Below are 288358 nucleotides of genomic sequence, written 5' to 3' on the forward strand. Positions count from 1 at the left end.
TAGCAACCTCATGCTTGAGCCTGGCGAGTGAGGCTCCTCAAGTTCTTAAAGAGCCATCACTAACAATAGCCTGAGAGGGGACAGCTACACACGCCGTCCTCCTTCTCCTACCTTGCCACTGAATGTCTCTGCTGGGTCATCCTTGAGAAAAGCGTGTGAAATCATGGGAGGCGAACCCCTGCGGCTTTTATCCAGCACACACACCACCTGACTGCGCTCACTCACCTCCTGGGTGAGGGTGCGGCCATGTGGATGGTACTCGTGAAGTATCTGCCTCCGTTTCTCTCTCTCCCCTCCAAAGCTGGGCTTCCATCCAGGTCGGGGAAGCCCAGCCGGCTTGATTGCCAAACACATGGTCCTCAGCCTGCCCGTATTAATCTCCCCGAAATTAATCACCTTGGCTGGAATCACCTTAGGGGCAAACGTTTCTAATACCTACATTTGTCACTCTGGGAGAAGCCGTGCCAATTACCGTGGCACCAACTATAAATCTCATGGCTTCTAAAGAATATTAGATATTTAATTAGATCTTGAAAACCCTCCTCACCTAGTACCTTAAGGGTCTCCGGGCCCTCTTCTGAAGCTGATAATTAAAGAAAGAACTCTTCCCTGAGTCTGCGTCTTCCTCTGGGAATCAGAAAACGCCCATCAGAATGATTACTAAGCCTCAATATTGGTCTGACTTGGGTAGGCATAAGGAGCAGCAAAAGAAATTTAAATGCAGCCATTTGCCCCCAAAGAACTTCCAACCTAGTTGGCCATTTATTTATTATTCAAGTGTTCCATAAATATTTATTAAGGTGGAAATAATGGTCCCCCTAGATGTCCACCTCCTAATCTCCAGAACCTGTGAAGGTGTTAAATTGCATTGCCAAGGAGAAGTAAGGTTGCAGACGGAATTAAAAGTCCTAATCCACTGACTTTACAATAGTGAAATTAGCCCGAATAAAATGAAAATAAAGTAAAATACAGTAAAGTAAAATAAGATAAGATAAGATAAAATAAAATAGTGAGACTAGCCTGGATTATCTGGATGGGCCCAAGGTAATCACCAGGGTCCTTGAAAGTGGAAGAAGGTGAGGCACGGGGGTGGCTTTGTTGGTTGAGTGTCCAATTCAGCTCAGGTCATGATCTCACAGCCCGTGGGGTCGAGCCCCGCGTCAGGCTCTGGGAGCCTACTTCGGATTCTGTGTCTCCCTCTCTCTCTGCCCCTCCCCTGCTTGCACTCTGTCTCTCAACAATAAAAAAATGGCACAAAACATTTAAAAAATAATAAAACATTAAAAAACAAACAAACCAGGATTAAAACCTACTTTGCTCAGAGGCTCCTAGCAGGGGCCCTCCTCACAGCCTCTGGCTCAGAGGGGTGGTTCTCATTAGTCATTGGCGATCCCCCTGGTCTCTGTTCTAGAACTAAGTCTGAAACAGGAAAATTAAAGACTGTGCTGAACGGCTGTCAGTAAGATACATTCCTCTATCAAGCATGTAGAAGGACCCAAACAAGGAGTCTGTCACCATGATCTCCTTCGCCCTCCAGGACTCACCGACGTATGGCTGGTTCAGATGTATGCATGAGCCAAAGCACTTTTGCTCGAAAGCGTCCGAGGGAAACCAGAGCCACCCTGCTCCAGGATTTAACAAACAGGCCAGGGCAGAAACACGCAGGCCAGCGGCAAGCTTTTGGGTGTTCAGGTCACGTGATCAAGTAACATCTCTTCCCCGAAACAGCGGCTGGAGAAGCTTCTCAAATGTGCAGCGTGAGAAAGATTATTAAAGTGTTTCTTTTAAGATGACTTTTTAATTGCAAAATAATAATCTCCCGGCATCTCTGCCTCACCGAGCTTAGGGAAATATTCAGCGAGCGTTTGTGTGTCCTAAGAGAGAGGCTGATGCATAATTGCAAATTATTACCACTTCTTTAGGTCACGATGCCCAGATTATCTCCCAGCAGGTTGACAATCAGAAATCTGCTTCTAATCTGGTGGTTTTTCACAGCTGGTAACCTTTTCCTTTATTCCTGGATAGAATGGAAATTAGTGTTGTATGCCTCCGCCTTTTGCTTTCATGGACCATTTATCGTATCAAAGCCCACTTGTCTGTGTACCAGCCTCACCGAATTAGGTAAACAGAGTTCCAGGAGGAACCAACAGCTGTTACCCAGACAAGTAATCACAAAACACAAAGCTTCAGTTCAGCAGCTGCCACATAAACATCGTTTTCAAAAATACGGCAGCTAAGAGGCAGCGTGAGGAGAGAACCTTCAGGGGACTGTTTATAAGCGCTTGGTTTGAAACGGCGGCTTGAATTCCCAGTTCCTTACTCGGGCCAAATAGCGCTCCAGTTCTGGCCCTGCCCACCTCTCTGAGCTCCCTTCTCCCCCTGAGAACCTTCCTGGCCATCAGGGTGTTGGGTCCAGTGCTAAATGCAGTCCCAGCATTGCTTCCCTTCATTCTCACAGCAACCCTTTGAGGCAGACACAAGGACGGCTAAAGCCATTCAGAGAGGTACAGTAATCTGCCTGGGGGTGCACAGCTAGGAAGGGGACGGGCTCCTCGTATCAGTCTGATATTTGTGAAAACGGTAAGGGAGACTTTCGCAGGGGGTGTCAAGACTATCACCATAGAGGAGAGAGACCAGGCTCAACTCTGGAACTCGGGATTTATGTCCGGTGAGCTTAGTGTGAGGGCGAGTGGATGGCAAGTTGCTAGAAGGGGACCTCGGGGGTAGGTCGCGGCATCCTTGCTAAACTGACTTCACGGGATTCTTGCCGACTGCCTTATACCTCAAGGTGGAGGTCAAGGTCAAGGCCTTATAAGGTCAAGGGTCAAGGACATACCTCAAAGTGGGGGATGAGGAACTTGACCAGATGGCAAGAGCGGGGTGATCCCCACTAAGCTGACTTAGCAGGCTTTCTCATAAAATTGGGCTAGGCAACCCAGAACAGGAAGGGCAGGGGGGTACGGCTGATGCTTCGTAGAAAAGAGGGCTCTGAGGAACCTGAACTAAAATCTGGGCAGAGAGGGTCTTCGTCAGGGTGCAGATGTGAACCGGGCAGACAGTTCCTACCCTCATGAGCGTGGAGTCTAAGGTCAAACGGTGACTATACTGTTGTCTATGAGGTCACAGCCATCCATAGTGGGCCAGGACCCTCCCGTGGGTTTCCTTTCCTTTCATCAGTGTCTGACCAGGTGGTAGAAGGTGGAGGTGAAGGTAGCAGAGAGGGGAAGCGACGAGAGGAAATGTGGCAGCCTGCGTGGGTAGCCTGCGTGTTGCAGGACCTGGCAATGATCCGCTCACCCCTGGGAGAGGCTGCCAGCCCAGGGCTGGTCTCAGCCCTGTATCCCTTGGCTCCTGGCCCTTTCTCCCTGGTTTGTCTTGTCTGGGGGGTGTCGTCTGACCCCGACGTACCACCGAGATTTGGGCGGCGCCTTGACTTGCCAGGCCCTGATGGAGAGTTAGTTCCAAGGGCAGGAAGACTGCGGAGACCGTTTCTGGCTTGATTATACTGGATCCTTCTCAGTCCTGCATTTTGTTAAACCCGGGGGGCCCCGGTCCTCGCCGGCAGCAAGGAGAGCCTGTTGTCTGTGGACATACTACAAGGACACTGTAAGCTGAAACTGTTTAACAGGATGTAGATGTGGGATGAAAAAGAGAGAGGCTTCTTGTTTTCTTCCCCGGGCTACCTGGAGGTTCACCGACAAACCTGAATGCAATGGATATCTTGCCACCTTGCCCTCAGCTTCTAATGCAATTTCCTCCTCTCTCCCACTTAGACAACTCGTGTCTCCGGTCTTCTTCAGCCTTATTATCAAGGCTGAAACAATTTTCTCATAATTAGATGCGGGGCTTGAACTCACGACGCTGGGATCAAGACCTGAGCTGAGAGCAAGAGGCAGACGCTTAACCAATTGAGCCACCCAGGCGGCCCTAAACCATTTGCTAACAGGCAAGGTATACATTACAAATGAAAGACATCTGAGGGCATCTATTTATGTATATGTACGTATACATGTATATATTAAGTAGCAGTCAGACACAAAAACACAGAGAAAGTATAAAAAACCACGTTCCGTAAGGAGCCAAACGTCATAAGGTGGATTTTGCCACTGGAGTCAAACGGCTTTTATGCAAATCCCAGCTCTATCTGTATCTGCTCTATGTTACTTAGCTGTTTACCTGCTCTCCGTCTCTGGATGTTTACCTGCAAAGAGAGAGAAGTGTCTACCTTGCAGGGTGGTTCTGGGATTTAATTCAACCCATCCATGTAAAGCAAGGAACACCCTTTCCTCAAACGCCTCACACACGGGGCCCTCGTGCGTAAGTGGTTGTCGTTGATGACGATTTCTGATACAGAGAGACTAAAACTCACAAGGTCACGGTGTTAAGGAAAGGAAATCGAGTTACCCCCGGGATGCCGTGGTGCAGGAGGATGCCATCAGGAATACATTCTTCACCTCTCCCAAACTGACACCCATTTTAATCTCCACGCAAGGTCAGAGTTAGACTCTGGTTGAGGCAAAACTGCCAACATCTTGTTTCCCATGAGGCTACGCAAACTAGCCCACTTAGGCGCCCAGCACCTGTTTGGGGGGACACAATGTTACTTTTGATGATGAAAAAAGACAAACAGCGTTCAAAGAAGCGAGTTCTGCTTTGTACCCCTGCCTCTGAAGCACATCTGTATTCTGAATGACAACGCAGAAAGGAAATGCGTCCCGACAGCAGCTGCCTCTTCTCAGAAAGACAAGTCACCCCCTCCGTGTATGTCCCGCTGAGACTTGTTTATGAGGGTGGCATCCTTCGAGAGCGTCTGGTTGGGCGTGTTTCATGCTAGGCATTTCGCTTCCGTGTAGATACACTGAAGCAAGTTCTTTAGGAATACACGATTGTAAAAACCGATAAAAGCGAACCCCATGCGTACATCATGTGTGTATATGTATCCATGGGTATGTGGCAGGCCGGTCGCCAAGCCAGGATGCCAGAGGAGGGAGTGGCTCCCTGTCCACACTGCCTCTTCCCCAGTAGAGAACCCACCACTCTCTGGAGACAGGGTGCCCCCCACCTCTCACCGCCCCTGCCCCCCTTAGGGGCTGCCCCTATATAGCAAGCCAGCCTCTCTCTCTCTCTTTCTCTCTCCCCCCTACCCCACTCCCACCAGCTGGCCTCCATGTATCCCGTCAGGTTTTCCCCCACTATTTGGCTTCCCACCCTTTCTTCAGGCAAAACCAGCCTCTCCATAACCCCCCAAGTGCTTTATTCTCCGGGCTTCTGCCTCCTGGAGCGACTGTCACCTTCACTAAAGCCCATCAAAATCCTCCCTGCCCTTCAAAGCCCAGATGAAATCCTGCCTTTCTACATTTAGCCAAACACTATGTTTTGATACCCATGTGCGGAGGCAACTGTGGTGGGGAAAAGAGGCATCGCTCTCTGTCTCCTGGAGCCTAGGTTTTCGTGGGGAGAGGCAGAGAATTACGGAAAACGAAATACGGTATCATGTAGAGAAGAGTGCTTCAAAGAGAAATAAAGTGGGTTAAGGGAACAGGGAATGGCAGTGTTTTAGCTACTCTTTGGGGCAGCAGACCAGGCTCCCCCAGGAAGGTTTTCTTTATCCCCGGGAGGAAACTGCATCCCTCCCCTGAACCCCTACTCATCGCTCTAATGGGGCACCGCCCCAAGTGCCTTCAGCAAAACATGAGGTCCGATCACTGCTAGTGGGTCTTATGGGGGCAAAAAAGAACTCCGGGGCCAAGTACAGCCGAGAAAAGCTGGGGTCCACGAAATAAAGGAGGCTTCCTTACAGCCGGACTTTGGGGGAACTTTGCCATGTTAATACAGAGTAGAGATCTGCAAGGGGAGGCATCAAATGCCACTGTCCCCAAACGTTGTTTGACCACAGTGCTCTCCTACTGGGTGCTTCACAGGGTAAGTTTGCTTGGATCCCCTTCTAGAACATTAGCTCTTCAATGACAAGTATGACAGCCAATCTCTGTGCCCTACATATGACAACACAGCTCACGCCATACAGTAGGCATCAGCAAATAAGCTTTCAGGAGCGCCTGGCTGGCTCTGTCGAAAGAGTGTGCGATTCTCAATCTCAGAGTTATGAGCTTGAGCCCCACGTTGGGTGTAGAGATTACTTAAATAAATAAATGAGCTTTAAAAAACAAAAAACAAATAGGTACTTTCATTGCTAGAGGCCTGTTTCTTCTTCTTTTTTTCTTTTTGAGTACTTTTCTTCTTTTTTTTAATGTTTATTTATTTTGAGAGAGAGAGAGAGCATGCACAAGCAAGGAAGGGGCAGAGAGAGAGGGAGAGAGAGAGTTCCAAGCAGGCCCTGAGCTGTAGGCGCAGAGCCCCATGCAGGTCTCGAACTACGACCCCTGAGATCGTAACAAGAGCTGAAATCGGGAGTGGGAGGTTTAACTGACTGAGCCACCCAGGCGCCCCCTAGAGACCTGTTTCAAATCCTCTCTGATGTGCTAGGAGGGAGATCAGGGGCAGGTAGGAGCCTGCTGGGGGGAACGTGAGCTCACATTTGCTGTTGTTGTAAAAGAAAAGAATTAATAAGGATGCCTGCTTCTAGGATCCATCTCCCAAAAATACCCTAGGAAGAAACCTCTAAGAATCCCCCCAAAGCGTGCGTTTAAGTTAGGGTACTCTGTGTGGAGGACTGGAGCTGCTATTTCCAAGAAGACTGCAAGATAATTGGAAGTGAAGAAACTATAACCCTCAGGTTATGCTCATTTGGTGGCCTCTAGACACATGTGGCTAAGTTACCTGAAAGTAAATAAAATTCAAAAAAATTAAAAAAAAATTTTTTTAAATATTTATTTTTGAGAAACAGAACGCGAGCAGGGGGCGGGGCAGAGAGAGAGGGAGAGACACAGAACCCGAAGCAGGCTCCAGGCTCTGAGCTGTCAGCACAGAGCCCGACGCGGGGCTCGAACCCGCGAACCGCGAGATCGTGACCTGAGCCGAAGTCGGACGCTCAACCGACTGAGCCACCCAGGCGCCCCCCAAATTAAGAATTTTTAGTTCTTTAGTCACACCAAGTAGTCAAGCGAACAACTGGTCAGTGGCCGCTGCATTAGAGAACACAGGTAGAGAGACGATTTCCCTCACTGCAGAAGGTTCTATTGGACAGTGCTGCCCGAAGTATAACCCTCCCCCCACCAGCTCCTTGAAACTGCTCCAAAATAGCCTGTGTCCTTTTCTGGCTTTTCCGCTGAGGACCTCACCCTCAATAACCAGCACCCTCTGTCCCCAACAACACCATGATGTGGCCATTTTAAGGTAGCCAGCCGTGGGACAAACGTGAGAGCAGCGACTAGCAGCAAATTGGCGTGGTCTCAAAGGGTTTGTCTGTCTCTCTCTCTCTCTGCCCACCCTGCAGTGATTATGACACCAGTTACACCATACTCCGCGTGCCAGAGTGTCATTCCTGCGAGCAGAGCTCAGGGAGCATGGTTCCTGCCGAGGTGTCAAGAACGCATTGGATGAGGCACCAAGATAGGTGGCTGGTGGAGCCTGTATCCGAGGAGGGATCTGAGTCCCTGCCTCCCCTCGCTCACCAGAACGGGCAAGAACGCTTAACCAGGGTTGAGCTGCGAGTTCTGGGTGGGCAGACCTCGAGGCCAAGGTGAGGACACAAAGGGTGAATTCCCTGTGCGGTGGAGTCCGTGGTTCTTCCGCAGACGCCGAGCTTCCCACATGCGCTGGAAAATCTGAAGCCAATTTCACGACTAATTCACAGGCTAATTGGGACCAGACTGCTGGTCGCCGTGCGGCACAGTCACGCCATTACGTGCATCCTAGACCGAGCCTTCATTTAGATTACAAATTTTCCCAGCACAGTTGTTACTGGTAATTAAACCTACTTGATTGTTCCATTATACAGAGATCACATGACGGTAAAGGAATCAGACATAACTAATCTTTATCTCATTTCTAAAGGGGCACAGAAACGAGAACCAACAATGGTATAAAATACAGGAGTGATGCCCATCCATTTTTGTGGGGTTTTGCCAGCCTGGCTCATGGAAACACAGAGACTGAAGCCATCTTAATACGCAAGCATGTATCTGTTTTATTGTTGCACAATGAAAATTAAACATGGATGAAAACACCATGAATTGCTTTGAAAAATCACATTGGCAGCGCCTGCAAATAAATTCTCAGCGATTCACATTCTTATAATCTAGTTCTAAAAGCATTTCCCTATAATCCCTACCTAAACCTTAATTCACGGTCCACACCTGCTGCCAGAAATCAAGGGCTGTCTCAAGTCATTGACGTTTTGGCTGAAGTGACTACCCAGGCTTCCCGGGCCTGGCTGATTTCCACTGTTTTTTAATTGAATTGAATTGTATTGTATTGTGTTATTTTATTTTCAGATTCAAGTTCCATGTCTCCTCCTTTCAAAGTGTACACTCCGAACAGAATTACCCGAAGGTCTGGATGCAAATGCAGATGCTTGGGTCCCACCTGAGTCAGGATCCCCGAGGCCACAGCCCAAGAACCTCCATGTTGAATCAGCCCCCAGGAGATCCTCGTGCAGACTGAGACTACTCACCACCACATCTGACACCGAACCCTCAAGAGTAAGGACCAACTGATACGTGTCTTTATGTCTCTGACATCCGACTCCATGCCTAGCTGAGAATGGGCACTTGACCAGAGAACGTACTGAACCAAACCCATAAACTCTTTCCTTTCTAATGGGTCCAAAAAAAAAAAAAAAAAAAAAAGAAAGAAAGAAAGAAAAAGGCAAGGACCACGTTATGTAGGGATCAGTCCACTCCAGCCCACTTTCTACAAAACAATCACTCAACTTTCCCCTGGGGCCTCCCCTGAGAGGAATCTGCCCAAATTGCCAGCTCCCAAGACCAGAGAGGAAGAATGTTCCAGTGGCACGAGAAATGGTAGTTCCTGGCCCTCGTGGCCACCACCTGTCGTCTCCTCTGAGGATGCCACATCAGCAAGTGCTACAAGGAGGAGGCTTTATCTTCTCAATATCAACCGTCGCCCTTTGGAGCCCTTAAACCAGTGTCTTCGACCTTTACAACAGAATCATCTAGGTGCTCTGGCACACCTGGCTGGCTCAGTCAATTTTGGCTCAGGTCATGATCTCACAGTTCGTGAGTTTGAGTCCTGTTATCGGGTTCAGTGCAGAGCCTGCTTGGGATTCTCTCTCTCTTCCTCTTTCTGCCCCTGCCCTGCTCATGCTCCCTCTCTTTCTCTCTCTCTCTCAAATAAAAATTGTTTTTAAAACCTTAAACAACAAAAAAGAAATGTATGTTCCTGGGTGGGTTTTACTCTGAGATAAGCGACTGTGGGGTGGGATCTGGGGCACTGAGGTGTCCATGCAGCATCCCTTCCCCCAAATGATTTTGATGCTGAGCTCCCCCCCACCCCCCCCCCCCCCCCCCGTCCACCCCGCCGTCCCATCTGCAGAGAAATTCCTATTGAAACCCGGTCCTCAAAGAACTCCTTCAACTTCCTCTCCTTAAAAGTGGGGGAAGACTGTGGCACCTTAACTCTGTCTGATTTCGGGGTGGGGGAGAGTTGATGGAGGATGGGGCTGTGCGTTGGCAGAGTTGGGGAGGGGTGGGAAGCGTCTGCTTTGCAAATCCCCAACCCAGCAGTTGTAGCCAGTATACTCAGATCGGATGCATTGGGGAGACACTCCCCTGTGACTTCCTTCTAAGGATTTAGAGCCCCTCCCACAAACTGAAGGTATGGAGGAAACTCAGATTTCCCAGGAGAATAATGCTCAGTACGCGTTCCCCAGTAGTTTCCCTTCTCTCCACAGCCTACTTGGACCCCACTGCCTGTGTCCGGCAGAATTCATTATTTGCTATACCCCTCGTCCCCCAGAGCATTTAGCCCTTTTCCTGGATTAAAGCACTCATTTGGCAATAAAGTTAATTGTTTGTCGTAGGTCTTTTCCCCAGATATCCTTTGCTCCTGAAGGCTGATTGGTATTTTCTTATCTCTGTGCCACCCAGGCCTGGCCATGGGGTGCTGCTCAAATAAAGGTTCCAGATGGGTGGGCTGCAGATAAGGTCCACCCTGCAGCCTGGGATGTGCTTCTTTGAGAGAAACACCAGGGAGGTGTTGGCTTCGCAGGCTGGCCTGGGCCTTGTTACAGCTTTGCCTCTCTTTTACACATTTTCCAGAATTATGTCACTACCAACAAATGTGTGCGCAGAAACTACAGAGACAAGCCATTTCCCCTAAAAGACATTGCCCGTTAACCTTGAAGCCTGTGTTGTTTTGCAGGTGCGGAGATATACACACACCCATACATACATAATCTTATTATGATGCACTTCACCTTGTGATGTTCCCTGTGGCTGTGCCTTCCAGCCTTACAAAAGCCATAAAAACGAAATGTTTTTACAGCAGTATATCTGATCTTGGAAGAAGATGCTGTGGACAGGGCCTTGGTACACAGCAAAGCATCTCGGGATGCCGCATTTTACGTTAAAGCAACCTGGACCCCTGCCACGCTCTTTCTCATGTTGGGATTATGTGAATTTTTCTGGACGTCCAAAGCATCTTTTTCTGTTCCTTGGGTCCAGACTTTTGGAAGAGCCCCCTGCTCGCCCCCCTACTTTCACTCCCTACTTTCAATTCATTCCCACTCTGCTTCCACAGAGATCTCCTGGGAAACCCAGACCTGTTATTCTGCTCCCTTCTGGAAGAAGTTCAACCTCCATTTTGTTTTGGCTTCCAAAGCCTTTTCATCTGTGCCCAGAGATCCATTCTGAAAAATGTCCCTTTCTGTTCCTGTGTGCTATGCTGAGCAAGACCCCTCCCACGCTGCCTTCTGCTGTTCCCTTCGCCCAGAATGTCAACTTCCCCACCTTGGCCTCTTGAAATCCCACCTACCTCTCAAATCTCACTGGAGTGCCGGATGCAGTTAATCGGACGGGCTCGAAACTAGGCTCCCACCATTTACTTGCTCTGAGACCATGAGCAAGGCACTCAACCACACTGAGCCACAGTTTAGTCATCTTCAAAACGAGGATTCAGACAAAGGACGCCTGAACAAAGAGCAAATCAAATCCTCAGGCGGTGATGTTCAGCCCTCTGTTTCATTCTCGGAACCAGTCTCCCATCCCCTCTCATACAGAGCTGAGAGAATACTGTGCATTACTAGAGCTGAGAATCATGTTGATTATCACCCGCAATAGACCAGGAGGCTTTAGAGGTCAAGGGGCCCCATCTTAGACATGTCTAGCCCATAGTTGCTACACGGTGGGTATTGGATATTTATCTCCTCACTCACAGTCAGAGCCACATAATTCATAGTCACTTGCCTCTGAGAAGTGATGTCAAAATAAAAGAGCACAGAGGTCAGAACCGTCTGATCTTGAACTCTAGCTGTGTGACCTCACCAAGACATTTTTTTAAATTTCCTAATCTGGAAAGTGAGGAACTAACTCTCTGTGGAGATAACTCTCTGTTGTGTGGTTGCTCAAAGGATTAAGTTCACACTAATGTGGGTGAAGGTGCCATTAACATTATCATTTGGATGCCAACAAGCTTTTAGTTTGGGCTCTCAGCCTTGCCAGGACTGGCAAGGTGAACATCTGAGTTCAGTGGTTTTAAAAGTCTTAAGAAGTATGGCTCAACTGTCCCACGACTGAGGGCCACACAGTGATACTTCATGGGCTCTAGACAATTTTGGTTTCATGGACCCCATGAAATAATAATAACATATTTTATGACTGCACTGATATAAAGATGGATATAACCCAGGCTGGACTGATTATTACATATTGGTTATTATTGTATCCATCTTTTTTCTTCTGATTTTAAAAGAATTTAAAGGGGCACCTGGGTGGCTCAGTCGGTTAAGCATCTGACTCCGGCTCAGGTCATGATCTCACAGTTCATGAGTTCAAGCCCTGCGTCAGGCTCTGTGCTGACAGCTCAGAGCCTGGAGGCTGCTTCGGGTTCTGTGTCTTCCTCTCTCTCTACTCCTTACCCATTCACACTCTGTCTCTTTCTTTCTCTCTCAAAAATAAACATTAAAAAAATTAATTTTGAAGAAATTAAAACTGGAACATTTTTGTGAGCCCCCAAAGTTACTGTGTACCTCCTGGGCCGCCAGTCTTTGAAGTCTGATGTCTTACGAGTGTCAGCTCAAAGCAGGCTCCCTGCCACTCGCTCTTCTCCAGCCACTTCTGGGGTCTCTGTACAAACTTAGTCTTCTTCCTGGAACCCTCTCCCCTTATTTACTTTCCAAACATACCTTAGAGCAGTGGCTCTCTGAATATCCCACTCTCCTTACAGCCCGGATTGCTGGGCCTTACCCCCAGCTTCTGATGCAGGAGCTCTGGGGGGAACCCAAGAATCTACTTTTTTTTTCATTTATTTTTTTAACGTTTATTTATTTTTGAGAGAGAGAGAGAGAGAACATGAATGAGTGGGGAGGGGCAGAGAGAGAGGGAGACACAGAATCTGAAGCAGGCTCCAGGCTCTGAGCTGTCAGCACAGAGCCCAAAGCCATTCTTGAACCCACCAACCGTGAGGGCAGGACCCGAGGCTAAGTCCAATACTTAACAGACTGAGCCACGCAGGCACCCCCAGAATATACATTTTTAATAGCGCCCAGGTGATGCTCATGCTCTGGTCCCAGGACCACACATGGAGCACAGCTGCTCTAGAGGACGGCGGGTGTCCATTCTCTCTGGTGAGCCTTCTCTGACCTGGTTCACTCGCGTTTCTCCCTCATATGCTCTCCAAGGACAAAGGCATCTGCTTTATCTATGAAATGGTTTGATCCACGTTTTTCTCATGCACTTGTCTGCAGGCTGGCTCCATGCGTCTTTTTGCTGGCTATGCGATCTGCCCAAGCACATAGTAGGTGCTCAGTAAACATTTGTAGACTGCTGTTCAGAGAAGTTGAACCAACTTAACCTCCTAGCAACAGTGAATGCGGTTTCAGAATCCTTTTAAATCACCTACACTGCATTTTCCCCCTTCAACCTCAGAATTCTCATAGGCTCCCCATTCTTGTGGAAGAGTAAGGAGCTTGCACACTGGTGCAGCCGCTCTGGAAAACAGTGTGGAGGGTCCTTAAAAAATTAAAAGTAGATCTGCCCTATGACCCAGCAATAGCACTGCTAGGAATTTACCCAAGGGATACAGGAGTGCTGGTGCATAGGGGCACTTGGACCCCAATGTTTATTTACAGCAGCACTTTCAACAATAGCTAAATTATGGAAAGAGCCTAAATGTCCATCAACTGATGAATGGATAAAGAAGATGTGGTTTATATATACAATGGAATACTACTTGGCAAAGAGAAAGAATGAAGTCTGGCCATTTGTAGCAACGTGGATGGAACTGGAGGGTATTATGCTAAGTGAAATAAGTCAGTCAGAGAAAGACAGATACCATATGTTTTCACTTATGTGGATCTTGAGAAACTTGACAAGACCATGGGGGAAGGGAAGGGGGGAAAAGTTACAAACAGAGAAGGAGGGAGGCAAACCATAAGAGACTCTTAAATACTGAGAACTGAGAGTTGATGGGGGGTGAGGGAGAGAGGAAAGTGGGTGATGGGCGCTGAGGAGGGCACCTGTTGGGATGAGCTCTGGGTGTTGTATGGAAACCAATTTGACCATAAAATATATTTAAAAAAAAAAAAAAAAAAAAGGAGCTGGGCGGAAACTGCTTTAGCGAGTCCCCTTACGGCCTGGCCCTACGCCCCGCCCCACCCCGCCCCCTAAGGCCATAGGCCCCGCCTCTCTCCCCGCCCCAGGTCGCGGCTGCTCTGCGCATGCCCACTCGGCAGAGCGCGAGCTAGGAGTTGCGGTGGGGAAACAAACTTTGCCCCGGAGATGTCTCCAGCTCGTCCTTCCCCGGAGCCTGTCAGGTAAAGTCCTCCGGTCCCTGGCACTCCGAGCAGGGCCCGGCCGGCCCCGAACGCGGCTCCGGGGCCGTTCGGCCGGGACTTTTCTTGCCGCGCCCATCTACCCACCTGCGGAGCCCGCGCTCGGTGCGCTCGCCTCCCGGGCCGCCCGCGGGGCCGCGGGGCCTCTGCACCCATGGGCTCACACCCGGCCCCGCAGGGTCGCACCCCTTTCTCCTGCCCAGCCGCCTTTCCTCTTCAGCTTAGGGCTTCTCCGGAGTTCCATCCCAGAAACCAGGAGCCCGCACCAGGCAGCTCCGGGTTCAAGGCCGCGGTGGCCACCTCCAGGGTCTCGCAGTTACCTAACCTCTCTGAGCCTGGGCGGGACCCAGTCCTAACCTCGCCCGGGCTGTTGTGAGGACAGAAAGAGAAAAGCGTGGAATGCGTGGGACGAGCCCTTGCTCAGAACCGGGTGGCTGCTACGGTGGTGGTTTTTTGGTGGTTATTCCAGCCAGCCCCTAATGTGGACACACACGTTTTTGCAGTTTTGCTTCTGCTGGTCCCTCTGATCGGTTCTGGGGCCTCTTAAAAAGCCACAGTCGGTGGGTCCAGGGCACACTCTGGCGGGCCAGTTTTCTGGACGTGGGCCTGTGTGCATGGGGTACACCCAGGAGCCCCCTCCAGTGCCCACTTGCTGTGGTTCTGAAAGGCCTTTGGTCGTTTTTGAAATCCACTGCTGGCACCCAGCCAGCTTTAGTGAGCATCCTGCCATGAAGAAAGAGGCAAAAAAAAAAAAAAAAAAAAAAAAGCAAACACCTTCCCCAAACAACTTGCCCACCTAATGCCGGAGACATTTATGACAGCAGCCACTACTCACTGGGCACCAGCAGAGTGCCAGTCACACTGTGCGAACGATGTCATGACGTGTTTACAGATACCTTCAAGCAGGTCACAGATGAGGAAAGCAAGGCCTGGAGAGGTCCTTCCTAAACACTTTACAAGCAGTTCTGGCCCCCCTTAAATATCTGACTTCACCCACTCTGTAAAATTGCCTTTCCCAGAGAAAAATTAAAACCAAACTGTTAGTTTCTAGGGCTGCCGTAACAAAGTATCACGAACTTGATGACTTAAAACAACAGAAATTCATTCTGCCATAGTCCTGAAGCCCAGACATCTGAATTTCCTGCCTGTTGCAGCTTCCGATGGATCTTGATGTTCCTTGGCTTGTGGCCACATCACTCCAATCTCTGCCTCTATCTTCACATTGGCTTCTTCTGTGTGTGTGTGTGTGTGTGTGTGTGTGTTTCTATGTCCTCTCTTCTTATGAGTATGCCAATCATTGGATGTAGGGCCCACCCTACATCCGGGATGATTTCATCTTAAGACTCGTGATTCCACCTGCAAAGACACTGCTTGCAAATAAAGTTGCATTCTGAGCCTTCTGGGTGACATGAATTTGGGGGGGGGACACTATTTAAGCTACTACACAAACCAGCAACAAAATACACCAGTCAAAAAGACCAGAACATTCAAAGTCATGAATTCGGGGCACCAAATGTGGTTACAAATCCAAATACTTGCATATTGTCAGGTAATGGCTCTCAAAGGGGGTTCCTCTGATCCACAGTATCAGCATCATGGTTGCTTGGGAGTTGGATGCTAAGTTCCAGGCCCCACCCCAAACTTACCGAGTCACGCTTTAGGGGTGGGCCTAGCAATCTGTGTTGTAACACGGTGAATCTGTTGTCACTAGATTTTTGGGACCTTTAAGGCAATTGAAGACATAAGGGTTTTTAACCCTTTTTGAAAAACTTTATAAGGCAATTGAAGACATAAGGGTTTGATAACATAAGGATCAGGCTAAGAGAGTTCTAACTTAACGACAGCGACCTGTTTACCAAACCTGCTTACTGGAGTATTATCAAGGATTGCAACATTTAACTGTTGCAGTTTTGAAAGAACCTTTTACCATAATTTCTACTTAATTTCCAAAGTGAAACCATGCACTAAACTGTATTCTTAGCCTTTTTTTTTTTTTTTTTTTTTTTGCTCATTTTATCTTGCCAACAGTCATGCAATTGGGGTGAGAGTATTATTCCTGCCATGTTATCGACAAATACAGTGAGAGTCAGCCCTGGTAAGCTTCGAGATGCACAACACAACAGAAACATAGGCAGGACTGGGAGCTTTTTCCCACAACTCTGGTTACTGAAGTGTTTTGTTTGTTTCCATTTCAGAAACAGTCTGATAGATGATGCGAAGGCCCGCTTAAAAGAGCATGATGCCGGGACCAGATATTCTCATTTGTCGTATGACAAATACTCCGTCCTTTTACCGTTGCTGGTGAAAGAAGGAAAACTCCATTTGTTGTTCACCCTCCGGTCGGAGAAGGTAGGTGACAGAAAGGTCCCTGCCATTAAAGTTCCAGGACCTTCGAAAACCCCACCAAAATCCGTCACTTGCACGCATTTTGAGGCCACGGGTTCTCAAATGGACTTTGAAGATTGTGATGTTCAGGGGGACAAGAAGCCGCAGGGTAGCATGGCAGTTTTTGGAGAAGTTTTAGAAAGAAAAATAAGTAATTAGCAAGTAATTTGAAATATGTTTAGGTCAGGGTTTCTTAACCTTGGCTGTATTGGATGGCATCTGGGCTGGATAATTCTTTGTTGTAGGAGCTGTTCTGTGTACTGCGAGATGTTTAACATCATCCCTGGGTTTTACCCGCTAGATGCCAGTAATAGACAGACACACACACACACACACACACACACACACACACACCCCTATGTGACAACCACAGGTGTCTCCAGACGTCCCTGCCCTGGCAGGGTTGGGGGCCACAACTGCCACTGCCACTAGAAAATTCTCGAACATAGAAATGAACAGCCAGGGCCCTGAAGCTGGCTGCCCGCGTTTGAACGCAGGCTCTCTCCTGGCCACCTGTGTGACTTTGGTCTAGTTACTTACCCTCTCTGTGCTACAGTCTCTTTACTTGCAAAACGAGGACCAACCACTAGTACTTGCTTTGTGGGGCTACCCACGAAGGATTTCCCAGGGAAACAAACACAGAGCACCTAAACCCACCTCTTAACTTGGCAAGGACTCGGTAACTTTCAGCCGCCACCATTGTTACTGTTCACACACGCGGCCTGGGCTTTTAAGATAAACTGTTCTACTTTAAAGAGGTGTTGGGCTGAGAATGGAGTTGCCATGGGTACACCCCCTGGATTCTTTCTTTCTCCTTTGCTGTTGGGGTACTTTTTTTTTTTTTTTTTTTTTAACGTTTATTTATTATTGAGAGACAGAGACAGAGCATGAGCATGGGGGGGGGGGGGCGGTGCGGGCAGAGAGAGGAGGAGACACAGAATCCAAAACATGCTCCAGGCTCTGAGCTGTCAGCACAGAGCCCAATGCGGGGCTCGAACCCACAAACCACGAGATCGTGACCTGAGCTGGAGTCGGATGCCTAACCGACTGAGCCACCCAGGCGTCCCTCTTTTGGGGTACTTCTGAGGTAAAATTGGGGAAGCAATAACTTCAGAGTTATCCAAGTACAAAAATGAAAATGGGCCATGATAGCCATGGCTTTCTAAGCAGGACAATGAACAGTATCCCCTCAGGGGGACAAAGAAAGCTGAGGAATCAGCTGAAGTTTTGTGGGTTTGGGATTAGACTCGTATGGATTCTTCTTCTTTTTTTTTTTTTTTTTTTTAGTTTTATTTCTTTAAGTCATCTCTACACCCAATGTGGGGCTGGAACTCATGACCCCGAGATCAAGAGTCGTGGGCTCTTCCTGACTGAGGCAGCCAGGCGCCCCTAGACTCGTGTGGGTTTTTTTTGGATCTGGGTCAGGCAACGATCACATCAACACAAGAGGTAATGAAAATCCAGGTTCCAACAGGAGAAACCTAACTGGAAACCAGGGGACTGGGTCTGTTCTCATTTCTGCCAAAGAGCAAAGAAGCACTTCAATATATTTTTTGAACAAGGAGACAAACTAGTGTGGAAAATCGAGGCAAGACCGAAATGGATCTCCAAGTTCTGTATCACCCAGACAGCTTTGCCTGTTGATAATTACAGGAGAATCATCTTAGACCATAAACTCTGGTGTGCAATGGTCACATTTCTTTAAAAAAGAATATTGAGGGGCACCTGGGTGGCTCAGTTGGTTGAGTCTCCAACTTAGGCTCAGGTCATGATCTCGCAGGTCATCGGTTCGAGCCTCGCGTGGGGCTCTGTGCCAAAAGCTCAGAGCCTGGAGCCTGCCTCAGATTCTGTGTCTCCCTCTCTCTCTGCCCCTCCCCCACTCACTCCCTCTCTCTTTCTCTCTCAAAATTAAATAAACATTAAAAAATTAAAAAAAATAAGAAAATTTAAGTCTAATTAGATCCGACTATATCCTATCTGGCTCTGGAGGGCAAGGAATTTCCCTCCCAGGCATTACTGGAGCTGCACCCCTCCCTGGAGTCATGCAAGCAAAGGCTCATGGGTTTCCCACCAGTAAATGGGGAGGGGGTGCCTGCCTCAATCCCTCCTGCTTCCGTGTGGGCTCCCGTCCTAGCTCCGGAACCTACAGCAAAGTTCTTCATCTCTGTGAGCCTCAGTTTCCTATTCTCAGAATAGGACTGAAAACAGTGCGTAATGTTTGGAGGGTAAAGAAGCTCTCCCTCTCCCTCTTCTCTCCCCTGTTCTGTCCCCCTCTCTCCTTGCCTCCCTCTGTCCCCAGCTCTCAGGGCTTGAAACAGACAAAAGGAAAGGCAACAACAAAACGTGGACTGAAGTTTTAGGAAATCAGCCTGCAACCTCATTTGCCTTCTGAAGAGAATTCCACAAGGTTTTATTTAAGAAAAAATGTTATGCTGTTAAAAAGAAAGATGGGGTGCCTGGGTGGCTCAGTCGGTTAAGCGTCCGGCTTTGGCTCAGATTGTGATCTCGCTATTCATGGGTGTGAGCCCCACCTCGGGCTCTGTGCTGACAGCTTGGAGCCTGGAGCCTGTTTCAGATCCTGTGTCTCCCTCTCTCTCTGCCTCTCCCCGGCTCCCACTCTGTCTGTCTCTCTCCAAAATAAATAGACATTAAAACATTTTAAAAAAAAAAGAAAGATGGAAACCTTGCGTATTTGATAGGGGCCTTTTTGGTGCTGACAGTCTGTGAATAATCATTTTTGTGAATGTGTCTGTTCCTTGAAAACAGCATAGCATTTTCTTAGGAGTATTCAGAATAACCCATTACATCAGGTCAGTATTTCTGTCAAAGCCGATGATTCCCTGTAAGTGCCTTCTGCCAGTATCGCTTTGATGCTGAATGAGCTAACAGAATGGAGGACTTCTTTCAGAGGTGATCTTACAGGACGTCTCTTTCTTGGGCGAATGGGTGGTCATCGTCAAGACGGTAGAAACATATCCCTCAACCTTGTTTTCACCAACTCATAACCCTGATACGAAGATGTGTGCGATTTCTCTGTACTATGGCAATTCCTGCAGTGTTATTGATTTGTTAGCAGAGAAGAACTTTAAAATGTTTCCTTTTGCTTTTTAAAAAGCTTGCTCAAATAGGACTTTCAATTCTGGAATGCTGCAGAATTGATAAGGGCATCTGGCTTGTTCTTACACAGATATATTGGCCCTGGGGCTAAAAATGCCAACAGGACCTTTTGATTTAGCTTCTAAACATCATGAACTGACCTTGCAAATTGATGTTAACAAATATTTCACATGGGCCAGGCCCTGTGCCCTGACATTCAGCCGCTAGCTCCTGTGACTGGCCCTGTGACCTTGGGAGGTACCTGACCCTGGGAGGTATGTGGAGGACGTTACCTCCCCCCACCCCCCACCCCCATGGTGCCCTGTTGAGAAGAGGCCCACCCGGGACTCTTGCTGACCCTGAGGCCTCCTCGACAGTTGAGTAGAGAGAGGATGGTGGGCACTGGGTGGGAGTGAGTGTCCACGAAGTTGAGGTCACATTTGCTGAGGAGTTTGGTCCTGCACGAGGAGATGTGCTTCCCCACCTCTGGCCAAGATAAGAGAGAAGTCATAACAAGACAGAGACAAGAGAAAGGGAGGATGCTACAAACAGAGCCACAGTTCTGAAGTCAGGAAGGCATGGGATCAAGGATGGAGGTGAAAGGGGCAGTGCAGGGAGAAGGGACTCCTGTCCCTTCACGTGCATGTGCAGAGGGACACAGAGGCACCCCAACTTGTCACCGCTAATGGCTCAGGTGGCCACAATTCCTGTGTTTTAGTAAGCCCTTAATTAATGCTGGTATGCTGGTTAAGAGCCGGGATGGAGAAGTAAACACTCCACTGCGTACCTTGCGTGACCCTGGTCGTGTTATTTAACCTCTTTGAGCTTAATTCCCTTGCCAAAAAGCGGAAGTGATAATAGAATAGTAGCTTATATATCCACAAATGGATGGAGAGATAACTTGTGGGAGCACCTGGCTGGCCTGGTTAGTTGAGCATCCGACTCTCAGTTTTGGCTCAGGTCATGATCCCAGGGTCATGGGATCAAGCCCCACGTCATGCTCCATGCTGTGTGTGGACCCTGCTTAAGAGTCTGTCTGTCTGTCTCTCTCTCTCTCTCTCTCTCTCTCTCTCTCCCTCTCCCTCCCCCTCCCTCCCTCCCCCTCTCTCCCTTTCTCCCTTTCTCCCTCTCCCTTCCTCTCCCTTCCTCTCCCTTCCTCTCCCTTCCTCTCCCTTCCTCTCCCTTCCTCTCCCTTCCTCTCCCTTCCTCTCCCTTCCTCTCCCTTCCTCTCCCTTCCTCTCCCTTCCTCTCCCTTCTTCTCCCTTCCTCTCCCTCTCCCTCTGCCCCTGTCTCCCACTTGTGCTCTCTCTCTAAAATAAAAAAAAAACAAAAACATTTTGGAAAAGATAACAAATTGTGATATATACATACAGTGGAATACCGTTCTGTCATGAAAAGGAAAAAGTACTGATAGGCCGTGGTACAACACAGAAGAGCGTGAAAACCTCACTCCATTGTAATGTATATATAATTGTTGAATCACGACATTGTACACCTGCAACTAATTTAATATTATATGTCAACTATACTTCAGTTGAAAACTTAAAGATTAAAAAAATTTTAAAACATTATGCTAAGTCAAAGAAACCAGACACGAAAGGTCACATGTCATATGATTGCATGTATATGAAATAACCTGGGGTAGGTAAATCCCTAGAGACAGAAAGGAGGGGCGGGGTAGGGAGGGGTGGGGAGCAGCTGCTTAGTGAGTACAGGGTCTCCCTCTGGGATGAAAATATTCCGGAACCAGAGAGTGGCAGTGCTCACACCCCACTGTGAATGTATTAGATGTCACTGAATGGTTCGCTTTAAAATGGTTCATTTCATGTTATGTGAATTTCATCTCAATTAAAAAAAAAAATGCTTTAAAAAAAAAATAACAGCATGTGGAGCCGATCTGAGGGCTCCTGTGAAGCAGCGGGCCCAGAACATGGTGGGACTCAGTAAAGCTTATCTGCTGATCACAGTGCCCTTTTTATTACCCCTCCTGCTTTTCTTCCCCCGTCCATGTAAATCTGTATCTTGTGGGCAGATACAGATTTTTCTGAGAACGATTACAAGTAAAGGGAGTTCGCAGAGTTCATTTTTTAAAAGGATTCAAGGAAAAACTTTTTTTTTTTTTTTTTTTTCTGTGGTGGGGCAGTCTTCTTTCCGCTTACTTCCACCAGGGTGGTGGGACTGGTCTGTGACACAACATAGAAGTTCGGTAAATCCTTGCTGAGTGAGTGAACGGTGCCTGAGTGGGAATCCCACGTTGCGACTCTGCCCTTTCAATTCCCAGCTACGCAGGTCTCCTGGAGAAGTTTGCTTTCCTGGAGGCAAGTGTGAACCCACAGATGTGGATGATGTGGCCACGGCTGTCCGGGAAGCCCAGGAGGAAGTGGGGCTGTGCCCCCGTCAGGTGGAGGTCGTCTGCCGCCTGGTGCCGTATCTGCTTGAGGTAAGTGTCGGGGTGGATCTGGGTGGCTCGGACTCAGAGCACCCAGCGGATCCACTGTCTCAGCATTCCATGCGTGGCCAACCGTGACCCTCGACAGCGCCTCACACAGAGTCAAGAGCCTGGTTCTCATGCGGACTTTGCCCCTCGTGAACTCAGTGGCCTTGGGCAAAGCTCCATTGCCCATCTGGGCCCCTCTTTGACCATCCAGAAATGAACGGGTCGAACTGCATCAGTGGGTCTCAAAATGGTTTCTGTGGAACCCTGTTCACAGAACAGAGTTCTTTCCTTAGCATTCGGTTTCCATTTACTTTGCACCGGTCAGCATTTCTTTTGAGAATTCTGTTGAAAAGCCACCACACACGTGAGCATGCTGTATACCAAATTTTCACCCCTTGGAGGCCACCAGTGCATCACCTTTGTCCTAAATATGTGCAGTTTTATTATTTATTTACTTTTTTTTTTTTAATTATTAAGTTTATTTATTTTGAGACAGAGTGCAAATGGGGTGGGGCAGAGAGAGAGGGGGAAAGAGAGAGAGAGAGAGAGACCGACCCAGACTCTGAAGCAGGCTCCAGGCCCCAGGCTGTCAGCGCAGAGCCTGACATGGGGCTCGAACCCACAAGCTGTGAGATCATGATCTGAGCCGAAGTCAGATGTTCAACCAATTGAGCGACCCAGGCACCCCTAAATATACTCATTTTGATACATACCATGGAATCAGGCTTCTTTTCCATATATTCATTGAGTAGTACCCTGAGATCGCCAGGCAAGCTGTTCAAAAACTATTACTATTTGTGACTACATTTCTGTACGAGTCAGGATTTCTTGAATAGTATACACCAAAAACCCATAAATGCAGCAAAATGAATTCTGGAGCTGATCTAGCCTGATCTTATTTCATATGAACTTGCGACTATTTACTAATTGACTTTAGAAGGAGTAAACGTAAATTTGTATTTGGATACCAGCATTATTTTACAATTTATTTATTTTTGAGACAGAGAGAGACAGAGCATGAACAGGGGAGGGGCAGAGAGAGAGGGAGACACAGAATCTGAAACAGGCTGCAGGCTCTGAGCGGTCAGCACAGAGCCCGACGCAGGGCTCGAACTCACGGGCCGTGAGATCATGACCTGAGCCGAAGTCGGACGCTTAACCGACCAAGCCACCCAGGCGCCCCGATACCAGCATTATTTTATTGCTTTAAAATTTTTAAAGTAAACTTGCAATGTCAGAATACTTGCAGATTTACAGAAAAGTTGCAAAGATACTATGAAGAGTCCTCATAATCCCGCCCCCACTTCATCTCATTGTTAACATCTTGCATCCCTGGTGTCTATTTGTCACAACTAAGAAAGCAACGTTATTACATTGCTGTTACCTAAATTCCACATTTTATTTGCCTTTTACCAATTTTTCTACTAATGTCCTCCTTTTCTGCCCTGGATCTCATCTGGGACATCATATTGTATTTGCTTGTCATGTCTCCTTAGTCTCTGCTCTGTGACGAGTTCTCAGACTTTCCTTATTCTCATGACCTTGACAGTTGTTTTTTTTTTTTTTAATATTTACTTTTGAGAGAGAGAGAGACAGAGTGTGAGTGAGGGAAGGGCAGAGAGAGAGGGAGACAGGATTCCAAGCAGGCTCCCGGCTCGGAGTCATCAGCACAGAGCCCGATGCAGGGCTCAAACTCACAGACTGTGAAATTGTGACCTAAGCTGAAGTCCGACGCTTAACTGACTGAGCCACCCAGGTTCCCCGATCTTGACACTTTCAAGGTGCACTGGTCAAATATGTTGTAGAATGCCTCTCCATTTGGATTTATCTGATATTTTCCTCGTGGGTAGGCTACGGTTATGGTCTCGGGGGAAGAATACCACAAAGGTAGTGTGCTCCAACCAGGTATCGGAGGTAGGTGTGAGCTGTATGTTTTGTACATTGGGCATTCAGGTAAATTTTTATTTCGGGAGGAGAGTCCCACTCATGCATACAAATCAGAACACCCGTGGGTTAGACCATTCTTTATGTTCCATTTGGCCTCAAGTCTTGGTGGTACAGCCTTGTCACAATCAATGATGCTGAGACATCTATCTTAATCTGGCCCATTTGAAAAACAGAAAGGTCACCACTCAGGGGAGATTGAGTTGAGAAGAAGCTAATGGCCTCTCAAATAAATGCTTCCTAACTAAGAGGGGAAAATGTGGGATTAGGACAAGAAATGTGTCAATTACTTAATTACTTTCTAGGCAGCTCTGTTCTCTCTACAGGGAACCCTTTCCACTTGGCATCTGCAAAATCCCCCAGCACGTTTTGGGGATTTATATTAAAACTCTATTGCCAGATCGAACCGTCATGGTTAAAAGTTGCCCCAGTGAGAGGAACTCCATTTCCAAGGTGCCCGGGAACTACTGAGTTCTGCCCAGAGCAGTGGAATACAACAGTCTTCACAGGAGTGTGTTGGGTCTCAGGAGATTTCTGTGGGCCAGACGCTCCTGGGGCCGGATGTTTCTACAATGACCAGCTCTTGATATAATAATGCCAGTCACATCATCAAGAAATTAGGAGGAACACAGGGCTTTCTGGAAGGGTGTACTGTCTTTGGAAGTGCTGGCGAGGATTGCTTTGTTCTTTGAGCCTTGCAGTTCTTTTAAATGTAGCACAAAAATGCCATGTGTTAAACACTTAGAAGCATAATCTAATTCAGTGCTTCCTACCTAGGGGCGATCTCGTCCCCCAGGGAACGTGGCAATGTCTGGAGATGTTTCTGGGTGTCAGAGCTAGAGCGGGTGCTGTTGGCTTTTTCCCACCCCTGCACTAACCCCTCTCGGCGCCCCCCCCCCCCCCCCCCACCTAGGCAGGCTGTGGCCCTCTGAGCCCACCCCAGTGGTCTTTTCGTCATACGCGTGTGTACTTCTCTTTGCAAAAGTCTCAGGAGACATTTCTTCTTTTTCTCTGTCTGTGGCCCTTACGTTTCCGTTCACTCCTTCACTTTGCCATCCCTGCAGCTTCAGCTCCTGGAAACGTTTCAGTGCAGTCCAGTGGCATGTCCCTTCTTGGGCATGTTTCTAAGAGCATGTGGCTTGGGACAACTGGGTGGCTCAGTCAGATGTCTGATTTCAGCTCAGGTCACCATCTTGCAGTCTGTGAGTTTGAGCCCTGCTTCAGGTTCTGTGTCTCCCTCTCTCTGCCCCTCTCTCGCTCATGCTATGTCTCTCTCTTTCTCTCTCAAAAATAAATAAACATTAAAAAAAAAGAGCATGTGGTTTCCTCCAGAGACCCAGAAGCATGCCTTTCCCCTTTCCCACAGCCTAAGCCAGTCTCCACGGGATTCCAGCCCAGCAGGTGGCCGAAATTCAGTCTTTTCTTGGTCCTAGAACATCCGCCATGCACCCGCCATCTTTCTTCCTTCCAAGATGGACACCCGTGTCTAGGAACTGGGTGTCCAAAGATGCTGCTTCATTTGCTGATTTCCAAAGTCTCTCACTTTCCTAAACTTGAACCACATTGAACGTGCCTGACTTCCCTTCTGAATCATTCAGTCTCAAACCGTTCTCTCCCTTCGTGGCTTTGATATTTTTCCCCACCAATTTCCTCACGCTTGGACACGCCGGTCCAGGGGCCAGCACTGGCCTCGCTAAGTTGCTCGTTCACACCTGTGCCTGTAACGGTTTGGCCCTTACAGTAAGGATGCATTTGTGTCCCTAGCTCAGCCCTCAGCAAGAGCTTAAGTCTGAGCTGCAGCTGAGAACTCTCCAGAGCGTGTGTAAGCCACGTGCAAGGCTGGTGTGCCACTCGGAGATAGGGTAACATTTGTGTCTTCACCGAACATAAGTGCTCTGCTCTACAGTGTGGGCAGCAGGCCAGGTGAATCCTGGTTCCTGCCAAGTATTAGCCGGCTTTGACCTTGAGCAGGTTTCCTCAGGTCTCTGATTTCCATTGTTAAAGCTTCCTCAAGGTCAGGCTGTTGTGAAGAAGCAGGGAGAGGGTGCTGCAGACGAGACCAGGGCCCCTGAGGCTGCGGTCACGGCATGGTGACAGCAACCACAGATGCGCCCTGGACGAACACTCCGGGTTCTTCCAGACCCTTTCTTACCCTCTTACTGTATGTCTGAAAGCTCACACCCGCAGCGTGCCACCTTCCCCTGCTCACAGAGAGCCTGGAGGGCCCGAGAATTCATGCTGCCAGGCGCCCCTTCGCCGGCGACTGTGCTGAGGGTCGTCAGAGTCCAGCTCCGAGGTGAACGGCCGCAGCCGCCCTTGCCCGGGTTCCTCCTTGCCTCACACACCTCCTGGGAGCTCCTCCTTCAGAAATCACTTGTATCTGAACGTGTCATGTCTCAGAGCACTTCTGGGGGGCCCGTGACCCGAGAGGCTGAGCATCCACTCGGGGCCAGGTGGTGGTTACTGCTTTGGCCCTGGGGCCACTTCTGACGCCAGATTTTCCTCCCAAAGGACAGCGAAGGCCTGTGCTGCCACCTTCCCCTCCTGGCCCGTACAGTTGACTTTCACCATGAATTCCGTTAATGGTCTGAGTCATCACCGCTCTGAAACATATTTCAGCTCTCGCTCCCCTGAGAAATTTTCCACAGGCCTGTGTATCCTGATATCCTGGGTCGGTCTCCCAGTGTACCCCTGGCTTCTCCCAGCCGCTTTCTCTCGTGACGCCCCCCAAGAGCTCTAGACTTCTCTAGCTTTCCATTTCAAGGGTACGCAGCTCTTCTCTTCTTACGCAGCTCGTACCTGAACCCGGGCCTCACCCTCCAGGTTCCCGGTGGGGCCTTTCACTTCACAATACTTTGCATTCCTTTGCAAGCAGTTGTGGTTATAAATAGAAATCCCCCCTCCCATACATAGACATCTATGTTATGTAAACTGGTTCATATGTGATAAGTATAATTCCCCACAATTGGGTCTATGCCACAGTCGATATGTCCCTGGACTTTGGTATTGATCAGATAGGCACATCCTTGTCTGCACTGATGGGGACAGGTGGTGTCTATCACATTCATTTTAAGGGCCGAGAGTATCCCCTTACACAGATACCCTCCTGACTGACCTACGCTGCACGTCCGTCAGCGGATGAGTGGAAACTTCAGAGCCTGGGGCTAGTGCAGATAATGCCTCGGTCTTGTATCTTGACTCACTGGTAGGACTTTATCATACAGATACGTTTGCGCAAATGCGCTTGCGAGGTCAAAGGGACCACGTTTTTATAGTGTCGCCAGGCCGCCCTTGCCAAAGATGATGCCGGTATGTTCACAAAAGAACATTTTCAGAGTCGTTTCAAAGATACTGCCCACGTATGTCCCCCCCATTTCACGGGGAGCATAAAGTTCATGTCTGGAGCAAATTCCCCCTCCGTCCCTACCCACCTTATGTGATTGGCCGCTCTGGACCGTTCTCTTATTTTCCTAGACGTGGCAGGATTTTAGCGTCTGAAACAATTCCCTCTTCACTTCTTAATTCGTGTGTTTTGTTTTCTGCTTTCAGAGAGATACGCTGATAACCCCCGTTGTAGGATTTATAGACCACAAGTTCCAGGCCCAGCCCAATCCCGATGAGGTGAAGAAGGTGTTCCTGGTGCCTCTGGAATATTTCCTGCATCCGCGGGTCTACCACCAGAGTCACATAACACTTTCTGGCCACGATGTTGTTGTTCACTGCTTTGAGTACAGACATCCGGAAGATGGTGTCACCTACCAGATCAAGGGAATAACGGCGAAACTCGCCCTGTTCGTTGCCTTAATTATTTTGGGGAAAAAACCCACCTTTGACGTTGAATTTAATCTCAGCGATCTAATGTCATCCTCTGAAGAGATCTTCCTGAAGCGGCATAAACGTGCTACAAGCAAGTTATGATTTGTGAGACGAACATCCAAATAACTAAAAGGATTTGGTGTGTGCTTATCCATAAGGACAACAATAACGCCAGCTGTCGGAAATGGACGGGCACGAGTATCGTTCCCACAGTATGAAGGTAAAAGATACCTTGCCTTTTTCCCACTTGCCCTGTATTACCCAAAAGAGCAAAACATCCTTCAAAAGTGGAAAAATGTGAGGGGCGCCTGGGGGCTCAGTCGGTGAAGCATCCAACTCCAGCTCAGGTCATGATCTCGTGGTCTATGAGTTCGAGCCCCACGTCAGGCTCTGTGCTGACGGCTCAGAGCCTGGAGCCTGCTTGGGATTCTGTCTCCCTCTCTCTGCTCCTCCCCAGCTTGTGTTCACACACACTGTCTCTCTCTCAAAAATAAATACACATTAAAAAAATTTTTTTTTTAAAGTGGAAAAATGTGTTTATAGTGTTGCGTAATTTCACCCACAGTTTGTTAATAATACATTTTTTAATACTTATAAGAAAAAGTATCTGGCATATAGTAGGTATTTAATAAATATTTGTTGACTATATGACCATGTGGGATTGATCTTATTCTTAGGAGGTAATATATCCCTTTCGTTGTTGTTACATGTGACTAGAAACTTCAAACCACCTGTCAGAATCTAGTTACCTTCTCCTCGCTGGCAGCAGAGTTGAAGCTGAGCTGCGAGCTTCCCAGGAAGAAACAGCATTACCCAGGACCCCTTGTAGTTAAATGTGGCTCCGGAACTTAACCTGGGCCAACGGGATGTGAGTGAAAGTTGACCTTGCAGGCCATCTCCAATTAAAAAAAATTTTTTTAATGTTTATTTATTTTTGAGAGATAAGGAGATATAGAGTGTGAGCGGGGAAGGGGCAGAGAGAGAGGGAGACACAGAATCCGAAGCAGGCTCCAGGCTCTGAGCTGTCAGCACAGAGGCCGACGCAGGGCTCGAACTCACGAACCGTGAGATCATCACCTGAGCCGAAGTCGGACGCTTAACTCGACTGAGCCACTCAGGTGCCCCTAAGGTCATCCCTGATTTAAAAGATAAGCCAGCTTCCTCGGACTCTAGTTCCCCTTTCCGAGGGCCACAACACGGATTTATCTGCAACCCAGCCTTGACCATACAAATGAGGACAATTCTGGAGGGGGGGGGGGCGGGGGCGGCAGCCCCAGAGGTGGTAGGAGTTTGGATCTCTAAATGACTCTCTGTGGCAAAGCAACCTGTCACCCTGCACTGTGACATGAGGGGAGAATTAAAATTCTGTCATTTTTCTGCCACTGTTATCTGGGGTCATTTTGTTAAAGCAGAGCTGTTCCCCTAAGTAATCTACTGTAATACTTGGAAATAGCCGGCTGGATAGTCACCCAAACTGGAAGGACTGCCAGCAGTTAGAAGTTGCAACGATCTGGTGTTGAACGTATGGATTCTGTGACATGCACAAGATGCCCGGGGGTATTGCCTGGTTTGGCACTCATTATCCAGAGCAACTGAAAAGAAGGAATCTGAGGCCCCTATGTCCACCAATCGAGAGAGAGGATGTTCTCTTGTCTTAAGATGATGAAAGCACAAAAACACTGGTCTTGAGCACCAGCCCCAAATCCAAAGTCAAAAAGACAAACGTCCTGAATTGCATGCCTTGAGATCTACCACTTCTTACATGGGAATCTCCAGACCTCATGCTTCGGAGGCAGCAGGAAATCTCTTTAATCATGGTAGCTGTCCTGCACGAGGCCAAGGACACCAGTGTGCAAAGCAAAATGACCTCAAGTCCGTGATGGCAATTTCCCGTCTTACTGGCAGTGGCCGGAGGTATAGGAAACCACACCAGTTGTAGGAAGACTCTGGGATAGCTGAAAACAGAATGCCCACGCCAAAGCCACCAATCAGCCACACAACTGCCCATCGCCTCGGAGTTCTTCTTGTCTGCGAGCTGGCAGGGGAAAGATACCCGATCTGGTGCCTCGTCCCCAGAAACATGGAAATGGCATAGATCTGGCTCCAACCTTGAAAGCACATGCTGGGTAAGCCTCCCCATTAACATGCAGTAGCTGGCCCTGCGTGAACAGGCCCACACTGTTGCCAAACAATTACAGAGGCATTTGCGAACGTGTATTTACAATCTGACAGCAGTGTAATCGCCTGGTAGATTCTTGAGCCCTCTGACCATGCAGAAAGCCGCCTCTCTGAACTGTTTGTTTTCGTGAACCCTGCAGGCCTGCCTGGTTTCTAAGAGGACGTGGCCCGGCCAAAGTCTCCAGTCTGAAGCACGCTCGTGGCCACCCAATTTAAGGGGCCAAATATTTAGCACTGGAGGTATTACCCAACCCTGAACATACACCTTTTTTTAACGGTGTATTTTATGACATCTATGTTCGGGATTCCAGGGAAACGTCCTTTGGTTAAAAGGAACAGAAGTGTAGCAAATCTGGCTCAAAGGAAAGAAGGTATTGGGAGGGTACAGATCTCAGGGAGTCTGCAAAACCACTGAACCAGTCAACCTCAGGGAGCTTCGCAGTGGGGAGGGAGCAAGCCCAGCTAGCCACCTCTAAAGCAAGAAGTTGTAAACCTTCCTTTTTGCATCCTGTTATTTACTTTAGAAAATTTTTTTTCATGTGTGTTTATTTTTGAGAGCAAGAGAGAGCACGAGCAGGGGAGGGGCAGAGAGAGAGGGAGATAGAATCCAAAGCAGGCTCCAGGCTTGGAGCTGTCAGCACGGAGCCTGACGCGGGGCTCAAACCCACAAACCACGAGATCACGACCTGAGCCGAAGTCAGACGCCCAACCGACTGAGCCACCGAGGTGCCCCGCATCCTGTCATTATTGTGACAATAACTGCCTGTTTGAGTTGACTAATACAGACATAGAAAAGCAAGAGGCCCTCACTGCGTCCACCTCTGGTTTCTTGGAGGAAGCTTTGTTTAATGGAGCTTGGGACACCTGGCACGTTTCCAGTAACCTGTGGATACGTTCAAGGGTAGGGGTCAGGGTTGGGACCACAAATGCACACATCTCCCTAAGTCCCCTGAGTCAGCAGGCAGTGGGTGGGAGCGCTTCAGAAGAAAGTGGGCTAGGTGGCCATCCCCAAACATCTAGTGTCTCTGGTCCCTGAATTCTGTGGATTGTGCCATCCAGACAGTCAGCTGTCTCCTTCTTTGCATCCCTGCATCCTTGGTAAGCAAGTGGCTAAGAGCCTTGAGTCTGAGAGTCAGGATGCCTACATTTGAATCCCAGCTCCAGCATCAGCCTATTTGGTGACCTTTAGCAATTACTCGTACACTCTATAGGCCTCAGTTTCCTCTTCGGTAAATGGGAGAAGTCAACCTTTTGTTTTAGGTCTTTTGGAGGGTTTAAAGGAGTGAATACATGTGACCCCTTTACTCACAGCACAACCAGATGCTCGGAACAAGCATCTGGCTAGTAATTATGGCGTTCTAACTGCAAGGTTATATTGTAACAATAATGTCAAGTATTGTCCTTTCTCTGGTTCAGAACATCGTCATTTTCCTGTACAGCGGTGCCTGCACTTTCTTGGTTCATCATGAGCACCCGTGGCCTCTCAGTAATTTTTTCACAACACAATATAGGCCAAAAGAAACCCCTAAGACTTGCATTTGTTATGTCGTTCTAGCCAATCTAGTAAGTGTTTATGTCCTACTAACTTGGTAGCTATTTGAACATAAACTATATACTAGAAAAATACTGTTTTTTTATTTTTGTTTTTTATTTATTTTTGAGAGAGAGAGGGAGAGAGAGACAGAGCATGAGCATGGGGGGGAGGGGCAGAGAGAGGGAGACACAGAATCCGAAGCAGGCTCCAGGCTCCAAGCTGTCAGCACAGAGCCCAACGCTGGGCTCGAACTTACGCACTGTGAGATCATGACCTGAGCCGATGTCACTGAGCAAAGATGCTTAACCGACTGAGCCACCCAGGCACCTCTAGAAAATACTGTTGTTTTTTAAGTTTATTTGGGGGGGGGGGTGAGGGGCAGAGAGAGAGGGAAAGAGAGACTGAGAAACCCAAGCAGGCTCTGTGCTGTCAGTGCAGAGCCCTATGCGGGGTTCGATCTCCCAGACCATGAGATCATGACCTCAGCTGAAATCAAGAGTCAGACGCTTGACCGACTGAGCCACCCAGATGCCCTTTAAAATACAATTTTTATTTGAATCTTATAACCACATTTGCTTACTAATGGGATATGTGCATACTAGTTGGGCATAGAAATAGATGACAGATTCAAATACCGCCATGTGGTAGGAATAAACACACAGACACAGAGAAGAGGGATGGATGCCTGACTCAGATTTAGGACTCAGGGAAGCCATCTCAGAAGAGGTGGTGGCTGAGCTGAGCCTTGATGGCCGAGTGAATGGGGTGGTGGTGTTGTTGAGGGGAACTAACATTGATTAAGTGCCTGTTACATATTTGGTCCTTTACTTTGATTACTCATTTAACCCTCACACCAAATCTCTGCACTGAGGATTACTCCTAACTCCCAGTTTATTTTATTTTAAATTTTTTTAATGTTTATTTATTTTTGAGAGAGAGAGAGACAGAGTGTGAGCAGGTGAGAGGCAGAGAGAGAGGGAGAGACAGAGAATCTGAAGCAGGCTCCAGGCTCTGAGCTGTCAGCACAGAGCCCGATGCGGGGCTTGAACCCATGAACTGTGAGATCATGACCTGAGCCGAAGTCAGATGCTTAACCGACTGAGCCCCCCAGGCGCCCATACCTCCCATGTTAGATGAGGACCACAGAAGTTAAATATTTGCCCATGATCGCACGATTCATAAATGGAAGAGGCAACATCCAAACCCACACGTATGAATTTCGGACCCTGTGCTTTTTCTACTGTTACCCACTTACTCCAAGACAAGGCTCGTTTCAGAAGGACACGGGCAAGAATAGAAGGTTAAATTTACGTTTCCCTTGATTCGCTCCGTCTGAAAGGGAAGACAACACAAACTTAATAAATTGGAGGGGGAGCAGTGTTTATTTTTGCCATCATCGTGTTCTCCCGCTTACTCAGCTGGCGGTGCACACAGTGAAATGACTAATTAGCTAGGATGCTTTTAATTAAAATGGAACCTACCAATTAATAAATGAAAGTGCTGGCATACTTGCTAATTTAACAACTCTGTCCGTGGTGCCAGCTTTTCAGTTGAAGAACCGAGACGGGAAACATTGCCTTCACCCCTGAGACAAGACGATTAAATAGAACTCAAGTCGTGTTCTTGTTTCCAGTTGGTTTCTTATCTGAGAATAGCACAGCTTTTGATAAGATCATCGGAGTGATCCTCACTCAGTCCAGTTGTCTTAGATGTGGTGTGCGGGGTCGCCGATGGGGTCTGTGTGTACACGGCATTCGGGATTCTTGACTGCCTTGCCATCACCCCTCAGTGCCTTCCCGTTCTCAGACTTTGAGTTCATTCCCGGGTGCCCACTGCCTCGACCACCCACGCTACGTCGTGGCACGGACACATGGATATTGCCCTGCGTTGGTTATCTGTTGAATATGTGTGTATCTGTGTGCTTATTCCAGCCATGACCCTGAAAGGGACAGATCAGCGTTCCATGAGACCTCTCAGTCTGACTTCCCCTGGCCCTAAAGGAAGCAGGGATGGGGGCAGCTGGGTGGCTCAGTCGGTTGAGCGTCCAACTCTGGCTCAGGTCGTGATCTCACAGTTTGTGAGTTTAAGCCCCACGTCGGGCTCTGTGCTGCCAGCTCAGAGCCTGCTTTGGATTCTGTGTCTCCGTCTGTCTCTCTACCCCTCTCCTGCTTGTGCGCGCTCTCTGTCTCTCAAAAATAAACATAGGAAGGAAGGGAGGGAGGAGGGAGGGAAGAAAGAAAGGAAGGAAGGAAAGAAAGAAGATGGATGGCCAACCCAAAGGGAGTATTTAATTTGATGGCCAGTGATCTATGACTTGGGTGGTCTACTTAAATGACTAAGCTAAGTCTATTAGATTATCCAAAGAATTTGAACTATGCCACAACATTTGAACTATGCTCAGGAACTACTCTGGGCCATGTGCATGATGATGAGTAAGCCCCAAAAGTCAGAGTTGAAAGGTTAGTTAGCCAGTAACAGGTGGAAATGTGTCTTGAATCTAGGCAGTAGCTGTCCTGTCAGAATCCACCAGACACAACTGGAAGAGGAAGGAATATTTCCTGATGCAATTTAAAGATCCCTTTTAAAGACCTCATATTCAAGTCCATAAATTTTTATTTTATAGGTGTAGCCTTGGTTTGATATTTCCTCGACTATAACTTTCCCCATTTTTCATTTTATATCGTCGAGCCTTTGTTCGTTCCTTCATCATGGCTGTCAATGGCACTTCTGTTTCCTTTTTTTCTTTTCCCCCTCTCTTTTTCATTTCTTTCCCACGTGAAACTGAAATTTGCTGGTCATTTTGTTCTACTTTCTTAATTTATTTGTGTTTATTAATTTGTGAACAGATGCCTCTCTGGGCTCATTTCCTTTCCTTCAACCAGCCTGGGTTTTTCTTCTAAATCTGCTATATCCCATGGAGCCCATAAAGCATTCTGAGAAGTTGCCTACCTTTTTTTTTTTTTTTTCTGACTACAAATCTGTATGGCCTAACATTGAACCCAGTGATAAATTGAAGATAGTTTTGCTAGAGTTCCTAACCTCTTATAAATGCGTATCAATCTGTCTTAGCCCCCTCTAGTGAATTGAACAGTGGCCCCAAAAAAGAAATGTCCGGCTCCTAATCCACAGTACCTGTGAAGGTGACTTTATTTGGAAAGAGGGTCTTTGCAGACATGATTAAGGATCTTGAGATGAGATCATCCGGGAGGTAGGGTGGGCCTTCTACATGGATGGAGGGGGAGATCTGAGACACACACAGAAACACAGGGAGGAAGGCCTATGAAGATGAAGGCACATGAGTGATGTGGCCACAAGCCAGGGAACACCAGGAGCCACCAGAACCTAGAAGAGACAAGGAAGGTGCCTTCGCTAGCAATGTCAGGGGTAAGTGTCAACCCTGTCAACACCTTGATTTTGAACTCTGGCCTCAAGAACTATGAGAGAATACATTTCTGTTGTTGAAGGCCACCAAGTTCACGGTTCTTTGTCATACCAGTCCTTGGAAACTCATACCCTCGGCTCTGAACCCCTCCCCACCACCAGTTTTGAGGAATAAGTCTCCCCTCTGCCTTAGGATTACAGTCCCCTGTCGACCGTCCACGGGTTGGCATGCAGCCCACGCCGTTAATCAGATTTACTTGCCCAGTAATTCCCCTGAGATTAGGACCACGCAGCACCAGCACCTTCCTGCTCTCCGGAGAACGTCCTTGGGTGTTCTCACTAACTAGCCTAGCAGTAGTCTGTAAGTTCCATGAAGGCAGTGACCTGACCTCGTTGGCATTTCCAGGGCATGACAGTACCCGTGCTGCAGCCCTTCCCGACGTTTCTTATCTCAACAGCTCAGAAATCTTTGTCGTCCTTGACACTATCCTCGCCCTTACCCCCAGCGGACACAGTCGGTAGCCCACTCACACCCCCAGCTCCCCATCGATGCAGTGAGCTCCAGATCACTTCCAACAGCCAGTTCTTCCATCTGTGTTCCCGAAGGTTTTTCTAAATCCGTAGCAGGTAGGTTGGGAGCACCAGAAAACTAATGGCCCCCACATCAGTCCTCAGTCAGTAACTGGAGGAATTTGGTATATCAGTCGCCCAGTTTCTTCCCCCCTCGGGTGGGATGATTCTGAGGCGTAATTCTTCATGGACTCGGAGAACGAAATGAGTTCCAGTTGTCTGCTAGGGTAGCCGACTAGCCTTTTAGTAGCTGTCTTCTTTTTCTGGTCCCCTTTCCTCACTCCCCTACGGATGTGTCCTGCATATTCCAACAAATGACTTGAGTCTTTCTCTTAGATTTTCTAGGTAAACTCAAACTAAGATACTCCTGTATTCGAACTGTCACCTGATTCTGCTGAATTTACCTTCTGAATATTTGTCAAAACTATCTTTTCACATCTCTACTGACATCAACTTAGTTTTTTTTTTTTTTTAACGTTTATTTATTTTTGAGACAGAGACAGAGCATGAACGGGGGAGGGTCAGAGAGAGGGAGACACAGAATCTGAAACAGGCTCCAGGCTCTGAGCTGTCAGCACAGAGCCCGACGCGGGGCTCGAACTCACGGACCGCGAGATCATGACCTGAGCCCAAGTCGGCCGCTTAACCGACTGAGCCACCCAGGCGCCCCGACATCAACTTAGTTTAAGGCATCATAGACTTCCAGAAAATATCTACCTGATAGCCACTGCTCTGTACCATTTTCCTCCCTAGCCGGAGTTATTTTTTCAACATTTAAACATTTTCTTTGAGACACTTTGATGACTTCCCATTGTTTTTATGAGAAGGACTGATGGAGCTTAGAAGCCCTGTATTCTGGCTCCTGCCTACCTCTCTAGCTGTGTGTTGTACCACGTGGCCCCTCCCTGTTCATCCCACTCCTATACCCCTGGCTTTGGTTAAATTCATGGATGCCACAGGACTCTTGCACAAGCCGATCCCTCAGTCTGCAACAATTTCGCATTGGCCTTTGCTAACTCTTACTTATCGTTCGGATCTCAGCTTCTCAGAGAAGCCTCCTCTGGCACCATAAATAGGTCAGCTCCCCTGGTGATAAATTCTCTCCGTATCATGTACCTCTCTGCCATAACTCTTATCACAGCTACATTATTACACCCCTTTGTCTGATTCCTCGATTGACGCATCCTTCCTCCTCTAGACTCTGAGCTCCATAATAGCAGGATCGTGTCTCACTTTTGGTCCGTCACTGTACCCTACCGTTTAGTGTAGCCCTTGGCAAAGAGTGGATGTTCAACACATATTTACTAAGTGCAAGAATAAAACTAAATGGGCAAAGAGGCATGTCTTTCTAATCAAATAGCCAGTTTGGTGGGCTAAGGAAAAATCCAGTCTCTTCCAAATAGTGGACTTGACAAAGAGCAACCCGAGACGGCCCGATGTGGTTCGTCAACCCCATTTACTGCATAACTGGTGGAAAGTGCCCTACCAAGAGTCAATCAGGGAGCAGCTCTTAGCTTCAATCGGTCACGTGGTTGTTTCCCTACCTAGCTGTCTGGATGCCCTTTCCCATGAGCACTGGAGCGCAAGAGTGAGACCCCCTTCAGCCTGCCTCCAACGCCAGGCACACGTTCGGGCCTATGCCCCTTCAGATCTAGATGAACTTGACTTGAATCCCCACTGTGGTTCCAGGGCAAACTCAATGTCCTCCCGAGATTTATTCCAACCCTTAAGGGCTTACAGTTCCTCGAATCACTTCTGGCTCAATCTCCAGCTTTGGCGAATCTCAGTTCTGTGTTCTATATCTTGAGGTTTTTCCTTCCTCCTTCCTCTACCCCGGTGTCAGCCCAAATCTGGTCACAGACCATCATCTCTCCTTGTTTTTCGCAAGATGCCTTTTATGTAAACCTCTGAGTGCCTTTGTTTGCTTGGAGACAGAGGGGTATCAGCCAGGAAAGCAGACTGTAACACGAGAGAGCAGAACTTAAATCTGAGTGTTGTGTTTTCCTGTTGCGAAAAAGGTCCCGTCCGCTTCTGCCAAATCAGGCTCCAGGTGGACACCGCCCTCCTCAGCCCTCTGGCCCTTGCCTTCTATTCACTCGTACTCCCTAAGTGGCACTCGTTTCTTTTCTGGAAGGTCATATCTGACTTACTTGCCTCCTTGCATCTCGTGAGCACCAGGACTCACCTTCCACATCCAAAAAGCCTCGCAGTGAATTTTCCTAAATAAGAAGAATTCATCTACATATGGTACATGGATTCCAATCACATTTTTTTTCCTCATCCCCTTGGAATTTTTTTTTTTTTTTAATGAAGTGACAGGGTCAAGTGAGCACAGTCTTAGAGCAAAGCCCATGGATGCTGGATGGAGAAAAGCCCACATTTGTGCAAAACGTATGTGGTGTCTACATGCATCGATTGTGTAGAGAGATAGGTGAGCCTGAGAGATGGTGGTGAGAGTGATAAGATCAGACATTGGAGTAAGAAGCTGCATTTGAGGGGCTGGGGTGGGGGGTGGAAGGACGAAGCAATGGGGTCACAGTGGAGTACGAAACACGGAGGTGGAAGAGAGCGGGAAAGGAAGAATTTATAACGAGGGGGCAGTTTGACTTTTGGGGGAGGGGGTCGAGAGGAACAATCTGGACACACACAGAGACGATACTGGGTCACCAGCCAGGGACATGGGCACTGGCCCTGGCACTGTCCCTTACTATGCTGTGTGACCTTGGAGACATTAACCAACCTTTCTGAACCTCAAGTTTCTTACGGATAAAGCAGATTTGAACTAGTTGCTCTCTGAACAACTTCTACTTCGGAAATCTCTACTTCTGGATCTTCTCCAGCCATATCTGAGCACATACAGGTAACTAAGCAGTTTTGCTTACCGTTTCACAAAGGAAAACATCTGACTGAGGAAAAGAAAAGAATCGCTTTTTGTGTACTGTTTGAAGCCAGCGGCGTGCAGAGAGCTCATTATGCGAAAATACCATGTGGGGGAGATTAATTAAACACTGACATTCGGAGCAGGGATTTGGGGCAGGAACGTACACGTCCAGAACTCTAGGTAGAGCTAGGCCTCAAAACGGTGAACCTTATTAGGTGTCTATTAGGCACGAGGAGGCGGACATTTAGAAGCCAATATTCGAAACCCGAATGCTGGTTTGTACGTTTTGTTTGAATTATTGCACATTTAATAGGATTTGGCTTCGGCGACTGTGCTTAATCGTCTGTTTCCTTGACAATTCAATCCCCAGAGGGGCAGAGGCCACGTGGAACACATGGGCCATTTTGTAACTTAGCAAGTGAGGTGAACGTGTATCCCTGCCCCCACTCACACAGTAAGGAAAAGAATGGCCAGCACGTGGTAAGTGCTCAGTGATGGAGGCGTACTGTCATTACTATCAGAAAAAAAATCCACACTATCCTTCGTATCATAATAGATGCCCAAACAAGCTATTTTTTTCCCCCAAAATGCTTAGCAGACAGAAGACTCTTTTCAGAAGTTCTACTGGCAGTGTCTTTGATTCTGGGTGATTTTGCTCCCCCTACATCCCTCACTTGCTTTCCACCGGCCAGTCTCGTCCCAAGTCATATCCCAAATCCATCCAGTTCTCCCCATTTCCCCCGTGACACCTGGACTTAGCCGCCATCACCTCCGACCTGGACCCACAACAGCCTCCTAACTGGCGCCCTCCTTACGCCTTTTCTTGCCCCCGCACTCACCCCGTCCTTCACTCAACATCCAGGGTGATCTTTTGAAAACAGGAGCAAAATCATGTCGCTTCTTGGCTTAACCCCTTCTCGTACCTCCCAACCGGGCCTATAATAAGGTTCAAGCTTGTTTCCTGGCTGACGAACAGGCGCATTCTGGATCCTGCCTGCCTCCGACCCCCCTCACCCTCGGCCACTTTGCTTCCTTCAATACATTCTTCCTTCTCTCCCAGAAGCATGCCAGCGTCGTCCCTATGACAGAGGTTTTACACCAAGCTGTCCCCTCGCCTTGGGATGGTCTTGCCCTGGTCTTTGAATGTCTGGTGCCAGCGTTATCACCAATCGTCAACACTCTTGTCCTTTCCGGGGAGAGTGTTATCCTTACAAACCCATGCGTCAGTTTTCTACACCCGGCTTCCCTATCTGATATTTTTGTATATTTATTTTATGTTTCTTCCTCTGTCTCCCACTGGAACATAAGCTCTGTGAGTGTGGGAACATTTTATTAAATTTTATTTTCTGCCAGGACTCAGTAAATCTATCTGTAATGGATGATGCATTAATTTTGTTGAAAACGAGGTGGCCGAGTCCTTTCGCCACAAAGAAGTAGGTCAGCACCGTAATGAGATCATATCAATGATTAGGTCAAACAATTCCCAGGTATTCCGATTTTGATGTTTATTATATTTTAATATTGGTAATTGGGTCACCAGGGGGCAATTCTGTCACGATTTATGCATCTTTAATTATGTTTTAGAATTGTTAATGTTTTTTTTCCTTCTTAAAAAATGTCTAATTTATTCCAGCTAATTAACCCATTTCTATATTTGTATACGTTAGGAAAAAATTAGGACAGCCTAGACACCCGACAACTTGCGAACGGCTTAAATAAATTATTGTAAATTATGGAAAAGTCTATATGATTCCATTTTTGTCTAATAATCTTACCCGTGTTTCTCGTTAGATATTCACCAAGGTGTTTGAAATTGTCTCCTCAGGAAGGGGGTTGGGATCATGCTACCCTTTAACCCAAAAAAACTTTGAAAGGCTATAAAATGTAAGGATTTGGGATGTTTGAGTAGGAGGAGAGAACTTAAAAAACAAAACAACAACCGAATGCCTAGTAGAGAAAAAGGGAGTAAAAGTCCAAATACCGAAATCAAGATTTGCAACTACAGCATTCAGCTGGGGTGGTCGGAGAACAGTAATTCTGGCTGTGTTTCTGGCAAGCACTGGCTCAGCCAACCGGGCAACACCATGGCACGCTGTGGGTGGCTTTGAGACCATCTTCTCTGATGTCCCCTCTCTGACTCCATTCCTTGCACGCCCCATGTCACCCCCATCCACCCCAGTGTATCATATTCATGTACCTGTGTTACAAATTGGTCACCTGTAAAACAGAGAAGCTTTGAGAAGGTTTGGTTTTGCTTTCTTTCTTTTTTTTTTTTCCAGTTTATTTACTGATTTTGAGAGAGAGAGAAAGCACAAGTCGGGAAGGGGCAGAGAGAGAAGGAGAGAGAGAGAGAATCCCAAGTGGGCTCTACACCCTCGGCACGGAGCCCGATGCGGGGTTCGAACTTACCCACCATGAGATTATGACCTGAGCTGAAGTCAGACGTTCAAACGACCGAGCCACCCAGGTGCCCCACCACTCATCCCACGACAGCAAATAGTGTTGATATATATCTCTCCCAAGACCATCCCCTAAGAATGGTTCTCCAAGACGAGGAAGAAAACACATTTTATAGTCCCACAAAATTTCCAGGCCACTCAATAATCACAGATGCTCTGAACTGAAGACATGGGTTTCAATTACGGCCAGATATAGGTAATTATTTGAGAAAACAAAATATTGTACCTAAAAAAGAGTCTGAGCCTTTGCATACAGAAGACACATGCTTCTCATGCCACAGATTTTTTTTTTTTTTTTTTAAGCAGGCTCCACACCTAGCACGGAGCCCAACGTGGGGCTTGAACTCATGACCCTGAGATCAAGACCTGAGCTGAGATCAGGAGTCGGACGCTTAACCGACTGAGCCACCCAGGCGCCCCTCCACAGATTTAAAATAAAAAAAAACAAGGGGCGCCTGGGTGGCTCGGTCGGTTAAGCGTCCGACTTCGGCTCAGGTCACGATCTTACGGTCTGTGGGTTCGAGCCCCGTGTCGGGCTCTGAGCTGACAGCTCAGAGCCTGGAGCCTGTTTCAGATTCTGTGTCTCCCTCTCTCTGTGACCCTCCCCCGTTCATGCTCTGTCTCTCTCTGTCTCAAAAATAAATAAACGTTAAAAAAAAATTATAAAAAAAAAACCAAAAAACCGCAAGCTGGTCCTTCCGTGGGGCTCACAGATTTTGAAAACCTTCATCATCAGACAACTTTTCTCAATGGCCTCCTCTTCTACCCACTGCTACTGGAAATGGCTGAGTCTAAAAGGACCCAAGCAACAAACGGAATGAACAATAACGAGTGTTTCCGGGGGGCTTTCACACTCTGCTCCTTGCTTAGTCGTCCTTATGTTCCTACGTGCAAGACTGGAACAGTTAGCCCTGTTGTACACAGCGTGAGTAAAGAGATTTGTGAGGTCGAATGATTGCCAAAGGACACAGGGCTCTTCAAGTGAGGATCACTACTGCAGGACCTATGCCGGTCCACCTGAGTCACCTTTCCCAGGAAAGACAGACGTGGTAGCTGTGGTTTTGACGGCCCTAGCATGTTTTCGGGTCTCCGTTAGCCGACGGTCGTCGGTGACTTTCCTCAATCACTCCTTCTGAGCTTCCCGTCATAGGATCCCCGTGTGGTGTTTCCTCTCTGGGCAGAGAACCCACAGACCTTTCTAAGGACTTTATCGAGGTACGAGGAGAAACAGAATACTATTCAGTCTTGTGCCCTAAGAGTTCTGGGCAACACTAAGTTCGGAGGACCCCCAGGAATAACATTAAAACGACACCACCAACAGCAACAACACTAAGCAGCTGACAGAGTGGAAATTGTCTGCCAATGAGTTCTATTTCTCTCTCTCTCTCTCTCTCCTCCAGGCAATCTGACAAAATTTATTAATTTTGACCTCCAGCTAATAACACATCGGGAGATAAGCTCGCTGATGAACGTTTTCATTTGGAACATAAGGCCATCGGTGTTTGGAGATCATGCAACACTGTTAAATTAATGCTCATGCTCTGTTAGTAGGGGGGAAATAAAGTTGTGGATCTTGAACTGAACTCATCAGATAAATTCTCTTGGCTCCTAAGCACTCAGACCGCAGGGAGAAGCTGAAAGTAAACCACTGGATTATCTTGGTCTACTCGCATTTTTGCAGTGAGTTGTTCCATATAAAATTTCCCTTCTCCAGCCCTGAAGTTGAATCTTGACTGTGTTAATGAGAAATGAACCGGGCTATCTATTATTTATTTCTCAAATTATCCTCACTTACTACAAGTTTTGGTCAATAAAAATGGAATCGTTAAGAGGCCAGCATAGCAAAAAAGTGATACTCAAGAGGCAAACATGTTTAAAAAGGGATATGCCAAAACACTGGGATTAGAGAATTTTGTTGTCAGATTTAAAGCCCGAAGGAAAGAATCCACCCCCTCCCCACCAGCACTTCCAAATGCAAAAACACTACGCCAAAGAGGATGAAAATGAATGGCACCAGCCCCAAATTCTGAGAACCCGGCAGCTGAAAGAATAAGGGTTAGACCACTATGAGATACTTCCAATAATAATAGCACAGAGTCATAATTACTACCACCATTTTATTTTATTATTTTATTATTTATTTATTTATTTTTCTAAACGCGAAATTTATTGTCCAATTGGTTTCCATGCGACACCCGGTGCTCACCCCGCATTTTCCTGTTTAACCCTCACAAAGACTATGAGGAACGCTGACGCTATTTCCAGTCCCACTTTCCAGATGAAGAAACCGAGGCCCAGAGAGTATCAAGTAACTTGCTCAAGTAAAGCCGGGGCTCAATCCACTTCTCATTGTAACAAGTCCCCTTTTTAATGAACCCCCCGGGGGCTGCCTCCCTCCTGCCTACCTGCTATTGTCCTTCATTACACCGGTACCCTCTAAAACCTATAAATCTGCTTCCCCGGACCAGAAAAAATAGCTTTGGGAGCGAAGGTAGAAGCTTCTAAAGGGCGGATTGTGGGGGTGGGTGCGGGAGACCTTGCTGGGAAGCCCGTTCTGCATCCTGCATGAGATAAATATCAGCCAGTAACCAAAGATGTCGCCACAAGATCAAACCTTCCCTGCCCAAACATCCTCTCCCCTCTCTTCTCCCACCCCACCTCTGATCTTTAATAATTTAGGAAAAACTCAAGGATTTCCCCACATGCCCTAAGCCAGAGAACCACAGGACACAAAACAACACCAAGACGGAGCTTGCGAGAACTCTGTGGCCAACTCCCATCTGAGATCACCGTGTTCCAACTCGGACGATAAAACCAAAGACGCGTAAAGACCGACAGACAGCATGGCCGCTTGAAGAATCTGCCATTTTCGTGACAGCTCGAGAACGACGGGCGCTTTACGTACGTTAGTTCTGACCGTCACCACCACCTACAGCATCGGTACGACGGCTGCCATGCTGCCTGTGAGGAGAGCCACCAGAGCCACGGAGCTGGCGAGGGGCGAACGATGTGATCTCTCTCCATGCCCCCCGTTTGGTTCCAGACTCCAGGGCCCTTCCGTTCTCATTTGGGACGTGGCACCTTTTCTGCCCATCTTAGCCCTGCCCCTGCTCCCTGCGCTTGCCGAATGCCCTTGGCTTCTCTGATTTGACCTTGTGGGAGCTCTTTGAGGGCCGGGTCGTGCTCTCATGTTTAGTCCTCTACTTCCTTCTCTACTCACTGGCAGGAGGGGGATGCCTTTGACCTCCTGCCCCATGCTCTGCGGGGACTCTCTCTGCCCCTCAGCGGTCACTTCACCTGACAAGAGTTCTGGCTCCCTCTCGGTCTCGGTCTTGGCAAATCCAATTAAGATCCCCGGTAACGTGTGCATATTTCACCGTGAACCTCTCCACTGAAGGGCTCTGACACTGCAGGGAAACTGAACATCGCTGTTCCCTCTGTGGAGCCCACAGCGCAGGCATATGCGAGAAAAGGCAGTGGATGGAAGTAGGGGGGAAAACCCACTTGTTTTGGGCCCATCAGGTCTGAATCTATGCAGGCATGGCCAGTCCTTTACTACTGTTGGCCCTCACGTCCTCATGTGTCAAAGAAGCATTGAGGTACCCAGTCCGCAGGGGGATTGGAAGTAACAGAGACAATAAATTGAGCGACCTCTGGACTCCTGACCAAGAGGGCGCCGAATGGTCACCGGTATCATCATACACACTGCATAGACCCCTGCCCAGGGGATTTTTGTCTCTAAAACTATGTGCCCAGAGCGACCTCTCTAAACCTCTCTCTTTGCTCTAGTCCGTTGCTTCTCAAACTGTGGCCCTCGGGCAAGCAACATTGGTCCTCACGCAGGAGTCTCTGTGAAATGCAGAATCTCAGGCCCTTCTTCAGACCTCGTGAATCAGAATCTGCAGTGACATAAGATCCCTGGTGATTCTTGCGAAGTTTGGGAAGCACTGTATCTTATTCTTCCCTAGTAAATATCTCCTGTAATTTTTGTCCCCTCATACATGTTATCTGGTGTATTACATTCCTCTTGCTGCTGTAACAAATGATCACAAATGGAGTGGCTTAAAACCCCACACGTTTATTCTCTTGAACTTCTGGAGGCCGGAAGTCCAAAAGCAGTTCTCCTGGGATGGATCTGTTCTGCTCCCTTTTCCAGCTTCTAGAATCACATTCCTTACGATTGTGGCTCCTTCTCCATCTTCAAAACCAGCAGATAGCCTCTTACGTCAGCCTTCCCATGGCTTGTGCCTCTCCCTCTGCTTCCTCTTTTAAGGATTCTTGTGGCTACATTTAGGGCCCAACTGGATAATCCAGGAGAATCTCTGTATATGAAGACCCTTCACATCTACAAAGTTCCTTTTGTTATATAAAGTAACATTCAAGGCTCTAGGGATTAGGACATGGGTATTGGGGAAGACCATTATACAGCTTGTCTGGGTCTCTGTCTGGCACTTGGTAGGGTCTTTGATAGAAGTTAGTTGATGGTGCTGTTCATTTAGAGGATGTCGCAATTCGTACGTGCCCACCTGGAGATGACTTCACGGAGACAGGCAACTAAATGAATTGACTATAATCTGTCTTCATCAAATATTAATGAACATGTCTCTCAGGTTCGTATGTTTTCAATGGAAGAAGTAATTAACCTTCAAGGCTTCACAAAAGAGGCGAACTAAGTCCTGAGAAATGAATAGAAACTCTGCAGGTGACTGAGACAGGCAGAGACACTTCGAGCAGAGGGGAGAGCGTTTAAACAAGCATGGCGACGTAAAATAGCAAAGCCCATTCAAGGAGCCGTAAGTTTTCGGGGAAATAAAGCACCAGTATGAAGCCAGGAAGATCAGAAGATTAAGCAAAGGCAGACAGGAGGGATCACACGAGGGAGGGCTTTAAATGCCTGACCAAGCAAATTGGTGTTCATCCTGCAGACAGCAGGCAAGCATGAAAGAGTTAAAATCAGGGTATTGACGAGATCGCACATGGCTGAAGAAAGGTCCTTCTGGTGACAGCGTGGAGGCTCTTTTGCAAAAGCTCAGCACCATTAAATTAATGTTCAGTGCGTTGTGGGTGTTAGAATAAATATCTGCTCAGTGTTTCTCATGCACCATCACTCTTGAACTGCCGTGGAGAAAGGGACCCAGAATCACAAGATGTTCTGTTCCAAGCAGATGCCACTCTGATCGGAGTTGGGGGCACAGCTGTTCAGTGGTAATCAATATGCCGTTGCTGCTTCAATCCTTTTTCACTAAAGAGGGGACGCCAGGTATTAAATAGCAAGAGAGCTCTTGGCACGGCCCGCCTGGAAGGCATCTTCATTCCTTCGAGGCGAGCTCAGTCTGTTCTCCGCTCAGGGCTTCTGAGCCTCAGAAGATTTGTGCCAGTCACAGTCATCTGCCTTTTGAATGGGCACCTGCGGGCAGTTCTGGTGGTCAGCAGGGTTGAGGAGCACTGGGCTGGCCACTTGAGTTGTCCTTAGGAAGCTTGAGATCCGTGAATCATCTGGGGCAGTGTAGGTAGACAACCATGACTTTTCCTGGCTTGTCTGGAGACGGGGACGACAATGAAGAAGCTGATGGTGACAATGACTGTTCAACCACTCCCTCTGTGCCTAGCTCTTGCTTTACCTACACTGCCTCTAGTCTTTACAAGAGTGTTCCTAAAACTTTTGAGTGTCACCCACAGGAAGGAACTCATTTTATACCGTCATGCATTATACCCATCTATGTGCGTAAACGCTGCACGAAACTACACGCTCTGTGTAATCCGCTATGGCATTTTCCACTCCATTCTATTTCATTTCATATGTTTTAAATTTCTTTGAATGTGTATTTATTTTCGAGAGCGAGAGAGAGACAGAGCATGAGTGGGGGAGGAGCAGAGAGAGAGGGAGACACAGAATCCGAAGCGGGCTCCAGGCTCTGAGCTGTCAGCACAGAGCCCGATGCGGGTTCGAACTAACAAACCGTGAGATGGTGACCTGAGCCGAAGTCAGGCGCTCAACCGACTGAGCTACCCAGGTGCCCTTATTTCATTTCAGTTTTTAGATGTTGGTCGTCGTGTCCTAAATTGATTTAGCGATCTGCGTTCAAGAGTCAAAGGGGAGTATGCTTGTCCCCACCCTCCTAGCAAAACAATCAAGGGTGACACGTATTGAGCACCGTGCCTCGGGCACCAAACATCCCAGTCCACTGCAAACTCCGCGTTCCTCCCATCCTGTCACCCTGTGCCCCAAGGCACAGGGCCTCTGCTGTTGGGAGAAATGCCTCAGCGCCACAGAGAAGGGACAATCACAACCACAGCAGTGACATCATAAATATCAACAGCTGGCACCATTTAAGCCCTGTTGACGCAACAGCCGCTGTGCTAAGCAGACGTGTAATGTGCTTCCTGCTTCGAGTGTTGGACACGTACCACCAGAGACACAACGCAGCACATGGAGCGTGCACCGAACTGAGCACCGGAAGCTTTGCCGTCTGCCCGGCTCCCATCCCTGACCCGTCCTCACCGAGTCCGGCCTCAGATCACTTAACTGGGCACGGAGGCCAATTACTGGTGCGACACCAGCAAAAACATCTAAGAGTCACATTAAGGATCAGAAGCGCTAAATCCCTTTGTAAACTGGACAAATGTTAGTTCTTTACTCGTTTACCATTCTCGAGAGGCCCCCTTTGCAAAGAAGATGGAAAAAATGCCAAGCCCTCAGCTTTGTTCTCTCATCAAAGAAGGCAAATAGGAGTCTTGGCGTTCCTTGCTTCAGGAAAAAAAAAAAAAAAAAAAAGCCTGACACAAGCGGGGATTTTGCCAAAAACAAAAAAAAACCAAAAAAACAAAATCTGGTTTCCTTCCAAGAAAGGTACTGCCGCGGTCATCCGCCTGGCTGACACTTCAAGTGGGGATCGGTCCCTTCCAGAGCCTCTGGGGCTGGAGGCCGGGAGTCTGGCTCTGTCCATGCGCCTTCCGCCTGTTCTCAGCTCTTCCGGCAAGGGCTCCGCTCACCAAAACTGGAGGACAAAGGGGCAGAAGGTGCATGAGAAATCCAGAGCCCGGTCTCGGGAGGAAAAGCTCTAGAGACTCTTGAAGAACAGGCCCCAGATGGAGAGACACCAGGAACTCCGCTAACGGAGCCGGCTGAGATCAGGGTGCGTGGGAAGCGTGGGTGGGAGAGGGAGACACAGAACCCGCAGCAGGTTCGATTATCCTTCGGTCGTGTCCCTCCGCTGCCCTCTGACCTCCGACCTTTGTCCCCGCTGTCCCTTCCCCTGTATGTCTGCTCCGTGCTCCCGTCTCATCCGCATGGTGGCCGTCCTCTGGTGCTGCCTCAACTTTGTTACGCCAACCTCTGGACTTTCTCTCTCCCCCTTCTCCTTCCCCTTCCCTGTCCCTGTCTCTCTGTCTGTCTCTTGGTCCACAGCACTTTTCTAGCACTTCAATTCACTTCGTTGTAAATATAGCCTCCGAGACTGCAACACACTCAGGTTCCTAAGAAACAGAACCGTAGAAAGAGTGTGGATTCAAATCTCGCTCTGCCTCTTGCAGCGGTGTAGGCAAATCCTTTATACGATTCCGCACGAGCCCTGATGGGATAACACCTGGGGTCTGGGCCACGCGGCTGGGTTTTAATCCTGGTTCTAGCACGTGGCACACAGCATGCATTCAGAAGCCACACACTAACATCTGTAGGTCTTAGCATCCACATCTGTAAACTGAGGAAAGGAGAGCACCCTCTTCCTGGGGCAGCTCTGAGGATCGGCGAGGCGACTGCACGCACGCGATGACACCATGGCTGTCTGAGAGTCACCTTCGCCGTCCCTGGACCGCTGTGAGGATGGAAGGAAAGGCGGTGTGTGACGTCCCTAGCACGGTCCACGGCAGCGTGAGCGACTCGACAGCCGTGATCCCTGTGCCTGGCTGGGCAAAACAGACACCCTCCCTCCTTCTTGCTCATTCTTGAGGGTCCTCTCTGTGCCTCACGATGTGCTTTGCCCATAGCAGGCTCTTGGCTGGCATTTATGAAGAGGAGAACACCGCTTCGGGAGCAAGTTAATGGAGACCCGGCCGGCCCACGTCTCCTAAGGTGGGTTCCAGGAGGGGGGAAGATGCCACAGGAAGTCAGCTTGCCGCCGATGAGAAGTGTTCAGGAGATGTAGGGGCGGGGCACTACAACCAGAGTTTGGCAGGCGAATAGCTCACATCTCCTTGAATGAATCCATTCATTCACTCACTTACTCACTCATTCATTCATTCAGTAATAAATGAGGCCACTCCTCTCCTTCCCTGCATTTACTAAACCCAAGGAAATCTTTTGTCTCCCATCATCTCCCCCTGAAACATCAGCTTGGCCAGACTCAAAGGCCTTCCTCTCAGCAATCCAAAACACCACAGTCATGAGGACAGACCACTCTTGCCAGACAGACTGCGGAGCAACAAGGAGACTTGTAGCTGACGCAGCATTTCCCCTGCGTACAACACAACCAGCCCACGGCCTCGTGGAAAAACACGGGGCATGACGCCAGGTTCCTGCGCTGTGGCACCAAATGCTCTCAGCTTGCTGTGTGCCTGCGGGTGAGTCACTTTACCTCTCTGAGCAGACAATGCCACGCATGCCTGTTCCTACGCAGATATGACGCCACCATCAACAGAGCCCCCACACTCTGCTGGGTACTTTGTATTCATTATCGCGTTTAATCCTTACAACAGCGCTGTGTTGGGATTTGAACCAGAGTGGATCTGACTCCAGATGTCACGTTTTTCGATTTTGCAGAAGCCAGTTGGCTTGTGTATCACCTCCATGATTTTTGCCATAAAAAAATGCCATCCTGCACCCCTACTGATATTTTCAAACTTACAGACACTTATCCTAAAGGGAAACTATATTTCACTACCATGGAAGGAACACCAATATATCGCTGGCCACCAAGAAAAGACGAACTCAAAAGGAGGAACAAAACAACGCTATAAAATGCTAGCCAGATATTGGTATGAATCCAGGGCTCACAGAAAACAGCTGATGCTCTCACATGGGAAAACCGAGGAGGATTTAATGGGGACATTATTAACTAAGATGTAGAACAAGGTTAAGGGAAATGAACCTGGCAAATGTCGGGAGCAATTACCCACTAGGGTAGGCTTGATGGATTTAGCAGATCAAGACACGGGATGTCTGGTTAAATTTGAGCTTCAGAAAACAGCGAACAATTTTTTCAGTATAATTATGCCCCATGCAATATTTGCTATCTGCTTGTACTAAGAGTATTTGTTGTTTGTCAGAAACACAAATTGAACTGGCCTTCCTGCATTCTTCGCGCAAAGCTGCCCTAGGAGGGATGGAGCAGGAGAAGTTATCAGAACACATGAGGAGTGCGGTATCGGGAGAAGAACCCGTGGGGCAGGGTAGGACCCGGAGGAATGAAGATCCGAGCTCTTGCTCCTCCTGCTGGCATTTCCCATTTCTAGAACAATCCAGAAACTGGCGCGCAAGTGAGTCTGTGGACAGTCTTCCAAAGGTTTCCACGGAGATCAGCCTCGAGGGGCACAGAGCAGGGTAGAGAGAGGAGAAGAGTGGATCCGGAGGGCCCTGGCACACCTCCAGGGTATCTGAGCTCGAAGTCTAATTTCTTACAGTTAAAACTTTAGCAAGAGTTAGAGAGGTGTTGAATATTTGCTAGCACCCAACCTGATACTATCTCCTTAACTTAGCCAGAAAGTATGGAAAAAGGAAAAATAACCTCCTCGTGAAGCGACTGCTGTTATTTAATGTCACGGCGATGTACCACCAAAGATTATCGTGTGCGCGGCCGGTGCTTTGAGAAACCCTGCTGTAAAGTCACCTCTGCAGGGGTAGGACTGAGGTCAGAGGAGGGAGACACTCACCTTGGGTGCACAATTAAAAAATTTTTTTAATGTTTATTTTTGAGAGAGAGAGAGAGAGAGACAGAGAATAAGCAGAGGAGGGGCAGAGAGCGAGGGAGACACAGAATCCGAAGCGGGCTCCAGGCTCCGAGCTGTCGGCACAGAGCCCGGTGCAGGGCTTGAACCCATGAACCATGAGATCGTGACCTGAGCCAAAGTCGGATGCTTAACCCACAGAGCCACCCAGGCGCCCCTGGGTGCACATTTTAAAGGGATGCCAAAAAAGTAATCAAGGTCAACAGTCGTCTAATGCATGATTTCTAGAAATCAGAATAATGCAAATATCCAAGATTACCGAAACATCGATGTTTTAATAAAGACAGGATCCACCCCCGTGTCTGCATAACTCATTTTCACTTGCATCCCCCTAACCCCGCGTCTTAGGCAGTGTCTGCACTTGGGGGGTGTGGTAATACCAGTACTTTTCACATCTAGGGAGTACTTTTTAATTATTAACACCTTATTTGAAGTTCCCAGCAATCTATGAGGGAGCCAGGAACAGTCATGCCTGTTGTATAGTCAGAGATGAGTGGTTTTAATCAGGGACCTGGGTTCAAAGCCTGTATCTGCCTCCTAGACGTGTGTGACCAGGGACAACTTGCAAATTTACCTTCCCCGGGAGCCTGAGGTCCTTCAGCTGCCCCACTGCGCCTTGCCCTCTCCCTTCACTACAGAGCCACTCAGCACCCACTGAAAGGTCACTTCTAGAACTGGCAGGGAGAGCCCCTCTCTGCTGAAGACTCTTTATTTCCTACCAAACTCATTTGCTCTCATTCAGTTGAAGAGGCTTTCACTGGTTGACTTATTTCCGGTCTTATCCGTGAAAGGAGCGGAGGGAAGGTACGCGGAGGGACTAGACAGTCATTTTCCACCATATGCACAGCGAAGCAAAGAAAAGGGTCGGAATAAAAAAGCAAATTTACAGAGGGAAGCAAGGAGAAAGCACCGTACCCCCCAGAGACCGAGAAAATGCCAGGAGGGGTTTCAGACTTCCTTGTCGGGAGTCCCATCCACCCCTGGAGTCCTTCCAAACACCACCTGGCTTTTTCTTTAAGCCCATTTTTAAAGGTTTTCTTTTGCTTTTTAACAACGACAGTAATGAAAAAGCAAAAACCATTTTCACGGCAACCTAATTAATTCACCTGTAGCTCTTGGAGTCTCCATTGCTTCTCCTGTGCGGAGTGAATTTTCCCCTCTCCAAACAAGAGGTAAAATTGAACTATGAGGCTCGTAAAATATGCCAAATAAATATTCATCATTGCCTCATCTGCTTATTCAAAATCCCTCCTGGATATTTACAGATTTTCTTGTACAGATTCTAAAGCGTATAATCCTTCCATACCTCCTGAGCTTTGAACAGAGGAGCAAATCACACCAAATGTAGTTTTCAACTCTCTGAACAATTCTGATTGCTGTGACCATGAACGTATTACGGGCTCAGTTATTTTGAGAAGTGTTACTCTTTGAAGAAGATGGTCTGGGGATTCGTGAGTCAGACACAGGGTGCGGGTTCTAGTTCTGCCACTCATTTGCTGTGTGGTCTTGGGCAAACAAACAAACAACTTAGTCTCTCTGGATCTTATAAATTTGAAATTTATAAGGTGCGAATAATATCTTCCTGGCAGGAGTTCTAGAAGAATCAAATAAGATAGTATATACGAAGGGGGAATGAAATTAGCTCCAACATACAAGGTGCAAGAACATCACATTTGTTTCTCTGAGTAAAATGTACCCTACTCACAGCCTTGTGCATCTCAGTAATAAATAGTTTATGGCCCGGCTGCTTCTGCCTCCCCAGTCGCCTAAGCCCAGAATCTTCTCCTTCCCTTGGAGACATTTCAACTCTATGCAAAAGTGCAGGCCAGAGATGACAGACGCACAGCCCACAGATGTGTTTCGATTATTTTAAAAACTGAACGCATTGTTAAGGTCTAAAAACTGGGTGACAGTCAACCTTGGTACATGCACACAAAGGATTACGAAGGAGCTGAAAACACAACTAAGAAAGATCTCCATGAACTGATTATAGAGTGATTTCCAGGAGAGACTGCCAAGTGAAAAGAGCAAAACACAAAAAGGCATATACAGAATGTGTTCGAAGAGAAAAAAAGAAAACAGTCATATATGCGCTAATCTTAAAAAAAAAAAAAAAGAAAGAAAGAAAAACACAAAAGATAAGCCAGGAAACAATGAACTGGTTACCTACAAGGGTGGGTAGGAGGAAGAGGGGGGGAGAGATACACAAGGGGGCAAACTTCTTTGAGTGTACCTTTTCGTATAGTTTTGACCATTGGAAGAGTGTTCATGCTCCACGGGTTCAAAAACTAAAGTGAAATCCACCAGCACCACCAGGGAGGAGTGATGCAACCCAAGGTTAAGCAACCTGGGGTCAGTCGGCCGCTTACACACCCCGAAAGTAGGTTTGAGTTAGACCATCCAGCCCATACCAACCCCAGGGCCAGTGGCTCCCCTGTTTCACCATTTTGGCACCAGCTCTCCCAGCAGCTGACTAGAGATGAGACCTTCCATCTAAGCATCTGAGGTCTTTTTTTTTTTTTTAATTTTTTTTTTTTTAACGTTTATTTATTTTTGGGACAGAGAGAGACAGAGCATGAACTGGGGAGGGGCAGAGAGAGAGGGAGACACAGAATCAGAAGCAGGCTCCAGGCTCTGAGCCATCAGCCCAGAGCCTGACGCGGGGCTCGAACTCATGGACCATGAGATCGTGACCTGAGCCGAAGTCGGACGCTTAACCGACTGAGCCACCCAGGCGCCCCTCTAAGCATCTGAGGTCTTAATGCCTTAGCACTACCTACTTTGCAGTTAGAAGGTTAAAAAATACTTTCCTCCTTTGGAAATTCTTTCTATCCCTTCCATCCACTGCCCTTTGTATCTCTAATCCTTTATCTCCCCCCTCCCCTGCCTCTTGGGGTGAGGGAGGGGTCCCACTTCTCTCTCGTTTGTTCATTCATTCATTCATTCATTCATTCTTTCCTGGGTGGGCTCACTGGGAACGAAGATGCAGGCTCCTCTTGGACCCTGCAGGTGAAGTATCTTCAAGGCAGCTGGGCTCTCTGCTACCACGGGCAACCTGCCATCGGTGCTGTCCCAGAAGACTTTGCCTCTTTCCCCATCTTGTGTCCTGTCACCAAATACCATCCACTTGCCTGGACTCACTATACCTCTGTCCCAGGAGAGGGGCAAGGAAGGCAAGTGGTCCCACCCCAAGGGTAAATATTCTGGGGTGTTTAAATCTGATAGACTAAGCTCCTGCCTTCCCACCAACTCTGGAAAAGGAACTCAAAGCCAATTTGACGACAGAACTCTGGGAAATGAAAAGCATGGGTAAAAGAGTCCTCCAGAAGGTTCTTTGGGACCTGGGTGACAGCTGGTGTGATGAACATATATGGGTTTTGGAACCAGTCAACCTGGGTTGAACTCAGATTTTCCACTCTCTAGGGTGTTTCTCGTAAACAGCAGTAAAATTAAGAGAAATGTACTTTCTACTCCACGGGATATTGTGTCAGTTAATGAGATGATATATATAAAAACATACACCATGTAGCTATTCACTTACTCATTAAAAATTACTTCTTTCTCCCATCCATACAGCTGGAAGGGAAGACATATGCCAGAATTTTTTTTCTTTAAAAAACATTTTTTTTTATGTTTTATTTATTCTTGAGACAGAGACAGAGCCTGAGTGGGGGAGGGGCAGAGACAGAAGGAGACACAGAATCCGAAGCAGGATCCAGGCTCTGAGCTGTCAGCACAGAGCCCGACACGGGGCTCGAACCCACAAACCACGAGATCATGACCTGAACTGCGAGATCATGACCTGAGCCGAAGTCGAATGTTTAACCGACTGAGCCACCCAGGTGCCCCTGGAATTTTTTTTTTTTCTTAAAACAAGTCCATTTAAAAGTATTCAGTGTAAAAGCAATATGTGTCAACTGTAGAAACATTATCGAGTACAGATATGCATTAAAGAATAAACATTTCAGGATATTCACCTGATACCCTGATAACCACCACGAAGACCTTCCATGATGTGTCCAGATCATCTTACCCTTAAGTATATAAGTGTAGACACAGGTATCATTTTTCTGGGTGCTTTTTCAGCCTGCTTAATATATTCTTCCATTGATACTGTTTTCAAAGATCCCATGGTTTTTAATTTTATGGGTAGGAGAAAAAAACCTCTTATCCTGACTTCTGTTGTAGAAGATTTCCAGGTTTGGAGTATTATAATTAATGCCACAGTGAAACAGGCTTGGAGCAAAAATATTTGCATACATCTTTAATAATTTCCTTAATATATCTTTCTAAAAAGGAATTGCTGAGTCGAACATTTACATCTTCCAAAGGCTTTTGTCTCACACACACAGATTCCCTTCTCAGGGGGTTGTACCCCTTTTCACCTCCCAAAACACTCCATATGGATCCTTTGCCCAACACCTACAGTCACACCGGACTGTGGCTTTGAAAGACACACAAAGACACACTCATCACACAATTTCCAAATTTACTGGCAAGAGAAAGGAAGTCACCATTCAAATTTGTATTCATTTGAGCTTATTTTTCTCAGATGCTTCTTGCTTACCAAGTGGAACATTCTTTTTTTTTTTTTTTAATGTTTATTCATTTCTTTTGAGAGAGAGTGACAGAGTGTGCATGCATGTGAGTGTGAGCTGGGGAGGGGTGAAGAGAGAGAGAGAGAGAGAGAGAGAGAGAGAATCCTAAGCAGGCTCCACACCGTCAGCACAGAGCCCAACTTGGGGCTCAATCCCATGAACTGTGAGATCATGACCTGAGCCGAAATTAAGAGTTGGGGGCTTCACTGACTGAGCCACCCAGGCGCCCCACAACCGGAACATTCTTAAATAAATCACTGTCCTGTCCAGATTGTGTCTTTGGCCTTTTCCTTGAATACAGATGGTTTCTCACTTGAACTGTGTCTGTCTGAAACTGACTTTCACTTCTGAGCATATGCCTTTCCATGAAATCCCAAGTTAATACCCCAAAATACAGATGGAAGATTCTTGAATAGATTATATGGCCCATCTGTTTCCAATACTCTTCTTATGGGAATAATTTTATTTTTTACATAATTACAGAGAAGTTGGCAAAGCAAGTTTACCTGGGACCCTAGGGTTTTTTATTAAAAATAATAAAGCCTCCATTTCCCCCCAAAGAAGCCCTGGTGTGTAATTGATGTCAGCCAGCAAGAAGTCCTGCTCGTGGGGTCTTGATTAGGTTTCCTTTGTGTTTTATTCCCTGGGAAATATTTTGTTTTCCAGACTGGGACACCAGATCTCCTTTGAATGTTCCCCTAGTACTTTTTTCTGTAGAACATTTGGTTTTCTTTCTTTAAAAAAAAAAATGTTTATTTATTTTGAGAGAGCGAGAGAGAGGCAGAGAGAGAGAGGGAGAGAGAGAATTGCACGCGGGCTCAGTGCCATCAGTGAAGAGTCCGACTTGGGGCTCGAACTCATGAACTGTGAGATGGCGACCTGTGCCGAAATCAAGAGTCAGAAGCTTAACTGACTGAGTCACTCTGGAGCCCCGAACATTTGGTTTTCTTATAAACACTTCGGTCTTGCTTGGTTTTATACCCATGTGCTCTTTCTTCAAACCACATCTGAGGTTCCCTACCCTTCAAAACACCTTTTCCTATACCAAGTGGAATTCTGTTCTCCTCTGTTCTAAAAACTGCGCTTCTCTCCTGACTCCTGCCCCAAGATTCGTTGCCCCAATCTATTTTTTTAAATGTTGTTTTAAATTTATTTTTGAGAGTGAGAGAGACAGAGCATAAGCGGCGGAGGGGCCGAGAGGGAGGGAGACACAGAATCGGAAGCGGGCTCCAGGCTCCGAGCGGTCAGCCCAGAGACCGAGGCGGGGCTCGAACCCACGGACCGTGAGAGCATGACCTGAGCCGAAGTCGGCCACTCAACTGACTGAGCCACCCGGCCCCAATCTATTTGTGTTCAAGACCTGAAGACCTACTAGGAACCATCTCCTCTCCCTTCCCACCCTCTTCCCTCCTTTAAGCATGCATCCAATGCCTACTCTTGTCCGCAAAGAAATAAGACGGAACCCTTGCCTTCCAGAATGAGATGGAGTAACAGGTGTGCAGTGATGCGACCGCATGGCACTCATTTACCGAGAGCACCTCTCACTTCCCTATCTGGGGAACTCAAAAACTTCTTCTTTTTTTTTTTAAATTTGGCCACTTTAATATTCCTCTGGCGCACTTTCAGGAGACTGTCACCAGCCCGCCAAGCTTTTCCTGTGCATCTTTAACCGTGACACACTAGAGGGAAAATAAAAAGGAAGGACCATCGCCAACATGAGTCAGCTTTTGTGACGGGCCAGCACCTGTGCCTCCTTCCTACGTCAGGGGAGCCCCCCACCTTGAACCCTGGAAGTAGACAAAACCTGAATCCCACCCTGGAACCTGATGATACCACACGTTTGCTGTGCCAGCCTCCCCCCTTGTTAAGATGCAGGCTCGGGGTCCAAGCGCCACCGATCAGATTCACGCCCGACCTGGGCTCTGACGCAGGGTGGCGGAGAAGTGATCCTGAGGCTGGCGTCTGGTACGGGGGCAACAATGTCAAGGCTTTAAGTGGCAACAGAGTGACGGATCGGCGGTGGTACCCGGCCTCTGCTGTGGGTGGCGGTGGTACAGAGGGGTCCCCCGTTTACCAGAAAGGTGAGAGCCGTGTCCTCGCCAGACAGCTTCCGCGGCACAATTTCAGCCGGAGTCCTGTCTGCTTCCCAGCCAGGATGACTCTGCAGTCCTCGCACTAGATTGTGCGGGTGACCCAACCTCCCTCCAATTAATTCCCTTCCTTTGTATGTTAGATCAGCCCGTTTCGAGTAAGATCCTTGACTGATGAAAGACTTCACACAAAGCGACGCACTATGTCACGTGAAGGCCAAATGACCTCATAGCTGCGGGCTTGACTTCTGGCAGCAGCCGGGATAGAGCGAAGTAGGGGGAACATCGAGTTATCACAGCATATTACTGGAATCCCCGGCTCGGGAGAACCTGCCCCTTGGTAATTAGTGCCACATTCACATTGCAAACCTTGATTTTGTTTGACCAAACAATACCACCCCGTCGCGGCGAGTCACTGTGGCAATTTTGACTCGTATTCCTTTTTACCGCTTGAAAATGTAGTATGGAAGCATGTTTTGCTTCTGTGAGTTGTTTACAAGAGCTGTAAGCGTAAGGATATTGCATTTGGCCTGCCTTCATGGAAGCAGTGGGATGACGATAATAGCTTCAATCGATATCCTACAGCGGTTGACCGCACTGCCCCACCCGTGTGCCCTTAATACTCACCTCTGCCCTCTTAAAGCTGCCGGCTAGGAACACCTGCTGCTCTCTGCCTGAGGGCCTTTGCTACAGGAGCCAGCTTAGCCTGCGAAGCAGGGCAAGCCAGAAGTTCTGAAAAGTGAATTCTCCTGCAAGCGGCCCTCGGCAAATCAGAGAAGGGAAATTATGAGTGCCCAAACACCCCAGCTTCATCAGCGCCCGCGTGGAATAACTCAGAGGCATGTTCTGCCCAGCCTTCCATAATGCCCCCGAGGGGACGCGCCCCGGGTTCAACTTGAAAATGCACCCTTTCCCTGTTTCCTTTCAAACGCCATCAAACTCGTCGCTCCATCGCTGGTGCTTCCTAGGATCCTCTCCCAAAGAAACTGTTTGAGCGCACCTCCCAGCCTCGGGGTCTGCTTTAGCGGGGAGCCGGAGCTAAGACACCCGCACATCACCAGCATCGTATACTTACCTGAATTTCGAACGTGTGAGGGACTGGCAGGCATTGCACACATTTGCTCACACACCTACCAGGCGATTAGGCTGATTTCCCAGCCCAGCAAGCCAAGGAAGTTCCTGGAAGCGTGACTGCTGCCCAGAGAAGGGGCAGAGACAGGGCACTTGGAACAGTTTCTCTGGGCCCCAGACCCCCTAAGAGGGGCACAGCTGTTCAGGACACTGCACCCAGCATGGGGTTTGGCTTTGCTACTGCCGTTGTGTCTTCAGATTCGTATGACCATTCTAGAAGATCTTGCCCCACCAATCTACACGCTGCTGTTAAAGCAGATGTCGCAGTCACCTAGCTTTCCTGAATATTCCCGAATGCGACTCGGCATCGCCCAAGGTCACGACCTCCTCTTGCAGGGCCGGGGGATGGGAGGAGTGGGGTCAGCGCCCAGGATCCCTAAACAACACCCCTGCCTGGACCTCTCCAGGCTCATAGAAAGCCCTTTCTCCCTAGTGATTTATGCCATTTGGGAAACCCCGCGGCACGCGGAGGAGACGAGCCACGAGGCCACACGAGGGCAGCCTGAGTAGTGGGGGTGGGGTCAGAGTTCACATTCGCAGGAACACGTGGGGTATATTATCACACGACCTCCATTTACTGTCTGTCGCGTTGCCCCTCCGTCACTGCTTATCCCGGCCAAAGCATCGACACCCCTCTCCATGCATCTCATCCTGCAGCCTGCCTCAATTCCAGTGGGCATGATTGAATTAAATCCTTAAGACAAAACAAAACACACACACACGCACACACACAAGCCGTGTTCCTGATAACCAACCGGATGAACAGGTTCGTGCGATGCCAAAACTCAAACTCAACATCGGAGAGACCATCCCATTTGGAAAGGCAGGGGTGTGTTAGATTAAAGCACGTCCTCTGACTTTTCCCGCTACAAAATATGAACTGTCTCTGAAACAAAACTGCCCAGGATGATTTAGCAGCCTTCTAAAATCAGCTTCAAATTTATTCAATTGTCTGGAGTGAGACCTCCAGACATGAAACAGGCTTCTGAGCTCTTCCAAAGGACAAACAGTGTCCCAGCTTGGAGACACTCCCCGGCTGTGTGTTGTCATTTCTGTAGCGATCATTTCTGATCAATGTCGTTGCTGCAGAGACGGCCCTTAATGCGGGGCCACTGCCAACACTGACGACTGATGTGACCTCAGCCCCTGGGCTGGAAAGTCCCTTGAGTATCAATTAGCCCAAGTATCTCCTTTTACCAACTGGAACAAGGACATTTCCAAAGTCACACAGGCAGCAAGTCAAAACCACAGGCCTCCTCGCTCACAGGACCTAAGGATCCGTGGCTTCCGGCAAGCTCTCTCGACTTTGACGCTATGACATTTGGGGCTGGATAATTCTTTGTTGTGGGGCTTGTTCTGTGCATTGCAGGATGTTTAGCAACATCCCTTCCCTACCCATGAGACGTCTACAGCACTAGCTGTGATGACCGACATCGTCTCTAGGCATGGCCAGATATCCCTAGAGGGGCAAAGTCACCCCAGGCTGAGAACTACTGGCTTAGAGCAACAAACTGCAAATTGGTGCCACCAGGGCTAAATTTGGCTCAGCTCTGCTTTGTTCGTCCTAGGTAATATTTGTTGGGATTTTAGAAACCTGGGACATTTCACATAAAAATCCAGACTTCTGGCTTCTCTTGAACATTCGGAAGATGTGGCATACATTCTGTGAGCACACGTCTCACGGCCATGACGGATTGAAGTTGGGCTGAAGCCATGGCCATCTGCTCTCCTGTTTGTTACACTCCCCACCGCTCTCTATTGTGCCCCACACCAGACACGCGATTAGTTTCACCATCTACTCGGACCCCACTTTAGCGTTTAAGTCTTCTCAAAACTGTTTGTAGTTTTATTTTCTCTTGAGCAAGCCTCTCAGCTCACTGAACAGGGGTCATGCCATTTTCTCCTTTTGTTTCCTCTGTAGGGCCTAGCCCTGAGCAGACATTCAGAAACAGTTATCCATTGATTTCTAGAGCAGCGTTTCCCAAAAGACATCCTGCAGGATGCTAGCTGTGGACTTCAAGGCAAAGGGGCTAAAAGTTGAACAAGGTTGGGTGAAGCTGCCTTCTGTACCCCCATTTGGGATTCAAAAGTCTCAACTGTACAAGGCTCTAAATGGCCCTGCATTAAAGAAAGCTGCTTGATTTCACTTGACCTAGAGTGTCACAAGGAAGTTTGACCACAGGCCTCCTTAGTACCCCAACCCTAATCACAATCCCAACAAACTACTGTTTTACTGAATGTACTTTGGAAATTGTTAGATTGGAACTCTAAACTTCTCAAATTAAACATAGTTGTTGAAATACCAAGTGCCGTGGCAAAGGCAGCTACAGAGTACCGGCATATAAACAGTGATGCTTCTCAGCACAGACGTTCGTTTGCATTACCTCTTTTAAATTTCCCACGCACATTTGTAAAGTTGGTATGATCAATATCCACATCTTACAAAGTAGAAAATAAAGCTGCGGAAAGATTAAGGGGTTGGCCCGTGGTTACATAGCTAGGAACAGTTCAACACAGTTCAACACAGCCTGTCTCCATCTCAGTTTCTATGCTCTTACCCTGGATTGACATTGTTCTGCCTCCCTGGGACACTGTGCCATGTTGTTGACATGTTTGTCTCCCTCTCAGGACATGCACCAGACCTTGGTCATGCAGGAAGCAGAAAGGGAATAACTGTCCATTCCCCTACTGCCATGTGTGGGAAATAATGCTTGGAAGAGTCTGTCATGGTATCTCATGTAGTTTTTCACACCAGGCTTGAAAATTACGTCTTTTGGGTCTAATTTAATTTGGGCAACTCTTTTAACCTCTTGGAGCCTAAAAGCCACATAACTAGTAAATGGAAAACTGGGATCTGAACAAGTTCCAGAAACAGGGTTATGTGCTCCTTTCACTTTGCTTATTTCATAGCAGGCATACAGGAACTGGATGAATAGATGGGTGGATGGATGATGGATGGATGGATGGATGGATGGATGGACAGATAGATGAATGGGTAGTTGGATGGACAGATGGATGGATGATGGATAGATTAATGGATGGACAGATAGATGAATGGGTACTTGGATGGATGGATGAAGGATGGACGGATGGATGAATGGATGGATGGATGATGGATGGATGGATGCATAGATGATGGATGGATGGATGCATGGATGGATAGGTGAATGGGTAGTTGGATGGACAGATGGATGGATGATGTATAGATTGATGGATGGACAGATAGATGAATGGCTACTTGGATGGATGGATGAAGGATGGACGGATGGATGGACAGATGGATGGATGTATGAATGGATAGATGAATGGGTAGTTGGATGGATGGATGAAGGATGGACAGATGGATGGATGGATGGATGAATGATGGATGGATGGATGGATGGATGGATGGATGATGGATAGATGGATGGATGGATAGTGAGATGAATGGGTAGATGGGTGGATGGATGATGAGTGGACATTATTCCCTGCTCACTCACTTTGGGTAAAGCAGCCCATTAAACTTTGTGAAGAGGAAGGGCATACTAGAAGGGTAGGTAGGGTAGGACAGGCATACTAATAGGGTAGGATGCCTGCCCCTGAAGAGGCTTCTCCTGGGGCTTGAGTCTTTTAATCTCAGAACAGGAAAGGCAAAATGTGCCTTTCTCATACTGAGCATTTTCAATTTGCATTGAGATCTTGTAGCTTCACACCACCATCACTCTGAGAAAGCCCCAACCCACTGGATATGGGCCAAGAAAACAACAAAGGAAACAAAGCTCTCCGGGAAATCAACTCTTAGGCCCAAAACATCAGGGAAGTAAGAGACTGAGTTAGCTGGAGGGTTATTTCATGCTGATTTATAGCATGGTTCTCTCAGCTTATAAGAAAAATGGTAATGATGGGGTAGGGGAGGGAATGCTCCTCCTTTCTGGTTTCTCTTAGGCTCCATCTGAGGAGTAAATGCTTTGTTTACTTCTCAACCTGAATTTTACATCCCTATCCCCCTACCATTATTCACAATGATCTATAGCAAAGTACTTTGGGGAAAACACAGCCCTCTGCAACATTTGAAAGAGGCAGACAGCATCATTGTAGCGATGATTCATGCAAGAAATCAAACAGCTTCACACTAACGGGAAAGCCCTAGATAATATTCAGGGGAAGGGGTAAAAGAAATCACTCAGAAATTATCTTTCAGTGCGAACAAGTTTTCAAAAACATAAACTACTTGATTTAAATTCCTTACTCAGTCTTACGTGGTAGATTCTTCCTACTTGGCCAACCACATTTACCAAACAATACTAAATGATTGATAAGATCATCTCTATGGATAACAGCTACTTATGGATAAGAGAGGTGAAATGTTTCTAATTCTATTCATACACGATCGTGTCCATTAAGAGGTAAAATGGTTTTCAGTGTCTTACGACTGGTATCTTTTGGTTCTGGAAAGAATTGGGTTTTCTTCTTCACCTCCATTGTAAAATTCCAGTGGAATTACTATGAAGAGAAAATTCCAAGAGGGTGAAAAATGGTCTTAAAGGAGTTGATGAGAGAACAGTGCTGAGTCACATGGGTTGGGATCCCTGGAGAGTGCCGCGCTTACGGCAGGCATGGGAAGGACTGGCCTCCATCCTCCACGCATATTCCATTTTCCTCCAGGGGCATCTCTGTAGCACTGCTATACCTCCCGGCACTCTCTCTCCTCTTCCCCATCAGTGGTAGAACCCTGACTTTTACCTAGGATAAGGTCACTTAACTAAGACAAAACTCTATTTCCTGATTTCCTTTTCCACAGGCTGTGGCCACGTGACTGGGCTCTGGCCAACAAGAGGGAAGTAGACGGACACAGAGGACTCTTGAAGTACCTTTAAAAAAAGGATGTGGGCCTTTCTTCCCCTCCCCCCGTCTCCATCGTGTTACCTGGAACACGGAGGTGAGGGCTGTAACTTGAACCATGAGAACGGGGGCTGATCCTTCCTTCAGGTGAAGTAAGCTGGAAGGAACACTGATCAATCCTTGGTGACTTTGTAGAGACTCCATACCATCACTTTCACTGGGAAGCCTTCTCTGAGCCTCTGGCCAGCACTTGGTATTTCTTCTTTGCAAGTGCTTATCGGGCTGGTAAGTCATCTCATTACTTCTTTAACATTTTTTGTTTAGTATTTGTAGCAGAGACCGTCAATGCTCCACCCACACCCTCTTGGAACTCACTGCCATGCATGATGACCCAGCGTTACATGGAAGCACTCGCAACAGTTTCAGGATAGCTTGGTCTAGCCACTGACTCCACAGCAGCCCCCGCACAGGGCAGACCGGAGGGGCCGACGGGGAGTGCACCCTCACCAATAGCCCTTGACCAAGGACTGACAGGAGTTGGTGGACACGCCATGGACCTTGCCTCCTGATGAGGACACCTGTGAGGTAGTTTCCCACTGTCATCTGGAGTTCTGAGCCAATGACACTGATAACCTGCTGGATAACGTGCCTTGCTTCGACTTTTTCCCTTGGTGGCCTCATTTCCACAGAGCCCCATTTCCTGGAATCACCACGCAAATAAGGCATTTGCCTTCAGATATTTGAATGCAGCAAAAATGTGCTTCTGGGGAGCCCAACCTAAACTAATATCTGCCTCCCTGGGAGGAATCCTACCCTTTTCGTACCAGGACTATGTCTGTCCCTTTCACCATTTTGTCTGCAGTATTAGCAATAGCCCAAGGCGAGCACTCAAAACGGGATGAATACGTGTCAGTTCACTTTTTTCTCCCCTCAGACGCATTTAGAGTTAGCCGCCTATGACTGGTCCTACGAGATATAATTAGGAAGCTTCCTCTACGACCTTCAGGAGGGGCTGCACACCTAGCTTGAACTTCTCTGAAAATAATGCTGAGCTGGTGGCAATCATGCTCCATTATCTTTTAAATTACATCAACACAAACCATAGGAAATCATGGCGCACGTCCTTTCATATGAGCTCTTGGATTGTACTAAGAGTTTTCAAGGGCATGCATCTCCTCCCTTTCTTCACTATTGACCTTCTAAATTTGTCTCCTTGCCCTTGACCCGTTCTATAGCAACTTGAAATGTATAACAGCATAGAAAACCACAGACATTCCAGCCTAGCGGTTAAGTATCCACATATTAGACTCAAATGGCTCCCACTTTACATCCCTTCAGCGCTACAGACTAAGTTGGTGACCTTGGGAAAGGTGTGCAGTTTCTGTTAAATCTCCTCCCATGTAAGATCGGGATCATAGTCCCTATGGCACAGGATTACTTTGTAGATTAAATAATACGATGTGTGTATACCAAAAGATCCTAATTATATTGAATAAAATACAAGAGAAGAAATATTATTAAAGGATATAGCTAGGGGAGCCTGGGTGGCTCAGTCGGTTAAGTGACCCACAGCTGCTCAGGTCATGATCTCACGGTTTGTGAGTTCGAGCCCCGCGTCAGGCTCTATGCTGACAGCAGAGAGCCCACTTCAGATCCTCTGTCCCTCTCTCTCTCTTTGCCCCTCCCTACCTCTGTCTTTCAAAAATAGATAAATATGAAAAAAATAAAGGATATGCTGAAGACATTGACCATTTGTCCTAGGTCACATATTTCTCTAGAAAGTTACTGAACCATCCCAAGTTATTTAGAAAACCATTCCCAAAATTGGACTAAGATTGTGTCCCCTATATTCTTACTCAAAGACCTCATTTCTGTTGGCCACTCCCTCAGATGGCCAGTACCTTGAGGGGTTCCTAAATTTGACCCTCTATACCCTTCTCAAATGTGCTCACAGCTGTTCTTGGGCCCTATACCAGTGGACAGAGCTGAGCTGTAACACTGCGTTTCACCATAAGTGGCCGCTGTTTGACGTTGCCTACAACGTAAGCTATTTTCACAACTTGAAGCTCTGAGTGAGTGAACGCCCAAGAAATGCATTTTACAAATTGAAAATAGATTTACTGTGTTGATTTGGAGAGGTGCCTCGCAGCATCGCTCTTGCCACATTCCACCGGAGAGGAGCAGGTTTGGGAATACTTAACAATCCAAATAGTGGTATATGGGACTCAGAGGAAGGTTTTCCTCCCCAAGCAGCACAGACTGTACTGTGCTTCCTCTCCGTTGTTGTGACAATCAGCTGCATACCACTTATAATCTGGGGTTTGTAAACAGCCAGAAGATTCCCTTGGAGGGAGTAATTATATTTCCTTTAACATGTAAGGCAAACAATTTTTCTGAAGCATGCTATGTGCTGACTGCAAAGTAGATTTCCTTTACTAATGCTAAAGGAAAACCCTCACAACGAAGGCACGGAATTTTGGCAGGACAGAGATATGAGGAGGCCAATAAATGAGCAGAGAACATGAAAAATGCCATGGAGTATTACTTTTCAGGAGCTGAACTGGGTGGCCCGTTCAAAGAAATACGCATGATGAGATGTTAAGAGCATTGATGTTAAACTCAGTTTTCTCTTCTATAAAGTGGGAATAATAATGCTTACCTAATAAAGTTATTCTGAGAATCAAATGTACCTAAGGTGTCCAGAACAGTAGCTACCCCCAAATGATGTCATATATTGTGGAAGTTATCAGCCTCAAACCCATATCCCTTTCTAACTCACCAGTGCCTATACAAGACAATGGCTTCCTACCGAGAGCACCCCAAGTTCTCTGCCCGGGCGTTCTCTTAGCCCAGGTACACGGGGCAGGTCGGAAGTGCCAGGGAGCTCATGCGTCCAGGAACAGCCCTTAGCCAATCATGCAGAAAATTCAGTGACAAATACCCATTTCCTCGCTTCTTGGGCGGGGCCACTCTGAAGCTTGCTCCACAAGGGTCGGCTGTCAAAGTCTCGTTTCGGGATGGAATGCAGCCTAAACGCTCTATTTCACGTTAGCAACAGGCTTCCTAATTTGGGATCGTAATTGGGTTTACAATGACGTGTTCAATGCAGTAACCAGCCTTGTCTACTCAGCCTCCATCCCCCAGCCACCGCTTCGGCTGAGGCTCTTCTCTGTTTGCCTGTGTGTGCACCATAGTCTCTGACTGACCTTCACACTTGCAGTAAATCTATCACCCCACCTCCCGCCCAGTTCCCACCAAAGTTATGATCCTAAAACACAGTCGTGCCATTCCCTGGCTTTTGTTTTCCTAAGACTTCAGTGGCGACCGTCGCCTCCATGATTATGTCTTAAATTGTATAACGTGATACGTGAAACACTTCAAGAGCTGGTTTGAAGCAATCTTTCCGCCTAGCCTCCAGTGACTGCTAACCCCAGCTGATGCTCAATCCATACAGATCAAGACAGTGTCTTCTCCTTTTACCCGTTACCTTTCCATGTGTTTGAATGGACTTGTGATCTTCCCTGAGGAACCTGGCTTATCCTTCAAGGTCTGGCTCAAACGTCCGCACCTCCATGAGGATCTCCTCGACCAAGTTCCCTTCTCTGGGCTACCACAGTAGCAGCTGTATTCACTGACTCATTCATTCACTCAACAAGGGTTTTTTTCTTCTGAGCATTTCCTACTGTGCACCAATCAGGGGCTGAGCCCCAGAGAAACCCATGCTGGATGAAAGCAGAAACCGCCCCTGCCCACAGTGGGAAAAAGGAAACAGACAGTAATTAGCAGGTTGATCATATAAAAAAAATTCATTACAAACTGCCATGAGAGTTTACCATAAAGGATGCAGACTCAACCCGTGGAAACAGGGAATGGGTGCTTAAGTTGAAAGTGAAGTCGGCGATGACACCAGATGAAGGACTTGCAACATACATTCCAGGTCAAGGGACAGCAGGTGGTGGGAGGGAACATGGTTCCATTTTTGAGGAACAGAAGGCCAGGGCATTTAGAGCACAGAGGCACAGGGAGAACAGAAGGAGGAGAGACACTTACACCATTCACTGTGTCATTTCCATTTCTTGGCTGTGTCCTCCCCACCTTACGATTGAGAATAAACTCCTTAAAGGGAAGGACCATGTGTCACTGAAAGTCCTATCCACTCCCGCACTTAGCACAATGCAAATAAACAAAATTAATGTACCCATTTTATGGATGAAGTTGTTGAGGGTCAGAAAGGTTGAATGAGTCGCCCAAGGTCCCAAAGGTGGCCGTGTTTGCACGGTAATAGAATATACATCCAGCACTCCTCCACAACGAGGTTTCTCTTAACAGCCCACCAACACTCTCGCCTGCCCGTCGTTTTTCTAAAAAGTTCAAGTTTCTCTATAAGCTCCTTTTCAAAGGGCTCATAACAAAACTCCAAAATTTTGCCGGTTACTGGGGAATGTGTGTGTGTGTGTGTGTGTGTGTGTGTGTGTGTGTGTGTGTTGGGGCTAGAGTACAGAATGATCTTCTGGTGATCAAAACAAAAAGGGGACCCTTTTCTGGTACAGGATTCTTTTCTGCAGCCTCTTTGATGCCTGGAAATGGTGCGGGTGGTGAGAATTAGCCATCGAAAGAGGCTCCTGGTGATGCCCCTTAAAGAGCACACGCGCGCTGACCCCGAGAGTCTGGAGTGAAAAACACCCTGGTTTAGACTCTTCAGGGGAGTAAGTGGGATTTCTCGTTTCCCGCTTCCCGAACCTTTTTGCCCTTCCAGCGGGTACCTGCGATTTGGGAAACAGCCCCACCTCCCGTCACTCCCGCCTGCCCCCGCAGATCCGTGCGGGAGGAGGCAACCGTGTCTCCGGGAGGCATCCTCCAGGCCCAGACGTTCGACTCTGTCCATTTCAAGGCGCCGAGCCTGCGCCGTAAATAACAAAGTACTGCGCCGCCCGCCGAGGACACGGCGTCCTCTCTGCGTGTTTTATTCACGAGTCTTGGGCAAGTCTGGGCTCTGGGGCTGCGATCGGGAGCCCGATTTGAGACCGGCTCTGGAAGTGGAGTCGAGGCTTCGCTGGGGCAGGGAGGGGGGGCGGGGAGCGAGGGTGGCGGGGTGAAGGGGTGGGGCGGACTGGGGCGCGGCTCTTGCGAGGATTACGGCGGAGGCTGTGGCCCTTAGCGCGGCTCGCGGAGGCTGCAGCCATTGCACAGCGGAGCATCCCACATTCAACAGGAGGAACCCGCGGGAGAGGAGCCCGAGCCCCCCGCGCCGCAGCCGCCGCAGCCCGTGCGCCCCGCGCCCCCCGTGCGCCATGGCCAAGGAAGGCGTGGAGAAGGCGGAGGAGACGGAGCAAATGATCGAGAAGGAGGCAGGCAAGGAGCCTGCGGAGGGCGGCGGCGGCGGCGGCTCTCACCGCCTCGGGGACGCCCAGGAGATGCGCGCCGTGGTGCTGGCCGGCTTCGGGGGGCTCAACAAGCTGCGGGTCACCAGGAAGGCCATGCCCGAGCCGCAGGACGGCGAGCTCAAGATCCGCGTCAAAGCCTGGTCCAGTATCCGCGTCTTTCTCGCTTTCTCTCTTTGCGCGCTCGGCGCTCCCGGGGCGGGGGTGGCGGAGCCTCGGCGCGGCCGCTGCGCGGGGAAGAGTGGCCGTGGGCGCCCCCTCCGCGCCCTCCCGCGGGTCCCGGAGCCTCCCCGCGGCCGGCGGCCGGCGGCCGGCGGAGGCGGGGGAGGATGCCGCGAGGTGGCCCCGCGCCCTCTCCCAGCCGGATCTAGGGGTGACCGGAGGGGACTGTGAGCTCTCGGCGGGGAGGAACGGGGTGGATGGTGGCGCCCAGCGCCCCGGGGTCTGGGAGACTGCGCGGCGGGGGGCTCTCCGTCGGGTAGGACAGCTGAGCTGCCGGGAGAGGGAGTTTGGTAACACGGTTAAAGAATAATAACAACCATTGGAGGACTGTGTGCCAGCCATCGTTTTTAGAGTTTTAGGCGTGCGATCTTATTTAATACTCCCTGGGACCCAACCAGTTAGGGACCGTCATTGTCCGGCGTTTCATGCGAGGAAACCGGGGCGCAGAAAGAGCGATTTGCCCAAGGTCTCCCTGCCGCCACTAACTGACCTGGCCAGGATTTCCTACTCACTCTTTTTTAAACCTCTATGCTGTACTGCTGCCGGGTCTGGCGACAGAGTGAGGGCTGGGGAGGTGCGTTCTCCCTCCCCGCTGGTGCACTCCGCTCCTCTGGCACCCGGGGATGGGGAAAGGCACTGGGAAGCAGGGGCGGGGGGGGGGGGTTAGGTCCTGGAGCATCTGAGCTTGGTCAGGGGTGAGGCCAAGGCTCGCTCTTCCCCGCCAGCGTGCTTTTCCGAAGAGGAAAAACAAACAACTGGTCATCTTCTCCCGCGCCCCCCTCCCCCCGCCCCATCTCAAAGGGAGCTCAGCAGTCGGAGTACCCTTCCTATTCCCCACTCCTCCTGGGGGAACTTCAGAGTTAGGCCCGCCTGGGATTCCCCTTGGAGTGCTTAAGCCTCTCTGTGTGCTGTCACTATGATCCTTTCTGTGAAGTTCTAGGAGGGAGGGCTCAACCCAAAGGGTTCACTGGATCCAACACTCTGAGTTCTTCATGCAGCAGCATGGGAAGCTCCCAAGGGGAACTTGCCCTCAGCACAGTGAGACGGACTTACCCTCTCTCATGTCTGTGTTTTAAAGTCCCCAGCAGTCACTGATCCCCCCCGGAAAGCAGCAGTCAGCCTACCTGTTCTTAGGTTAAATCCCAGACCTAGACTCTGGGAACATACGCAGAGGCAAAACAACAACCACAAAAAAACCCCAGAAAACCAAAAAAACACCGCAAAGGAGATTCTCCTCCCAGTCGCTGCCTTGAGAGCAGGTGCAGGACTCCATGGCAGGCTGGAAGGTGGCTGTCAAGAGAGGCAGGCACTGATCTCTGACTCACTCTTCATACATGTAGCTGGTCACAGTCGACTCCAGACATGACTTTTGGGAATTCAGGGTAAGGGAAGAGGCTTTTGCAAACTGGGGAATCCTGTGTAGTTCTGTTTTGTTAACTCTTGCTGAACCAAGCACATTGATCCCAGAAGGCAGAGCTTACGTCGGCCCTTTTCACCAATAAATCCCCAATGCCTAGCATAGTGCTTGGAACACAGTATGTCCCGCATCAGTTGCTGCTGAAGGACTAAGTTATAGCTGAATGAATGGATTGAGAAAAGACGCTCGGACGGGGATGGTAGAATCATTGTTTTTCTTCACTTGCTGGTGAAAGAACGTCTGGCTTGTAAAACTAAAACTATGTGTTTATTGGTAATTCTCCTTTCTTCACCACTGATGAGAAATATGGTATAGATGCCTATGTGTATATACAATTTATGCCCCTTCATCCAAACTGGATTCTAGGACTTTTTGTCAGAGGGGATGTTCAGAGGGTAAAAATGTTGAAGCTACTTTTTTAAAAAAAGAAGAGAGCATCATTTGCAGTACAAATAGGTCTGGGTTCTGTAGTCTTATGCTAATTGCCTAGAGGCTGATAGGAACTGAAGCATTTTGAAATAATAAATGTCAAGATGAAAGCCAGGAGATTGATTTTCAAAGCCAGATGCACAAGCCTGTTTTTTATTGGAGCTGCGCGCGCGCGCGCACACACACACACACACACACACACACACACACATACACACACACACTCTGGAATCACTGCAGATTCCCCACCCTAGTTGTTCAGTAAGCCAACCAGACATGGGGCAACATTTGGAATCCGGTATTGCAAAGGCCCCAGATTGATTTTCATTTCCCCAAGCTGGAAACAGAGTTCATCGGTTTTGCAAGGGGGGATTGAAGTAGGTTTGTGAAGATTGCCCGCTGGGTCTTTCCTCCTACACTGGGCTAGGATTGGCAGGCCAAAGATGCCCACTGATTGTAAGTTTAGCCTTGGAGCCAGGATGACTCATTCTGTATTTTTATGAATCAGCTGATGGCTTCCTGGATGAAGGTCCCCCTTTTATGTGCTCTCTGTTTTTAATGGAAACCTTTTAACATCAGATAGGATATGCTATTTGCTTGGGAATAAAGCAGACCCCGTCTGAACTAGTATTATTCAGACATAGAATGAGGGTCCAAGTTGGTTACTCCATACGTTGTATGGGAATGGAAGAGAAGAGGTGCAGGGAAATGCCTGTTTGATCTCATTTACCCCTTCTCATTTATGGTGCAAGAAGATGGATATTATACTAGAGCGAATTGAGGCTTGGAGATGTTGAGTAATTTGCTAAAAACATCACACAGATAGTACAGTTAGGATCTGAATCTTCGTCTGCTGTTTTCCTTTTATTCCATTTGTCTCCCTCTGTGGGAGAGCCACAGGAAATGTGATTTACCTCTCTGGACCTTTGGCAATGCAATGCCAGCTTGCTTTCCTTCCCTTCTTCAGTGAATATGGCTCCTTTGATTTTTTTTTTTTTTTATGTCTGACTTAAGAGAACATTCTCTGGCTAGTTCCAAAGTAATATGGCTTTTCTCCCCAAAGGGAGACATGCTGGTCAAATGCAGCTCAGAAAGAACCGTTTTGGGGAGTGCAGGGCCGGAGGGATTACAGAGTCTTCTAATTGGTGACAAGAGCATCAGCTTTGATGGGGAGCCGGTCCCGTCACCGTTCACTGAGCAGTTTACACGGCAAGCTACTTAAATGGCCATGCGGAAACAGCACGTGGCCTTTGGAAGGCGAAGGATCTGGATGTAGGCCCAAGCCTCAGCACTTTTTATCTGTGTGGCCTCAGTGGACACATCTCCGCCTCTCCAAGCTTGCCGCGCCTCAAATGCAAAACGCAGACAAGATGAACCTCCTATTGTTGAGAGGATCAGATGCAAAAAACGAGACTGGCACTAAATGAGGAGTGGTTGTTGTGGCTGTTGCCACCTCTGTTGTCCTGTCTGTGCCTGTGTGACTTATTTCTTTGAGGACTTGGAGGCCGTCACTTTAATCACGTGGATATTACAGGCGATGTCATGTTACGTTTGCTCTGTGATGAAGACTGAGACCTTCCTAGACAGGAGTCCCAGCCCCGTCTCTTGCTAACCATAGGTCATGGGTCTTGCCCCCTAGAGGCGGAGCCAGACACCAGGCTGCTCTCTTAAGTGGTTGATTGAGGGGGTGCTTTTGGGGAAAGGGACGTAAGGGGAGCCGGACAAGGGAGGAGCTAAGCAAGGATTTCATCTGCCCTGGATCCCGCCAGGAGTTCTGGGGCATGAATTATACCTTAGAGTCTGACCTCGCAGCAATAGGGGAAGTCTTTGTGTTCCCCACGCCCTCTGGCCCCCTGTCGTCAGTCAGGTCTGGGCTGTGGGATGCCTTCTGAGTGGGGGCAGGGAGCCTCTCAGGCAATGGTGACTCCTGTTTGAGCGCTGTTCCTCTAGAAGAGGGAAGGGGGTTGGGGCACTGCACTGAGCCCTGAGCGGCCAGCACTCCCAGCAGGCGGGGGATGGGTGTGCTGCCCAGGCAAAAGGGGTTTGAATGTGGCACAGACATCGCCCTGTATGCTGGCTGACCTTGAATGTGTCGCTTACTTCTCTAAACTTGAGCTTCTTGGTCTATAAAATGGAGATAATAATAGCACCTCCCTTTACAGTGTTGTCATCGAGTTTAAATGAGATATAGCGTAGAAAGACCTTTTTGGTGATGCCTGGCATATACAAGTGGTCAATAAATGATAGCTATCATTACATTATTATTCTTGGTTTCCATCTGGTGTCTCATTCAAACTGGAACTTTTGGGGGTGTTAAAGGGGCACTATTCATAGTTACTCTGGGACAGCAGGAGCAGACTGGGACTGTTTTAGGCAAACCAGGGAACATGGTCCCTCCCCCCACCCCCCCGCAACTGCCTTTGCTGCCAGAAGTCTTGTCACAGTGGGGCTTTTCTTGGACAGGAGCTGGGAGGATTTGAGGCTGAGGGTCTCCAGGCTGGGCTGCGGAAATATATTTAAGTGGCCATTAACAAGCCTTGTCTCTGGTTTGTGGCTCAAATTGGCTTGTGATGGAAAGGCACTAATGGATCGGGGACATTTATTTTCCCAGACTGATTTACAGAGAGAGGCCACATGAAACTGCTAGAATGAGAGCAGTTGGATGAAAAATGGTCCCAGCCGGTCATGGCTGCATTGGCTGATCTGAAAATGGGCCGAGGGCAGGCCACACGAAAGGAAGGCCAACACACGGTGGGCTTCTAACGTGTCAGGGAGGTGGAGGGCATCGAGCCAGGGGAGGGAACTCACACTTACTCAGCACTCGTGAGGAGACAGGAACTGAGTTGCCTGCCAGGGGCTTTGTTTCCTGTTATCCTAGGGATGACTCCACAATATCAGTATTACTATCTCCATTTTCAAGTTGGGAAACGGACATTCAGAGCCATGTTAAGATCACAAACTGCTACGTGGAAAAGCAGTGTGACGGTCCGAGCCAGCTTTGTTCCTGCACTCTTTACGTTTGGGAAAATCAGAGGGATTCGGTGACAAAGGCACAAGAGGGAAAGGACAGACAGTGAGGGACCAAGAGGTAGAGAGAGGCAGGCAGACACAAAGACTGGAAGCAGGAACACAGAGAAAGACCAGGAATGCATTTCACTGACCGAAAGCGTGACGGGTAGGACTCAAAGTTGGCACGGTGCCATCTTGCCCCCCACCCCCAAAATGGCCATTTGTATTTCTAAACCACATCCACTTTCCCTCCGTTGCCGATCTATGGGACTCTTTGGAGACCTACTTAACATCAGATGGCTGGGACTGTTGACCCAGAATACCCATGCTGATGAAACACAGTCACCACTCCTCGGATCCACTCAAGACATTCAGGTTTCTTCCTCTGCCCCCTTTGCCTCGATTGGGCTACTGCGACGTTGGCAACTTGCCTGTACAATATCCCCAAACAACACGGCATTAAACTGTCACTGGTGAGGCCCATCTAATGAAATATGGCCAGTAGTATCTTTCCTGTGTTTATTCAGAGAAACAAATGGAGTGCAGGAGGTTAAGTGACACGAGTGCTTATAAAACTGAGAAATCGCTTGGACGGTCCCTATTACCCGAGCCAGAAAGTCACTCTGCCATGATGATTGGAACAAAGTGTTCTGGATGACTCTGTATCGGAGAGAGATACGAGGATTTGACAGGAGAGGATGACTCTGTCTGACTCACACCGAGCCCGGCTTGGTGATGACGCGAGATGGAGACGCTACTTCGGGGATCTTATTTATCCGGGAAAATGTGCATCTTCCCTTTAACTGGGTCCTCCGCAGTGAGGGCGGTGGGGGTGGTGGCTGTGTCTTCTCTTCAGCCCATAATGGGATGGACTTCTTGCCTCCCCAGCAATTGGAGGAAGAAAGGAAGCCCAGAATCAGGGCTTCTTGTGTTTCACAGAAAAAGGAAGTATAGGACATCTGACGGAACACCGGACGCGGAGCAGGTTCCCAGAAACGGCAGCCTGATCTCAGAAGAAACCAACGGCAGGTGGCCCATGACGCGCAAAGGGCGTGACAGCTGATATTTACGCTCACCCTACCCCTCGCCTGTCTTGGCCTCCGCAAAGCTCATTGTCCTTCTCCGCGTTACATCGGACCCTCATAACCCCCTGAGGTCATCGCACTTACTTTCTAAGAGAGCTGCACTGCAAGCGGTGAGAAGCTACAACAGATCCGAGTTCAGACCCCAACTCGACCTCACCGTGGCTGGGTGATCTTAAGCAGACAGTTCCTTCCACTTGCCCATAGCCTCGCCTTGGTAATTACACCCACGTGTCGGTACTTGTGAGACCAGCTGAGAGTCTGTCACGTCCTGACTGCGCCCTGCACATAGCGGGCGCTCAAGGAAGGCTATTTCCTTCCTTAGTCAACCAGGCTGTAAAAGATGGGCGGGCACTTGACCCCACCCTCTGGTCCCTGGTCCTGCTGTGCCACCTCCAGACTACACTGGCACCAGGGGGCAGGGTGCTGGCTTTTGAATCTAATTTCCAGGGTCGGTATGGATCTGGATTGACCTATTGTGACCCTCACTCGAGATGGCCCTCTGCCTGCCCACCCGAGGGCGACAGTAGGGATTTCTAGGATAGCTGGATGTGCAGGACCGTCAAGCCTCTGGAGTTTGGTTCGCTCTCATTCAGAGGAACCCAAATCCCACCACCTCTGGGCACATCACTAGCATCCAACACGGACAACGGAGCTCACCCAGGCATGGGGAAATGGCGCCCCCACGACCCCACGTTCCTGGCACTTCTCTCAATAGGGAGCTTTTTTGGCATCTTGGCATTCGTCATAGAAGAAAAAGTTTAATTAGAAACAAGACGAGCCTCCTCACAGGAAAAGGGTAGCGGGCGTGTAATCTCAAATTAGTTTGATTCCTCTGTGTGTGATCTCACACAGAAAATCGGTTGGAGCCCTGGTATTAAAATGAGTAAATTCAATGTTTGAAGGCCCAGGAGACAAAATTTATGCTTCAGTGAAAGAGGCTGTTTCATCTTTGAATGTTATATTTTCTTGATGGAAACACACAGGGAGCTTCTGTCCTCAATCTCATTCTGCCAGTGACCCTTGATCCCTCACCCAAGTCTCATCCCGATCATTGTTCTGGAGCCAGGGGTGTGCGAGACGGTGCTTTCCTAGACCGACCCCCCCCCCACCACCCCCCACCCCGGGAAGTGAAACAACGGGCCCGCTTACTCCTGACTTGTCTAAATGGCTGTAGTCCCCAGAGCCCAATGCAGGATAATTGTCTTCTGTGAAGGGAATGATAATGATTCATTCCTCGGGCCGGCATGGACGACATACCCAGGTGGGATGGGAAGGACGTATGCTTTCTGGTTATAAAATAGTTAATGCCTGGAATGAAACAGACCTGGATTCGAATCTTAGATCATTTTAGCAACCTATCTAACCTTAGGAAAATGACTTAGTCTTCCATTACCTCAGTTTGCTCATCTGTGTTATGGGTACCATTATAGTACTCAGGGTAATTTTGTGTGTGTGTGTGTGTGTGTGTGTGTGTATAAAAAGACATAACACGTCTAAAGTCTCTAGCGATGAGGTTGGCATTCTCATATTTGATGAATGAATGAAGTCCTTGTCGTGTAGTATATGCTTCATATATGTTAATGGTAGGGAGAAGAAGTAGGACATTAAAAAGTCCCAACTTTACGTAAAGTTTTCTGGATAGAGGCCCTGATCAGACTCCAAAACGTTAACATCCAAAGTAGCCCAGACAGGATGTGCCATCATGCCATGACGTACACAAGAAGACTCAGATGAATTCCCGAAGGAACAAGAGAGGAGACGGAGGCACAATGCCTGGTGCTCCTACTGTGGGCCAGAGGCCAGGCTAAGCACAGAGATCTTCTGCTCTGACTTCTCTTTTCCTTATCTCTGCCATGCTGACCATCGCGATGACGTTGTCTCTGGAATCCTAGGCTCTCCCCTTTCCTTTCCCTTCCATCTTGTGTCTTCTTCTCATGAGTTAGCTTCATGTGCTCTGCCTGCAACGAGCTTCCTTCTTGAGACTCGGAGAGATGGCGGCCTTCTGCCCCAGCTGCCTCGTGCGAGTGTAGCAAGCCCCAGAGAGAACGGTTTTCTCCCGCTTTCCATACATCGAGGAAGGAATCTTAATGGCCCTCCATGAATCACGTATCAGCCCCTGGATCTCTCTCTCTCTCTCTCTCTGTCTGGCCCAAGGGGTTAAGGTGCTGTGATTGGCCACGTGTGCATCTCACGTCCCCCTACCCTGATCTAGAAGAATGGGACACCCTGATTGATTGCCTTACCAGGAACACATGAAGTGTGTGTGTGTGTGTGTGTGTGTGTGTGTGTGTGTGTGAGAGGGGGTGGGTGTGTGTGTGTGTGAGGGGGTGGGGACATACTCCAAAAGGAATGGAGGGCAGTTACCAGAAGAGAGGGGTAAAAGATACACCCAACTGATCAAAATGGCAGCCGTCATGGGTGATGGGAGACTCTGTTCTTCACCACAAAAAGTGAAGGGTCAGAGAGGGGACTGGAAGGCAGCTCCATTTCCTATCCCGGGACATTACATTCTCAGCACCAAGTTGTTAAATCATATTAAACGACATATATATAATATTTCCAACTGTCAGGCCCACTGTCTTTTAAATCTATTTGGTAATCTTGGAAATTCTAGAAACTTTCTTTATCATCACTTCACTGGTGAGCACCAAGCCTGGTGCTTGGTTAACAGTAGGCACTCAATACATGTTTGGGGAATGAGCGAATACATGACTGACCGTCCCCCAAATGTTAGATGTACATTTCAACAGAAGTTGCCTTGCCACTTATAAACACCAACAGTGTTTACTTTCCTGATACGGGTGGTAGCTGGTCCACACAGGTGTGGCTTCAGCCTCCCCTCTGTCACCTCGGCTTCCTCTGTCAGGAGGTCTGGATCTCTCCAGCTTGCGGGTCTTTTCGCGGAGACTGGAGAGGACACCAAAGGAGCTACGTATTCAGTTTTAAACCTCTCCTTCATACAATCTGTTCTCTCGAAGCTGGATGTTCACTTTTTGAATTCTCTAATCACTACTTTCCCTAGGCTGGGAAATGCGGGTCTCTGACTTCTCAAGATGCTCTGTAATTTTCTCCTTATTGACATCCCGCTGCACCGAGTGCTGGAAGCCAGGGATCTTGAAGACAACCCATCGTGCTACATCTGGGGGTTGTTATTCCGTTATTCCAGGACCACTTACTCGAGCATTCCGGCTTGTCGCCCCGGGGACCCAGGCCCCAGCAGCCTGGATGCTAAAATGAGATTTAACCAAACTAAACCTACTGTGGTAGTCATATCATGATATACATATGTATCACATCCGTACGTTGTATCCCTTAACCTAATGCAATGTTATAGGTCAGTTATATCTCAGGAACACTGGGAAACAAATATGCATTTCAAACTACGAGGGGAGAAAACCCAGTCTTGGAAAACAAACGGTATGTCCATGACTCTGTTCCTACTTTCCTTGGTAGGTATCAGGACCCTCCCCCTTCAAAATCTGCCAGGTGGGTGCAAGGGTTTCCTAGGGGGTGTTGCCCTGATGTGCCTCATTGATTCTGACCCCCTGCTATTGTCCTGTCCTGCCCCTCCCACCATAGCTGGAGCCATCTCACCAAGTTCCCCCATTTCCTCTCCATCCCACGGGGTGCGGCCCTCCCTGTAGGCTGTGGCACCCTTTCTACTCCATTTATAAGCAACATATGCCACCTTAGGTACGCATGCCCCTGCTTTTCGGAGCCAATAAATGTAACGCTCTTTCGTTAATTACTCATCATCACTATTATCATAACGACCTTCGTTGAGTACTTATGTTACAGGTTTTATAGGAATTTCTAGGGTACCAAACATGTCACAGATGAAGACACAGGATCAAAGGGGTGAGGGAACTTGCCAAAGATCACACAAGTAGTGAGACAAAGAGAGCTGATGTGGACTGAGCCCGGGTCTCTCTCCAGGGCTTGATCTTCATGGATTTCGTACCCATTTTTCCCTCCTCTGTCCTAGACTCAAGCCCCTGGAGGTGAAGGGTGATACACCACATACCAGAATCAAGCCCCTTCCCCCCTTGTATCGCCACAAGTGTCTTCGTGCAGACTTATGTGCTCCAACCTGTAGTTCCCTTAGGATGATTGTTTTTCTTTTCCCCAGAAGGCTTAGCTGCTATTCAGGCAAGGATACAAGGTGGGGCAACCCCACTGGCCCAGACAGTCTGAGTTCTACACCAAACTGGTGAGGCTTTCAGGCTGTGCTCTGTGGCCCCCTTTCCTTCCTCCCAATACAGACACGCGTACTTCTTCAAACAGACTATCCATCAAATTACAGACTTTCTTTTCTTTTTTTTTTTTTTTAAAGAATTGTTTTTCAGAAAGAATTGTTTTTCATTTGTTTATAGTACACCTAGTTCTATCAGCTAATGGGGAGCCACCGTTCCTATGATTGGTCTGAATGATCTTGTAAATGGATTCTTTTTAGCCTCCCAGCTAAACTCACTAACGTTGTACTTCCTGGGGACCTTGCAATAAACTTTGAGTCGGCATTTCGCAGCCAGAACCTGGGTCGGTAAATGCTGCTAACAATGTGCCCACCTTCCTAAAACAGCCCTTCCAAGTTTATCTGCCTTCAGATCCATGAGAAACTTCTCTGCCTGACCGTAAAGGAGATGGTCCTTTCTTCTGGGACTGCTCCTTCATGGGAAATGGATAGCAAAGGCAGTTTTCGCCCACCCACTCCCTTGGAGCCTCAACCTCTCTGTCCTCGGCCAGTAGCACATGGGGGAGACTTGACTTCATCTTTTTGCTCTTTTGACATTGCCTCTGCTTTTCCTATTCTTCTTTTCCCTTTTGTATCCTTGATGTAGTTGGGTCTGTTCGCCCAACTTCCAATAGAATTTCAAAGCACTGTCAAATTCTGTCGAGTCCTTTGGAAAACACCAAAGCAGGTCGCATTTGTGCTACAGAGAAAAACCCCTCAAAAGTTTCCTCTTCCCATTTCCATCCTCTGTGCCTCCTGCTAACCTTTAACCTGGCCCCCGTGCTCTTCAAACTCCCCCAGACTCGCAAATCCTACCCTTAGATTCCTGGTCTCGTACATTTATCTCTGCTCACCTTTCACACCTATTCTTTTACCTTCCAGAAGTAAATCTTTGCTTTTCCCAAAGCACATCAATCAAGCAGGACTTTGATCTTCTCAGTCCCCCTCCACCCTTCCTGCTACACCAACATACTCAATAAGGCTGCCGCCAAGCATCGAGCACGGCTGAGCTCGTTCTCTTCAGCAAGAAGGAAGGAAAGAGCTTGTATCACTCCTAGCTATTTTCCTACTGACCCCTTTAGCGGAGGAATCGTTTTCTGCAAGGCCCCCCCCTGTGCTAAGCAGTGAACACTGAGAGAGGTGTATTTTAAGACAAACTCTGCCTTGGAGTTGCTCATAATCTGTGGGGAAGACAATAGGATAGTGATGCTGCTCCTGCTTTCTTCTTAGGTTAATTACATTTAAATATTAATTAACTAAAGTTAAAAGTTCAGTTCCTTAATCACTCTAGCCACATTTCAAGTGTTTGGTAACCATATATGGCCAACGCCACCATACTGGACAGCACAGATGCAGAACATTTCCACCGCTGCAGAATGTTCTGTTGCACAATTTGCTAGTCTAGACTTCACCCCATTTTTTCCCCCAATTGAAACAACTGTTTTACTAAATGCTGTTTTTAACAGCAGCAATGACTTAAGGGATAATGTCACATCATAGCAAAAACGGGCTGTTTCTCTGCGGAGCCCCCGCCTCTCTGGGTCTCCAGGAAGGAGTCAAGCAGGAAGCGCCTTGCAATGTCTGACACTGGCTTCTCCCCGCCACTTAGAGGTTGGATGAGGGAGAAGAGGTTGCGAGAACAGGAGCAAAGAATACACCCTTTCCTAAGTGATGGTTTCTTGGGGATGCCTCCGTGATTCCTGCTAAGCGAGTCAGTAACTGCCCTCTGTGCTAGCTATGACCTTTGTACCGTCTCTTGTTAAGGGGACTGTTGCACCATGTAGTCATTTATTTGTCCTCTCCGAACTCCTGACAAGCGGAGATGCCAAGCCCCAAGTCATAGGGTGGCTCGCTGAATTTAAATTGAATTAGACTGAATGTTCTACATAACCAATCACTGCCAGGCACCCGTTTGAAGTCAATGACTTGGTCAACGTCTAACATGGAACATGGAGATTTTAACCTTTTTAGAAACCTTCTTAGGAACAAATACCTGCTGTGTCCTCAGGAGAGGCTGAGAGTAAATAAATAACTCCGGGTCCAAAAATCAAGGGATTAGTCTTGGGATCAAGGAGAGCTTGTTTTGGACCCATCTGGACCACACTCTTCTGTTTCTGTTGAAAGCTGGCTCCTTGATATTTAGACTCTCAGTCACTGGCCATTTTGTTCCATGTTAGAATACTACAGAAATGTGTTTTGAATGCTAATTTGGACACAGGATTTGAATGTATTTCCTCTCTCAGAGGGAATCAAACTGACTTGTACAACCGTAGCCCAAACTGTGCTGCCCTCATCATCATCCCGATTTTGTGGATAAGGGGATCTGGGTGGGGCAACAATGGCGTTATTGACTTAATAAACAAAATGGTAGATTACAAAGAACATCAGATGTGTCGGAGAACTTCAGTAGGTCTCAAATGGCCGCAGTGGTCTGTTGATCTAAAAACAGTGGTGAGACAGGGCGGGCAGGGTCACGTGGAGGGGGCCAGTGTCGGGAACCACGGGGCAGCGGTGGGGAGAGGAGAGTCTGATGGAACACAGGCGGCTTCTCTATCCTGAGGTCCATCCAGGACAATTCTGGTTGCTCTCAAATGAGAGATGCCATTTGAGATTTGCCTAAAAGGTGTCCTTGTTTCAGACAATGAGTGTTTTTTTTTTTTTTTTGGCTCCCCTAGCAGATTAGTATCAGTGTATTCTCACAGTCTTGAGATAACCCAACAGGCACTTACACGAGCCCAAAAAGAAAGGAAAAAAAAGAATTGGGAGCTAGATCTTCCGAGACCAATGCCTATTGTCCTGGGCTTTCTCAAGTTATCAGCTGAGATGGAGAAACAAAACCAAAATCGTCAGTTCTGGGGAAATGAGGGAATGCCTCACACATCCGCTGCTTTGCCCCCACTTGGATGTGGAGTTCAGTGCTTTGATGAACTCAGCAACAGCCAGGCGAGAGCAGAGTGAAGGAGGTGCATATCCTGCTTTGGGGCCCTCTTCTTCTTTGGGGAGCTGGCAGGGGTCGCCACTGACGCTCCCCGAGCCCGGGGAAGTCCAGACTTCCCACCTGGAGCTTGACATGTTCTCCTTGATGTCCACACCCTATCCAGCATTCTGTGATTTCCCACGGACCCATAGAAAGCCCCGAACTCCAAGTTTTCACTGACCTTCCCAGGAATGACCAATCCTGCATGTATTTTGACAACCCACCTGCTTTCACCTTTCCTATTTTTCTTCAGTCTCCGCCCCTTTCTCGGTGCTTTGATCTCTTCAATTCCTGCCTTTCCCTTTCCTCGTATATTCTCAGGTCCCAGCTGAAAGATCGCATTCTCTTTCGCACCCTCCCTGCCTTAGTTGTAAGAATACATGGAAATTTCCTCCTCAGGGACCACCATACAAAGGAGCTTCATAATATGGCCCTTTGTAGCAACGTGGATGGAACTGGAGAGTGTGGTGCTAAGTGAAATAAGCCATATAGAGAAAGACAGATACCATATGATTTTACTCTTATGTGGATCCTGAGAAACTTAACAGAAACCCATGGGGGAGGGGAAGGGAAAAAAAATGAGGTTAGAGTGGGAGAGAACCAAAGCATAAGAGACTCTTAAAAACTGAGAACAAACTGAGGGTTGATGGGGGGTAGGAGGGAGGGAAGGGTAGGTGATGGGCATTGAAGAAGGCATCTTTTGGGATGAACACTGGGTGTTGTATGGAAACCAATTTGACAATAAATTTCCTATATTAAAAAAAAAAGGAGCTTCATAAATATTCAGCATCAGGGACAACTGCTCTGTGCCCACAAAGGAATAAAACCCTGCAAAGGAAGAATGTGCCACCCGTCTTGTAGTGGATACTGGGGTGCACCCCCCAGAACCCCCTTCTAGGACCCGGGACCAGGAGTGATGGTGGCTGATCGGTCATAGCTGTGACCCTGCAGAGGCACTGCCCTCAGCCGAAGGAGGCCACCTTGCCCCAGACTGTGCTCCCTCCCTGGGGCAGCTCTCATCCGAGGGTATGAAAGCCTAGTCCCCTGGCCTTGATTCATGATGACCTGTGGGGCCATCGTAGCTCTGGAGCTTTCCATGGATACAACGAGTCCTTCTTGCTTCTATGTCAGCATTTAACTTCATCCTCTACCCAGCCCAGCTGCCCTCACACGTACAGAGGGGTTGTCTCCTAGAGTTCTGCCCCTCACACCTCCTGCATGCAAACCTCAGTCTCAGGGTCTGCTTCCCCTGGAACCTGACCTATGACACCTTCTTTGCGTGGAGATGGTGGGCTGGGGGGTGGTGACAATGACCGCGGCTCACATTTATGGAGTACTTCCCGTGCGTGAGGCCCCCCGTTTTACATGTACTGTCACATACACGCCACACCAACACCCCAAAGGGCGAGCACGTTGCTATCCCATTTTTGAGGTGAGAAAACTAATGCTCAAGGCTTTCAAGCAAATCGCTTGGGGAGGAGCCAGAGGGCCACAAAGAAGGATCTAAATTTCACTATAGCGATTGCAGCGGGCCACTGCAATGATCCGTTGGGGAAGTCCTTCTGGGGGCCAGTGTTCTGACATCACGGTCATCTTGCGGGACAGCCTATGTCCTGGTGGCCGTGGGAGCTCTCTGCCGGTACTTCTGTAAAACCACCCATCACACCACATTGTCATCAGCTTTTACAATTTTGGGCCCCCTGTTCACTCTGGTATCTGATACTCAGTATGCAGTAAGTGCTCAATGTGACAGATGAATCGAGAAGCCCCCTCTCTACAACTGGGAAAACGGAGGGGTGGTCCGTCCAAAGCAAAGCAAAACACAGCAGGCAAAAGTACAGCCTCTGGACTCACACCGCTCACGTTCCCACCTTGGCTCCGTGAACCTCGACATGCCTCGGTTCTGACCTCTGTGAACTGTGGTAACAGGATTTATCTCTTAGCATTGTTATGGTTGCCGTAAAAAAATTATGCTTATAAGACATGCCTGCTACATAGCAAGTGTCCCATAAATGTTATCTAGCCACAGATAATTCCTCTTCTCCCCTTGCCTCATCATCAGAGAAATCAGAATCGGGGTTTCTAGATATCCGCTTGCTTCTGGGGGGCCCTCCAACTATCATGAAGCCCTGTGGGAGAACCCTTCTCAGAAAGGGTCCATCCTCGGGGCGCCTGGGCGGCTCAGTCGGTTAAGCATCCGACTTCAACTCAGGTCATGATCTCGTAGTTTGTGGGTTCGAGCCCTGCATCGGCCTCTGTGCTGACAGCTCAGGGCCTGGAGCCTGCTTCGGATTCTGTGTCTCCCTCTTCCTCTCCTCCTCTCCTGCTTATGCTCTGTCTCTTTCTGTCCCTCAAAAACAAAATAAATTTTAAAAAAGAAGGAAAGAAAGAATCCATTCCTTCTTGAGGGGAACAGCTGACTTTGGGCTACTAGAAAGAACGGTTTTGCTCAACCCTAAGGGCACATGAGCATATGTGCGTGGGCTAAAGCGGTTCTCATTGCTGAGGCCAAGATGTACACATTTAGGGAAAAAAAAATACACACACACACACACACACACACACACCACAATGATCCTGACATGCATCCAGAAACTGATTGTACTAGAGGCTCAGTCAGGCTGTACCCTCTGTGGGCAGCAATTACCGCTATGGGGGAAGGGGAGGCCTGCCATCACCCACCAAGACTGTGGCCTCATGGTCTCATTGAAAACTTGTCAGACACGAACTCAAAGGGTCTAGGAGATGTTTCAGAGAATCATAAGAGCTCGTGATTTCAAGAAACTTAAAACACGTCAGCCAGTCTCACATTTTAGATTCCCTCCCACGACATCCTTCACCCTCTTTACAAACACCCTAAGTCACTAAGAATGTGACTATTTTTTGTCAGCAGTTCGAACCTGGAAGTAAACGGCGTGATAACCACATTTTTCAGAGGATACAAATTCAGGAGGAAGAGCCAAGTTTTGGGATGAAAGAATGAGGGTACAAAAAGGAGCCAGACAAATCGGCACAATGAACCTAATCTAATAAGACCTCATTTCACAAGCATACATATAACCCTTTGGACCAGGATCAAAAAATGTAAGTGCCCTAGAGGCCAATGCCAGAGTTTTCCATTTTCTTACCTATTTAATCATCATCTATTAATTTTTACCTTGCCTCATTCCAAAAAGGACTTGAAGTAGCTAAAGAAGAAAGGATGCATCAACTATTCTCCAAGCGGCATCCCCAGACCAGCAGCGGTAGCATCGCCTGGAAACTTGCTAGAAATGCAAATTCTTGGACCTTGCCCCAGACCCGCTGAGTCAGAAACTCAGCAGTGGGGCCCTGCAATCTGACTTTTTATAAGCCCTCCTGGGAATTCTGATACATAACAAAGCTTGAGATGCATTATAATACAGTTTAAGATTTTTTTTTTTAACTAGAAACTCCAAAGCATTCAGAAAGTTGAGCCGAAGCTGAAGCTGAATGTTACGATGACAAAGAGAATGAATATATAAAGCCCTGCAGTTGGGTGGGGGTGGGAGGGTGCTGCAAATTTGGCTCAGAGCTTCCTACTAGCCAATGCAAAGAAAAGCATAGAATTGGTTTCTAAAGTGCTGGGATTGTAAGATCCATACAAACCGGTCCTTGTGCTGAGAGTTGAGGGAAAATTCCTTTGTTTCTAAAGAAGCGAACGTGTGTTGTAGCAAATGATATGCTCAACAGTATTCCCTAGTAGGGGAAATGATAGGTTTCGGAAGATGATTGGCCATGTCTCCTAACTGAGCCAAGGACCAGGCAATCCTTGGGATTTCTATTGAACTTGAGATCAAAATATATGATAGGGCTCTAGTGATCTTCATCAACAGAAGTAAGCTGCTGGAAGAAGGAGATACTCATCACACGGTTCTCTGTGTGGTGGTCTGACAATATTTGGATTCCCACGGAAACTTGGATTTCCCAGTGCTAAAGGTACCGTCAACCTGGGGAAGGAACCAAGAGGCTAGAGATCTAATCCTTTCATAGAAGAACCCCCCCTCCCTTCCTTTCAGCTAGAGAATAAAAGGCAGGGGGAACTTCTCCATTATCTACTTGCCTCTTCTTTGCTAAACTTTTTTGGGCCAATTTTCTCTCACATTGGAAAATGAATAAACAATAGCTAGTTGATTCTTCCATCATCCACTTAGTGGTGTCCTTTGACAACTCATTTGTGTCTTCTCTGATAATGATCAGCATATCCAAAAGACAACGGACAGATCCCAAACCATGAACGCTGAGGACAAGAATACATAGTAGCTTCCCATGGTGTGGAGTTAACAGAATAAAGCCTAGCAGTCAAACACTCAATCTTGGAAGTCACATGAAAAGGGCTCGTTTCTCAGTTCTGTCACCTGCTCTATGACCTTGCACGAGGTATTTCATCTTTCCTCTTGCACAACACGGAGATTGAAATGGTCCACGCTCTAATACATGTGGCACCAGCATCATGGGAGCAATATTTGTTGACTCTAGCAGAACATAAAATGACAACAGCTGAACACCTCTCACGAGACTTCACAGGGTTGGAATCTATCACTTAATGGATAACAGATAATAAAGCATAGAGGCCACGGCTAGCTTGCCTTCCTTCAGCTTCTAGATACAATCTCGGCATCCCAAGTCAGCGTCTTTATTAAGACCACCAAGCGTGTCTTCCTCCTTACCTAAGCTTTGATTGTATCTTAAGGAGACTGGACAGGACAAAGGAGCGCCCAGTGAACAGTGCAGGAGAGCGAGGGCGGGCTTCGGTGACTCTACCAAGGCCATAATGCAATGACGGCAGTGCAGGACCGCAGCCCGGACTGCCTGCGTCTCTTTCCTTTCACCGTTTTCTCTTAGGCTTCTTGTCGCTGGTTCTTGGAATTATTGATTTCAGTCACACTTGATTTACTGAGAGTTCTGAGAGTAACTGAGAGTTCATGGTGCGGCAGGATATGCAATCAGCAAGGAGTTTGGAGACCTAGATTCAAGCCTGAGCTCTGCCATGTGCTAATTGTGTCGTCTTTGACAAGTCAGGTTTCTTATCTAAGGAGCCTCCCTCTTCACATCTATTTAACGGGAATAATAACATCTGTACATCTTGCCTTTCTGGGATCGTTACGAGGTTTAATGAGATGTGTGTGAAGGCGCCATGCTGTGTGGATGTAACGAAGTAATATTTTTTTTAAAAAAAGTATTTATTTTGAGAGAGAGAGAGAGTGTGTGAGTACATGTGTGTGGGGGGGGGGAGGTGGAGAGAGAGAAGGAGAGAGAGAATCCCAAGCAGGCTCTGAGCTGTCAGCACAGAGCCCGAGGTGGGGCTCGATCTCACAAACTGTGAGATCATTGACCTGAGCCAAAATCAAGAGTTGGATGCTTACGTGACTGAGCCACCCAGGTGCCCCTCAATAATAACCCTGTAAGCACAGGCTCTGAGTAACAGTATGAGAGGAAAAAATTAAGGCCTTATTTATTTAAATTATACTAATCTTTGAGAAAAATACGGCTACCTAGCAGAACATTATATGAAGCACTTGCCAGAACTATTTTTTTTTTTTTCAATAATCTTAAATGTTCAAGAGCCATATAAGTATTAGGTAAGAGAGATGTCTGAAAATTACCCACTATGTGAGCCCGGGTCATGAAAACAGTCATTGCCATCCCAAAACAATTTCCAAGTGAAAATCAGATTATCTTAGAGAATACTAGAAACTATAATTAAGAAGGCATATTGCTTGGAAAAAGAAGTGTTAGACTCTGGTTTAAGCCCGTGGCTTCACTCTTCACTGTGTGCAAGGCCTTGGGCAAATAATATTATCTCTACACGACGTTACAGGTATTTTCTAAAAAAAAAAAAACAAAATGAGGTTGGGGCGGGCCCCTGAGCGGCTCAGGTGGTTAAGCGTCCAACTCTTGATTTCTCTCTGGTCACAATTTCACGATTCATCGGATCGATCCCCACATCAGGCTCTGTGCTGTCTGCCCCTCCCCTGCTCGTACTCTTTCCCTCTCCCTCTCTCAAAATAAATAAAATATTTTAAAAAAATGAGGTCAGTAATGTCTGTCCAGTGGATGACTTAGGGTTATTGATTATGGTATTTGTTTTTGTGTGTATCTTTTGGTTTCATGAGACAGTGACCACACACATAACTCAAACAAAGAGGTTCTAAAGACAGGTGTGGAGCAGCAAAGGAATTCTTGACAATCAGGGGGTAGGAGGCGTGCTGGGCCTGGGCTTCACCAAGCACTTGGCATTCTCGGCAACTTGGCGATGGCATCTGTAACTCCACCCTGGGACAGGTCGTTGAGTTGCTCCCTCTGCTTTTCTTTTCTTTTCATTTCCCTACCTACCGGCTTTTTTAACTTACGCTTCCCCGGAGCACAGGTCACTAGGTCCCTAGTTTTATCTTTCCGTGTCCTTGATGATGATGAGTTGTTTTCATGGTGCGTATGTCCCAGTTCAGAGTTTTTGAGAGAACACCCAATTCTTAGATCAGCTTATTTATTTCAGACGAAGAGATGGATTCCTGCTTAGGTCAGGAATGGCCACTCCTCCGACACTGGGCCCACCAGGGCTGTAATCAGCTGTCAGAGAGAGAAGAAGTTATAATCGTGGCCCCTTGGATGTGTCGCCTGAGCAAGGGTGGTGAGTGAAGTTCCCAGAAATGGGCAACACGGCGTTGTATGTCAGGGCTCAAGTTCTGGACGTGGCTCGCATACAAAGCCTGATTTTGACGGTTTCTAAAGATGTGGCGTTACTTAATCTTGCTTAGCCTCGGTTTTCTCAGCTGAAAAATAGATGTGACAGTTCATACTTCCTAGGAGTACTGCTGAGTCTTAAATAACAAAAGTAAAGCACTTAGCACAGCTCCTGCCACAAATTGAACCCTCAGTAAATGCGCGCTTTATCCATACCAGGAGCAGGTGCGTGGGCAGGGACCTTGAAACGGGTTTGGTACGACGTGTCAAGGTACTCCATTAACAACTGTTCACCACCTCTTTGTGTGGAGATAAACACTGACCCGTTCCCCGTCCCCTGGGACATATACCCACTTCACGTTCCTTTCCTGAAGACGGGTGGCTAAGTCAGTCTTACTTCGCCCTTCCTACTGGAATGGAGTAGCTGGCTCTCAGTTTGGAATCAGTGTTCCCACTTTGTGCTGGATGGGGGTTGAAGGCAGCCCGATTTAAGAGCATCACAAGCGTCTAGGATGAAACCTTCTCCAGGGGACTAGCACGTGTACAGGACTGTTAAGGAATTTCTTCTGGCATTTCTCCATCAGGGTCTTGGGAAACCAGAGGTATTCACACAGAGGAAAATACAGTGAGCTAAAATATGCGTGAACCGAGATGAAGTGCTTGATTTGGGACGGAGAAACTCCTTTTATTGTTATACAGCGATGCTTTATTTATTTGGTTTTGTTGGAAGATGGGCTGTTTCACAGAAGCGAAGTTCATGGATAGCAGAGGTTTGCCCATCGCAGCTCTGAAACTATCTTTAACCCTTATTTCGTGGGAGTCTTCCTAAAACGTGTCACGTACTGTGCCTTCTTAAGATACAAATTTAAATGCTAGCATTTATTGAAACTTACTCCGTACCTGGCATTATGCTTAGGTGTTTAACTGTCATTAATTTTCCCGACACCCCTGCGAGACAGGTACTATCATAAGCCTCCACTTTACCGACGAAGAAATGGAGGCTTACAGAGGCTGAGGAACTTGTCCAAGGTTACAGAGGGAGAAGTGATGGCATTGGAAATGGTGCCCAGGGCCTCTCCAAGCTCTTAAGAAAGTGGCCACGCTACTGGAGAACAATTTGGTTAATCAATGACCCTCAGAACTGTTAACCATTAAAGTAGATCTTTGGGAGTCTCCATGCACATTTCAGAAATGTGTCTGTTACTCTGAGCATCCCTTGGACACTTTTTTTTTTTTAATTTAAATTCAAGCTATGTAACATACAATATAGTCTTGGCTTCGGGAGTAGAACCCAGTGATTCATCACTTAACATATGATACCCAGTGCTCGTCCCAAAAAGTGCCCTCCTTAATGCCCATCACCCATTTAACACATCTGCCCCACCCACCTCCCCTCCAGCAACCCTCAGCTTGTTCTCTGTATTTAAGAGTCTCTTATGGTTTGCCCTCTCTGTTTTTATCTTATTTTCCTTCCCTTCCCCTATGTTCATCTGTTGTGTGTCTCAAATTCCACATATGAATGAAATCACGGTATCTGTCTTTCTCTGACTTACTTCGCTTAGCATAATACCTTCCAGTTCCACCCACGTTGTTGTTGCAAATGGCAAGGTTTCATTCTTCCTGATTGCTGAGTAATGTTCCATCATATATACCACATCTTCCTTATTTATTCATCAGTCGATGGTCATTTGGGCTCTTTCCGTAATTTGGCTATTGTTGATAGCGCTGCTATCAACATTGGGGTGTGTGTGTCCCTTCAGATCGGCATTTTTGCATCCTTTGGATGAATTCCTAAGTAGTGCAATTGCTCGGTCGGCGGGTAGTTCTATTTTGAATTTTTTGAGGAACCCCCATACGGTTTTCCAGAGCGGCTGCACCAGTTTGGAGTTAGTACTCAATCTGGCAGCACCTGTGTTGGAATACTCACACGTATTCCTCCATTCAGCAGATTTTCTTGAGCGCCTGCTATGTTGCTGCGGGCCTGGTGCATGCCGGACACTCCGGAAGCAAAGAAATACGAGGCATGCAGCTGCCTTCAAGGGGGACACACATCAGCGATACTTCAGCCGGGGCAGTTGTGAAACTTGCCTGATGTGTGAGCAGCAAAACCTTGGGAAGGTGGCTCCTTTTGAGCCCACCTTTCAAGGAAGTCACCCTCCTCGCCATTATCCATTCTCTGTGGATGGGAGTGGAGGCCAGGAGCCTCCATTCTCTGAGGAGTGGAGGCCAGGAGCCATAGGTACAATTTGATGTTTCCTTGGCTCCATAGAGGTGGAGAGAGGAATGGACAAGCTGTGTTTTAAAGGTAGTTCGAGCAGTCTTGCTTGGAAAAGAAGCTGTGGCCAGATGCTAATGGGCCACATGGAGGAGTCTGGTTTCTATAACCCCAGACTTTCTTAAGATGGTGGCTTATGAAAACAGGAAGTACATTAGAGCATCCGGTGGAAAAAAAATACACATTCAGTAGCATGTGTTTTCTCATTTGATTAGTTAATGAGTATTCAATGCACTTTCCAAGAGTAGCTCTCAAAAAAAGACAACAACAGTTTGGAGCATTGGCATTATTCTCACGAAAATCAAGTGGATGGTTTTCCAAGGAGGTGTTTTAATATATCTTAATGATAACTTTCCTATTTCAAAAGTAATATGTTAATAGAAACGACTAATCACTTTTCTCATCCAGAGAGAACTAAGATTTTCAACACAGTCTCTCCAGTATTACCACATCCATTGGTCTATCCGTTTGATCTCACTTCTTCTAGTTACGGTCCCCCTGTTAGACGTAGTCTCTCCGGCATTCATATTCGCCATTGTGGGTGCTGTATATGGCACAGTGCTGCTAGGAGTTTCTGTGATGACTGATGTGTGACAGTTGTTCCAAGACCTTTTAAGTTGGTCTTTTTTCTCTCTGATTCTCAGTAGATTGGCTGATGGCCATTATGTCTGGCTGCTTTCCCTGTGTCTTCTTATCACTTCTTCCTAGTATATTCTTTACCCTTGATAAAGTGTTAGCATGGCTAATGACTGGGCTATTTAGTACATGTTGTTAGATTAAGCAGGCTCTGAGGGGACAAAGGGGCGGTCTTTTGAATTGGAAGGCCACCTCTGCGATGGCTATTTTAACTGCCAGGAAAGCATCCCTTATCTAGAGAGATAACTGTTTTGCTTTATTAGTGAGGTCCAGCCAAATGACTTACTATTAGGCATATTTTGCCAGGAAGAAAAAAGAAAAAAAAAAAAAGAAAGGAGGGAGGAATGGGCAAGGGAAGGAGGGACGAGAAGGGAATGGAAGAAAAGTCAGGTCATTGTGTTCTCTTGGCTCTCATTTTGAACGTCTCTCTTTTCCAATTTGTCGTTCACAGTGGATTAAACTTCATTGACTTGATGGTACGACAAGGGAACATCGATAACCCTCCTAAGACTCCCCTGGTGCCAGGATTTGAGTGTTCTGGGATCGTGGAAGCTCTGGGGGACAGCGTGAAAGGATACGAGGTAATGTTCTGGCTAATGACGGAAGAAGTCATACCTATCTGGAATCTGTTGCGATCAGAAAAGATGAGGCAAAAAATGTTTGCGAGAACATGTGTGTGTTAGGACTGTTGTCTTATTGTTAGGGTTTGTTTTTTTTTTTTAACAGTGTTTATAAATAATAAATTTTCCACATACCCTGTGCATTTCTCATGCACCATCTTGGTCGCTCCTGGGAACAGTCTGGGAAGTGGCCCAGGAAACGAAAGTTTCCCTTTTCTTCATGTAATACAGCTGAACAAGACCGTGTCGCCTCGGGTCAACCAGGTGGGCATACTCCCTCACCCTGCACATGGCTCCCATCTCCCCCGTACCTCAGGTGCAAAAATCGACGACACAACATAGCAGCTGGGGAGAAATAGCCTCTGTATTTCATAATTTGGTTCCCTTAGGTATCTACTTAACTGATGCATTTAAGTCATCTTTTATAAACCATTATCTCAGACACTGGGGAGGTGACACTTTTAAACGATGATTTTAAAGGCAAAGGGTAGAAGTACCTGTCAATGAAGCAGAATTGGCCGTGGGTTGATAGCTTTGGAAATAGGGCAACGGATAAAAAGGGTTATATTTTTCTGACTATTTTGTAAGTGTTTACAATTCTCTATAATAAAAAATTTTTAATCGATGAAAAGACACATGACCCTTCCTACCACGGTAATGCAAATCAAACAGAATCCGGTCTCTAATGACGGAAAAACTGTGGGCAAATCAATCGCACAAAACCGCAGCCGTTTGGAGTGAGGAAAACCAATGCCAATCAGATACAAGAGCTCTCGCTCATAACTTAAGGGCTTCCCCAGGGAGAAACGAACAGAGCTAACATGTGAGAACCCGGCATAACCAGAAACATGGGCAAATCATTCTTTTTCAGCCTTACCACAATGCTGCGAGGTAAATACTGCTATTGTCCCTTTGGAGATGAAGTTCAGAAGGGTGCAGTTGTTTCCTGTGAGGTCAACGTGAAGGTAGTTGAATCTGGACCCGACTCTTCTTACAGTCCCATGTTCTTCGCCCCTGCTCCCAACCTGCAAATGCTGCAGGGCTAAATGCAGGAAGGAAAATCCTATAAATGGAATGCCAAAAAGCCCTTGGCATTGAATTTGAGACTGCTGCTCAGTCTCAAATATACTCTGCGAGTATTAGTATGCTCCAAATTCATTGTGACGAATGTCTGAAAGTCTCATCCCACTCATCATTTTGCCACTGGTTTCCACATAATCGAGCAGAAAAGTGTTAAGAAAGAAGTAAATGCACTTTTTCCTTTCTTTCATATGGCTTTGCATTTTCTGTCCCCAGGTAAGCAATATAACCAGTGGCAGCACCCTACCCTCACCCCCGCTTCCCTCCAGTGTCTTCCAGCTGGACAAACAAATGAAAGAAGCCACCTACAGGTTTCCAGTCAGGGTGTGGCTTGGGGGAAAGCCAGTACTAATTTTCCCCCTGGAATTCTGATTTAGTTTTTTCAATCATGTTGGAGATGGGATTTCGTGAAACAACACCCTGAATAGCTCTGTTGGTTTGATCCACTGCAAGGGAGGCTTGAAAAGTTGTCTCCAGAGGTACGGTGGTAAAGGAATAATTTGGGCTCAACCGCCCAGGACGAACTTCTTTTTATTAACAAAATCAAATAATGAGGTCAACTGGATATTTAAAACAAAAAACAACAAAAGAGCTGCCTACCTCTGGACTCAGGCTAGGGCTGATGTGATGGCTAAGCCACTCTTGCCATTTTCATGGAGCAAAGCCGAATAAGAGACTGGCGCAGTCAGCCCTGTGACAGGGTGACCAGCCCTGTCAAGGTGGTTAAACTACTCTTCATTGTCCTCTGTGTGGACACTGGGAGTCATCAGCTACTCCATGGTATTTTTGGATCTTCGGTTTGCATGATTCAGTGCAAAAGAGAATGCCAGTGTTAGACCTTGGTTATCCTCTGGCCCAAGCAGTTGCATGTAAGATGGTAACTCTCAACAATCATCATTTGGCCTTCAACCCTTCCAGGGACTGGGACACTCGCCGCCAGGGAACAGCCTTTCCTTTCCGTCAGTTCTTTCCTTAGACAGCCATTCCTTCTAGTTCGTGAAATAGGTCTGTATTCAGTGTGTGATCATTGAGCTGGGAGTTCCAGAGGCCAGGAACCCATCTGTTCTCTCAAAGAGTCAACAATGATCGTCTTTCCTCGCTTTACATGCCCCGTGCCAAGAGTACGGCATGTGTGTTATGCTATTTCGTCTCTGTGAGGACCCTTTCCTACCATCGTACTCATTTTACAGCTGAAGAAACGGAGACTTAAAGAATTACACCAATATTCCCAAAAGTGGTAGGTTCCTTGGTAGACACCTTTAGAAAAATAGGTCTCTGTAGCATGTACCTCAGGTGTGATGAATTAATCATTCGTATCTAGAGTCAGCCTTGGTAGACTCAACTCCTGGCTCAGCTACTCCCTAGCTACTTGACCTTGGGCAGGTGCTTTCATGTCTCTTGGCCTCAATATAAATGTCTGTAAAATCTATAATCCTTCATCTGCAATGCGAGCTCTTACACACCCATCTCATAGGAGGCTTTTGTTGTTGTTTGTTGAGGAGGGGATGAAGAGAAATGCTAAGCTAAGAGAAAATAAAACAGGAGGCTCAATTGTAAGTATATGAAACTAAAGCACATGTGTATGAAAGCCATTCATTGATTGAAAATTTGCTACGACCACAGCAATTTGAATACTGCATTTGAAAGTCACAGACTACAAGCAACTAACACCAAATAGCAGAGTGGGTCAGCTTAACCAGCACTGAGCAGCTCATACAAGTCATCAATATCAGTTCACTTAGTTGTATTTCCCTTTAATAATGATATACTATGAAAAAGCTTACCATATCACCTGAACGACTTTAAAGGGAAGAATGCCACTCCCCCCAGTTTTTTTTTTTTTCTGCATGATGTCTGGCTATGTAAAAAACTGGTGAAAAGAACACGCATTCAGCCATGCCTTCATAGCGGTTTGTAAAGATTAGATGAGTTAAAACATGTGACACCCGGGGCGCCCGGGTGGCTTGGTCAGTTAACCGTCTGACTTCGACTCAGGTCATGATCTCACGGTTCGTGGGTTCGAGCCCCGCGTCGGGCTCTGTGCTGACAGTGCTGAGCCTGGAGCCTGCTTCAGAGTCTGTGTCTCCCTCTCTCTCTGCCCCTCCCCTGCTCACGTTCTGTCTCTGTCTCTCTCTCAAAAAAAAAAAAAAATAAATAAACATTAAAAAAATTTAAAAAAAAACCCCAAAAACCAAAAACACATGTGACACCCCTAGGACAACACCTGACATACAACACATGTCCAAAAAAGGTTATTCTTCATACCTGGCGGCATCTCCCTAGTTTGCTCTAAGTTTGGCTGTTCTTGTTCAGTCTCCTGCACTTAGGTTTCCATGGCTTCTTCTGATGCACCATGTTTCACCTCTACTGTGATCGGTAATCCGGTGCTAGGCTTTGATGCAAATATCCCAATGCACTAGCCTGGCAGGGAGTCCATGTGGAGTGGCAGAAAACAGATGAGAGGAGATAACCTAGCCCCGCCCGTGTAAGCTGCCTTATGGCTTAGTTTTCCTCCACTCCAAAACGGAGATAGGACGAGAGGCTGAGTTGGTCAAATGAGATGGTGACAGCAGTATTGCACGGTGTGTGATGTGGTGACATTGTCTAGGAAAGCTTCAGAAGGCAGATGGAGAACCTGGCTTCTATGACTCCTGGCAAGTTTTCATAGATGGGCTTCACAGCATCCGCAAATGCCTTGGAATTGGGAGGCCGGTGAGGGTGTGCATGTTTGAGGGTTTGGGCTTTCTTTCTGGGAAGGAATCTATAGTTTTCGTCAGGTTCTTAAGAGTATTTGAGAAATCTTTCAGGAAAGAGTAGGAAGCTTCCATTAACCATGTGCTTCCTCGTGCCCAGATCGGGGACCGTGTCATGGCATTTGTCAATTACAATGCCTGGGCAGAGGTGGTCTGCACGCCAGTGGAATTTGTCTACAAGATCCCAGATGACATGAGCTTCTCAGAGGCCGCCGCATTCCCCATGAACTTCGTCACAGCCTATATGATGCTCTTCGAAGTTGCCAACCTCCGAGAAGGAATGTCCGTGCTGGTGCACTCAGCTGGCGGTGGTGTGGTAAGTTGGTTGGTTGCGTGTCCTCTTCCTCAGTATCGTGATGGTGAAGGTGGACTGATACCCAGTTGACAGTGAGGTTCTTATGTGAACTATTGTCCATCAGTAGGGATGATCTCTGTGGTTCTGGATGAAGCACATATGCATGGCTCATATAGATGATTGCGCTGGGGGTAGAATGAGCCTCTGGAGTTTGAAAAGTCTCCGAGATGGCATGTTAGGACTCCGTGGGTCTCAGGGATGGTTTCAGTCTTGGTGTCACAATGGACTATTATGTCGATCATTGTGCAACGGCTTATAAGTCACGTACTACCGGTATGATCCGAAACACCAAAATGGTGGATGATTTACTTCTTCAATAAGTTGCCATGGATTCTAGGTTGTTCCCATATTAATGACATCCTTATTCATTTGTGTTCTGATCTATTTTCTTGAGTGGGAGAGGTGGATGGAGATTGTATTAGCACGCTGGGCATCACACATAAACCTAAGAATGTCTGTGCGAGTAGGCGAACCTGCTAATATCACCTGTCAGCTGTGGCTTTGGTAAGGGGAGAAATAATGGAAATACAAAGTTGCTGCCTTAGAGCTCAGGGATGGCAGAAATTTCTTCCATGGTTTGGATGTGTCTCAGCCCCAGGCACTCAGTCCGTATTACACGCCTGCCACGTGGTAAGCACTGTGTTCCCATCACGGTCTACTGGAATCAGAGTAGAGCTCTAGTCTTTCTGAGCACGACAGGTATAACTCATTAATTCAACAAGTGTTTATTGAATACATTCTGTGTTCTGGATTCTATGGGTTGGAGATTAAAAAGAGAAGGTCCTCGGGGCGCCTGGGTGGCGCAGTCGGTTAAGCGTCCGACTTCAGCCAGGTCACGATCTCGCGGTCTGTGAGTTCGAGCCCCGCGTCAGGCTCTGGGCTGATGGCTCGGAGCCTGGAGCCTGTTTCCGATTCTGTGTCTCCCTCTCTCTCTGCCCCTCCCCCGTTCATGCTCTGTCTCTCTCTGTCCCAAAAATAAATAAAAAACGTTGAAAAAAAAAAAAAAAAAAAAAAAAAAAAAAAAAAAAAAAAAAAAAAAAGAGAAGGTCCTGATACACCCTTGAGTAGGGTTTGCTCTCAGTATTGGTGATTTTGTGGTTTGACGAGCTCAGAAATGAATTCATACGCTTGGGTCTATCCATAAAGATGTTTTCCGCAGAGGTTCCGCTAACATTCATTCTTTCCTTATCTGGGCTTTCTACAACTATCAAAACCTTATGCAGTATAAAGCGTATTTCTGTTTTGCTCTCCAAGAAGACGAACTCACGTACAAAAACGTGAAGGCAAAGTCTTGAAACTTAAGGAATATCTTCAATCACCTTAGCAAATTTGCTGATGTCTTTTGACCATGAGTAAAGATATAATAAAAACTAAACATCCTTAGAAAAGAAATGGATTTCAGTGCCAGTGAATCTCCTAACAGCAAGCAAGCCATTTAGAATGCTGGCATTTATGATCTCCGTGTGCTCAGCATACCAAGTGCCAGAGACTGGTTTTCAGATTAACAACAGAAGCTCCCCTTTTTACAGTGGTGCCGGACCCGGTTCTGCTGAGAGCCAGGGTTTAAACATTGGCACTGCTGATGTTTTCTTTCTGATGTTTTTTTTTTTTTTTTTTCATTTTGAGTTTGTTCCTGGAACAAAGAGGCGTGCATCGGGGGCACGTGTCTGTCTCACAAAAGGGAAGAAAACCTTGGGAAATAACAAAAGTTCTTGTCATGCTTTATTCAGGGCTTCTAGACACTATCACGGTAAAGATCCAAAGAGTGAAACATGTGAAGGCAAACCGGGGGAAGGGACGAGGAGGTAGGAAGAGAAGTCCGTGCCCATAATGCAGACTCTGACGTCCTAAAGTTTTGCTGCGGACTTTTCCTTCCTAATAGTGAGCGCAAAGAGGGAAGAACAACCAGCCATGCAAGCTAGTGTTCATTTGAAGGAAACAAACCAGTTACTAGGGGAAACCGTACCCAGTACTGGGTTTTGAGACCAGGGAAATATTTCTCTGCGGTTTCTCATAAGACATGTATGCAATACGCAATAAACTGCCCTCAACAATATTGTTGTAATACGTGTAGCTATTTCTGTGATGCTTTTCTTATAGTGTACCCCTAATGTCATCTAGTAGCACCAAAATAAAGCAAAATTTAGTGAAAGCAGATAACTTGGGACCAAAAGGATGTAGTCTGGCTTAACCTACAGAGAGTTTAAAGGTGTCATTGGGTGGCCCATCTCTCAGGCGAGTGGGTCTCCTTGAATGGTATTTCTCCCAACCAAGATTTGATCGGTGGTGTGGAGCACTGAGTTCAAGGTGACCATTAAAGCAAAGACTTTTGACGAAGTGCACATCCATGTGTATGAACACTCAACCAAGGTGGGTGGAGTTGACAGTCTCTGACAAAAACCAAAGAGTCCTAGGGCGGGGGTGCCTGGGTGGCTCGGTCGGTTGAGCATCCGACTCTTGATTTCAGCTCAGGTCAAGATGCCAGGGTTGGTGGGATCGAGCCCCGCGCCAGGCTCCACAATGAACATGGAACCTGCTTGGGATTCTCTGTTTCTCTCTGCTCCTCCTCCCTGCTCATGCTCTCCCTCTTTCTCCCTCAAAACAACAACAACAACAACAACAACAACAACAAAAAGGAGTCCTCGGAAGAGCCCAGACCATTCCATTGCCCCGCCAGGGAAAGACCAGTGAGACACTCCCAGGCAGAGCTAGGTCCCTCCCAAGAACACAACCAGCCACTATTCTCGTGGTTGGGGGGGACCTCCTTAGGGAATACATTTTATGTGTTATCTGTAGCATCCTGGGGAGGAATGGGGGCGCTTCTCACCGCTGTTGGGCAAATCTGGTAAGCGCAGCCTCTGGCTCATGTTTGCTGTGGTAACAGGAGAGCGACCTCCTGCAGACGATCTGTGCTCTAATCCCTAAAGTGAGTACTTAACCTTACATGGCAAAGAAATTTTGCAAAGGTGATTAAGGTAAGGACCTTGAGATGGACAGAAGATCCTGGATTGTCCAGGTGGCCCCCCATGTCACCACAAGGGTCCTTACGGATAGAAAAGGGAGGTGGAAGAGCCAGAAAGAGATTTAAAGATGCGACACTGCTGACGTTGCTGATGGAGGAAGAGACCACAAGCCAAGCCATGTGGGCGGTCTCTAGATGGCCGGAAAAGATCGGGAGACGCGTTCTTCCCCTGGAGCTTCCAGAAGGAACGCTTTGATTTTAGCCGAGCGAAATCCATTTTGGATTTCTGATCTCCAGAAAGAAATAGAATAAATCTGTTTTTCTGGAGCCACTATGTGTGGTAATTTACGGTAATGAGAAATGAATGCAGACACCTTCCCTGGGCTGCCTCCCTTCTCACCGCGGAGCACGCACAGCCAGCAGCAAAACTAGGATTCAGCACCCTACTCTGGCTGATGCCAAAACCTATCCGGTCTCCTCTCGACAGGCTGGAGTCTTGGGAGAACCCAAAGCATTCCTCCCTTCATTTATTCATTTGCCTGACAGATGCTTGTTCAACCTGTACCCAGTGCTGACCGTAGGGCCGAGGGCTGTGGCCCAGGTGTATGTTTTCCGACTTGATGTTGATAGGGTGACAGAGATCAGACCTAATTAGGATAAAGTTTCCCAGATCGAGTTAACATGAAGTTTGCAATTCTCGTGGCGCCAAGACCCCTGTATGATTTTTATCCCAGGCTGGGGAATTTGCAGACAGGAACGTGTGGAACACCAGCCTGAACTGTGATTTCGAAGGACACTAATACGGCACAGCCGTCCCTGCCTTCTCCAAGGGGGCGGTACTTTCCAAGACCCGCCGTGGATGCCCAGAACCGCAGGTAGTACCAGACCCTGCGCAGACCGTGCTTGTTCCTACACGTACACACGTGTGACAAAGTTTAATTTATAAATTAGGCGCGGTAAGAGGTTAACAACCACAGCAAGAAACAGAACCGCTGCAACTTATATTGTAATAAAAGTTATAGGAAGGGGATCTCTCTCAAAATATTGTACTGTACTCACCGCTCTTGTGATGACGTGAGACGCTACGATGCCTACGTGGTGACGTGACGTGAGGCGAATGGCGTAAGCGTTGGAAGGCGGCGTTAGGCTCCTACTGAGTTTCTGATCATCCGTCAGAAGGAGGATCACCTGCTTCCGGACCCAGGTTGACCGCAGGCAGCTGAAACCGTGGAAAGCAAAACCGCGGATAAGGAGAAACGACTGCGTAGGAAAACAGTCCTGTCCAGAGTAGGCTACTTTCCCAGTGGAACTGCCCCAGTGTCTACACTGCTCTGTCACGTCTTTGAAGGCACTTTGCCCCTGACAGTAGCAGAACCAGATAAGTCTGAGAAGGTAATGCCCCTAATCACATCTTTAGAACCCAGTTGAAAACGGGCTTACAACCTCTTAAAGGAAAAGGAACAAAATAAGTAACCGAGTGGGGCTCGTGCCAGGAACTTCACGACGAGGGTTTTGCCGCCCATCCCGTTTAACGAGCTGCTAGGACTTGGAGCATCTCGATTGGGATGTGCTCAGTTTCTGGAGATCAGCGGACTGTCATCCTCTGGGTATTTGCTTCCGTGACTGACATTTGATGCTTTCCAGTTTTTGGCATCCTTTTACCTTTTCATCATCTCAGCTGAACAGAGAGAAGGCAGCCTGAGATGGGCCAGAGATCTTGGAAAGGAAAGCAGGACTCAGCTTTCAGACACAGTTCCGTGGCTACTGCTCAATTATTAAATTCTATTCATTATAGATGGGGCATTTCCAGTGTCGTTCAAATCACTCTGAAGAAGAACCACAGAAAGAAGAGCCAGGATCTTTGGAGGCGGCACTCCGAGGCTCCCCTACCTCACGGGGTCCCCCCTGAGTGGCCGACTAACCATTAGCATTACACGGTCAGAGCCTGGGGCGAGTGGGGGTCCCCGGCGTGTTGGAGGATTTGGACATATCAGATAGCCATTCTATTTTAGCAGAAAAAACACGACCATCTGCAAAATCACTACATGAGAATATTTTGTTGAAAACAAACCTGTCATTGATCATGGAAGGCACTAACATCTACCCAACTAATCTAGCCAGCAATCCGGGAATCACGGTGAGCCCTTCTCCTGCATGCGAGAAGTTTCCACATCCTTTGATTCGTTCCTTCATTCATTCACTCATCCAGCCCAGAGGTAGCAAGGGCCCACTCAGTTCCAGACACTGGATTAGGCACTAGGCGTTCAACATAGAAAAACACCAGATTTTCTTCATTCAGTGAGATGCCCTATAAATCAAAGGTGGGCATATAAATCAAATAATCACAGGAATGACTTTGCCAAGTGCTAGGAAAGGGACAAATAAGCCAAAAGAGTGCTTGTAATAGGGAAATGACCTGGGGTAGAGGTGAGGGGTGAAGTCGGCAGTTGGGGGGGTTCCCCCAAGGAGGTGGCATTTGCACTGTGATCTCTGGAGGATAAGCAGATAGACAAGAGTGGAGACAGAGGTGGAGGTGGAGGGTAGGGCATTCATGAGACATAGAGGCAGGGGTAGGCATAAAGAATTACAGACCATAGGACCTTCTCTATAGCTACCCACCGTTCTCTGCCGCGTCTCCTGCTGCTTTCATCATGGCCCTGGTCTCTCTCACCCACTTTACTGCAACGGCCATTTGACTGCCTTTCTGTGCACAGCCTCCTAAGTCAGCTCTACTGGCGGCCAACACCCCAGTCTTCTCTTGTCACTCCTTATGACCCACGGACACTCCCACTGTTGGGAGGACAGAGTTCAGTCTCCTTAGCTTCTTGGCCCCAAAATGGCCCTCATCATCTGGATCTTGTCTTTCTCCCTGGCCACTTCTCCCTATCCCTCTTCTTTTGGTGACACAGGACTCGAAGCTTCCATAGGCACGTGGCCAAGATGGCCGCCCAGCCAGGGACTGCATTTTCAAGCCACCCCTCCCCGCCGGGCCCTGCATCTAGCTGGGGCCACACCCCTGAGCTCAAGCCCGTGGGCCACGGCAGAGGCCGCCGTGTGATGCCCCCCCGCTAACCTTGTGCCCCTTCTCGTGAGACCTTCTGTGCTGTCTTCCTAGTTTCCTGGCAGATGGTGAGGCTGACCCGGAGCATACATTAAAGACAGTGGAGTCTCCATCTGCCCAGGACCCTCGGTTCCTGCCTTTTCCTGCCCTGTCGCCACCCCTCCCCCACCCCACCACCACTTAGACTGTATGTGAGCAGGGGGAGGAAGAAACTTCTGTTGCCTTAACTGCTGAGATTCCTGGGATCACCTGTTACAGCCGCGAGCGTTGCATTTCCTTTCCTGCACACAGAGGGCATCTGACGTCCCTGCATCCCCAGGCTGTGCCCGCCTCCTCCCTCCGGTGTCCCCAGGGTGAAGGCACGGGCCCTGGAGGCAGACAGTCTACATCCACGGCTCACCTCCTCGGGCAGGGGGGCAGGGCTACTCAGCATCTCAGTTTCCTCATTCACGTAACGGGAATGATAACGGTACGTTTACTCCTCAGTGGGTTTTTGTGTCTGTCGACTGGGTTGATGCTTAGGAAGCACCTCACATAAAACCAGACACGGAGCGTTAACTCTTGTCATTATTATGTGTTGGTTTGCTCATCTTCTCCCTTCCCCCAACCTCCAAGCCCCTCCATCAGAGCTTATCCTTCTTGTGCCTTTTTGGGTCTTATCCTTTTTGTGCCTATTCCTTGCTATATAGTAAGTGCAGCAAATATTGGTGTTTCAAAAAGCTGTTGCAGGCCGTTCTTCTGTGTTCTAGAAAAGTTATTTGCTGAGCTGAGGAGAGCACTGTCATTGAGTTAATCCCGGGGTGGGGGTGAGGGGAATCATTTCTCGGGATCTTGTAAATTTCAATCTATTAAGAGGCCCTCCGTGTCCTTGCTCAGGCCGTCCAATGTTCTGCATATTTTTCGCAGATGTTTTTGTCTGCATTTGGTGTCCATTACTCAAATGGACACCATTTGAGTCCATTTTCATGGACCCCTTTTCATGGCCCTGTGGCCGCCCCACCCATCACCCCCTCCGTCATTCTGTGGTCCAGCACGTGGTCGGTCTGTGTCCTTCAGCACCCCAGCTAGCAGGTACATGCATGAGACCTGAGAGCAGGAAGGAAACAAAGACAGATACCAGCTTGGGCCGAACAAACCGTAGCTGCGTATAGAGTCTTTGAAAACATGACTCATGTAGCCGTCCTAACAGCCCTCCCCCATTGGAACCCACTGGATAGCACTTGACAGTGAAGAGATGGGGCACGAGCTCTAGAGACAGACTCCCTGCCTCACCTTCCCAACCACCCTAAGACTCAACTTCCTTGCCTGTAAAATGGAGGTGATATTAGTGCCAGCCTTCGGTGGTGCTTGTGAACTTGGGGCGGTGCTTGGCATGTGATAAACACCCAGTGAAGCTTAGCGATTACGATTTCCTAGGTTAAGAGGTCGGGTTTTGTTTCCAAGCCTGCAAAGTTAATTAGTAGGAAGGATCAAATCTGAATGCATATGTCCAGGGCCAGGAACCCCCAATCCAGTGCCGTTGACAGTACACCATAGCCATGGCCTTGGGAAGGTGGGCACCTGCCCCCGTTTCTTCTGCCTGCCCCACGTTGTACCCCGGACAAGGAGGACTTCACGAGAGCAAGACCTCCCGCCTCCCGGGACCTACAACACAAGGAAGCGAAGCCTCTGAAAATTTAAAGACAACAAAGTGGCTCTGTCATCTCCTTCATGAATAATCAAAGGTACAAGAAGACACGCAAGGGCAGCGTCAGCACCAAGGGCTCCAGCCTGAGGACTCTGGGATGCCTAACACCCTGTCCTCTCAACACCCCAAGAATAAGGCCCTCACCTTCCTAAATGTCACAGGTGCTTTGGTGAGCGACGCCTCATGTCTCTGCTCCTGGAAACCTCTGAGGCTGGCGGCCGGTGCTTGGATTCCCCACGTCAGCAGTATGCCTTAGGTTAAGGAGAAATGTGTCTAAAAACACGTCTTCCGAGCGACGTCTGTGTCTGCAAAAGCCTCATTTGATCTTTACTCTAGCTGCTTTTAACTCCTTTACAGTAAATCATGACTGGGTCAAAGAAACCATCTTTATCATAAATATTAGAAAGGTTAAATTTGGCCCCTGAGATGGGATTCATGCATTCATTGGTCATGGAATAAATGTATCAGTTCACAATGGGATAAGGCCTAGATTAGAAGGAGCCCAGCAATTTCCGTACACCGTCCATGAGGCAGATACTATCACATCCTCATTTTCACAAAGAAACTGAGACACAGAGAGGTTAAGTAACTTGCTCCCGCTCCCACAGCTATGCAGAGGAAGAGCTGGTTTATGAACTCAGGTCCCTTTGAATACAGGACCCACGTTTTCAAGTACGAGGTGGTGTTGATGGGTTGGCGACGCTGGTAGAGACCCTGCTTCTGCTTAGAGTGAGCTGGAATGGATTCCACTCCATGGGTTTGGTTGGTGGGATTTTCCCCCCAAGAGCTGAGGACAACCTGGGGTTGCCCAGGAACTCAAGGATCCTCAGGAAGAGGGGAGGATCTTCTTGGGACATGGGCAACTTCTCAAGGAGCCAGGCACATTCAGCACCGGAGCTGCCCTTGGTCCTGACCATCCGGCCGAAAGGGAGCCATGGCCGCCGGGTTGGTGCAGGCAGGGATGGTGTGATCTCTTCATACCTGTATCCTAAGCACTGAGCCAGGACCTGACACAGTGGTGTCAGGTTTGTAGAGGGAATGAAGGAAGAAAAAGGAGAAGGAGGCAAGAACGGGGCCCAAAAAACAGCGTTTAAGTTATAAAGATAGCATGAAACAAAAAGGTCCCGATTCTGGGGTCACCACTGGTTTTCATCCTAGCTTCTCTGGGGTCCAGGGGAGAGACCTCGAACAAGTACTTTAACTTCACCGGACCTTGTTTCTTCATCTGTAGAAAATGGATGTAATACCTATCTCCTACTTTTTATATGGTGTTTTAAAAGAGCGTTACGGGACGGGCTTGGTATGCTATCTGGTGCGCAGAAAACTCAAGTGTCAGAGACTCTCATTAGCGGTATTATTACCATCATGTTATAATTACTGTTATCTGATTAGAAAATATTATTCAACAGCACTCTGGCATTTACAGCCAGAAGCCAGTGGGCAGCAAATAGGACACTCAGCTGGCGGCTGGTTGTTGAAACCTGGGGCAGCAGGCAGCCCGCGCCGATCTCTGCCCTGTCCGTGTGTCTTCCCTGACGGCCGGCTGCACGGTGTTACTGGAGTCGTCACACAGGCCCCGTCCCAGACATCATTCTCCTCAAACACGGAAGACATAATTAGACATTAAGGAGAATCTCGCTCCGTAATTCTAGCCCTTGGACACATGCCGAGAACTCCAAACACATGAACTAGTCTTTGCTGAATTTATCCGACCCTGAGGACCCATCGACTTCCCAGCGACACACCCAAAGGGCGCACTTGCTTTGCAGAATATTATTGCCCTCATTAAGATGCCAAGTCAGTTCAGCTGGGAAAGAGTGAGATGCACAGCAAGGAGCAGGCTCATCTGTTCTCACGGACGCCAGCAGGCTCTGTCGGCCATGGGCCCCGGTGCCCTCGCACCCCGCGGTGCATGCCATGATACCCACCGCTGCCCCCGACTCACCCCCCATTCAACACGTGCCTGGGCTTCTCAACTGTGCGATCGATCGGATAGCGAGGGGAAATTTGAACCCCACCTTTGCTCACCCACGCTGGAGTCCCCCCACCCTGCCTCCACCCTTCCCGGCCCACACTCACCGCACTTGGTCATGACCCGCACCCCCCGCCTCTCTCGCATCTCTCTTTGCCTGGTTCTCTTTCCCTTTGTCTAGCTTTTTGTTTCTCTGTCTGCATCTCTTGTGCTTGCTTCTCGTTCTCTCTCTGCCTTTCAGCCTCTCTTCTTCCCTCTCTTTTTCAACTTCCTTCCCTCTCTTCCTCTCTCTCTCTCCCCCACCCCCTCCTGAAGCCTGCCGTCTCATAGATATGATGCATATTTCCCAGAGGCACGTGGATCCCTGATGGCAGTAGTGATAGGTACTGTCGTAGGAGTACAGGGTGCTGTGACTATAGAATGTGGGACCCAAGCACCTGGTCTAGGGGATCAGAGGTGACTGTGCTTAGGAGGAAGCTTAGAGCTGGTGTCTAAGGATGAGCAGGAGACCGGGAGGTAAGAACAGTGAAGGGAGGAGGGATGGGAGGTTACAGGAATGGGCAATGACACGGAATCTGCACAAAGAAGTGACAGTGAATGATTGCCAGGTAAGTGACCCTATAGCAGCCATGCTGACAGTCTCATCCTTATCCTTGTCCTAAAAGCCATGCGGAGTCGTAGAGGGTTTTGAGCAGAGATTTAACTCATGGTTGACATTTTCATAAGCTCCTGTGTTGCCAGAGGGTGAATAGATTGAACCTTTAGAAACAGCGTGTCTGCTGAGTGATTTCAAGATGGCTAAGTTCCGGAATGTTCGCTCCAACTTCCCTCATTAGAACAGTGAGAGGGAGGGCAGCAGCCAGGACTCCGTGCTTTGGGCTGCTATCATCACGGTGTAACCCTGGGTGAGCCCTTTGCCATCGTTGTACCTCAGATTTTCCTGTAAAATGAGGCAGACCCACTGCTTCTTCTGTAAAATAAGGTAGACTCAATATTTCATCAGGAAAATGAGGAAGGCCCCATGGTTTCTAAGGTCCTGTCCGTCCACTTCCCTTGGCGATCCTGTGTCTCCTTGTGATGTTTTCTTCTTTACCTTCCGGATGCAAACTTCCTAACCTGTCTCTCTCGTCACCAGCACCCATTCCCCTAACCCTGGGCCCCCTTCTTTAAACTTTTAGAGAGTTAGAGAAACAGTTAACAACGGTTGTTTAGGTATTCAGTCTTTGGGGCAGACTTCCTAAAATTGAATCCCGATTTCTAGGACTTGTGACTTCGCTGTGCTTTACTTTCTTCGTGGATAACATGGGTGGTTCTACCCACCTCAGAGTAGTGGGAGCCCTGAACGGATCAATGGGTGTAAAACATTCAAATAACGCCTGGCCACAGTGAATACTGAATAAATGTCACTTAGTGAAACTAGTGGATGCTGTGATGTGCCATCCAAAAGGCCCTTCAGGACTGAGGGGCCACTTCCCGTAGCTGCTGTGGGTGGGTTGCCTCCTGAGGACTGTGTCCTTCTCCAGGAATAGCCCTCGGGGGAAGGGAGCTGCCTTGTCAAGTTTCCTGACCCTTGCTGGGGCGGCCTCTGTTCCCATCACTGTGGCTACAGTCCCCTCGCCCCAACGGGGACAACTCTGAAGGGCTAGCCCAGCTTTGGAGCAACTTGTGGGACAAGCTTAAGCATCTCTTGCGACCGTACCACAGCTCAACCTCCCCTTTCTGCCCAGTCCTGTTTCGCTCATTCCTTGGCAGATGCTCTTCCCGAGGGTACTCCCCAGTAAACACCCTGCATGCAGATCTCAGGACTCAGAGTCCTTCTTCAGGGAACTTGGCCCACGATGATTACTGCAGCGACCGTTACTACGATCCGACGTGGTATCTGTAGCCCACGCAAACCTGTTGGCCTACCTGGTCCATCCTTGAGAGTCTCAGCGATGGCCCCCATTTAGACCTTGCTGCAGAGCCCCAGACTCACTTAGTTCAGGAAGCTCATCTCCTCCTTTCTGAGAATCCTCCCATTGTCTAGAAGTCTGCCGAGTGTCCAGAAGGAACTAACGAATGCTTACAGGTTGAGTATGTGGATGAATATGGGAGCGGGTGAATATTTGTTTTCTTCCCAAATCACTGGGGCTTCTCTTGGTATTAATAAACCCAGGATGTGTGCCAGCCCGAACATCGGAATACCTTCACAACACGGCCCTGAGCTGGGTAAATGGAGCCCCGGGCTTTAGTGTCCCGTGGTGGGCTTTGCCACCAGCATCAGGGAGAGAAAAGTGACATTATTCTGGGATCAGCTTAAAGAAGAGAAGCTCAACTGAAAGGTTAAAGCTGTATTTCTTTTGACCAGAGCAAGTTACTTAACCTCTTGGGACCCCACTTTCCTTGTCTTCATCATGAAGCGTTGATGTGAGCATTCAGAGAGTTGAGTCAGTGGCTTCCAAAGTGTGGTCCCTGGACCGTCAGCATCACCCGGGCACTTGTTAGAAATGCCAGTTCTTGGGCCCCGCGCAGACCTACTGAAGAATCAGAAACCGGGATGGGGCCCACAATCTGGGTTTTAACAAGCCCCCCCCCGCCCCGGGGGACTCCAGCGCAAGCTCGAGTTTTGAGAACCGGTGATCCAGAGAGCTTCCTTAGAACAGAAGTTCGCGCGGAATTAGATGCCACTGCCTTGGTGTGATGGTGCTCCGCGAGGTGTAATCACATCAACTATGGATGTAAGGAACGCATTACTATTCGTTTCGGTCCCCTGTACTGATACAGGCGAGTTTATGCTTATCACGGCCCAGAAGTTTAGAGTCTCGGACGCCAGACCCACCTGTGTTTGCCTGTCAGCTCTGGCAACTAACCGGATGATCTGAACCCACTTGCTCAAGCTTTCTGAGTCCCTGTCCCCTTGTGTGCGAGACAGTGTCCCGCGGTTAGCAAGGTGGTAGCATCCTTGGCACGACGCCGGCCTCAGTGAGCACACGGTAAATAGCGCCCGTGATCACGTGCAACTCCCACCCTACCTCAGAGATGATAGTAACGGAATGATCTTGTACACGTTTTAGCATTTGCTAGGAAAAGCTGATGTCCACTTAGCTATTTTTAGTTTATTCTGTATTTCTTTTTAAGTTTATTCATTTTGCGAGACAGAGACAGTGTGGGTGAGGGGGTGGGCAGAGAGGGAGAGGATAGAGAATCCCAAGCAGGCTCCGTGCTGCCAGTGCAGAGCCCGACGTGGGGCTTGAATCCACGAAACCTCAAGATCATGACCTGAGCCGAAATCACGGGTCGGACGCTTAACTGGCTGAGCCACCCAGGCGCCCTCCACCCCCACTTAGCTATTTTTAATTGTGCTGCTGTCGGAAATGATGTTTTAATTGTCAAATTCCGATGTCCAACTTTTCAAATTTTGTGAATTTTTTTATTGAAACAATTTTTTTTTTTTTTTTTTACATCTTGTTTTATTTTTTGAGGGACAGAGAGACACAGAGCATGAGCAGGGGAGGGGCAGAGAGAGACAGAGACACAGAACCCAAAGCAGGCTCCAGGCTCTGAGCTGTCAGCACAGAGCCCGATACTGGGTCTGAACCCATGTAAAGCGAGATCATGACCTGAGCCGAAGTCGGATACTCAACCTACTGAGGCACCCGCCCCATCAAGTTTTGTGAATTTTATGTATAACATATGTATTATAGATATGTAAAATTAGGCATGGAAATCCATTTTGTTCTTAACTTTTTCACAAGTATGCTGTCGAATGCCTTGTACCCGTTTTTCAGTTTATGCTCACAGCAACTCTGTGAGGTATATACTATGATCATCAATGCATTTTGAGATTTAGGACACTGAGGCTTGCTTAGGAAACGGAGGCGGCTCTCCAGAGTCGCATGCTTGGCAAAGACGGAGGTACAGAAATCACAGTCAGGCGGGTCTTTCTCTAAGCCTGTGTTTTAAACCACTAAGGTAGGTCGGGAGACAAGGAAGGTGACAGCAGGTAAGGGTCTACCCATCTGCTCAGTGCTTCTGCCTGTTGTCTATTTTGGGAGCATTGAAGCTACCTTGTGACCAGCTGTCTTTTTCGATGGCATATAGGGTCACGTTGGCCTGAGAAGCCAGGTGGCAGTGGGAGGGCAGGAGTGAAGCTTGGGCGGGGGTGGGGGAGGGGGGAGAGCGTTACTCCTCACTTGTCCGGAGCCCCGACAGAAGGTCGATCCCAGTAGGGTGGCCAGATTTAGCCAATACAGATTTTATCTGGCAATCCTTATTTCCCAGGGGCCCCCGAGTTCTCCCACAAAAAGTTCTGAACCTTCCAGGGAATTAATTACACCGGTGAGGCTGAAATCCTGGATTTGAGGCGATTAGGGGATACATCCAGTCAGGAATGCATTAAGGACGGCAAATATTTTAAGCCTGGAGAAAAGGCACTGAAAGGAGCCTTGTTCTCTAGAGCCCATCCCCACGATGTGAAGCGGCTGCAAGTTCAATGCCAAGACCCAGCCTCCCCTTCAGGGCCAGAGGCCAGTCTTACTCCCTGCTACTCAGGGCTCTCCTGTAGCCTCAGGACCCCGCAACATGGAGAGATGACAGCACCTTGAAGCCCGGGGCTGGGAAGGGGGACAATCGTGGGGATGGAGCCTCCTCTGACAGCAAGTGCACGACGCAGGCAGTGGATCCTATCTATGCACCCGGCAGACCTTCACTGGGCGTTTACTATGTGCCAGGCACCACGGCGGGGGTCTAGAATGCAGTGGCACATAAGGGAGACAGGCACAGAACCAAACGGCAAACAGATACCTATATACATATACCCTATTTTCTAAACATGTGTATGCGTATGTGTATATATACGGATATAGATGTACATTTTGTTTGTATAAATACACGCATATTACAAGGTATTATGTGTATTTATTGTTATGTAGTACAGGTAATTATATAAATATCCTATATTATATATAATATTTTACATCTCTACAAAGAAAGGCTCAAGATGCAGAGAGAGTAAACAGGAAGAAAGATGCAGATTGAATCTTCAAAGACGACCTCCCTGAGCGAATGACATTTAAGCAGAGACAAGGAGGCGATTATGTCAAAAGCAGGAAGCTCACTGTGGGCTTCAGGAAGCAGCACACACCCCAGGCAGGAATAGCTGATGGCCCTAAGTCACTGGAAGAGGGCTGTTCTCCTTGTCTAGTCACAGAGTCGGCTTGCTGGGGTCCAGGCTGCGACCCGCTAGGGCTGTGCGGCAGACATCCAGACGCCCTCCCACACCACATCCCTGCCCTAGGTTGGCGCGCAGTCCCGATTCATGCCGGCACTCACCGAGGTCATTCTCTCGTTTGAACTTGGCCCTTGCATGGGTAGGCTGGAAGCATCTGGGAGTTACTGACCCGGGAGCATCCCTCAACTCATGAGCAAGGGGGTTGGGGGGCAAATTCCTGAGCTCCCTCCCCTCTTGATGGGATGATGAGTATTAGCATTGTCCACACGGTCTCTCGTCTCCACCAGCGATGGGTCCAGCTGTTCACCGGGGGGAGCCATTTTACAGGCTTCCCTCCCTCCCCTGCCTCTCTGCCCCACTTCCTCCTTCTTCCTCCTATCTTTGCGATCGATTCCCAAAGAAGCCGCACGCACACAGATCTGCATCTTAGGGTCTGCTCTGGGGGAACCAAACCATCTAACAAGTCATTCGTGATCAGCCAAAGGCTAACTCAAGCATCCCCTGCCCAACATCCTCTCCCACCAACCTCCGTATCTCCCGCCGTGCCCCTCTGCCCACCTTCCCCTTGGAACCGCATGCTTTTCAACCTGACAGCCTTTGCTGTTCCCTTCATCCCTCGGCCTGGAAGATTCCTGGTCATCATTTAAATGTCACTTCCTCTTAGAAGGCTTCCCTGCTCTCCCGTCTCTACACCTTCGACGTTGTTTTACTGATAATCACTTTGGCCAAACTCTATCCATCCATCCATCCATCCATCCATCCAACAGATATGTACTAACTACCTCCATATGCCAAGCACTAGCATGTCACACTGCCCACGAGTCTTCCTGTCTAGATAGATCTTCTTGAGGTCAGAGTGGATCATTAGGCATCTCTGTGTTTCTAGCACATAACACAGGGTCCAGGCTGGAGTGGGCGCTTGGGAGACACTTGATCAAATTAAACTGGTAAACGTCACCTGTTCCAGGCAGACAGCATCTGTGTAACGATGATGAGGTTTTTAATTGTGCGGAGGAGGCTACATTTATTAAGTATGTAGAACTAATAAATGAGTCTGTTTTCATCAAATTGTGAACTACATGTAGATACAGTTTCATTACTTAATATGGCTTGTAAGCCATTAAACCAGCGACCATGTTTGATTTACCAATACCAAAATGAATTCTTCAAAGCAAAATGCCCGCAGCACACTCTACTTTATTAGCCTGTGGATCACGGAGTCTGAAATGCATGCTTTCCATTCCAGTCGTCTCTTTAGAACTGTGCTAAGCGTTTTGACCTTGTAATTTCATACTGGTAGCGTTGCCATTTAAAATACAGGATGCTTCGGGGCGCCTGGGTGGCGCAGTCGGTTAAGCGTCCGACTTCAGCCAGGTCACGATCTCACGGTCCGTGAGTTCGAGCCCCGCGTCAGGCTCTGGGCTGATGGCTCAGAGCCTGGAGCCTGTTTCCGATTCTGTGTCTCCCTCTCTCTCTGTCCCTCCCCCGTTCATGCTCTGTCTCTCTCTGTCCCAAAAATAAATAAACGTTGAAAAAAAAAAAATTAAAATACAGGATGCTTAGCACCTGGGCGGCTCGGTCCGTTAAGTGTCGGGCTTCGGCTCAGGTCGCGATCTCGTGGTTTGTGGGTTCGGGCCCCGCGTCGGGCTCCGTGCGGACCGCTCAGAGCCTGGAGCCTGGTTTGGATTCTGTGACTCCCTCTGTCTCTGCCCCTCCCCCGCTCGCTCTCTGTCTCTGTCTCTCTCAATAATCAAGAAACATTAAATAAATGCAAACACATGATGCAACCCTACCTACTGGCAATCTCTTCTCCAGAAAGATTCAGAGAGTTCGTCACACAGGGACCCAGTCTGTACTCAAACAATAAGCATTGACACTTTGTCCAACAATGTGCTAGACACAAAACCTACAGCAGCGGATAAACTAGATTTAGACTCTGCCTTCTGAAACTTACAGTCAAAGATCCATGTACAAAGGTGTTCATTGAAATACAGCTTACAGTAGTATGGCATTACAATTTCCTAGAAGACAGGGGTTGGTTAAAAGGTATTATAATAGACCTACATAATAGAAGATTCCCCAGGCATTCAAAATGATGAAGCTAGGGAATTTTTCACAACCCACAAAAATGCTTACAATATGAGCCTAGTAAGAAAAAAATAATGAGGGCACACAGTGGTATATTCAGTGTGATTCCAGTTCTGCCGAGAATCAAATATATATACATATATATTGCAAAAACTGCTGGCACAAAATCAGCCAGATTATGTCGAGTATTTATCGCTGAGATACGGCATTATGGTTGGTATTTTTAGAGTTTTCCGTATTTTCCAAATGTCATTCTTTACCATGGGCATGAACATGTGTTGCTTTCATAATAATACTTTTTAAGGAGCTGAACAGAGAGCAGACTAGATCCTTCCACCGCACAATGTGGCACTTCCTCCTCTCCCACATCAGAAGAGCTTACCAAGATGTTCGGAGTTTATGCTGTGCTTAGGGAAATAATAGCCTCAATCTTGCCAGGAGCTTTTGGGGAACGAGGAAGCAGACAGGAAACTCGGAAACCGTAAGTGGTTTATGTTTAGCTCCCTTGTGGACTGCAACCTATAAATATTTAGTGGACAAAAGCAGGGGGTGTGCGAGAGGGGGACGGGAGACAAAAGCCCAGCCATCCACCTCTCCCTCTATCCCCCATGCTTCTGACATACACACATGTGGTCCTCAAACTGGGTTGCCCTGATACTGTTCCAGCAATGCATCTCAGAACCTTGGCAATAATGGGCCCGTGTGCATGCTTTTCCTCTGAGGATGCATACCCTGCCTGCCCACCAGAGTGTGGACTTGAGAGAGCTCCAAAAACATATCATGCGATACAACTTGCCGTGTGTAAAGTGAGAAGGTTAAATGGATGCTGTTGCCTAAAGAAAAACACCTATTTACCGGGCCATGCAAGACATTTGGCTCGTGCGGACATGTAAAGAGAGCCCGATCAGCCACTAAGCGGTTCTGAAATCAAGCGGCGAAACCCAGGAGACCGGAGGATGACCGCGTTGGCTTTTCAGAGAGTGTGCAATATTGCTAGGCCGTGGTCGGGAATAACAATGCGATTTCTCCCTACTTTTGTAGTGTTCTGCTCATCTGTTTGATCTGTTCGAGTTCTGTTATGCAAAAGTAGGCTGCGAACACAGAAATACCTAGAACTGCCAGTGCAGAAGTGGAGGGAGGTGGTCCCACCATGCCACAATTCAGAGGATTTCCATCCTGCCAGCTGTCGTCCACGGGACGTACTTCTGTTTGCCAGTGACAAGACACTAAAGGGATTGGACATGGTCAGGCTGGAAAAAAGAAGGTTCAGGATGTGAGAATGATGTTAGAGCGATCCAACAGAGTAGTAATACGGGGTGTGAGCCCCCTCAAGTGTATTGTTTTGTGCGCCATGACTCCCGGGAGCAAAGTCTACAGGGATTGAGTAATACGCTCAGAGCGCAATACCCCAGAGCGCAATATAAATGGGACCTTCAGAACCATTAATGTTGCCCCCAAACAGAATGGGCAGACTGGAGGAGGCCATTTGTTCTCCATTTCCGTCTCATCAGTTTTCATCCTGGAAGGACAGAGCGGGAGCTGGGTTGGGCTTTCTGCGCTAGATTAGAGGGTGGAGGACCTAGAACATCTTTAGCTCTTAAAGACCGTGAATCTCGGCTTTCGATGCTCTTCGTGTTCATACCTTCGTGCCCCGCTGTGTGTGATGGCCCAGTCGGAGAGCTTGTGGGGGAAATGCAGGAGGAGTCAGAGTCCTTAGCCATAATATTAGCAGGTGCAGGCAGGATGCCCAACCCTTCATGAGATGGCGTCCGTCACGCCTCACACCCGAGGGGCGGGCACCATCACCACACACGTGTGTGCAAAACGAACGTTCTGCAAGCTCACGTGAGCCGCACACTTCCCGAAGGCTAGTAAGTACCGTCAGGGGTATTTTGTAGTCAATCCGTGTCCAGAACCTGCTGTCTGCTCCTTGTATTCCTAGAAGTCTACTACGGTGCGCGGCACAAAATAAGCATGCACGGAGCATAACACGTTGATTTATGTGCTGAATGGAACAAAAGCTAAATGTAAAGCTTGTCAAACTGCAAAAATGGATACCATGGAAGGAACAGGATGTCGCCTTCCTGAGATGTATCAAAGAAGGAAGAGATGTCAAGAGATTTCCACCCATTCATTCATTCCCACGCTTACGAACACCTTTCACGTGCCTGGTGCTGTGCAAAGGTGGGTGGGGGTCCCAGGAGTGTCCAGTAAGGATCTAGTGTTGGGCCTCGTGGTGTCACTGTAAGAGAGAGGGCTTGATAAACAACACTGAGGGTGGAATTCATTTTATACTTGTTGCGTTTACAAAGAAAGTCAGTCAACTTTGAAAGTTTGCTGTTGATTTGAAACAGCAGGACAAAGCGCCGGGAAGTGAGCTGCTCTTTAAAAAGATTTTTTTTTTAACATTTATTCATTCTTGAGAGTCAGAGTACAAGCAGGGGATAGGCAGAGACAGAGGGAGACACAGAATCCAAAGCAGGCTCCAGGCTCTGAGCTGTCAGCACAAAGCCCGACGTGGGCCTCGAACCCACGGACCGTGAGGTCATGACCTGAGCCGAAGTTGGATGCTCAACTGACTGAGCCACCCCAGCGCCCCTAGTGAGGTGTTCTTTAGAGAGAGCAGGTTTGAGGACGGACACGGAAAACATGTCAAGCAGACGGGACTGAACGTCCCTGTGGGAATTCCCATCGGGAGACCAGCCTCTGCCCTTCACTTCCCCACAGGCCTGAAGATTGAACGTCCTCTCATCCAGAGCCATTCACTGCCACCCTCCTGCTGGGATGGGCTCTGCAACACCCAGTTCAGACCCTCAGCCGAGGGGTTTGAAGCCACAGGAAGTCCCGAGGTCTGATCTCTGAGGGCAGGCAGAGGAGAGCAGTGCTTTGAGAATTTGGGTATTTCGTGCCCCGGGGCAAATGCTTTCCAGTGAAGTCGTTGATCGCATCAGAAGGTCAGGCTCCTATTCCTGTCGAGAGACCCGGTTAATGAGGGGCCTTCAATGAACAGGGCTATCAGGAAAAGGCACGCAAGCAGACCCCTGAGTCGTGGAAACTGTCATCTCAGGTGAGGGCACTTACTTTCTGCCAGTCTCTGATGCACCTTGGTTCCCAAATCTCTGCCGTTGGGGCACAGGCAATATAGCAGAGGCACAAAGACGGGAGGAGGGATGTAAGCTTATACTTCCTAAGCCGCCACTTGGTACTCAACCCCAGGCAGAGCCTTCTCCATATACTATTTAATACTCAGGTCAATGCTGTGAAGCGGGTAATACGATCCCAACATTAGAGCTGAGCTGTCTGTTCAGAGTACTCGGGCCACCGTCCCTCCAGGAATGAGTGGTAGGTCCAAGGATCAAACTCCGGGTCTCACGGAGGCCTACACCTTCGCTCTCCTCTCCTGGCCACCTGGACTTACCTTGACTTAACATTAAGGTGGCTACCCTCATAGGGTAGGGTGACCCAATCTGCCTAGGGCACCTCTGGCTTATGCTTGTTGGATGGAAAAAAATGAATAATAGCATCCCCCTTCACTCTCAGAAAGTATCCCAATTTAGACGATAAATTCTACGATCACTCCACCTAATCAGGTTTGGGTTGAAATAGACGCATTTATCAAAACCACAGCTCCAAACTGTGGGTACAAATTATAATTTGGCTGGAAATGTGCATCCGGCATCCTACTATGCAAATGTAATCATCCAGGAAATCTATTCAGATGCCCTGCATGGAAGGCAGCCAGCCTGGAAGTGGTTCCGCCCGGCCATGATTTGGAGTCCCGCGAAGGAGACTTTGCCATCTGGTGGGCTGGACTGGCTCCCCGGCTACGATTCCGGTCGCATGGTTGCTGGAGGCCAAGTCTCAGGCAACGTGGGAGTCTGTGAACGAGGGGATGGCCTGTGGCTACCCGTGATTTACATCGGTTGGGAAGTGGTACTGACAGGAGACACAAGACTTGATATGATCCTCACGAGGGCTGGTTAGTAGGGTCACCATGTGCAGCTGGGCAAGTTGTACACTGCACAGAAACACTCAACCCCTGGGACAAAAGAGGGATGCTGTTCTGTATTTTTTTATTAGATGTGGCCGCAAGAGGAGGCAGAGGAGAGGCTCAGAAAAACGAAAAGTGTACTATACTCATAGGTCCTAAAAACGGGGCGCAAAGCATGCCGCAGAGGACCACATGGGAAAGACACCAGGGTGGTTAGGAGGAAGAAGACAGCAGCAGTGGATTCACTCAAGCCATGCCCTTTATTGGGGTCTCTGTGGAAATGCAAGGTGGGGCAGGGCGGGCAGCCTAGGATTGGCTAGTTAGAATAATTTCCGTGGCGTCTGGGCCGTAGGGATGGTCTCTATTTGCCTGGTATCTAGCCCTGGGGTGATCTACACAGAGGAATATTGCCTCCTGGGATATATGGACCAGACAGAGGGGGTCTGGCTCTGGATTGGTTAGTTTGCATATGGATGGCATGCTCCCAGCTGAGCCCTTTTTTATTTCCAAGATTGGCTAGCCCAGAGAAGGACCGGCTCCCCAGCCAGAAAGATTTTTTGAGATGCCAAGAACAACATGTAATTTACATCAGACTTGAAACATTTACAACGTGGATGCCCACACCCCCCCCCCCGTTGCCAGGGCTCCCGAAGTGCCTGCAGGAGGTAGGGGAGTGGGGACTGATGGCCATAAATCGAACCCTTCCAACCTAGCTACCTGCCCTGCAGCTGATAATCATAAATCCCAGGGGGCCTGAGAGGACGCTGTATAGCCTGGAACTAGCAGGCTGAGGATCCTAACATAGGATGTCCAATCTTTAGTGTGGGAAGAGCAGAAAGGCCCTCCAATGGACTCTCTGCCTGGCACTATACTAACTAAATAGTCTGTGCTCACCAACACTTAGCACGGTAAGCCCATTCTCCATTTTATTGTTCATTTTTTGGTACTAACTTGTTTTTTAAGTTTTTATTCATTTATTTAGAGATAGCATGAGCCGGGGTGGGGCAGAGGGAGAGAGAATCCCAAGCAGGTTCTGCAGAGTCAGCACGGAGTCTGATGTGGGGCTCAAACTTGCAAAACCGTAAGATCGTGACCTGAGCCGAGATCAAGAGTCAGACGCTTAACCGACTGAGCCGCCCCAGTGCCCCTCACTCGCCACTTCATAGATGAGACCACCGAGGCTCAGAGCTGAAGTCTCTGTCCAAACTCACACAGCCCATCGGTGCTACATCAGGGTTTCAAATTCAGGTTTGCCCGACTCAGAGGTGCTCAGGCCACTTGTCATCGGGGGAAATGCAAACCACGGCCACAGCGAGATAACACGTCCCACCTGCTAGGATGGCTGGTCTCAAAAAAAAAAACCAAAAAACAAGTGTTGGCAAGAATGTGGTTGAAAAAGGAGCACTGGTGCACTGTTGGTAGATGTGCAAATTGGTACAACCATTATGGAAAAGACTATGGAGGCTCCTCAGAAAATTAAAAACAGAAGTATCGTATGACCCGGCAATTCCGTTTCTGGGTATCCACCTAAAGGAACCGAAATCACAATCTTAGGGAGATATATGCTGTCCTATGCTCATAGCAGTCTTAGTCAACACAGCTAAGACGTGGAAACAACCTAAATGTCCGTCAGCAGATGGACGGATCAACAAAATGTGGTGTAGACATACAACAGATTATCATTCAGCCTTAAGAAGCAGGGATTCCTGCCCTTTGTGACACCATGGCGGAACCCGGAGGGGATGATGCTACATGGAAATGAGCCAGACCCGGAAGAACAGATGCTACGTGATCCCACGTCTACCAGGGATCTAAAACATCCAAACTCACAGGAGATGTAGCAAAGGGGTCACGGTTTCCGTTACTCAAGACGACTGAGTCATAGAGATCTCGTGCACAGCCCAGCGCCTCTAGTTAACGATACCACGTTGAATACTTAAAGATTTGTGAAGAGGGTAGGCCTTAGGCTAAATGTGATCTCAGAAAAAGAGAAAAGAGGGAAGGAGGGCATTTTAGAGGTGAAGGTGAAGTTGGTGGCATTGGTTATTATGAGAGTTTCATGGGATGTATGCATTAAATTCATGAAGACGTATGTATTAAATACATACAGCTTTTTTCTTGTAATCACACCCCAAGGTTTTCTTTTAAGTCCCTATTCTCCTCTCCCTGGATGCTGAGCTGCCTCATGTAGGGCGCTCGGAGATGCTGTGCTCCAGCCCTTCCTGCCCATATGAGAAATTCGAGGTGGGAAGGGCCGAAATGGCAGGAGGGAGCTCAGGGGTCAGCAGTTCTGCTCCTGTGTGTCCAGGGCTCCCTTTGGAGCCAGCCTGTTTCGGGTCTTGTCCTGAATCTCCTACCATCTATGTCCCCCTAAGGCCCCACTTCTGTGTCTCCCTCAACCCCCGTCTTGGGGCTGTCCCTCCCTACTGCTCAAACGAAAGTACGCCCTGTCGTTGGGCCCGTGAACACAGCATGAAGTGATACCAGACCGGCCTCCCTCTCGATCAGAGCAGAAGGCTGAGCTGCCACCAGCACATCATCCCAGTCATCATCCCAGTGGGACCACCTCCTAGGAGGAACTTTGGAAAAGCGAAAGTCCCCTGCCTGCCACCCTCAGTCCCTAAGCTGCCTGCTGTGCTTGGTGACGGACAGTCTGTAGGAGGCCCAGCTGTGCCGACCAAGGGTTTCAGGCCCAAGTGGGGAGCGGGGCTCATGCCTGGCAGCAAGAGTCATCCCTGCCAAATCCCTTCACGAACACATCCCTCTGTCCGCAGAGGAGGCCAGATTCTCAGAAGCTGGGAGGTGTGCATGGGTGGGCGGGGCAAGAACAGGGCAATGTCTGCAAGCCTCTGAGCTGCAAGGAACCAAATGGATCCAACTGTTATCAGGCTCTGGGGGCTCTTTGAGAAATACAGTGCAACTATGGCTTGCGAGCGTAACTCGTTTCAGAAACATACTTGTAATCCAAAACACTTGTATATCGAAGCGCATTTCAAGAACCATTGGCTCAGTTGTGATCACGTGATGTTTGGCATCATGTACTACTCGTATCGCGAGACATCGCTCGTTTATCGAGTTCAAATTTATTAGAAACGTTTGCTCATTTTGCGGCAACACTCGCAGAACAGGTTACTTGCAATCCAAGGTTTTGCTGTGTCTTTCCTCTGCCCGCATCTTGTGCCCTAACATTCTTTCTACTCCATGTATATGGTTGAAAAGAAAAACAAGAAAATATTTACTCTTGGCAGGCATGGAAATTTCCCCCCTTCACCGATGTAAAGTTGTAACTGCCAAATGGATGTGGGGTTGACCTTGTCCACATCCAACCAAGAAGATAAAGCAAAGAAGGGCTTGTATTCCTAGTCCCAGCCCTGGATTGCCCTCTGACCTCGTGGGTCTTCTCTGACCTATGCTCTTTGTTCTCTAAACTTCTGTTCACTGCTATTTCCTGCATTCAACACACGGTCACTGAGATCTAAACAGTGGGCTCAATGCTTTGGATACAGAGGGGAATAAGATGTGGTCTTCTCCTTAAGGAGTTGACATGTGGTGGGAGATATGATAAGAGATTCTTTTCTTTTTAATTTTTTTAAATGTTTTATGTATTTCTTAGTGACGGAGAGACAGAGTGTGAGTGGGGGAGGGACTGAGAGAGAGAGGGAGACACAGAAGCCGAAGCAGGCTCCAGGCTCCAAGCTGTCAGCACAGAGCCTGATGCGGGGCTCGACCCCACAAACCGTGAGATCACGACCTGAGCCAAAGCTGGACGCCTAACCGACTGAGCCACCCACGTGCCCCTAAGAAAGAGATGTTTTAAAAGGAGGAGAGACAGAGGTGAAGGAGGAAGAGAAAGGAGGAGGAGACAAGGGAGAGGAGGGGAGGGGAGAATCATAGCACAGTAAAAGATGGTTGGGTAGTGATGTGTGTGAGTTTGGGGACAAAGCAGGAGACATTTACCCTTCTCAGGATCTCCGGGAGGGCTCCCCAGAAGAGGAGGACTATGGAGGGGGCGGAGCTTGTTTATTGAGCACCTGCTCTGGGTCATCCCTGGGGAATCACATCACTTATGTTGCTTCCTTTGCCCCACACTTGACCCCTTGAGGTGGACGTTATCATCCCCGACTTAAATAAGGGGAATCTGAAGCTCAGCCAGGTCAGGCGGCGGCTCCAGGACTGAACTGGGTGTGGGGTCCAGGAGTTGTAGCTTGCTCTGCAACCTCTGATGTGTCTCATTTCTATGAGATTGTCCCGATGGTCCAGAACGAAGAACTCCGGCTTAGTGACAAGAAGGCAGTCACTTCCGGCAGCTAGTACTTAGCCTTTCTGAGCCTCAGTTTCCAATTCCCAGCAGGAAAACCTTCTGTAAATTCGTGGATCTCTCGGAGCCTCCATTTCTGAGCCCGGCTTCATGATGGGAATACGATGTTGGGAGGGTAGAACGAGGTATGTGAAGGGCCTGCAGTGCTAGACAAAGAGTGGCCGGTAAGAGATGTTCCCCTACCTTCTCTCCTTGTAGCCCTTCAGACTCACCCCCAGGTAATGAGGGTTCAACTCTTGTCGCTGGTATTGCTGTGTGACTTTGGACATTTCTAGGACTGCTCTGTGCCTCCGTTTTTTCATCTAGAGAGTGAGGAGGCCATGATGCAGACCAAATGAACTGTGTTTGTGAGCGGTTAGACTGCCTGGGCACACAGCAAACTCAGTGCAGGTGAGGCCGAATAAAGAAACCTACATTCTTCATCACTCCGCTCTACTGCGTCTCCACTGAATGCCTCTGACATGAGCTCAGTGCCAGGAGGAGCAGAGGAAAGGGTTTAAATATTCGCTCTTGTACTTGCCTGATGGGCAGAGCTGTGAAAGGCTTGGAAAACCTGGATGTTCAGCAGCAAAGCTCAGGCCTGGGGAGCAGGGAGGCTGGAGTTTTCCAAGCATCCAGAACTTCAGGCCCTGCTAATGGGGATGAGCGATTATTTTTTCTCTTCTGACACCTCTGACTCACAGAAGACTGTGTTAGTCATGCCTTGATCTATAGGATCCCACATACTAAACCCACGGGCTGTGATGTCAACCCCAACTCGGAACAGAGGGTTGTTATGATGCCATCCATCAATGACCCAGTTCGTAGAAGGGAAACTTTACAGAGCGCTAGACCTCAGCAAGGGCTGCGTATTAGAATTATGTATACTGTAAGTAATAGACTTTATACTATAAATATGTGTTAATACTAAGGCTCCACCTTGGTTTTAAATAAAATACCTCATATTAAAGGAGGCGCCTGGGTGGCTCAGTTGAGCATCTGACTTCGGCTCAGGTCGTGATCTCATGGTTTCTGAGTTTGAGCCCCGCATTGGGCTCTCTGCTCTCAGGAAAGAGCCTGCTTTGAAGCTTCTGTCCCTTTCTCTCTCTGCCCCTCTGTCCCCCCACCGCCTGTCAAAAATAAGTGAACTTAAAAAAAAAATCCCATATTAAGATATTCTGAGCATTATGGGGGCCTTAGCAGTAAATTATGTGCTTTTAAAGGATGATACATATTGGTGGTTCTCAATGTGAGCTGATTCAGAATCTTCTGGAAGGCTTGTTAAAACTCAGATGACCAGGCCCCACCCCCAGAGTTTCTGATTCTGTAGATCCCGGGTGGAACCTTCTAGCAAGACTCCAGGTGGTGTGGGTGCCGCTGGTTACGGCACCACGTGTCGAGAAGCACTGATCTATAAAATAAATAAAAGTGGGAAATAAAGGTATTATCTACCAAGTCTTCCCTGGAATGTGCCTACTGCTTTTTGGGAGTAAAGAGAAGTTTCTCCACTTCCAACCTGAGCAGTCAATTCCTCCCTTTCTCTCATCCTTCAGCCGTGTGCCGCTGACACTTCTTTGCTATGGAAACTGTCCGCACATGTATGTCAACGGGAGTGCCATGCGTAGTTCCACAGGTGTGCAGTGACAAACAAGAAAAACCTGATTTTTAGAGCCTACTAGGTGAGAACGTAGAATGTTCTTTGCTGCCTTTGATGGCGGGTCACGTGGATCAGCCCCCACAGTTGGATTTGAATTTTCTCTCCTTATAACAATCAAGTCAACTGGATTGTTGAACAGGCAAATGACAGCACTGATCTGTAATCAGTGTTTCTAAACCTGTGTCTAAATCCCATGTGGGAATTCGTATTATCATAAGACAAGAATAAGGCTGGCCCGGGTATCCAGTGTCCTAGATTTTGTGATAACGTTCAGTTATCTTTCTTGGACTAAGTAAGTGCATCTATGCATTGATGAAGATGGAAAATAAAATGACGGTTCTTTGGAAGAAAACAATCTTGCTTCACCATTCACCCTAGGATTCTTCTTGGTACATTCACAAGCTCATTTTGCTAATTCTTTTCCATTCTTTGAGTATATAAGTGGCTGTGGTTTCCATGAGCTGTGTAAAAGGGAAAACAACTTTTGGAAGAGATAAACGTAACCCTATTTTTTTTTAAGTTTATTTATTTTAAGAGAGAGAGAGAGAGATTGGGAGAGAGAGAGAAGGCACACACATGTGAGCGGGGCAGAGGCAGAGAGAGAGAGGGAGAGAGAGAGAATCCCAAGTAGTCTCCATGCTATCAGCACAGAGCCTGACACGGGGTCCGATTCCGATCCCATGAACGAAGAGATCAGGATCCAAGCCAAAGTCAAGAGTTAGATGCCCAACCGACTTGGCCACCTGGGCGCCCCAAATGTAAGGCTATTTTTCAAATGATCTCAGAAATGGTCAAGTTAGCAATAGAAAAATTTCACCCTTTCATCAGACTTAGGGTAATGAGTGAACTTGCATTCTCTTTGGGAGGTGTCCTCAAACAGACTTTCTTTAGCAGCTGAAGAATTGCTCTGTGTGTGCTAGAAATCTTAGGACTGGAGAGGACAGAGAGACCAAGTCTGGTTTCCGTTTTATCTATTCTCTCCCGCATATTTCCCCTTTAGTTCATACCTCTCGTTTTCTGTACATTTGAAAAAACACAGTGCACCAGTGTGGTCTGATCCCAGTGGTTCAGTGTTTGAAATTGGTGTTCGCAGCCTATAGGTTTCAGGCTACTGATTGTACTTTTTTTTTTTTTTTTTTTTTTTTATTTATTTTTGGGACAGAGAGAGACAGAGCATGAACGGGGGAGGGGCAGAGAGAGAGAGGGAGACACAGAATCGGAAACAGGCTCCAGGCTCCGAGCCATCAGCCCAGAGCCTGACGCGGGGCTCGAACTCACGGACCGCGAGATCGTGACCTGGCTGAAGTCGGACGCTTAACCGACTGCGCCACCCAGGCGCCCCTACTGATTGTACTTTTAATTGTAAACTTATTTTATTAATACGGTTGCCTTTATAGGAATGCAAGCTCCGAGATGACAGGGACTATATATAATTTGTTCTCCTTTCTCTTTCTAGCACCTCTCATAGTGTCTGATCCATTAGAGGCACTTATTAAATAGCCCCAAATTATTCACTGAATGAATAACTCAGTGAAAAAACAGAGGGGCCAAGATTCAAAGGATGAGTAGGCATCAGCCAGGAGAAAAGACAGGGAAAAGGATTCCAGGCAGTGGAAATTGCATGTGCAAAGGTCCTGTGGGTGATAAAGGAGTGGCGCTTAGGAAAGACTAAGCATTTTTCCAAATGGCCAAAGGTAGAGTTTGGGTGTATGATGAGAAACAAGTCTGAGGAGGAAGAGGTTATTCGTGTGATAGAGAAAGTTACCCATTCTTTGTGTCTTAGTTAGTTGAGTCTCTGATGCTGATTTCTGAATCCCAGTGCACTGACAGGATCATCTATCCTAAATTCCCATCGAAGGGGTAATCGGAATTTCAGCCAAGCTCAGTCCTAATTCCAAGGCACTGATAGCTAAAAAAGTGCCACTTAGTGAGTACTTAGTATGTACCAGGCAGTGTACTAAGCCCTTTACATAGATGCATTCATTCCTCTAATCATGTGTCTGCTGTGCCTGGCTTTTCTGGAATAGGATCTTACCTTGAACCAGCAGTCTCTTGCTAAGAGTCAGATTTCAGTGGCCCAAAACAGCTCCCTTTCAACTGCCGTCCCTGGATTTCTCATGGCTGTGCTCTGCCTGAAGGAACCTCAGCAGCCCTGGAATTAGGATTGAGCTGGCTGAAATCTGTTCACCCGTATGAACCCAAGACAAAGCTATCGAAAGAGTAGATCAATGCAGCCTTCCAGACTGATGCCAAAGATCCTTGGTTTTCTCTAGGATTTCAGTTCCAGGTCAGCAACTCGAGTGCTTAGCTGGACGGATAAGAAGACTAACAGAGTGGCTTTGGAGTCAGGGAGACCTGAGTGTGACCCCCAGCCTTATCACGTACAAGCCGTATTACCTTGGACAAGTTCCTTTCCCCGTCTGAACCCCCGTTTTCGGGCATAAAAGGGAAATAAAAGTATTTACTCTAAAAGCGGTTTGAGGATTTAACGAAGCACGTAAGCACAGTGCCTGGCATATGGGGAGACAAGGGGACTGTCAGCTGCTGTACTGGCTGTATCGCCAGCCACAGGGGAGAGAAGAGGCTTGCTGTGGAATTCTTACGCTCTAGAGAGAGAAAGGAAAAGAAATTAAAAACAAGTACATGCAGATCTCTATTTGCTGCTGTTGCTGGGAGAATGGATTGCCTTGTTCGTCGTATGTTCTGGGTCTGCAGGTAAATTGCAAAATCCTTTTTATTGAAAATTCATTCTGCCTTCCACAAATGTTTATTGAGTCCGTGCTATTTGCTAGGCACGTGGGAGAAACGAGGATAAATTAGAGGCACTCACCTTGGGAGTTGGAGGAGGGAGAGTACAGATTCGCTATACACGTGAGGAAAAGCACACATTGTGCTTAAATACAGAGTGCTGAGTATTATTTACTTTAGATCATTGAGGATCTTGCAAGGGCCTCTCATTGCCTTAGTGAATTAATAGCTCAAGCGGGGGGGGGGGTGCTACAAACAGGTGTCCACTGAATTTGGTTTTCCACCCATTGTTATTTACATAAGAATATGTTATCATATAATATCGTGTAGAATACTTGCATGTTTTGCTATTTACATTAATTATATATCATATGACTATATACTATTATTTTATTATCATACTAATATTTTACAAATGGAGTATTATATACTAAAATTACTATTTATATACATGTACATGTTTATATAATACTGATTATACACATACATATACTAATTATATATTCTAATTATACATATTTATATTTCTGCATTTTATATTATGTAAAATACTCATAGATGCTATATAAATATATAAGTAACCCAGTTACTTATACCATCTCAGTTTGCTACCACAGGTTTCTTTTTATTTAAAGTGGAAACGGTGGGGGGCGCCTGGGTGGCGCAGTCGGTTAAGCGTCCGACTTCAGCCAGGTCACGATCTCGCGGTCCGTGAGTTCGAGCCCCGCGTCAGGCTCTGGGCTGATGGCTCAGAGCCTGGAACCTGTTTCCGATTCTGTGTCTCCCTCTCTCTCTGCCCCTCCCCCGTTCATGCTCTGTCTCTCTCTGTCCCAAAAATAAATAAAAAACGTTGAAAAAAAAATTAAAAAAAAAAAATAAATAAAATAAAGTGGAAACGGTGGGGCACCTGGGTGGCTGTTAGTTAAGCGTCCGACTTCGGCTCGGGTCATGATCTCGCGGTTTGTGAGTTCAAGCCCCACGTCAGGCTCTGTGCTGACAGCTCAGAGCCTGGAGCCTGCTTCGGATTCTGTGACTCCCTCTCTCTGTCTGCCCCTCCCCCACTTGTGCTCTGTCTCTCTCCCTCTCTCAGAAAATGAACAAACGTTCAAAAAATTTTTTAAAAATAAAATGGAAATGGTAAAGTTCTGCTTGGGTGAGATACTAGATACGTTAATCGAATCTGTGCTCTACTCCTACTCTGCAATGCTAAAGGACGTAGCAATCTGCAAACTGATGAGGGACTTCCCTGTCACATCACATTCCGGTTTCTCATGCATTCATTCATCAGGTGTTACCAAATCCGTTTTATGTGTCAGGCTCTGCCCTGGGCACTGGGGTACAGAGCCAGATATATGGCGCGGTCCCTGGCCTCATGGGGCTCACAGACAGATCATTTAGCAGCCACAGAAAGCCGTGGTGGCCGCTGTCCCAGAGGAAGGAACCCCAGGTCTATGGTAGCACTAAAGGAGGGAAGAAGGGAAGGTGGAGGCAAGCGCCTGGGGGAGGTTTTCTAGAAGAGGAGTTGCCTAGGTGGTGGGGGGCCGGGGCCGGGGGGAGTGGCTGTGGTCTGAAGAAGAAAGTGGAAGGATAGGCATGGATAGGGAGGGGACAGCCTGTGAGAAGCTAGTGTCGATGCTAAAATAGTGTTACACGTTCAGGAGAATGGGATCGTGAATTTGCTGCTTCTGCTGACGTAATAATAATAGCAAGAAAACATAACAGCATTGAAAGTAGTAGTGACAGCAAATACTGAGCATTCTAAGCCCTTGGATGCGTGATATCAAATCGTCCCACAAAAACCTTATATATAGCATTACACTCTCCATTTTAAGATGAAAGACCAGAAGAACTGACATGTTACTCAACGTTGCTCAACTGGTGGGTACAGGAGATCAAAGTCTGCTATCTTACCCTACTGGCCTTGGACTGGGTGCCTAACCTCTGTGAACCTCAGTCTCCTCCTCATGAAAATTAGGTTCGAGGTTCGTTCTGAGGACACCACGGAATGAGGGTCACACAGCACCGGGCTCGGCGAATGGCAATCGGGGGTGGATCGAGGGCCGTGTCTTGTTAGGGAGCAGAGACTGGGGAAGTGGAGGGAAGCCATGTTAGTGAGATAGACTGGGCCACCTGCCAGAGGGCCGGCCCGTGGGATAAACCGAAGGGTGTGCTTTTCTTTCTGAAAGCCAGTGATAGGCATTGGGAAGCTTTGCGACCAGTCACGAGATGCTCAGGTTGAGTTTGAGAAAAACCACTCTGTCCAGAGGGTGACGTGGACACAGCCAGGCCAGCCAGAAGGGTGGTGTCATCATCCAGGTGAGGGAACGCAACAACCCAGACTACGAAGTGATGGTCACAAGGGTGTGGAGTGGATGCAGTACACTAACTGGATGTGAGGCCGAGGGACCAAGAGGAGTCCGGCGACCCCCAGACTCCTGACTTCAGCTGAGGGACAGGCGAATGGTACAGTTTTCATCCACTGAGGCAGGAGGTACAGGAAGAGGAATGTTACGGGTTGAACCATGCCCCACCCCACTGATGTGGGGAAGTCCTGAGCGCCACTATCTCAGAATGTGTCCTTATTCGGCAGTAGGGTCCTTAGAGAGGTAATCAAGTTTAAATGATAGGACTGGCGTCCTTCTAAGAACGGGGGGAATCTGGACACAGGTTGGCGTAGAGGGAAGACCATGTGAAGAGGCCTTGGGAGAAGAGAGCCATTTACAAGCCAAGCAGAGAGAGCGGGATCAAACCCTTCACTCGTAGTCACTGGAAGGACGCAACCCTCCCGACGCCTTGATTTTGGACTTCCTGACCTCCACAAGTGGGAAGCAAATTTGTTGGCTGAGCCACCCAGTTTGCGGTATTATGTTACAACAGCAACCGGCAAATCAATGCAAGGAGTAAGTCATTTGCAGATGGCCAAGAATAATGTTTTGGATGAGTTGAATTCGATGTGTTTTTGGAGAGCCAGGTAGAGACAGACAGCCCAGTGGTCATTCAGTACACAAATCTGAGGCTCGGTGGGGGGGGGCCCAGAGATAGAGATTAGGGTGCCCTATTGGTTCCCGATACTCCCACATCCATCCACAGCACAGTGTGACCAGTACATAATAGGAATTTGGAAAAGTAGCTGTGTGAATAAAAGTCATGTTGGCCTAAGGACAGTGGGCAGGAGGGATCAACTAGTTCTGATGTTTCATCCCAGCACAAAAGAGGTTAACCCTCTAAACCCTGTCGAGTTTTAGAGGACTGCTGCACTGGTTGTTGATATTTCCGCTCACCAAGAAGGAGAGTCCCGTATTTGTTCTCTAAAATCAAATGAAAAAAAAAAAAACAAATTAACCAAATACCAAAGCTATTCTTAGAACACAGAATGATAGCCTGTCTGGAGTCTTAGGTTCATGCCCATGTCCTAAAATGTTGACCTCCAAATCAGTAACAGGTCTATTTTAGGCAGCAGCTTCAAAATCTGCTTAGCTTAAAATGTCAAAATAAGTAGACAGCAAGGCATTATAGAAAATGGCAAATAACTAGAAGTTAGGAGACCTTGCTTTGAATCTCAGATCTGCCTCTGAAAACTGAGTCACCTTAACCTTTCTGAGTCACCTTTCCCTCGTCTGTAAAACAATGATGGGGTGGGGATAATTGGATGATTTTCCAGCTCTGACATTCTATGATTCTCTCACTGTTGCCTTTCATTGCGAATGTTGGGAAGAAAAAAAAAAAAAAACATTTCCAGAAATAGGCCTGCCAACCTGATTTAGTCCACCAACATGAAGGCATGTAATGAAGTGTTAGGCAGAAGTTGCATTTCACAGGTGACTTTGGTAGAATAATTTCTGCCTCCTTAAGATGGCAGGTGGAAAACTGGAAACAGTACTTGGTTTTGGAAGGCACCTTAATTACCAGCAAACTGGGTTTTACTGGAAGATTTCTGACTTCCCATGATCGCAGGATTTCGTCCAATGACTTACATTTCTGACCCTGTTGAAACAGGACATGGAAAACCACCCATGTCTAACTACATGTGTAATTTCTCTTAGACCCCTCAATATTTAAACCTCATGCATTGGGCTCTTCCTCATATGCCTGGACATCCCAGCCCCAAAGGAGTACAGATGATTCAGATTTACGGAGTGCCTCATTTTAAGTGTCATGTGTTATGCCAGGTGCTTGACCCGTGTGACATATTGCCTCATTTGACACACCGTGTAGCCGATCCCGTCACCGTATCTTCTCCGCGGTCAACATTGCTGACGGTTGTTGACTTAGGGCTTCCGTCCGGCTGTGGGAGCATGCTTGCCTCCACAAGCCAGAGGTGCCTGGGAGATACCGCTGTAGAAGCAACCTCCGACTGATACAGAGGGGAATTCGGGGGATCAAAATACTCCAGCCTCCTCACCATGTGGTTGGGATACCTCTGAGTGTATTCTACACTTGTGCACGGGGGTCCTCAGAGGGACCGAGTTCCAGTTACCCACTGGGTGCTGCCTTGAAAGCACACCCTTTATTGGCCGCCTTCGATTTGTGTCTTGATACCCTGGTATTTCCTGTGGTCATATTCCAGATGAGGTACTTGCTCTCAAATCTTTGCGTCGGGGTCGGCTTCAGGGGGAATCCAAACCCAAACAGCTCCCGGGACCCGTATGGAGCAGGTACCATTACTGCGAAGGTTAGATGAGGAAACTGAGGCTCAGTGTGGTTAAAATGATAGTTGTTGAGTCTTGATACCGTGGCTTTGCTGGCTTACGTGGACTTTCCTCCACCACCCCTAGTTGTCGGCCAAGGGAGGCTCTGTCCCCCCCGGGGACATCTTGACATTTCTGGTGATCAAAACCGAAGGGAGCTATTGGCAGCTAGCAGGTGGAGGCGGGACATGCTGCGTAGGCACCTTACAAAGCCCAGCGGAGCCCGACAAAGACTCATCCAGCCTCAGAGAGGTCAATAGCGGCAAGGTTGGGAAGTCCTGCCCTACACCCAGCGAGACCGGTTGTCGGGCGGTGACCCTCCCGTGTGACCGGTGTCTTGTGTTTCGCTTCCAGGGTCAGGCTGTGGCTCAGCTGTGTTCCACTGTCCCCAATGTGACTGTCTTTGGAACAGCTTCCACTTTCAAGCACGAAGCAATCAAAGGCTCCATGACCCACCTCTTTGACAGAAATGCAGACTACGTGCAAGAAGTGAAAAGGTAAGGCGTGTGCAATAGAGAGGGCCAGGTTCGTCCTTGCTCTTCTGCCTCTTAAAAAAGCCAGCGGCGCTCATTTAGACGAGGGCCGGTGATAGGTGATAGTAACAGTGACAGTAATACTAGGAAACATACGCCGGGGGCTTGGTAACACCAGCTCTGTGCTGAACACTTCACACGTATGAGCTCGTTGGATTCTCGCAACCCTGTTGGTACCGCCACGTGGAGAGGGCGATACTGAGGAGCAGTGCGGTCGGGTGACCGGCCGGCGCGAAATTACGATAGCTGCTCTAACGCGACCTGCACGCAGAGAGGGTTATTTCTCATTCACTCACATACCAGACCCAGGACACGCGGACTCCAACCTGGGTGTGACCGAGGGCCGCCGAAGGGCCAACATGGTGACGTGATCAGATTGGAGTTTTGAGGAGTGCAGAGAATGAAGGGGGGTGGGGGGTGGGAGGCTGCAGGCAGGGAGATCATGTTGTTCATCTCCTACGGCGGGGAACGTTGGTGTCTAACCCGACTCACGATCCAGGAGCCACCGGCTATGGCCTTGTGCACGTCAACACAGGGAATCAGGTAGAAAACCCAGCTGCCTTGAGATGATTTGTGGGTCACACCTCTGCTGCTGCCCTTCTCCACCCCCAGCTCCTGAGGGGTTTCAGAGGTGTCTCAGGGCCGTTTTTCTGGTCTTTTCTTTGCCCAACAGTAAGTTGTAAGATACAGAGAAATTCAGCCGTCCATCTAGCCTCATACTAAAGAACTTACTGCAACCTGAAGGACTAGAGGAAGAGAGGTCTGGTGAGGGTGACAGACTGAGACCAGATTAGGTGAAATTTGGGGACTTTTTTGGAAAGGAGAGCCTTCTGATGGTCTGGATTTTCAGATTTGTTTAAAAAAAATTTTTTTTCATGTTTATTTTTGAGGGAGAGAGAGAGAGACAGAGTGTGAGCAGGGGAGGGGCAGAGAGAGAGGGAGACACAGAATCCGAAGCAGGCTCCAGGCTCCGAGCTGTCAGCACAGAGCCCGATGCAGGGCTTGAACTCACGAACCATGAGATCATGACCTGAGCTGAAGTTGGCCACTTAACCCGCTGAGCCACCCAGGAGCCCCTCCGATTTGTTTTTTTTTTAATATTAAAGATTTGTACAGAGTTCAAGGCTGTCCAGATATCTCCAGTAGGACATGGAAAGAGAGCTCCAAAACTCGATATTAGAAGTTCGCCACCTGTTTCTCACATATGTAGATACTGCAGGCATATTTTAAAGACTTCCGGCATAGACTTTCACCTATTTCCGTAACCCTCAGGTAGCTCTTCCTTTTTGTAACTTGCATCTCTGGAGTTGTGATCGGGAAAACGGACTGCCAGTGTCCCTCCAGCAGTCTTTGCCTTTATCCCCTTAAGTGATATTTTGGCAAACATCCTTTCCTCCATTCGTACCCTGACCTGCTTACTACCAAGTGTCTCTGATGGGCCAGGGGCTGTGCTAGGGCAGAAGATCCGGCAAAAAACCACCTTGAGCGTCACTATCTTTGTGGAGCTTTGAGTCTAGTTGGGGAAGAGGGATAAAAACACTATTTTAAAAATGGGTTGGTTTATGCTTTTGATACGTGCTCTGATGGAGACATACAGGCTGCTGGTGAACATATGCAGACAGGGAGATTAGACATAGCATCCGTCCAAGAGTGAGACTCGGGCTGAGCATTAAAGGATGAGAAACGGGCCAAAGGAACAGCATTTCTGACCAAGTTGAATAGCACGTGCTAAGGCTCAGGGTCAGGAAAGACTTGGTTAAATTCAAGACTCTGAAATGAGACCAGAGCAGCTGGGGGTACTACAGTGGGGGAAGCAATGGGAAAACCGGGTCAGGAGGTAGCTACTCTTCTGAAAAAGTGACAGTCTGGGGCACCTGGGTGGCTCAGTAGGTTGAGCTCAGGTCACAATTTTGGCTCAGGTCACCATCTCCTGGTTTGTGGGTTCAAGCCCTGCATTGGGCTCTGTGCCGACAGCTCGGAGCCTGGAGCTTCAGATTCTGTGTCTCCCTCTCTCTCTGCCCCTCCTCTGCTCACGTGCTCACTCTCAGAAATAAATAAATATTAAAATATAAAAAAAAAAAGGGACAGTCTGCCTTCCCCATTTTCCATGGAGAATTTTCCCATCCCCTTATCCCTTTACTGTCCTCGACCTACCTTCCTAGCCCCCGAGTCAATGATTCCTGCTGATGTCAGAGGAGCAGAAAGGGACAGCATCTGAGACCCACATTCCCACCACCTTCTTTCAAATGCAACTTCCGACAATTCCTTATGTTTTTAAGCAGAGACCCTGGGATTCAATTAAAAATCACTAGGAAGCCACAGAAAGGTTCATTCTCTCTCCCACCACCCCTGCCCTCAGGAAAAAATCCAAAGGAACAGGCACCTGCTGCCTGTTGCAGAACCAAGTAAATGCTTTGGCTTCATGGTAGGTGTTCAACATATGCCAACAAGGTGAATTATAGCATTGTCTGTTACAGTGAGATTTCAGAACCAGCCTCCATTATCAACAGGAGGAAAACACTTCAGTGCATTATGCGACACCCACGCGCTTGAATATTATGCAGCCCCTAAAAAAAAAAAGATAATTATGAAGATTCTGTCACAAAATGAAAAAATACCCACGGTAGCATATTGAGTGGGAAAAAAAAAAGCAGAATGCCAAATTCCAGCTACACTGTGATCACAGCTTTGTATAAATTCTTGGCACATAAAGACAAAAAAAAAAAAAAAAAGAAAGTGGTGGGAAAAAATCTAAACACTAATATGCAGCAGGAGTAGAATGCAGAGTGATTTCTCTTTACTTTTTGGACCACGGGTATTGTTTGTTACAGCGTTTGGTGGTGATTCACCAGGAAAAAAAAATATTAACATAAAATTTCTTGAGATGCAAACTCTTTGTTTTAATTTTTTTTTTTTAATGTTTATTTGTTTTTGACAGAGAGAGAGAGACAGGGCATGAGGAGGGGAGGGGCAGAGAGACAGACACAGAATCCGAAGCAGGTTCCAGGCTCTGAGCTGTCAGCGCAGAGTCGGACGCGGGGCTCGAACCCACGAGCTGTGAGATCATGACCTGAGCCGAAGTCGGACGCCCAACCGACTGAGCCACCTGGGCGCCCCAAGATGCAAACCTGCTAAGCTGCTTTGAACCCGTTCTCAGCCTTCTAGCAGGCATTGTAAAGGGAATGGGGGCAAAGTGTTTGTAACACAGACCGAACCTTTACGTCACTCACCCCTTCTCTGTCTGACTATGCTTGAACCAAACAGAAGAGTGAGAAGCTTGGGATTCTGTGCATCCAGCAGTAAGGACTTCCAAAATAGAGGAGGGAAAGACGAGAGAGATCACCGAGGTGGGCAGCCCCCAGCAGGGAGCATGATGGACGGGAAGCATCTAAGTAGGTAGAGGGAGGTGGGGAGCGAATCCCAGCAAGGTGTGCGGGCACGAGCAAGGCGGATAATTGCACCCGGCTTTGCTGGTCTCCTCCACTCTGCTGACCCATACGATTAGACCATCGTTCATGCACCTCAGGTGGTGCTGTGAGGGCAAAGTGCCTCGTTTTATGGGTAAAGAAACTGAGGCAGCGGAAATCGATGAGGTGTAATCACTCAGAGAGAACAGAGAATGTGATCGAGAAAGGATTCCTAGAGGTGGTATTGACAAGTAATTGTCAACATTTACTAAGAAGCCTCCTATGGTCCAGGGACGGTGCCTGGCACCCTGTGAAAAGCCTCTTGTGGACGGGGTACTGTGCTCAGCCCCCTGTGAGAAGCCTACTATGTGCCAGGAACTGCACGCTGCCTTCTGTGCGCCAGACCCTTGTGTGTGCCACACACTTCTCTGGGAGAAGCCTGCCCTGCACCCTGTGCCGGGCACCCTGCAATGACCTCATCCTCCCATCATGAGCTTGGAAGTGGTTAAAGTGATGGCGCAGATGAGTTCTCAGAGAAAAAGGAATTCAGAAAGAGAAGCACTGAGCGGAGAGCCAAGGATCCAGCTGGAGATGAAAGTAACAATAAAGGGGGAATTAATTTCTTGGCAAAGTCAAGGGCTTCTCTCCCAGGAACGGCCCTGGTGGCCCTACCGCCGCTCAGGAGGGATTCTTCACTGGATCCACGTGGGCGGGAAGCAAAGAGGGGCATCGTGATAAAGGGGCGAAGGGTTGGGGACCCAGGAAGGACAGGCATGGGAGCCTTCGATCAGCCATTCCCAAATATCTTTCTACTGAATTGGGCCCAGAGCATCTCTGAGCTGGGGCTCTTTCTGTTTGGGCTTTGAGTATGTGGAGATTTATGACAACAGGAGAAAGCCCTCCCCCCCCGTCTGCTTCTGTGTAATTATGATTACACACACACAGGCAAGGCGGACACCCCCAGAGATTTTCAGCGAGGGGGGGGGGAGGTGCTAAGAAATGAGGATGGCCCCTGACCTTCTGAGGGGCTGCCTAGCTCTGCTTGTGAATTTCATGATCGTTCCATTAAAAGGAGCTGCTAAGGTGCCCTTCACTGTGAATATGAGCAAGGGAGGCCCTGATTCCAAATAGACCCGACTGAGTCCCATTCCGTCTAATCCCCTGGTTGGGCTTGTAATGATTGAATGGGGGTGGGGCACTTTATCCATGTTGAAACTCACCTGCAGGCTGCCCGGGGAGCAGCCCCCAGCTTTGTGCAGCCCCTGCTGGGAGCCCGTGTGCCCACTAGTGGCAATGACGGTCACCAGGGCTGACCACAGCTCATCTTAGGAAAGCCGGCTCTGCCTCTGGTGCCCTCACTTGGTTTCTAGATGTAATGGATGTAATGGGTCAAACCAGAGTCCCCTCCCCCCTGCCCCGCCCAAATCCCATTCCCTGCAGTGGCCCCTTCAGTATGTTGCCTGACCCCGTGGAGCCTCAGTTTTCTCATCCATTACGTGGGGATGATGATGGCCCCTGGGTTACAGGGTTGGCGTGAAGCGTCCTCAGTGAGACGGGACTCAGGAAGCGCTCAGCACTGTGGCTGGCACCTCGAAAGTGCTCTTGAACGTGGGACACCTTGTGCTAGCAGGGTCAAGGGTAGCCAGCCTCTGCTCTAGTGGTTTCTGGGCTGGCGGCTCCACCCACCCTAATGGTTGTTTGGGCTAATGGTTGGGGTTGTTGACGTTTTGCAGTCTTTTGTTTATACTCTCCCCACACTGAAAGAATTCTCTTTAAGTTGGCCCACTCTGAAAAAATAAAAAAAGCTACTGTGGACCCAGAAGCTACCCTGAGCATCATGTTCCATGTGCAGAAACTCACCCAGGCTTCACAGAGGAGCCTGGGGCGGGTGTTATCAGCTGCATTCCCTTCCACAGTTGGGGACGCCGAGAGGCTAAGGAACTCACCTGAGGTCACACGGCAAGTAAGAAGCAAACGAAGTGCTAAATACTGAGATGAAATTCAGATTCCTGAGCCCAGTGCCCTAGGGCCCTAAGGCCACCCTCACCCCCGCCCACCACCCCCATGTTAGTTATCAGCTGTGGCAGACACTCTTGTGTCCTTCTGGAAGGAGACGGTGTCCAGACAGGGCCTCCCGTTACCATGGGTGGTGTCCCAGAGCCTCCTCCTTGGGTCTATTCGATGCTCACTGCCCCAGGTCAGCCTATCACAGTGTCTTCTGCGGAATGCCTTTCCTTTGGCACCTGGCCGATTCCTCTCCCCCATTAGCACTCAACAGAAGGACCATCTTCTGTCTCCCCAAGCGGCTCTGCTGGAGCTATGGTGATTAGGTCTGGGCTGTCCGTTTAGTCTGTCTTCCCTGGTATGAACTCCTGGATGGCAGGGATGAACGTGAACCCTCATCTGTGTACCCCCAGCTCAGCACACCCAGTGTCCGGTGTGACCTAAGCACTCGGCAAGTGGTTGTCCAGTGGCTGGAAATGTAGGACCAATGTGTAGGACCCTGACCTGGGGCCTCTCCTAACATCTAGCATGACAAAAAAGGAGCTTAAAAATAGAAACCTCTTGGCCTCTCTGTTTGAAGTAGCATAGTCTAACTCTGGGTATGTCTATATTTTTTTAAACTTTTAAAAAAATATTTTTGAGAGAGAGAGAGAGAGAGAGAGTGAGTGTGCAAGCAGGGGAGGGGCAGAGAGAGAGAGGGAGACACAGAATGGGAAGCAGGCTCCAGCCTCTGAGCTGTCAGCACAGAGCCCAAAGCGGGGCTTGAACTCAAGAACCGCGAGATCATGACCTGAGCCGAAGTCAGACGCTTAACCGCCTGAGCCACCCACACGCCCCTCTGTCTTTATTTTTAAAGACAGCGTTTAAACCAGAACCCTTCAGAGACTGCATGAAACTGACTGCTTCCCAGAGCTGCTTGCTAAAGCAGTGCTTCCGTGATTATACTGATTTGAACATTTATTAAATCTTAAGTTCAGAACGGTGAAAAGGCCGTGGCTCTGGAATCACACTGGACCGCGGTTTGAATTCCAGGTGCACTAGTTACGTAAGCTTGGGCAAGGCGCTGCATCCGAGAACCTCCATTTCTTCCTCACAAAAGTGCAGTTAAAATGCCTGTCTCATAGACATGTCATAAAGATTAATTCTGCAATGCCCGGGATACAGTAGAGCTCAGGAAATGTGAGTTCCCGTTGAAGGAAGCACACAGATAGCAATGCAGAGTGCCGTTCTTAAAATGTTTTCTTCGTTGCCTTGCGTTCATTCACTCCTCATCCACTCATACAATCCGTCAGTATTTGCTGAGAACTAACACTGTGTCCGGCAGGATGAGAAGGGCTGAGGATACGACAACAGGCGGCACAAACACGGTCCCCGTCTCATGGGGCTTATATTTTGGCGGAAGAGACAGACAAGTAGAATAATCGCAGCCCGTGATAGATACTGAAGAGTGTCTTTGGTATAGACGCGAAAGCGCAAAGGGAGCCGAAAGAGAGGCCATCTGGGGCTGCCATTTCAGGTGGTGTGGTTAGTTACAGCGTCTCTGGGGAAAGTCTCATGTGGGTTAAGACGTGAAGGATGAGAAGGAGCCAGCTCTAAGGAGAGCTGGGGAAAGGCTGTTCAGGCAGCGATTCCAGCATATGCAAAGGCCCTGAGGCAGGAAGGTTTCAGGAATAGCTACAAGGTCACAATGCCCTGAGCAGTGAGTGGCAGGTGAGGAGGAGGGAGTGGGCAGGAGGCTATAGGTCGCCCCTTGCTGGGGTCTGTTCTGCATTTCCGCAGACCCAGAGGAAAGCAACGGGCCTAGATGGGGCAGCCGTGCCTGGCAGTTTGGGGCAGAAAATGGGCGCTCACAGGTGAACCCAGATGTGAGGAGCGTCAGGCAAGAAGCGAGCATTTGGGCCTGGGCAGGTCCGTCAGGGGTGCCCCAGAACGTGTGCACAGCCCAGCGTGTGAGGGCTGCTCCTGAGCACAGGCGGGTGTCTTGCAGTAAAGGAAGGAGGTCCCGGGGAAACGGAGTTCACGTAGAAGACTAGGTGGCTCAGGAGGGCTGGCAGTAGAAGCAGTGAAGGGTCCTGCCTCCTCAGCAGCGAACACACTTGGCAGAAGAAAGACTTGGCAGAAGTGAGGAAGACAGGAGCATGGTCACCCAGCCCGTGAAGCAAGGTGGAGACCTGATCGCCGGGGGTGAGGCGCCAGCCTGGAGCCCACCCAACCGTGTGTGTGCGTTCCAGCCCTCGCCTGCCTCTCGGGTCTCACCTCAGCACGCTCCCTCTCATGTTCTCTACTGCAGCCAAACTGGCTGTTTCCCAGGCTTCCTGCTCACAGGCCTCCTCTCACCACAGGACCTTCGCACATGCTGTCCCCCCCGGGAACACTATTCCTGCCACTCTTTACCTAGATAACTCCTACGGTCTGCCTTTCCCCAGGGATGCCTTCTTGGGCGTACGTAATCGGGCACACTAGATTGACACAGTCTCGTAGCACCTTTGTGGCATTAGACCCCATTCAGTTTCAGTCTGATATTCATTTGTGAAATATGGGTTAACATCTGCCCCACAGAAGTTCTAAAAGGGGAGGAATCAGATCTGTTTGGTCTCACCACTGTATCTCCACTGCCTCGTGCAGCGTCAGGGCTAAATACTTAATGAACAAATTAATTATTAATAAAAAACAATAATGCTAGCTTGACTCCTCAGTAGCTGGCCTAGACCAGTGGTTCTCAAAGGGTGGAGCCAGCATCATCAGCATCCACATCTCCGGGGAGCCATGGCATGGCTGGATGCAAATCCGGGTATCTGGCTGTGATGTCCATGCTTTCCCGCCTAACCCGGGCTGGCCGCTGGTAGGAGCCACTGGCCAGGTTAGAAATGCAAATCTTTGGGGCCCTGTAGAGATGCAAATCTTTGGGGCCCCGCTCCAAAACCCACTGAAGCAGAAGCTAGGAGGCGAGGGCGGAAGGAGGGCAAACTGCAATCCGTTTGAATGAGCCCTCGGGGAGATCCTGGTGCCCACTTCGGTTTTAGACCCCCTGGCCTCATTCCCTATAGTGGGGAATTTATAAGTGAACTTATAAGTGGGACTTGAACGGCCCTGTCTTTACAGATAACCGTTCTATTAGGCAAAAGCTAAAACTAATCTTTTTTGTTGAGTCATTGTGATGACTGGACTTTGGACTTGACCTGAGGGCTTTGAAGGTCATGACTCAGCTGTGCTGGGGCTTGGGGCGACTGACTTAGCGTCTGAACCGTAGATATACGCGTGCAGTTTCCTACTGAGGAAAACAGGACCCAGCTGTTGACTTGAGTGGCACTGCCTCAACTTTGTTCGGAGGTGAGGGTGGCAACACTCAGCTCTGTGCTAAGACAAGATAATCCTGCAAACTCACAAACCGAAGCAGAGCAGGGCCCAGCCACAAGCGGGTGCTCCGGGGACTTGACTCTCTTCCCTACCATCGCTGGAGCCTTCCTGTTGGCAGTTCTCTCCTGCATCGTATCTTCTAACAGTGGAAGCCCACCGATGTTTGTTAAATGCATAAGTGAGTGAATCAAGGAATGTATACATAAATGAATGGAAGAAGGGATCAAGAAATGCTTCGTCTGGGGCACCTGGGTGGCGTAGTCGGTTAAGCGTCCGACTTCAGCCAGGTCACGATCTCGCGGTCCGTGAGTTTGAGCCCCGCGTCAGGCTCTGGGCTGATGGCTCGGAGCCTGGAGCCTGTTTCCGATTCTGTGTCTCCCTCTCTCTCTGACCCTCCCCCGTTCATGCTCTGTCTCTCTCTGTCCCAAAAATAAATAAAAAACATTGAAAAAAAAATTAAAAAAAAAATGCTTCGTCTGCTTAATAGAATACAAATGTGGATCCTCTCTGTTGTAGAACCTTCTACCGCAGAGAGGAAAGGAAGATCCTCTGTATTTAGCCCTCTTCCTCAAAGATTCCATTTTTGATTGAGCCTAGAGATGGAACGAATAGAAGTTTGTGAGTTAACTAACGGGTCTTTAGAGCTCCACTGAGGAGGCAGGGAGAAGGGAAGAAAAGCTAATCCCTGCTAGACTGGAAACCTCATGACGACAGGAACCTGTTGCTTTTGCTCCCCACTCCGTCTCCAGAATCTCAGAAAGAGCCTGGCCCATCACCCAAGCTCCACAAACATCAATTGTTGAGCGACCGACTTACGGAGCGACCGTTACGTGACTGGCGATCGGCCAGGCATTTCATGGGTCGCCACAAAGAAACAGCTCGCTGCCCCTAACAAAGGAGAAGGCCGCATGGCATGGCTGGATGCAAATCCGGGTATCTGGCTGTGATGTCCATGCTTTCCCGCCTAACCCGGGCTGGCCCCTGGTAGCAGCCACCGGCCAGACTCTTAGCGGCCTCCAGGTTGTGAAATTCTTGTAGTTGCACCCGGGAAGGTAAACCCACCTCCCGGCCTTCGGTCCTATTTATGGCCGCTCCCAGAGCCCTTGCTGTTCCTGGTTTGGTCCCTAACATGAGCGTTACGGTATCTCTCTTACTTTGTCTTCACACCTTTTAGAATCTCTGCGGAAGGAGTGGACATTGTACTGGACTGCCTCTGCGGGGACAACACTGGAAAAGGTCTCAGCCTTCTCAAACCACTGGGAACTTATATTTTATACGGTAAGTGCCGAAGAGAAGCAGAGATACGGTCTGCAACAGGGGGCACTGCACCTGTGCTTACAAAGGCACTGACAAATGCCTTATGTTGATATGTTGGGGTAGCGAGACAGGGGGCTTAATTTTTAAATGTTTTCCATAGTCTCGCTATTGCCAGTCGTTATTTTCAATTATAAAAGCAAGCGTATATGCCTATTGGCCTGTTAACCCCATGAATACTTCTCATTCCGAAAGGGGTAAAGCAAGGCCAAGCTGGTGTAGCCATTGAGATGGGACTTGACCCACAGAAGGTGGCCCAGATGGGAAATAGTACTGGCTTCAGAGGAAGTCCAAAAAAAAAATGAAGGAATCAAGGACCCACAGTAGGACGGGAGGGGGCGGTGAGGATATGGGGGTTTTAAGGGAGATTCTCCACCATCGGAGATGAATTTGCAAAGCACAGCTTCTTCCTCTTCTCAACTCCTCCTGTGTGTCCTAATTCCAAAGAAGCCCTGGATGGCTGGAGCACATTCCCTGATAACGCTCTTGAGTTTGAGCGGGAATTTATGAAAGTTCTCTGGGAGATTTTCTCCAGCAAAATGAGACCCCAGACCTTCTTCCTCTCTTCTTTCTCTCTTCTGTCACACGATTGTTAACTAATGTCAACATGAGTCTCTACAAAGTCAAAAAACCATCTCTGAAGCCAGATATCACATTCCAACGCCCAGTGATCCTGGGGCTACCCAACGTTTGAGAGTTTTAGCACTTCTGTCCCCTGTCGGTCTGATAGCAAGTTGAGCCTTCGCTCTGTGGAACTCAGAAAAAGATGCTCATTTCCCTGCCAGTCGCTGAGAAGCTTCTTAAAGAGTTATTTGAGAGGTAGAAATATTCGAGCATCTTTTTATCATCATCATTATGACGGAAAGAGAGGAGATAAGCTTCCCACTGCTGGAGCGTTGCAGTATTTTCAATAGCGGTCACACATCTGAAAGTCTTTGGAGGTGGATGCGTAATTCTTTACCCGTTCCCACTATTGATAAAAGGAGTTGTGAGCGTCAGTGCACGATGCGGGGATACCAGATATGATGAACGTGTGAGCTGTACTCGCTTCGGGAGCACATATACTAACGCTGACTAACATGTGAGTCAAATGTTAGACGGACAGTTTATTCGTTCTTATTTATTTGCCCGTTCTGTTTTTGCCCCAGTTCCATGATGCCATTTGGAAGAACATAATTTGACTGTCTCACATAGCATCTAGTTGATCGCATCAGTTACTAGGTAACGAGAGCCGAGTACCGTCCTGCTTGGTGATAAAAACAGAAGCAGTGATTGAATAACTGGCCACTAGACTACACAGGCTAAATAATGAGGTTCAGAATATACACTGTTTTTTCAGTCACTAGTGGAAAAGGACTAAGAAGGACTTATTCCCAATCTTTGGGGACAAGGCAACAGAGTTGTTGAAAAGACACCAATGTGGCATCTGATCTGTTAAGAGCTCTCTCATCCACTCCCCACCCCCAGGAACCACACAAAGGGAGCTTTTCTCTCTGTAAGAACATCGTAGGAAATCCTCCTAATTCCCTCCCTCATCCTCCCGTCCAATACTGCGTGTTCCCATTAGCAAATCTCCCATTTCTCGCACCATTTGTCTCAAGCGGTTTTGACCTTCCTGCTCAGATTTCTTGGGAGCTGGTATGTCGGTCACATCATTTCCTTGGCTGGTGAACCTATTTCACCCTCATTAGCTCTTCTGTACCCCAGTTTTTCCATCCATCTAACTTCTAACTCAGCCCCACCTCTCCCTGCCACTTAAGTGCCCAGCCCAGATCAGAGCCCCTTAACTGGTGAAGGAATCGAATTCGGACCATGAATTAGGCTCACCTAAGACTTCATCTCCAGTCTTGAAGAATGGAACCAATAAGACATTTCAGGAACTCATCATTTCATTAGAGTGTGGGCCTAAGTCACATTTTTGCTACGTGCCCAATTTTCCAAAGTAACGACAGGGTCACCTTGAGAAATAGTACTTTCTCTTTGATCCCATGATGCTTGGCTCAAATTAAGTCAACCTGACGCCACCCATCCTCTCCATTTCCCCCCTTGTTCCGAGGCCGAATTGAAGTTATTTTCAAGCTCTTGGCACTTCTGGACCAGACAGTTGCCATTCTTCCATGTGTGGCAAGAGATGCTGATTTTCATTAGCAATAGCTTGACTTGGGAATCCTTCATTTGCAGGTTCATCCAACATGGTGACTGGAGAGACCAAGAGCTTCTTTAGCTTTGCCAAATCGGTAAGTATCCACACACGTCAAATGTACTGTGGTAGGAAGTGTGGTGATTTGCGTGTTGTGAGCTCCTCCATGTAAAGACATTGACCTAATAACCTAAATCTGGTGTGTCCGTCCTCCGTGTCATTCTTTTTCAATAGAGACTGCATTCCCATCGTGCTCGTTACACATGGGCAAGACTGTGTGCATAGTCTGGCTGCTTTGTCTAAACGAAGCAGAGAGGTGCGAGCCTCAGAGAAACTCAAAAAAGCTTTATTTTGATTTCAACAGAGGTTGCGTGAGTTTTTGTGTTTCTTACCCCTGGTCAAAATTAAACTTGGCATTTCATGCATTTTCTTTGCTTCGTGGAGAAACCAACCTTGAGTGTGGCCACTTTCTGACTGGGTCTCTGAGGGGGTTCTTAAGATTTTCTCTGTATCTCCGTTCTACTGAGCTGGAGATACAAATGGGATCCCACAATTTTAGCAAGTCCCCGGGGTGATTTAGGACACAGGCAGATTTTTGTGTTCAGTAGCTTCAATAGCTTCAATACTCATGCTCTGCATGTAACGGTTACTTTGCAATTGAGAAGCCACATCCCCGGGCATTCCAAACTATCCAGATCTATATTCTCACCTAGAGCAAACACTTGCTAGAATCAACTTATTTGGGCTTGAACTTCAATTTTTACCGCTTCCCCCTCAACAGGGAATTCTGCTTCCTGTGAGAGCTTGCTTTTGTCTCCTCTCCTCTCCTCTCCTCCCCTCCCTGCTCCCCTCCCCTCTCCCCTCCTCTCCTCCTCCTTCCCTGTCCTCCTCCTCCTCCTCCTCCTCCTCCACAGCAGCCAGGGTAGCACTGATGGACTCACTCACTTTGCAAGAATCTTCTAAGCACCTACCCTGTGTGCAAGATACCAGGGTACTGCAGTGAATGAGATGGGTTCGTTGCAGCCCCTTGGGCCTCCTACCTTCTAATGAGGGAGACAGACTGAAACAAGTAAAACAGAATTAAGAAGAGAATTATCATTATGGTCATAAGAACTCTGAAAGGGATTGAAAACAGGGTGCAGGATGGAGTGGAGGCATTTTGAATAGGGTGGCCAGGGAAAGCCGTAGAGAGGGGTTTAGAAATGATTCTAAGTGTGGCACCCTGGGGTATTCATGTGTCCCTTAAGTGGCCAACACTGGCTGCGAAAGGCTTCACCCCCGAACATTCCCTGGTTCTGGAATGATCAGTACTCCCTGTCCTGTGCGAGTAGAAGTAAAGAGGCTGTCTTTGCGTTTGAACTTCAGCATTCAGGTCAAGGAGCGTGGCAACTACAGAATCTGCAAGGGAGCAAGCACGGGGTGTGATGAGGGGTGCTGTCTGAGCAGCAAGTCCTCTGAAGACAGGCTTCATGCCGCTCAGAGCTGTTTCGTGGCTGTAATTAACATGATGCTGACAGCCTGCTGTGGGTAACCACGTTGACCCAAATTGCAAGCAACTGGAAGAATGTTTTCCCTGTCTCCCCCAAACGCACAGTCACAGCACACGGTGTTAATGCAATGACTGCCGTGGGCCCAGGTTCAGTGAAAGCTCTCGTAAAAACACCGCCAGGAGGGAGGTTGAGACTCTCCTGCCTGAAACGGGGGTGCCGATCACAAGAAAGCTAAATATGGGGGGTGCAGAACTACCTTTCAGGGGCCTGGCCCAGTATTGGTTGGTCAGTTGGAAGCAACATGAAGATAGGGCATGCCAAGGAGGGGAACGATGACTTTGTTCTAGAAGGTTCTAGAAAGGAATTTTCTTCTATACATTGGACAAAGGCTTAGAAGTTTCTAGAAAGGAATTTTCTTCTTTACATTGGAGAAAGGCTTAGAAATTAAAGGCATACTTGGAACCATACAAGAATTTCTCACTCAGATATCCTAAGTATGTTCTACCTTAAAACCCTTGCAGAACTCAAACTCGCTCTTGGACAAACATGCCGTTTGCTTTTAGACCATAAAGATGGTTCACGACGGTTAACACCTAGAAAGCAACCTGACTCCAAATCCAGAACTCTCCGCTAAATCAAAAAGATCCCTTCCAACTTAACATAACAGAAATATTTTATATTTATAGAAATATTTTATATTTATATTTATAGGTCTATATACAGGCCTACTCCAGGTCAGACACTGTTGTAAGGACTTTGTATATGTTGACACGTTTACTCCTCACGATGACGCCATGAGGCGCAGTAGGGAAACTTAGCATAGAGAGGTTAAGTGGCTGGCCTCAAGTCGCACAGCTATTAAGTGGCAGAACTGGGATTCAAAGCCAGGCTCTAGAGCCCACTGAACTACAACTGTGCAGAAATTGCACAGTTAGCAGGCACTCGTTTCGCAAACATTTACCGAGACGTTGCAGATGCACCGTGAAACAAGTCATTAATCATTTCTCTGCTTTGTTTTTGCCGCAGGCAGCCCATGGCCAAATAAAGGTCTCTCCTAGAGCCGGCCTCTGGGCCCTCAGGGAGTGTACCTCAGTAAAGAATTTTGTGTGTGCATCTTATCCCTGTTTCCAACTTGTGTTTCTCACACGTATGTTCCTAACAATATGATTTTCCCGCTTAAAAAAACATACCAAAATCTTTTGTGAGCTTTTGGGAGCTTTTGGGATCCAGGAAAGGCAGGATGTAAATAAACACACCAGTAATGTAAACATTAGGAATGTTCCTAAGGACCCATCACATGCCTCTTGGCCTGTGCATTAAACCATTAACCAGTTTGCCTTACAGCCTTCTAGAAACTAGAACTTGGAATTTCTAAATTCTAACCAGCACCAAAGAAGATGCAGTTAAACCAGAACAAAACCGTTGGATAACCATTTCTGCAGTCTGTTCGTGGGTTTTTTTTTTTTTTCTTATTTTCATGTCTGGACTGGGGGATGAGAGGCTGGAAAAGAGAGAGTCACACTTGTCACTTGGGTGTCCCCCACCTAGGACCTTAGCGGTACTGGCATCTTGGGCTGGACTCCTCTTTATCATGAGGGGCTGTCTTGCTCACTGTAGGATGTCCAGCACCATCCCTGACTTCCACCCACTAGATGCCAGTAGATGCCTCTCCCTTCCAGTCACCACGACAAAAACATCCCCAGACATGACCAGATTGTCCCGTGGGGAGTAACACTTCCCTCAGATGAGAACCACTGGCTTAATCCCATCCCAGTGGCTTCACGGTTCCGTCACACTATTTCTTCTGCCTGGGTTATGCTCCCTTACTGTCTCTCTGCTGGATTCCTACTCAGCTCTCCAGGCGTGCCCTTATTGCCCCTAGAACGCCACTCCTGTGGCTGGATCATCATCCCACCAAGTCCTCACCACACTCGGCGGCCTTCGCTGCCACCCTGCCCCTTCCCCAACCCTGTCACTGCCACCACCGTTCATATACCAAACTCTCCCAGAAAGCTGAGAGGCAGTACCCGGCCCCTGTCCGTGGCTGAGGGAAATGAAGCACACAGAAGAACGGGGGTTCGAGTGGTGCAGCCAGGACCCAACTCCAGCGCGGACCGTCCTAACCCGGGGCCTTCACGTTCCGACGACACGAGGCCTGATGGTTGTTTTCAGAAAGTTGGCTTCTCGCCCCTGCCTAGACCCCCGTGCTCTGCTCCTAAGCGTCACCGTGCACTCCCAACACTGGCTGGAGAGCTGCTTTAAAAATGACCCCAACAAGGGCCACCATTTGGCCGCCTGGATCCCGCCACACTGGGGCCCCGTCCTCCGCCCACAAGGCTGTGACCACGACCGGCTCCGGTTCCCTGTAACCGACACCTTCTCTCCTTCCAGTGGTGGCAGGTCGAGAAGGTGAACCCCATCAAGCTCTATGAAGAGAACAAAGTCATCGCGGGATTTTCCCTTTTAAACCTGCTCTTCAAACAGGGCCGTGCGGGCCTCATTCGAGGAGTAGTGGACAAACTCACTGAGCTCTACAACCAGAAGAAGATCAAGCCCGTGGTCGACTCCCTTTGGGCCCTGGAGGAGGTAAGAGTGGTGGTTTTTGCTCCCCCCCCCCCCCCCGGCAATTAATCTGTTTTTAGCCCAGGGAGATTTGGGCGGCCGGGATAAAAATAATCTTTCATGCAAAGGTTATTCTCCAGGTTTGTTTGTTTCAAATGACGGTCCTAAAAGTCATTGTCCTACCGTATCACGCTTTAGATGTAAGAAACGCTTTGAATTCCATAGTGGTTCTCAACCCATGTGCCTCAGCCTACTATTTGTACCATGAATCCCTCTCAGGCCATCAAGTTTTAATGGGTGTGGACGATCCACCTGGGTTCTAAGAAGGTACGGATATGGCTGCAGCATCATTTACATTATCACCTTGTGGGCATAGGACATCCAGGTTGGGGCAGACCATGGCTCAGAGCTGAAATGCTTTGTGTGCTAAACCCCGATGCTTGGAGACCCTGGGGGACGAGATGCTGTTGGCTATCACACTGGGCATTGTAATTATTCATGAATCGTCAGATCTGGTATTGGACTGTTTTCGTTAACCGATCTGCCAAAAGTTCTAGTGTGTGAAAGCGTTCCTTAATCATGAAAAAAAAAAAAACAACAACCAAGAATCCCTAATGTAACCTTCACTGCAGCACGTAGAATGTGCTAGGTGGAGGACGGGTCTAGGAAATTCTCCAGGATCGGGGAAGTTTTGGACATTTGGGAAGCCAGGTGTGGTAGCTATCTGTGGGGAGAAAATAAAGAAGTAAAGCCTAGATTTCAAGGGGCATGTCACTGAGAAATCTTCCTAGGTCAGGCTGTTGGCTGTGGGAAGCCGTGGAGCCCCTGAGAAAGATCTTAAAATATGTGGGAATGTGTTTTGTGTTTGTGTGGCTTTTGCATTTTGCATGGGTGAGTGCCTTACAGTACAAGAACTTTTTTGTACTTTTGGGAATCACAGACATCCTTGAAAAAAGCTAACCAACATAATGGTCTGTGGAACAGAGAGTAGGTATTGTCCTGGAAATAAAGCTGGTGCTATTTGCCTAATGAACTAGGTTGGCCAAAATCCAATGGCTTCCCTGAGCACAGAAAGTGCCTCCCAAAAAACTTTGTGAGGCTCCATGTGTAATCAAATAGGACTGGTTCTGGATGCTGTATATGCTTCTCTGATCTTGCAGAATCATGAATGGTCTTTAAAAAAACCCAACAACCGGGGCCCTTGGGTGGCTCAGTCAGTTAAGCATCCGACTTCAGCTCAGGTCATGATCTCGTGGTTTGTGGGTTCGAGCCCTGTGTCGGGCTCTGTGCTGACAGCTCAGGGCCTGGACCCTGGTTTGGATTCTGTGTCTCCCTCTCTCTCTGCTCCTCCCCCACTCATGCTCTGTCTCTCTCTCTCAAAAGTAAATGAACATTAAAAAAAATTAAAAAAAAAAAAACACCAATCACCAAAACCCTTGTGTCTTATGGTGAAAGAAATATATGCTTGTTGTAGGAAACTCCTAAATTAAGAACAAAAGTGTAAGGAGAAAATGAATGCCAAGTCCACACTCCAGAGACTGGCTAACACTATCACATTTGGGTTTGCTTCCTTCCAGTCTTTTTTCTTTTGCAGATGGTCACTGTGATTCAGCTGCTTCTTAAATCAGATAATCAGGCATTCCTTCTGCTGTGTCATTTCCAAGATGGTTAGCTTACTGTTATACTCTTCTTGAAAACTTTTTAATTTACCGAGTCAGACATCCGTACGGTATTGGCTGTGGTATCTCAGTGGTGTAGACGGGCTGGACTACACGGGTACCGGTTCTCAGTGGTCAGGGACAGAGAGAAAACTGGAGGTAGTCAAGGTCAGGGCTAAGAGATGATTCGTGAGACCGAGCCCCACATTGGACTCCACGCTTACAGCACAGAGCCTGCTTGGGATTCTCTCTCTCTCTCTCTCTCTCTCTCTGCCCTCCTCCCATTCACCCTCTCTCCCACACTCTCTTTCTCTCAAAATAAAAAAATAAACAACAACAAAAAAGAAACTATCTTGTTCATCTGTTGACTTGTTGAGGCTCTGCCTCCCTTCCACAAGGAAGTAAACCCCAGATGAGGAAGGACCCCAACTGTGCCATTCAGGACCCCAGTGCCTGGCCTGGAGTCAATACTCAATAAACACACATTACGTGAGTGGATTGATGAGTCTGGCAATATACAGAAATATGACTAACTGGGTATTTTCTATGTTCAACAGTAAATATCTGTGGAATGAATAAATGAATGAGTGAACAAGACGTAACTAAAACAAGGTATTATTACTTTAAGACAACTTGGGCTCAATTGACATTTTGGCTGAATTATCCTTTGCTGGGGGTGGGGTTGTCCTGGGCATTGCAGGAAGTTTAGCAGCATCTCTGGTCAGACACCAGCTGTGGCAATAAAAAATACCTCTAGACACCATCAAATGTCCCCTGAATGGGATAGGGAACAGGGGCGAAACTGGAACTAGGTGAGAAACACTGCTTTAAAAGAAGTCATATTGGTTGAGATAGTTACGAGGAAAACAAAGGAATTATAGGTTCCTCTCGAAAGCTAGTCACCCACAAAGGGGAGACAGACAGCTGCTGCCTGTTTGCCAACAAAAACGTCCACAGCCACTCATCAGTCACACCCACCAACTTTCCGAGGGTTCTTTTTCGACGATATTTGCAGACATCTGTTTAGAGCTGCATTTGGGCAAAACCCAGCTATTTCTCAAGCCCATGCAGCTGTCCTGGGCCAGAGGAGAATAGAGCATGCTTATTACTTGCCAACCGCAGAAGGATGACCATAACGATGTTCCCCCTCCCCTTCGGTAAATGATTTCACAAAATTGCTTTTCAGGCTAGCTGTGTAACTTCATCGATGGAATGGAAAGCCCATAGGGATTAAAAGAAAATTTTCTTGGGCTCTCCGAGCGCAAGATTTAATAATTTCAGAAACGATTTAGGGTTTCTTTCTAGCCATCTATCTTTGACTTTATTATAGATTTAATACACGGAGCAGAGAGAGATGTTCCGGCATCAGATTTGCCTCCAGATCTTAAACGTGCAGCGGGACATTAAGTTGGGAAAAAAGCTCCTCTTTACAAATGGTTCAGAGGTGGGAAAAGGATGAAAGATATATATATGTATCTGTCAACCAAGAGTAGTGACATTATTGAGACCTACTGTGTGCTAGTACTCTTTCATGATGTCGAGTCTACAAAAGAGACAGACGTCTCGTTCCGCGACCCTTAAGTTCATGATTTAGTTTCTGAGACAACACTGAGGTGTTTAGTCGTGGGGTCCTGCTTTCAAGTGCAACCTGGATTCAAGAGCTAGAGAGAATAATGTTGTTAAGTGAGAACGAATGCTCAGAGGTGGTTCCGAGAATGAGGTGGGGCTTGGTTGAGGCTGGAGGGATGCGAATTCTTTCCCTGATGTTGGGGTTAAAAAAAAAAAACAAGGGATTACGAGCATGAGGGACAGTGACAAAATCTCAGAAGCAGGGGTGAGTATGGGGTCGGTGGGGTTGAGAGTCTGAGCTAAGCACGGCCGAGGTGGCCGACTAAGGAGGGGAGGAGATAAGGCTGGTTTGGTCAATGCAATCAAATCCCTGAGGCGGTCACTGCCAAGCAGAGAGGAGCAGTTGACGTTCTCGGTGAGGCGATTCCTCTTAGAGAGCGTGGCCCAAGGAACATGGTACCATCTGACCCTTTCAATTCCCAGAAGCCCTTCCTGGTCCCAGTATGACACTAATAACATACACCTGGACTATGTCGCTGTCGCCTCTGGTTAAAAATGTCTTCTCCTGAGGAGCCTGGGCGGCTCAGTTGGTTGAGCATCTGACTCTCGATTTCAGCTCAGGGCGTGATCCCAGGGTTGTGGGTTTGAGCGCTGAGTGTGGAGTCTGCTTGGGATTCCCTCCCTCCCTTCCTCTCCCTCTCTCTCCCTCTCCCTCTCTCTCTGTCTCTCTCCCCTCTACTCTCCCCCTCCCCTGCTCATGGGCTTGCTCTTTCTCTCTCTAAAATAAAAAAAAAAGTAACCAAATAAAATGTCTTTTCTCACCTGCCATCTAATAGCACAGGGAGAACTGTTATGAGCTGAATTATGCATCCACTCAAATTCATGTGTGGAAGCCCTAATCCTCAGTGCTTCAGATGGGATTGTATTTAGAAGCAGGGCCTTTATTTATTTATTTATTTTTTTAATGTCTATTTATTTTTGAGAGAGAGAGAGACAAAGGGAGAGAGAGACATGGTGTGAGCAGGGGAAGGGCGGAGAGACAGAGAGGGAGACACGGAATCTGAAGCGGGCCCCAGGCCCTGAGCTGTCGGCACAGAGCCCGACGCGGGGTTCGAACTCACGAAATGTGAGATCATGACCTGAGCCGAAGTTGGACGCTTAACCAACGGAGCCACCCAGGTGCCCCAGAAATAGGGCCTTTAAAGAATCAGGTTAAAATGGGGCCTTGGGGTGGGCCCTAATCCAGTCTGACTGGTGTCTTCTAAGAGGAGGAGATTAGGACATACAGAGAGACACCAGGGATGTGCACACAGAGAAAGCATGTGAGGACACGGTGAGAAGATGGCCGTCTGCAGGCACAGGAGAGGGGCTCCGGAAAACAACAAACCCTGCCGACACCCTCATCGGGGACCCCCAGTCTCCACAACTGTGAGAAGAGAAATTTCTCTTGTTTAAGCCACCCGGCGTATGATATTTTGTTATAGCCGCCCTAGCAAATGGATAGAGAGTAGCCTGGAGATCTTGGCAGTCTTAAAATCCTTTATTGAAGACATTGTTTGTAGCATTTTACAACGTGATCTACATAAACCTCTATATGTGCACTCTCCAGTATGGTACCACTGGCCACATGTGGCTATTGGAGTGTAAATTAATTAAGTCAAATTAGAGATTCAGTTCCTTAGGGGTACAAGGCACGTTTCATGTGGTCAATAGCCACATGTGGCTTGTGGCTACCATATTAAAAGACCGTGCCTGTCATTGCAGAAATCCTGCTAGAGCTGATCTAGGAGATGATGTCATCCTTCTGTTTGAAAAGAGGAGAAAATTTGCCTCCCTAGCAATCTGGCATGATTACCTTTTAGTAAATTATGTTAATTATGCCCTTCCATGTAGATCTCTCTTTGCCTTGACTGTAGTAAAGCTCGCCAGCCAAACGCAGTCATTTATGTGCCCCTTAGTCCTCGTCATATCTCCCCTGCATTTTTCCCTTCACGTTAATAGTCGTGGTTTAATCATATGTGTGTTTTCCATCCTATGCCATCACAAAACCTATAAAGAGATAGATCTGCCTACAAGAATCAATGGAAAAAATAATAATATGATGCTGAGCTTGTTGGGGACACTTATGTGCCCTGGAGCAAGAGACTGGCTTGATAAGGACAGATCAATGTTGCACACCAGCGACAGAGGATGGAATGACCCGGAGACAAGGCTGGGTGGGGAGTGTGACTGTCTGTGTAAAGAAACAGCGGGCTTCAAGTCCAACACCAGGCTGGTAAGTTAAGAGAAGACAAAGCCAGGCATCGGATACAGTCGTCCAAACCCAAGCTAAGGAGGCAGAGGTCCAAGGAGAAACCGTGGAAAGTCGTCTGTGATCACGGCAGATGGCAGCTGGCTGGCGAGGAGCGTCTTTAAAGATTTAGACGCTCCTTCTGAGGCACATGGTTGGGGGCAGGGAGGATATTTTGCAGATATCACCCGAAAGCAGGCAACGTGTGGTGTTTCACGGGCATACTGGTTTGGAGAATGGACTGGGGGGCAGCTGGTCTGGCCAGGAGGTCACTGCGGATTTTTAGGCGTGGGTCGGTGAGCCCCAGACAAAACTGGGGGCCGCGGAACAGAGGAGAATAAGCAAGTCGGCGTCACCGGAAAGGACGAAAATTGGAAATAAAAGATAAACCAGAAGCAAGAGTCAGAGGCGACCAGGGGTCTTGTATCCCGGGAGACCGGGAGTGGGGTGCTGGCAAATACCGTTTTACTCGGCCGCGGTAGGCGCTTCCATGAGGAAGTGGGATGAGCTGAGCTGTGAACTTGGCTTAAGGTGACGGCGGAACTGGGGGCTGGGGATGTTCCCCCGGCAGTTCCGACCCACAAGCGCACGGGGACGAGAGACGAGGTGAGCGCCTGCCCCTGTTACTGTTGCTGCTGTTGCTGCCATTTCCAGAGGACTCACTGTGTGCCAGCCATTGTTCTAAATGCTTTGCGTGTATGAGATCATCTCAACTCCCCAACAACCCTAAGGCCCGGCTACTATCGCTGCCCCCCCTCCAGGTCACAAAAATGAGGCTTTCGGGAAGTCACGCCTGCCCAGTTCTCCCGCCCATACTGAATTTAACGAAAAGTTGAAGTCCAGGCAAGTCTGACGCTGAGAAGTTTTGGGGGGAAAAAACAATGTCAACGAATAAACTCATTGCACAGAAGAATAAGCAAAATGATCACGTTAGCCAACACCCGGGCCAAGTAGTTTTCCAAGCGTTTTCCGTTCATTAACTCACTTAATCCCCACAATAACCTCGAGTGGTGGGTACTGTCCCTATCGCTGTGGCCCAAATAAGGAAGTGGACTTGGCGACGAAGGGAGGTGCCCCAGGCCACGTTGCTGGTGTGTGGCCACTTGGGTGTCGGGTCCGTGCCACGGATGTTAGCTTCTCTACTGCAGAGGGAAGAGGTCAAAGCCAGGGCCCTGGCGTGACCCAGCCTGCACAACAGCATGGGAGAGACGAGGCGTCTGCAGACAGGACGCTGGTACGGAGACCTCCACGGCCATCTGACAGGTCATTAGTATTGGCTGTGCCTCTGACTGACCAGGAAGCACGTAGAGGAAAAGCCTTTGGATTGGGCCCGGGGTCATGGTTGACCTTTCAGAAAGCCCTCTTGGTAGGACGATGAAGGCAGAAGTCTGAATGCAGAGGGTCAGGAAGGGAACGCGTGGGTAAGACAGGCTGACGACCAGCACATGCCTCCTCCGGGCACTGAGCAGGATGCACCCCCCCGGGCACAGGCAGGAGGAGCCGCTGCAGAGTAGACTCATGGTTGCCTGGGGCTGGGGGACTTAGGGGGGAAAGGGGAAAGGGACCACTAAAGGGTACGGTGCTTCTGTTTGGAGGGATGAAAATGTTCTAAAATTCCTGGTGGTGGTGGTTGCATGACTCTGTGACTGTATGAAAGGCCATTGCGTTATATGCATCATAATGCACCATACGTGCAAATTGTGTCTCGATAAAGCTGTTACACTGGGGGGGGGGGTGGAGAGAAGTCCTGTGTATTTTATGTATTTGTTTGTCTATTTTAAAGACAGAGAGCACGAGCAGGGGAGGAGGTCAGAGGGATGGAGAGAGAGAATCCCAAGCAGGTTCCACACTCAGCACAGAGCCCAATGTGGGGCTCGATCCCACAACCCTGGGATCGTGACCTGAGCTGATATCAAGAGTCGGACGCTCAACCGACGGAGCCACCCAGGCGTCCCAAGAAGGGTTGTGTAAAGTTGGGATCAGGAGACTTGGGAGATGGGAGGAGGGACAGCTTGGGGAGTCCAGATCCCCGGCCTCAGTCCTTAGCATGTCCTATCTGCATGGCCTTGCAAAACCATCCATTTAGCCTGGTCCCTTCCACCAGTTTCCAGATGACGAAATGGAGGCCCCAGAAGCCTCTGCTACTGTTTGCTTTATGTCCCTTTCATTTTCCCTTTGCCGTGTGTCCCCCTTTCTCTCAAGCAGAATCCTAGATTTTTCAGTTCAACGCAATCACCACCAGCCCCCCTGCCCCACACGCGTGCGCACACACACATTCCCGATTTCCACGCCCATTCTCCCTCCCTCATCACGTGTGTTTTCTGAAGCTCCACATATCAGCACCATCATGCCCACAAGCCCTGCCGTGCACCTGCCCTCCACCCTGCTCTGAGCTTTCCAACAGATCAGGAAATCGAGACACAGCTCTGGCTAGCTTATCCATCTCTGGCGGGCTGAATAATAGCCCCTCAAGGTGTCCACATCCTAATCCCTGAAGTCCTCGAATGTGTTACCCTGTAGGGCCAAAGAGACCTTACAGATGTGATCAAGGAATTTGAGGGGAGGCGATACCCTAGAGTATTTGGGTGGTGTTATAGTCACAAGAGTCCTTGTAAGAGGGAGCCAGGGGAGGCAGAGTCGGACGAGGTGATACGACAAAGGAAGGCAAGGGAAAGAGAGGATGTGATATGGTGCCACAAGCCAAGGAAAGCAGGCGTCTGCAGAAGATAGACAGGGCAAGGAAGCAGATTCCCCCATCCCTCCAAAGCCTCCAGAAGGAACCAGTCCTGCAGACCTTGATTTTCACACAGGGACCCATCTCAGGCTTCAGACCTACAGCACTTTAAGAGAATAAATTTGTGTTTTGTGTTAGGCTACTAAGTTTGGGGTGGTTTGCTACAGCAGCGATCGGGAATGAAGACACCATCTATTCCGCTGAAATACGGAGGCTGGGCTTCGAAAAGGCACCTGCAAATGGGAAGACATGGGTCTACCTCAAGGAGCAGCCAGGGCGGCAGGAGTGAACGGCCCGACAGTTACATAAGCAGGATGTAAAACCCAAAGGAGGGAGTGGAGGGGTGACCTAGGCACGTGATCCCGCCTGGGCCCAGGCCCAGAAACTGGACAGAGAGGAGCTTGGCACATCGAAGCACAGGAAGAAGGTGCTTCTGGTGGAGCATGAGGGGATGGGGAGGCCAGGAGGCCGACCTTGCGGGGGCGGAGGAAATGGAGTAGGTAGAAATTCCCCCCACCACCCACCTGTGCCGTCCTGACTCTGGCCAACTGGACCATTTCGACTCTTCAAAAACCTGGGTCTCTTGCCCCCTTGCCTGTATTCGTGCCGTTCTCTGGTTTTTCCACCTGTCGTGCCCTTCCCTCATCCTTGTCCTGTGAAATTCCTGCTCCCCTTTCAAGATTCGGGGATGGCGTTGACTCTTCTGGGAAAGGATCCCCAACATCCCCCAGTCTTGCCATGACCCCCAGCCCTGAGTTAGGAACGCCTCCTTTGGGGTCCCCTGGGCTTGCCTACTTCATCTACGTGTTCGTGGACAGTTGCATACAAAAAATGGAGAAAATAATGGTACCTTCCATCAGTTTCCAGTTGCAGGAATCAAATGACCTGATGCCTGACAGGTAGTAAGTGCTCGCTGGCTATTACTCTTGTGATGCAATGCAAATGTATCCCCCACAGAGCTGAGATCTTTGGGGCCAGGGGCTCTCACGCAAGATACCGAGCAAGGAGAACACAGGATGTGCGGTGCAAAAGATTTCCGGGGCCTCGGGCCATGTGTTTCCATCAGCCTGGTGCAGCATCTACCATCCAGGTTCTAAGCAGACGATTTGGCCTCCACCAGAGACCACGACATGTTGCAGGATTAGGTTTATTCACAGCTCAGCGCCCCTTCTTAGAAGTCTGGGAGCTCGGCTCCAAATTCATTTCTGTTACGTAGAAAATGATCGCTTTTGCCTTCACGCCTATCGTTTGGCTGAAAATACATCGCAAGACTGGATTTTCTCGTGAGCCAGGGACACAGTCAATGCAGGCTGCTCTTGGCCGTGTTTTTAAAAGGCCCAGACAAAATTCTGCTGCTTCCAAGGCTAGAAATGTCTGCTTGCTTCTGTTTGCTTTCCAAGTCGATGAAGCAGTCACTTTGTAGGTCTCGTTTGCAAGGTGACACCAGAAGACCCGTTTTCAAATGTTTTCCGAGGTATCTGTACCGATGTGTTCATCGCGGATTCTGATCTACTCCCTAGAAGCAGATGAGGGAGCTAACTGTGCCACAGACCAAGATTGTTTGAGCACCAGAACATACACTTAAGCATTCACTGGAGAATGCATGAAGAAAGGATGTACTGGCAGACAGGCATGCTGTGGAGGTTGCCTCCAATTCCACCTGCTGGATGCATTCTCCTCCCTGGGCAGCCCTTAAAATGGGCCGCCATAACCGAGAACCACAACCTGAATGGCTTCAGAGATAGAAATGTATTGTCTCACGGTTCTGGAGGCCAGACGTCCCAGATCCAGGTAGCAGCGGGTTAGTTCCTTCTGAGGGCTGTGAGGAAGAATCTGTTCCAGCCCCTCCCTCAGTTTCTGGGGGTTCACTGCCATCTTTGGGGTCCCTTGGCTTATAGACACATCCCCCCCACACCGTGTCTGCCTTCGTGTTCACCTGGGGTTCTCTCTCTGTGTCTGGCCCCGAATCTCCCCTTCTTATGAAGACAGCAGTCATTGGAATAAGGCTCACCCCACTCCAGTGCGACCATATCTTAACTGATTTTATCTGCAAAGACCCTATTTCCAAATACGGTCGCATTCTGAGGTCCTGGAGGTTAGAATTCAGCATATGAATTTTCTGGGGGAGGATCTGGGGACACAGCTCAATACACAACAAATGGTGAGTCACAGGCACTCAAAATGGGAAAATGTTTTGTGAACTGGAAAGGGCTGACGAGACAAATTTTTGCTTAAGGGTTAAAAGAACAGGCTCTGGAATCGGGCCAAAGCCTCTTTCCAACTGGTTACAGCTGTGAGTCCTTGGGAGAGGCATTTCTAGACTCTGCTTCTTCATCCGTGAAATGGGGATGATGGCAGTGTCTACTCTATAGGGTTGTGAAAATGTCCCAGACAGTGCAGGGCAAGGTTGTGGGGCACGTCCTGGTGCCCCCATAAAAGTCAGTTGTTACTATCTGGGGACGGATGGGGAGGGTGGGGCCCTGTCTTTCTGACTCTTGTCATTAATCCTCCCAGGGCTGGTTCCCTACCACCCCCACCCCCACCCTGCCACTGATTTGCCCCCACTGTGACGCAAACAGGCTTTACTAGTGCCCTTGCCTTTTGCTTTTTTTTTTTTTTTTTTTTTTAAAGTTTATTTATTTTGAAAGAGAAAGAGCGAGCGTGGCTGGTGGGGGGTGGGTGGGTCAGAGAGAAAGGATCCCAAGCAGGCTCTGCACTGTCAGCACAGAGCCCCAGATGGGGCTCAAACTCACGAACCGTGAGATCATGACCCGAGCCCAGGTCGGACGCTTAACCGACTGAGCCACCCAGGCGCCCCTTGCCTTTCGCTTTTACTCGCTTCCAGAGGCATCTGTGGGAGCTGCTTTATGCAACAGAAGCTCCGAGTGGCACAAATGATAAACACATGCTGGTGTTTGGACCCACAGATCCGCCGACCATCTAGACTCTGATTACTAAACTGTCGGCTTGTTTTGGTAGGTGCTGCCCAGGAAAGTACTGTGCTCTGGTTAGTCATTTAATCATCTGTGAGTGAGCAGCTGCCTGTGAGCCCTGGCCAAGGGACAGAGTAACGACGGCGGCTCGAGTCTGACGTTTACACTGAGCCAGACGCTGTCCCGGGCGTATTCTGCGCGCACAGGCTCATTTGGACGCACAGCAGTGCTGAGTGCTGTCAGGAACTCTTACTTCCTCACCGCACGGATGACAATGAGTGGGGTTAGTGGCTTGGATGAGGTCGCACCAACACAAGGGGTGAAGCCAAAACTCAGCTCTCAGGCTGACTCTCTCCTGCAGCCGGGCTCATGGCCATACCCTTTGCCCCTTCAGGAGAGGGTGGTGGTGACTGTGCCCCGGACCCTTCACCCTGCTTGCCCCGTCTCTCTGATTGGAGGCCTCTTGGTTTGGGCAGAGATGACTGGTTTTCAAACCTTGGTTCTTCCGCCCCTACCTTCTCTGACTGCAGACGGGTGACTCTGAATTGCAAGCCTCAGTTTTCTGAATCTGTAAAATGGGGCTGATAACCCTGGCTCTTCCTGCCCATTTTAGTCTGGTGCGAGGCATGCATAAGCTGTGAACGGCATGCTGTCTAGAAATGCCTCAGGGTTGTACTCAATACCACTTTGGTTTCTTCCTTTCCACCTCTCTCCCTAAATGTGTGTCATTTTCGTGGCTTCCCTGACACATATATGTGCGTTATTCTTCAGCAAATTTGCTCAACAAACCCCCAGTGGGTGAGGATGGGGTGATGACGCCGACAGCCACACGATGGTCACCTCAGCCCATCTACTGTAGGTGGCAGTAGTTATGTCCGAGGTTCAGATAAGAAGGACTGAGGCCGGGAGAGTGGACGCCTCCTGCAAGGCACAGGACTCTAAGGGCAACACAGATTCCCTGGACTCTAGGGCTGGTCACTGAACTTGCTACTTGCCTTTCCTGCCTCTCCCCCGTGGCCTCAAATTATGAACGAGTTGGGCTAATTTCCCTGCATTCCTATTGCTTGGCACTTGGACGTACCCCAAACGATCACTTTTACCATCCAAACCGCTGAATGAAAGGCTGTGCGGGGAAGCATAGACAGGACAGTTCAGAGAGGTTGCTGTTTGCACAGCATTTTACTGGCCTTTTTGGCATCAAGCCCCGCAGTAAACCCACAGTGATAGGCGGGACAGGTGACATCACGCCCATCATATAGAATTTTAAAAGGGGGCGCCTGGGTGCCTCAGTCGCTTCCGTGTCTGACTTCAGCTCAGGTCATGACCTCACTGTCCGTGGGCTTGAGCCCTACGTTGGGCTCTTTGCTGACAGGTCAGAGCCTGGAACCTGCTTCAGATTCAGTGTCTCCCTCTCTCTGCCCCTCCCCCTCTCGCACTCTGTCTCTCACACAAAAAAATAAACAGTAAAAATTTTTTTAAAAAAGAGAGGGACTGGGCAATGTAATTTGTACAAGGTAGCAGAGGCAGGAATCCAAGCTAGATTTCTTATCCTGGAGCTCGTGCGTGTTTCTGAGTATGTGTGTGTTCGTGTGCATATGTGTGTTTGTGTGTGTGCTTTGCGTATTGTATTGCTTTTTACCCCAGAATAATTTTTCTTGCATGAAAAGAATTATGTAAATCCCGTATAATCACAATGTACACTATTTAGAAAAGAGAAGAAGAGAGACCACCCACATTTGTACCACCCTCCACAGAACTACTGTTACTGCTTTAAGGTAGCCCATTCCTGGCTTTGTTCCTGCATATCTGCTGCCCATCCCCCACACAACTGTAGTTGTAAGTGCCCCAGGTGTGCTCACCAGCCGCCTGTGTGAGCAAAGTAGGAGTGTGTTATGATCCTTAAGTAGGAAGGTAGGGTTACAACAAAATGGCGGCAGCGTTTGCCTTGGCCCATTGGGGGCTGGGCCTTCCACATACGACTTTCAGGGGCCGCACAAACATTCAGTCCGTAACACTTTCTAAGTTCCCCAGAGACACTTAAAGCGATCCTTATCTTCCTAACTAACACAAGAATTTCAGGCGAAGACGTGTGCCTTCAGGCTACGTAGGGATTCCTTCCTTGACCCACTTTTTACTTAAGAAAATGCTTTTTTCAGGTTCCATGTAGTTTCGTCATCATTTTCTCATTCATTTGTGAGCCATTGGTTAGCCCCAAACTTGGGTTTACTGAGCAGCTACTACGTGCCAAGCCCAGAGCTAGGCGCTGGAGAGGCAGGAAAGCAGACGTGTAAACCATTAAAACAGTGTGTTGCTCACGCAAGCACGGGAGAGATCACAAGAAATACTGCTGGCAAATAGGAGGAATTCAACTCTACCTGAGTGGTCGTCATGTGGTTACGAAAGGCTCGCCTGAGCCACCCCCTACCTGTCAGGGGACGGGGCTTTATTTGCTGGCCACTTCTGGGCACCTTGTGGAGACAATGGGCTGTTTCGGTGCTCCCAATCTTGAGATGATTTTCTTACAGCTAAAAGAGTTGTTGGCATGGCTTATCTTTAAGGGAGAAGAGAATTTGAGGCCACATCAAGAAAGAAAAAGCAACGGTTGAGAGAAGGAGACGCCTAACGTTTATTCTCACTGCCCTCTTTTTGCCAAGATTCCAGCTTTATTCTCTGTGTTTTAAAATGTGATGGGGGGCAGAGGGGAGGGGGAGGGGCCTTGGTGGCTCAGTCGGTTAAGCGTCTGACGCTTGATTTCGGCTCAGGTCATGATGTCACAGTTTGTGGGTTCAAGCCCCGCGTTGGGCTCTGTGCCGAGGATGGAGCCTGCTTGCGATTCTCTCTCTCTCTCTCTCTCTCTCTCTCTCTCTCTCTCTCTCTCTCTCTCTGTGCTCCTCCCCTACTCACACACTCTCTCTAAATTTAAATTAAATTTAAAAAATATTGACTGGGCGGTTTCTTCAGATCTTCCCCGGAAAGATACAAAATATGGCGTAGTCCCTGCTGCCCCACCCCCCGCCTCACCCCCGGGATCACTTTGCTGTTCAGGTCAAGTTTCACATTGTTTCCACTTGGCTACCAGCTTCTAGCACCCTCTGTCGCCCCATTATGCACAAGTTGACTTTCTTCGCTCAGTTTTTCTCAGTTGGCCGTCTTCCCCGCATCCTTATTCTCTGTTTGTGTCGTTAGACGCATTTAGGTTTCTTGTGTTACGGGGTCTTCCCTCCGTGCTTTGCAAATATGACTCACACTCTGTAGCTTTCATCGCCTGTGTCCGGCTTCCCCTCCGGTGTTAGTGAGCTTGTCCCAGACTTGCCGTGTTGAGAAGCGTGCCTTTTTGAAAACGGTCATTAAAAAGAGTCCAGAGCAGCGGCTGCCGCTTCTGTCACGGACATTCCAGGCATCTGTGTCGGATCTAGGAGGTTTGGGCTTCTATTCGCTGCCTGTTGTTGTTGGACTTTTCCCCTCACTATCCACCTCTGCGGTTTTCGGATGGCCTTGGCACACATCGGGAATTGCTGTCCCCTTCTTCCACCCGACAGGGAGTGTTGAATGAATAGTTCTTCCCAGATGTGCTAAACAGTAAACTTTTAAAAAGTGCTTTCTTGGGGCCCCTGGGTGGCTCAGTCGGTTAAGCATCCGACTTTGGCTCCGGTCATGATCTTGTGGTTCACGACTTCAAGCCCCACATCAGGCTCTGTGCTGACAGCTCAGAGCATGGAGCCTGCTTTGGATTCTGTCTCCCTCTGTCTCTGCCCCTCCCTCACTCGTGCTCTGTCTCTCTCTCTCTCTCTCAAAAGTAAACATTAAAAAAAAAAAAACCTTAAAAAAAGGTGCCTTATTTACTCTTCTAAAAGCTTATTGATATCTACCGTGTGCTAGGAAATGTTATGAGGAATACAACATCCTACTGTCTTAGTTGCTAGAGTCTGGAAGGAGAGAGGTCATCCCAGTACCATGTGGTTCTGTTGGGAGTATAGCATGACCAGGTCTGGGGAAACCAGGCAGGGCTTCAAAGAGGAGGTGCGCTTGATCTGGTTCTCTACCCCGGGCCACTTCCTACTTATCACAACAGCAGGGTCATGTGACAGATGTCAGCAGACGCAGAGGATGCCTTAGGCTGGGACGGCCTCACAGCAGAGGCTGGGGTACAGGCTTGTGTGCAAACATTTATGTGAGAAGCGATCTCACCGAGGAAAAGTGAGGGAGAAGGAGGGCATTATTCAGGAACGGAACAAAGGCTGTTATCAAAGGCAGCTACTGCGCTGGTGAGTGGTTTCCAGTTGCGTTCTTTCCAGAGACCGAGGTGTTCCCATAAAGAGCCATTATCAGGAGGAGGGAGAGGAGGGTGAGGGTTGGCGGGCAGAGGAAGTATGCAGGCATGGAAAGTTTCAGAGTCCCAGTCATGGGAGTCCAAATTCGTCTCCTCCTGAGCAGATGACAACTGAATCACTCTGAGCCTTTGTCTCCCTGGCTGCCAAAGTCAGATTGGCTGTGAGCGGATTCCATGCATAAATACAGCTAGAGTTAGCTCGTTTCCTGGGCAGGCTCAGGAAATGCATCTCACAACGTCTTCTGAGGACACCAGAGGAGACGTGTTGTCATTGAACATCCGTCCCCATTAGTGAAGGGGGTGTCACAGGCACCAACTTCCCGGTACTTCTGGGCTCTGCACACATGCCCCCCGCTTTCACATCAGGGACGCTTCGGGGTGAGGCACACAGAGCCCGAGGCCCTGCATAAAATTGGTCTACACCTGTGTGGTCCTAGCAGCAGTAGCCAGAACGTGAAGGGGACCCAGAAGATAAAAAGTGCTGTGCAAGAGATGCCCGATACAATGAATATTGTGGGATGAGACACAGATTTGTAAAAAGTGGTGCCTATTGTGAGAGACAACACAGAAAGCCCCCAAATGCAGGTAGACACAGTGGTAGGCCGGTAAAAGTTTCAACAACTGGCCTAGGAGAAGAAAGCCCTGATACGTCTCATTTGCCAGTTTCTGTGGTGGAAATACTCCCATCATGACCAAGAGCAAGTCATTAATACAACGTCACTGAATGCACAGCTGGGAAGAGGCACCCATACATAATCAGCCGTCGGAGCTAGCTTCCCTGGTACGCACACCTGGCCCCAGGTTCCATGGGTTGGTTGACAATACAGTCGCTTGGAGGATGGATTCCACCAGGCACAGAGCTCACTCTTGCCTCCACCTACCTACATGCCTGCTTGACCACTTGCTGCCATAGAACTGGGGGAAAACACTCTCAGAACATTCCAGAATGTTTACTGTGAGACTGTATCTTAGAAACATCAATATCGAGGCTTCTGGCCTGCCTCAGGTCCATTTCTGCATAATTCTTTAGGCCTCTGTTTAGCTCTGCTTTCTTGGACACTTTCACCCCACCCCTCCCAACCTCCTCCAGCTCACGTCCCTCTAATGTGCTCCCCAGCACCCTGTACCTCCGACACTGAGATATGTTGTCTTTCCATTGTCCATATTCCCCGCCAAACTGCAAGCTTCCTAAAGGCAGGGGCAGATATTGTGTTGAGTTTTAGATTCCCAGCACGTAACTTACTAGCTCAGTGCCTGACACCTCATAAATATTAGTTTTCCTTTTCCTCTCTTCCCCAGGAAGGAATACTGAGCTGTGCCATGTGCTGTGTTTAGCCCGGGGCTGAGCACGTTAGGTCTATGAAGGGCAAAAGCCCAACTGGGTTTCTGAGCATCAGTGATTAGAGAGAGGGCCCCCAATCCCCGTTTACTGCCTGTGTAGGGAGAATGGTAACAAAAGCATAGAGTAGCAATGACAAATTGGAAAAACAGCTCAGACAACAATAGAAAAGCCATCCTAAGGCTCTACATGATTAACTGTCTAGTGAAGGCCCAGATAATAGCAGCTGTCAGAGCTCAGAAGAAGCCAAGAACACTCAGGGAACACGCAGAAGGGTAGGTGGTCATCATCTGGTAGCAATGATCTTTCAGTGGCTTCAAATAAGAGAGAGAGAGGAGAGGGGTGCTGGGTGGCTCAGTCGGTTGAGCGTCCGACTTGGGCTAGGGTTACGAACTCATGGCTTGGGAGTTCGAGCCCCACGTTGGGGTCTGTGCTGACAGCTCAGAGCCTGGAGCCAGCTTCCGATTCTGTGTCTCCCTCTCTCTCTCTTTCTCTGCCTCTCTCTCTTAAAAATAAATCAACGTAAAAAAATTTTTTAGGGGGGCACCTGGGTAGCTCAGTCGGTTGAGCGTCTGACTTCAGCTCAGGTCATGATCTGACAGCTTGTGAGTTCAAGCCCCACGTTGGGCTCTGTGCTGACAGCTCAGAGCCTGGAGCCTGCTTCAGATTCTGTCTCTGTCTCTGTCTTTCTCTCTCTCTGCCCATCCTCTGCTCATGCACTGTCTCTCTCTCTCTCTCTAATATAAATAAACATTAAAGAAAATTAAAAAAAATTTTTTTTAGGGGCACTTGAGTGACTCAGTTGATTAAGCATCTGACTCTTGGTTTCAGCTCAGGTCATGATCTCGTGGTTTCGTGACTTCAAGCCACACATCAGGCTCTGTGCTGGCAGCACAAATTCTGCTTGGGACTTTCTCTCTTTCCCTCTCTGCCCCTCCCCTACTTGCGCTATGTCTACCTCTCTCAAAATAAACTGAAAAAAAAAAAAAAAGGATGATGCTAATAACAATACTATAATAATGATAAAAATACAAAACACACATCGAGTACTTGTTATGAACTGGATACGGTCTTAAACACTTAAAATGCGCCATATTTCATTTAATCGTCACAATAACCATAGGAAGTAGTAGTATTATTTAGCCCTATTCCATAAGAAAGAAAATGAGGCACAGAGGAGTTAAGTAACTTGCCCAGGGTCACGTTTTCTCACGCACTCACAACCAATCCAGCTTTGACAGGTAGGCAGACAAAGGCTCAGAGAGATTCATAACTTGTCCACAATCGGCCATCTGCTTGGTGGAGGAGACAGGATTTTAACCCACGTCACGGGGATGCCGTATCTTTCCATGCCTGCCTACTGCCTCAGCCCGTCAACCCCATCCTGCCAGCTCACCCTCCCCTCCCTGCCCTGGAGAGCCGCTCCTGCGGGGACATCTCCGGCTCTTAGAAGAATACAATTGGAAGCCACTTATCAAGGATAGGTCAGCGGCCAAATTGCTAGAGAGGGCAGTCTTAGGAGACGCCCCTTCTGATCCCTTGGGAAACAAGAATGACCAATAAGGTGAAATTTAATTAGGGCTTGAATATTCTTTGCAAAGATATGAATTCTTCCCACACGGGAAACGAGGATGCTTGAAACTCCCCTCGATGACCCTGCACTCTGACAAGGGCCCCCTATCTGATGAACGGGCACACGTGACAGGCACGAGGAACATTTCCCTCCAAGGGGAGGGAGATGAAGAGTTGAGAAATAGCAGCTGCTCTTTTCTCCTGAAGGGAAATTTCAAAGACTTCCAGATAGAGCTAAAAAGGGACTTCTCAGGGTGTGTTTCCCAAGCATGAATACCAGTGGTGGGGAAATTCAGCCTACAGAGTCACTTGGCATGTGACATCTTACACACTCGGAGAGGTCCTGCATTAATGACACTTAGGCTACCACTGCCCAAAGGTGTTAGTACATCAGTATCATAGTCGTCGTTATTATGTCATTGTCATCGTCATCATCTTACATTATTTGGGCTCATACTACACACCTGGCATTGTGCTAAGAGCGATCCATGCAAGGTTCCTGCTGAATCCAGACAAGTGTCTAAGACGCAATCTCGATCCCTGTTTGATAGAGAATGAAGCAACATCTCAGGGAAATTCAATGACTTCCCCGGGGTCACACCACTAATACTAGGCATCTGAACCCCAAAAGTCTGACTCCAGAGCCTTCCTTGTAACCGTTACATGTGAACACCGACGACCATCGAACAAGGCTGCACAACTGGTTTGTAGTAGTAACCAGCCAGGGTCTACGCCAGCCTGCACCATCCAGTAAGGCCAGCGTCCAAACCAGAATGCCAGTTTATTAACTGACCATGAGAAACATAACCCCAGCCTTAGACACACAGTATCTTTGGTTAGCCCTGTGCCCTGTTGAGGAGAGAATCGGGGAATCCAAATGCTAATTAGCCGAGGTCCTCGGTTATAATAAGGAAGTAACAAAGAGGTCAGGCGGCAACTTCTGTTCCTTGATCGGATTCCCTACCGTCCGCCCAGGGACCAGCCCTCTCATCCTCTGGCTCGGCGCCCTGAGCAGTTGGGCAACAACATTTACTGAGAAAATGTCTGAGAGCTGCCTTATTTTCTCAAGTTCTCCGGTCATCTGCCCTTTTGAAAACTAAAGCCACTCATTCACACGGCAAGGGTTCAGAGAGCTGTTACGAACCACGCTACACACTCTGAATTACAGACTAGATGCAGTGGTGTGTTGGAGCTAGCTCGTACCATCTCACAAGAGCCTGTTGTTAGATAGTCTGGAATTTTGTGAGGCTGTCACTCAACAAAACTTTTATGTTAAAAATCAAAGTATATAAACTTACAATTTAGAAAATGCTATTATAAGAAAAGGTAATAAGTACTTAAAACTCATCAGTTCTTAATTATTTTCCATTTGACTATCCATGCTCTCGAGGTTATTTACACTTACTTGATCTGTATCGGGAAAGTTCTAAATAACGGTTACATGGCTTCATGACTCTACATCTAGTGATACCATTTGGGTAGCTTGAAAGTCATCATGGGTATTTACAACATGGAAACCAGGGCTTGATTTTGTTGTTGTTGTTGTTGACAATGTATAAACTTAAGAAAGTAAGGGAGAAAATGTGAATACTGCAGGTTAAACTTGAAAATGTGTCACGTCTAGTCCCGAAGCTGAGAGAGGTGACAGTTTATTGAGTTAAGTCTGGATGAGAGTGAGAAATAGCCTAACAGCAGATCAGGTATCAATCATCTATCAGGGTCAATAACACCAAATCTATTGGGGAAAGAATAATCACATTGGGATGCAAATCAATTTGTCAAGTCATGATTGAATTGTGACCGTAGGTTGGCCACAGATAGAACAGTTCAGCAAAAATCAGCAAAAACATTCGATGAGAATGAGTTGACTCTATGGGCTTTCAAATAAAGAGTAGCGTGGATCTTACTATCACTTGTAAATTGTGGACTACACATCCTGTATGTCAGTTAAATTTATAGTAAATGTGTATACATCCATATACGCATATATGTTTTAAGAGAGTTGGTTGTTAAACATACCAGCATGCCACTGGTTGTGAACATGACCCTAATCCATAGGAACTTAAAGTCTATGTGGGAGGAAACAAATGGCATGGATGAAAGAAGAATTAGGGGGAAAGAAAACGTATGACAAAGGGGTACTCTGTTTACCGTGGGGAAATGTCACAGAAGGCCTGGGAAGTAGATGGGAGGGACCCATAGGGGAATCATCAGTGAAGACCTCACAGAGAAGATGGCTTTGAGTAGAACCCTAAAGGAAGCATAGAATAGGACGGTGCCGAGCTTGGGTAAAAACAGAGTAAACAAAGCTTAGAGGCAGGAGAACATAGGACTGGCATTCCAGCACCGGGCATGCTCCAACACCGGGCCTGTGGGGACACATGAATGAATGGAGAACTAATGGCAAGTACTGGTGGGAAAGATGAGATGGGGCCAGAGGCAGGGTCTTGGAACCCAGAAGCAGACTCTGAGACAGGGATCCAAGTGCGAGATACTTACTTAGGCTCTGGAACACCCTGGTGGGAGAGGTGGGAAAGCGAGATAGGAAATAAAGCAATCACTACAAGGTGCATTAGGAAGCCAGCCAGCCCTGCGGGGGATGGAGGTTAATCCCATGGGGCAACTATGAGGCACCGTAAGACTCCCATCTCCACGTAATCCCACCTGAAGGACGAGGGAACCAAAATACTTAAGCATCAACTTCCAACAGTCATTGGCTGAAAGCTGCTCCAAGAATGGGAAACATTAATTTTTTAACATTCCTGGCCTGTTGTAGAGGCAGCATCAGCAAGAGAAAGCCTTTGGGCAAAGAAATGGGTGAATGGCACTCTGGGATCAGTGAAAATGGGAGTCGGCTACACCCATTAATTTTGGATTTGGTGAACTCAACACCAAAAGGAATTCCATCAAAGGGGATTCCAAAGTGAATCTGGGGATTCACTGGAGCACGTTCTTGAGCAAAGAAGTGTTCTTGGAAATGCTGCCTCCCCAGAACTTCCCCTATGATAAGATCCCAACAACATGGTATAGAAGAAGGTGCCAAGGGCTTGTGTTCAGAAGATCAGAATTCAAGTCGCACCTGTGCCTCCTAGTAGCTACATGACTATGAAACTCAGAAAGTCCTTGTCTCCTCCTTGGCTGTAAATGGGAATATTACTGGGTTCCCATAAGGTTGTTTTAAGGATGAAAAAAATACATAAATATGAGCGTGGTTTCTAAACTGGTGTTTTGTTATTTTCATTGCATGTAGAAATATCAAAGAAAGAAAGGTTTTTAAAAGAATCTATAGTTTCTTTTTTTAACCTCCTCCTAAGGGGATCCTTCTTATGACATATTGAATTCTGTCTCTTTTTTTGAAAGGCAGGCACATCTTCAAAGCGACCTCTGTCATTTCTCCACTTTGTTGTCAGCTTCCTGTGCAAGGAGTGCGCTCTGATTAGTGGTAATTGCTCTCATGGTGACATTAGTTATCCTCATGGTAACAGCCAGGAATTCTAACATACGTTGCTTTGAGAAAAAAAAAATCATCTCTGTGTATTACCTCAGTGAATTGAAGTTTATGATTCATCCACCAGTACTTGAAGGGTTTAGGTAAGAGATATTCTTGAGTAATTTGTCTCCTTGGCTTAATGGACCCTCTGAAATATAACCTAGATTCTCAGACTCACCTTGGAAGCCTCACTTCATTAACTGAGGACCAATTTGGATGAATGATGAAAGGAAAATAAAGGAAGAGATTAGAGGAAGTCTAGGCTCATCTTCCAAGTATGAAGAGGAGAGACGGGAGGTGAAATCAGAAGGGGAGACAAGTTGGAAGAGACAGAAAAGGGAAGGCTAAGGCATCTTGAGCTCTAAGATGTACCTATTATGTAGAAAGGCAGGCCTAGGCTTTGTAATTTCAGTGATATTACCTTTTATTAAAGTAGTTCCTGCAATCATGTCTCCTTTAATATTGGATAATACAAACCGCGAAAGGGACTCAGTCCCACTGCAAATTAGCAGAGATCATTAAATTCATCCTAATGTACTCTCAAAGATTCCTGTTCAGCTTGAAATCATTGCATTTCAGAGGGTGCTTTTCAATCCAGCTCAGAGAACGAATCCCATTTTCTTCATGTTTTGCAATGTGTGTTGCTTCCATGGCTACCGATAGAAAATCAAGGCTCAGCCACACAGGTGTAGGGTGAAGTGATTTGGTTCTTTGTGTCTCACCCAAGCATCCCTCTGCTATACTGCCTTGATCTTTGGGTTCCAGCAAATTTCTTCTCCTCTCTCTCAGGAGAGATTACTACTGAAGTATGTTAAAGAGTAATGAGGAAGGTATATGATTTGTTTCGCCTTTGAGTGGGAGACACAGGTGGGAAGGATTCTGAATTCCCAGACTTCCCCATCTTCATACTTAGGGGAGCCCCAGGAATGGAAATCACTTGAAGTCAGACACTAAATTTCTGGATCTATAATTCTCTCCAGATGTAGGCAGCTCCTTCCCATCATCCTAGGAAATAGTAAATCATAGGACATCCGCCTAGGCAAGGAAATAAAGAGCAGAGACATAAATCTGAATCTCTTCTATCAAAAAGACACACTTTGTAGGATTTTCTGGTGCAGTAAGCATGTGAATGGGGGAGCTATGGGGATGCAAAGCAAAGACATTAAGGAATTTGCTAATTGGCTCAGGAAACTGGAAGGTTCTCTCCCTGACCCTACACCAGCTGGTCCAGCAAGCTGTTTATTCTGTGTTGTCTCAGAGGCCATGAAAAGATGACACAGTGAGCCCAGGAAGCTAGTTACTGATGGAGACATTTGGAAATGTTGTTCTCATCACGTCCCAATTAACGGTATTACCGTCCACGCCGGCGGCCATGGTAGAACTCTCTCTTCCGCAGACACTATTCAAACACGTATTTTGTCCATTCTTTCCTCTACATTTCTCTTGAGTCTAGTCTTTTCTCTGTATCCTACAGCCACTGCTATAACCCCACCCACCACCTTCTCTGTTAGTCTACTTTTCTGGCCACTTGCCTCCTGTCCCCTTGACCCCTGCTCTCCTCGTGACCAGCTAATGTCTGCTGGGAGTATAGGTGCGACCCACGGTGCACTTGGTGTCCCCGAGTGGTGGGAAGGATAGAAAAATCTCCTCTTCTGATTTTTTCTCAATCCAGCTCCACCCCTGAAAATATAAGCTTCGAATGGAAAGGAAACGTGTCAGCCCTCCAAAGCTGCCCATGAGTATGCATCCTACGGGACAGCGAACCAGGTCTCTTAAATTTTCACTCCATAAATAGTCTCTTAGGTATGAGCTTCCAGGTTTCCTGGCTTTCTGGCCTCCCCTTAGTCTCCTGAGTCATTCCTCTCCCCTGACACCTTATGGGGCCCTGGCTTCATCCTGGAGTAGCACACCTGGGCATTGCCCCAATTTCCATCCTGCTGTCTCGTCAAAGAGGCATGTTGCCTTTTACATCCTGCGAAAGGGGCGTCTGTAAGCCAAATACGCGTGTCTCTTGGGGACACTGACACCGCATCCAGGATACAACTTCAGTATGTTACTTTTTTAATAAACTATTTCTTTCTACTCTGCCACCCAGAGGCAATCCCCCTCCAGAACACATGCCATGGCTGAGGAGCGGTACGGAAGAGGGAAGGGCACAGGAAGAAACGATCCTGTCCTACCGGGAATTCTTTCACACTTGAGGCCTCTTGGTTTCCTCTGCCCTCCCTCTTACTGCATTCTACAGAATTGTTACTTTGCCTTTCTTCTCCATCCAGCTCTGAGCTCCTTGGGGGCAGGAGACTTCCTTCATTCATCTCAGGGTTCAGGATGTATAACACAAGACCTGGCCCGGGATAGGCTCTCAGTAAATGTTTGTTCAGTGGAATAAGCTCGGTCTTCCTCTCATGAGTTTAGCATGGCTATTAGTTAAAATTAAATCACTCGGGAAGCAGGCATTATCCATCATTCCTTCTTATCCATCTTCTTATTTATTCACGACAGCGTTGGCTTGATAAACAACGCTCAGGCATCAATATCGCCTCTCACAGTAGAGACTGTGCCAATGGGGAAGGACAAGGGTTGAAACCAACCAGCCACTAATGCAAGGATACAAGTACCTTTAGAGTTTCTAAGTGTGTGTGTGTGTGTGTCTGCCTGTGTGTGTTTTGCCTACAACCTGGGTGCCGGGGAGGAAACAGAAAGCCCCTCATGCTTCCTGATTTGCAAATATGATTTGACCCTTTGATGATGGGTGTTGTGCCTAGACCAGAATGCTGTTTTGATTGGAAAAGATGCTGGGCTGATTAGTTGAAATAAAACATTCTCCAATTACGAGAAATAGAGTCTGGAATGTGAAATGCTCAGCAACAGCATTGCCAGGCAGCCTATTTAAAATTAATTAGAGGTGGAGATATGTGAAACGGAAGAACACCCCCCACCCTGCTCCGCAGGGCTGGGATAGGTGAGGAGGATGTAGGACCGTGCACGTGTTGTGGTCTGAGTTTGAGCGGTCTTCTCAGATCCCATTTCTTCAAATGTGCAAGCAAAAGTGAGTCTATATATGAAATAGAGACGAGAGACAAACAAAGGGCAGAAATTGGAAAATATCCCTTATTGTCTAAATCTCCTTGGCTTCTGGGTTCGCAGAGCAAGACTTCAGAAAGCAAGAAATACCCGGACCTATTAGGACCGGTTCACTATAGCTCATTCATCATATCCAGACACATCACATTTCCAGAAGGGAGGGCAGAGCCATCACTGTTGGAACCTCACCGAGATGCTGAAAGCTTATGCCTAGTCAGTTAAGACCTAGTTCAGGTCTTGGGAACGTTTACTTTTCATGCAGTTCTAACCGCTGCAAATCTTGTCTGCTTCTCATCTGGCCTGGCGTGGGGCGTTGAGTTTCGAGAGGTGGAGGAAATAGAGGCAGGTCCACTCACAAGGAGCAGACAGGAGTGTGAAAGCCAGTAGCCCAGCCATGGGGGAGGAAAAAGCAGAGTAGTCCTGCTGCCCAAAATTCTCCCCAAAACACAGCTGCCATTTGTAGCAGGTGCAAAATAACTCAGCCTGCTCACTTGCACTTGAAAAACCCCACGAAGTTATAGTTCAAGATGTTACCCAATGATCAGAAGACTGCATATGTAAATATATGTGTGTATATGTGATATGTCTCCGTGTATAAATATGTATTCTATAAATGTACAGGTGTGTATACACACACATAATATAATGAATCCATTAGAAGTTAACACAAACAGGGGCGCCTGGGTGGCTCAGTCGGTTAAGCATCCAACTTCAGCTCAGGTCACGATCTCGCGGTCCGTGAGTTCGAGCCCCGCGTCGGGCTCTGGGCTGATGGCTCAGAGCCTGGAGCCTGTTTCAGATTCTGCATCTCCCTCTCTCTCTGCCCCTCCCCCGTTCATGCTCTGTCTCTCTCTGTCCCAAAAATAAATAAACGTTAAAAAAAAAAAAAAAGAAGTTAACACAAACATCCATTCTTCTAGATTAGTTGCAGGGGCAAATCGATTTTATCTCCTACACCAATTTCAGTGGGTTGCCAGTGGCTACCAGGAAATCTGTGTTGGGAAGGATTCTGAGGCCAAATCTCATCTTAGAAGGAGGGGCTGTTACTGAAAGGTGATATGACTGTCGTGGGACCTGGGAAGCGAGTGCCGACAGCTTCTGACTTTTTCCTCTTTGAAGCGAGTAAGAGCTGAAGAGCGCTGCAAATCAAGACCCTATTTCTCTGACTCCTCATGCAACTACTTTTACCCAGGAAAATGTTGACATTTTCCTGTCATGCACTGAAAGATGCTACAATAGGAAGAAACTCATTGTGTATCTCAGGGGGGTGTTTGAAGAACTTTATCCATGTCAGAGATTCCCCTTGATGAGGACCCATGGGAGAAAACATCCAGTGGGAGACAGAACGGTGTTTCTCTTAAGAACCCGAATGGCTCCGATCTGCTGGAGACCACAAATCCTATGATGAATTGTTTCCCTCTGTGCATCGGCTGTGGGTGCCTGATGTGGGCTCTCCTGTAAACTTGAAGGGCCTTTTCGTAGATTTTTTTTTTGTTTATTTATTTATTTATTTTGAGAGAGCATGCACGCACACGCAAGCAGGGGAGGGGCAGAGAGAGAGAGAGAATCCCGACGCGAGGCTCTATCCCACAAACCATGAGATCATGACCAGAGCCCAAATCAAGAGTTGCACGCTGAACTGACTGAGCCTCCCTTTTGTAGGTATTTTACCTGCTTATCTTACCCCTGACTTAATTTTATGTCTCTATGAACATGTTCCCTTTGTCCAAATTTGATCCGATTTGAGACTTTCGGGCACGTGTATTTTTCTAAGTCACCTCAAATGCCACTTGAATAAATAACAATCGGGGAATCGTGTCCAGTTTAGGAAAACTTTCCTTCAGATTAGCACCTATTCAGACAAGTCATTACCATCTGGACAACTCAAGCATGTAGGACACCGTATCTCATAAATGAAGAATGACTGTGCACACGTACGCATCTGTGTGTGCCCGGATGTGTTTGTGTGTCTGCGCACACACATGTGCATGAAATACAGGAGGCTCTTATCAGGTCTTGGAATTAGAAGGCACAGTGTTCAAGCTGAGCATCTTAGAGCCACAGAATTGCAATAGTTACCAGGGCCCCTTCCATCACGGCAGCCGAGCCAGACATGTCTCCCTTGAACAAAGGGAGCCTAAGCCATTGTGATAATGTGCTGCTTATTAACGGCTGCAAGAGAACATTCTTCTGCCTTGGCCTCAGAACGGATGGAGATTAATTCCTTATGAGGAAAAGACAGACAGTTGCTGGTGGCTTGTCACAGCCGGGAAAGTGACGTGGAGACAGGTGGTCTGGCATGTGACGGCAAAGATGGGAGCCTACAAGGGGGAGGAGCAGGAAAGACCGCAGCCTCTCAAATAAAGGCAGAGAGGGACAAGGGTGCTAACACCTATAAAGCTCCTACTATGTGCCAGGCACTGTGTTGGGCACTTGGAAAAAATTCTTACTAAACTTTCACACCCCAAAACCTTTCCCACTTCATGGATGAAGAAGCTTAAGGACGATCAGCACCCTTTTATCTTTACGTCATATAAGTTGTTTTAATAAATTTTAAAACTCCAGTTGGATCAAAAGAAAAAGAAAAAAAAAAAGCACCGGTAACAGCTTAAGCACAGAGGATAAAGCTCCTTCCCGGTAGCCGGGTAGCTACCATTCGGGAGAGCCAGGATTTCAACCCAGCTTTGTGGCGCTTCCCAAACCAAGCGTTTTGTTCTGTGTCGGTGCCCCTGACGCAGTGTGGTCTGTGTGAACCACGGAGCTGGAACCCCAGGAAGCTCTGTCATGTAGATTTCGGGGCCCCAACCCAGCCAGACCTTCTCATTCAGAATCCTGATCGACCTCAACACATCCTAAATCTTGAGAACCACCGCACTAGGCTTGTCGGCCTCTCAAAGCCAGGCTATCTCGCCACAGCGCTGGGCTTGGGAAATGTCCCCAACTCGCAGTAGCCTCCCCCAGCAGCAGACCTCATAACCTGAAGACCTGCCCCTCCCCCGCCTCCCAATACACACTCCTCAGCCTCCAGAGTCCAGTTCTGGGGAAGGGGGCAGCTGTGAGGTTATCAGCCAGCAGTAAGCTGCGAGGGACCCGGTGGTGGCCAATGGCATCCCTTAAAAGGAGCAACCTCAGGAGCCCAGAATCAGGTCTTTAAATCCTGGTCCCTGAAGGATTGATTTTAACAAAATCAAGCAGACCTCTTCACCAATAAGGCTTTTTCTGCTCTCGTCGGGCTTCTGTGGAATCCCTTTGGCATTTTTCAGAAGCCAGCTTCCTACCTGGTCGCTGGACTTTCTCCTCTGGGCTTTGGTTTCCCGATCCTTAAAATGAGGGGGATGGGCAAGGATATCCCCCAAGGTCCCTTCCAGCTCAGGTTTTCTACCTAAGTTGGTGGATGCAGCTTCTGGAAACAAAGTGCCTTTAACAACAACAAAGTGGCTGCTGAGAAAACCACCCTTGGACAGCTATTCAGAGGTTAGTGGCCACAAGCTGGTGTGTATGAGACTCTTTATCAAGCTGGTCCTCTCTCCACAAGCCTTAACGTCTCCCTCATAGTTTGGAATGTGCCTTCTCACCTTCTCTCCCCCCCTGCGCCGCGCAGATGAGGACGAGGTTCGCGCAGCTCTGGACCTAGACTCGCCAGAGATCAGATCCCACTGTCTCTTTCCAGCTGTGGGACAATGAGCAGTAGACTCACCCTCTCTGAACCCTGTTTTCTGTATCGTGCATAATATAGATGTCTGCCGGGGACCTTCTTTCCTCTTAAAAAGCAGTATTGATTCAGGGGCGCCTGGGTGGCTCAGTCGGTTAAGCGTCCAACTTTGGATCAGGTCATGGGTTCGAGCCCCACGTCGGGCTCTGTGTGGACAGTTCAGAGCCTGAAATCTCCTTCAGATTCTGTGTCTCCCTCTCTCTCTCTCTTACCCTCCCCCGCTCACACTCTCTCTCTCAAAAATAAATAAACATTAAAAAAAAATAAAACAAAAAAGCAGCATTGATTCAGACACAGAGACAGTCCCACGGTCTATATCAGTGATCTGATGCTTTTCAATGTTTGCTCTTTTCTGGAGCTTACAGTCTGGTGGCCATGATCCTGGCAGGGTCTCTGTTTCACCTGGAACTGCCCTGGCATCAGTTCAGCACCATGATTGCATAATGCAACCCCCTCATCCTGCCCCCCCCCCCCACAATGCATCCAGCACTTTGAGCTTTCGTAGAATCTGCTTGAGACTCACGGGCATATGAGGGTGGGGCTAGGGGGTCACACCAAGGTACATGGATCCTCGGCCTTCTTTAAACTGCCACTCACTCCCCCTTATTTCCATCTCTCCTCCACCCTGCTTCCTAAGATCTTCACATTCTTTCCTTCCACCTGGCAGAGTGATTTCTCCCTTTCCTCCCTCTTACACTTGCTGTCAGCAAATACCGAAGCCCCAGGGCAGGGAAATGCCAGCTCAGTCTGTCCCTTTTTGTTTTATTAAAGGATTTTCTGCCAAGTATATGGCCCTCTCCATAAGAGAAATTCTGGTTTATACAATTATTTCTACCTAATCACGGGCACACGGAAGGTTAATATACCCTCTCTCAAGGCATTTGGGAAGCTGGTCGCTCTTTACATAAAGCTCCTGGTAGAGTGTCCAGTTCATAGGCGGTCCCTAAAGTTGGGAGCCCACTTGTTCCCCACCACCAACCAATCCTGACGGCAGCATGGATGGACTAGGGTGGGGCAGAGAGGTGCTCGGTGCAAAATGTAAGCCAGAGCTCGTTCTCAGAGTTAACATACAACCTTGCGAGGGAACCCCTCCTTGAGTCTCCTCTTACCCTGGCCCTTCTTACAGCACTGTCTGCCCCTCAGAGTTATTTGAATCTGACAGGTGTGAATTTGACCCCGGCATTACCAAACATCTCTGTTGGAACCTCAGTTGCTCGAGCTTCGCCCTGGTGATAAAACTGAGCTCACACCCCTTAAATGTAAGGAGTTGTTGAGGGGAATGAAGGGTGTCCATATACGAAAGGTGTTCGTTCAGTAAATGCCGCTTTCCTCATCCCCGAGCTAATGAAAGACAAAGGGACACTTTCGGCTTCCAGGTTGCCAGTTTTCTCTGCTTTGTTTAATAAAACAAACTCAGCAGGAGAGGAGACTAACCCAAAGCATTTTTCACGGTGTTCCTTCCTAGAATCAATTTTGCCTTTCCCCAGCACTGAGTGATGTACAGTCTAGAGGAGAGAGTGGAGGAAATTGAGAGGCTTATAGATCACGGATCTGGGGAGTCATTGCTGGATCACACGACGGTGCCCTTTGAGAACTCTTTAAAACAACATAAAAATCCGGAAGCATCATCTTTCTTTAAAACCCCCCTTCTTGCTTTGAAAGTCCTTGACCATGAAATTGACTAGACGCTTCATTTGGTCCCTTGATGATCAGTGGTTCATGTGCATTTGATCCTTTCCTGCCAACGATCCGTCATTAAAGAATAATGGGGAAAGAAGAGAACACTCAAAAATGTGGTAGTTGATTAAGTGCGTGGAAATGCGGCCAGATTTTTTTTTTTAAGTATCTCAGAATAAAAAATAAAGTTGGCTCACAGCCCTCCCCCGCTCCAGCCCCACGCCTGATGACTTTTCTGACTGTGCAGCTTCCTGACCTAAGGCTCTGGCTGAGCCTTCGTTTTCGGCTCAGAGGTATCATTCCTTTGCAGTCTCCCTTTGTGGGGACACGTCTCCCTCTACCTGTGATCCGGAAAGAACTCTGGCTCCTCAGATCACCCCATCATGGCTTTCCCGGAAGTTATCCATCAACCAATGGTTCACTTAAGAACCGTTACACATGTACACGTTCTAGTCCGGCTAGGAATATACAATACGGTATCACATCAGCTACTTATTGAGAACGTAGTACCCACCACGCAGTTAGGAGGGCGTATAGTGAGTACCGCTGTTGTCCCTATTTTACAGATGGAGAAACTGAGGCTTGGCAAGGTTAAATAACTTGATGAAGGTCGAACAAATGCTGTCTCCCTATGGTCGCCCTAGATGCACCCATTGATTCACATCAGGCCATCTCCCCTGATTTGCAGTTCAGAAAATAAAATCGCCAGGGCCATCAGGTTTTCAAAATGCTTTTCAAATTCTTGTAATCAGAGTTGCTGATCAATGGTTCTAACTCCCTTTGTGTGTGGAAATCAAAAGTCATTGGACCTCTGGTTCAATCCTTTCCTTCTACCACGGGATGCCTCCTCTTTGCAGTATCAGAATAACAAAGCAATTCTTCTCTTTGGCGTCTACTTGGCTCAAGTGCAGCATTTTCACAGCAGGACATATTGCCAAGGCTGTTTTAATGTAGTTGAATCCCATCAAAGACCCCAGAGCCAGCCTCCCTTTGTGAGGACTTTGTGAGGACATCAAGACCTGGCTGTGAGCCATTTGCTACCCATAAGGTACCTGGGAAGCCATCACCTCTCTGGTCACCAGATTCCTTTCTGACAAGTGCTTGTGTGTAGTACTCTACATGAGAAAAATTATGTCATCACCTAGCTCAGTGCCCAGGACTTGTACAAACTGTTCACTAATTCTACTATTGTTAACGGCGATTATTTGGCTCTGACTGTTATGCCACCACGGGTGGGGCAGGACTCAGGGACGGAGGGAGGTGGTCTCTCAGCTTTTAAAAGTTCATCCTCAAGTTGAGACTTTTTAGAACACTACATTTCGCGTGAGACCAGAGTCCCATCCCGGTGTCCCATAACTGGCGTCTCGGAAACCTCTCTCTTGGATGTTACGTCCAACCTTTTCCTGCCTAAAGCATTTGTACCCCATTCTTTCCACCATGGCGCCATTTAAAGAAATAGTTATGATCGAAGGAATAAGATTGGAAAGCAAGCCCCTCTGAAATGACTGTTTCATATTACTCACCAAAATCAGTTATAAAAACAATGGCACAAAATGTCTTACATTGATAGAGGAGTCAGACAAGTAAGAATTTTTTTTTTAAAGAATATTTGAGGGGAGCCTGGCTGGCTCAGTCGGTTAAGTGTCCAACTGTTGATCTCGGCTCAGGTCATGATCTCATGGTTTTGGGAGTTCGAGCCCCACATCAGGCTGATGGTGTGGAGCCTGCCTGAGATTCTCTCTCTTACCTCTCTCTCTCTGCCCCTCCCCTACTCATGCTGTGCCTCTCTCTCTCGCTCAAAATAAATAAGCATTAAAAAAATTTGCAAAGAATGTTTGAAGCTTTGTAGGTTGCTGCACCAGGAAGCTGTTCTGTTTATCCTACGTGGTACTGATGTACTTTGAATACTCTTTATTTGAGCTCTGAATTCTCTACCCGGATGAAATAGGACATCTCTGTCTCCAGAAACTCCTTCTCTCTCCTTCAACAATTAGCACTTGACTCAGTGTCCCCTGAACAGTGGGGCACTCTCTTCCAGTCAGGAATCACTAGTGAAGGAAAGACCAGCAACGCTCTTCTACATTGGTGGGAACAGGAGTTATACAAGCTCTCCGCGCATGTTTTTAAGAACATATATTTGTATTATTCCCTGAGGAGTTCCGAGACATGCTGAATTTCTTTAAGTGTTTCATACTTCATAAATAAAGCCTTAGTGGCAATTCTCAGCTCTAGCAAATCACGGATATGTTCCAGAGAACCTTTAAAATATAAAAGTAAATTTCAAATGGAAGAAAACAGCCCCATTTTCCCAAGTAGTCAACATATCTCAGAGCACTGACATTTCCGGAATGGAGAGAGAGACAGGGAATCACATGGGAACTCTTTGGTAGAATGAAGACAGTCACAGAATGAGCAAAGCCACCCTCACCCTTACTAAGTGCTTCACACTCATGAGGTTACGTGAGGGAGGTACTGTAATTACCCCCATTTTACAGTTGGGGAAACACATAGAGGTTAAACCAATTGTCTGAGGAGACCCAGCTGGTAAACGATAGAACTGGGACTTGAAGCCAGCAGAATGATTCCAGAATGCCCCCCAGGCCACCATCCCATCCAACGCAGTACACTCTGCTCCCTGCATGCCTTTCCAGAAACAGCACCGTATTTCCAAATGAACCTCTAAACCCCCTTCGTGGCCCCCACTCCTTATCCATTTTGGAATGAGCCACCAATATAGCCCCTTCCCGAAACCACAGGTTTTGTCCTTCTTGGAATGAGCCACCAACACCCCCCAGCAACACCCCAGCTCACACTCCTTAGTGGAATGAATCACCAGCATCTACCCTGGGCCCATATTCCTTACCAGTCTCGGAATGAACCACCAAATTCCACCCCAGCCCATATTCTGTGTTTCTTGGCCATGCATGGCCCCAGTGGCAGCTGCTGGGTTTTCTTCACTGTTACACACACACAGCTGTTCTGGGTGTAATGGCCGCCTCCCCCTACCCCATCCATTGGCTCTGTCTCTCACCACAGTGCAGAGGAACAGCAGAAGTTTAGTCTGACATTGTCCTTTGAATGACTGTCCTAGCAGGTGGGACGGGTTTCTGGGTTGGGGGGCGGGGAGCCTCATATAGATGACGCCTCAGGGAATCATACTCAGCAGCACACCCCTAATCCTGATTCAGTGTTCTAGACGGTCTTAGGGCTCTTGCCTCACCTACATCTCAGAATGAATTCCCTGACACCCAGTAAAACTGTGCAAGGCATGGATCACCCTTTGGTGCTTGGACAATGTTAATCCCAGGGCCCTGAAAGCCTTGACTGCTAAGAAGACCCTTCATTATAGCTCCCAGGAGACATATATCTCCTCTTGGCCCATCCCGATATCGCAGAGTTGTCCAAGGGAGCATGCAGATGCATGTCCTCTCTCCTACCCAGTGCATTTTCCCTTCTCGAATGAGCAGGTGAAGAAGGGTGGGCTGATCTCCTGCCACTTCATGCTTTCTGGCTTGACCCTGACCCAACCTAAGACACAATATTCAGCCTCATTTATTGAGTGCTTATGATGTGCCAAGCTCTGTACTAAGTATTTTAAATTCTATTTCATTTAAATTTTTTTAAATGTTCTTTTATTTTTGAGAGAGATAGAGACAGAGACAGAGACAGAGACAGGGCAGGAGCAGGGGAAGGGCAGAGAGAGAGGGAGACACAGAATCCGAAGCAGGCTCCAGGCTCCGAGCTGTCAGCACAGAGCCTGACATGGGGCTCAAACTCGTGAGTCATGGGACCGTGACCTAAGCCAAAGTCGGACGGTCAACTGACTGAACCACCCAGGTGCCCCTAAATTCTGTCTCATTTAAAGCTCACAACTCTTGAGGTGGATAAAGTATTCCCTCCATTTTGCAGATGAGGCTTTAAAAAAAAAATCACCTGTTCACAAGCACACAGTCAATTGGTGGTAAAATTGCAATTCAAACCCAAGTCAATTCAATTCAATTCAATTCAATTCAATTCAATTCAATTGCAATTCAAACCCTCTACTCCAGAGGTCAACAGCTTAATCCTTTTATTAGACTGCTTCCCAGATCAGAATTACTGCCTCAGAAGAACATTCTTCTGTCGAAGGGGGCGAGTGGGCATGGAGCAGGGTGGCTTCATACAGAATGACATCAGCACACAAGGAATGACAGAACGCTGGAAGTGAAAGATTCAATAGCTTCTTCTGTCTACCTATCCATCTATCCATCTATCTAAGGAAACTGAAGGCCAGAGAGAGAAAAAACCTGGCCAAGATCACACATTTTACCTCTCGAAAACAAAAAGCAGCAGCCTATTTAGGATTCTTTTCTTCCCCCCCCCCCCAATGTTTATTTATTTTTGAAATAAAGAGAGCATGAGCAGGGAAGGGGCAGAGAGAGGGGGACGGAGAATCCAAGGATCCGAAGCAGGCTCCACGCTGACAGCAGTGAGCCTGACACGGGGCTTGAACCCACGAACCGTGGGATCACACTCTGAGCCAAAGTCGGATGCCCAACCGACTGAGCCACCCAGGTGCCCCCATTTAGAACCCATTTTTACATCAGATTTTCCAACATGTGTTCCACAAAAGATTAAGGTCTAAGAGATGTTAAAAGGTAGATCAGGAAAAGGAGTGGGGGGCCTGAGGCCAGATACTGTGTTTGCTCATGCACAAAATTTACTGGATATGTGCTTTTCATCATACTTTTTAGGAAGTGATCTTAAAGAAGGGAAAAAAATGCATCCCTGTAAGTGCAGAATGTTGTACAGTGGAACCCTAGTTGGAAACCATAAAATCAGGATATGTAGTAATTCCTTGCAAACCCATGAGGGGATATGAAAATTACATAGCTAACAGAAACAGATGAGTCTTAGTGAATGCTCGCACATGGCAGGCTTATTAGTAATATATTTAAGTTCAAAATGTTAGGGAGAAAACCCAAATTCTACACCTAGGTAGTATGTGGACTTTAACTTTCTATTTTGATAAGAAAACTTCTGATCTAATGTGAAAAAAAAAATGTGTCTTTACTGGGATATTTTCGGCTGCCCATTTTTCCTCTAAAGGACCCCATCCAGTGTTATTTTGCCTTGGGTTTTCATTCATTCATCTACACCTGGGTATTTAGTGCAGGGTGATCTTTGGATTCATAATCTTTCGTTGCAAGGTGGGGAGAAGAAATGCATCATGTAAGATTGAACTGAAGTAAGTTTAAAAAGTGCTAGGTTAAGGCCACCTGGGTGGCTCGGTTAAGTGTCCAACTTTGGTTCAGGTCATGATCTCACGGTTCATGGGTTCGAGCCCCACGTCGGACTCTCTGGTGTCAGTGCAGCATCCGCTTTAGACCCTCTTCCCCCCACCTCTGTCCCTGACTCTCAAGCATAAGTAAAAAAAAAAAAAAACATTAAAAGAAAAAATAGAAGTGCTAGGTTAAAGAAAGTTCAGCAGGTTTCTTTCATGCAGGACCTCCTATTGACAGATTATACTGCACTGTCCTGCTTGACTGCAGAAGGGGAAGCCCTTTCCTTTGTAGCTCACTTAAAATTTCCTGAGGCACAAGTGTTCCATGGAACACAGTTTGGGAAACTACCTTCTCTACCAGCATATAGCTATGTCTCTGCCATCAGGTTGCCAAATCCTAGCGATGCAATAGTTCAGACTCGGGGGAAGAAGACAGTGCTCCTTCGTTAGAATCCGCAGTAGAGACAGAGCATATCTGGGGAAAAGAATGCCACCTCCTGCCGATGAAGCAATCCATGAGGTATCACCCCACAGTATTTAAGCCAGCCACAGAACCCCAGGCTTCTCGTTCTCTCTGCTCTGCCCACAAACCCACATTCTTGTTTGCCTCCATGAATTCACAGAAATCCGATGGGGAAAAATACAAGGGGTCTTTCTTAACCAGGATTGCTGAGAGAGCACACGAGAGAATGAATGTTTACTGAAGCGGTGGGAAGAGCCTCCCACACAAATCTCATTGGCTAAGACCAATCACACGGTCCTGGCTAACTCTAAGGATGCTGGGAAATGTAGTTCTCCTGAGTGTCCAGGAAGAAGAGAATCAGATACGGGTAGCACGTGTGGCTGTACCTCAAGCCCCTACGATCTTGGTCATTTCAGTGGCCGAGGAAAGGAAATGAATGTGACAGAATATTTCAAGTATCACATCTTATAGTTTCATTTCTCTGTCTCATTTGAGGCAATCTGCAATACACGTTAGCTCCTATTTTCAACTGGGGGAAAACTGTAGCTCAGAACAGTTGAGTAACTTACCCAAGGTTCTTCAGCTGATCTGTGACAAAGCCAGAACCAAACCCATAGCTGTCCGACTCTAGAAATTCTATTTGCCTCACAGGGATGTTGGGAGGACTGGTTAAATTACAAATGCATTCATTCAGATATTTATAAAACTCCTACGTGTACTGTTTGCTATTCAGGGTGTGGTAATGGTAGGCAGAAGGGTGGCCCCCAAACATGTCCGTGTCCTAACCCCTGGGAACTGTGAGTATGTTATTCTACAAGACAGAAAAAGATCTATGGATGTGACTAAGTTAAGGGTCTTGAGGTGGGGGAAGGTTCCTGGATTAGCCAGGTGGGCTCAACGTAATCACAGGATGCTTATAAAAAGGAGGAAGGTCAGAGTCAGGGAGGGATTTGAAGATACTGCTGGCTCTGGAGGAGAAGAAGGAAGGGACCGTGAGCCAAGGGACCCAGACAGAATCCAACTCCCTGAGAGCATCCAGAGGGAACTGCAGACACCCTGATTTTAGCCCAGTGAAGGTCATCTTGGACTTCCGACCTCCAGAACCGCGAGATAATAAGTTTGCGTGGTTTTAAGCCACTGAGGTTGTGGTAACGGGTTACAGCAGCCAGAGGGAACTAATACAGTGGTACGTGAAGCAGGGCTTTCAAAACTGTAAATTATGAAACAGTGGCCACCACAGAAAACTGGGAATTACAGCAGAGAAGGCAGAGGGAGACAGATGGGTTTAGGTTCAAGTCGAAAAAAGAAGAGTCCTTACTAACGTGGTATCGTAGAGTCTCAAAGACAAGCAGGAGGTGCCCATTTATGGCGGGTCCTGCATCAAGTGATGGAAATGTCAGGATAAGGAAGAGGGAGTGTCCGATCTTGGGAATGAACGCCGCATGCTGGGAAGCGATTTCATGGCAGTTCAACGGCCCCATCTCTCTACCTCCGAAAGGGACTCTGATCCAGTCTCCATTTTTGAGTGGAGAGAAAAATGCCTCTCGACAGTCCCTTCCCTTACGGTCCCACCTCGGCCCCACCAAATGCAGCTACTCCGCTTGGCTCTGACTTTCGAGAGAAACCAGCACCAATGGTTCACAGGGTAGAAAGCATCCCTGAAAAAATAATAAAAGATTCATTTGAAGAGTGAAATTTTTTTTTTCGATTGTAGGAGACGTCTCTTCACCTAATCTGATATCCTTCTAAAGTGATAATTGAGATTTTTATGGAGTGCAATTAAGCAATGTCATTACCGCTTATTACGGATAATGAAATAAATTGGCAGTGCAGGTAACAGAACGGTTATTCTACAGAATTACAACTCTCCGGGAAATCGGAGGCGAGCAGACTCTTGGGGGCACCAGAAATGTTTTCAGTATTTCCAGTGAGCGAGAACCTTGTGCCCCGTATCCCCTCCACTGTCCGTTCAGACGTTTATGAGAAAATCCTACTCTTACCCTAGATCTCAGAGAGAGAGAGAAAGAGAGACGGGGAGACGGAGAAAGAGGGAGAGAGAATGAAGATCAGAACAGGAAGTGATGAACGTGAGAAAGAGGTTCAGGCTTATTGGCTCGTGTCCGCAGCCCTTGCCGGAGACAGATCTGCTCTGTAATATCAGTCCTGGTGCTAAAGTGAAGCCGACCGGAGTCTGGCACAAACTACCCGGAGACCACGGGCAAGATGTCCAAGCCCTCTGAGCCTGAGTTCTTCTGTCCATCAGACGGAAGGAATAACACGTGTGGGGGGGGGGGGGGACTGTCGCTCATGCTCACGTATCTAAAGTGCCCGGCACAGGGTAAACATGGTCGATATCTACTAAATATTCCATTGTCCAGAGCATCCTGCCTCTCTTCTCCCCACACCCCCTGAGTTTTCTCTTCCAGGAATCGGTGAGGGCAAAGCAGGTGGGGAGAAGGGGGGAGGCATGATTAGGTTGTAGGGAGCACACAACCCCGCTGATTTTGCTTATCAGTTCGTTAGGCTCACAGGGGAAAGGCCGGGGGAGTGGGGTACGGTGAGAACCTAGTTATCTTTATATGCTAACACTGAAGGTCGAAGGATTCTTGTACTTTGGAGCCGTGTTCCCCCCACCTAAACGTCTGGAACAATGGGTGTCCCGTTTTAGAGGGGAAGAAACTGAGGCTTCATGACTTGCCCCGGATCAGGAAGCCCAGTGAGAGGAGCCCCAGTCGTCTCAGGTCACCCCGCAGGCAGCGTTTCCTGCCACAGCGCACCGCCCCCCCCCCCCCATCTTCACGCGACAGCCAAGTTCTGAGACCAGGGGGAAGTTCTGGGGACACGCAAGCTGGGTCTCTGGCCTCACATGAAGGAGGAGACCAGCAGCCCCTGGAACGAGCAGCAATGCCCCTTCGACGCAAGGATTTGAAAGAGGCTCCTCAAGCCGGAAGTTTGGAGGGAGTTGACAGTGACCTGGCAAAGCGTTCCCAAGACTGGAGATGGGCCCACGGTCTTCCGGAGGAAGACCCGATGGCACGGACGGTTTAGGAACTGGGAAGATGTGCGCTTCTGCAGACAAAAGACATTGTTCTGAACACGTAAGACGCCAAGCCTACCGATGCTGGTGCCGGCACTAGAAAAGCCACAGATGCTTGAAACGGTTCTGGACTCACCCAGGGTGGAGACCGCTGCTTGACTCCCATCTGCCCGACGGCCCGGGCGTCCCGCGGCGGGTCCACTGAGCTTCGTGCCGGCACCTGGGCAGGGGCACGCTAGGAACGCGAGGGGCAGGCCCCTTGCTCCCGGGAGCCCGAGCCACTGGTGTTTGTTCCCTCTGACTGCAGAGACTGGGCTTCTTTAAGTGTGAACCACCTGGGGCCGATTCCTGAGCCTCAGCTCTGACCCAGAAGGATTGGAAGGGGGGCCCGGATCCTTCCACTTTACCAGAATCCCCTGGCGACCCTAATTCCCATCGCAAGTTGGGAACCGCTGCTCTGGGCTCCCGTCTTGGGTCTCCCTCCCTTGCCTGCCGGATCCGAATTCAACAGCTGTTTGTTGAATCCCAGCTGTCTTTCAGGCTGTGGTTTAGGCACTTGAGCTATACCTGTGAACAGAACTAACAAAAATTTAAAAATGTAGACCTTCCATTCTACTGGGTGGGGGTGGGGGAGTGAGGGAAGAAAAGGATAAGCAATAAACATGATGAAGAAATACATTGCTTTTCACTCTATATTAGAAGGTAATAGAAACTAAGGGGGGGCCTGGGTGGCTCAGTCGGTTAAGCCTCCCACTTCGGCTCAGGTCATGATCTCATGGTTCATGAGTTTGAGCCCCACATCGGGCTTTGTGCGGACAGCTCAGAACCTGGAGCCTGCTTCAGATCCGGTGTCTCCCTCTCGCTCCGCCTCTCCCCTGCTCATACTCTCTCTCTCAAAAAATAGATAAACATAAAAAAAAAAAAAAGCTAAGAAAAAAATAGAAGGATAAAGGGAACACGAGTGCAGGGATGGGAGAGGAGGGGTGAGCTGACTCGGATGCATCCCGGGATCCTTTCACCGCTCCTGGAACGAGGCTTTGGACCTCTGCACCCGCACCCATCATCTGCTCCGATGGGGACTTCCTACATGGAACTGCTTCTTCCCCCCGAGGCGCTTTGCTGCCCCCTTATGGTCCCAATGGACCCCACCCACAGAGGGTCCTAGGGTAGCCCTTCCATTGCTGGCTGGACCTGGTCACCACCTCTCCACGCTAACTCTGGGAAAGTAACTGTCTACACGTTTCTGTGGGACTGAGCACTTACCAGTCCTCTGAAACGTTGGAAGGACTGCAGATTTATCTGAGCCACACTCAGTGGTGTGCTGGAGCTCCTGAGAGCCCACCGCATGGCATCTCTTTCCAACTATGCAGCAGTGACATTATATTGTAGCTTAAGATTGGCCATGGTGGGAGTAGTTGCACCAAGAAATCCGCAAGTGCTCCAAACCAAGGTGCTTGCTCTCTCTCTCTCGCTCTCTCTCTCTCTCTCTCACACACACACACACACACCCAGGTACAGAACAAACATGTTGTTACCCATCTAACCTCACACGGATGGCAAGTCACGCTTCTGTGCCAGATACAGCCACACAGAAAACTTAATCCCAAAGCCCTGCCCTTTCCCTGAGATCAGGTAACCTGGGTGTGGTCTCTCTCTTGCTTCCTGGGTTAGTGAAGACTGAAGGGTTTGAGATTCTGGACCAAAAAGATACACAGCAATGCTTGGAATGAAACAGACAACAGTGACGTGAGGGAACACAAAGGCGGAAAAATTCCCCACACTCAATTTATTGTCTTCTATCTTGTTTTTGTTGTTGTTCCCTAATAGCCATTACACCCTCAGAAACTGACTTTCCAGGGCATTATAAATCCAAACATTAGCAGAGCCAGCGCTAAAATAGCTCATTAAAGAGTGTGTGTTGGAAAGAAGGATTGTCAGCGTACTTTATACACAATAATCAATTATGGCAAATTTCTCAGCACTGGTGTCTATCACTCTTCTTTAAGATGCAATCATGGAAATGAGATCATCACCCTTAAAGAAGTTATTCAGTGCATCTGAAGTTGTTCCCCGCAAATACTCCAAGGCAGGAGGAAGGGAAGGGACATCCCCAGAAGTCTAAGCCTAAAGAGTAAAGCTCTTTACAAGTTCAGAGCGGCAAAGAAGGCTTCCGCTGGAGGAATGCGAGTTGAGTGTGGTAACAACGGGATCTTGGCGGTGTGGGCTGCTCCCATTTGTAGCATCTGCCTGTATTCGTGGTGTAAAGATTCCCACCCTTGCCATTTTCAAGCAACCAGTGTGCCGTCGGCTGACTTGCTAAATTCCTGAATATTTAATCATCAGTGATAATGAGCAAGTCACACACACAGCTGACTTTGGTTTTGAAGCTAATACGAATCTTGCCTTCAGCTCAGTGACACGTCCCTGCTTAATTTTGTTTCCAATGGCTTTCTTTCCGCCTTCCGATCTTCTAGTAGCATCTAATGCAGTGTTTCATCTACTTATGTGTGATGGCATGGGGTAGGGCTTTAACATGGAACAGCCTCGCATTGAATCATCCGGTGAGAAAAGTATTTCCTTTGCATTTCCCTCTTAATGCTCCATGCCAGGAGTAAAGTCCCCGTGGGGAGCTCACGTGCTTTGACACCTCTAGAACACCTGTTCCTCACCCTCTTTTCCAAAGAGGGAGGGGGCCCCAGGTTCAAGTCTTCAGGCAGGCAGTGGTATCAAACCAGAATGTAATAAAATCGTTGCATTTTATTTCACTTATTATGCTTGGCTTTTTCTGGTAAATAATACTGATTTTTTTCCCCATGTATGGCAACAGTACAGAGTTTTCTTTGAAACATGTTACTAAATATGCTAGTATCCAGGAGGTACCTGGATGAAGCAAAAGTCACTTGCCGCTGGGAATCTTCAGAAGATGAGACCCAGCCTCTGTGGGGTGTGTGCTTGTAGGGCTCTCTGGGGACAGAAATGCCCGGAGGCAGCTTGGTTACATTTGTAATTATTCTCTACCTTTGGGGTCTCCTGCTCCCATCTAAATCAAACATCATGTAAATGATTCATCTCAATCAAACAGACTTAGACACAAGTAGCAGTGTGCTGTCACACGCTGATTTATAGCAGGTGCCAATTTCCCTGGTGTAAATATTCCCACATGGCCCATTTCAAGCAAGCAACGTGACATCACTGAGCTCAGAACTGGAAAGAAATGTGCACAGTCAGCTTGCACTTGCGTGAGCCAGCAGGAGCTGGCTCCAGCACGCCATTGGCTCTAACCGCCACTTGTCGTAGGTTTTGGATTATCTTGGAAGGCACCACCCAGGGCACCTTCCCGTGGCATCTCATGCAAGCCCCCAAAGCTATAGTTGCTGCTGCTGATTTCCCATTTTGCAGAGAGGTAACTACTCTGGGGCAGAGAGGGTACGGGACGGGCCCAAGGTCATGCAGCTGGTAGGTGATGGGCGTGGGGATTGAACTAGGTCTGAGCACAAGCACCCTTCTCTACCACGGGGGCAGACGTCACCGCGCTCCGTGTCTCATCCTCACGCATCAGATGTATCACCCCCCAGAGTAAGGAATGTAGCTCCCTTTCATCTGCCACTTGAGGCCTGAAACACTCTACGTGGCATTTGAAGCCCTGTCTGCCTTACCTCTCCAGATACACATCTTCTGACCCAAGCCCATCTGCATAGCACGCAAGGAAGAAAAATGAAACAAAAACCAATGAATCCGCCCAGTACTCTGAAAGATCCTTATTCAGCCCCCAGAAAGTCCCAAGCAACTCCCTGCTGTCAGAGCTCACTTTCACCCAGGCCGTGACATTGAATATCCTGCTCCAAGAGGGTAAAGAGGAGGAAAGGACCCATTATTTGTTGAGCTCCTGCCGTATGCCTGGCTCTGTGCTTGTGGCTTTATGCCCTTCTACCTCCATGACCATCCCATGAGGTGGGCATTGTTATGCCATTTCACAGATGAGAAAACTGAGTTTCTAGGAGGTTGAGTGACCTGCTGAAGGTCACCCAGCTAGGGAGCGATGTGGCTGGGATTGGAGCTCCAAGGCCCACGGTCTCTCCTAAGCTAGCTCTGCCCCAGGGCCCGGCACACGCCCAGACACAATGAATTCACGCTTAATCTTCTTGCCAAGGGATAGGACAGAAGGGCCGTAGAGAAGGCCACTTGACCTCATAAAGGTATTTTCTGGATTTACTGAGCTGGGTCACTCCAGAAGCCGTAGACTGTACTAGAAGATTAGTAACTAAACCTCACACTCCCACACACAGTTAGGGACCATCTCCTTGGGATGCCAACAAGCTTGCTTCATCCCCCCGAAGTAGACCCCACTGCCCTGCACGGAGAGGAAGGAGCAAGCACGTTTCCTGGGCTCTTTAAAATGATCCATGAGACCTACAGGCCACCTGCCCCTGGAGTCAGAGAGAACCTCCCCGCAAGGCTATTTCCAAAGAAAAACCGAAGTCAGGAAAATGAAGCGACTGGCAAAAGGTCAAGATTCCCGAGGTGGTGAAGCTGTAACTCCACTGGTGGTCTTCTGAGAACTTGACCCAGACGTCTTTCCCTCCTTCCGGCTCCGGCCCCCGTGAAAGAGTGACCGCGACCTGCCTGTAAGTCCCTAAGTAAGCTGGCCTAGATTTTAAGCCTCCACGTGGACTGCCATCTTCCAAGAATAGTGGAATGAGCTGGGATTTTCAAGTCAGACAGACGTGGATTTTAATCCAGACTTTGTCACTTACTAGCTGTGTGTCCTTAGGCAAGTCCCTTTACCTCTCGCTGCTGATTTCCTCCTTGGTGTTCCTTGTTCTTGATCCCTGTAGGGTTACCATGAGCCCAAGAGAAGATGTCATGGTCTTCATTGAAGGATGAGTAAATTATTGGAGTGGGTTATGTCTGAGCCTTTAGTTGAGTCCTACTTACATGCTAGAACCCACTCTCATCTCATCCAGTAATTAAGTAAAAATGACAATGGTGCACTTGGGCCAGACCTCGAAGGACAGCAGCGCCCTCCACAGGTTGGAGTGGTAATGGCAGTGGTGACAGTGAAATCAGAACAGCTCTCTCCCTCTCTCTCTCTCTCCCCTTCTCCAATCAGTGACCTGCCCGACTTCAGAGGATCAAGTTCAGGGAGGCCCCGGGGTCGCATATACGTAGACAGTGCACCACAATGGTTCAGGTCCACAGACCTGTCGCTCGCTAGCTGTGTGGCCTCTGGCAGGAGCCATGATGTGTCTAGGAGCACAGGACACATGGCTGTCACATAGCAATGGCAGTTATTAGGCTGCTGTTAGGATCATCATCCCTATCCAGCTCCCACGAATGCGGGACCAGGGGAAAGGGGCGCTGTTTAAAGATGATGCAGGGGCTCCTGAGAGGCTCAGTCGGTTAAGCATCTGACGCTTGATTTCAGCTCAGGTCATGATCCCAGGGTTGTGGGATCGGGCCCCACATCAGGCTTCTCACTGTGCATGGAGCCTGCTTAAGATTCTCTCCCTCCCTCCCTCTCTGCCCCTCCCCCACTCACTCATGCTCTTCCTCTCTCTCTCTCTCTCTGTAAAACAAACAGAACCATTAAAGATGACAGAACTTCAGAGTTGTCTCCACCTGTATGTGACTACCTGATTCTTGGCCACAGGCCTGTCTCCCCCTAACCCCCACCGGCTTCCAATTTCTAATGCCTACCTCTTGGGCAGTGGTTCTCAACTGGGCGGGGGTTGTTCCCCAGGGGATAGCTGGCAATATCCAGAAGGATATTTGCTTCTCACAACTGGGGGAATGTTGCTGGCATCTCATGAGCCGAGGCCAGGGATGGCACTAACCATCCCGTAACACACAGGCTCGCTCCCCACCCCCGAATTATCCGCCCCATGATGCTACCGGGGCCAAGGCTGTGAAACACACGCTAAGGAGTTAGTGATCTGGGTCGCTCTGGATGATGTGTTTGTTCTCTTGGGATGCTGGAGGAGTCTCTGGGGTTCCCATGCTGAGAAGGAATGGCGTGGCCTCCGTGGATTGTAGCCACATCTCATACTCTGCAGGCAGGGTTAAGGACCCTCTTTGGGGGATTGCAATGGCATTTCATCTTCCCACAATGCCTCTCGCTTGACTTTCTCCCATGATGACTGCCTCCCATGTGATATTCAAAGGCACCTCCCGGCAAGGCAGCCCCATGGAGCAGCACCTAGCTTCTGGAAGGGCAAAGCCAATCACTCAGAGCATGAAATACATTTAGGGTATGGACGAACACCCTGATACGAGGTGTACAACAGTTCTTTGATGATGATTCAAAGACACTTTGGCTTGGACGGTTGACTGTCTTGTTTGGGATGGATGGATGCACCTTGACCTCTCTCACTGTCTTGCTTAGAGTTTCCCAGCATCTATATGTCATTTACTCAGCCTTTCAGCACATCTTGTTAAGCATCTGCTGTGGGCGGGGTCCAATGTTAAGTGTTAGAAATGAAGTATCTGCCTGAGATTCTTTGCCAGGTAACAGGGCCTCTGTGCTGTAGGAGGGGGAAGGGAGCGGGCCCCAGGGTTGCTCAGACACTAGCTGGGGTTGAATCCTAGCCATGCTGCCCACCAGCTGTGTGATGTTGGGAAAATTACTCAACCTCTCTCAGCTTGTTTTTTCATCCTTAAAAACTGCAGCAGTACCCCCCCACTTCTCAGACTTGTTAGAAGCACTAAATATCTCAATGGCGATGATGGAATAGATATTACAGACCCTGGTTCCCTTCTTTAAATGCTAGCTCTTGGGGCACCAGGTGGCTCAGTCGGTTAAGCGTCTGACTTCGGCTCAGGTCATGATCTCACAGTTCATGAGTTCGAGCCCTGCGTCGCGCTTAGTGCTGACAGCTCACAGCCTGGAGCCTGCTTCGGATTCTGTGTGTCTCTCTCTCTCTGCCCCTCCCCCGTTCATGCTCGCTCGCTCTCTCTCTCTCAAAAATAAAGAAACATTAAAAAAAAATTTTTAAACAAAATCCCAGCTGTTCCACTTTTTTAACTGTGAGACCTTGAGCATATTAACTTCTAGGATTCTTGATTTTCTCCTCTGTAAAGTAGAAATAAAGCACCAAAGTTGATGCGAAGATTAAAGGAGATGATGCCTATGAACCCATTAGCCGGTTACTGCTGGCGTGTTGTAAGCACTCAGAAAAACATAGCTTTTACCATCATTACTATCACTATTATATTGCCTAACATAATCAGAGCTCAAATAGCTATTTTTGTCCGCATTATTGTTCTGGATCTATTTCAGTTTTTTACACAGCTGTGGGTGGCTGGGAGGCAGGTGTCCCTGCCTCTCTTTTTGTGCCAAGACTCTGCAGACTGGTGAGCAGTGGGAAAGTAAAAGAATCCAGGCAGATGGGACCTTCACGGGGGCAGGTTTTGCATAATTCCACCTGCACACACGCAGAGATAAACTGAACGCTCTCCCAAGCCTTCTTCATCCATGGGATGATTTCTTTTAAAACCTGCATGGAATCCCAAGTAATGAAAAATGACGAGGCTAATTATAGATTCCGCATTATACACGGGACTGTCTGCCGTGTATTCATACAGATTGTCTGGGTTAGTCAAAGTCCGTTCAGAGTGCTCAAGGATACCATCCGGAAGCTAACAGATCTAGCCCGTCATAGCCACGGGGCCAAGCTGTCCTATCATCTGGTCTTGTAGCTCCCACAATGCCTAGAATTGCTTTGACGATAGAAGGGCCTGAAAATAAGTGTAATAAGTGGCCTGTGGTACCTGTATGTATGAAGATTATCAGCTCATTCACTTGGAAACAGGGCTGATTCCAGATTGCAGAGCTTTTAAAAATGATTTTCTTCTAGGAGGAACAATAACACATACTCAGTGGAGACGTTTAAAAATATGCCCCTTTGAAGAAAGAAAAAAAGGGGAAAAAAAACCCATCTGTATTCCCGTCACCCAACAATAACCCTTGTATATACCGCTGACCCTTGAACAAAGTGGATTTGAACTGTGCGGGTCCACTTACACACGGATTTTTTACAATACAGTACCGTTAATGCATTTTCTCCTCCTTATGATTTTCTTAATAACATTTTCTTTTCTCTAGTTTACATTTTTGTAAGAATACAGTATATGAAACATGTAACATACGCAAAATGCGTTAATCGACTTTATGTTATTGGTAAGGCTTGCAGTCAGCGGTAGATTATGAGAAGCTAAGTTTGCGGGGAGCGCAAAGTTATGCGTCGATTTTCGACTCCGTGGGGAGTACCGGGGGGTGGGGAGTGGGGTTGGCACCCCAACCCCGGTGTTTTTCAAGCATCAATTGTACTCTGTTGCTTGTTTCTTCCAGTATTTTCATTTTGTGCATTCGGGGTTTGGTTTTACTATTCTCTGGTTCGGGGGGGTTGACATTTTTTGGAAATTATAATCACACTGCATAAAAAAACTTTGCAGGATACCTTTTTCCCCCCTCTCAGAGACTTTTTTTTTTTTTTAACGTTTATTTATTTTTGAGACAGAGAGAGACAGAGCATGAATGGGGGAGGGTCAGAGACAGGGAGACACAGAATCTGAAACAGGCTCCGGGCTCTGAGCTGTCAGCACAGGGGCCCGATGTGGGGCTCGAACTAACGGACCGCGAGATCGTGACCTGAGCCGAAGTCGGCGCTCAACCGACTGAGCCACCGAGGCGCCCCTCTCAGAGACTCTTTTTAAGCATATTAAGCCATCATGGCCGCATCATAGTCCAACAAATGAGTACGTCAGCGTTCACTCAGCTGTTTCCCCTTTTATGGACATCTAGGTGCTCATTTTGATTGCTTCAGCCCCTAACAAACATTTTGAACATAAGGTTTTTTCCTGTTATTATTCCAGTTATATCCAGAGGCGGAATTACTAAGAGAAATTGCAAGGTTGTGCAAGGTGTTTTAAAGACGTTTTAAAGACTCTACAAACATTTCCTATACTGCTTGGTGTGGATACGACCTCAGGTTTTTATTAGTGCGGGTGAATTGCTATCCTCCTCCCCACCTTCCCCCGGACCCTTCGTCTGTTACGGGGACCTTCCCAGATCCACTGTCCCCCAGCAGTTGTTGTCCAAAAGCCACCCCTCGGGCATCAGTCCAGTTTGACCGCCCAGCGAACCCCAGTTTGGAGCAAGACTGGTCAGCCATTCTGTCCCCTACTCGTCAACCAGTTGGCTGAGGCAGTGGCCCCCGGGGTGGGAATGGGAGGCTGCTTCACAACACCTCCCATCTTCGTACTCTTCTCCCCTGTCTATTGAGTCTGGTTGCCGTCTCGTTGCCATGGCGACCCAGTCCCAAGGCTAATAGCTCTCTCTTGGTGCTTAGAGGAGAAAACTCAGCTGACAGACGAGTGAGGAAGATGCAGGAGAGGAGACTAGCCCCCCGAATGCCCCCGCGAACTTCGGCAAACGGGCACAGATAATTAGAAATGAGACTGTAGTGTCACACAGACTCTGACATAAGGAAGGTTCCGGGGCCAGCAAGGTCATCTGTTGCCAAAGCTAATTAAAATGGATGAAGAGAAATCAAATTACCTCAGATCTCATCTCTGCTTGATGGAGAATCTTTCAAAACATAGGTCAGTGTTTAGAGGCTCTTTCTACCCTTGGGGGAATGATATGGCTTCTAGAAATGACATGACATGGTCTTAAAGGCGAAGTGGGATTTAATAGCTTATCTCCACATCCCACGGACATCTTGTCAATTCCACCTGACCAGCATCACCTAGTTCACCTGTATCTCTAATTCCCAGTTCTCTCCGGTCTCCTGTCCTCGTCCAGTGCCCCGCCTGCCGGGACACACCTCCCATGGCTTCCAAGTGAAGGCCTCTCCCACGCCCTGCCCCCACAAAAGAGCCCAACCGTCAAATCTCAGCACACAGTGTCCCCCTCACTAACAGTTCCCTGAACGATCCACAACCCCCTTCCGGGACTCTGTTCTTGCCTCAAGTACACGCATCTTGTCTTCCCGGAAGACGCCTCCCTCTCCTTCGAAACCCAACACAAATGCCATTTTTCTCTAAATTGAGTCATTTCCTCTCCTGGCTCGAATGCCTCTTCATTCATACCTACAATATAGCTCTTCCCACGCTCTACTGGAATTGAGCGTTTCGGTGGCCCTTCCTCCTCGGCAGCCACGGGCTTGCCTAGGGCAGGGGCTCTGTGTACTCATCTTCCTGAATGCAGCCTGGCACGTGGTCAATCCTGGAGGTCATTACCTCCTCAGAGCTGGGCTAGCTGGTTCAAAGGATACATTCTTCCATCTGGGGAGGTGAAAGTAGCACCTTGAGCTTCTCTAGCGCCTAGTTTCCAAGGAAGCCAAAGCCCTCGGTCGTAACGGTGTCATCAAACGCGTACCGGGTTCCTAACGATGGTGTAGCGGTTGAGCACATGGAGGCTGCAGCCGTTGTTATAGTTGTCGTTTGGGGAGCAGAGCTCAGCATTCCTTTTTTATAAGCTTTTTGGCAAATTCCAAACATATTCAAAAGTGTCAGTAGAATATTGACCATCCTCCCCCATCCACATGCCCATCAACCCAGCTTCCACGACGATTAACGTTTGGTCAACTTCGTTGCCTTCTGTCGCTCCCTCCCCACCCCACTGTTCGTCCGGAGTATTTTAGGGCAATCCCAGACATAAGGGTCTCACCTGTCGCTATCTCATAAACAGTCTCTGCCAAAAATCCTAGCTCTTCTAGCTGCTATGTCTGTGACCTCAGGCAGGTTAATTAACCTCCCTGATCCTCATTGTCTGGGTATGTAAATGAGAATGATCACAGCACATCCATCATAGGGTTCTAAGGAGGACCAAATGGAATATTCCACGAAAAACACTTGGTACCTAGCATGTGCCTAGATCACGCGCTAAGTGGTCAGCATTGGCCATCAAAAATCACTATTATTATCACTGTCATTACTGAGTTGACAGCACGGTCCCAGCAGCGGGGACATGAAGGACAAACAACAGTATCCGTCAGTAATCACGGCTCTGGCAGCAGAAGGAGGGCAGACTGGGGTGTGGAAAACCTGGAGCCTGAGACCAGATAGGAGGCTGGGAAAATCGTCGTCCAGGGTGGGCTGGGGGCTTGAGGTGGGGAGACAACACACACAGGGAGAAGAGAGCAGAGGCCTCCCACTGACTGGCTGCAGCTTGTCCCCTGTATTTAAGACGCTGGGTTTTCTGTTTGTGTCTTTGTTTGTTTGTTTGTTTGTTTGTTTCGTTTCTTAAACTCCACACGTGAGTGAAATCATATGGTATTTGTCGTTCTCTGACTGATTTTACCTAGCATTATACCCTGTGTGTTCCTCCAAAATAATTAGCAGTAGAGTTACCATATGATCCAATAATTCTACTACTGGGCATTTCCTTAAAGAAAATAAAAAACACTAGTTCAAAAAGATATAGGTACCCCTAGACCCCTGTGTTTACAATAGCCAAGATACAGCAGCAACTCAAGGGTCCACCCATAGATAAATGAATAAAGAAGGTGTGGTGTGGAGCATTACTCAGCCGTAAAAAAGAATGACATCTTGCCATCTGCCACATGAATAGACCTAGGGGGCACACTCATTATCACTATTCACACTTACAATACGATGAACACATGCTCACTGTGGTCATTTTTCTAAACACAGAAAATCATATAGTCTCACTTATACGTGGAATCTAAACTAGGCGCGCCTACCAAAGCAGAGAACGGAGCAGTGGTTATCAGGGGCCGGTGGAGGGAGGACTGGGGAGGCGGTGGTCAAAGGGTACGAAGTTTCAGTTACACAAGAGAAATAAGTTCTGGAGGGCTGCTGTGCAGCATGGTGCCTACGGTTAACACGGTACGTATTTTATACTTAACATCCGCTAAGAGGGCACATCTTATGTGAAAGTGCTCTTACCATAAAACGTAATTAAAACATAATTATTACACTGAAGAGAACAGGAGGAAACTTTGGGAGGGGATGAGTAGGTTTATGGCTTTAATTTAGATGGTGACGCTTTCAAGAGTGCGCACTTTGCAGGTTGTAAACATTAATTATGTACAGCTTTTTACATGTCAAATATACCTCCATAAAGAGGTCCAAATAAGTAAATAAAAATTTAAAACACAGATGATGAAGAAAATGAAAACTAGCCATATCCCTACCACTCAGAATATAACCTACTATTATTTATATTAATATATATTTTACATAGATGTGATCACTCTGAATATTCAGCTACTCCTTCTCCGTTTCATGTCAGCAAGAAACAGAAGAGGTGACCTTACCGTGCCAGGCCTTACCCCTAATTTCGCTTCTTTTGAAAAGCTGTAGCTACCAGGAAACCTAAGGAAAAAATCAATTATTTTTCCTGCCTTTCCTGTATGGATTGTTTATCGCTGGTAATTAAATAATGGATGAAGGGATGTGTCTCCTTATAAATTATGGCAGCTAATAATACATCAAACCTTGATTTCAGACTTCTAACCTCCAGAGACAATCGCTGTTGTTGGGGCACCTGGGTGGCTCAATTTGTTAAGCACCCAACTCTTGATTTCGGTTTAACGTTTTATTTATTTTTGAGACAGGGAGAGACAGAGCATGAACAGGGGCGGGTCAGAGAGAGGGAGACACAGAATCTGAAACAGGCTCTGGGCTCTGAGCTGTCAGCCCAGAGCCCGACGCCGGGCTCGAACTCACGGACCGCGAGATCATGACCTGAGCCGAAGTCGGCCGCTTAACCGACTGAGCCACCCAGGCACCCCTTGATTTCGGTTTAGATTGAGCCCAACGCCGGGCTCTGTGCTGAAAGCTCTGAGCCTGCTTCGGATTCTTTCTGTCCCTCTCCCACTGTCCCTGTCCTGTTCGCATGCACAAACATGCTTGGTCTGTCTCTCTGTCTCTCTCTCTCTCTCTCTCTCTCTCTCAAAATAAATAAACTTAGAAAAAAAAAATTGCTGTTGTTTTAAGCCACCCACTTTGATGTGCTTTGTTTCAGCAGCTCTGGGAAATGAATACATTGCCCAAATATTACCATGTGTTTGTGTTTTTTTAATTTTTATTATTATTATTTTTTAAGTTTATTTATTTTGACAGAGAGAAAGAGAGAGAACTAGTGAGGGAGGGACAGGAAGAAGGGGGGACAGAGGATCTGAAGCAGGCTCTGTGCTGACAACAGAGAGCCAGACGTGGGGCTCAGACTCACAAACCATGAGATCATGACCAGAGCTGAAGTCAGATGCTTAACCAACAGAGCCACCCAGGCGCCCCCATAATTTTTTTTTAAGTGAAAAAAAATGAATAGTTTAGCCATAGACTGGGTGTGATTTTTCAAGGTATTATTACCAGGGTCTCGTCCATATTGCAAATAATTATTTACTTGGTGGTAGTTATAGTCAAATACAATTTCATTTCTGGACTCTGGTTTTCACTTTGCAGAGCACTGATTTGCATTTCTTTATTCAAAGATACGCATCTGTACTAGATGGGTCACACTAGATCTTAGTTTCCTTCCTCAAAATGAAATAAGTCTCCCACTGCATTTCCAGCATGCAACTCTGCTTCTGATTTTCCTGCTCAGGTTGCAGCAAGATCTGGCTCATTGTACCATAGGTTGTGGGTTGCTCGATCACCCGCTGATTCTGACTGATGCACGCACATCCCATGACCCCTCCGCCACAGAGATGATCCCCTCAGGCCATGAGCACATGAAACTCAGCTGCTAGGTCCTTTGAGGGGCCACACAGAGCCAGTGAATGGGTTGAATTAATAGTAAAACAGTATCCTGAAGGTCTCTTGACGCACTGAGCCGAAATCAAGTTGTTTGATGTCTACACAAGGGTACAGAGCCAAAGCGGAGAGCGGATTCCTTCCCCGATGCCCCAGAATGGGAGGGGCTGTGGCTGCGGCCCTCTGCTACTGTCTAACATGCAGTGATAGATAAGCCGAGTGTTAAACTAGGCTCTACCCAGATGTGACAAAGGGGGACAGGCTCACCCAGAGAGAGACCTTAGCCAAGCAGGGGGCTGGTCTTTCCTGTCCCTTGTCACAAGTCGGCCGGAGCACAGTGCCTGACTCACAGTGGGCGGTCAATATTTGTGAAACAAAGAACCAGTTAAGCTCAAGGGTCTAAAACTTCAGAGCCCCTGAATCACCTAAAATGGAGTGTCTCCATAGTCTCAACAAACAGGTATAGGCAAGGCCAACATACCACTTTAAAAGCTGCACTCTGTGATTTTGATGTAGGCAGCCTGCCGTCCACACTTTGAGAAAGCCTAACATAACCAATGAACGTTTTGCGGTCAGAGACCATCTCATGTTCTTCTGTTATTGGACACCTGCCGCGTACCGCATGCTCTTCCTAGTCCCGGGGATAGAGCAGAACACAACCTTCTGTGGGCCGGTCTCTGTCCAAGGTCAAGGTCATGTGGGTAAGGAGGGAGACAGTGCCTGCCCTTGAGCCCAGAGACCAGTGGGAGGGATGGAGAGGGGACAATGAGGAATATGCTTTCACAATATGATAGGTCTTGATAGGAGGTGATTTTGCCCTCCAAGGGACATCTAGACACATTTTTGTTTGTCAAAGGGGGAAGTGCCACTTGGGTTGAAAGAGGACAGGCCAGAGATGCTGCTAAAGGCCCCGTAATGCACAGGACAGCCCTTCACATCCAAGAATTACCTGGCGCAGAATGTCAATAGTTCTAGGTTGACAAAGGCTTCAAGGTAGAATGGGTGAAGTGTTACAACCAAGGGACAAGCAAGGTACATAACCAAGTACGGAGGCAATAGCCCACTACTGGTCCTACAATGTGGTGCCCAGGGCCCCGGAGCCTCCCTCCCTGTCTCCCACTCCATCCCACGTGTGCATGCCTAGCAAATATGCATGAAACCTGGAGTTACGCGGGGCTCAGTTTGAAGCCCGGCTCCTCCCCACTGGGCAAGCCGCTTAACTCTCCCGAAACCTTACTTTCCTCCCAGCTCTCCTCCATGAGCAACAGGGACTCCGGAAGAGAGGGGAGAATATTTTTATGTACCCGTGATTGACAGTCTGACAAACTCCCACTTACCTCACAGGGTTGATGCAATGAAGTGAGGTCATGCTTTGCCCAGTGACAGCACCTGCTAAGTGTCTGTCATGTCAGCTGCTGTGATGATAATGAGTGATGCCCCCCCTCCCCCCCACGGTGGTACCACCTCTGCCTTGTCCCTTACATTTACCTGATTTTTAGATACAGCTCCTTCCTTGAGACTCTTGCCTTCTCCCAGCACATTGTATAGACAGCGGTGACTCTCCTCGATATGGTGCCAGGTCCAGAGCCTCTAGCCATGCCCTGTCCTTCCTCTCTAAGTGGGGAGATCCTCAAGAAACTCCCCTTCAAAATTTTTTTGTTTATTCATTTTTGAGAGAGAGACACAGAGCGGGTGGGGGGCGGGCAGAGAGAGAGTGACAGAGAGAATCCCAAGCAGGCTCCACGCTGTCAGCATGGAGCCTGACGCAGGGCTCGAACTCACAAACTGTAAGATCGTGACCTGAGCCGAAACCAAGAGTCGGACGCTTAACCGACTGAGCCACCCAGGTGCCCCAAGAAACCGCCCTTCAGTCACAGTGAGAACCAGCTTTCAACATGAGCACTTGGTAAGCACCTCAAACACCAACACAACTCCTTTTTTATTTCCGCTCCTTACTTTAGGCCATTTTACTATCCAGACAACTTGTCCCAGACATATCTGTCTCTGGTGGCCGGTCTCCTTTGGCACCCTCAGCAGCTCGCCCTTGACTAAACCACACCCATGTCAATGGCATAATCAACACATCTCAATTCCCTTAGGTTCTAAGGTTGCCCCCCACACACCTGCAAGTGGGCCCTTTCTCTCCAAGCCTAAAGAAACGTCACCTCTGCCTTCTAAATGGTAATTTTCTAAAGGTCAGCACGTCTGGCTGTCATTCTTTCAAAAACATGGCTGCCCATCAGAGAACTTCCAAGATTTTGAAGGGTCTCTTTGGCCTCCTTATAGTTCTAACCTTTTCGCACAAATTCATGTCTGGTAGCTCCAGCTGAAAGCCCTCAGCCACCATGGAACAGTGTAGTTATCAATCAGTGAGCAAATAAAACCATATTATCTGGAAGCAAGATAATTACATCCTTAATAAGGAACCAGAGTCCTCTGAGCAGAAATATGGAATCTCCCGGCTGGAGGATTTTGCTAAAAGATGCAAAGCAAGGGCCAGTCAGAATTATATGTTGCAAGTTCTACCACCATCATGTGGAATTTTCCCGAGCGGTGGCAGCTCAGGTTATTTTTTACCCTTGTCCAGCAGACCTGAGGAGCTTAAGGAACTCACAAGCATTTTAAATAACTCGTCATCACCCTCCGTGTTCTTGTGGCCATGAGCGACTCATTCTCTGAGGTGCGCAATATTTCCTCGGACTAGTTATATGTCCTTCTGTTGGCTGAGTGACAGCCTTCTACTTGACCTTCAAATCTCAAAGAGTCACTTCCTTGGTTTTCATCCTTTTCCCCTCCCCAGCTGCTTCCTTTTTTGTGCCCCATCACATTTCAAATGTCTCTCTTACAGACTGTACAACAGATACGTTTCTCATGGCATAGGAACCATCTCCTGCACTTTTTTCTCTTCCTCCCCAGAACCTCACTCTCATGTTGGAATAAGCATCCACTGAGTGTCCACTTCACTTCTATTCAACCATCCAAATCCAGCCCTGGGAAACATTGTTAAATAAAATAAAACAAACATTGGAGGCAATTCACTAGATTGTTTTTCATCTCTTGCTTTAGTTCAAAATACAATAGGTAAGAATATATAGTTGGGCTTGATTATGGACTGCAGGTTTCTGCAGAACATTCTAACTTTTGGTCCAATATTTAATTCACTTGAACCCCTCGTGACCATGGTCAAAAGAGTCAGTGTCATCCAAGTATCCATGAAGGAAAAAGGACCAAGCACTTCATCTAGATTCTACCGTCTTGCTTTTTGCCTTCCTGCCTCCTCCTACGCAGAATGTTCTTTACCTTTTTTAAGCCAGAGTTCCTACTAATGGCCCCTTGAAAAATCCTCTTGGAGCATCCCCATTGGCTGTTCAGTGGCCAAACAGATACTTCTAAAAGCTACTTAGTGTTCCCCTTCCTTTAAAAATAATGGCCATCCTTGAGGACCAGAACTAGGGTGGGGCAAGAGATGTGACAAGGGTTAAAAGTTAAGGAGGGGCTTCCTCTCAGGTGCTGACCCAGTGGCTGCCTGACCCTGAGAGTGGGTGCCTCCTTAAATTTTGCACCCTTGTCACCTCCCTTTCTCCACAGTAGTCCACAACCTGCATTATTGCAAAGACACCTGTGCAACTCGTCCAAAAAAACAGTTGGCTGTTTGAATCTTTTCTCTCTTTTCCCAAGTGGGCCAATTTATGTTCCTTAACATTTTACTTTTTCAGTCACTCTTGCATCTAGGTCAAAATCTGAGGGCTCACTCACTTAGACTCCTAGAGTTATTTGACAAGACATAGAAATTCCAGATTCCAAGTCTATTTGCAATGTATTACTTTTCAATACCCCCTTTGTATTTTAAGCCATTCCAAAGATGGCTGTTGTAAATGTGAGTAATCTTCCATAGATGACATTGGTAGATATGCTTCTTAATTATAGTATTACTCATTTCTTCCTTTTCAAACCTTTTAATTTATCACCTAATAGGCACAGTGATCCATGGAATAACCCATCTTCATTTTTTCCCCTGTTTTGGGTGGCTAGGCTTATTGTTATTCATAGCACAGGCCAAATGCTTTGATTATTAAGTGGTGTCATTTGTACCCTAATGACTTTGTGCTTTCACACCATTCAAAAGGAAATTGAATATCATGAAACATTAAATGAGATCCCAACAAAGATTGAGCATTGTTAACTTTCATTACTCACGTGTGAAAAAACTGACTACTCAGAAGGTGACTGGAGGTGGAAAGATATTCTAGATTTGTATGGTCACTGTGGGCCCCTGCATCCTTGGAAACTCTTTGCAATATAGTACCAAAGGCCCCAACCAACTTGACCAGCACGTTGCCTCACATTCACTCTTGCTCTTTGTCCTTGCGCCCACTGGCCCCCTTTTCAGTCTCTCCATTCACATTCTGCCCCCTCTCCTGCGAAAGGCCCCTCTCCCTTCTTAGCTCCTTCGTACTCATCCTTTAAACCCCAGCTCGACTGCCACTTGTTCAAGGAAGCCCTCTCTAATCTTCCCAAACAGATCAAACCCCCTATCCACATTCTCATAACACCATCTTAGAATTAGTAAGTGTCAGTCTTGCATTCGTTCGAGTCATTCTTTGATGGTCTGCATCTCCCATTAGACCATAAGCTTCATGACGGCATGGATCTTGTAGGTGTTTACTCACCGTTGTCTTCCCAGGCTTTCAGAAACCCCACCTCTCCTGGTTCCATTGCAGACAGAAGTAAGAATAACTGTAAGTACTGCTCCTTTGCAAACATGTTCTGAACCCATTACATTTTCCCCGTAGGCCATGCTTGAATGCCATCTTGAATGCCAGTAGACTTTGTTGGAGCAGGAACCAACAATGGCCCAGGGTCAACTCTGATGGGTGGCGATCCGTGGGGGCTAAATAAACAAATTAAGAACACAGTTTTTTAGTTGTGAGATTCTTTTCATTATGTTTAGCCTATGTAATAAGCAAAACCGTGGGTACCTCAGGACAGAGAGATCCTACTGATTTCATCCATTACTTAAAAAAAAAATTTTTTTTAACATTTATTTATTTATTTTTGAGAAGAGACAGAGCATGAGTGGGGGAGGGAGGAGAGAGAAAAAGGGAGACACAAAATCGGAAACAGGCTCTGGGCTCTGAGCTGTCAGCACAGAGCCTGACACGGGGCTCGAACTCACGGACCGTGAGATCATGACCTGAGCCGAAGTCGGACGCTTAACCGACTGAACCACCTAGGCACCCCACCATCCATTACTTTATACACAGCTCCTGAACAGGGCTTTGGCGCTGTTGAAGGAGTGACTGACTGCATCAATGAATGGAGAGAAGAGAGCTATTAGCATTTAACATATGAAGAAGGTGAGGAGCAGAGATGAAGCACCTCACTGGAATGACAGCAAAGCAGAGCGTAGGACTCAGTGATGATCTCACTGCCGCCTGCCACCATCCACTTGGGATGGTACCAACGTGGCCTCGCAGGGACAGGAAAGAAGTATCAGAAAAGCTCAGGTAGCCTCTGTGCTCAGGATCTCGGCAGCTTGAGGTGTTTTAATCATATGACTCAAATTTCCTCCCACTGTCTGGAGGGGAGACCAGCTCTGGCTGAGATAGCCTGAGTATGCCCAGAATCCCGAGCCCGGGAAATTCCAGCTGCCAAGACCAGATCTGGCCAGCCGCACAGCTGGCGGTGGCTTCTCAGACTGGGTGTGAGAGGCCACGGCCCTGATTACACACAGACTCCACTGGGACACCCGGGCAGCACCGAGCAGGCCCCCAACAGGCAGCTGCCTGGGCGGAGGGCTCTGAGATGAGCGTCAGGTGAGACAGAAACCTCTCGTGTGGCTCAGCCGCATGACCTCTCACTCTCTCCACATACCACTTGCCTATTCATCCATCCGTTCATCCTGGAGGCTATCATATGCCCGATACACCCGTGCACTGGGGTCCCTGAGGTCGGTGCCACTGTCCCACCATCTAGAGCTGCACTCCCCAATATGGTAGACATGAGCCATGTGCAGCCACTGGGCACATGAAGCATGGCTCATCTGAATTGAAACACGCTGTAAGAACAAAATACACCCTGGATTCCAGACACGTAGAGTACGAAAGGAGGAAGGAGCATAAAATATCTCATGAAGACCTTATTATGTGGAGCATATACTGAAGTGATAATATTTTGGATAGATTTGGTCAAAGAAAATATATTCTTTTTTTTTTTTAATTTTTTTAACATTTATTTATTTTTAGGACAGAGAGAGACAGAGCATGAACAGGGGAGGGGCAGAGAGAGAGAGGGAGACACAGAATCTGAAACAGGCTCCAGGCTCTGAGCAGTCAGCTCAGAGCCCGACGCGGGGCTCGAACTCACGGACCGTGAGATCGTGACCTGAGCTGAAGTCGGAGGCTTAACCGACTGAGCCACCCAGGAGCCCCGAAAATATATTCTTAAAATTGATTTTACCAGTTTCTTTTTACATTTGTTAATGTGAGTAACTAGAGAAATTTTAGTGTATTTGTCGCCCGCTTCGTATCTCCACTGCACGGCGCTGGCCCAACGTACTGGAGAGAAGAAGGGCCAAGTTCCAAGCTGGCGGTAAGGGTGATGTTATAGCTGGCCTGAGGTGCCCAGGGAGCCCAAAGGAGACTTGGCCCCAGATGCAAGAGTGGGGGCGGGGGAGTAGCAGCTTCCTAGAAGGGTCCACATCGAGAGCAAGAGCCCCAGAACAAATCCAAGTTAGCTCCAGGACCAGGATACTCCAGGATACAAGGAACCCCGTGTATACAGAGGCACAAAGCTGAGAAGCCCAGTAACCTCCAGATGAGCGTCCGGTGGCAGGAGTGAGGGAGGTGTAAGACGAAGCAGTGACACAGGAAAGGACAAGAGACGTCCGTTCCTGAGAAGTCAGTCCCGTGTTGTCCAGCAGGATGACTATGTGAGCCACAAGCCACGTTTTCCGTTTTGCAGTAGCCACATCCAGAGAAGTAAAAAGGGGGGGAGGTTAACTTTAGTAGTCTGTTTTATTGAAGCCAGAGTATTTATCACGTTAACGTTTCACCACGTGATTGATGTCAACAATTCGTAACGAGAGAGTGTATCTGCGCTCGTTGGCTTTGAAGGTGGCCGCGGGGCTTACACGCAGAGCACATCGAAGTCTGTGCTGGCCCCAGTTTTCAGGTGCTCAGTGCCACACGTGACTTGTGGCTACTGCATTACGCAGTGCGGGGCTACTAAGATTTTCCCATCGTCAAGTGCGCTGGGAAAAGGTCTGGAGCAGAAGTGTCCCTTAGGAAAAAAACCAAAGAACAAAAATGGTAGCCACAAGAGAGACAAGGAGCTCTCTGGAAGTCGTCACCACCATCTTTTGGTCACTGTCACCTACCGAGGTGCCTCAATTTACGAACTGGTATTTGGGGAGCAAAGTCTCTTTTTGCAGACTTTACCTCGTGATGGAGTTATGTGAGGGCGGTTTCGGGGTGCAGACAGCAGAGCCCTGTCCTGGATTTTGTCCAGAGTCCTGTAAAGGGGTAACTGCTCTCAGTTCCCAAGTGGTTCGAACTCCTTTCAGTTGGGGACCGGGGACAGATTCCTTAGATTTTTCACCTTTAGGTTTCTCATCTGTGAACCTGTGGTGTGCAGATAAAAGGAAGCAACGTGTGTAAAGTGCCTCGCCTGATAAAAAATTGATCAGAAAATGGCCATTTCTTTCCTTCTACGCTGTCATCAAAAGGGCTCTTTCATATCTCCAAGAGCAGCCTAAGAGGATGTTAAACTCAAACAGCATGACTGGGGATCAGACTAGTTCAGTTATGTCTCAGAAACATTCCCAACCCTTTCTCTATCCCCTTCAAAAGGAACTTCAAGGAGTCAGTTCATTTCAGAAGGAAATTGTCCAAAAAAATATGCAGATTAGAGCCAGCCCTTCGGGGGGCTTTTTTCTAGTATCACAATAAGCTTTAACTGGAAAGAAAACAGCTTTTCAGTGTCCCTGGGCTCTATCTTACTGGAGAAATGGCACAAAAATTCTTCCGAATCTCCAAGGAGTTTCCAGGTGCTTAATGGTTGTCAGGGTAATAAACAACTGAATTCTGGGAAATCATTATGTGAGATGTTACCTACCACCTTCCTCTGCCTTTGAGAATCAAATGAAACAACATAGTCTGGGTGGAACGGGGGGCGGGGGGCAGGGGGAGGAAGCATCAGTTTTGAAGTCTGACAAACCTGAGTTTGAACCACAGTTCTGTCAGTGATAGCCACATAGTCTTTGGACAGATTGCTTTGATCTTTGAGTATCAAGGTACTTAGCTGTAAAATGGGTATGACATATATCTTACAAGATAAGAACTATGTATGAAAGGAAAGAATGTTAGTTATCTATTGCTGCATAACAAAATGTCCCCAGAACTTATTGGCTTAAAACAATATTTGTGATCTCACTTTACGTGGGTGAGGAACCTGGGCATGGTTTAGCTAGGTCCTCGGGCTCAGGGTCTCCCAAGGTGTCAGCCAGGGCTGCGTTCTCATTTCTAGGCTTAACTCCGGAAGGATCTGCTTCTGAGCTCTCTCATTGGTTGTTGACAGGAGCTAGTTCCCCATGGGCTTTTGGACCGAGGGTATCAGTTCGTCAGCGGTTGTCGGTGGGAGGTCTGCCTCAGTTCCCTGCCGTGTGAGCCTCTCCCTAGGGCAGCTTACAACAGGGCAGCTTGTGTCACCAGAGCAAGAAGGCACGAAGAGTCAGAGGAAGAGACGACAAGACAGAAATCAGTCTTTTATAACCTAATCTTGGAGGTGACATCCCATCACTTTTGCTGTTTTCCAACAGTCAGAAGCAAGTCAGCAGGTTTGGCCCACATTCGAGGGAGAAAGGGTGTGTGTCAGGGGGAAAGGAAGGTTGGGAACCATTCTGGAGGTTGTCTGCCACGGTATTTAAACATTCTCGGTATATAGTCGTGATGACCAGACATGACAGCATTTTGAAAAGCAGTGTTCACCACAGAAATAAAAGAAATCTACTGGCATGTGTATCAGGGTCAGGAAATTTAATCATATGACACTACCAGTCTATAAAAGGGCTGATTCTAACCGATACTAGGTTTTCCAAAGACTACGTTTAAATATGCATTTAACTTACATTACATACTGCCTTGATAACATATTGCCAAATAACAATGTTTGGAGTTAAAAGGCACTCATTTCTCCTAATGTTTTATCATGTGTCTGAACCCCTTTCTGATTATTTTAGGATGTCCACGCTTTTATGGGGATGTAAATAAAAATATTCGTCTCGATTTTCTCATTTAGCACCATTACAAAGGCATTTGACCCTGCTGTACTTTCCTTGTAATTAGCAGCTTAATAGCAACATAGTATTTCCATTCTGTAGATAAATCTAAGAGTCGTGGTTTACTTAACCATTCCTTTACTCTGTGATACAGAAGTGGCTGCAAGTGTTTTACCCTTAAAAGCAATGCTGTGATTGAGTATCTTTTGTGTGGTAAGTTTTTTCCCCTACAATTTGAATTATGTCTTTAGGCTAAGTCCCAGAAAAGCAATTAGAGTATGCACATTTTAATGGTTCAAGTTTTTATCCAAATGGGAAGACAGGTTTCCTCAAAGACAGACATCTCAGCTTACTTTAAACTAAAAACAAAAACAAAAACTAACAAACAAACAAACTATGGCATGTAGCCTGTAAGGACATTTCATGAATACTTGTGGACTTGAATGAGTGAACAAAAATATTTAAAAATCTGAGACTTCAAGAAAAAATATTTAGGCCAGATCTCTTGTAATTTTTTTTTAAAATCAAGAGATGTTGTCTTTCCATTTAGATTTCACTAAGAAATGTGGAGGGCCTATTCATGCCAAGCACTGGGCATGGTTGCCCTTTGCTTATCTCATTTAATCCTCACCAGCGCCCCCTACAGCCCATTTTCCGCACAGTCAGAGAGTGAAATGCTCAAAGCATAAATCAGATCAGGGCACACGCTTGCTTTTTAAGTAAGCCCGTATCATTTGAAAGGAAAACTAGGTCCTCTTCTCCGGGCAGAATACTAGTTCTGGAGAAAACTCTACTTACGTAGAAACAAAATTTCCACGCAATAACCAGGAGTAACCTAAGGGAATTTTCCTGAATATAGTTTAGCTTGGGCAATGGATCATTTTAGTTAAACTACGAATCAGAGTTATAGAACACTTTGGTAAGCAGGGCACAAGTGACTCTGAGAAAAATAATTTTACCGGTCAGAACTTAATCTGACTGATGTCTTTCTTGGAACCTCACGGTACCCTCCTCCCCACCAACTCCCCCCCCCCCCCCACCTTTTAAAGAAAATTTCGTCGTCTTATTACAAGGACTATCACTTTCATTTCTTAGACCCAGAGGACCAAGTTGCTTGCACAAGCTCAGAGTTCCTGAGCGACACAATCAGAATTTATTTCCACCCAGGGTCCCAAAGCATCTCTCGCTTGGCTGCTAACCTTGAACCACAGCGCCCCCACGTGGGCGGCGGCTGGTTTGGCTTTTCCACCTGGGCAACTTCTCACCCAATCAGCGCTTCCGTTTTTCTCCTGGCTCAGGTGAAGGAGGCCATGCAGCGGATCCACGACCGAGGAAACATCGGCAAGTTAATTCTGGATGTAGAGAAGACCCCGACTCCACTGGTGAGTCAAACGCAGAGGGATCCGTTCAGTTCAGCACGGCAGGGTCTATCAGACGCAGGCACAGGTGGGGGAGAGGGAAATACAGGCGGCTCTCTGGCTCGCGGAGGAGACCTGTGTAATCAAACAACCATGCAAATGGGCGATTAGTCATACCGCTGGGATGCGTGTTGAGAAGGAAAGGAAATGCTTCAGTGCGAGCATTTCAAGAGCAATTTAAGGACAGTCAGGAAAGATAGGGATAACCTGCCTGTCACAGGTGCCGCCTCCTGGTTGCCACAGGTGAGAGGAATTCCTGGTAAAATCTAATAGAGTCACGCACATTCTCAACAGAAGGATGCCACCTGCCTCCGAGATGCCTCCTGAGGGTACCCTTACGCCCAGGGATCCCTCCAGGAGTGAAGTGTGTCAAAGTCACTCCCCAACCTGCTTGCTGGGGCCACCGGTGGTGGGAGGGGGTGATGTAGTGTGCCGACGACACACAGAGCACCATCAGACTGCGTGGATTCAGAGCCTGGCTCTCCTCTCCTGTGTGTGACCCTGGGCGATTATCCCGCCTGTCTATCTTCAGTAGCCCTGTCTGCAAACGAAGGTCTCACAAGTCAATTAGAGTGATACACATGAGGCATTGTCCCATGCATACTAAGTTCTGGGAAAGGATTAACAGCGAAAATACTTGGGGTTTTTTGTTTCTTAGCTTTCTCACCCGTTGCGTCTTGAACTTGCATCGGGCATTTATAAAAGAAAAAAGAATTAAAATCTTTGCATGTTTTAGTGTGTATTTTTTTTTTTTTTTAAGTGTACCTTGGCTTTTGTAACCATAATGTAGTTTGGGAAGGATGGTCATTTCACTCAATGAAGGGTGATTTCATGAGAGGGCATTTCACAAAGTGCAAATGACCAATAAGTATAGGGACATCGTATGTTAAGTGCTTATGAAGTTCTAGGGGTGTGACAGCAAGTATCTGAAGGCAGATGAGGGGTCGAGGCTAGGGAGGAGGCGAGGGCTGGGCTCTCGGGTCTTCTGTGCACTTCTGTTGTTCTTAAGACACATGACCAGGTCTGTTTTACCCCATCAGTTGAGGGGATCTAGAGCCATCCTGGACAGTTTGTTTTAAGCAAGATAGTTGACATCAGCTTCCTGCCTGTGACTGTTACACAGGAGGTCCCGCTGGGCCCTTGGGTAAAACAGGAAGGCCTGTTTGACCACAGGGGATTCTCACCAGTTGGGCTGAAAAGCCCAACTTTGAGGATGAGACCTCAGGACCTGCCATGGTGCTGGTTCCTGAATCCCAGGAGGGCTTCTACCTTAGGACCGAAAGAAACAAAGAGATGTGGTGAGTGGCCGACTCAGATCTGTGGTGTTTGGAAGGCCTCTGTGGGGAGAAGGCCACGGCCTGCCTGGATAGAGACGAGACCTGAAGGAGGAGGAGCGTGTAGTCAGGCTAAACAGAGGGCATCGTGAGAGCCAAGACGGGTCCGGCGCAATCTTTTCTACGGCAAGCGCCTAACGAAAGGAAATGGCACGGGGTCAAGGCCCCTCGGGAACGCATCATTTCCCACTGGGCAGCTGTTGGGGGTGGGGGCAGTGAGGGGCCTACAGAGGGGCCTTCTTCTATTAGAAGGGCCACTTTCAGAGCTCAGGCCAAGCCGAGGGCCCTGAATCTGCCTCGCTGAGTACGCTGCACGGTACTCCCCCTCCTCCAGGAACTATCGGGGCTACGAGGGGCTCGGGCAGCGCTCTGGAAGTGCCTTTGCAGGAGTGCCTACGAAGTGCCTGCCAAGAGTGAAGGCTCTCCTGCCTTCAGGAGACTTCAGGGCCTCATTCAGGGCCTTCCCTCAATGAGGCTGAGCCAGGGCGGAGCTGAGCTCACCTGAGGACGGGTCCCAGGGTCACAGCAGAGACCGGGCTGCTTCCTCCGGACCCCACGGCGTCGGGGCGCAGCTCTGGCCCCGGCCTGACCGGCGCCCCTGAGAACAGTGGCAGCCTTCTCTGAAGCCTGCCGACCTCTGCCGCCCTGCCACTGCCCCGGGCACGTCACCTCTGGGTGTCCCTGCGCGCTGCGGGAAAACAGAGCCTGCCCACCTTGCACAGGGGGCAGTAGTTACTGTTTCTGCTGCTTCTTTTTGAGAAGATGGAAAGGGGTAATGTGCCTGAGTCCCCTGGCACACTGGTGAATTTGGGGTACATACTAAGAAGGCAGAGCTCTCGTGATTATTTTTGTTGATGTTTATTTGTTTTTGAGAGAGAGAGAGAGAGACAGAGCCCGACACGGGGCTCGAACTCACGAACAGCGAGATCATGACCGTAGATGAAGCTGGATGCTTAACTGACGGAGCCACCCAGGCGCCCCCAGAGCTCTCACGATTATTCACTCGCTATTCTCAGAGTTTGTACTCTACGCTCCTGCGTGCCAGGCACTGTGCTAGTTGCAAAGGATAACACAGGAAGACAAGAGGAGACCTGGTCATCTTCCACGGTGTCTGCGCTTCCCGTGGCGGGGCAGGTGGACGGCAGTCAAGAGGCCATCCGTCCAGATGGGACACTGCTGATCTGTGCTACAAAGAAGAGCTGGTCATGGAGGGGGGACCGTTCCAGTTAGGGTAGTCTGGGAAGGCTTCCTTGAGGAAGCGGGCTGAGCGCTGAAAGCAAAGTAGGCACCAGTTAGGGGAGGGAGTGGCGGGCTGGCATTGCAGGAAGAAGACACTGCCTGCGGCCAAGAGGGCAAATCCAGCTCCAGGACAGGCAATGCGGGGAGGCCCGAGGACCGTGGGCCCAATTCCTGTTTGAAAGAATGAGTGGTGGGCATAGGCAAAGACTCGGGTTTAGGAGATCTGGGCTTCAGGGCAAATGACGTCGACTGGGGCTTAGGAGTGGAAATCTGAGGCCCAGTTCGCTAAGGGGGCTGCTGATGGACAGGACTAGGATGTCTTGAGCATCCGTCATGCACTCGGCCCGTTGCTGGACGCTTCAAATACATCATGTTACTTTGTTTCACTTGGTCCTCACGATAGCCTTGTAAGGCAGGTGGGTTTATTCCCGTTGTAACCATCCACAAAAGGGAGGCTCAGAGAGGGATAAAAACCACACCAGGGACTGGTGATGATGGCTAGCTAGCTAGAACCAAAGTCCACATTTGTGGACACGGCATTCTGTGTAGACAATAAAGGACACGAATGCACATTTGTTAGTATGGTTGTTCTGGCTTCTTAGGGAGTGACAGCACCAGGATTTCAACCCCGGCCAGTCCGTGCAGTGGACGCTCTCAGTGCCTAAGGGCATCCCCCAGCACCTGGCCCCTCTGACTGAGAGCCTCCAGCCCCAGAAGCATGTGTGGCCAGCACGTACAGAACTGGCCAGAGAGGCCAGGGAGATACCCACCTTGGCCATTCCTTGGCTTCCTCCCCCCCCCCCCCCCGCATATGCGGGACACCTGTGAGGGGCATGCCCCTCACTGTCTCCCAGTGGTCCCCAAGAGGACTGAGCCCCAGTTGCCCACATCAGGAGCCTACTTATTAACACATTCCATACCAGTTCCCTTGCCTTTTCTGTCTCGTCTCCTTCCTCCCTACCAGCGCTTCCTTGGAATCATCTCCCAAATTCCCAATCCTTGCACTCAGATCCTTACGTCAGGGGCCCCACCCTAAAACAGCTGGCACCACACTGCCCTCCTGGGGAAGGAAACAACCCTAACTCTTAGCCCTCGAAGGAGGCCTTCCCAAGGGGCTTCCTCAGACGCTCCAGGAAGGGAGGAGACATCGCAGACCTTCTAAAACGCCCTGTGTTGAATTGCAGATGGCCAACGACAGCACAGAGACCAGCGAGGCGGGGGAAGAGGAGGAGGACCACGAGGGCGACAGCGAGAACAAGGAGCGGATGCCCTTCATCCAGTAACCCAGGACCCTGGCAGGAGAACACGGAGGATGATTTGGAACAAGAGGAGCCGGTGGAGAAAGTCCTTCTGTGCCCCAGTGAACAAATGCTGTAGCCCACTGTGTGTTGTGTTTGTCTGCAGTCAGCTGAGCTAAAAAGCTGTTGATCGCTGTTGTTTTTGAAATTAAGTGCCAATCCCATCCCACGCAGTATTAAGTCCCTCCCCCACCTGTGTATTACTCTCTCCCCTCTCCCCTCCTTCACAACCATCCATCTTTGGGTCCTTCTTGACAGTTCTTAGAACAGCCTTGCAAATTAATACAAGCCCTCAGGCCCAGTGCCTACAAGACAAGACGTGGGCAAAGACAAGTTTCGACTGAAGGGTGTTATCTTAAGAGCAGTGTCCAGATCCTGGGAAGCTTCAGGCCAGTGACACTTTTTGCCTCCAGCCACCCATGATTCTGACAAGAGCGCTTGCCAATGTGGCTGGCAGAAAGAGGGTAGGCCGGGAGGTGTTTTTATGAGCCCATACATTTAGGATGTCTCCAAACAGTCTTTTCCCTCTCCCCGTTCAAGAGGCAACTTCCTTACATGCAGTGAGTTGTTTAATGATCCAGAGGTTGAACCACTCTCCTCTCAGCCTCTGATGCTTGATCCCTTCACTGGTTCTTAACCATCAACACAGGAAAACAGACGTGGAGTTTTCAGGATAGAGGATGGGTCAACAGCATGAGTTTGAGGACCAGCCACAGAGACTTCTCCTCTGAAACCATGTCTCATGAGCAAAATCCTCCCCTCCCCCACCATGTACATTTTATTTCAATTGTAAGAAAACTCACCCCGTGTGGGACTGTTTCAGAGGTCATTACCGAGATCTGCCTACATTTGCACACCTGCCACGGGCATTACCGATTTTGCTATTTCCATTTCCTGGTAGTGAGCAGCTCCCTTTACCAAGGATTCCCCCGGGGAAGACCTCCCTTGTAGACCATATTTGGGGAAAAAGAAAATCAGTGAGTGTCTCTTTTCTTGCCAAAGCATGTTCCGACATGTAACAAACTCTAGCGATACAGACGGTTGACGTTCAGTATCTGATCCCAAAAGTGCAGTTCCTCTCCTCTGAAATATAAACTTACGGTGCAGACTCTTTGTAGGGCCCCTGCTTTTTGGCAATCGGGGACCAAACTACTTGATTGCACACCCTTGTCCGATTTTCCAGCTCCTAAACTCCTAGGAAACCCCACACCCAGCCCCACCATACTTGACATGCCTTGAGGCGAACCTTTCCCCTGACGGATGAGGAAGAGTCTCAGTGTCTCCACAAGGGGGCTCCCCATTCACTGCTCCTACTCCTTCTGGCTCAAAGGGTGACTCCTTCATTCACAAACCAAGCTGGAGACACATGGAGCCCACATGATTAGCAACCCCCCCCCCCCCAGTCACTTTGCTTTCTGGAAGACCTTGGAGGGCTCCCACCTTGCCCCACCTCTCCACCAGTGAGCCTTAGGGTCGACCCAACTCTTTCCCCAAATGATGGGAATGAATGCATTCCAGCAACTACCTTTTCATTTCCAAAGTCCTTTTGTAACAAATGTCACCTCATTAATCACATTCTTTTTTTTTCCTACCCCAAGCTTGTGATGATGACTTATTTATGCCAAATATTTATCTGAAGGGAGTTTCTCCTCGTTGTGAATGTACTTGTAAAATATGAAGGCAAAAAAGGGTGCCGCCATCTGATGAGCAGGGAGGTGACGGTATCTCAGAAGACGCTGACATCTTCTGTTCATACCCCAAGACTCACCGGCGTTTCATTTCTGGGCCATGTAGAAAGATAATGTGGAGGTTTATCTCCCCACCTCCAAAACTTTCGCAAAATGCTGTATTATTGGTCATGTTTCTCCCATAACCAAGCTGACAATGAGGTTTTAAGGAGAACCACCCAAGTGACATTCCTGGTGAGCTGGACAGAAATGGCATTTTTTAGGGCTGGGGTAACAAAGAGCCACCGGCCACATCAGGGCTGTCCTCTGCAAGGGGGGTGAGAACTCTCTTCGCAGAATCCCACCACCGGCCTTTGTTCTGTCCAGAGGAGAGGCATTTAAAAAAAAAAAAATCATGCTTCCCCAAATCTGTTTTTCAACTAGCAAGATTAATACAGTCAAATTATGGCCGTTGGTTAAAGAAGAAACCCTTTTGCCTCCTCGGAATACAGAGTGAGAAGGGAAAACTAGAGTCTCACTATCAAGGTCAGGTTGTGCCCTGAAGAACAGGATAAATACCAAAATTAACCCTTTAATGCACCCTCGTTTTTTAAGCACCTTCTTCCTGTCACGTGATTGGTTTTCTGAAGGAAATGTAAAGAAAGTCTCAGTTTGCCTTAAAGGAACTGTGAAGGCTTCTCTGTCATCTAAACTTGGTTGGAGTGAACTGAAACATTGTCTAATGTATTTGTGGCTTTAGAGCTTTTGTTACATTGTGCCTACAAAGCAAATTATGTTTACATAAAATATATAAATAAAGTATTCAGCATAGCATAACCTAGCCTGGCGTCAGTGACCCCACATCCATGGCTGTTGGGAAAACATTGCCACTATTAAAATGTAAGGAGTGGGTGACTAAAAAAGAAAAAAAAATTAAAAATATGAGATAGAAGAATCTTCAAATGAGAAACTAAAGACTGTAGAGAGAAAACAGGAGTCAAAATAAGACGAGCTAAAGGCTTTTTTTTAAAGAAAAAACATTCAAGTTCCCTCAAGCAAGAAAGTAAAACCACTAAAGAAAAGAACTGTCCAAGACATCATATAATAATAATGGCAATGATTATAATGGCATTTATAAGGTACCTACTATATGCTGTTAAGAAAGCTGTATAGATAAAAATCATAATTAAATAACATATATAATAACCCCCAAGGGCCCGGAGAGGTAGGGTTTATCATTACACCCATTCCATAGGTGACAAAAGTGAAGATTAAGATTTTGCACTTGCCCAAGATCACACAGCTAGTAAGTTGTGGGGCCAGGATTTCAATCCAAGCTAGAATCCATGCTTTTAACCACCCTATCATGCTTCTGGCTTAAATAAGGGTGAGATAGGATGCATTTCAAATTACCAGCCTTTGTTCCCCAGAAACTCTTCAGGTATTCTGTTTCCTCTGATTTCAAGAACATGCTTGTAAATTTGTTTTGCTTTGCAGCAAATACTATGCATATCAAGAAGCATTTTTTTTTTCTGGTCCTCCAATGAAATATTCAGTGAATTAGTGATTTTTTTTTTAGAAAAAGTAATGTTTTTACTCATTTTTTGAGAGAGACAGAGAGACAAAGTGCAAGCAGGGGAGGGGCAGGGAGAGAGGGAGACACAGAATCCAAAACAGGCTCCAGGCACTGAGCTGTCAGCACAGAGCCTGATGTGGGGCTCGAACTCATGAACCATGAGATCGTGACCTGAGCTGAAGTCGGATGCTCAACCGACTGAACCACCCCTCAAGTACTGATTTTAAAACTCACACATCTCAACCACTTTCATTTTCATGATCCAATATCCTCAAGGTTACCAAAGAGATACACAAATTAAATCCCCAAGGCTAAGATTTCATGAAAGAGGAATTCATGATTAGGGAGGCTTTAGTATGTTTAAGGTGTTCTCAGCAGGAAGCCAAAAAAACAGAGCTAAGCTCCATGTCAATAAAATGCCACATACCTAAACCTGAATTTACAAAGTAGAAAGTTACTTGCCTTGTCAGTAAAATTCTCTCAAAGTGCCTCCACGAAGAATTTTCTCATATATTCCTACTTAATGTTCATGTACTCCGTATAAATCTCGTGGTCTCACTTAGCCAGTGTTGGTGCACTGTCACATTTAAACACAGTTCCAGCAACAAAAACTGGAATCTAAACTAAAACCCACATCTTCACTTACAACTCTGAGAATGGGGAAGAGGTCAAGCGGCCGGAAACAAAATTCCTTTCAGCGTCGTGAATGAGGTTTGGGTGGTAATGGAGGTAAACCTTTCAAAAGCCGTTTGGGGGCGTGGGGAAATGTGTGTAGAAGCAAAGAGGTAAGGACTTTTGAGGGCATATTGAGGAGTAGAGAGAAGAGTGTAGCTGAAATACACACATGGGGATGGAGTGGAGCAGGAGAATGGCATGATGGGAAGTCGGTACCGGGTTTGGAGGTCTTGGATGCTGCTCGATAATCTTGGATTTCTGTGGAAAGGACCGAGGATGTGTGGTGGTGTGGCATGAAAGTTGGGGCACGGAGGTGATTACCAAGAGTAAAGGCGGGGTTCAGCGGGAAGAGGGATATGAGATGGGTCAAAGTGTGGGTCTCAGTTAGACATCAAGCACCTCGATTGCCGCTGCCCTGGTTCGGGTCCTCCAGAATCAGACACTGAAACAACGATCCCAAGAAGGACAGCTTTGGCGAGGAGAGGGGAGGGGAATATAAAACAGGAAAGGGAAGAAGCCAGTTCAGGGTATGTTGATAAGCAGGTTACCGCTGTGGGAGAGGTGAACAGGTCCCCCAGTTGTCCCATTTGAAAAGTGAGCAAGTTGTCCCATTTCTCCATCAGTTTCCACGCATCATTGTAGAGGGCTATTTCCACCCGCGTGTTGATTCCCCGACGCTCTTGACCTTGCCCTTGTGGAACCACCCACGTGGCTGTGGCCAGACAATGCTGTCAGATGGACAGCCACAGGAAGCCATTAGGATACTTGGAAGCAGCGAGGGGATATGGACCAGGGAAGTTCCCACAGCTCCTGCTGGTACTGTTCCAGGGAATTTGCTCTTTCTTCTGAAGTCAGAGGGGGAAGTTTTTGAGGTTTTCCATCAACCATATTCCAGGCTTACTAACTACTCCCCCATTCTGGCTGTCCCATTAGCTCACAGCATCCCTTCTGTTTTGTTTTGTGTTTTGTTAATTGGTCTTTTGACTTGAAGAATATGGCTTCTACTGAGAGGAGACAGCCAAAATGCTCCCCTTTCCGCAACCTCCACTGTGATGAGTTAGTTCATTGGGGTCTTTCTGCCAAATTTCAGGTCCCATCACTGGGACCAGAAGACCTGGGGCTCCATGTTAAATGAAGACACACGTTTGTTCAACAGGTTTTTAGTGAATGCTTACTGGGTGCACGGGCCTGTTCTGGTCCTAGTAATAGAAAGAAAATAAGACACAAACCTTTCCTCAAGAAATTCAGTCTGAAACTGTGCTATCTAGGAAAAATATGAAGATGAGCCCCATACAAGGTTACATTTTCTAACAGTCACAGTACAAACGTAAAAAAAAAATTAATTTTAATATTTCATGTGACCCCAAATACAGAATGTTGTCATTTCGACATACCGTCAGCATAAAGACTATTAACGAGATTTTTTATGTTCCACTTTTCATACTAAGGCTTCAAAGTCTGGTGTGTATTTTAATGCAGCACATCTCAGTGTGGACTGGACACACTGCAAAGGTTCAGGAGCACCTGTGTCTAGCAACTTCCATTTTAGACAGGTGGGTCTAGAGAATGAGCAGAAATGGACACCGGTATATGCCACACAGCTTCAGAGAGGCCACGTTAGGGGCCAAGTGGGAGCACAAAGTAGAGAAGGGTCAACTCTGTGACAGAGAGGACATCAAGGAAAGGGTACCCCCGGGAAGTGATGCTTGGGTGAAGTCTTTAAGATGAATGGGTGTTCAGGAGAATAATGCACGCAACACACACAGCGTAGTGCCTGGCACAGAATAAGCACGATCAACCTTGGCTTCTTTTCCCTACTCCCATTTGCTAACGCAGGGAAGAATGGGATGTTTGGGAAAGACTCAATAGCTTCCTTTGTTTCGTTTTGTTTTGTTTTTTAACACTAGAGAATATGTAGATCTCAATACTTCACTTCTAGATGTATTTGTGGGGAAAGAAATTCAGTCACGGGTTGAATGTGGGTGTCACTCCAAATTTCATGCGGTAACTCTCCCTCTGTCCCGTGTGATGGTATTGGGAGGTGGGATTTCAGGAGGTAATCAGGATTAGGTAGGGTCACAAGGGTGGAGCCCTCATGAATGAGGTTACTGCCCCAATGAGAGTCCCAAGAGAGTTGCTCTCTCTTTCTCTCTCCATTGTGTGTGGATATAAAGATACTGGCAGTCTGCAACCAGAAAAAGGCTCTCCCAGGACCTTGAACACGCTAGCACACTGATTCCGACTTCAGACTTCCAGCCTCCAGACTGTACAAAACACATTTCTGTTGTTTAGAAGCCTCCCAGTCCAAGATACTTGGTTATAGCAGCCTGGATTGTCGAAGACGTAAGTGTTTTTGCATTCTCTGCCTTGAGCAGAATGAGCAGAGCTCCTATAACCAGTCAAGCAAAGATGCTGGTAAAGACGTCCCCTGAGTTATTCAAATTGGTACCTAAACAGCAACTGACTCAGAAACAACCGAAGCCTCAACATCACAAGCATATGCACCCGCATGTCAGTGATTAAGAGCATAAGCCTTGGAGTCTTGCAAATCAGGGATCAAATCTGGGCAAATGGCTTGGCATTTGAGCTTCCCCCTACTCAAATGGGGATAATCATATTGTCTATGGCCCAGAATTGTTACGAAGATCAAATTTAACCATGTATGTGTAACCAGATTGAAACCACGACCCACAAGTTCCAGTCTGGAAGCCAGATGGTAAATGCTTTCAAACAAGGTTTTTTGTTCATTCAACAGACATTAATCAGATACCCAGCATGTTCCCAACACACTATTTTTAGTGTCTTAGGAAAAATAAGAAATACATAGCCTCTGTCATCCAAGAGCTTACAATTTAATGATGCGATAACAAACAAATTATATCTCTTATGCAAATGGCAGTTGATTCGTAAAGCCTGCCTTGGCACTGAGAGATTATGTGGGCAGTGGTAAAGAGTGCTTTTTTTTTTTTAATTTGAGAGAGAGAGAGAGTGTGCTTGTGTGCAAGCAGGGGAGGGGGCAGAGAGAGAGAGAGAGAGAATCTTAAGCAGGCTCCATACTCAGCATGGAGTGCAATGTTGGACTTAATCTCATGACCCTGGGATCATGATCTGACCTGAAATCAAGAGTTGGATGCTCGACCAACAGAGTCACCCAGGCGCCCCAAAAGTGCCATTATTGATGAATAATGTCCATCAGGAGCAGGTAAGGAGAGCTTTCCAGAACAAGTAACTAACTACCTTCGGGCACATCCGTGGGGAAGCACAGGGTAGGTTCACAGAATGGTCCATTTCGCTATTGCATGCACCGGGAGAGAGACAAAAGATTAACAAGACTGGATTATGGAAATCCACAAATGTCCCTTCAAGGGTTCTGCATTTTGTACTAAAAGCACAGGGCTTAATCAAGGGATTGTTGGAGAATGTTCTCATGTAAGAGAGGACCATGGAATATCTTGCCCAAATAAACTTCACCATTATACTTGGTCCAGTTCTGGAGGCAGAACAGGTTGGGACGGGGGCATATTGATACAGTAGTTCTCTGGTTTGTCCCCCAAGGGCGATCCATAGTCTGTTTGATCATGAATTAAGGTAGCTACTAATCTGGCATGAGTGGGAAAGCAAGAACACATCTTTCTTCCAGGAGTGGGAAGACCAAGAGGGGCTGGGGATGCAGGCTTTTCCTGAGGACTGCGGGACACTCGTCCATGGGAGGTCCCCAGACAGGAAATCACCACCTATCAGAGCCCAGAGTCAGAACTAATGTAGGACCCACATGGCAGGCTCACAAACACGCGCATAAAAAACGGGAATCATTTTCATAAAACCGTCCCAGCTTAGCGTTCAGAGATCTCCATAGAGTGAAATCAAATCAAGGCAAACCACCAAAACAAAACTAACATTTACCGAGGATTTGCTGTTTGCCAGGCATTTTACACACACCCTCATTGAATCAAAACGGTTCCTTGGAAAGGAGGCATCAGTCCTGCTTTCAGATAGGGACCATACATTCATTCCAGAGAGGTTAGGTGGCCTGCCCGTGTTTAATCGGCTGGGAAAGATGGGGGGCCAGCAGGTGCGCCTTCACGTCCTCCAGGCAAGGCGATCGTTCCCCACCCCTCCCCCACCCCCGACTCCCGACAAGGAAGAGGCCCCTCCCCTCCACTAACTCGGCTGGGATTCAAGGTGCTCTCAGGAAGGCTCTGATTCATCCAGCTTGGGTCACATGTCCATCCTAAACCAATCACGGAAATGGCCGAGGGATGGCCATCCTGATTGGCCAGCCCGGATCATGTGCCCACCCCCAAGCCTGCTCATGGTGGGAGTGGCAACCTGATCGACAGCTCTACCAGAAGCAAGTCAAGCGACGGAGGGATAGATCCCCACAGGGAGGGAAGCCGGGCGGTTAAAACGGTGTCCACCACGGCTACGGAATATGAAATACAGGGGCACCAGATACTGTTTTAGGTCCCCGTGGCAGTCACCACTGATGCCCCAGGACATATCATCTTGGTGCACCAGAGTTCACCTGCAGCTGTGGACGGTTCCTGGCGTGCTGACAGCATCTCACTTCAAGCACTTGGACTAGTCTGTCTTCCTCTGGGCCTGCAGGTGAACTCCAGGGCCATAGGGCACAAGTGCACTAAGGTAACCCACAATTACTATGGTGGGGAGGGGCTAACACCCGCCGGGGGGTGGGCACCTCCACCATGGAGGATGGGAGCCAGTGGATAAATGCCCAGATTCCTCTTTGGTGTCATCATTTCTGGGGCATGTTCCACACAGAATCTCTAAGGTCCCTGGTGGGGTCAAACCTAAATTGCCCACAGTGGTAACTTACTCATTAGCACACCCTTATAGGGCATTGCTAAGAATACTGCTGTGTTTCCTTCCTGATCTCATTCTCCTCACTCCCCAACTCCTGCTTCTTGACAACACCTTCTATTTTTTAAAAATGATTATTTATTTATTTTAAAAGAGAGAGAACGAGCACCAAGAGGGAAGGGGAAGAGAGAAGGAGAGAGAGAATCCCAAGCAGGCACCACGCTGTCAGCACAGAGCCTGATGTGGGGCTTGATCTCATGAACTGTGAGATGACGATCCGAGCCCAAATCAAGAGTCTGATGCTTAACCGACTGAGCCACCCAGGTGCCCCAACATGACCTAAATAAATGACCTGTCCTTTATCTTGGGGGCTTATCTTGGGGACAAATCCTTATCTTGGGGGCTACTGTGGGGAAAATAGCATTTTTGACGTATTAACTTGCCAAGCACTTAAAACAACCTTATAAAGTAAGTGATACAATTCCCCTTTTACTGATGACCAAGTTAAGCCCAAAAGTTAAGTAAAATGCCCAACATTACACATAGCAACTGAGTTTCCAGAATTTGGGCCCAGCAATCAAGCGAAGCATTCTCTAATGCCCAAGTCACTGAAAACGCACAATACCACTTAACATGTTGGAAAAAATTATCCAGAAGCCAAGCCAGTGTCAGTTAAAATGACTTCTGAAGCCAGCCCTTCTCAGTTTTTCAAAAACCTGCCCAGGGAGCAAGAAGAAATTATTGCTGTTTTTTCTGACTCTGGAGAATTCTATCCAAGGCCAGCAGGAGGAGGCCCAGCAGCCTGATGAATTAAAAAGCTGTGATGAGAAGCAGGGAATCAGTCCAATGCACATATCGCAATACATGTGATCTCTTCATCCTTTACAAAAACAAGCATAAATCCCTATTTACTGAGCCCAAGCTAATGCTCAGTGGACTGCCGACATTAAGAGATGGTCTGACAAGTGTCTTTGTTTGGGGGCAGAAGTCTGGATGTCCCAATGACCCTTTGAGATTAATCAACTAGCAAGATAGGAAGTCAGCCCACCATCAAATTGAACCAAGTATTTAACTAGATGAATTAAGAGGATATCAAAAGCTCCCATTCTCAATCAGGAGCAATCTGTCCTTATCTCTCTCTCTCTCTCTCTCTCTCTCTCTCTCTAATCTATCTATCTATCTATCTATCTATCTATCTATCTATCTATCTATCTCTACTAAGGTAAATATTATCAAGGAGACTCAATTCCAGTCTACAGATATTTATTAAGCTTTTGCTATGTGCATGGACCTGTTTTATGTACTGTATAGGATTCAGAGGTAAATACAGCCTGGCCAGTGCTGGCATAAAGCCCACTGTCGAGAAGACACAGTGAGACAGGGACCCAATCAACCAGAGAAGGCTAGCAGCATAAAAGGGAGAGATGCATAGGGCTCCAGGGTGCAAAACTGGGAGAGGTGGCATTTGTGCAGTGGATAAGACAGTCTCCGTGGAGGGGAAGTGGATGGACACTCGAAGGCTTTTCCTGCCAAGAATTGACTGCACCCTACTCACAGCTCAGTGGTCAGAAAGCAGGGGCTCTAAAGGTATATGTACTAGGTTTGACTCCTGACTCATCTGGTTACCAGCTGTACGACCCTAAACAAATTCTGTGTTTAATCTCTTGCTTCGTTGTCTCCTCTGTAAAGGGGGAAGGACAACATTAAAATGTTATCGGGTTAGGGTGTATATTAAATGAGTCAATAGATGTTAAATGTATAAGTGAGTGCCTGGTACATAATAAGCACTTGTAATTGTGACGCGTTTTGTCAATTGCCCCTGATTTTTCCCGCGGGGAATGATGCCACCTTGTATGTTGTTTCAGGGGTCTGGTAAATCAAGGTGCCCTTCCCTCCTCTAGCCAAATGGAACTCATGACCCAGGGAAAGCCAAATGGATGTTCTAGTAATTTGAAGTTTAGGAAGAGATGCAAACACAGGAAAGCGAATGGAGCGCATCACCCTGGTGGCGGGACCCTAAAGAGCCTCCCATGACTCCCTACTACCCAGATCCCCAAAGCCTCCATGTTTCTATTTTCCCCAAGCCTAGATCTTCAGACTTGTCTTGCATTCTGTAGGCGATCCCATATATATAGTTTAAGCAAGCCAGACCTGATTTTTATTACAATCCACTAAAGAACCTTACCCAATTAAAAGAGGGTCTTTGAACTGGGCCTCCAATAACTTGGTAAGATTGTGACAGGGATAGTTCATCTTCCTGGCCACATTCTCGATTTCCCAAAGGAAAGTCAGGACATAAAGCCTGGCGAAGGATTGTTATGGCACATCAAGTAAAAGAGGGAGCGTAAGAGACAAAGTGTGCCTGCCAGAATACAAGCACTTTGGAAACACGGCAAGTTCTTAATTGGGACACAATGGTCAAATATTTGAAATACAAAAAAACAGAGCCAACCTATGCATAATACGAGAGCAGTATTTCTCAAATGTTGCATACCAACATTTTTGTGAATTGTGTCATACCTGGACCCAAAGCATCATTAATATTTTTCTTAATATTTTATATATATCCATATATTACATATAATTGTATCATTAATATGATATAATTAAGTATATCAATATTGTTCTTTAAATAGACTCACTTTTTTTTTTTTAACATTTATTTATTTTTCAGACAGAGAGAGACAGAACATGAACAGGGGAGGGGCAGAGAGACAGGGAGACACAGAATCCGAAACGGGCTCCAGGCTCTGAGCTGTCAGCACAGAGCCCGATGCGGGGCTTCAACTCACAGACCGTGAGATCGTGGCCTGAGCCAAAGTCGGATGCTTAACCGACTGAGCCACCCAGGCGCCCCTAAATAGACTCACTTTTAAGCATATAAATTTTTAAAAATTCTATTGCTACTATAAACGGCGCCCCTAAATAGACTCACTTTTAAGCATATAAATTTTTAAAAATTCTATTGCTACTATAAACGGAAAATCTGTATTACTTGCCATGAAAAGAAAGTAATCGTAAACATTAATATAATGAAGGCAGGTTAGGGACCCCCCAAGGCCCAAATATGGGGTAGTTCGCACATCAACATAAATAATGATAGTAATGGATTATAAACCATGAATAACGTTGAAAAATCTATGTGTCCACCAATAAAAAATTACTACAGTTGAATGCTAATTAATACAAAAGAAGTGTTATAAAATCAACTAATTGGTGAAAGTTTGATAAAATCAGGTTATTCATCTAGTCTCAAAATACTTGCCCACAAATTACATATTAATTACAAAGTAAAAAATGATAACTTTACAGTTGAGAAATCTGACAGGCAATGCCTTAACCAAGTGATCAAAGGTAATATCATCAATACGGACAAACCGACATCATTTGCTTCCCGAGAAGGGCACAATATCACTTCTGTCATATTCCTGCCAGAATATGCATCATTGGATTTATTCATGAGGGAATGCCAGACAAATCCAAACTGAAGAACATCTTAAAAAGCAAATAACAAACAGAAACAAAAATGGGAGTGTACTCTTTAAAAATGGCTAGATTGGGGGCGCCCGGGTGGCTCAGTCAGTGAAGCCTCTGACTTCGGCCTAGGCCATGATCTCGCAGTTTGTGAGTTCGAGCCCCGTGTCGAGCTCTGTGCCGACAGCTCAGAGCCTGGAGCCGGCTTCAGATTCTGTCTGCCTGTCTGTCTGTCTGTCTGTCTCTGCCCCTGCTGCACTCACGCTGTGTCTCTCTCTCTCTCTCTGCCCCTCCTGCACTCACACTCTGTCTCTCTCTCTCTCTCTCTCAAAAACAAACAAACAAACAAACATTAAAAATATTCTCTCTCAGGGCGCCTGGGTGGCTCAGTCGGTCAAGCGTCTGACTTCTGCCCAGGTCATGATCTGGCACTTTGTGGGGTTGAGCCCCACATCGGGCTCTGTGCTGACGGCTCAGAGCCTGGAGCCTGCTTCCGATTCTGTGTCTCCCTCTCTCTGTGCCCCTCCCCGGCTCATGCTCTGTTTCTCTCTCTCTCAAAAATGAATAAACATTTAAAAGAATTAAAATATATATAAAAAAATTCTCTCTCTCTCCCTCTGCCACTCTCCCCTGCTCACTCATGCTCTCTCTCTAAAAAATAGTAAAAAAAAAAAATTTTTTTTGAGTTACCACAAGAATACTAAAAAAACTAATATAATAAAACGTTATTAGAGTCTAGGTAACAACTATTGCCTGTGGGAGTCTCTGGGCTTGAGGTCAGTTTTTTATTGATAAAAAAGAGATCAGCCAGTTTTGGAAAGATTTTAAAAGACATCCATGCCAACCTCAGATGAAAACTGTCTCCTTGCCACCATAATCAAGATTGAAAGGGCACTGCTCTTAATGTATGTGGCCCAACGGTGTGAACATCCAGCTTGAGGGAAAAATGCTCTCAAGCAAACAAAGCTTTGATCTGCAGGGTGGCTGGAAGAGACGGAGGCGGGCGGCCAGGACAGCCTGACTTTCTTGTGAAGACACGAAGACATGCCAGTGTATATAATTGAATACCCTGGTTTCGTCTCCAAGAAATGCACTTTGCGCACCACAGTCCTGAAACGGATCTCACTTCTGGGTGGTGACGATGTTTTCTACAGCCAGCTGTTTCTATTTAAATGCTGGCTAAAGCTGGCTTCAACAATGAATCATCGACAGAAGTTTTGTTTCCTCCACACTAGGAAACTCAGATGGAGAGAGAAACCATCTGTCAGCCACTTCTGTAGCTTATCACTCGCTGCCGAGCATCTGCAGTCCCCAAATTGAAACGCCATCCCCAAACGGTCCCCCAAAGTGATCCCAGTACTCTGAAAGGGCTCCGTTTCATTGGTACCAAAGAGTGCCGGGATGGAAACCACGGCCCTGCCCACCGAGTATTTTGCTCTGGTGCTGGGAACACCCTTAGGGATTCCCAGCACCGTCCCCACTAATATTTATGGATCACTTACCAAGGCAAGCCCCCGAAAAGCACTCTTCATGGATTATTTCACTTACTCCTCTCGCTATATGCACTCATTTTGCAGATGAAGAAACCGAGGCAAGGAGATGTGAAATAACTCACTCTGATTCCACAGCCAGCTGCGTGGTGCCAGGATTCACATCCGAGCCTACCGCCAGAGTCCATGGGCTCGACCCTCATCAGCCACTAAGCTGTGCTGCCTCTCGGGAAATAAAAGGGGCACCTTGCTGGTGGGCGGCCGGCTGAAATACAGGATGCCCACTTAACACTGAATTTCAGGCACGAATAACTTTTTAGCATAAGTATGTCCCAAATATGGCATACGATAGACTTATACTAAAATATTACTTGTCGTTGACCTGGAATACAAGTGCAACTGGGCACCCAGGTTGTATTTTTATTTGCTGAGGGTGGAAACCATAAATATGGCTGAGACCAAACCCACCACCTCTGGCTTAGAAGGCGTGTGGCTTAACTATCGGGCCACAGGGCTCAATGACACCAGTGGGACCTAGATCTTCTGCGGTCTTCCAGAAAAATCCACATGACCAATCATTTCCGAACTTTTTAGGGGTGGGAGGGTGGTGGCGTATGAATTCCAGAAAGATACCGAAGAATCCCACAGGCAATTGTCATTCGGAACTAAGGAGCACCTGTGGGCTGAACCTGCGGTACTGGGTCTGGTGTATAAGGCAGGGAAGACCAATCTGCATTAAAAAATCACTATAAATTTAGGGGCTCAAAACAATACACATTTATTATTTCATCGTTTTCATGGAACAGGATTCTGGACATCACTTTGTGTAGGCCTCACAGGGGTGTAATCAAGGTCATCAGCAGGCTGTCCTCTCTCTGGATCCCAGGGCCCTTTACCACACTTACATGTTCATACGCCCTCTCACATGACAGCGTATTTCTTCAAGACCAGGAGAACAGTATTTCTAGCTCGATGGAAGGCCTGGACCCTCTTTTATAGACTCACCTGATTCAGCCAGGCCCACACAGGGTCATCTTCCTATTAGCTCAAAATCAACTGCTCAAGGACCCCAATCACATCCGCAAAATCCCTTCACCTTTGTCGTTTGCTGCATTAATTGAAAGGGAATCACAAGATCTGCCCACAATCAAGGACAGGAGATTATACGAAGGTGTGGCTACTAGGGGGGAGGGCATCACAGGGGGAGGGTTCATAGGAATCATTGCTTAGAACTGTACCTGTCTCGCTCTCCAGCTACCGGTTCCTTTTCTGCAAAACTCGAATAAGAGCACCCATCTTGGACCATTGTTGAGAGAATTAAATGGGAAATCCTAGAGAATGAGCAAATCACAGTTGGTTCTTCCTTAAGACAAAGAGCAAATGCCTAAGAAGGTTCTCTTGGGCAAGCAATGAAAACAGTTGGATGGCCCCATTAATGTAGCGACCAAGAGTGTGGCTGCAAAGACAGGCTACTCCAATTTCAGAAATTCTGGCCCTGTCACAACTTCACTACCTGTGGGCCCTCAGGCCAGTCCTGTGATCACCTCATGTAATTGTAATCACATTCCTTCTTTATTTTAAACAATTTTTTTAAATGTTTATTTATTTTTGAGACACAGGGAGACAGAGCAGAAGTGGGGGAGGGGCAGAGAGAGGGGAGACACAGAATCTGAAACAGGGTCCAGGCTCTGAGCTGTCAGCACAGAGCCCGACACGGGGCTTGAACTCACGAACTGTGAGATCATGACCTGAGCCGAAGTTGGATGTTTAACCGACTGAGCCACCCAGGTGCCCCGTAATCACATTCCTTATACATAGAAGGAGGATACTAATGGCTGCTGGCCATTGAGTTGCCAGGAGAATTAAATGAGATTATGTACATAAAGCACTTAGTTCAGCACTTGGCTGAAGGAAGGGCTCAAACACCATCAACTCATGGGCATAGCAAGGCAACCTCAGCCTTAGTAAAGGAAGGAAATCTCGAAAGAGCACAAGGGCAAATATATATGTCACAAACTTTAAGCCTCATTATACAGCAGAAAATCTTGTCCCAAGAAGATGTCCTTGAACTTGGACTCTGGAGCGTTTTTCAGGAACATCCGCTAACGTGATAACCTGCATCATAGATTTCTGTTACACATCTTTGAAAGTCTCTCTTTAGGGGTAGGCATCATATTTGCTTCTATGAAGCTTGTCAGGGGGGAAAAAAAACCTGCTTTATTTTTATACCTAAATAGTGGAGGGGTCAAGATTGAAAGCAGTGAAATACCAACTACTAACATCGTAGGTCTTTCTGATCTACAACATTACAGAGGATTTCTGTTTCCTGTGTTATTTGCTTTTATAATCCATAGATTTGTACAATGACCATGCATCATCGTGCATATAATCCAGAAAAAAAGAAACCATAAAACAACCTGTGTGTGTGTGTGTGTGTGTGTGTGTGTGCGTGTGTTGTCGGTGTGTGAGCATGTGTGTGAAGCTGGAGGTGACTGGAGCATCTCTGGACCCATGAGAGGGCCCATGGGAGCCCCAGAAAGGTTCCTGAGATAGCCCAACGGGGTGGTTCTCACACTTGGGATGTACGTGGGAATCACGTGCAGCTGGTTGCTGGCCAGACTAAAGCACTTCCGGGGAATCTGATTCGCAGTCTGGTGATTCCCAGGAATGGGCATTTTTATACACACCAGCCCCAGGTGATTCTAGTGCATTTTGAAAAACCCCACTTAGGCGCCCGGCCCCTCCTGCAATGGGCATGAGCTCTGAGGCTTAGTCCGGGATCGCTTCAATCCTGAGGCCCTTTCCACACCTGGCTCTGAAGGGCAGGGGTGAATGTGCAGTTCTTGGGGGGGGGGGGGGGGGAGGGGAGGTAAGGAAGTAGGGAGAAACTTGCCACTCGTGTTGTTGAGACTGTCCAAAGAATATAAGAAATGTTAAATTTAAAAAATATACAGATCTAGAGTGGCCTGAAAGTCTTTTTTTTCTATCCATCCTATCTGTATATTTTTATGACAACGGAGATAAATTCATTTGTGAGGCCTCTTGTGAAATTCGTAGTCTCAGTGTGAGGCTTTTTGTGAAAGAGGCCCCCTTGCTTCCTGCAACTCCCCCCGCCATACTCTCATGACAAACCTTACCCTAGAAACACATTCGAGGCCAAGGAAGGGGGCGGTCAACCACCCCTGCCCCTGGAGGGCAGCCAGGCAGCAGAGCTTGGACTTAGCATGATGCTCCTGCCACCTGGTGGTCAGTCAAAGACATGCCGCTAGTTTCCCTTTGCCTCCCCTCCTTTTTCTCAGTCACTGAAATATCCAGCAGACCTTTGTCAAGCACCTGTGTGCTGTCACGTACTTTGCCGGGCTCAGCAGGTAAATAAGCCTCTTATTTTCTGGGAGGAACCCTAGCAATCATTTCGTTAAGTCCAGTCATTACCAATGGTGAAACGGAGCTCAGGAGGTAGGGCGAGGAGGTGACTTACTCAAGGTCCTGTGCAGATACCTCGGAAAACTCACCCCCATCTTCCCTCCGTGCAACAGGGAGTGTAAATTGGAATCACCCGTGGGGCTTTTTTGGACCCTCTGCCTGTCCCCTTCCGGAAGGGCCCTTGAATTTCATATTCAGAAAGCCTCAGGTGGGCTCCCTCACTGTAAATGTATTTATTAAAACTCCCCAAATATTTATTTCTTATGTATTCTCTCAAACACACACACACGTGCACACACACACACACACACACACACACCACCCTAAGCGGGAAACCACAGTTTTAGATCATGAGGCTCTTACCCAGTTTTCGAAATGATAATGATCTCTATCTATACGGCATTTTATTTTATTATTTTTTTTTAGCAAGAGAGACCACATGAACGGGGAAAAGGGGCAGAAGGAGAGAAAGAAAAACCTTAAGCAGGCTCCACACTCAGTGCATAGCCGAAAGTGGGGCTGGATCCCATGACCCTGGGATCATGACCTGAGCCAAAACGAAGAATCAGACGCTCAACCAACTGAGCCACCCAGGTGCCCTTCTATATGGCATTTCAGAGTTGACAAACTCCCTCCACATCCATTATTGTGTTTGACCTTCACGCAACAGTGTGCAAGCATAACTTCCATCTTGCTGATGAGGAAATTCGACTTCACAAAGGCTACTTTTGCAGGGTCACGTAACTAATCAGTGACAAGGCAGTGTCTCAAATTCAGGTTCTCGCTGATTTCAAATCCCATGGTTTTCTACTGTTTCGAGGTGCCCCGGATGGTTGGTCAGACAAGAGTACGCATGACGGCAAGATTGGGGTACTGATCCCAGTCTGGGCCAGTCATTAAAGGATAACATGTTCCAAATTTTTATTTCATGAATATTTTGGGAACGTACAATGTGCAAAGCATAGGGAAGAAGCAGCTTCAGAGATGGCCAAGATGTGGCCCCCGCCGTCATGGGCCTTGGGTGTTCTCTGGAATCACCATACATCACACACATCTCTCTCCACTTAGACCAGGTCCCCCCACACTCCCCATCACACACAGAAACCTGCCCGCAGTGGTATGCTGGCAAATCAGCTCTCCAGAACTTTTTTAAGCTATAACTTATAGCTGCTGACTTCTGTAAATAATTCCAACATGGTCAACTCCATGCTATCGAGAGTGTGACAGTGACCTTGCAAAATTCTCAAGTACTTACAGATTGGTTCTGCTGTGCTGATAGCAACTGATTCCTGCCCACACTGCAGCCACACATGTCAAATAATACTGTTATCAGACTAGCCCTGTATTAATTTCCAATTAGTGCTATAAAAAACGACCACAAATTTAGCAGCTTAAAACAACACAAATCTGTTATTGTATAGTTCTGGAGGTCAGAAGTTCGTAAAAGAGCGTTACCGGCCAAAATCAAGGTGTCAGCAGGGCTGTGTTCCTTCTGGAAGCTCTAGAGAAGAATCTGTTCCTTGTCTTTCTCAGCTTCTAGAGGCCGCCCACATTCCATGGCCTCCTGGCCATAGCATCACTGAGGCCCCTGCGTCTATTATCACATCTCCTTCCCTCCACCTCTGATCCTTCTGCCTCTCTCTTTATCATGACCCTGTGATTACACTGGCCTCCCAGATAACCCAAGACAATCTCCCCATCTCAAGACCCTTAACACATTTGGAAAGGCCTTTCTACCGTGTAACTTCATATATTCCCAGGTTCCAGGGATCAGGGCATCTTTGGGAGGCCATTATTCTGTCTCCCGTGAATGCTTTGATGAAGGAACACACAAGATCCGGGGAAGATTAACCAGCATTCACTTAGCAAGTTGTGTGTGTGCCAAGAGCCAGAGAAGCAAAGATGCTCAGAAAAGTCAGAGTGCTTCCTCTCAGGACGGCTCCTTTGGGAAGGTCCAGGTAAGCCGCCAACTGGTACAGAAACATTCCCCAGTGGTGTGATCTTGATGCTGGTCTCCAAGTACATCAGCAATATTTACCTAGGTCTGCAGCTATTCTCAGAACATTGTCACAGCTGAACCATCCAAGATAGGCCTATAATGCACAGGTACTATGTTCATTTCGGAGATCAGAAAACTGGGGCTCAAAAAGGTCAAGTGTCTGAGGTCAGACGGTTTGTAAACAGTGGAGCCAAACCAGTGTCAACCCCCACACTTCACCCCAAAGTCCTACCCCATTCCATGACTCGGGGCCCCGAGAAAGAGCCCCAGGACAGGATCCTACCACCTGCAGATTCGTCCCATCTACAAAATGGAGTTGTGTCAGCTAGGATTCTTTCTGCTGCCGAAACCTCAAACTAGCTTAAGGGGAAAAACAAAGCAAACTGGGGAAGAGGCAGCATTTCATTGGCTTATATAATTTACAAACTCCGAATTTATAAGAAAGTAAGCTCCAAGCAGGAAGGAGCCGTATCTCTTTTGCACTCCAGTATGCCCTGGTGTGGTGCCCAGCGCCTGCTACGTAAGGTAGTACTGTGTCAGATGTACTCATTGGTGACCCCCAATGAATCACGCCTTTGCATAATTCCATCCCCTTGAGCGGGGGCAGAACTTGTGACTTGTTTCTAACCTATGGGATATGGCAAACATGATGACGTCGTTCCCTACGTCAGGTTACATTGTATGAGACTCCATCTTAGCAAACTGGAGCAAAACAGTCTCCTTTGCGGGCTTTGAGGAAGTAATGACCATGGCGTGAGGGTGCCTGTGAGGGGCCACAGAGCTAAGAGCTGGGGGTGGCCTTGAGGAGCCAAAAGCGGCCCCTGGCCAACGGCACTGAAATGGGACCTCAGTCACACAGCTCCAAGGAAGCAAATTCTGCCAACAACCTGAGATGCTTCCCCAAGCAAGCTTGCAGATGAGAACATAACCCAGCTGATGCCTTGATAGAGTCCCCTGAGCAGAGGACCAGCTGAGCCCTAACTCCCGACCCATGAAGACTGAGAGAATAAGCTTAGGTTTGTAATAAACAAGGCTCTTAAGATTGTGGTAATGTGTTACATAAAATTTAGACAATTCTATGCAATAAGAAATTAGACAGTATTCAATAAATATTTGCTGAAAATCAGAGAGCGAAGAGAGGGAAAGGGAGGAAAATGGGAGAGATAAACAGTAAAGAGCAGGTCGGTTCTGAAAGCCACTTGACTTTAGCACAAATAACAGAACCTCATAAGATGTCGATAGACTGGTTCTCTCTCTCTCTCTCTCTCCCTCTCTCGTGTGTGTGTGTGTGTGTGTGTGTGTGTGTGTGTGTGTGTGTGTTAGGTGTCTGTGTGGATGCGTAGATGGCATGTGAATATTTTTCGGCCAGTGACTATCTCTTTAGCTATCTCAACAGGGGGAAATCAAGTCTCGCTGATAGCTCCGGTGATTAAGCCCTAGAGAGAACTCTGTCCTGGAGATAAGATGTTCTGGTTGGTCATATCTGGTTTACTGGTCCACCTCCAGAACACTGAAATGGGAGCTGTTCATCTCCATCCAAAGCACAATTCGTTTCTTTTTTTTTTTTTAATTTTTTTTTAACGTTTATTTATTTTTGAGACAGAGAGAGACAGAGCATGAATGGGGGAGGGTCAGAGACAGAGGGAGACACAGAATCTGAAACAGGCTCCAGGCTCTGAGCCATCAGCACAGAGCCTGACGCGGGGCTCGAACCCACGAACCGCGAGATCATGACCTGAGCCGAAGTCGGACGCTTAACTGACTGAGCCACCCAGGCGCCCCACAATTCGTTTCTTACAGCTGAGATTTTATAACTAGGAGGATAAAAACACGGAGGCAGAAGGGGAAAAAAATCAGTTTGTGTCCATCATGGGAGATAATAAATTATATCTCACAGGTAGTTGTGAGCATTAATTGAGAATACATGTAATGGTTCTCAAAAGTGTAGGTGAGAAAACATTAGAATTTAAGCTCTACGCAGGCAGAGATTTTGTCTGTGTGGTTTACTGTTATATCTTTGCACCTAGAACACTTCCTGGTACATAGCAGGACCTGACCGATATTCATAAATGGACAAATCTGAAAGAGAGATGTAGACAGGGACAATACTCCTGTCAAACTAAGCAGTGGCCTCCATCCAGTCCAGCAAACCAGGTCTGACACATGTCCCCTTCTCTATCTATTCTCTTTGACTTGATGAGCCTTGGAGAAATGACACCATTATTCCAGAGGAAGCAGTTAAGGAGTGTGACTCCTAAGTTATGAACATGAGCCACAATTATATCACTAAACTCAGGCCCTGTTTCTAGGAGAGTCCAATTAATATTTAATCAAGGCTTGTCAGTTATATAAAGTAAAGGAGAAATCCAATTTCCCTGTTATGGGGCTTCTCATTAACAGTGGAATATTCCATTTGCTATACACCCAGCATCTTGCTTTATTAAATAGTTATGCCCAACAAGTCAACTGAACATTCCTGGGACAGATTTACAAATAAAATTCAGTGCGAAACTGAAAAGTTTACTTCTCACAATGATTCCTATTGATCAGAAATAGGGGGAAAGGGGGTGGCTCAGTCAGTTAAGTGTCTGGCTCTTGATTTTGGCTCAGGTTATAACCTCACAGTTCCTGAGTTTGAGCCCCACATTGGGCTCTGTGCTGACAGCGCAGAGCCTGCTTGGGACTCTCTCTATCTCTCTCTCCTCCCTCTCTTTCTGCCCACCCCAGCTCTCTCTCTCTCAAAACGAAGAAAGAAAGAAAGAAAGAAAGAAAGAAGAAAGAAAGAAAGAAAGAAAGAAAGAAAGAAAAGAAAGAAAGAAAGAAAGAAAGAAAGAAAGAAAGAAAGAAAGAAAGAAAGAAAGAAAGAGAAAAAGAAAAATAAAGAAAAAGAAATAGGGGGACAGAACAAGCAAGGCAGAGCAGGGCAGGAGAATGAACTTCCGAGAGTCCCCTGTGCATCCTTAGGCCTGAATCATGAGATGTGTGGTCTAGCAAGAGATACAGGCATTGATAAATAACAAACTACCCAAATTACAGTGATTGGTGTTCCAAAGAGATAGAACCCAACCTTGTACACTGCCAGGAGTTTAAATAAAAGCTAAGACACAGCCACAGAAGTCCTTTGGCGATTGAGGGGGAAGGTCTGGAAGTCAGATTTTGTCATGGAGTTTGTGGCAAACCCTACTGGTTGTCTACCCAAGAGCCATCTTTCCAAACTTTTCTTTGCTGACAGACCTAGTTTTGGTCAAGAATCTGGTGGTGTGCCCTTCATGTCAGAGAAAGTGGGTCTGCCATTCTAAGGATGACCTTATGGCCCAATTCAGGCCAATGAAACATTAAGGGGGGATCTTCTAGGGGACACCTGAGAGTGAGTTTCCTCATGTGATAAAAGGAAGGCATGTGAGGGCTATCTTTCCACAAAGCCCCCATCTCTGTTTTCAAAGTGTGCTGGGAAGATGTGATGCTTGCAGCGACTCTAGCCAACTTATAACTGAGAAGGCCGACGGAATTGCAAAGACGCTGGACCCATACCTAATGGTGAGCCACTGAGCCCATCCTGGAACCATCTACCTCTCGATTTCTTATTATGTGAGAAAAAATATAGCCCAATTTGTTCCCAGTGCTGCTACATACAGCAGAATACCCCCTAACTGATTCAGATGTATAGCATGACTGTCAGGATTTTAGAAAGGTTTTTTACATCTGTTGTGGGTAACCACCCCAAATCTTAGGGGCCTTAAATAAACCTATTGCACCTCCTCAGAATTCTGTGGGTGTAATGCTCTGTAACTAATTACCACAAAATTTAGCAACTCAAAATGACAACATTTATTATCTCCTATAGTTTCTGTGGGTCAGGAATCTCGGAGTGGGTTAGCTGAGTGGGTCGGCTCAGGGTGGACCTCTTCGTAGGACTGACGGAATATCTTCACGACATGGCGGCTGGCTTCTTCCAAAGCAAGAAAGCAGACAGAGAAGTAGAAGTAGAAGCTGTGATATGTTTTATGACCTAATCTTGGAAGTCCATTTCCAGAACATCTTGTTAGTGACCCCGGTCAGTCCTGCTCATTCTAAGAGGGGAATACACAGGATGTGAACACCAACAAGTGAGGACCATCCGCTGAGAGCCATCTTGAAGACGGGCCACCATCCACCCTCTAATTCTGTCATCAGACAGGGTTCAACCAGAGAAGCAAAGCCATTATGAGATATACACATGTGCAGACACATACACGTATTAAAAGGGTTACTGCAGGGATCTGACCTCAGTCAATAGTGAAAACTAGTTGAGCAGTCTCTGTAAGGCTGTGGTCTTCAGGTCTGAGGTCCTTGGGTCGGCCATGGGGAAGAGAAGACGGAAATGAAGTGAAAGAGGAGGAAAATAAGCTAGAACCCATGAGCACACACCAGAACCCTGATCAATCTCTCACGGCCTCCTGCTTTGATGCTGTGGGTATTTTTCAGGGGAATCTGGTGCCTCACCATAAGCCAAAGAATACAGGGAAGGGAATTCTGGGAAACGGTTGAGCCGGGCTGAGTCGACATCTTGCAAAGCTACAGTGGTGGTTTTCTTTTTAAGGAATAGTGACGAGGACAGGGCTCAAGAGGCTTCTGGGGCACTGGGGACTTTCTGCTTGCTTTATCTAGGTATTAGTAGCATGGCCAGATTTAAATTTTATGAAGAATCAGAGAGCGGTCTACTTGCAGTTTGGGCACATTTCTGTGCATGTTATCCTTCAATAAAATGTTTACCTTTAAATACGATGTATATTTTATGGAGAAGGCCTAGAAAACCAAAGAGGAAAAAAACCACCATAATCTCAGCACCCAAAGTAACTATTGGTAGTATTTTGACTTATCCCTAGTCTATACAGACCCCCACATTCACGCATACCCATATACCTGTTACTTCCTGCCCCGTAAGTTCTGGTTTATAACTGCTTTTTTCCCCCCTTTAGAAATATACTATGGGCATTTTCCATGTCGCTCAGTATCCTTTTACAGCAGAATTTTAATGATGGCTTAGAAGTCCGATAGATTAATCCCCTTTGAGTAATCCTTTTTCAATTTTTGGTCAGAGAAATAATTCTTTTACTTACTCCTAAACTGTCAAGAGACCCAAGCCAGGACTGTTTGTTCCTTTATTTCCAACAAGGCCTACTCAAGGCAAGTAGTGGGTTTTTCAACTGCAATCCCAGATATCTGGTATATATTTTGGAGGGTGGCCTAGACTCCTTGGGCAGAAATAAATTATAGAAGGAAGCAGGCGTGGTGAATGTGGGTCTTTCAGAGACATCAGCCTGTCTCCTGGACTTGCTGTCTCCACACCCAAATAAACAGGCTCTGGGAATATTTCCTGTCTGGTTTCTACTGGAAGGAACTCTTCAGCAAAAACCAGCATCCAATGCAAATTGGATGGCCCCTCTCTGCTCATCGGGGGGAAAGCAAGAAGCTGAAAAAGTCTCCTGAGATGAAAAGCAGACACTCATAAAACACTGACTCCCTCCCTGTTTACCAGACATTCAAAATGGATGTGCTAGTGGTTTCCTGAAAGCAAAGAAAAGCTGGTTCATATTCTAAAGCCTTAAAGGCCTTTGTCTTTGAGAAAAAGAGCAGTGTTTTCTAGACACCAACACAGCACTCCAGTAAGCCGCCATCTTGCTTCCTAACCTGAGGGACCTCTCCACATCTCTAAGAAAAGATATAATATTGAAATTTGTTTCTTACATACTTTTTTTCCTGGTGGGAAAATGGGCGCATCTGTTTGAAATAGTTATGTATGATGGTGGCTTTCATTTGAGGCCTTATTAAATGATATTCTGGTCAGTAAAGTACAGAAATATCTTAATCCTGCCCTGGTCCACCGAAACCTCCTCCTTCATGAAGGACAATGGCCAGCGGACGTGAGGACTGACATGGCCAGTACAGAGCTTTTCCCAGACTCCACTAGAGAGCACCCCACAGTGTACTGGGCTAGAACACAGAAACTTGCCCCAAATTTAGGAGGTTGTGTATCTGTCTTAGCCCAGACCCACCACCTTACCACCATCCATGAGTTGTATATAATACACAGAAGTAAAGAGATAAAAAGAAATGCTCATGGGAAGAAGCAAAGAGAAAGACACAGACGTTCCCATGTGGAAACCTTTTAAGAATTAGTGACTCTGCCTGTTAGGCCACGTGGTCCACGCTGCGTCCCGAAACTGACCCTTCTCTTATCCCCCCCACCCCCATCACTGTTCCCTCCCTCTGGGAAGGAGACAAGCTAAGGTCTCCACTTTTCCCATTGAATATAATTAGCAAGATGTATCCAGAATCTTAAAATATCCATCCCCTTTTGGCTCAGTAATATCAAATATCACTAATGCTTTTTATAGGCTAAATGTTGTTCTAAGTAAGCACTTTGTAAGTATTAATCTAAGCCCCACAGCAAGCTTCTATTTTAAATACTACTATTTCCCCCTAGTTTATTGATGGGGAAACCAAAGTATGGGGGAGTTGAGAATACTGCCCATGATCCAAGAGCTGGTGGCAGGGCCTATATTTGCTACCAAGCAACCTAGATTCCATTCTATGTTGTTAAGCATTAGAATATGCTGCCTGTCAGCAAATCCATTTATAGAACAGGGGGTCCTAAAAAAATAATCTAGAGTACAGAAAAAAAAACTGATACACAAAGATGTAGATCTCAACATTGTGTATAATAAAGGAAAAATTGGAAATTAGTTAAACAACTGGAGCCAGTTTGGTAAAGGAAGGTACATGAAATATTATTAATCCATTGAAACAATGTGTGATAACTTATTGGCCAAGTAACAGGTGCAAACCTGTGACTATTGCAGACCCACACAAATCTTCTACAGAATACAGACAGCAGGTTCCTCCAAGTCGTCAGCCTGCCTCCCACCACCCACGGTATTAAGGAGGAGTCAGGAGGCCAGGTTCCCAGCACAGGTTCTTGGACAGCTCACCAAATGGACACCCAACCCCCTGCCCCCCGCCAGATGAAAACTTCAACCCAGGGCTCGAACCACTCACCATTCCCAACTATTTAATGAGCCGCTAGCATTTGCCGTTGGATAGGCATTGCTGTCAGCATCTCCCGTGTATTCACTAACTTGGCCTCTACCTAGGAATTGGGTACTGCTGTTACACTTTCTCTTCCTCGGACGTGGGAGACACCATAGCTGGGGCACACAGCTGAGAGGTCGTAAAGCCAGGACTCAAACCAAGGTGGTCTCTTAACCAAGCCTTCTGCCTTAACCACCACCCCACACCCCAGCCATTTCCACACAGAGCCTGCGGTGGGAACATCTTCTGTCCACCAGCCCATGGGCAGGGATGTGTGTGGCCCCGTGGCCAGCACATTCCTGCATTGAAAGTGAGGCATATGCAAGACTGTGGGTCTGCAAAGACGATGGGGTAGAAGCAGAGCCTGGGGCAGGAGACTGTGGAGGGACAAGATGTGCCCCTGCTTTGCACACACACCCCCTCTACTCTCCTGCCCCTCAAATGCAAGCAGAGACATATATGTAGGGGCAGGGAGTATATGGGAAATCTCCACGACTTCCCATGAATTTTGCTGTGAACCTAAAAAAAAAGCCTACTGAAAAATTAACTTTTCAATCTCTACTTATTATTTTACTCACTGCAATCTGGTTTCCATGTCTTATGCATTGCAGAAATTGCCTGCAGTCATTTTTCTAACTCCCAAGACCAGTGTTTATTTCAGGCTATTTCCTGTTTTACTTCTTTGGCGTATCTGCCAGTTCTGTCTCCTCTCTCCTCCCCAAGAACCTTCAAAATGTGTGAAAAATCAATGAAAGGAAATACACTTTTTCTCTAGCTTTCCCAACCCCTGAGTCCCTTTCCTGTCTCTCCCTACCCATTAAGTATCTGAGACCCCATGGATTTGTCTCTGATGCTCTTTTCCCCGTATGAGTATCCTGGCTTCAGACCCATCATTAGGTTCCCACTGTTGATGTATCATTGATTCCCTATGAGTAAATTATTGATTCTCTCAAACAACTCTTTTTTTTTAACCTCATTCAAGTGTCCAACGACTATTTCCTATCATCAGCTAGACAAACACAGCTGAGTGTCCCATGAAAACCTTAAGACCATGTTGTCCAATACCAAACTTGTTTTGATCCCTCCACCCTCCACATCTTCTATGTCTCTTCATTCATCTCAGATCCAAAGGAAATATAAGCAATGCCTTATCCATACAATTCATCTATTTGATTGCTATTCCTATTCTTTATGAGGAACAGATTTCCTTGGTCTGCGGACCAATTTTCTTGGCCTACCCATCAGGTTGTAGCAGTGCAGGGTCTCAGCCTTGGGAAGCACTTTCTGGAGAGATGACCAAAAGGCAATCCCCTTTTATGCTATCTAAACCAGATGGCATAGCTTGACTGTTTACTTGAGACAGCTCAAGAGGGAACACAAGATGGCGTTAGTTCTATCACTAAATTTCCACTAGGAAAACGGTCATGGACTCAAAAGTTGGAAAACTAGTTAATCCCCAGAAAGGCAGATTTTCCCAATGGGTCACTCTGAAACCTGCAGTCATCTTGCTCCAAGAACACACAGAGTCTGTAAGCCTCTGAATTCTGATGCAGAACAAAGACCTCACTGTTGTTACCTGAAGGCTGAAAACCATTTCCACTGTGTCCAACGTCGGGAGGCCTACAGAGAGGAATTATGAAGGTTTTCCACCAAGGGCTGCCCTTGCTCTCGGTGGAAGGGAGGCGAATACTGACTTATTTATATTTTTGGACCACGTTGGCAGCAGGGCCAGGCAAAACTCACAATAAATTTGAAACGTTGGTACACGTAGGAAAAAGAGACCAATGGAATATTTGCTTCCTTAAGAAAATGCACTGTTCACTACAGTCAGTGCTTGGAAGGTTGGCCAGGGGGGGGATAGGCAGCTGGGTGGCTGCAGAGGGATGACTTCAGAGCAAAGTCAGGAAGGGCTAGGATGTTATTGTAATGATGACGGTGATAACGATAATTAACTTACCAATACAAAGTGCACATATGAAATATCCCTTCTGTATCAGCCACTGTATTGATTGTTTCCAGGGAGCCTTTTTTATCTTCCCAATAATGGTGGCAGATGGTCATTATGACCCCCAATTGATAGGAATGGGGCGCTCAGAGAGACGAATGAGCTCGCCCCCATCACATAGCCGGTAAACGAGCGAGCCCCGATTCAACCCCAGACCCACATGATGTCATTTGTACACTTGGCGGTACCGTGGGCTGCTGTGGGAAGCGAGGACTTCGGTGAGGTATCAGCCCGTTCAAGGCCAAGGATGCGGTAGCTTCAGCCACTGAGAGGCCCCACAAGAAGGCAGAGTGGAATGGGGCCAGAAGAACACTTGGTCTGAAAGAGGGGATGGAGCTAGTTCAAGATGAGATCACACACTAGAAACCAGCTCAGAGAAGTAGCTGCCACAGGCCTGGAGCGGAACACAAGAAACTCAGGCAGGGGTTGTTGTAACTAAGTTTGGAAGAACCCAAAGAAATCAGAGCAAAGGTAGAAATAGTCTAAACGGAGCTGATAGGGCACAGCAATGTCAGGGCGCCTTCATGGACTAAACTGGGGGCTGTGATCTCTTCTTGCTGGTCACGAGAGAGCTAGGGGTAGGGTCTTCTGGGTAAAGCAAAACTTTCTAGCAGCAGAATTGGCTGCCTTCGTGGGGAGTGAATTCTCCATCATGAGAAGCGGTCAAAGCAGAGATGTGTCTCTCCCAAACTTGGGATGCCATTGTTCTAAGCCCACCACCCTGACTTTACCAGAAAATGTCACACTGACCTGTAGGTAAGCCCACAGAGCCCCAAATCCCTTCACCACTGGGCGGGGTGGGCCCACCCCTCAGCTGAGGAGACCAGCTGTTGAAGATTCCAAGAAAAGCCACTTAACTCCCTAAGTCTAGGTCCACCTTCTATAAAAGAGGGATAACAATGCCTTCCTTATAGGCTTTATATGAAAAATCCTAGCACAGTAGTTGGGATGAGATTAATTGAATCTAAATCACCACTCTCCTTACTCTAAATCCTTTTGGTTGAACCACTTCATGGAATAGACGTTTATTAAATGTCTACTACACATTATTCATTGCATTAGACACTAAAATTATGCCATCTGATATGGGAGTGGTTAGCCGCATATGGCTATTGAGTGGTTCTATTGGACAGTGGGTCCAACTGTTGGTCTAGAAAATCAGGAGAGAATAAGGCAAGATCTGTGTCCCAGGTAAAAAATGTGAGGGAGACTAAACAGTGCAAGATGTTTAGAAGTTCTATGATAAAGTATGATCAGTGTGGGTGCAAAGAGGACCAAACCTGTAAGGTTGAGGTCAGGGCCAGGGTGAGTCTGAGGACCTTATAGAGATATGATGCCTCATGCATCTATATCACGGTCATTAGGGAAGCCTAAGTTCCCTTGATTGATGACGTATTATGACAAGATGTGGCTTGCATGTTTTATACACATGTTCTAATTTTCTCAACATTCTGTTAAGACAGATGAGGAAGCTACAGTTAGGAGAAATGACAAAGTCTGACCATTGTCACACAACTAAAAAGTAACAGATCTAAAATCTTAACCCCAGACTCTCGGAGTCCTTGCTCCTTACCTATATCCAATGCTATCCCATCTTAGCAAGGTCTTTGAACTCTCTCCCTAACCCCCATCCACCGCCTTCTCTTCAAATTCCCTGACACTTTTGCCAGTCACAGCTGCAAGTAATAGGCCTAAATATAAATGACACAATTTGTACACAATCCATAACCAATCTTTCCTTCAAGCATTTCAACCTCCACCCTGCTGTAATGAGTTCTGCCCTATCACTCCCCCTAAATTCTGCCCTTGACCCCCTGAACACAGCCTTCAAAGATTTTAGCCGTGAGTATTAACGGACAAACAACGATGAGGACAGATAAACTTGTTTGTTAGACACTCTGGAAAACAGCGGCTTAGCGCAACTTTAAAATAGCAGCCGGTGGAATAAACACATCAGTTACACAGGGTGGTCAGGAGACATGTTGTAAACAGCAATTTATTAAGGAAATTTAAACTCTGGTGACAGTTTTTAAATCCTCACCAAAACACTTTCTGACTAAAGACAATATTTTTATAGTTCCTATTCCCTGGCTATAAATGTGCACTTCTTAAATAGCCCTTTCAGAAGGCCTGGTCCAGCCCAGGGGACGAGCTGATGACATCATCATGCCCCACAAAAAAGGGATTGTTCAGCCTCCAAGAACACTGAGCGAGGAGGTCTGCCCTCCCCAAGAACAAGGTGGGGACAAGGCCACCTGCCCCCAATACCTTTGATGTGTGTGTGTAGTCCGTGATGTGATTTTCTCCCAGATCATTGCCATCTTCTCCCCTCTTATTCCTGTTGAGGTTTTGGGGGGTGGAGGCTCACCCAAAGGGGAAGGCCATGTCTGATGTCAATCAGCATTTGGGATAAGGACAAAAACCCCTACATTAAGAGTATTCTCAGATCCAACCCCCATCTTCTCCCAGCCAAACCTGCAGCCATTTAGTTTCCATTGGTTTTTCCCTAAAGGAGGATGAAGTGGACTTAGAATCTCAGTGGGAGGAAGAGAAGTTAAAAGGAAGCTCCCATCCCTGTCTGGCCTCAGTGCCAGGCACCTGAAAGCCAATCCGAGCTTCCCCAGTGCTGAGCGGGCTGATTTCCTAGCATGACTCCAAATGTTCTTATGCCAAATGAGTCTGTCCCTTCACTCTTCCAAGACTTGAGTTGCTGTTTCCTTGGTCAAGTGCCTGGTTGCTGGAGCCTCAGAGCAGAGGTGGCAAGGGAGGGAAGCAGAAGCAAACCATCCCACCACACATTAGTAAATAGTTATTGAGCAAACACAGTGTGCAAAGTAGTGTGCTGCATGTGGAGTTGAGCTAATCCAGCAGAGCTCCTGCCCTCTGGGAGCTTACAGCCTAGCCAGAGAGACAGACATCCAACCCGGCAGTCAATTAAGTAAATACATTTTTAAATGAGTACCAAAGTATGAGAAGGGCTGTAAAGGAAGAAGGGTACCTTCATGGAGAAAACAGAGTAGGACTCCCTAGACTATGCAGAGAGGATAGAGAAGATATGTCTGAGAAGGTGATCTTCAAGTTCAGATCTGGAGGACAAGAAGGCGCCAGTCAGACTCACTTGGACTCACACCAACAGTTCAAGGTTGGGAAGGGACTGGGTACAGTGACAGAGAAAAAGCACGTGGAAAAGCAGAGTGGGGATGGAAAGAGAGAACGGGATATGGCTCAAAGTTGGCAAAAGACCTCCACAAATGGACAGTCACGAGGACAAACCAGGTGGGTCCCACCAGGCAGGAGGTCTTCAGAAACCAAGGTAAGAAGCCTGGGTTTCATCATAAGGACAATGGTAAGATTTGGAGGGTTTTAGGTCAGAGAGTGACAATCCCTTTGGTGATATGTGGAGCGTTCGCTTGAGTTGGAAGGGAACAGGGTGGCTGAGCTGTGTTCAGGACAAGAGGTCTTGGTGACTTCCGATGGGACGAAGGCAAGAAAGAGGAAGCATGCACGTGCGGGCAGAGACCACAGCACTTGCTGTTGACAAGGTCATGAGGAAGGGCACTGCAGGCAAAGGAGGGGTGGGGTGGGGGCAAAAAGACGCCTAGAGTTTCAGAAGTGGCCCCCTGAATGGGCTGGAGACATTAACTGTACCAGGGAGCCTCGGGAGGAATGAGACTTTTTTTAAATTCATGGGAGGTTAATGGGGGAAGAATCTAGAATTTCATTTAAAAATTTGTTTTAACATTTATTTATTTTTGAGAGACAGAGATAGAGCACGAGCAGGGGAGGGGCAGAGAGAGAGGGAGACACAGAATCCGAAGCAGGCTCCAGGCTCTGAGCTGTCAGCACAGAGCCCGACGTGAGGCTCAAACCCACGAACCGTGAGATCAGGACCTGAGCTGAAGTCGGACACTCAACCGACTGAGCCACCCAAGTGCCCCCAGAATTTCATTTTAACCATCACGAATTTGAAATGTCTCCGAGACATCGTCATGTGGGCAATTGCAACAGTGAATCTGAAGGAGGAGACCCAAACTGAGAGGTAAATGTGGGAGAATCCCAGACAGAGAATTTAAAGCCACAAGAAGGATTAAGATCATTTAAGGGAGAGAGTAGAGGAAGTTAGAGCGGCCAAGGGAGAGTCCTGAGGAGTACTCGGCAGTGTAGGCAGGGAAGAAGTCAATCCTTAAACATTTTTAAAAATTTATTTATTTATTTATTTATTTATTTATTTATTTATTTATTTACTGAGAGAGAGCAGGGAAGAGGCAGAGAGAGTGAGAGAGAGAATTCCAAGCAGCTCTGTGCTGTCAGCGTGGAGCCCAATACAGGGCTCGAACCCACAAACCATGAGATCATGACCTGAGCCAAAATCAAGAGGCAGATGCTTCACCGACTGAGCCACCCAGGCGCCCCTGAAATATTTCATTACAACAAAAAGCTTGGACTTCGGCGAAACTCTTCTCTGTGCTACTGTAATGGTGGATACGTGACATTACATGTTTATTTACCAAGATCCAAGGAGCCGCACAACACGGACTGAACCCTAATGTAAACTGTAGGCTTGAGCTGACAGCAATAGATCAATATTCATTCATCAATTACAACAAATACCCCACACAAGCACAGGACTTTTTTTTGGTTTGTTTTTTGTTTTGTTTTTTGCAAGATGTTAATAATAGGAGAAACTGGGGAGGGGGGGCAGGGCAAAAGCTCTCTATACTTTCTGCCCCACTTTTCTCTAACTGCTCTAAAAAATAAAGTGTATTAATTTAAATTTAATTAATTTCTCTAACTAACTTCTCTAAACTGCTCTAAAAAATAAAGTGTATTAATTTAAAAGGACAAAAGCATAGGCTTTAGAGTCTGGCTCCAAGAAAACAAATTCAAAAAAATGCCAGAGGTTTTCCTGGAAAAGAAGAGCCCAAAACAATACAGATTCATTTTGAAGGAAAAAGATAGCCTTTTGTTACAAGTCTAGTTCGAACACAGCACAGATCAAAGATCCAAGAGAAATCGTTAGCTTTCCCCCACCATTCTGTAGCTTGAAATCTCTTCTCAGAGTAAAGGATTTGAGAAGCTGGCCAGAAGTATTTTCGATCAATCATAAGATCAGTTATAAGACATTGATCCTTTTCCCTATTCAAATCAAAGCATCTTTTTTCTCAGGCCAGGTCAGAGGAGAGACCTCCCAGGGTCAATCAAAATGAGATTTTATTTACTTTTTTTATTTGTACCCCCAAACTAGATTTTAAATTCTACTCTGACTCCGCTGGCATCTGAGTGATGAAGAAATCCACTTAACTGTCCTGAGGCTCAGCTTCGATGATCTATAAATAGAATACTTATCCCATAGCCTTGCTCTGAAGACAAGAGATCTGGTATTCCATAAATTGTACGTACTGTTATAATTAATGGTAAGGATATTACAGATATTATTACTGTTATTATCATTAAGCACTGGGCACTGTGCTAAGTGTTTATAGCCGCTATTCACTTAATCTTTCCAATAGCCCTGTAAAGTAGGCATTCCTAAGTGTGAGAATAGGCCCAGGAAGGTTCAGTGAGTTGCCAGAGGTCACACAGCTGATAAAGAGGTGAAATGAGAATGGGAAATTTGCTCAGCTTCTTTCCACAATGCCCTCAAATGTCTACCCACCCGTAGACTGCCCAAATCAGTATGAGGAGCCTGCATTATAAGTAAAACCTTCATTCTTTATTTCACACTTACCAAATTATGTCAGACTTTTCTCTATCAAGCAATTTTACTTTGGTGTCAATACGTGGGAAGGGTACAAAGAGGCTGTGACAGGAAGGCAATGAAGACAGATTAGACTGGTTTTCCCAAGATCCAGAAGGAATCAATCACCCCTTGATTTTTCCTGTATTGTCTGAAAAAAGAGAGAGCGAGCAAGACAGGAAGGAAGGAAGAAAGAAAATAAATAAATAATGGAAGTCTGGAAGTCCCTTGCTTTTCATACAAAAGCCTATCTGGTCCCGGGTACTTGTCCTAAAAAGCCCATTGTTAAGGTAAGAATAATCATACCGAGTGTTCCAGTTTATTCTTCTGTTAATTTCTATCTTCCCTTCGAAAGTATTTTTTAAGCATTTGGGGTAATTTCAAGGAAAAAAGTGTTGGCCGATGGGGGTCTGCAAAATAGCTGTAATTGGATATTCTACATTAATTCTTACGGAAATAAGTCACTGTCTTAATTTTCTTTTCATTCTGAGGTGTGTTTCCCCCAAATACAATTCTTGGTTAATCCACAAAATCCTAATAGAAAGCCTTCTCCTTTATCACGGACTCTCCACTCTAGCCATCGCTGTGAGTGAGTCATTCCCAAGTCCCACTTGGAGCTGTATAGACACTTGAGCATGTGTAGACTCTGATGTCGCGCACGTGCACACACACACACACACACACACACACACACACGCAGTAGCTTTCCTAGTTTTTTGTGCGTGCCTTTTTTTTTTGCCCTGAAAACCGAATTGAGTTTCCTAGAACATTAAGTGAACTTCGGAGGTCCAAAGCAAGGGCTTAAAAACTGAGGTCCTCACAGAGAGACTCCAAACTTCCTGGACTTTAAAAAAAGAAAAGAAGAAAGCAGGTAAAACCCTTAAGCTCTTAGTTAACTCTCATACACTCTGAAAAGGCAAGTCAAGTAGAAAATGTAACTGGAATATTTAAAAAAAAAAAAAAAGTCTAACCCGAGACGCAAGAACAAGGGGCCACCTTATGCTGTGGCCAGACGAGGAATTGAAACATTTCGTCAGCAGGACGCCAGCCAACCTTCACACGCACTTTTATAAAGCTGGCCCATGCCCTCCAGAGCAAGATGAGGCTGCCCAGTCCACTCGCCTCTTAGCTACTCCAGAGGAACTGGCAGAGTGGTCATCAGACTTACCCAAGAGCCATGGCAAAGAACGGGCTTGTAATTTACATCCTGGTTATCACCTTACTCCTGGACCAGACCACCAGCCACACATCCAAATTCAAAGCCAGGAAGCACAGCAAACGCCGAGTGAAAGGTAATGGGGCTTTTCACTCCAGCAAAATTCTAGGATTGCTCAGTGTGGGGAGGGACTGGGCAGTGTTCATTTCCCAGCTCTGCCGGGAAAACTGTCTCCGGTGATCGTGCCATGCCATCATGTGGATATGGCATTTCAGAAAACAGAGTGACCTTTTAATTCTCTGGGACAGTTTGATACTTCAAAGAATCAGCAGTAGGCCTTTTGTTTTTAACAGAAAAAGTTTCTGTATTGTACATCCTTTGTCAAGTGAGCTCAGCCACACAGAATGTTCTTTAGAGTCAACATAGATACGTGGATATCTGGTATTATGAATGAGGAATCGAGTAGAATAGACTGATTAATAGAGTATACTGTCTCATTCTTAGATATTGTATAACTGTTCAAATGTATTTGTAAGAGAGCTATATACTCTTATTAAATGTGTAGGTAAGGACACAGTTACTGTGATATGGCTTCTGTTTCGTCATTGGTTATCACGTACGTATGTCTTCATACCCCTGACAACATACGGACAGTCTATGCTACACATTTAAGCCTTTTCACATCAGAGAGAAATTGAACCTCTTTTTAAATTTAAAAATATTTCTTCATGCGAAGTCATATCATGTTCGAAAACACTGTAATGCAAAACTGAATCTCCTAGCAATCCCCAAATCTAGGTGGCTCGAATTGAGTGAAGAGGTAAGAAAGAAAAAAACAGGGGCACCTAGGTGGCTCGGTTGGTAAAGCGTCCAACTTTGGTTCAGGTCACGATCTCACAGTTTGTGAGTTCGAACCCTGCATCAGGCTGTCTGCCGTCAGCAAAGAGCCCATTTTGGATCCTCTGTACCCCTCTCTCTCTGCCCCACCCTTGCTCTCTCTCTCTTTCTCTCAAAATTAAAAAAAAATCCCGCAAAGAACAAAGGCAACAGTAATTTATTTGCAATATGCTGAACCATAGCAAGAGGAAAAAAGTATCAAGAGAGAAGTAGAGTGATGTTTTAGCTCATCCCCTGAGTTATTTTCATTTTCCTCTCAGGATATTTCAGGGTGAATATAATGACACTATTTCCTTCTCAAGTTCACTGCCTTAGTAACAAAACATACCAAGGGTACCCATGGAGTTCAAGCCTGGATTTGGCACACAGCATGGCCAGTGGGTTGGGTAAAAAGGAGGCTTGTCTTGTGTCCTGCTCTGAATATATTACAAAGTGCCCTTTTCAGGGGGCATTTATTTCTAAGATTTAGATCTGATGCAAGGTTTCTTCAGGGGGAATCTCTTTTCCTTATAAAATACTCAAGTTTCCTGTTCCCTCTATTGGATGGAAGGTTAAAATACTTCTCACGAATGATAAAGCATTTGGTGAAGATGAGAACAGGGAGAGCAAAGACACTGTGTGATGGGGCACTTTCATTGCTAGAGTCTCTTCACCACTGGGAGGCAATGGCAAAGGAGTGACCATGGGGGGAGGGGTGGGGGATGGGGCGTGAACACGCGGACCTGTGTGTGTGTGTGTGTGTGTGTGTGTGTGTGTGCCCGCGCGTGCTGTGGGGGCGTTTCTGAAGCCATTCAGCTCAGGTGGCGCCGAGCTCCCCCAACCCACCCCCACCCACTCGCAAGATCTCACTCATGCTTCTTTCTGTGTGCCTTTTTACTGACTGGGGACACCTCGTAAACATCAGCCTCCCCAAGGAATTTTTGCTGTTAGGTCAGAAAGCAGATTCTAAACCAGTAAGTGAAGCAATAAGCGTGAACTTACCGAACACTTCTCTTTCCACTAACACGTACAATTTTAAAATATTTTAAGTACCTGGGAATGATACCAAACTTTAGAAATGCAAAAGGGAAAGCCATTTGTTTCTCTCCCAACCCTCTCCACAGAATTACCCACTGTTACCTGTCGGGAAATAATATTACCAGAGTTTCTCTAATGCACAATGAAAACTTGATATTTTTAAACAAATAAGCATTGGGTATTAATTTCTTTCATCTATTGGATCCTGGCTATCCACATAAGGCATACTTCCGTCCCTTTTACAGCCGCATAATCTTCCATTGCAAGGCTGGATCGTGATTCATGTACTCTGTTCTCTCTTGGTGAACTTCTGTCTGGTTTCCAATCCATCTTTTTTGATCCAATGCCTAGGTGAATGGCTTTGAACACATATGTGGACCCCATGCTAAGGTAGGACGTTAGGAACACACTTCTAGGAAACGCAGGTTTAGCACACTTTCCAATCGTCTCCCAAAATAATGGCATCAACCCAGGCCGCCTTGGTCTTCAGAGTATGAGAGTGACCATCCCACACACCTGGACAGCTTAACATCGCATCATCGGCTGAAGCTTTGCTAACCTAACCCCAAAACAGAACACGTCTCTTAATTTGCATTTCTTTGATGGTTAATAAGGTTGACAAATATTCCTTTTCTGGTTGTTAATGAGATTGAGGTAGAACTCCTATGTTTGTTTCCTGGTTGCTTCCCAGGAATTATTTTTGCATTTCTGTACTGAAACTACTTTTGGAGAAAAACATCAAGAAAATGAAAGGAAGCTTTTTTCTTTTTTTTCTTTTTTAACTCAAAAGGGTTATTGAGTGATTTAACTCCAAAAACAAAATTTCCGTGGTATTTAAGTCATAGGTCTTAATAAATTATGTGTCATAGAAATGAATAAAATATATTTTTTACAGTGAAATAACTGTTCCCTGCATTCAGTGTATACAAAACACATCCACGTTTGTCACAAAGGATAGAAAGCAAAGCCAAGCAACCTGGATAATGATTGCCATAATGGACTCTCAGGAGCATAATATTATTCATGTGTCTTCATGTTAATTACAGTTTACAGCTTCCCTGTGGAGGGCACTTAGTTATACAGAATGGAGCAGGAAGCTGAGAGGGAAGGGCTGTGACATTTGTATGGTTGACAAGTTCAAACTTGGAAGCAAGTCTCCCGCGCTCTTTGCAAACCTGGCCTCCAACAAACAGTCGATGGGCTTGCATTCTGAATGCACCCTTATATTTACTCTGGATTGAATGGCCTCCTTGAGCAAATTCAGGGGTTACTGTATTTCTGAGCTGAGCTACTGGATGCTTTGAGGACTGATGTGCACTATCAAGTGAAAAGGAGGTGGGGTCCACTCCCGGGTACCCCAGAAAGCATTTTCCTAACCCAAATGTGGGACCACCTGGCTGGCAGATTGCAAGTTTAAGAGGAGGATGAATCAGCGTGCGTAGATTTGGGACCATCCTGAAAAATCCAGGACAGAACACAGATTCCCCATATGGCATCTACATAAGGAGGCAGCTGGGGACAGTTCATACCAAGCTTCAAGCGTCTCCTCTAAGGCCATGAGCCAGGGCCCAGGAATTACTGTGCAAGAGCAGATCAGAGTGATGTGAAGAGAACATACTTGGAGGGAGAGAGATTCAAATCCCAGCTGCACCGTAGCGGCTGGCTGACATATGGCAGATTAATTCGGCTTTCTGTGCCTCTATTTCTTCTGTGAGCGGAGGATAGTGATAGTGTCTGTTTCATGGGAATATTGAAAGAATTAAGCTCCTGGTGCACAGTATATGCTGGCTCTCAATATTGTTTTTTTTTATTATTTCTTACAATTTATTATAATTCCTGCCTTTGAAGAGCTCAAACTGTCAATATCTAAGGCAGTCCCTATCAGTCCTAGGATCTTGTTTATTCATTCTATTAAGCATCAGGAGCACCATGGACAGGAAGACGTATGAAAGTGCAAGTAAAAAATAATTATGGATTTAAGTGCTCTCAAGAAAAGTAAAAGGTTCAAAGAAAGAGATTAGCCTGATAGATGCTAATACAGAGAAAATAACGAGAAGAGGCGTCTAGAAAAAATATTTCAGCTCAATAAGGAAATGGACAAGAGTTGGGGCAACTGTGTTCCAGTTGGGAGGAACCCAAAGGAAAGCGTCCGGAGATGACATACGTTGCTCTAAGATGCTCTGAAAGTCAACAGGTTGGATGCCTGATGGAGGGCGAGTCCCACAGGATGGGGCTGGCGAGGCATAGCAGCCCTGTCTCACAGGAGGACCTTCTGGTTTTATTAGCACAACCAAGCTCTATGCGTCTTCCTGGCCGACTTCCTTTCATGCGTTAATTTTCATGTACACTGGGGTCAGTTTCATCAAGACCACCCCCAGCTTACATTCTGGATCCCAAAGTTTTATTTTATTTTACTTTTATCTTACTCTAATCACATACTTTTCATTCCTCCTACCCCACCCCCACCCCCTCGAAAATATCCCCCAGAAAAGGATGGAGACCTGAAGACTCAAGTTGAAAAGCTCTGGAGAGAAGTCAATGCCCTGAAGGAAATGCAAGCCTTACAGACAGGTAAGACCCGACCCATCCCCATCGATGCTTTGTCTCAAAAGAGACAAGAAAAGAAATTGTGATTTGCCAGCAATTCAAGCCATACCTAGAGTACACGTCAAGTCCTAGGTGAAACCTTTTTATTTTTATTTAATGTTTACTTATTTTGAGAGAGAGAGAGAGAGAGAAAGAGAGAGAGAGAGAGAGAGAGAGGGAGAGGGAGAGGGAGAGGGAGAGGGAGAGGGAGAGGGAGAGGGAGAGGGAGAGGAAGAGGGAGAATATGAGCAGGGGAGGGGCAGAAGGAGAGAGAGAGAATCCAAAGCAGGTTCAGTGCTGTCAGTGCAGAGCCCAACATTGGGCTGGATCTCACAAACTGTGAGCTGAAATCAAGAGTCAGACGCTTTACCTACTGAGCCACCCAGGCACCCCTAGGTGACATCGTTTTGAAAGAGTCATTGACAAGCCAGAGGTGTGTCCAGGAGAGAGGATTCAAAAGCAGGGGAGACAACTGTTTTTGGGAAATCAGCTTGGTTTTCCACTCCCTTCTATATATGGCTGGTATAGAAATAAAAACAGGCGTGTCAATAATGCATTTTAAAAGTGTGTTCATAATTCTTCTCTGATAGGCAATGAAACAGAATTGAAGCAAGTATTAATGGGCGAAAATAATTAGCATTCATCAGATGTTTATTACGTGCCCATTGGGAGATCTGCTGAGGTTCAACTAAATACAGGATCACAGGACTCACTTGGGCCACACTGTGCATCAGATGCAAATGGAAGGACATTGGTTAGAACCACAGCTTTGCCAAAAGAGGGCAGCAGTCGACACTCCTCTTTGCAAGGGGCTAGGGCTCCCAAGCACTGGATGCAGCTGTACAAGCTGTTGTCCCAGAGCTACACTTCTTGGCTCCCAGGCTAAAGGAAAAGGGAGCCACACTGGGTGGGTTCAAGAACAGCCCTTGCTCACAAGACTCACACCCCCGGGATCCAAATACCTCACATAACAACTCCAGAAGAACAATTTCAAGGGTTCTGCAAGAGACCTGTCCGGTTACAAGAGTTAGCACTTTCAGGGAAAACTAAAGTTATGGCTTCCTATCAAGGATTTATAACTCCCAGGCCAGCTGAATGTTACCAGTTCAAGGTTATTTTCACCATAAGCAATGTTACTTGATACTACTACTGACATATTCCCTTTATCAGGCTTCCAGGAACAGAATTCAAAAGTTAAAGGAACGTCAAATGCCCATGCAGGAAGCAAAAGGGTTTTATTAATGCTTTACCCACAATTGGGCACTGTAAATACTTCATAAACATTAACACATTAATCCTCCAACAATTTAGGAGATAGGTGCCGTTATGATTATCGTCATTTTATACGTGAGGAAACTGAGGCACAGATAAATTAAGTATTTTCTCCAACAGTTACACACCTAGTAACTGTCAGAGTGAGGTTCTCCAATGCTTTTTTTTTAATGCTGTTTTTCACATTTACTTATTTTTGAGAGACAGAGTGTGGGCAGGGGAGGGGCAGAGAGAGAGGGAGACACAGAATCAGAAGCAGGCTCCAGGCTCCGAGCTGTCAGCACGGAGCCCAAGGCGGGGTTCTGTGGGATCATGATCTGAGCCGAAGTCGGACGCTTCACCGACTGAGCCACCCAGGCACCCCTCTAATGCTTTGCCCTAAAACTATCTTTATGTTTGGTTTATCCTGGATAACCTAAACAATATTACCAGGGCTGAGTTATCTACGTAACAAAACCACTGTCTCTCCATATGTCAGCTCAGACTTTTGTCTGTTTTGTTTTTTAAATCATTATGAAATACCAGTCCCAAAAGTTCCAAGGAAATTCAGCACACAATGGAGCTATACAAACTAGCAAGTAGGTATGTATCAAAGCAGCATGAGACTAAAAACCATGTTTTGAGGGTGGGGTGGGACAGAGGTGGGTTTATGTAATTGTGATCATCTATACTACGTAAGTTACATTTTTACATACTAAGTTGTTACAATAACAACTTCTATAAGCCTCAATATGTAAAGACAAGAGCAATACAATCTCATTTCATGGGACTGCTGTGATTATAACACAAGTTCATTATTATAAAGTGCTTGGCATAGGGTCTGACACATACAAAATCTCCAATAAATGTTAACTCAGCATTATCATCACATCATTCATTCCACAGATATTAATGGCCGTTTTCCAAGTCCAGCCCTAGATGTCTAACATTCAAAAAGCCTCTTAATATATCCAATTTCACATCTTTACAGTCTGTCTCCGAGGCACAAAGTTTCACAAGAAATGCTACCTTGCTTCAGAAGGCCTGAAGCACTTCCATGAAGCTAACGAAGACTGTATCTCCAAGGGAGGAACCCTGGTGATCCCCAGAAACTCTGACGAGATCAACGCCCTCCGAGACTATGGTAAAAGAAGCCTGCCAGGTGTCAATGACTTTTGGCTGGGCATCAATGACATGGTCACCGAGGGCAAGTTTGTTGATGTCAACGGAGTCACCATCTCCTTCCTCAACTGGGACCGTGCACAGCCTAATGGCGGTAAGCGCGAAAACTGTGCTCTGTTCTCCCAGTCAGCTGAGGGCAAATGGAGTGACGAGGTCTGTCGTAGCACCAAGAGGTACATATGCGAGTTTATCATCCCTTAATACACCCTTTGCAAGCTCGGTCACGATTTATAGGCTGATGGTTCACAAGAGGAAGTCAGAATTGTCACATGGGCATCTGTGCCCGTAGGAATACAAGAGATATCCAATTTCGCTATCACGTTTCATTGTGATGTTGCCCTCTGTGGGCTACAGATCAGAAAATAATGATCCCACCTACGTGCACACTGTTAATGTGGCTTCCGCAAAACGGGCTCTCAAATCCTCCCCAATTTCCTAGGCCCTCTCCCTCATCCAGAAACCAGGTCTGTGTTAAAAATACAATATCCAGAAAAACGAGCTTAGGCTAGAAGATTTTCTCTTGGAAGTTTAGCAGACGTTTTATTGATGAGAACTCTCTAAATCAGAGATTCAGGGTGCGGAATAATCTAGAAACCTCTCCGCCTGATGCCCCATCTGTTCCATCCCAGTCACAGCCCCTTGCTGGCCCGTTAACCTTCCGGAGTGGCTGCATCCCCTGGTGGGACTTGTACTGTGTCTGCCACTTCAGAATACAGATTTCTCAGAAGTGTTCTGAGTTAACTTTCTTTTCTTCAAGACCCTCTTCCTCCACCATATATACACGCTGACTCTGAAAATGCTCAGTCATGATCTGAAAAGGAGCATATTTGGTCAACTTCTAGCCCCAGCCTTACGTTACGAGTTCTGACTTGAATGAGTAACCCAAAGGCAGACTGTATGGGGAAATAAAATAGGAAAAAGAAAATATGTCTACTTTTCCCTTGCTTTCGTATCGTTATCCTCCTGGATGAAATGGAGAGCTGATATTAAATATGTCAGCTTCCTTTTTTTATATACTTTATATACTTACATATATTTCAACAAGCATATATTTAAGTTTATTAGGGGCAATCTATCTTTGGAGGTTGAACATTGGATTTCAATAGTACTATTTTGGAGTGATATATCTATGCAATATTTTATTCTGTCAAATGCTATTTCCATTAACTAGTTTAACCAGATTGTGTAAAATAACCTCATTGCCTAATAAGAAATTACAAAGCTTAGGCTTCTGGGAAATGGGCTTCTTAGAATCCAACAATTCTAAGTATATTATGTTCTTCAAGTAAGTGTCATTTTTTCCCTTAAAATATTTTTCCCTTAAAATATTCCCTTAAATATGTCTTATGAGCAATATCCTTCTCTGCAAACATCAATTACATGTGCTTGGAATTAAGTTTTAGTTTCTTTTACTGCATAATAATAAAGCCTGAGTTCTGATCGATGTGAATGTATTTGGATGTTGATTATAGTTATTCAAACTATGTTGGTTTATATCAAACTTGGCACAATTTGGGGAGAGGAAATACCCCGCATCTGATTGAACTGGTGATTTAGATGTCTTAGGAGAATAACTTTATATGACAATAAAGACTTAAAGTCTGGAGGGAGAAGGGGAATATTAAAGAGAAAGTTGTACCTACAACTGGTTTTGGTTGACCCTGACCAACTCTTTCCAACACAACCAGAATCTCCTTAAAGATTATGACAACAATGAAATTAGTAGACATTAATGGTATTCCATTCTCATCATATCCCAGGTACTGTGCCAAAGTTTACATGATTCTCATTAACCTCCAGAACAACCCTGGGAGTTAGGCTCCAGAATTGTTTCATTCCGTAGAAGAACAAAGTGAAAAAAGAGAGATGTGGTGACATGCCCCACATCACATGCAGTTATGAGCAGAATCTAAAACGTTGACTCAGATCCTACATCCTTGGCAATGATGGGGGAACTGAGATAATGTCAAGCCTGTTCAAGTGGGCAAGGAAGTGGACTCTAACTGATTTCTTTTTTGGGCTAATGTTTTAGTCAAACAGATGACCTTTTTTCTTTTTTAATTTTTTTATATGTATTTATTTTTGAGGGACAGAGTGAGACAAAGTGAAACTGGGGGAGGGGCAGAGAGAGAGGGAGACACAGGATTGGAAGCAGGCTCCAGGCTCTGAGTTGTCAGCACAGAGCCCGACGCGGGGCTCGAACCCACAGACTGTGAGATCATGACCTGAGCTGAAGTCGGACGCTCAACCGACTGAGCCACCCAGGTGCCCTGAAACAGATGACCTTGATAAGTCTGAGATTGTTTCAAAAGGGTGAATAAAGACAACCAGCGATCATATAAATCAGTGTCAGAGTTTGGGTTCCCAGGAGAAGAGACTTACAGATACTAAGATGATCCTTCTCCCAAGTACCCCAACCAGAAAGAGCAAGAGAAGACATTTAATTCAAAAGAATCGATGAAGGTTAGTGATGGGAAATCAAAATGAGTTCAGCATGAGGAAGAGCAAGCAGATGGACAGGAGACAGAGCAAGACAGAAAGGAGTGGATGAAGAAATTATCTGGTTTGCCCAAGGCCAAACTCATGATCTTGATTTCATTACCTCCCCAACAAATTATCCCAAAGCCACACCCACAAGATTCCCTAACCTAGGTTTCCCTTTGGTCTGTTTGGCTTGTGGGGCACTATTTAGGAAACAACAATTGGTCCTCAGGCAAGATTCATAAATAGGTCTTAACTCTTAGGCCAACTTTTCTGTCTCCATGAAAGCTACCAGACTAGGTAGAGAATGTGGACAAGCATCCTAAAGTCTGGCGGAAAGGGCAGCCTGAGAAATTAGTAATGTCTCTCACAAGTTCATGGTAGGAGGCCATCAACATTCATTAACATTGTCATCCCTCGGGTTAACACTTAGGCTTCCTGAAGATATCAATTATATTCAAAGCCCAACAGTCAAGGCCCTACAAGTTTTCCCAGGAAGCTGATTCTCATCTCTAGAGCGGTGCTTCTCGAACTTTGTTGTGCTTGCAAATCACCTGGGAAATCTGTTAAATTGCAGATCACATGGGTCGGGGCTAAGGTCCCAACTTCAGCACTTCTACCGTGAAGTGAAACCACGCCCACTAGATCACGCAAGGCAGTCTGACTGCAAGGGCCTGAAGCTTTAGTTACTTGCCCAGAGAATCTCTGATGGATTCCTGAAAGTTTGTTTCACTTTAGCTCAAATGTCAAGGGTAAGATCTACAGTTCGTCTGAGCGAAGAACAATACTGAGAGCAATTTTTCTACTTACCACAGATGCCATCCATATCATTAAGTGAGGTACAAGGTAAAAATCAATTAATTAAAGGAAACATCAATAAGAGAGGCTCAAATTCATGATGTGAAGGAGAACTTATTGCAATGCTTAATGATTTCTTTCTCTTCCCTAGCATTGCTGAATAGCATTTCTTAAACTAAAAATAAAGTTATAGTCTTTCCTGCTCTGAGGGTAGTGAAAACTAATCATATCCTCAAATAAAGCACATACAATGAATGAAGAAGCCACAAATTCAGCTAGTCAAGCAGAGAATTTAATCTGATGTCAGAAATTCAGAGGGTACCTACTGACTAGGTATTTGCTAGGCAATATTGGAGGAACAAAAAGGAAGTTATGGTACCTACACTCAAGGATATAAAAACATAGCACACAGGAGGAGAGCAAGACTATCCATTGGAATCTAAGAAGAAAATATTAGTACTTCTGTTCACATATGGAAGCTATGTGGATTTACAGCTTATTACTATGTAGTTTAAATAGAACACCACAAAATGGTCAATGATTTAAATAAGTTTTTCAGGGGCACCTGGGTGGCTCAGTCGGTTGAGTGGCCAACTCTTGTTTCGGCCTGGGTCCTGATCTCGTGGTTCGTGAGATCGAGCTCCACATTGAACTCTGCACTGGCAGCATGGAGCCTGCTTGGGATTCTCTCTCCCTCTCTCTCTGCCCATCCGTAAAATAAATAAAATAAACACTTAAAAATAAATAACTTTTTGTGGAGAAACACCAAATTGAATATACACTAATGATAAAAAAAACACATGCACACACATGAGAAAGCACAGATGACAATTCTACTCCTAGTGTGACTGGTTCCAAGAGTCGTACACAACCCAAGAAAAGCCAGGTAGAATCTTTTCCAGTGGTTGCCCTCTGACACCAAACAACGAAACTCTTTCTGCCGGAGATGCTACATTGGAACAGTGAATTTAGGGCTTCTGGCAGAATTCTTTCCTTCCAGATGGGTGCAATGTGCAGAATGAAGGAAAACAAAGATGGTGATGATGGGAAATGATGAGGTGGGGTTGGGGTGGGGGGAGAAATAAGCATGTGTATGTGTGTTCACATCATGCTGAGTTCATCATCTCTTAGGTCCCAGTTTCCGTTTCTGTAAATCCTATGAGCTACTCCAATCCCTTCAAGCCACACAAGACAAGATGAGTTATCTTTTCCATTTGAACTAGTCTATGTTGGCTGATCGCCCAGGTTAGGCTATGATCTCACAGAGCTTCCCTCTAGATAGGGCAAAATACACAAAAAATAAACAAGGTCTTTTCTGAAAAGGACATCACAAAATGTGGAAGGATCGACATGACAAAACGGCATCACTAAATGACATAATGAAAATAGCAACAGAAGGAAATGAAACAGGCAGATGGAAGATGGAGTGACCAGAGGGGGCAGTATTAGACATGATGGTCACCCCTTTCTCAGACAGCCCTCTCTCCACTGAAAGAGGGAATGGAAAAGAAAGCCACCTTAGATCAGCAGCAGGGCAAAAGTCCAAGAAAGAGAGACCCTGAGAGAAGTGAGTTACCCAAATCACCCAGCAAGCCAGGGACAGGGTAGGGACTAGAATTCACTTTCCTGTCTCCTAATTCAGAGTCTAGAACATGGCAGTCCAGGTCAAGGTCAGGTAAGGTCATGCAACTTGGAGTCCCAAGACCCAGACTCTACACTTAGGACATATGGGATTCCAAGAATAAACTTTGGGTCCCTAAACCTTATCTATCAGTAGGAATGATAGGTCATTCACAGCACTGTGAGCTCAGATTTGCAAATACAATTTATAAGCAAGCAAATACTCTAGATATGGCATCTTTATAGTTTTGCTGCATTATAAGACCAAAACAACTCACCATAGAAAGAAATTGAAGAGGGGCGCCTGAGTGGCTCAGTCGGTTAAGCGTCCAACTTTAACTCAGGTCATGATCTCAGGGTTCATGAGTTCGAGCCCCATGAGTTCGAGTCTGTCTCTGTACAGACAGCTCAGAGCCTGGAGCCTGCTTCAGATTCTATGTCTTCCCCTCTCTCTGCCCTTCCCCCCTCCTCACACTCTGTCTCTCAAAAATAAATAAACATTAAAAAAAATTTTTTTAAAGAAAAAAATTGAAGAGTAGAAAAAACATTTTAGAAATTATCTCTTATCTCAGTCTTTTTCATTTATTTATCCATTTAATATTTATTGGGCATATATATCCAGCGGGGTCTAATTCTACCAACACCCATGCAAAGTTGTAGAGAATACTTCATTAACCAATGTTATATCCTGCTTTATTTTACTTATAAATATAACCATTTTCCTAGCCTTTTCATAATGTACTTTCCATGGTTCTATAATATTCCAGTGTGTTATTCTTTGAGGACATACATGATTGCAATTTTCCAAACACATTTTTGATTGGAATTTTACTTGAACAACTAAATATAAATGTTTTATATTTATTTAAATAAATGTAAATTTTGCTTTTAATTTTTTTTTCTGTAAACAATGCTGTAATTAACATCTTTGTGGTGATTTTTTCTTCTTCTTCTTGACTTTGGATTTTCCTGCCTGGTTGATACAGATTTCCAGAGTGGAATTACTGAATCAAAGGGTAAGAATAACTTTAGACACTTTCCAACATGGCGCTAAGTTGCTTTCTAAAAAGTTGGTACACACTTAAGCAAAAGCAGGCCCTGTAAATGCCACTAACTTTGGAGTCAGTCTGTCCCGGGTTTGAATACCAGCATTTATGTGCTCACTAGCTTTGTGACCTGGAAGATGTCATCTTACCTCTCTGAATACTTCACCAATCTGTAAATAAACCAGAGTAAAACAATAATGTTCATAATATCCACAATATTTAACTCATAAAACTGTGAGGATTAAAAATAAACAGTTCAATTTTTTTTTTTTTTTTTTTTGGTAATGGTTCATGTGACAAACATTCATTACTCTACTGAGCTAAAAATAAATAAATTTAAAAAACCCAGCTGCTGGCGCCAGATGGGCAGCACTGGTAAGAAGCCTCACGAGTAGCAGGTAACATTATTATTACATCTGGTATACTCATTTGGGTTACACAAATGGCAAGGTGTGCTAAGAACTGGGCCTACAGTAAAGAACAAAAACATAGAGGAGACCGGCATTAAACTGAAAAGTTACCAAAAGAACAGAATGACAAACAACGACAAACCTGTTCTGAAATACAGGGGGGGTAAAACAACAAGGCTTTAGAAGGTCTCAAGAGGTGACATCAGGATGTCTAAGGGTGACCACGGCCTTGAGCCCGATGAAGGGGTATACTTATCAGCAACCACTTCTGGAACTATTTACGTGTTTGGGCGGTCTGCCTGCTGACACCCCAGAAGCCGGAGAGAGGTGTCAAGGGGCAGGGTGGGGGGGGGGGGCGGTGTGTGCAGGCTGGAGGGGAGGGGCCCTGCCCCGGGGTAGCGTAGTGGTTGCAGCAGCGCAAGATCCCTGGAAGGGATGGGCGCGGGGACCACGGGGCCCAACGGCAACGCCTCGGCGCCGGACACGGTGCTGGGCACGCGGCTGGCAGGGCTGCTGGTGGTGGCGGTCGGTCGGGGCGGCCGCTGACCGGCCGCGGAGGCAGCGCGCCTGCTCGGCTCTGCTGGTGGTGGGGCCCAGGCCGGTGGGGCTGACGCGGCACTCGTCGCTGTCCGCTCGCGCGGGTGCTGAAGCTGACCCCGCCGAACGCGCTCGTGGGGCTCGCCGCAGGGGCGCCCGCAGCAGATTGCGCTGGACCCCGCCAATGTCCGCTACCTCTGGCCGAGAGGAGTGGATTTCGGCAACATGGAGGGCTGTTGGCGCAATGGTCACTTTTTCACTACTGGCGCCTTCCAGGAGCCCCTGCTCAGCCTCCTGGAGAGGAAGGGGCAGCGGCCTAGTCTCTGCCTTCCCCTGCGCACCAAGGTGACGAGAGGCCTGGGAAAATATATCGCCCCTGACTTAGCCTCTCGACCACCCCCAGCTCCAACACCAGCTGACCACAGGGGGCCAGTGACAACTGATGGACACGGCGGTCTTCTTTTCTTGCCAAATCAGCTTTTTGACAGACAGAAAGCAATTCTGTAACATTTGAAGATAGCTAGAAGGTGGAATAATACCCTTACTTCATTAAAGTTTGTGTGACAATTTTATGAGACAGTGCAGGTAGAAGGGCATGGCAGTCTGTTACTTATAGGAGAGGCTTAGAAAGTGAAAATTATCACCAGCTGCAAACTGATTTCCAAGAACTTAAGATAAAAGGGGCCTCATCTTTTTAGAAGCAAATGCTCAAAAATCAAATGACACGTGGCTCTGAGAAAAGAAATTTCCTGAGTATTCAAAGAACAAGGAGAAGAAGATTAAAATGACAGTAATTTTCCAAGGTGTAGATTTAGCCAGAATGAGCAACCCAAATCAGCCCATCAGCCCTAGAGTTTCTCTTTGAAGACTGAATGCTCAATTTTAATATTTGTCATCTTTTAGCATGGTTCATTTGGGGAAAAAAAAATCTAGGGTACTATTTAACCTTATAACAGTATGGCTTTTCCACTTATAAAAATTTACATGGCACAAGCCATGTTTTTTTTTAAGTGTTTTTATTCATTTTTGAGAGACAGAGACAGAGTGTGAGTGGGGGAGGGGCAGAGAGAGAGAGGGAGACACAGAATCCAAAGCAGTCTCCAGCCTCCTAGCCGTCAGCACAGAGCTCCACGTGGGGCTTGAACTGGTGAACCACAAGATCATGACCTGAGCCAAAGTTGGATGCTCAACTGACTGAGCCATCCAGGTGCCCCAAGCCATGTCTTCTTTAAAGAATTGTTTTAATGTTTATGAGAAAGGGAGAGAGAGAGAGAGAGAGAGAGAGAGAGAGAGAGAGAGAGATCATGAGTAGCAAAGGGGCAGAGAGAGGGGGGGAGAGAGAGAGAGAGAGAGAGAGAGAGAGAGAGAGAGAATCCCAAACAAGCTCTGCACTGTCAGGACAGAGTCTGACACAGGTCTCAAACCCACAAACCATGAGATCATGATCTGAGCCAAAATCAAGAGTCAGACACTTTTAACTGACTGAGCCACCTAGGCACCCCAAGAATTTTCTTAAAACAAATTTTTTAATTAAAAAAAAAAGAATTTTCTGAGTCCCAGTGTGGGCCATTCAAATTTACTTAGTGATTTTTTTTTCCTTGTACATATTTTCATCTCACAATAACCATAGGATATGTGTTTTTACTATGTCATTTTAGCAACGGGGAAATTAAGGCTCAAAGAGATTAAGTAATTTGTTGAGGCTGCAAAGGTTAGAAGGTAATGAGTCAGGATTAAAATCCATATCTGCATAGCTTCAGGCTCAGTTCTCTAACACCACATGCTACCACTCCCTTCTGGGGGCATACTACAGGTTAAAATTAATATTAACATTAACATGGGGCTATATTATCTAATTAAGCTATTAGCACCCTTAACATGTACTATCGTATTTATGTAGATAAATCTGGAGAGCAGGCTCTCAAGGTCAAACACCCAAAGGAAATCAAGTACCAAGCAGGAATAACTCAGAAGAGATTAATGTTGCTTATAGCTATAACTGACAGAACATTCACAGTAGTCAAAACCCAAACAGACTCTGGTCACATAAATCATCCTGTTCACATACCACAAATAGTTACTAAGTTTACAACAGAGCAGACACCATTGTAGATTTTTAGACACACAGCCATTAGCAAGCACATGAGATTGAAAAGGAATGCATTAAATTGTTAATAAGCTGTTACTTCTGGATGAAGAATTTTATGGGTGAATTTTATTTTCTTCTTTGTGTTTTCCCTCTTTTACACACTTTCTAAAATGAGCAGATATATTACTTTTAAATTGAGGAAAATGTTTTATATATGTAAGTGGACTTTAACGGACCAACTTATTTTGATACTTTTGTGCTTGTCAAACACATTTGACAGTTATACCCCCCGACTCACTTGAGAGCTTAATATTTCAGTAACCAAGATTTCCATTGACCTAAGTTGCAGCCCACTTTGTAGAAAAAACAAAGACATTTTTAACAACCACAGTGCAGCTACAGAGAAAGGGAAAAATAATCACGTGAAGCAGAGACTAGGTCTTAAGAACTTTTTCTTTTGCCAGTAACATGGATCTAGCCCCCAGAGACCAGCTTCCACCCCAACTTACAATGTAGGGAGAAGGTTATAACCATGGAAGCTCAACCTCAAAATAGTGGAGGAAAAACAGTCTACACGTGTATAAATTTAACGAGAAAATTCTGACCAGAAGCAAAGTATCATACTTATTCTTCCCTCCTTTCGATTCTTTCAAGTATTTTCCACCAAGTTACTTCTGCCTAGCAATCTGTACACCACCAAAGAATAAGAGCTCAATCAAGAGATTTAAGTAAAGAATAAATGGATATATGGATTTGTAAGAAAACTTACAAAATCCAAGAGTCTTTTCCTAAATCCAAGAATTACCAAAGAAATTGACTCTACTTCTAGGCATCTTCCAAGAAGGACGTTCTTGCCAAATAACAATTTGAAACTTCATTAGACGTCTCCAATTTCCAACAAGGTGGAAATCTTCTTTTATGCTTAATTTACATTCTTTCTGCTGTCTTTGTAGCCCCCTCTCCCCGTCCACTACAGAAGCTTTCTGTTGCCTTTCTATATTATAGAGTACCATTAACATGGCATTAGCTTTCTTTTCTGAGAAAGTATACATAGATGTGTGTGTGTGTGTGTGTGTGTGTGTGTGTGTGTGTGTGTGTGTATCTTAATTGGGATGAGATCTGTGTAGTACCAGTAATGCAGAAAATGTGAAAAGCATAAGGCGCAAAAGTTTGCCATTAGAGAAATCAAAGCTCGGGGGCAAGTTAAGATCGGTATGTTACCAATAACCCAATGATAGTAAAGATTGTGTTGGGGTCATAAATGTCTCTCTACAAATGTCAAGGGCATAGGCAGACATTTTATAAGCTCTGTGGTTATTTATTCAAGCATGTCTGACCTGGCTGACCTAGAGCTTTTGGTATTTGTTGGCAATTTTCTATGTTAAGAAAATATTTTTTAATCAGATGAACTTTATAGTAGTCAAAGGTCAAACAACTAATTAAAATTAACAGCAGCCCCAGTGAATGACTAACCAACAACAAACTAAAGAGGGAGGTTATCTCAAGTTGGCAGCTCTCTAAATGAAAGCGCTCTTGGGGCGCCTGGGTGTCTTGGTCAGTTAAGCGTCCGACTTCGGCTCAGGTCATGATCTCACGGTCCGTGGGTTCGAGCCCCGCGTCGGGCTCTGTGCTGACCGCTCAGAGCCTGGAGCCTGTTTCGGATTCTGTTTCTCCCTCTCTCTGACCCTCCCCCGTTCATGCTCTGTCTCTCTCGGTCTCAAAAATAAATAAATGTTAAAAAAATTTAAAAAAATACTTTATAAAAAAAAAGAAAGCGCTCTGACATTAGGCAATAAAACTTACTTAACTGAACTGCCCAGAAATAAAAGGTTTTTGCAGTTTAGCAGAGGCTGGGATGTTGGGTACAGAAAGAATAATTGCTCTTGATATTAGATGCAAAGCAACAAAGTGATTAAGGCTCTGAGGTCAGTCAGACCTAGGTACAAAGTAAGGTTCCTAACTTGCTAGTTAACTAGCAAACTTGCTTAGTTAACTGGGGCAAGTTAACTTCTACAAGGTTCATCTTCTTATCTGTAGGCCTGTACCTGCCTCTATTGGTCATTATGACAGTTGAAGTAGACAATGTCCATAGGCTCCTTAGCAGATGTCCGTAAGTATGCAATGGATGTTAGCTTTATTTTGTTCTTCATCCATCGTGAGCACATTTTCCCAACTGTAGAGAAGATAACACCCATACCCACACACACATACTCCACCCTGGGTATCTGCTGGATTCCCCAAGGGGCACAGAATAAAAGCCAAGCCCCTGGAGAGCATTCTCAGCTCCCCTGTAGCCAGGTGCTCAGATCCCAATCCCTGTGGGCTAACCTGCTAGGACAAGCATCCACGTAGAGGGGGAAAGTAGGATTCGTCAACTTGATCTCACACGTGGGCTCCACCAATGACTAATTACCAGATGAAATAAAAGAAATTTCTTAACTTCTCAGGTACTCAGTGTCCTCCACTAAAAATTGGATATCCTTGGACCAAGCTCAAAGGATTATCGTTGGAGATGAAATGGAATAAGGTGTGTGGATATGTCAAGTACAATGTATGGCACGAAGAAGACATTTAGCTAGCACTGGTCGGTTTCGTGACACTGAGCGTTGGGGTAGACCTGTTCTGAGGTCTCCCTATCCAGACCATGCACCTTTGGGGTGTTTCTAGTATAATCCACTAAGTGGAAACATATGCAGAATGTAGTAGTTTTATTCCCACAAACACATAGCATGTGTGCTTAGTACACAGCAAATAATCATGCATTGATAGTGTTAGACTTGAAAGTTAGGACTACAGAGGCAGCAGGGACAGAAATATGCTTTCATGCTATCATGTGAATACGCTATCATGTGAAGGCAGGCTGAGAAGACCACAAGGATGGAATACTCTATTAAATCATCTGAGAGGCACTGATAATCTCCTCGCTTCAGTTTCCTTTCCAGGAAAAAGAAGGAAGCCTAACTATTCTTCCCAGACCTCTCAACTCTGAAAATTATTCCATGCTAGTCAGAGTTGACCTTCCCTTTCAAACAAATGGGGTGGGGAAATGGGGTAAAGTGGAGAGCCCTTATTTCAGCTCTGTCTTCTCTCCCTCATCCTCCTTTGATACTGTTGTTGCTGGGATAGGAACAGTCCTCCTCTCCCATGCTTAAAGTTAAAAGGAACTTCTAGGGTCTTGCTTGACCACTCACTGAGAATCCCTTACAAGAGAAAAGAGGAAGAGCCCCGATGTATAAGCAAGAACAAGTGTATGCACGGCATTTCTTAAATATGCTTCACCACTCATTTTCTATGTGACCAAGGATAAGTTCTTCAAATTCTCTGAGCCTTGGTCTTCTGGTTCATAAAAAGAATTGTCAGTTGAGGGAATGGACAATAGCAACCTCGGATTGTTGAGAGGCAAACAGGATAACATATGCTTTTAGCCTCTTGACAAAACAAAAATGCTCAATAAATGTCACTTCCCCTTCCTTCTATTTAAGTCTCAAACAGACTGAAGGCCTATTGAGATTATAGGTAACCTTTTGTACACCACAAAGACTCTGCATATCGCCTAGTATAATACAGTATAGAAATATTTGTGGGATAGATGAAAATGCAAACAAGTATTTTAAAGCAAGGCAAAAGCTCTCAGCACAATGCCCAACTCTCCGATGAGCAGAAAAGACCAGAGTTGGGCCACCGGTGTATAGTTTAATTACCAGATGCATGGTAGTATGATGGATTGCGATTTTCCATCTTGTTATCCTCATGGCACACCAGAGATCCAGATTATCAACCCAAGACCAATTTTCAGCAAGATCAGGAAAAACTAAGAAGTGGATATATAAATGAAAAAAAAAAGGTGGGGGGAGAGTTCGGGTTTGTTTGTTTTTTTTTTAAACTAATGGTCCTGTATTTTGTGGGGGGTTATGAAGTCTACCATGGAAGCTTGAGTCTTCCTCCCATAAAACACATATATTCACATACACTAACCATTTCAGGGGCCTTAGGAGCTCAAGTTGAGAATCCTCTATTTCGATCTTTGGAACTCTAAATCTAAATTTCGTAGCCATATATCAGATGTTTGTCAACGCATTACGGACTTCTGGCAAAACATGAGCAAATGGTTAAATTGTATTGATTGTGGAGACTCAGCTGTGCCCTGAAAAGCAACCTAAAGCTCCCAGAGTACAAGATTTGTAGGCTTGCCATGCTGACAGTCAAGGAAAGATGAGTCCTTATTAAATTGCTCAGACTCTTTGCATTTCACATGTCAATTGCTGGGAAAGAGAGTGTTTACAGGCTCCTCTTCTGGAAGTCAGGTGAGCTGAGGAGCAGGGACGGCCATCAGAAAGATTCTACCTCAGTGAGCCCAGACCACGGAGACAGCATCCACACTTTCACTAAACACAGTTAGTGAGACGAAGCTTTAGCTTTAGCTTCCTAGAGTTTATTTCTAAAACTATGAAGTCTTGCCTCAGTTCTGGGATTGGCTGAGACCTCTGTTGTAACCGCATCTCATTTCAACTTCTCTCTCCACCCAACACGGCTTCCCTCCTGCCCTCCAGATGTTAAGCCTGCAGACCCACCTCAGTGAACCTGCTGCATGAAAATCTTGTCTCTGAATCTATTTCTCGAGAAACCTGACTTCTGACACTCTAAAAGCCTCACTGTCCTCATGTATAAAATGGGCATGGTCACTGTACCTATATATATCATAAGGTTCTTGGAGGATGCAGTGATATAATGCCAGTGAAATGCTTAGCATAGGGCTTGACACAGAGTGAGCCCTTCCCAGAAGCCACAAATTGGTCCAGGGAATCAATGCTATCAGGATCAAACTCCAAGCTGGCTTCTTGGCAGAAATAAAAAGACATAAGACATATAGAAAATGACAAGCTTGATCCTAAAATTCATATAGAAGTACATGAAACCAGAGTCAACAAAACAATCTAGAAACAAAACAAAACAAAACAAAAAATTAGAGAACTCACACATCCCAACTTCAAAAGTTGCTACAAAGCTAGAGTAATCAAGGCAGCATGACACTGGCATGAGGACAGATATAGAACAATGGAATAAATTGAGAGTCCAACAATAAACTTGTATATTTACGGGCAATTGACTTTTGTCAAGGGTGCCAAGAGCATTCAATGGGGAAAAATAATCTTTTCAATAAATGATACTGGGACCACTGGATAGCTATATGAATTAGAATCAGTTTGGAACCTTTCCTCCTACCATGTACCAAAGTCAACTCAAAATGGGTCCAATCTCTAAATGTCAGAGCTCAAACTATAAAACTCTTAGAAGAAATCATAGGTGTAAGTCTTTGTGACTTTGGGTTAGGCAATGGTTCAAGCAACAAGAGAAAAAAAATGGACAAATCACGCTTCATCATCAAAATTAAAATGTCTGCGCTTGAAAGGAAACCACTAAAAAAAAAAAGGCAATCAACAGAATGGGATAAAATCTCTGCAAATCATGTATCTGGTTTGTAGCTAGGATATACATAGAACTCTTTATAATTCAACAATAAAAAGACAATGCTACTTAAAAGTGGGCGAAAGATTACATTCTACTCTGACAATTATTTCTGCAAATGAGTCACGTAACCTTCTAGGTTTGAGGGCAGACACTATGTTGTATTCCCTTCTGCATCCCTAGTACCTACCGGAGGAGTGGCCAAAAAAAAAAAAAACCAAACAAACCCCGTGAGCTTTGAAGTAGGAGACCTGTATTCAGTTAGGACTGCCACATTAGCTCTTTGATACTGGACAATAAGTTCACTTCTCCAATCCCTGTTTTTCTCATCTATAAAATGGACTTAACAAGAACACCCACCTCATGGAACTGTCGACGCTGAATGCCAGCATACACCTACAACTCTTAGTTCATGCCTAGGATAACAGATAGGTCCTAAATTGCAGCTATGATTCTAAGCGTTGAGACAATTATGTGAATGATAACGTCGTGAATACTTGTAGCAGCAGCAACAGCAAACAGAACAGCCAAGTATGTTTGCTTGCCACCACCTCAGTCATCAACAGAAACCATCCGTGTCATGGGTACATGTTTGTGCAAACGCTGCTCACTTTGTATCTTAGTTTACAGCTGATTTGATGAGGAAGGGTGTAGGGCTAGGCTGGCCCAAAATCATTGTGGTGGCTGATGGCTCCCATGGGGGAGACCTGCCGTGTGCTGGGGCTCAGTCCACATTACGTGGTCGAATCCTGCAACGCTTACGGAGCTAATGCCACCATCACAAGACTGGACCAGAGACAGGTAAGCTGTGGAGGGTCTTTCACACTGTCTTCCCCACTCCTTCCATTCTAAGCGGTCAGGTTGATTATTAGTTCATTTATGGTCCGCAGACAAGTCTGTTCTGCCTCCGGGAGCTCATTTACAAAAAGCACTCAACCAGGTGGTTTCTGGGATATTTGTCCCAGTGATCGCCCCGCCTGACTGCACAACAGCAGCTCCACAGGCTGAATCATCGGCATGGAGAATGTTAGGGAGGGTGACTTCTCTAATCAATCTGTATCGTGCTAACGATACGATGAACATGATTTGGCATTAACCGAGAATGCTCAATCTTTGGGCCAAAAAACATGGATCATCGAAAACAAAACTGGTCAGAGAATCCACTACCGACTATTCTAGGAACTGATCAGTTATCTTACACACATTGGGCATGAACCAGAGTGGTCCAGACTGAGATATGGCAGGCACGTCAGCCATTCATAACCAGGATGATAAGAGCCAACCTTTCACTGTAAAAATGAATTACTTGGGCCTACCTGCCTTATCCTGAAGTCTCCCGCTAGAAGCCTCACTTTTCCAATCTTGCAAGAGTCCAAAGGGGTTGGGGAGTGTCAATCTAGATAACTTAACTTAACAGAAGTCCTGGGGACAGAGGTGCCTGGGTGGCTCAGTCGGTTGAACGTTCAACTTCAGCTCAGGTCACGATCTCGCAGTCTGTGAGCTCAAGCTTAACGTGGAGCTCTGTGTTGACAGTTCAGAGCCTGGAGCCTACTTTGGACTCTGTGTCTCCCTCTCTCTCTGCTCCTCCCCTGCCCATGCTCTGTCTCTCTCAAAAATAAATAAACATAAAAAAATTTTGAAAAAAAAATAGAAGTCTTTGGCGCATCTGGATGGCTCAGTTGGTTGAACGTCTGACTGCTTGGGATTCTCTCTCTCCCTCTCTCTGCCCCTCCTTGACTCGTGTGCACATGCACGTGTGCACACACATGTGCATGTGTGCACAGGGACCCTCACATCTCAAAGTTATTTTGAGATCAAAAAAACTCCATTGAGAACATGATTTGGGGAAGTTGCCAGAGTGCCAAAAGATGCCAACATTGGCCTAAAAAGGATCTCAGATCATTATGAAGTTATATTTATCTATTTCACTAACATGACAATAGACAATTTTAAAGGTGAATGGAGAAGGTTACACAGCTGTGAACAAAACTTCGTTCTTCTAACATTGAGAAGACTGGGTTTTCTTATGTAATCAAAGACCCGATAAAGACAATGTGAAGCACAGTAAATAATTTTGGTAAGACATGGAATCTTTGCTTTCCAGGTAGGTTACCAAAAAGGTAAAAAAACACCTTTCACAATCTCTTACCAAGCACAGACTAAGAGTCCAGGAAAACTTAGTCCTTTTAAGAGAGAGAAAACTAAATTCTAATATTCTACAAGTATACTTCTGATATTAAAACTCATTCTTGGGGACGCCTGGGTGGCTCAGCCTAAGGGTAAGCATCTGACTTCAGCTCAGGTCATGATCTCATAGCTTGTGGGCTCGAGCTCTGCTTCCGGCTCTGTGCTGACAGCTTGGAGCCCGGACTCTGCTTCAGATTCTATGTCTCCTTCTCTCTGCCTCCCCTCTGCCTGCACTCTGTCTCTCTCAAAAATAAATAAACATAATAAATAAATAAATAAATAAATAAATAAATAAATAAATAAAAAAAATTCATTCTTGGAGCGTCTGGGTGGCTCAATTGGTTGAGTGTCTGACTCTTGATTTTGGCTCAGGTCATGATCTCACTGTCCTAAGATCGAGCCCCATGTTGGGCTCTGCATTGAGCTGGAAACTGCTTAAGATTTTCTCTTTCCCTGGGTGCCTGCATGGCTCAGTCAGTTAAGCGTCTGACTTTGGCTCAGGTCACGATCTCACAGTTCATGGGTTAGAGCCTGGCGTCGGGCTCTGTGCTGACAGCTCAGAGCCTGGAGCCTGCTTTGGATTCTGTGTCTCCCTCTCCCTGCCCCTCCCCCATTCACACTCTGTCTATCTCTCTCTCAAAAACAAATAAACATTAAAAAAGAAAAAAAAAAAAGAAAAATTTTCTCTCTCCCTCTGCCCAGCCCCTGCTCATGGTCTCTCTCTCTCAAAATAAATAAACATTAAAAAAATTAAAATAAAATCATTCTTTAAAAACTTAAGTAAACTCATTCCCATTTTAGTTAGTCTGGCCAAACATAAAATTCCATTTCCAAGATTTGTTTCCTGTAAACCTTCTACAACTTTTTCAGATCCATTCTGATTCTGTCTGGGTGTTTTTCCTGTTTCTAATTCTGGAACAAACACTCATTCTACTTTCCTTACCTATTCTTTGTACGCAGTTGTTCTCATCTTTATTATTTCTAAGTGGTTTTTTTTTTAATGTTTATTTTTGAGAGAAGGAGAGGGGCAGAGAGAGGAGGGGACAGAGGATCCAAAGCGGGCTCTGAGCTGACAGCAGACAGCCTGACACGGGTCTCAAGCTCACAAACCATGAGATCATGACCTGAGCCGAAGTTGGACACTTTAATGACTGAGTCACCGAGGTGCCCTCCAAGTAGTTTTAACTACATATATTGATAAGAGCTCTTTGTCCTTAGAATCCTTAATTCCAGTGAAAACTAAGAAGAAAGCAATGGTAGACTGTTGCACCAGCATTCTGCAGATTGGCAAATTTATAAAAATACATTTCACAATTTCTAGAAGTATATTCTTCCCCATAATAAACTTTTCAATGTGGCACAAAACATGTTTACTAATAGACCTGAGTATCTTTAGTTCCTCTGTAAAAGGAAACCAAAGAGTAGATAAGCCTATGTTCAGTAATTAATGTTTTGGTATTTTGTCTTTTTGGGAAATGATCTAGATATTCAATAAATATTCCCCCTTTAATTTATTTCAGTATAACTTTAAGGTTTCAAGTTACCAAAAGGACTTTGGAAACTATTTTTAGATAGGCATACCATAAAGACTCATTATTGTTGAAAAGTTTCTTTATAATAAACTTTTATCTTACTTCTATCTATTGTTCTTAAGGACTATTCTCAGACTGCTCATAAAAATTTCATGAGACATTAAACAGCTAACCATCATCTTATCTTTCTGGCTGACAAATTTATAATAGAGATAACCTGACTTTCATTAAACTAAATAAAATGAAAATATTATATTCAATGCTGATAACTCTAAAGATATGACTGTTTTATTTAAACCAACAAATTAAAACTAGGTTTTATTTTGCGATTATCCTAGATCCCATTAAATTGAAAAAACATTTGGGTTCATTTCTATATTTCTGAAAGTGTACTTAATTTATGTAAATGTTTATTTGTCTTTAAGCCAATCTAGTAGAACTCTTTACAAATCAATTTTGGTTATAGGTTATACAGTCCAGGGGTAGAAAAATATCACATATCTATAGTATATATACATAAAAATACACAAATGTATATAGACTCAGATCTTATCACTTTAATTTTAAAATTTTAGCCAGGATACAAGTACAGTAATGCAAACCTCACTAGTTTATAAAAGAACAGTTGGGGGCGCCTAGGTGGCTCAGTCTGTTAAGCATTTGATTTTGGCTTAGGTCATGATCTCACTGTCCATGAGTTTGAGCCCCATGTTGGGCTCTGTGCTGACAGCTTGGAGCCTAGAGCCTGCTTTGGATTCTGTGTTTCCCTCTCTCTCCGCCCCTCCCCTGTTTATGCTCTCTCTCTCTCTCCCTCTCTCTCTCTCTCTCTCTCAAAAATAAAGAAACATTAAAAAATAAATAAAAAATAAAATAAAATAGACTGTGGGGATAGTTGTACTTTATAAATAAACAAACAAACAAACAAATTAACAGTTGGATCCAAATTGTGTTTCTGACAGATAAAATAAGTTTACCTGCTCAGATGGCTAAAGCTTTTACTAATAATTGTGGGAAAGACTTAAAGATTTTTCATCCATCTGAGTAGTTTTTTGTTTTTTGGACAAGAAATACCTCCCTGAAGTTTGCATTTCAAAGCTGGCCCTGGGTGCCTACAATGACATCTCAAAGGCACAGAGAAAAGATAAAAGTTCCTCCAAGAAGGGCTTTTGTTTCCTAAATCCAACTCTTTCACAATATTTGCAAGTCTTTGGAAATGAACTGGGGAAGTCTGGAGATTGGTAAAGAGGATACGTTTGCTTTAAAATGTGTCTATGGCCACATTTCTGTTCTTGTAAAGACTCGATTTGTAAGACCAGTACAGTTATTTTAATTCCTCAAAGCACTGGTTTGCAGCTGGAATGATATCCTATCAAGACACTGACCTGCCTATCCAACTACATTAGCCTTGATTTTGTATCAAGGAGAAGTTCTTCAACTAAGATGGAAATCAAAAGATCCCATGGTCCAGGGGCACCTGGCTGGCTAGCTTGGTGGAGCATGTGACTCTTGACCTTGGGGTCATGAGTTCAAGCCTCACATTGGGCGTGGAGCTTACTTAAAAATAAAAAATTAGGGGATTGGATGGGGAGAAGATGGCGGCGACTGCATCCTGCTGATCACTTAGATTCCACCCACATCTGCCTAAATAACCCAGAAAACCGCCAGAAGACTAGCAGAACGGACTCTCTGGAGCCAAGTGTAGACAAAGGACCATGGAAGAGGGTAGGAACGGCCCAGAGGCGGTGCACGCTACCTGGACTGGCGGGAGGGGGCTGGCCGGTGGAGGGGCAGCCCGCCCTGCAAGGCAGAGCCCCCGAGTCTGGCTGGCAAAAGCGGAGGGGCCGGACTGTGTGAGTTCTGACAGCCAGCAGGACTTAACATCTGGAATGTTAAAAGTCAACAGCTCTGCTCTGAGAGTGGGAGGGCGAGAGGACAACAGGAGGGAGAGGTGTTGAGCCCCCGAAGACAGAACTCAGCTCCGCGGGGAACAAAGGCACTCGCCAGCGCCATCTCCCTCTCCCATCCCCCAGCCAAAATCCCAAAGGGAACCAGTTCCCGGCACCAAACTTGCTTGCACAGCGCAAACAGCCAACGCTGTGCTTCTGTGGATCCATCCCTCTGACGGATCTGCCTGCCTCCCTCCCGGTGCTGCTGGGCCCCTCCCTTCCCTGTGCACCTTGCAGATCCACCCCGACTAATACACCAGATCCCATCAAAGCAGCACCACAAGCCTGGGAGTGTGCAAGTAGCCCAGACAGGGGCCACACCACTCCACAGTGAGTCCTGCACCTGGGAGAGGGGAAGATAAGGTACACACCAGTCTGACTGTGGCGCCAGCGGTGGGCTGGGGACAGACATCGGGTCTGACTGCGGCCCCGCCCACCAACGCAAGTTACTCCAGACAGTTTGGAGCCACCGCAGGGACTACTCAAAATGACAAAACAGAAGAATTCTCCTCAAAGGAAACTCCAGGAAGTAGCAACAGCTAACGAATTGATCAAAAACGATTTAAGCAATATAATGGAACAAGAATTTAGAATAATAGTCATAAAATTAATCGCTGGGCTTGAAAAAAGTAGAGAGGACAGCAGAGAATCTATTGCTACAGAGATCAGGGGACTAAGAAACAGCCATGAGGAGCTAAAAAATGCTATAAATGAGGTGCAAAATAAAATGGAGGCAACCGCAGCTCGGATTGAAGAGGCAGAGGAGAGAATGGGTGAATTAGAAGACAAAATTATGGAAAAAGAGGAAGCTGAGAAAAAGAGAGATAAAAAAAATCCAGGAGTATGAGGGGAGAATTAGACAACTAAGTGAGGCAATCAAGCGTAACACTATCCGTATAATAGGGATTCCAGAAGAGGAAGAGAGAGAGAAAGGGGCTGAAGGTGTACTTGAACAAATCATAGCTGAGAACTTCCCTGATGTTCATGGACATCAGGGAAATGGTCAAATGACCCATTCCCCATCAGGGAAATGGACAAATTCCTAAGCATTCACACACTTCCAAAACTCAAACAGGAAGAAATAGAAAACTTGAACAGACCCATAACCAGCGAAGAAAGTGAATCAGTTATCAAAAATCTCCCAACAAATAAGAGTCCAGGACCAGATGGCTTCCCAGGGGAATTCTACCAGACATTTAAAGCAGAGATAATACCTATCCTTCTTAAGCTCTTCCAAAAAACAGAAAGGGAAGGAAAACTTCCAGACTCATTCTATGAAGCCAGCATTACTTTGATTCCAGACAGAGACCCAGCAAAAAAAGAGAACTCCAGGCCAATATCCCTGATGATTATGGATGCAAAAATTCTAAATAAGATACTAGCAAATCGAATTCAATAGCATATAAAAAGAATTATACACCATGATCAAGTGGGATCCTGGGCTGCAGGGCTGGTTCAACATTTGCAAATCAATCAATGTGATACATCACATTAATAAAAGAAAAGATAAGAACCACATGATCCTGTCTATCGATACAGAAAAAGCATTTCACAAAATTCAGCATCCTTTCTTAATAAAAACCCTCGAGAAAGTTGGTATAGAAGGAACATACTTAAACATCATAAAAGCCATTTATGAAAAGCCCACAGCTAAGATCATCCTCAATGGGGAAAAACGGAGAGCTTTCACCGAGATCAGGAACGCGACAGGGATGTCCACTCTCACCGTTGTTGCTTAACATAGTGTTGGAAGTGCTAGCATCAGCAATCAGACAACAAAAGGAAATCAAAGGCATCAAAATTGGCAATGATGATGTCAAACTTTCACTTTCTGCAGATGACATATTATACATGGAAAACCTGATAGACTCCACCAAAAGTATGCTAGAACTGATACATGAATTCAGCAAAGTCGCAGGATACAAAATCAATGTACAGAAATCAGTTGCATTCTTATACACTAATAATGAAGCAGCAGAAAGACAAATAAAGAAACTGATCCCATTCACAACTGTACCAAGAATCATAAAATACCTAGGAATAAACCTAACCAAAGATGTAAAAGATCTGTATGCTGAAAACTATAGAAAGCTAATGAAGGAAATTGAAGAAGACATAAAGAAATGGAAAAACATCCCATGCTCATGGATTGGAAGAATAAACATTGTCAAAATGTCAATACTACCCAAAGCATCTACACATTCAATGCAATCCCAATCAAAACTGCATTGGCATTCTTCTCGAAGCTAGAACAAGCAATCCTAAAATTTGTATAGAAACACAAAAGATCCCAAATAGCCAAAGTAATTTTGAAGAAGACCAAAGCAGGAAGCATCACAATCCCAGACTTTAGCCTCTACTACAAAGCTGTAATCAAGACAGCATGGTATTGGCACAAAAACAGACACATAAACCAGTGGAATAGAATAGAAACCCCAGAATTAGACCCACAAAACTATGGCCAACTAATCTTTGACAAAGCAGGAAAGAATATCCAATGGAAAAAAGACAGTCTCTTTAACAAATGGTGCTGGGAGAACTGGACAGCAACATGCAGAAGGATGAAACTAGACCACTTTCTTACACCATTCACAAAAAAAAACACCTCAAAATGGATAAAGGACTTGAATGTGAGACAGGAAACCATCAAAACCCTAGAGGAGAAAGCAGGAAAAAACCTCTCTGACCTCAGCTGCAGCAATTTCTTACTTGACACATCCCCAAATGCAAGGGAATTAAAAGCAAAAATGAACTATTGGGACCTCATGAAGATAAAAAGCTTCTGCACTGCCAAGGAAACAATCAACAAAACTAAAAGGCAACCACCGGAATGGGAAAACATATTTGCAAATGACATATCGGACAAAGGGTAGTATCCAAAATCTATAAAGACCTCACCAAACTCCACACCCAAAAAACAAATAATCCAGTGAAGAAATGGGCAGAAAACATGAATAGACACTTCTCTAAAGAAGACATCCAGATGGCCAACAGGCACATGAAAAGTTGCTCAACATCACTCCTCATCAGGGAAACACAAATCAAAACCACACTGAGATACCACCTCACGCCAGTCAGAGTAGCTAAAATGAACAAATCAGGAGATTATAGATGCTGGTGAGGATGTGGAGAAATGGGAACCCTCTTGCACTGTTGGTGGGAATGCAAACTGGTGTAGCCGCTCTGGAAAACAGTGTGGAGGTTCCTCAAAAAATTAAAAATAGATCTACCCTATGACCCAGCAGTAGCACTGCTAGGAATTTACCCAAGGGATATAGGAGTACTGATGCATAGGGGCACTTGTACCCCAATGTTTATGGCAGCACTTTCAACAATAGCCAAATTATGGAAAGAGCCTAAATGTCCATCAACTGATGAATGGATAAAGAAATTGTGGTTTATATACACAACGGAATACTACGTGGCAATGAGAAAGAATGAATAATGGCCTTTTGTAGCACCATAGATGGAACTGGAGAGTGTTATGCTAAGTGAAATAAGTCATAGAGAGAAAGACAGATACCATATGTTTTCACTCTTATGTGAATCCTGAGAAACTTAACAGAAGACCATAGGGGAGGGGAAGAAAAAAAAGGGTTAGAGAGGGAGGGAGACAAAACATAAGAGACTCTTAAAAACTGAGAATAAACTGAGGGTTGATGGGGGGTGGGAGGGAGGGGAAAGTGGGTGATGGGCATCGAGGAGGGCACCTGTTGGGATGAGCACTGGGTGTTGCATGGAAACCAATTTGACAATAAATTTCATATTTAAAAAAAATTTAAAAAATTAAAAATAAAAAAATTAAATTAAAAAAAAGAAATACTTAAAAAAATAATTCTATGCTCTAGATTTAGAGTTGTGTTACTTCAGAATTTTTAGTAAGTACTTCCACAAGGCTTTCCCTCTGGGTATATAGTTTCATTTTAGCTTAAGGGAGAAGGCTTAAGAAAAGTTCCTACAGGCTCTGGATATCAGCTTCCAATTTGGTCAACTTATGACCCTAGAGCTACTTAAAAACAACAACAACAACACTTTTTGAACATATTGGAATACATTGTCAGGTTTCACCTGGGACAAACAGCAAATATTCCTGGCAATAGTGAACAACCCCATGGACACAGGGGAAGGTGCAAGAGAAGGTCCCCAAAGAAGATGCAAAGGATACTACCCTCCCAGATGCAGAGCCACTCCTAGAGAAAACTGAAAGAAAGACCGAGGAATTCCCCTTGAGAGCTGGCAACGGTTGGTAGGACCCTGGCCACAAACGGGCTACCGTCCCCATTTCTGTCTGGCCGTATTTTGGGAGCCTCCAATCTGACAGCACCCAAACCAAATTCTCAGCACACAAAACGAGACAGCAAGAGCCGTCCTTGGGAGAGAAAGGATTGATAACCAATATTTTTTTCCTGCCAATTCGAATTTGGAAAGGAAGAGACAACATGAAATTTTACCTTCCTCTCTCGACCCCGCACTACAGGTAGGGATCTGGGATCCCTGCCTTTGATAAGAATTCTTACCCTTTGCTGTCTTCTGCCAGTTTTCCAAGGATGCTGCCTTCAGGCTCCAGAGTGAGTGGGGTATCCCAGCAAGTCTCATCCTGGTCACCAGAAACTACAGAGAAAGAAAAAATAATTTTCCCTCTATCCTTTATTTTTTTTTTTCAACGTTTTTTATTTATTTTTGGGACAGAGAGAGACAGAGCATGAATGGGGGAGGGGCAGAGAGAGAGGGAGACAGAATCGGAAACAGGCTCCAGGCTCCGAGCCATCAGCCCAGAGCCTGACGCGGGGCTCGAACTCACGGACCGCGAGATCGTGACCTGGCTGAAGTCGGACGCTTAACCGACTGCGCCACCCAGGCGCCCCCCTCTATCCTTTATAGTGAGGGCCTGACTGAGACCCTTTTTTTCCTCCTGGAGCACCTCGTAACTGGTAAGCCTAGGTTAAAAATTCTCCCTTGTGGCCACTGTAATTCAAGATTATCTTCGGTGAGGTTAATCGGCTTGTTCAGCCTTAAAACAAAATGTTAATACCTGAGGACCCACACTGGACCCAGGTCACTCTGACTTGGAACCAGTCTGATTCTAGATTCAATGCAGTTTCTAACCAGAAGCAGTCCAGCCCTGGAGCCAGTCTGACCCTGGACCCAGCTGGTTTCTAAGTCAGAACCAGTCTGACACCGGACCTATCCAGTTTCTAAATCAGATTCGGTCTGAATCCAGTGGGTTTCCGGATTGTCTGGAAAAAAAAAAAAAGCTCAAATAACCTGAAAGCTCTTAACACACCAGGATCCAAGTAGGATGGGCCCACCACTTCCGGGGCAGCCAAAGCAGCGAGCTCAAGGGATCCAGCAGGTACCATCATCTGGTGACTCTTGGTCCCAGGGGATGTAGGGGATCTCCTTGGGTTCCCTGACACTAGAACTATTAAAAGATAACGTGTGAGGCACATTAACAATTTTATGACTTTTATTTGAGCAAAACCGCTTTGAACCGGGCAGTGTGAAACCAGGTGTGGCTAGGAGCACTTTAATGGGAGCTCAGAGAGGCTTGGGTAGAGCAAAGGTGGAAGCAGGGTAAGGCTACGGTCGATTGACTAAAGCTTAAAGCTTACAGCCTCGTGGGCTGTTTGTAGGTAGGCTGTCCTTAGTGTTTTGACTTTCTAACCCCGAGGCAGTGACAAGCTTAGATTTTGATTTGCTTACCGAAAGGCGCCAAGGCTTTAGAGCCAATTCGGTGTAATGGCCTCCTTGTTCCATGAACGCTGGTAAAACCTAAGTAAAGTGTTTTCCAGAGTTCCGGGAGCCGTTCCAGCAAACGTTGAACCTGAGAGGGGATCGTGGGTCAGGAAAAAGTGGGGGTAGCCTGGGCACCCCGTTTGTGGCTGGTGTCCCAAGTGGGGTCAGTCTAACAGGCTATGGAGCCCTTGAGGTGCGGCGTCTGTGTGAATCCTGGGAGTTTTGATGAGAGAGCAGAAGGCAAGCTGACACCCACCAAACCACCCCCCTGCAGGTGAGATAAGTCTGACAATCCTCAGTCACTTCCGGCTGCCCAAGAACAAAGGAAAGGCCCCAAAACAAATGGTTAAACTGATAGAGTCTCCATCAGTTTAGAAGAAAAGGGCAATCTTATCAATAGCCTAAAGTCCAGTAACTCCCTACTGTCTTAATGTTAATGCTTTGCTAGAGGGGAAAACAACCTTAGTTTGTCAATAGCTAGGCCTCCAGTAATCTGAGTCTTATTTAACATATGGAAACCCCATTAAGAAACTTCCTTTTGGGGCGCTGGGCTGGCTCAGTGGGTAGGGCATCCAACTTCGGCTCAGGTCACGATCTCACGGTTTGTGGGTTTGAGCCCCGTGTCAGGCTCTGTGCTGACAGCTCAGAGCCTGGAGCCCGCCCGCGTCAGATTCTGTGTCTCCCTCTCTCTCTGCCCCTCCCCTGCTGGTGTTTACTCTCTGTCTCTCAAAAACAAAGCAAACATTGAAACAAATATCAACAACAACAAAAAAAGAAAGTTCCTCTTGACTTTAACCTCCCCCAGCTCTGTAGTATATAACCAGTCTTCACAACCCCAGGGCAGCTCTTTCTGCCCACGGGTTTGTCTCTCTCAAAAATAAACATTAAATGTGTGTGTGTGTGTGTGTGTGTGTGTGTGTATGTATTATATGAACAAAGGAAATTAAGAGTCACCTCTTTGCACCAAAGACGTCTTCAAGAATTCTTTCTTGGCCGCCCACTCTGAACTTCCCATCACTCCAGAACCTCATTGGGTTAGCATCAGAATGGAGTCGAACTGTTGGATGCCCAGTGGGTGTTGGGGAGTTGTCTGGTGTTAGGAAAACGCCTCAGAGAGAAGCCCACACGCCATCAGCAGCTCAGCCCTTTGCCCGTCTCCCTGTGCACACGCTGTCTGGAACCGCAGAAGCCCTACCTCTCTTTGGTCGAGGAGTTTCCTTCTCTTCCCTGCTGGGTCTGTGGAAGACAGCAGACGGCATTCCAGATTTCAGGTGTCTGATCACACAAAGCTGAGTTCTCTGGGCTTCACTCAGTTTACAGGAAAAAGACCGTTTCCGGCTTTATCTCTGGAACAGAAAAGGATTCGTTAACCTGCACAACCCCAGAGGGGAATCGGACTGGCAGTGGCCAGTTTCTTCCCCCATTTCTTGCTGGTCCTTGAGGTTGCGGTGGCTCAAGTCCTGTGCAGAGCCAGGCAGATGGAGGGGACTCCTCAGCTGCTAAAGAGAGAGAGAGACTGAGCAGACCAGCAAGGGCCCCTCCAGGGAGGGCAGTCCCTCTCCTCCAGCACTGAGCACCTCGGAGCACACCCTCTGTGTCTGTTCTCAGTGCTTAGTTCACTCAGTATCCCCAACAATGGGCCTGCCCTCGACCCTACCCTCCAGCCAGACTGGTTCTAGGGTCCACCTTCTTTGGAACTGGGGCAACTTTTTCTTTCTTTCTCTCTTTTTCTCTTTCTTTCTCTTTATTTAATGTTTATTTTTGAGAGAGACAGAGCATTATTAGAGGAGGGGCAGAGAGAGACGGAGACACAGAATCCGAAGTAGGCTCCAGGCTCTGAGCTGTCAGCACAGAGCCTGACACAGGGCTCGAACCCACAAACTGCGAGATCATGGCCTGAGCTGAAGTCGGACGCTCAACCGACTGCGCCACCCAGGCGCCCCTGTTTTTGTTTTTTAATAACTCATTGACTTTTTTCTTTTTTTTAAGTTTTTTTTTTTAAGTGTTTTTATTTATTTTTGAGACAGAGAGAGACAGAGCATGATCAGGGGAGGGGCAGAGAGAGAGGGAGACACAGAATCCAAAGCAGGCTCCAGACTCTGAGTGCTCAGCACAGAGCCTAACACGGGGCTCGAACCCATGAACTGCGAGATCATGACCTGAGCTGAAGTGGGACGTTTAATCGACTGAGCCACCCAGCCTTTTCTTTTAAACCCTCAAATCACAAAGGGTCTGATTACATTCTCTTTCTTAAGCGGTAGAGGCTACTATCTCCTTCCAGAAGAGAGTAGTAATACTAAAGCCACCATAGGCAATACGTAAACAATGGGCGTGGCTGTGTTCCAGCAAAACATTTTTTACAAAATAGGCATCTGCAAATTTGACCCGTAGACTCTGGATTTCCAGCCTGAGAGCTACACTGAAGCCCTGATGGCTGCCTTTGGGCCGTTCTGATTGTCACCAAAGGACGTCTGGGCTTCCTCCACTTGGATTTAATTTAATTAAACATGCTACAGGCTAGTCATAATGTACGACTCCCTCAGTTACAATTCTATGTATTTAAAGAATTCTGTTATTCTCTCCCTGTCCTTATATGTCCGTTTGCTCTATTGCAAGATTTGTACGTTGGCAAGAAAAAAAAAAAAAAAAAAGAAGATAATTTTTTAATGGCTCACTCTTTGAGTGTATTAGCAAAGCATTTAAAATATGACAAATAAAAGAGGTAATTGGTTATTCTTAAAGACTGTCTTCATTCCAATAAGCAAATCCTGTGCTGTATATTTAGAACTTCCAAAGATCACTGGTAATCACATCAATGTAATAGGTTTCCATCGGGGTTACTGCGTTTTAAAATTCTGTTCTGTTTAATTTCAGACTATAAGGAAGATTGGTCTTTTATGAGAACTTCTATAAAAATGTCTCTTAAAGCAAGTCAGTGCATACCTCAAACTTTTCAGGACCTTCTTTCTGTTCAAGAACCCGTTAAACATTTAACATTTAAGTCTCAGCTGAATCATGGGGCTTGAAGTCCCTTGGAAATTGGCCACAAGCTCCAAGCCGTGTAGGATTCTGTTGCTTCTTTTTGCCAACTTGGGCTGGTGCATGTGTGCTTCTCATGCAGGTTGACAGCATGACCGGGAAACAGGTGCCCAGAAGCCGTCTGATAAGTGCTCTCCTTGCAGAAGTGGAAGGAGAGATAATCGTGGCCTCAGAAGCTTTCTCTTGTATTCAGTCTGCCACACATTCACTGAAGGGCTCAAGGGCAAGTCACATCTTTTTTGGTTTCAATCTCCTCATCTCTTAAATGGGCAAATAGGACCAGGTATCTGATTTTCCTTGGACACCTGTTTTAGCAATGTATTCTACCCAAGCTCTCAGAGTGGCTTTCTTCTGAACATCAGAAGGCTTATCTACTGAACATCGTCTAGAAGCAATGTTTCTCAACTTTTTTTCCATTATCATCCTCTGCCCCAGGAGTATTTTTAGACATTTCCCCCCTTGATTATAACCCTCCTCCCCTGCCACATAACCTTCACTCAATTTCCGCTACGGTAGTATCTTACATAATATAGCACAATTTCAAAACCAGAAAAATGGTTACTGATCAAATTTGGGTTGAGATGCAAGAAAAAACATACCAATTTAAAAATGTTGTCAGACTCCCCACTTTTCCAGACCCTACCCCACAAAGACAGCTAGGCCTGGTTTCTGCCCTTGAAGGCTTAAACACTCACAAGGCATCCATAGTTCAGAGACAAAACGTCTCTTATATACTGTTGGTTCAGGAGAAATGAATGAGGGGAACCAAATGCTAGGTCTAATAATGTTTCCTTATTCTTTCATTCAGAAACATTTCATAAACCTTTATTATTTGCAAGGAACTAGAAAGGAAACAAAAAAATGTTTGAAAATGTCTAGAACGTTCCAGATAATGTCTGTATGTACTCTGTCCTCAAGGAGGCGAAGCATCTCTCTCACTGCTTAGGTGTGGGCTGCGCACAGTGACTGCCTTCCAGAGAGGACTGTATGGAAAAGGGCCAAGCAGGGAGGGGAGCATAGCCACTGTGGAGAAACCTGACAGACATGACCTCAGGCAGGAGATCAAGGTTAACATCAACAGCAATAAGTCATGGTAGTAGGAGGTACCCTTGAGATGACGTGATGAGAATGGCACTTTATATCTGTGGCCTCCTCCCAAACACCATTACCCCAAACTAACCATGATAAAGATATCAGAGAAATCCCAGTTGAGGGACATTCTACAAAATAACTGATTAGCACTCCTCAAAATGGTCATGGTCATTAAAAGCAAGGAAAGGCACAGTCTTGAGGACCTAAGGAGACATGACTACTAAAGAGACAGTGGTGTCCTCGGTGAGCTCACAAGACAGAGAAAGGACACTGGAGGACATCTCAGTAAATAGAAATAAACTTTGGACTTTAGTTAGTCATAGTGTATGGATGTTGATTTGTCTCAAAAAAAAAAAAAGGAGTTTCTAGAAATCTGACTATAAGAACTCTTTCCTACTAATGAATGTCTTTCAGCGGACTTGTTTGTGTGTGTGTGTGTGTGTGTGTGTGTGTGTGTTTAAGCTTACTTATGTATTTTGAGAGAGAGAGTGCAAGAAGGGGAGGGGCAGAGAAAGGGAGAAAGAGAGGATCCCAAGCAGGTTCCACATTGTCAGCACAGAACCCAACGTGGGGCTCGAACCCATGAACCATGAGATCATGCCCTGAGCTGAAACCAAGAGCCAGACATTCAACCGACTGAGCCACCCAGACGTCCCTGCAGACTTGTGTTCTAACAAATAATTTTGCTTTTATCAAGTTTAAAGGAACTGAAGGTTACCATGGGGGGCTGAAATCTAGAGCAAATCCAAATCCTTATTAAAAGTTATATTCATCTTTTGTTCTCACCTGTTTTTCCCCCAAAGTGGATAAGGTGGAACAAAAAAAAGTATGCGAAGGTGAAGAACAGGTTCTAGAACCAGACTGGCTCCGCCCTTTACTGGGTGTTCAACCCAGACAATTTCCTCAGCTTCTCTAAGCCTTAGTCCTGAAACCAGAAACCAGGCTTAGTTCCGCCATCTTAAAATAGGGGTAATAATGCCTTCCCCAGAGGCCTTTGCACATTTTGTGCAATCAGCTCTTAATTCATGTGGTTACTCACCATGGTTTACCTTTCTCCACTGTGTGTCAGTTCCTTCAAATGTAGAATGTCACTCACCTTAGTACCTACTTCAATTTTTATTATAAGAATTTGGTCGGAAAATGTATGCAAAAGTCTTGGCCAATGCATGGTATCTATTATATACTGAATGAATATTAGCTTTCATGGTTTAGAACTTCCTCTCTGCAGCCCTGGGTGGAAATATATATTAGCAATTGAATCTGAAAGTCAAAAAGTAGAAGAAAATGCTATAGAGCAGTGGTTCTTAATTGGGGATGATTGTACTCAGGGGACATTTGATAATGTCTGGAGACATTGTTGGGTGTCACACAAGGAGGAGAATGTGCTATGGCATCTAGGGGA

General features: G+C 47.0%; 3 protein-coding genes and 1 non-coding gene across 4 annotated transcripts; 3 read left to right on the forward strand and 1 right to left on the reverse strand.

Moving 5' to 3' along the window:
* Positions 1 to 13808: 13808 nt before the first annotated feature.
* Positions 13809 to 27946, forward strand: NUDT7 (nudix hydrolase 7). Its single transcript, XM_042969169.1, has 4 exons — positions 13809 to 13891; positions 16105 to 16258; positions 21672 to 21830; positions 27321 to 27946. Exons 1-4 carry the CDS (start codon positions 13857 to 13859, stop codon positions 27687 to 27689), a joined length of 717 nt encoding a protein of 238 aa, XP_042825103.1. The 5' UTR covers positions 13809 to 13856; the 3' UTR covers positions 27690 to 27946.
* A 40455-nt stretch (positions 27947 to 68401) lies between these two features.
* Positions 68402 to 217397, forward strand: VAT1L (vesicle amine transport 1 like). The gene is made up of 9 exons (XM_042969652.1): positions 68402 to 68696; positions 91988 to 92117; positions 96090 to 96305; positions 131059 to 131201; positions 141180 to 141283; positions 143501 to 143556; positions 147341 to 147535; positions 210960 to 211043; positions 214837 to 217397. Exons 1-9 carry the CDS (start codon positions 68464 to 68466, stop codon positions 214933 to 214935), a joined length of 1260 nt encoding a protein of 419 aa, XP_042825586.1. The 5' UTR covers positions 68402 to 68463; the 3' UTR covers positions 214936 to 217397.
* Positions 94977 to 95136, reverse strand: LOC122234406. Its single transcript, XR_006212201.1, has one exon. It is a non-coding gene; the product is annotated as a small nucleolar RNA SNORA15 (small nucleolar RNA).
* Positions 217398 to 249978: 32581 nt separating the features above from the next.
* On the forward strand, positions 249979 to 258399 carry CLEC3A (C-type lectin domain family 3 member A). The gene is made up of 3 exons (XM_007083343.3): positions 249979 to 250180; positions 254446 to 254529; positions 256787 to 258399. The coding sequence occupies exons 1-3, from the start codon at positions 250066 to 250068 to the stop codon at positions 257176 to 257178; spliced, it is 591 nt and encodes a 196-aa protein (XP_007083405.1). The 5' UTR covers positions 249979 to 250065; the 3' UTR covers positions 257179 to 258399.
* The last annotated feature ends 29959 nt before the right edge of the window (positions 258400 to 288358 follow it).

The sequence above is a fragment of the Panthera tigris genome, chromosome E2, assembly GCF_018350195.1.
Source record: "Panthera tigris isolate Pti1 chromosome E2, P.tigris_Pti1_mat1.1, whole genome shotgun sequence".
Taxonomy (NCBI): Eukaryota; Metazoa; Chordata; class Mammalia; order Carnivora; family Felidae; genus Panthera; species Panthera tigris.

What these genes read in the sequence shown, in the direction of transcription:
- CLEC3A (XM_007083343.3), top strand. Translation starts at nt 250,066, where the DNA reads ATGGCAAAGAACGGGCTTGTAATTTACATCCTGGTTATCACCTTACTC. An exon ending in CAGCAAACGCCGAGTGAAAG is followed by an intron (nt 250,181 to 254,445) that starts GTAATGGGGCTT and finishes AATATCCCCCAG; the next exon opens with AAAAGGATGGAGACCTGAAG. An exon ending in AATGCAAGCCTTACAGACAG is followed by an intron (nt 254,530 to 256,786) that starts GTAAGACCCGAC and finishes ACATCTTTACAG; the next exon opens with TCTGTCTCCGAGGCACAAAG.
- VAT1L (XM_042969652.1), top strand. Translation starts at nt 68,464, where the DNA reads ATGGCCAAGGAAGGCGTGGAGAAGGCGGAGGAGACGGAGCAAATGATC. An exon ending in ACTCAGCTGGCGGTGGTGTG is followed by an intron (nt 96,306 to 131,058) that starts GTAAGTTGGTTG and finishes TTTCGCTTCCAG; the next exon opens with GGTCAGGCTGTGGCTCAGCT. An exon ending in AGAAGACCCCGACTCCACTG is followed by an intron (nt 211,044 to 214,836) that starts GTGAGTCAAACG and finishes GTTGAATTGCAG; the next exon opens with ATGGCCAACGACAGCACAGA.
- NUDT7 (XM_042969169.1), top strand. Translation starts at nt 13,857, where the DNA reads ATGTCTCCAGCTCGTCCTTCCCCGGAGCCTGTCAG. An exon ending in CCTTCCCCGGAGCCTGTCAG is followed by an intron (nt 13,892 to 16,104) that starts GTAAAGTCCTCC and finishes TTTCCATTTCAG; the next exon opens with AAACAGTCTGATAGATGATG. An exon ending in TCACCCTCCGGTCGGAGAAG is followed by an intron (nt 16,259 to 21,671) that starts GTAGGTGACAGA and finishes TTCAATTCCCAG; the next exon opens with CTACGCAGGTCTCCTGGAGA.